Source organism: Leopardus geoffroyi, chromosome B2 (assembly GCF_018350155.1).
Source record: "Leopardus geoffroyi isolate Oge1 chromosome B2, O.geoffroyi_Oge1_pat1.0, whole genome shotgun sequence".
In the NCBI taxonomy this organism is placed as follows: Eukaryota; Metazoa; Chordata; class Mammalia; order Carnivora; family Felidae; genus Leopardus; species Leopardus geoffroyi.
The window spans coordinates 51,391,271-51,659,721 of NC_059332.1; the positions used below are offsets into that span (position 1 = coordinate 51,391,271).

At 41.1% G+C, this 268,451-nt stretch overlaps 1 protein-coding gene and 1 long non-coding RNA gene across 2 annotated transcripts; one reads left to right on the top strand and one right to left on the bottom strand.

Annotated features, from left to right (window-relative positions):
* Positions 1-19,468: 19,468 nt before the first annotated feature.
* Positions 19,469-80,289, bottom strand: LOC123608529. The gene is made up of 3 exons (XR_006717287.1): positions 79,765-80,289; positions 76,487-76,609; positions 19,469-20,262 (listed from the first exon to the last, which is right to left on the bottom strand). It is a non-coding gene; the product is annotated as an uncharacterized LOC123608529 (long non-coding RNA).
* Positions 80,290-80,411: 122 nt separating this feature from the next.
* On the top strand, positions 80,412-214,671 carry LRRC1 (leucine rich repeat containing 1). Its single transcript, XM_045498554.1, has 14 exons — positions 80,412-80,855; positions 131,419-131,536; positions 162,205-162,283; positions 166,551-166,640; positions 183,905-183,961; positions 184,248-184,311; positions 184,948-185,022; positions 188,358-188,502; positions 190,893-191,011; positions 192,501-192,584; positions 202,621-202,736; positions 210,278-210,450; positions 211,330-211,466; positions 213,072-214,671. The coding sequence occupies exons 1-14, from the start codon at positions 80,697-80,699 to the stop codon at positions 213,228-213,230; spliced, it is 1,575 nt and encodes a 524-aa protein (XP_045354510.1). The 5' UTR covers positions 80,412-80,696; the 3' UTR covers positions 213,231-214,671.
* Positions 214,672-268,451: the final 53,780 nt, after the last annotated feature.

Below are 268,451 nucleotides of genomic sequence, written 5' to 3' on the forward strand. Positions count from 1 at the left end.
TATGCAGAGTTATTAATTCAAATGATGCTCTTTATTTGCTTTATTTTTAAAAATTCCACATGTCAGTGGAAGCATATGATATTTGTCTTTCTCTAACTGACTTATTTCACTTGGCATAATACCCTCCAGGTCTATTCATGTTGTTACAAATGGCAAGTTCTTGTCCTTTTTTATGGCTGAGTAATATTTCAGTGTGTGTGTGTGTGTGTGTGTGTGTGTGTGTGTGTGTGTGCGCCACACCTTTATCTCTTCATCTAACAATGGACACATGGAGTGCTTCCATATTTTAGCTATTACACATAACGATACAATAAACATAGGGGTGCATAGATCTTTTTGAATGTTTTCATTTCTTTTAAAAAAAATTTTTTTAACGTTTATTTTTGAGACAGAGAGAGACAGAGCATGAACGGGGGAGGGTCAGAAAGAGAGGAAGACACAGAATCTGAAACAGGCTCCAGACTCTGAGCTGTCAGCACAGAGCCTGACACGGGGCTCAAACTCACGGACTGTGAGATCATGACCTGAGCCGAAGTCAGACGCTTAACCAACTGAGCCACCCAGGCGCCTCCTAATGTTTTCATTTTCTTTGGGTAAATATCCAATAGTGGAATTACTGGATCACATGGCATTTCCAATTTTTTGAGGAACCTTCATACTGTTTCTACCATGGCTGTACCAATTCACATTCCCACCAAATGCACAAGTGTTCCTTTTTCTACACGTCTTTGCCAGTACTTGTTGTTTGCTGTCTTTTTGATCCTAACCATCCTGACAGATTCTCACTGTGGTTTTGACTTGCATTTCCCTGATGATTAGTGATGTACAACATGTTTTCATGTGTCTGTTGGTCATCTCTATGTCTTCTTTGGAGAAATGTCTATCCAGGTCCTCTGTCCATTTATTACTTTTTTGGTGCTGAGTTGTATAAGTCCTTTGTATATGTAGAATATTAACCCCTAATTGGATATATCATTTGCAAATATCTTCTCCCATTCAATAGGTTGTCTTTTCATTTTGTTGATGGTTTTCTTTGCTGTGCAGAAGCTTTTTATTTTGGCGTAGCTCCAATAGTTTATTTTTTATTTTGTTTCTCTTGCCTTAGGAAACATATCTAGAAAAATATTGTATGGCCAATGTCAAAGAAATTACTGCCTATGTTTTCTTTTAAGAGTTTTATGTATTAGTTATTTGTTGTTATCTCTCAGAGTGCCTAATTTAAGGTTTGGGATATATGTAGTGACTGAGATGGCCTCTCTCAGAAAAGCAGAGAATTTGACTCACATTTAAGGTGATAATATTTATCTTCCAGAACTTGTTTCTGCAAAGCCCAAATCATTGAGAACATTAAAAAAAATCAGTTAGGTCATAAGAAAACAGAACACAAATAATAAGAAAATCTGCCCATAATTATTTCAACCTTTTATAAATCTAGTCAGATGGAAATATACTCATTTAAGGATTATCAGAATAGGAACTATGTTAAGTCTGCAAATGAAGGTATTAAGAAATCTAATTGTGTATCCCCTAAGTTTTGCTTGGAAGAGAGCAGGCCTGTTCTGCAGCCTAATGCTCATCAGTCTCATGATATGTACCAGACATAAATTCAGAAGTGTTATTAAATTTTATGTCATAATTCTGTTGCTGATAATAAAATAGAACCATAACTAAAGACTAAATTCATTGATTTTTTTTAAAGTTCACTTGTTTATTTTGAGAAAGAAAGCACAAGCAGGGGAGAGGCAGAGAGAGAGAGGGAGAGAGAGAGAGAATCCCAAGCAAGTTTTGCACTGTCAGCATGGAGCCTGACTCAGGACTTGAACTCACTGAACCATGAGATCATGACCTGAGCTGAGATCAAGAGTCAGAGGCTCAACCCACTGAGCCACCCAGGTGGCCCTCATTGATATTTTTATTTGAAAGGCAGTCCTGTACTTTAAGCATGTGTGCATTTATGCTATACCCTAGATAGTTAAAGGACCATCGGTCTTAGACATCACAGAGTTGTGATGTGGTGTTTTTTTTTGTTGTTATTTGTTTTGTTTTGTTTTTGAGGAGGCATAAAAACATGGTTTATTCCAACACTGCAATGTGTAACAGGAGAATGAGAGGGGAGGTTGGTGGTGGGTGTGGATTCCCAGACCTTCTCCTCCATCACCCAGCTCCAGACCAGGCTGGAGCTCTAGGAAAAGGAGGCTTTGGGGGTTGAAGTGGGGGGTAGAGTCTGCTGGGTTATCATTGGGAGGGTCACAAACAAGGGCTAGAGTTGGAGAAGATGTGGTTGGTGGCACGTGGGGTTGGTAGTGAGGTGGGACGGGGTGGGAAGTTTTGGCCTGATGTTGGTTGGGATCAAGGCTAGGGCAGGGGGAGGCGGGGCTTCCATTGGGAGTGTCCGAGGTCAAAATAGGGAAAAGCCACCGAGGGTGGGGAGAAAGAGGAGGGTGTGTCACAATTTGACGTCAAGGGTCACAGTCTGCTCGGGGCACAGTCTGGGATTTGGGTCACGGTTTGGGGTGAGGGGTCACAGTCTGGGGCCGGCTAACCATTTTTAGGGGTCGGAAGTCACAGCCTGGGGTCAGGGGTTTCTGTGTGGCAGGGTCAAGGTCTGGGGTCACAGTTTGGGGAACGCGTCTCACAGTTTTGAGTCCCAATGGGTGAAAGGTTAAAAACGGGCATCCCCAGAGACGTGGCTGGGGCCCGGGAGGTCACAGAGACCAGGAGGCCGCGGCCTGGGCTTGGGGGTGCGGCGCGGGTTCGGCGGGTCCCCCCACGTCTGGAGCCATCTGGTGACGCTAAAAAGTCGTCAGCAGGAAAACTGGCACTTCTCAGGCTAGGGGCTGTTTCCCAGGATTCTCTTCTCTCCACGGATCCAGGCTGGAGTTGCCAGGAGAGGAACTGGAAGCCGATGCGGGCAATAGGCCGTTACCCTCGGAGGCACTGTTCCTGACCCAGGGGCCACCTTGTCCTGGCTGTCCTCTGCTCCTCGTCCAGCTTGTCCTTCCACCTGCAGGTCTGACCAGCCCACAGCAGCCAGCCCTTGGCTGAGGCCCACTGAGGTGGGAGTATCCTCCGTGGAAGAAGCTTCCACAGACCTCTCTGGCAGCTGTCCCTCGCAGGTCCCACCTCGGTGGCCCACACACAGCTTGCCACACACTCCCACAGGCTTAGACTCAGGCAGGACCTGGTGCTGCTGTGTCTTTTAGTGACTGTTTGTCGGCTGTGCCACTTCTCCATGCAGACCTTCCTCAGCTCCCAGCACCTCTGACATTCTGTAAGCTCCACTTTGAATATTAAACTTACATCCCTGTAGGACTTGACATGGCTCTGTTTTCCTGCCTGAACTCTGACTGATATGTTTTAAGTTTGACTTTGGTTAAAAAAACAAAACAAACAAACAAACAAACAAACAAACAAAAACTTGGGTGATTAGTTAGGGGATGATGAGATCAGATAACATTCACTGGATCGTCTCCAAACCTTTAAGACAGAAGTCACAGTGGCTGTGTGGATTGTGAATAAAAGTGTGAACTTGGTCATCAGACAAACTGGCTTCATCAATGAATAACTATGTCACTCTGGGCAGCTTATCTGATCTCTCATATTCCATCTCCATAAAGCGTGGAATTGATCACCCCTTGGTCACAGGATTGTTTTAAGGATTGCATAAAATAATTCATGTAGTGTTTAGCCAGTATCTAGCGCAAAGTTTAAAAATTAGAAAAAGGTACTCTCATACGTCTCTTATTTCAGACTTGAGAGTTTCTGGGAATACTGCCGAAAAAAAAAAATACTCTAAAAACATCTCTGCTTGGGGCGCCTGGGTGGCGCAGTCGGTTAAGCGTCCGACTGCAGCCAGGTCACCATCTCGCGGTCCGTGAGTTCGAGCCCCGCGTCAGGCTCTGGGCTGATGGCTCAGAGCCTGGAGCCTGTTTCCGATTCTGTGTCTCCCTCTCTCTCTGACCCTCCCCCGTTCATGCTCTGTCTCTCTCTGTCCCCCAAAAAATAAAAATAAACGTTGAAAAAAAAATTTTTAAAAACATCTCTGCTTAACCTAACTATTAATGCTAGATAAGGAATTTGTAAAAGACCTTTAAAAATGGACAGTTAAAACTGACAAAGGAATAAAGAAAATCCTCAAAGGTGATGCATGTATAACACACGTACATATATAGCACAAATACAGAAAAGAAATTACGCACCGAAGCCACTGGCTGCTGTACGGACATTTCTCCACCTAGTGGGACCTAGAATTTTTTTAAGTTTTTTAAAAATGTTCATTTATTTTTGAGAGAGTGCAAGCAGGGGGGAGGGGCAGAGAGGGAGACAGGATCCAAAGTGGACTCTGTGCGCTGACAGCAATGAGCCTGATGTGGGGCGCAACCTCATGAACCCGCAAGATAATGATCTGAGTTGAAGTGGGACGCTTAACTGACTGAGCCACCCAGGTGCCCCCGCTCACCCAAAATGTTTTTGTCTGAGAATAATTGACACATAATGTTACATTAATTACAGATGCATGACATAGTGATGCAATTTCTCTATTCATTTTGCTGTGCTCACTGCAAGTGTAGCTACAATCTGGAGACCTAGAAATTTGATTTTAATAGCATCTTGAGATGCAAGCCACGGGGAAGACAGGGGGCCCTGTAAGGTAAATATTTGGATGAGAGAGCCCCATTTAAGTCAGCCAACAGGGACCCCAAAAGGAACTTGGAGGGAGGGAGCACTGCCATTCCCCGAAGCTCCCTGTGCCATCACCTGACACTGGCTGCATCCTAACATCGCTGTTTACAAGGTGGCTCTCTCCATTAGCATCCCCATTACCACTCCCTCCCTTTGCCCTGGATTTGAAGGTAGTAACCTCTCTGCTGCTAATGCTCTGCTTTACTTTTGGCGCTCTCTCTCGTGTGCCCCTGCACCTTTCCCACACATTAGTAAATAAACCCTCCTGGGACTTGGGCATGCTACCTGTTTCCTGCTGGGACCCTGACCGAAACACTTTCCAGCTTCTCCAGGACACGATGTAAAGTCGTTGAGAGTTAGAACTCACTTTTTCTGGCTTTGAATCTCTCTTACAGTGCTCCATGCTTGGGGGGAAAACGTTCAATAAAGGCTGTGAGAAGTACTAGCATTACAAAATATGAACATAAAATCTGTGATCGCTAAAAGTCTTCCTTGGAAGTACTCTGTTTCCATCCGAGATGAAATGATGAGGGTTGAATGTTGCTCTGTCTCTATTGGAGCCACTGTGGTCCATGTGAAGGTGGTTTCTCGGGCTAGTTCTCATGTGACACAAACCTAGGTCTCCACGGTTCCCTTTGAGTTGGCTGCATGAAATCACTGCAAGTGGGGAATTATTGGAAGTGTTTGAATAGACCTAGGAAGGCCAGGGTAGCCCCTGGGCAGCTGGCTTTCTATCCCTGAAGTGGACGTGTGCCATGTTGCTACTGAGGTAAACCACTTTCCAAATAACCTCAAAATTCCCTTCTTTCCTTCTCTCTGAAGGAGCCAGCTGTCACGTTCACTACAAGATAGTGTCATTACTCAGAGGTGTTTGAAGCAAATGCTACCTTTTACCTTTGGTTTCTACTTTTCTCCCGGTACAATTCCAAAGGAACCTTCCTTGCTGGATGCTTTATTCTGTGCTTGTTTTATTAGGAGCTACCTATCAACTGCTGCAGTGGCTGAAATATTGAAATGCTACCAGCGTCTGAGCTGGGGCTGCTGCTCTGCTCTGCCCTCTAGTGGCAGCAGGATGTCAGAGCGGCGGCTCCTCTGCCCTCCTGTGGCTGAGGCTGCCAAAGCTGAACCTTCAGCCCCGGGCAGTTTCTCAGTAATGGAGTTCTTGCTTGATGCAGCTTTCTTTCCAGAAGAGGATCGACTTTAAGGGACAGCAGCTGTCTTGGCCCCTCGTTTGAATCAAGGTGCCCAAGAAATGTAGGCCATCCTGATGCGTACAATATGCTACTTTGGAGTAACTACTACGGGATCCAGGCCCTTTAATGGGAGCCTACAATTCAGCATGCTGGAAAAAGGATGTCAAGATGTCAGGGATGTGGCAGGGCCAGAGTCCCGTCTTCACTATCACCTCTGTCTTTCTCTGTCCTCTTGTACTCCCTCCTGATGGGGAATGTATTAGTCAGTCAGGTTCTCCAGAGAAACAGAAACAATAGTAATCTGTCTATGTGTCTATCTATTTATCTGGAGATTTATTATAAAGAAGCTGGCTTACACAATTACGGAAACTCAGAAGTCCCTACTGTCTGTAACTTAGAACCCCAGGAAAGCTGATAGTTACAATTCCAGTCAGAGCCTGAGAACCAGGAGCTCCAATGGTGTAAATCCCAGGCCAAGGGCAGGAGAAGACCCATGTCTTAGCTCAAACAGTCAGGCAGAGAGAAAGAATTCAACCTCCCTCTGTCTTTTCATTCTATTCATCTTCCCAGTAGGTTGGATGATGTCCACGTTGGGGAGGGCAACCTACTTTACTCCGTTCACCAATCCAAATGCTCCTCTCCTAGAAACACCCTCAACAGATACACAGAAATAATGTTTAATCAGATTATCTGGACCTCCCATGGCCTAGTCAAGTTGACATGTAAATTCACCATCATAGGGAAAAATTATTTGAAAGACAATGCAACATGACAAAATTAAGGAATGTGCTAGCATAATAATGAGAGCAGGCTAATGGTAGCAGTGTCAGCCACATAGATGCTGTCAGATAAAGAGATGAAAATTGCCAACCATCACCACACATACTGTATAAGACAGCACAGAGGGGGCTGCCACCCAAAGTCCAGAGTGAAGCGGAGAAGGAGCTTCAGAGGCTGGGGCATCTCACTCTGCTCTTCAGAGATGAGGCTGGGAGCCCCAGGGAGGGGCAGAGTGGGAGCCAGAGCATCCTGAAAGGATGATGTAAGAAAGACCAGAGGGAGGGGCGCCTGGGTGGCTCAGTCAGTTCAGTGGCTGACTTCGGCTCAGGTCATGATCTCACGGTTCATGAGTTCAAGCCCCGAATTGGGCTGTCTGTTGTCAGTGCAGGGCCTGCTTAGGATCTGCTGTCCCCTACCTCTCTGCCCCTCCCCTGCTCATTCTCTCTCTCTCAAAAAAAAAAAAAAAAAAAAAAAAAAAAAAAAAATTAAAAAAAAAAAAAAAAAGAAAGACCAAAGAGAGGAACTTTCAGATGCCCTTTTGGAGTGGGGGGGGGGGGGGGGGGGGGGGACTCTTTAGAAATTTAAAGTTTAAATTAAAAAAAAGACTTATGAACAGTAAAAATATTTTGCAATGTTTTCTACCCTCTGTGGATTCATTTTAGTTGTAATGTTAATTGCTTTGTGATAACGTATTTTACCTACAAACCATTCCAGGTGCAAAAAGTTTAACACAGGGTTCAGTTCATTCCTGGTGCTCAAGAAAGTGAAGATGCCCATATCCTAATTGGGATTTTGTGTTTTCCCTGTGGAATGTCATCAGTGTATAACTCAATAGGCCTCCACCCTGACTTCACATTAGAATAATCTAGAGATTTTTCTAAAATTAAATCACAACAGGGAGGGGTTGTGGGGCTCGACATTTGCATTTTAGAAGCTCCGCAAGTAATCTTGGTGTTGCCAAGACTGAGAACCACTCTATGAGCACTTCAGGCACGTTTGATGGGTTAGCTAGACATTTTGGAGAAGGGGAGACAGGTTCTAAAATGACTCCTAGACTGGCCTGCAGGGGTCCCAGATGCACCCCTGCGCACACAATGAGAATGATATTCAAATGGCTTCTTTCAGTGCAGTGTGGTCATGTTATTGTTTTCTTCCTAAATTGCTTTTATCCCAAACCTTCTGAAATCTAGAAAAGTGCATAGTTGAAAAAACCATGGTTTTTCTGTACCAGCTATTGACTTTTCTCTCTTATTTTGCATTTGGATATTTTTTTTTCCTGTTACATATTCTGTTGCACTGAAAGCACTTTATCATATTTACCTGCTAACTGGATTTTTCTCACCTCAGCCCCCTTGTGAGAAAATGGAGATTTTTTTTTTCCCCCAACAAATGTGTGCAAGTGAGGTCCTTGGAAATAAGCAAGTAATCACAGATTAAACCTCTTTCTGCCTTGTCTTTCTCCTTCCCTCAGTGACTTCTGATTTGGTCCTTGAGCCTCTGGCACATTCACTTATTAAATCTGTGGGGAAATAAATGCTACCTGCTCACTCACACCCAAATCTGGCTTAGATTCTCCTCTGAGCTGTACTGCATTTAGAAAGCTGTATTCTCTTGATTAATTCACCTGTGTTGGCCTTGCTGCCTAAATTGTAAACCTGTAGAAGGGAATACGCGAGAGCTACTTGGATTATTTTCTCAGTGCCTACCAGTCTCTGGCACATGGAAAGGGCTGAAATATTTTAATACATGAAAGTTATTAAAGGCAAGATTCTCTTCTTCAATGAAATACTACATTTCAATGCAATTGATGCCGTGCGTGCCTGCTCTTCCCTCTGCCCCTAACCTTCAGAGGTGATGCACATGTTGGGTGAAGTTAAAAGGTGGAGAGACTTTTCTGTGCAGAGAGAGGTCTGCCCAGCATTCAGCCCTTCCTTCAGAACTCCTCTTTCAACTTTTCGCTGGGGAAAACGTGTGGAAGTGGTCTGCTCCGCCCTCTAGTGGTGGCCAAGTTGCAGAACACCTTCAAAGACTAGGAATTACTACTCTGTAAAAGCTCTCCAGAATAGTATCGAAACTCCAGTTAGTATAATAATCTGTGTATTATATATACGTTGTTATCTTCCCGCTCTAAATGTTGGGCGTCCCAGCAGCCCCATCAAAGGAGTACATAGGCCCCTTCGAATGTTTTCTCCCTTCCATACCCAGGTGTTTTCCCATATGGCAAAGGGGTACCTGTGCAGATCAGGTTTGGTAAGGCCCCAGGTATTACAGTCCCTTAGGGTAAAAACTCAAACACAATTCTACAATAACAGTCCAATGTGGTCCAGAACAGTTGATCCATTATATACCCTCAGGTGTTTAAACAAGCCTCACTGACTTAAATAAAATTACTTTGTTTCTGAGTTTTGTTGTTGTTGATAGCAGTGGTGGTGTGGTAATTTTTTGTTTGTTGGCTTTTTAATTCAATCATGACAATAGAAACTATTGCTGGTGCTTGGGGGAAGAAATCTAGAATATCACTGAAGCCAGCAGCTTTGTGGAACCTACCACATAAAATATGTTGATAAAGGTAAAGGACATGCTGATTCTAATCTGACCTTTTCCAGATAGGGGCTATGTAGAAGATGAGGGAAAATAGGGGAAAGAACGTAGCATCTGCAAAGAGAACATGCCCACTGCCTGAGAACGGTGCTGTCTTCTGTGGACGGCATTTTGTTGGCAAATTGCAAACACTTTCTCCAAATTGCAGGCACATTTTGAGTCCTGACAATGTGGCTCATGAGGCAATTTGTAGTCAGTTTCTTTCACAAAATGATGATGTTTAAGAACATCTTGTAATTAGGTCAAAGGAAAACAGTGTTTATTCTATGAGCTGAGAATAGGCAGCGTGTCTGAGTTCTAATTAACCCAGTGGTTGATTCACTAATGCCAAGCGTCTGTTGTCAAGGAAGATATTAAAGCAGTTCCACAGGTAACATTTTGCAAGGGGCTTCTTTCTAACAGAAGTTCACATGGGCAAACGATGGTAGCAATGCATACCCTAACCCAGTCTGATGAAATGTTTACCTACTAATTGGATTTTTCTCACCTCAACCCCCTTGTGAGAAAATGGAGATTTTTTCCCCCAACAAATGTGTGTAAGTGAGGTCCTTGGAAATAAGCAAGTAATCACAGATCAAAGTATTAGCCCATGCATTCTGAACAAGCACAAACAGCAAGGCTCAAGAGAGAAAGCTCTGTTTTGTTTTCAATGCTAGATCACAATCGGCTCCTTCAGAGCCCCAGAGAGCCGGAGTCAGAACAGGCTGCCTCGGGAGCTCTTGTTCCACATTATGCTTTCCTTTTGCAGAGTTAAGGCTTTGACTGAAATGCTAATTGTGAAAAAAATCTCCTCGGGAGCTTGTAGGGTTCCACTTCGTCCCACTTGGAGATAGTTATGAAGTCCCTTTCTGATAAAGGTCCACAATCCTACAAAAAGTCAGAGACTAATTAATGAAAAAACAGGACTTCACCTGATACCTCAAAGTTGAAGGATGGAGTAGAAAATTAACCTTAGTCACTTCAGTGTGGCAGAAATGCTAGGTATTCCTGCTGCCCAAATTCTTCTGTCCATTCTCGATAACACATTAAACACACACACACACGCACGCGCACACACACAGACACACACACACCTTTTAGTCTTTTTGGGGAGTGTGTTTCCTTCCTGATGTTTCTTCACGTGGGAGGCAGGTTAAGGAGAGAAGGGATTGTCTAGGTGGAGGGAAGAGGCTGGATTTAAGAACCTTAATCCTTTTCCAGAGGCACGAACCTAGACATAGCAGGACTCCAGTCTCCGCAAATTTAGACAGATACCCAAGCTATGGCTCTCATGCTCAGCGCCTCACTTTCCCTCCTGTGCAGGCTGCCACCCTCAGTCCTGACTTCCCTTTACTGCCTCTGTGACATCCTCCTCTTGAAGGAAAGCTGCCTTTGGAATAGTCTGCCCTTCTTGGCTCTTGACTGATAAGAAAGGGCTGGAGAAAATCCTGCATGGCTATATATGTCTCTCTCTCTCACTCTGTCCATATAAATATGTGTACATAGATATATACATCTTTGGGGTCCTCTCCAATGCAGTTGTCTACTGCCCACCAAAATCTCAAAAGATCTTCCACTTCCTGCCCACCCTTTAATTGTGTTGCAAGACCAGGGAGATCAACTATGAAACCTCCCATTTTAACCTGTGGGTTGCTGAGGCTGAAAATCTGAACAGGGTTGGCCCTGAGCAAAATTGTGAAATAGGTATTAGGTATCGTCCTTCACCTTAGCTTCTCTTCCCTCCCTGTCTGCCTCCCTTTAATGCCTCTTCTTTGTTTATTCTATGCAGAGCCTTCCAAGAGCAAATTCTCAGCTAGCTCCAAATCCTTCCACCTTCCACCTCTTTAACTTATCACCAATAGGGTCTCAAGGCATTTTAATTCCCTGCAGTGACAACCTGGTGGGTAGGGAATCCTTTCTGTCCCCTAGGATCATGCTTCTGGAGAGCCTGCCTTGGGATAGGTACGGTCAAGTTCTACCTGGAAACGTCAGGCTCTCCCAAAACCTGTTCTAGCACTCTGCTCCATCACCAGCATAACCTGCAAAATGTGGATTTTCTTTAAACAGAAGATTGGTAATAGTTACTGAGGTGAATTTTTCTGTTTTCATTTGCTTTTTTGATCTCAGAGGGGTTTCTTATCGCTTTAATCCAAGCAGCTACTGTTTTCATGGGACACAACAATTTTTTCAGATACAATTTTTTTTTCCCAAAAGCAACAAGCCTGGGTGAACAAAGATCTGGGTTCTCATTCTTACCTGCCAGTGAGTAGTTGTGTGACCTTGAGCAAGTTGCATCCATTCATTCTACAAGCATGAGAACCCTGCTCTGTGCCAGGCACTGGGATATAATGGTGAAGGCGGCACAGGAAACTGACTCAAGAAACAGGACATTACAGCTTGCTGTATAGGAGGTTTGCCCAGGGCACCCAAGAAGAGAGAGGAATGCACTTTGAAGTTTCTTTGGAGCGGGGGATCTTTCACAAAGCAGGTAGAATGTCAGCTCTAGTGCTGTGAAAGACTTTGTCAGCTGCACTAGACTGCAGGCTTTTGGACAGCACCTACTGCTTTGAAAGCTGTGTGTTTGAAAAATATATATTTCTACTGGTGGTGATAGTTAACATTTGATCGTGCACATGTGACTTTCGATGTCTAAGGTTGACAAATGTCTCACCTCCCAAGTAATAGACTTTTGAACACTCTAAGCCAAAATCTCTTTCATCTCATTTCAGTTCCATCCTATTTTTGTGACCGCAAATAGATCATTATTATGTTGTTTTATCCAACAAAGCCTATTTAGAATTATCTGAATATTTATTAGTTTCTTTGATTATGCCTTTTTGCATCTCACGCCTTCCTTCTGAGTTCAATTTTGTTCTTCTCGAAGTATTAGGGTTTGTTATAGGTGCACCTCTCAATTATTATTATTATTTAATGGTAGTTTAGTCTGGCATAGGATGTTAGCTGGATGACTATCTTCTCTCAGCACCTGAAGATATTATTGCACGGTCTTCTGACTAGAGCATTGCTGTTGAGAATTCTCCGATCACTCTATTTATTGTTCATTTTGGTACATGTTTCTGACTTTTGCTGCTAAGATCTTTGTCTCTGATATTCTGCTGTTTCACTACAGTGTGTTTCAGAGTGGATTTACTTTTATTTATACTAGTCAGGACTTCCATGAACTTTCTGAATCAGATGACTTATGTGTGTCATAAATTTTGGAAAATTCTTAGTCATTGTAACTTCCAATATTGCCTCTTGCTTATTTCTTCGTATATTCTCCTTCGGGAGCTCCTGTTAGGTAACATTTCATCTCATCCCCAATGTCTCTTCATCTCTGTTCACAGTTTTCATCTCGTAATCTCTCTGTGATTCATGCTCACATATACCTCCAGTTTGACAGTGCTCTCTTAGCCCTTCCTAATCTGCCTATTGAGTTTTTAATTTCATAGAATGCATTTCTGTGTTTCTTTTTTCCCCTCATCTTTGCAGTTTTATTTTTCTCCTGATTCTTATTGTTTTATGCTTCAGATTCTGTGTCTCCCTCTCTCTCTCCCCCTTCCTGCTCACACTCTGTCTCTCTCTCTCTATAAAATAAACATTTAAAAAAATTTTAAAAGAATATTTGGTATAACTCATTAAGCATTTCTAAGTGTTTTATCATTGGGGGTTCTACAATTTTCTATATTGTTAGAAATGAACACCCCTATATACTCTAAGAAGTAGATTACAAAGGAATTTTAACTAGGCAGAATCATTTTGTTTTTTGTTTTTGGGTTGTTGTTGTTGTTTTGCTTTTATTTCATTTCATTTTATTTTTTATAGTCTCAGGAGAATTTAGTGATTCATCACTTACATATAACATCCAGTCTCATCCCAACAAGTGCCCTCCTTAATGCCCATTGCCCATTTAACCCATACCCCCACCCAACACCCCACCAGCAACCCTCAATTTGTCCTCTGTATTTAGGAGTCAGAAATCATTCTGTTATGTGAAAGGGTGGTCATATTTGATAGCTAATGTGCTAATGAGAACTAGCCGTGTTTAACATACTATTACCCAAAAAATTGGGAATAGGGGACTTAAATGAATCAAGAACAAAACTAATGCTTTTTGAGGTAAGAGGTAATCAAGAAGGAAATGATACAGCTGTAGGGGGCCTCAGAGATTAATGCATTCATTCATTCATCAGTATTTTTATTTATGTTTCCTATGACCCAGAAACCGCTGGAGATGTAGTTCTTCCCTTTACAAAGCTCACCTGCTGTTGGGCAGCAACACCGTGAACAGTAAACAAATGATTAAATAACGTAGATGGTGATAAAGGCTACAGAGAAATAGAGGGACTGGGAGGTGTTAGTTTCCATGAAGTAGCGTCAACTGAGTGCTAAACATTTAGAAGGAGCCCATCATGAGAAGAGCTAGGAAAGGACACTCCAGTAGGGAGACAGCTTGCAATCCAGCTGGTGGAGCACATAGGGAATCCAAGGGAGAAACCAGAGGAGACAGAAGGTCCTCAGAACACAGAAACTGACTTTGGCCGCAGTTGGGACTCTGATCATACCTTTTCTCTTCTCCAATCCCCAGCTCTCCACGTGCCACTAATCCTTTTGTCAGCCGTCCTGTTCAGGCTCATCATTAAGCAAGCTGTCATCTACCACGTCAAATATTTCTAAGCGCTCACACGAGCCATAAGAAGAGGTAGAACACCTGCTTCTGTGGTATTTTATAACGCTGGCTGCAAATCCTCGGAGCCTTTGCAATTAACGACAATCTATGAGTTCTTGCACCTGTTGTTTTTATATAATTCTGTCCATGTTCCTGTGAATAACCACTAATTATGTTCTGGTATAACAAATATAAAAATTGCTATCGTGGTTTTTAGAAAACAAAGAAAGTGCTTGATATGTTGATAGAAAAAACCTCTAGCTTTAATTATAAAATTCCCATATACCTTTGTTAGGTGTAGATCTATACAGCTGTGCTTCAGGTTAACCAGAACAAGAATAAATATATACCCATATATGCACGCATACATGTATTTATGTGATAGTATGAAAAGACTGGAATCTATTGTGTTTCTTTCCTCATAATATTACTAATTAAGAGTTCTATACTGTTAATAGTTTTTTAAAACTATTGTTTACTTGATTTTGCTTTATTTTCATAATAATGATGTGAGGTCAGTAGTATTATCCCCCTTCTTTTACAATGATTTGAATACTGAGTCCTCAAAAACTGGACTGACCTGTCATGATGGCTCCACAGAAAATATTACTAAGACCAGAGTAAGGGTAAAGTGTGCAGTCCATCTCTGTGAACATCATCAACATTTACACCTTAATTTGTAATAGTTCAATATTTAAATAGCTATGTAATTTCCTACCATTAGTAGGAAGGTGGCTGTGCATGCCTTTTCTTTTGAAATAAACATTCATTGACCAAGATTTGTTATTGAATACAATATCAAAATCAAAATTTTGTCTGTTATACTTAGACATCTATGATTTTATTTTCTTTACCTTGTTTTTCGAAGGCCTTTCTATAGGAATTCAGGGTCTTCTATGAATTCTACGACGGGATATATTTCTGAAACATTAATCACATGAGAAGGAATTATTTTCACTAATCCTTTGTATAGCAACTGAAAACAGATCTCGAGCTGAGTGTTGAGAACATTAAGCTTCAATGTGGAAAACACTCCGTGGGAGGAGTATCCTGGCATAGTTATGCTTTCCTGGGGCACAGACTTAATTTAATCTTAGCATCAGAGCCACTAATGGTGCGGCTGTTGGCAGGATTAGGATTTGTCAAGTGACTTTTCCCAGTGACAGTGTTGTCTCAGTGCTGGCACTGTCTGCCCATCCCATCAAGTTCTTTCAGTACACACTTCAGGACAAGTTAGAACGGCAAACCAGGGATGGGAAAGCTTTTCTGTTGCATCTATGTTGCATTTCGGGTTTTGTTTTACTTGCTCTAGGTAATTCTCTTTACTTCTTGTCCTTGATGGCAAGTACTCTGTTCTGTGCTAATCACCTGTAAAACACATCGGTCAGGAAAATCAACTGCTGTGGAATCACACACAGCTGATTTATTTTTTCTTTCTTTTTTTATATTTTTCAGAGAGAGAGAGAAGAGAGAGAGAGAACACACATGTGTGAGCAGGGAAGGGCAGAGAGAGAGGGGGACAGAGGATCCAAAGCAGGCTTGGTGCTGACAGCAGAGAGTCCAATGCATGGCTCGAACCCATGAACCATGAGATCACAACCTGAGCCAAAGTTGGACGCTTAACCAACTGAGCCACCCAGGTGCTCCCCCCCCCCCCAGCTGATTTGTAACCATCACTTGAATAGCTAAGCTTTTGCGGGGGCACTTACATGGAGTAACAGCTCTTGGAAGCAAAGTAATGATCAGAATATAAGGCCTCCTTATCATCCTTTCCTTATTTATTAAATTTTAGGTGTCATGGAAACAGATAAAAATCCCAGCAGTCACTGCCATGTTGTCACTTGATTGAACAAGAGTTTGGAAACTGAGATGGTACTTGTCACAAAGAAATTAGAAAAATGCTGTGGGGTCAGGCTATAGTTACTAGGTTGGGTGATATAAGTTCTCCTTCCTCCACCTCTACTTACAAATTTCTCCCTTAAGGCAGAAGTTTGAATCTTGAATGTAAGGAGACTATTATAGAAATTAGGAATTTTTGGAGCACCTGGGTGGCTCAGTAGTTTAAGTGACTCTGGATTTTGGCTTAGGTCATGACTTCACAGTTCGTGGGATCGACCCCCACGTTGGACTCTGTGCTTGGGATTCTTCTTCTCCCTCTCTCTCTGTCCCTCCCCGCTTGTGTGCATACACACACTCTCTCTCTCAAAATAAATAAACTTAAAAAAAATTAAAGAAAAGAAATTAGGAATTTTCCAAGTTAATAACAGCTAATGGTTATGTGATAAACGTATACCAAGTGCTTTATATATAACAGCTAATCCTCACCTACCCAGTGAGCCTGGTACGTCAGCCCCTTTTTACAGATCAGGAAAAGAAGGGGTAGAGCATTTAGGCACCTACAGTAAAGAAGGAATGGGGCAAGATCTGAACCCAGACAACCTCACCCCAGGGCCTGCATGCTTAATCACCAGTATGTAGAACACGGCTTGCTTGTTATGTGCAGAGCATCTTTCTAGGTATGTCCTCAGGAATCTTATATTCTAATAAGGAAACAAGTTAAGAGTCTGGGAGGAGGACGGATAATGCAGAGTCCAAAATCCTTTGCCTTATCTTCACGGCCCTTTATTTTGTGATTCAACTTATTTTCCAAGTCTTTCACCTATCACCTACCATTTTCCTACCTGAGCCCTGGACTCACTGCGATGTTTCAAGAGAAGCTCTCATGTTCACAGCTCCATGCCTTGGTTTACTTGACTACAATATGTTGTTCTCTGTCCCCATTCAAAATCGGTTTTTCTCTGGGTGAATCTTAATGACTCTCCATGATGCCCTCCTTACACTTGAACTCATAGTATTCCTTCCCTCTTATAATAGCTCCTGTGATCCAGGTATAATTCTGTGTGCTTCGTATCTCTCACTGACACAAGCCTTGAGGACACCTAGAAGAGTGTTCTAGGGACAGGGAATGGAAAATTCAAAGGCTCCAAGCAGGAGTGTGTTAAGCATGTACCAAACCACAAGGAGCCCACTAACATCTAAGAGTAACAGAGCAAAAATGAGCTATATGAATGATCCAGGCCAGCCAGAGGTCTTTTCAGGTCTCCTGGATAACCCAGCACTCAGGGTTGCCCAGTGGAGTGGTTCTTTGGAAGATTATCACTATTGATTTTTGTGTAGCCTCAAAATATGTGAAACAACATTCTCAGAACTAAAGGGGAGAAGTAGATCAATCCATGATCATAATGGGAGATTTTAACACAACTCTTTTGCTAAAAGTTATAAAAAGAATGAGCAAACAAAAAAAAAAGGAAAAATGTGAGGATTTGAGCAACATGATTAACAAATTTGATGAAATTAATATATAGAGAAGAGTGAACCAACTGAATTCTAGAAAGGAAGTCTTAACAAACATAAAAAACTGAAATAATAGAACACTTGCCTAGTTCAGTCAGTAGAGTGTGTGACTCTTGATCTTGGAGTCAAAACTTTAAGCCCCTGTTGGATGTAGAGATCAATTAAGTTAAATAAATAAATAAATAAATAAATAAATAAATAAATAACTGAAATAAAGCAGAGTATGTTCTCTGACCACAATGTAATTAAGCTACTAATAACTAACAAAAATACCTATACAAACTCCCACAATTTTAGAAATTAGTAATATATTACTAAACAATCTGATAGGTCAACCCAAAAATCACAATAGGAATTCAAATATATTTTTAATTGAACGTGTTAAAAATGCAATGTATCAAAACTTGTAGGGCTGCATCTGAAGCTGTGTTCCCAGAGAAATTTATACACTTAAATGTAGCTTTTAGAGAAGTAGAAAAACTGAAAATGAAAAATCTCAGTATTTCAACAACGTAGAAAAAGAACAGCAAATTCAGATTAAGTAGAGAAGGTAAATAATAAAGAACAAAATAGAAAATAATAAAACAGAAAACAAATAATGAGGTTTATCTGATCCTTAAAAACAAAACAAAACAAAACAAAACAAAACAAAACAAAACCTATGAAATTGACAAACACCTGGCCAGTCTGACCAGGAAAAGCAGGGGAGGGAGGGTAGTGGAGGGGGGAGAGAGGAAGAGAGAGGGAAAAAGGAATTGGCAGGGTAGGGAGTGCAACTAAACAAGTTTAGAAATGAAAAAACAATCATTGAAAAGATCATTAAGGTGACCATGCAAATAATTTTATACTGATAATTTTGCAAATCTGGGTAAAGTTGACAAATTGAAAATCTCAATGTATCAAAATGAACACAGTAAGAATAGGAGGATTTGAATAATGTCACATCTATCAAAGGAAGGGAGCCTATAATTAAAATCTTCCCCACCTGAGATGTTTCACTAGTGCATTCCACTAAACATTGAAAAAAGTTATAACATCAATTTTATCCAAACTTTTCCAGAGAATAGGAAAGAAATAGGAAAGAAATTTATGGGATTTACATAGCCTTTATACCCAAGCCTGACAATGACACACAAAGAAAGAAATTATAATCCATTCTCTCTCATGAACATGCATGCAAAATTTTTTTTAAAATAACAAGGAATCAAGCTTTGTAATAGGTAAAAAGAATAATACCTCATGAACAAATTGGATTTATTTGATATGTAAGATTGGTTTTAAAGTTAAAAATCAATGTAATTCATCACAGTAATGGATATAAAAAATCATATTATCATCTCAATAGATGCAGAAAAAGTTTTTTATAAAATTCAATACCCATTTATAATAAAAATTCTTGCCTTCCCAAACGTATCTGGAAAACCCACACTTAAGAGTTAAATATTGAGGGGTGTTTGGGTGGCTCATTTGGTTAAGCATCTGACTATTGATCTCAGCTCAGGTCTTGATCTCAGGGTCATGAGCTCAAGCCCTGTATTGGGCTCCATGCCCAGTGTGGAGCCAACTTAAAAAAAAAAAAAAAGAAAGAGTTTGGGGCACCTAGGTGGTTCAGTCCGTTAAGCCTCCGACTTCAGCTCAGGTCATGATCTCACAGTTCGTGGATTTAAGCCACATGTTGGGCTTTGTGCCAACAGCTCAGAGCCTGGAGCCTGCTTCAGATTCTGTCTGTCTGTCTGTCTCTCTCCCTCGGCCCCTCCCCCGCTCATGCTCTCTCAAAAATAAATAAACATTAAAAAAAAAAACAGTTAAATATTGAAAATTTTTTTAAAAATCAAGAATGAGACAAGAATGGCTAGTTCATTATGCTGGAGGTCCTAGCCAGTGCAATTAGGTAGGGAAAAAGGAAATAAACCCTATTAGAATTGGAAAGGGAGACATAAATCTGTCATTATTTATACATAATTTCATATGCAGAAGAATCTAAAGTATCTACAGATAAACTGTTGAATTAAGAGGAGAATTAAAGAAAGTCACTGGGTACACAGTCAATAAAACAAAATCATGTATTTAGTTTCTATACACAGTTAAATTTCTATAAGCTAGCAATAAACAATTAGAAAATCGAGTGTTAAACATAGTGCCATTTACCAATAGTATACACAAGCCATGTGTCTAAGAACCAATCTAAAAACATGTGCAAGATCTCTACACAGAAAACTATAAAACATTGTTGGGGGAAATTGAAGATCTAACTAAAGGAGAGATATAGCAGGTTCACAAAGTAGAGTAATAGTATAGAAATGTTGTTTTCTTACCACTCCAAAACGTAGTGGCTTAAACCAGCCACAATTCTGTCATTGCTCATAATTCTACGGATTGACTGGGACTCAGTGGGCGGTTGTGGTGGTGTCACTTGGGGTGTCTCATGGAGCTACGATTAAACAGCAGCTGGAATTACAACAGCCAGGATGGCTTCACTCACTGACACCTTGTGGGGGGAAGGCTGGGAGGTTGGGCTCAGCTGAGACAACTGGGCTCCTCTCTTTGTTTCCATGGATCTAGGCCTCTTCCCTGTCCACATGACCTTTCCATATGATTCCTCCATCAGGGTATCTGAATGTCTTCTATGACAACTCAGAGATCCCCAAAATGCAAAAGTGAAAGCTGCCTGGCCTTGTTGAGTCTTATGCCCAGAACCGGCATGATGTTGTTTCTGCCATATTCTAATAGTTAAAGCAAGTCACAAAGTTATCCCAGATGTCATGTGGGACGGGACTAATTACATAAGAACAAGAATACTGGGTGTCATGTGTAAGACTAGATATTACAGTGTACTTTCTGGTCTTTAAGGATTCACATCCCACACAGATAAAATATACTTACATTCACCCCTCTCTGGACTCCCAAAGCTCATCCCATATGGCATCTTGTAATCTAAGTCACATCCAAATTCAGATGGGGCTCATGAGATGTTTTCCTGCAGATACACTGAGGTAGTGCAGACTGTGAATTAAAAAGACAAGTTATCTCTATCCCCCTTCCCCTGAATACACACAGACACATACACTCAATATACCTTCATAAACTAGGGATACGATGACCAAAATAAATGCTTGCATTCAAAACAGGGGAGTGAAAAGGAGGTGCAGAGCGGTCATTGATCTGTAGCAATTCCCAAATCCACTGGGCATATGTTGCTAGTCCTGCTTCTTGGAATAGATCTCTGTCGCTCTTCACCCTAGCCTCTGGAGAGCCTCTATCCTGCTTTTTCCACTGGATGTTTGTAGCTGAGAAGCCTTAACCTACTTCCTCCCCATAGAAGTTTGAGGACTTAGAGGCCTCTTTTCATTTGGAAATGTCTCTGCCCAGGTCAACACAGTTCTTTAAGAACTTTTCTGGGCTTCTGATGAATCAAGTGATAAATTGACTCCAAGTGATAAGATGACTCCCATAGATAAAAGACTCTCTTACTCTTCTGCTTCACTTATCCATTGCTCTTGAACACACTCCTCAAACAAAGTGGCTTAAAATAACAGTAATGTGTTATTTCTTATGATTTGGTGGATTGCCTGGAAAATGCTGATAAACTGGACTCTATTAAAGTTATAAAGAACCTCTAAAAACAATAACAGAACAGACAACCTTGGGGGGAAAAGTACATGTGTAAGGGGTGATGTAAACAGGCACTTCAGAAAATAGGATATCTAAATGGCCAATAAATATATGAATGCTCAACTTCATTAGTCATTAGAGAAATTAAAATTAAAACCACAGCAATACTCAAAATGATAGCTAAAATAAAAGAGCTGATTACAAGCAAAATTGTTGGGGGAGTATAAATACACACAACTACTTTGAAAAACTGTCATTAGCTGTTAAAGTTAAACATATCACATACCTTATGACCCAGCAATTCCATTTTTAGGTATATGTCCACCAGAAACATATACACACATGTGCACCAAAAGACATGTGCATGCATGTTCATAGAAACATTTTTTTTTAAAGTAGACTCCATGCCTAATGTGGGGCTTGAACTCACAACCCTGAGATCATGAGTCAGATGCTCTACTGACTGAGCCACCCAGGTGCCCCAGAAGCATTATTTTTAATGTCTCAAAATAGGAACAACTCTAATATCCACCAACAATTTGAAAAACAAATCAATACATACAATGTTGACATAAATTAAATACTATAAAGCAAGGAAAACAAATGAGCTGCTCTATACAACATGGGATAAATCTCACAAATACAATGAACGGTAAACTAAAGAAACCAGACAGAGAAAGTACATGTTATGTGCTTTCATTTGTATAAAGTACTAGTTAGTGGAGAGAGGGACTCATAACTTTCCATTTGTTGGCCAGGTGATGGTTACACCAGTTGTTCTTTTTGTAATAATTCATTGAGCTATGCACCTTGGGAAAAGTTTATTGTAAAAAGGAGGGAATGTGTGAACACTTTAATTTAATAGAGCATACAAATGAAAATAATCCATTCTCCCTGGGAGAGGCTTCATAGTTGAGTTATGAATGAGGAGGAAGTGTGCACCAGGCCAACTGGGGGAAGAAAGTATTCTGGGAATAGGCATTCTTTAAGCCAAGTGACTAAAGTGTGAAACAATTGGCCATAAACTGGGGCTCTGCAAGAAATGTCATCTTACAGGCTAGGAGGAAGGGAAGGTGAGAGGGATGGAAGAGACAGGAAAGATCCAGACCAAGTAATTCAGATTTTATAATGCTGTAGGAAGGTATCGAGAGGTTTTAAGTATGGAAGCATAGGTTCTGGTTTGCATTAAAAAAAAAAAAAAATCAGGCTGAGTACAGGGTGATTGGAAGGGAATGCCTGATAAAGTGTGCCCACCTCCATACCTTCTCCCCAATTATTTCGCCCGTACCAAAGGTAGAGTGAGTGAGAGGTCAGATCACAGCTCCAGAAAATAACAAAGCTCACAGGTGAATTCAGTCTCGCTCTGTGTCTTCAGCCTCATTAGGACCAGAAAGTCACTGGCTATCAGAACTGGATGACAGGTACAGAATTCTCAGTGATAATTAGTCCACTGAAATGTCTTAGTGCTGATGACTGAATCATTGTCCAAAGTCTAAAATACCAGGAAAGACACTGAAGTACCTGTGTATGCGTTCATTTGCTACAACTAGCTTTTCCCGTCCTTCATCAAGCCAAAACTAGCTATTCTTGGCTTTTCTTAGTCAAAACCAGTTATACCTGTTATAATACTTTACCTCCCACAGCTAGCTTGTTACAGACATATTTTCACAAATGCAAACTGAGAAAATCTACCTTGTCAGAGTCACACAAACGGGAACCTAACAAACATATAGATGTCCAACCTAACTATTAATCAGATAAGTGCTATAATTAAGATGAAATATCATTTCACAGGTACCGTGTTGGCAAAGATTTTGAAGTCTGACAACGCAACTGGGAAAAAAGAGAACCTTCATATACTGCAGAAGAGAATGGAAATTGGTTTGACTGTTCCGGAGTGCAATTTGTTAACACCTTATAGAGCTAAAAATGCACCAGTTCATCAAACCAGACATGCCACTTCTAGGTAGAAACTGTCTCGAGATCCTCAAATCCTCTGAATAAAAAACCAAGTGTTAACATTCCAACCTGTTGAGGATCAATATTTTTGTAAAATACAGTAAAAACATAAAACAAATAAAACATAAACATAGACAAAATAGGAGCACCTGGGTGGCTCAGTTTGTTAAGCGACCGACTTTGGCTCAGGTCATGATCTCGCAGTTTGTGAGTTCAAGCCCCGCATCGGGCTCTATGCTGACAGCTCAGAGCCTGCAGCCTGCTTCAGATTCTGTGTCTCCCTCTCTCTCCGCCCCTCCCCTGCTCACACTTTGTCTCTATTTCTCCCCCCTCTCAAAAAATGAATAAACATTAAAGAAAATTTTAAAAAATACAAAATACAAGCCTGGATATGATACTTTTTTTTTTCTTGTCAGTTCAGCAGACATCAAAGTGCCCAGGTAATTTGCTTTTCAAGTTTCTGAAAGCTTATTCTCAATTTCTGTACTTTGTAGTCATTATCTGGTGATAGTCTTCAGTCCACACTTTGAGGAGCCCAGACAATGCTAACGCTAGCCCGTAGGAACAAGGACATGCATCGAGAGGAGGATGTTCATTGCAGTACTGTTTTAAATACAAAAAAGTTTAAGTTCACTACCATAGTGGAAAATAAACATTATAGTCAAACAGTGAAACACAATACAGCAATTAAAATGAATAGATCTAGGGGCACCTGGGTGGCTCAGCTGGTTAAGCGTCCAACTTTGGCTCAGGTCATGATCTCACAGTTTGTGAGTTCCAGCCCTGCGTCAGGCTCTGTGCTGACAGCTCAGAGCCTGGAGCCTGCTTTGGATTCTGTGTCTCCCTCTCTCTCTCTGCCCCTCCCCCATTCATGCTCTGTCTCTTTCTGTCTCAGAAATAAATAAACATTAACAAAAAATTTATGAAATGGTTCTCTGCTTACTATTCTGCTGATTCAAAAGTGAGCGCAGAAAAAAATGAAAGTGCTGGTATGTCATTGAGCATAATGCCAATGCATTGTTTGTCACCCCACTCCCTGACACAAGTGGGAGGCAGAATAATGGCCTTTCAAACATGTCCACATGCCTAGGTTGCATGGCAAGGAGGGATTAAGGTTGTAGGTGGGATTAAGTTTGCTAACTAGCTACTCCTAAAATAAGGAAATCATCCTGGATTAACAGGGTGGGCCCAGTATAATCACAAGGTCTTTTAAAGGTGGAAGAGGGATGCAGAAGCTCAGAGGTAGTTTTGAAGATGCTCCACTGCTGGCTTTGAAGATGGAGGAAGGAAATACAGAGCAAAGGAATGCTGTTGGCCTCTGGCAGCTGGCAAAGGCAAAGAAACAGATTCTCTCCCAGAGTTTCCAGGAGGAATGGAGCCATGCCAACAGCCCGACTTTAGCCCACAAGACCCATTTCAGAACTGTGAAATAATAAATTTCTGCTGTTTTTAGGCCATTACATTTGTGATAATTTGTTTACAGCAGCAGTAGGAAACCAGCACAAACCACAAACTCAATACTCGGAAGACAACAGCATAAAGAATGGGTTGGTGCAAAAGGCAGCACAGACTGTGAGTCCTGGTTTCCTTCTTTTAGATTTCAAGGTCATCAAACCGGAGACACTGGGTTAAAAACCAGAGACACTGCCCTTTCACGGTCAATCTGGACCTAGAATCAGCAGGATGGGATCTTTCATTGAATATCCTCTAGATCTACTTAGCTCTGACAGGCATAGGCTGGGCTCCTCTCTACTCACTACTGGCCCCAGTATATTCCATGACCGACATCGAACATGGATCCCCCAGAAAAGCCCCAACTCCTACGTCTCAGAATATTTCTCTCGGGCCAAATACTGCACGCGAATGTTCCTTTATTTCTCCTGATTCTTATTCCAGATATTTAGGTCCACCTGATAAAACTTGTAATCCTCTCTCAGAGTGTAGATCAAAGGTCTCTCTCCTACAGTAAGTTCGCTTTTTGGTCCCAGCTCTTCACTTCCCTGTAGCAGTATCCATATCCACGTAATGGAACGGTTGAGTATACTTCCCTACTCCTTGACTTTGGGCTTGGCCAGATTACTTGCTTTCACCAATGGAATTTTGGTGACTGCGGCAAGAGCAGAGAATGAAATGATTTCTGCACAGTCAGGCTCTCTTGCTTTTTAGTGACTCACTATGAGACCATCTGGTCTGAGGAGGAGGATGAGAACCATGGAGAGCAGATCTGAACCCAACCTGCAGCTTAGAGAGTGCAGCCCAAAGCCTGGAGTCAAGCACAGCCCAGGGAATTGGCTCTCATCTTGCAGACCATAAGCCTCAGAAGCATTCAGTCATCACGTCTTTGAGCAGTTTGTTGCAAAGCATTATTGCGGCAATTGCTGATGGATAATACCTCCTACATGAAAGCTTTTATAGTAACTCTTCCTCAGTAGAAGTGACCAACAGTATCCTCTTTTGTGCCCATTGTACTGTTACAGATATATATACCTGCCTCCCCAAATGAACTGAAGTTTCTCAAGGGCAGGTACAGAATATCATTTGACTTTGTATCTATGATCCCTAGCATGATGGCCAAAATATAATGGGCCCCTATGCTTTTTTTTTAATGAAAAGCTACAATTAAACCAATAAACAAATGAATGAATATAAGGAAGACACTATTCCAAGTCTGAGACCTTGAAGTAGGGGCAGTGCAGGAGAGGAGGAAATCATGGGTTTCTGGGCTGCTGGAAGTGTCTTCAAATACATAAGGAGCCAAGCTTGGTGAGTAGATGGAATAAATCATATTTTTAAAACACAGATGTTCTGTTTTTCAGGTATCTATGCATGCTATTGTGATGAATGAAACACATTTATCTCTAAGTAATAAGAAGTGTGTAGTTACTTGTATTATGTATTTTCGCACATAATGTATAAAAAAACCTCTCATTTCGTATGAGGAATGAAAAGTTTTGACATTACTACAAAATGGGGCAACAACTGCTCTAGACTATTCCCTCTAAAGAAGGGAACTCAGCATCGTGCTGGGTCTCCCTTGCTTGTTGACTGGTAGACCATGTAGCAGGGACTTGGCATGTCTGTCTGGCTTAGTCTTTCCTGAGTGTCTGGGTCACTGCACATTTACATCACAAGGGCAAGGCTACTGTCAGACTTCAAGATACCTCAAAGAAAATTATAAGCTTTCATTCTTTCTCTACCCTTCCTATCACAAAAGCTGTCACATCACTGCATTTTCCAGCTTAGTCTTTGGGTGTAATTATAGTCATTGCCATGAGCATTCTTCCAAAAGAGAGGCTTATTTAATAGGGGGGAGCTCACATGCACAAAAGGAAAGACTGCCAGAACAGGAGTAATGATTGAACACTGAGAGTTTCAAACATAAAAACTATACACTGAAGGTGGCAGGGAACTGACTTAACCGTGTGCCTTCCTGTCCTGAATATTTATAGCAGCAAAGAGGTTTCTGTGCAGAAGCCCTTTCTCCTTAAGTGGGTTTATTTCCTTTATTCTAATTCATTTAAAGGATGCCATCTCTAATCTGTGGATGGAATAGTAGATAGAAATATTTAAGGGTTTGAAGGCATACTATGACGACTGAGAATGGAGGTTAGGGAGAGGGAAGCAAATAGATCAATGGTGATTTCACTTAGAATTTTTTTATCTATTCACGGGTGACTCTTCTTTATTTTTTCAAAAAATTTTTTTAACATTTATTTATTTTTGAGAAAGAGAGAGAGAGAGTGCAAGCAGGGGAAGGGAAGAGAGACGGAGACACAGAATCCAAAGCAAGCTCCAGGCTCCAAGCTGTCAGCACAGAACCTGACGCGGAGCTCGAACCCACGGACCCTGAGATCATGACCTGAGCCAAAGTCGGACGCCCAACCAACTGAGCCATCCAGGCACCCCTCAAGTTCTTGACTTAAGCCAGGACACAGGCATAGTTCTCTGGGGCTGACAGAGCTAATAGAAAACTCTTGGGAGGATGTTAGGTAAAAAAACCATTTATTGATGAACACATGAATGAGTGAGTGAATAAACGAACAAATGCTTCAGACTAACCGTTTGCTCTCCTGCCCCCTCAATCACCCTTCCCTGAGCACCCTACCCTCCTGTGGCAATAAAGTACTTTCTACTTCCCAAACATCATGCTTCCTCGTGCTGTAAACTCTGGCTCCCTTATCTCCCCATGCAGACCACCATAGCCTGGTAGCTTCCTCCTCAACCTTCAAGTCACAACTCAAGCTCCGTGCTCTGATAGTACTTTATACAAATATAATGGTACAAAACATATTATAGTACAATTCTCCCAGCTTCAGTGCAGGAACCATGCATTTTAATCACCACAGCTAGTCATCTGCCTTAACGCCTGGCTCATTGCAGGTATTCAGTTAAGTGATCACCGAATGACCTATCTGACTCTTCCAGTGCCTTCCAAATCAGACTATAAATTACTTCAGTGCAGGATGATCTCTTCTACAATTCTTTCCTTATACATCTTCCTTCCCCAGCACATACCAGTCCCTCACCCTGTCCCAGAATTGATCAAACAGCAAAAGGAATAAGACATAGTTGTGGGTTTTGGGAAGGAGGAGAGAGGAAAAAAATCACTGGATGAATTTTAGCTGGAGGTGACGTCACCAGATTTACCTGTGGGCAAGAAACGTTATAGTTTATAGACAGTAGCATTTTGAAGTAGACAAGAAGGTCATAGTGATAGTACAGAAGAAAGATGATTACAGGTTAATGCAGATTTTAACTAGGATCAGGGCAGTGGGAATACAGAGCCGGGGATATAGATCATGTGTCTCAGAGACAGCATTTACAGGATTTGGTGGCTGACTAAAAATGATGCAAAAGATGGAAAGAGTCTAGGATGACTGGAAGGTAGTTACCTTGGGTGAACCGTGTGTCCTTCAGTAGGTGGGGGTACAGGGGGGATAGGTCCACCAGAAGAAGGGAGAAGGGCCCTGAGTTAAGTGTCTCTTGTAGTGCAAATGAAAACCCCACGGATCCTCCAGAAGATAAATACCCACCAGCCGTCAGTTGTTCCGGAGGAGAGCAGTCTGGGCTAAAGATACAGATTTCAGAGTCATTAGTGAACAAGTGGAAGTTGAAGGTTAGGTAATGACTTATTTTGCCCAAGGATATTGTATACAGAAGAGGTTTTAGGGATCTGGGGTGGGAAATTATATGGTTATATAGAAAATGTTGGGGAGTTGACTTAAACTACCTGCCTTCCATTGCTAAATATGTGCAGAAGCAGTTTTAAAGAAGTGAGTATTGATAGTGTAACACCTTTCCTTCGGGGCTGGCTGTGTGTAATTCGAAAAGCTCCCTACGTGTGTCTGATATAATCTCCCATCTCGTGAGCCACTGTGGAACATACTTCCACAACACTCGATATGCCTATCTACGTGTCTGACTTTCCTACTAGATTCTGCGCTGAGAGCAGGAATTTTATCTTGCTCAAATCTATATCCCCAGCACTTAGCACAGTATCTGGCACACGGGTATCCAAATGCTGTAGGAGTCAGATGATCTTGTTGATTATTATTGATTTCATGGGTATGGCTTGTCACCGACATCTTAAATGTGAGAAAAGGAGGCCCCACAAGATTGAATAACTTCGTCATGTCATGCCGCTAAGAGGTGGTTCAGCAAATATCTTGCCCTAGTGGCAATCCAGTGCTCTCTCACCATGGCCCATTGCCTCTGCTCACTTAGATCCACTGCCATCAGCAGGCAGGGTGGGAAGATAACTTAGCAACTGGCTGTAGCGTTTCTGAACACCTTGCTAAATTAAATTCAAAGTACCCTCTAAAGTTTGCTCAGCTTGCCTTCCCACTCTCGGCTAGCAGACGTCTTGAAATATCAGGTGAGAAGAATAAATATTAAGATAGGAGCCATATCAGAGTGGACTCACTGTACAGAAATACTCAGGCTGGCTGGAGAAATAGAAGGAATGACTAAGTGAAGGAGAAGTGTGTGTCATAATTCTAGATAAGCCTCACCCCTTTTATCTGATCAAATAAGGAGTTTGTTTTCACATGTTTCTTATGTGAATAATCCAATTTTTCAAGCAGGAAATTAAAAGCTTTGCTGCTCTTTAGATCTGCCTTTAACCCAAAAAACTGACATGTGGTTTCTGTATTTAATATATGGAATATATGGTAAAGAAAAAAAAAGAAAAATTCTAGAGGGGATTTTTATGAGAGGAAATTTTATGATGGAAAAATGTAGAGGAGCAGTACGGAAACCCAGCTCATCCATGGTTTGGGAACAAACAGCCCTAGACTTGTAAACACCTACTACCGATGAGGTAACATTGACTCTCAGCTGGCCAGAACTCCTCCGGGAAAGCTGTCATGGAGAATGTGGCAGCTTTCCGAGAGCCTAGGCATCCAAGGGCGGTAAAAGGAAGACCCTGAAAAATCAACAAAGCTTGGAGGAGCTGTCTCAATGGGTATACTCTCATGGGGCAGGGATGCTGCTTAGATTTCTCTTTGTGAAATGAGCCTCAATGAGGAAGAACTACGAATGTTAGGAGGGTAGAGGCCACAACCAGTCATGGAACTGGATGGGGGTTAGTATAATCTGTTTGCTTTGGAACAAATAGCAGTAGCTCCAGAAGCGAGGGGAGCTGGGTTGGGGGAGCTGGCCAACACTGCCCACTCCTCTGAGTCAGGCAATGTGGATGGGCTTCACTCCACCTAAGGATCCAAAGGGCAGAGGAAATAAGAGGCAGGAGACAGGTACAAGAAGAAAGTAGAGTGCCAAAGACCAGATTTGCCCAAGTAGAAACTTGGCCATGGGATGACCACGTACTAGGAAAGGGGAAGGGATTCTCTTTCTCTTTTACTACAGACCTGGAAGCCTTCCCGGAGCTTTCTTGGCTTAAAGTCTCCTTTCCTTTCTCTGTGATTCAAGGTCCTTTGTTCATCCTTTGCTTATAATGGATGTTTTTGTAGTTATCTGAATTGTGACCCCTTGAGTTAAGCTCATGAGAGGGAAATAACACTTAACAGTAATCAAATGTACTGGCTACTTTAAAATTGTTATTTCATTTCAGTCTTATGCCAATCCTGTAAAGAGAGAACTATTATTATCCTCAGGAAACCAAGCCTCAGAAAGTTAAATATTTTATTCATATTCACCAAGAAGTAAGGGGCAGGGCAGAAATTCAAATCTGAACCTGAAATCTTCCTTCCAGAGATTTGCTTGTCTCCCATGAGGCCCCAAATCAGTTCTTGCATGCCATTTTCCTCTCAGAGTACCTAGCATGGCAACTTGCACATGCTAAGTACTCAATACAAGTTTATTGAATTGATTTTAAGTTTGTCAGGTTTTTTTTGGGGGGGTCCATTTTTATTGAATTGACTTCAGGGTATTATTATTACATGAGAATGTATGTTAGTAGAGACGTCCCAGACATAAATCTTGTCTACCTTCTTGGAGTCTCCCAAGTGCCTCACCCACCTACAGTCCACTCTACTCTAGATTTGGACAGGAGGCCACATTTCAGGACATTGGTCTGGCTTCCTGGGAGCTTCTGAAAGGCCAGATGACAACACTGAAATATGGGGGGATCAGGTCCCAGTGGGATAAAGTTCAATGAAAGGTAAGTGGGAGAGAAGGGAGCCAGATGGATAAACCGTGTCCTTTCATTTCTCATAACCTTTGTGGAGAAAGTCCTACTGAATGGTGAAAGTGTTATGCTTTCTGAGCTATCTGGCAAGTACTGGTCGGCAGGGTAACTCATTGCCTCATAAGGCCTTGCATTTTTTCTTATGGCACTTTCGTTCTTCTTCACCTGCACTGCCCTGGGCTGGCACTTCCCAAGTAAAACGTCACTGCTGAGGCTAAGAAATAGACATGTGCTAGGTCATGATATAAATAATCCAATAGGGGGCACCTGGCTGGCTCAGTCCAAAGATCATGCTACTCTTGATCTCAGGGTCAAGAGTTCCTGCTCCCCATTGCACATAGAACTTATTTAAACAAAGAAAAGAAAAGAGAAGAGAAGAGAAGAGAAGAGAAGAGAAGAGAAGAGAAGGAAAGGAAAGGAAAGGAAAGGAAAGGAAAGGAAAGGAAAGGAAAGGAAAGGAAAGGAAAGGAAAAGAAAGGATCCAGGGAAACCGTAACAAACATATATGCACCTAGCAACAGAGACATAAAATAGATTTATAAAGAAAAACTGATGAGATTGGCAAACTCTTAAGTCATACTGGGAGATTTTACTATACTCCCCTCAGAAGCTGATAGATTTCAATACTTCTCACTTTGAAGTTGAGACAAAGAGAAAAGAAATTAAGTGTACCAGATCCAAATGAGAAAAATGATGCAAAATATCTTTGAAAACCCAACTGGAACGTGGAATCCTATTGAATAATCATAACATAGCTTCTATGGAAATATAGGTTTGGGGTTTCAGAAAAATGTCATAGTTTAGGATATAACAAATTTCTAAGTCAAGAAGAACCCAGTTCTCAAAGTCAGGGTGCAGTGCTATGGCACCTAGATTCCCACGTGCAGATACTACTGGCCCCAGGCTCCTGGGTCACTGTACATGGAAGATCACCCTTCCATCTGGTCAGAGCCCATGCTGAGCTGTTAGAAGGTGGGCTTTTGAGGATTTTTTTTGGTCTCTGCCCCCAGCCTCCCAATCTTTTAACTCTTTCCATGTGATGAAAAACTGCAATACCAAGCAAAGTTAGCCCAGAAACTGGAGAACTGTGAGAAAGTTGTTTTGATGCTAATGCTTCTTTTTTTTTTTTTTTTATAATATATGAAATTTATTGTCCAAATCGGTTTCCATAAAACACCCAGTGCTCATCCCAAAAGGTGCCATCCTCAATACCCATCACCCACCCTCTCCTCCCTCCCACCCCCCATCAACCCTCAGTTTGTTCTCAGTTTTTAAGAGTCTCTTATGCTTTGGCTCTCTCCCACTCTAACCTCTTTTTTTTTTCTTTTATCCTCCCCCTCCCCCATGGGTTCCTGTTACGTTTCTCAGGATCCACATAAGAGTGAAACCATATGGTATCTGTCTTTCCCTGTATGGCTTATTTCACTTAGCATCACACTCTCCAGTTCCATCCACGTTGCTACAAAAGGCCATATTTCATTTTTTCTCATTGCCACGTAGTATTCCATTGTGTATATAAACCACAATTTCTTTATCCATTCATCAGTTGATGGACATTTAGGCTCTTTCCATAATTTGGCTATTGTTGAGAGTGCTGCTATGAACATTGGGGTACAAGTGCCCCTATGCATCAGTGCTCCTGTATCCCTTCGATAAATTCCTAGCAGTGCTATTGCTGGGTCATAGGGTAGGTCTATTTTTAATTTTCTGAGGAACCTCCACACTGCTTTCCAGAGCGGCTGCACCAATTTGCATTCCCACCAACAGTGCAAGAGGGTTCCCGTTTCTCCACATCCTCGCCAGCATCTATAGTCTCCTGATTGGTTCATTTTGGCCACTCTGACTGGCGTGAGGTGATACCTGAGTGTGGTTTTGATTTGTATTTCCCTGATAAGGAGCGACGCTGAACATCTTTTCATGTGCCTGTTGGCCATCCGGATGTCTTCTTTAGAGAAGTGTCTATTCATGTTTTCTGCCCATTTCTTCACTGGGTTATTTGTTTTTCGGGTGTGGAGGTTGGTGAGCTCTTTATAGATTCTGGATACTAGCCCTTTGTCCGCTATGTCATTTGCAAATATCTTTTCCCATTCCGTTGGTTGCCTTTTAGTTTTGTTGGTTGTTTCCTTTGCTGTGCAGAAGCTTTTTATCTTCATAAGGTCCCAGTAATTCACTTTTGCTTTTAATTCCCTTGCCTTTGGGGATGTGTGGAGTAAGAGATTGCTACGGCTGAGGTCAGAGAGGTCTTTTCCTGCTTTCTCCTCTAAGGTTTTGATGGTTTCCTGTCTCACATTCAGGTCCTTTATCCATTTTGAGTTTATTTTTGTGAATGGTGTGAGAAAGTGGTCTAGTTTCAACCTTCTGCATGTTGCTGTCCAGTTCTCCCAGCACCATTTGTTAAAGAGGCTGTCTTTTTTCCATTGGATGTTCTTTCCTGCTTTGTCAAAGATGAGCTGACCATACGTTTGTGGGTCTAGTTCTGGGGTTTCTATTCTATTCCATTGGTCTATGTGTCTGTTTTTGTGCCAATACCATGCTGTCTTGATGATGACAGCTTTGTAGTAGAGGCTAAAGTCTGGGATTGTGATGCCTCCTGCTTTGGTCTTCTTCTTCAAAATTCCTTTGGCTATTCGGGGCCTTTTGTGGTTCCATATGAATTTTAGGATTGCTTGTTCTAGTTTCGAGAAGAATGCTGGTGCAATTTTGATTGGGATTGCATTGAATGTGTAGATAGCTTTGGGTAGTATTGACATTTTGACAATATTTATTTTTCCAATCCATGAGCAGGGAATGTCTTTCCATTTCTTTAAATCTTCTTCAATTTCCTTCGTAAGCTTTCTATAGTTTTCAGCATACAGATCCTTTACATCTTTGGTTAGATTTATTCCTAGGTATTTTATGCTTCTTGGTGCAATTGTGAATGGGATCAGTTTCTTTATTTGTCTTTCTGTTGCTTCATTGTTAGTGTATAAGAATGCAACTGATTTCTGTACATTGATTTTGTATCCTGCAACTTTGCTGAATTCATGTATCAATTCTAGCAGACTTTTGGTGGAGTCTATCGGATTTTCCATGTATAATATCATGTCATCTGCAAAAAGCGAAAGCTTGACTTCATCTTTGCCAATTTTGATGCCTTTGATTTCCTTTTGTTGTCTGATTGCTGATGCTAGAACTTCCAGTACTATGTTAAACAACAGCGGTGACAGTGGGCATCCCTGTCGTGTTCCTGATCTCAGGGAAAAAGCTCTCAGTTTTTCCCCGTTGAGGATGATGTTAGCTGTGGGCTTTTCATCAATGGCTTTTATGATCTTTAAGTATGTTCCTTCTATCCCGACTTTCTCAAGGGTTTTTATTAAGAAAGGGTGCTGGATTTTGTCAAAGGCCTTTTCTGCATCGATTGACAGGATCATATGGTTCTTCTCTCTTTTTTTGTTAATGTGATGTATCACGTTGATTGATTTGCGAATGTTGAACCAGCCCTGCATCCCAGGAATGAATCCCACTTGATCATGGTGAATAATTCTTTTTATATGCCGTTGAATTCGATTTGCTAGTATCTTATTGAGAATTTTTGCATCCATATTCATTAGGGATATTGGCCGGTAGTTCTCTTTTTTTACTGGGTCTCTGTCTGGTTTAGGAATCAAAGTAATACTGGCTTCATAGAATGAGTCTGGAAGTTTTCCTTCCCTTTCTATTTCTTGGAATAGCTTGAGAAGGATAGGTATTATCTCTGCTTTAAACGTCTGGTAGAACTCCCCTGGGAAGCCATCTGGTCCTGGACTCTTATTTGTTGGGAGATTTTTGATAACTGATTCAATTTCTTCGCTGGTTATGGGTCTGTTCAAGCTTTCTATTTCCTCCTGATTGAGTTTTGGAAGAGTGTGGGTGTTCAGGAATTTGTCCATTTCTTCCAGGTTGTCCAATTTGTTGGCATATAATTTTTCATAGTATTCCCTGATAATTGTTTGTATCTCTGAGGGATTGGTTGTAATAATTCCATTTTCATTCATGATTTTATCTATTTGGGTCATCTCCCTTTTCTTTTGGAGAAGCCTGGCTAGAGGTTTGTCAATTTTGTTTATTTTTTCAAAAAACCAACTCTTGGTTTCGTTGATCTGCTCTACAGTTTTTTTAGACTCTATATTGTTTATTTCTGCTCTGATCTTTATTATTTCTCTTCTTCTGCTGGGTTTGGGGTGTCTTTGCTGTTCTGCTTCTATTTCCTTTAGGTGTGCTGTTAGATTTTGTATTTGGGATTTTTCTTGTTTCTTGAGATAGGCCTGGATTGCAATGTATTTTCCTCTCAGGACTGCCTTCGCTGCGTCCCAAAGCGTTTGGATTGTTGTATTTTCATTTTCGTTTGTTTCCATATATTTTTTAATTTCTTCTCTAATTGCCTGGTTGACCCACTCATTCGTTAGTAGGGTGTTCTTTAACCTCCATGCTTTTGGAGGTTTTCCAGACTTTTTTCTGTGGTTGATTTCAAGTTTCATAGCATTGTGGTCTGAAAGTATGCATGGTATAATTTCAATTCTGGTAAACTTATGGAGGGCTGTTTTGTGACCCAGTATATGATCTATCTTGGAGAATGTTCCATGTGCACTCGAGAAGAAAGTATATTCTGTTGCTTTGGGATGCAGAGTTCTAAATATATCTGTCAAGTCCATCTGATACAATGTCTCATTCAGGGCCCTTGTTTCTTTATTGATCGTGTGTCTAGATGATCTATCCATTTCTGTAAGTGGGGTGTTAAAGTCCCCTGCAATTACCACATTCTTATCAATAAAGTTGCTTATGTTTATGAGTAGTTGTTTTATATATTTGGGGGCTCCGGTATTCGGCGCATAGACATTTATAATTGTTAGCTCTTCCTGATGGATAGACCCTGTAACTATTATATAATGTCCTTCTTCATCTCTTGTTACAGCCTTTAATTTAAAGTCTAGTTTGTCTGATATAAGTATGGCTACTCCAGCTTTCTTTTGGCTTCCAGTAGCATGATAAATAGTTCTCCATCCCCTCACTCTCAATCTAAAGGTGTCCTCAGGTCTAAAATGAGTCTCTTGTAGACAGCAAATAGATGGGTCTTGTTTTTTTATCCATTCTGATACCCTATGTCTTTTGGTTGGCGCATTTTTTTTTAAATTTTTTTTTCAATGTGTATTTATTTTTGGGACAGAGAGAGACAGAGCATGAACGGGGGAGGGGCAGAGAGAGAGGAAGACACAGAAGCGGAAACAGGCTCCAGGCTCTGAGCCATCAGCCCAGAGCCCGATGCGGGGCTCGAACTCACGGACCGCGAGATCGTGACCTGGCTGAAGTCGGACGCCCAACCGACTGCGCCACCCAGGCGCCCCATGGTTGGCGCATTTAATCCATTTACATTCAGTGTGATTATAGAAAGATACGGGTTTAGAGTCATTGTGATGTCTGTATGTTTTATGCTTGTAGTGATGTCTCTGGTATTTTGTCTCACAGGGTCCCCCTTAGGATGTCTTGTAGGGCTGGTTTAGTGGTGACAAATTCCTTCAGTTTTTGTTTGTTTGGGAAGACCTTTATCTCTCCTTCTATTCTAAATGACAGACTTGCTGGATAAAGGATTCTCGGCTGCATATTTTTTCTGTCCAGCACACTGAAAATCTCGTGCCAATTCTTTCTGGCCTGCCAAGTTTCAAAAGAGAGATCAGTCACGAGTCTTATAGGTCTCCCTTTATATGTGAGGGCACGTTTACCCCTTGCTGCTTTCAGAATTTTCTCTTTATCCTTGTATTTTGCCAGTTTCACTATGATATGTCGTGCAGAAGATCGATTCAAGTTCCGTCTGAAGGGAGTTCTCTGTGCCTCTTGGATTTCAATGCCTTTTTCCTTCCCCAGCTCAGGGAAGTTCTCAGCTATTATTTCTTCAAGTACCCCTTCAGCACCTTTCCCTCTCTCTTCCTCCTCTGGGATACCAATTATGCGTATATTATTTCTTTTTAGTGTATCACTTAGTTCTCTAATTTTCCCCTCATACTCCTGGATTTTTTTATCTCTCTTTCTCTCAGCTTCCTCTTTTTCCATAACTTTATCTTCTAGTTCACCTATTCTCTCCTCTGCCTCTTCAATCTGAGCTGTGGTGGTTTCCATTTTGTTTTGCATTTCATTTAAAGCGTTTTTCAGCTCCTCATGACTGTTCCTTAGTCCCTTGATCTCTGTAGCAAGGGATTCTCTGCTGTCCTGTATACTGTTTTCAAGCCCGGCGATTAATTTTATGACTATTATTCTAAATTCACTTTCTGTTATATTATTTAAGTCCTTTTTGATCAGCGATGCTAATGCTTCTACTGAGTTTTGCTTTTGAAATTCTTGGTGGTCTTTTACAGTAAATACACATAAAATTTTACCCTCTCATAGTTTCTCATGTACCATATATTCAGGTTACTATTAATTTGAATTCCTGCCTCCCTGAACAATCTGCAGTTTTCTAATGACACATTGGATTAATTTAAAAAACACTTGCCATTTTTTTCTTCTTTATAAAAGCAACACTTATTCGTTGTAGAAGACTTGGTAAATACAGAAAACCAGAAAGAAGAAAATAAAATTCACTCATTATCCTACCACTCAGTGGTGGCCACTTTCGCATTTTATCTTAACCCCATCACAACTTTTTGAAACTGACTGACTAGATTTTCCTGAAGTTCTCAGGCTGGCTTTTCCTTCCCACCTCTGTCCTTTCTTTCTGTTCTCCTTCTGGCCTCTCTCCCGCCCCATTTCCTTTACACCTGCCGTTCATCACTAAATAACAATCACCTTCCCAAATTACTATTTCAAATTTCGTTATATTTTATTAACTCAGAAAATTTAGGTGTAAGAGATCCATAGGTGAAGACATGAATTTGTCCATCAGATTTGATGTAAAAGGTAACTACTAGCACAAGTCACGGGAGGGATGGATTGGGCGAGACAAGAGGAAGAATCAGTACCTGGAGCTACCCCAAAAGCTCACTTTCTCCCAGTTCTACCGAGTCACCAGTCTGGATGAGCAAAAGCTATTTACTGTGCTCTAATAATAATGATACATAGGCACATAGCACTCACTATGTGCCAAGCCCTTTTAGAAGCACTTTGTATATGCTAACTTATTTAGTTTTTATACTAGTTTTGTGTCAGAAGTACTAGTGATATCATCCCATTTTGCGGACAAGGACACTGAGACATGAAAAAATTAAGTCACTTGCTCAATGTTCCAAAGCTACTAAGAAACAGAGATTGGATTTGAACCCTGCCCATCTGTTTCCAGACTCGGTCTTTCAAACCACTGTGCTACCCTGCATCCAAAGTCCCTTCATATTCTGTAAGTGGTGATTTCCACAGCATGGGATGTGAGAGACAACTTTAGGCAGTTCATGGAGAAATTTCTAAAATACTTTGTATTTACTTAAATGTGTGTTAGAAAAAAATATCCTTCACAAGAGTGATATCGCAAATATTTTTGCTCAGGATGAATAAAGCTTAAAGTCAATTTCAAGAACCATATTAATAACAGTACAGATGGTATATAAAGGTTGCAAAAATAAAAGTGACACGCTAATGAAATCTAGGAAACACTGTTCATTTAAAACCAACATCTCACCTCCAACTCAACGCATCTTGGGGAGATTCCCCACCAGCAGAATGGATCAAAGATGGCTGACTCTAATCCTTGTCCATGTTGAATTCTGCTAGCACACTAAGCGAGGGTCTTTGGTGGAACTGCTTTTTAAAAAAGTCATACCCCTTCCCCTCCTATAAATTAAAATTCTACTAGTTTATTAGACATTTTCTGTGTTGAAAAACTGCCAGTCTGGGTTTCTTAGTCTAAGGTTCTAACCAAGGAGTGGTCAGGAAACTGATAGGTATTCTGTTGCTAATCTTTTCTACATTTTTATTGACTTTCAGAGGGTTTTGTTAGAAGTAACACAGGTTGTGTGTAGTGCTTACACCCAATGCCTTGGCCATGGGCTGGCTGGATGAGAGGCAAATAGACCTCCCCTCACTGACATGCACCAAATTCTGCCCCAAAGGAGTCAGGGTCAGGAGGGACAGTGTTCTGGCAGCTCAGATAGCCATTTGCAGTGGATAAATAAACATGTATTCTGTATACAGTTCTTTTAAATTTATGTTTCAAAGACTTGAAATCCTACAAATCCATAATCCTACAAACTTCTTGGCTATATAGAAATTGAGGATGTTTTTTCAGTTTTGTAGAAGGTCCTTTTTATGTCAATGCAAGAGGCATTTTTTTTCTCTAGTTTCAGTTATAGAAATAATAGACCTTTATTTTAGGAAATTGTGAACTGTTTTGATACAATAAATCTCAGAGTCCAATTAGTAGCCCTCTCTTTTAGTAAGTAGTGGCTTTCATACCTCAGATACACAGAACCCAGTGCATACAATTTTTTTTAGTTTTTAAAATTTATTTATTTATTTAGAGAGAACAAGTGAGGGAGGGGCAGAGAGAGAGAGGGAGAGAGAGAATCCCAAGCAGGCTCTGTGCTATCAGTACAGAGCTACACATCAGGCTCGCTCTCACATACTGTGAGATCATGACCTGAGCTGAAATTGGGCTTAACCAACTGAGCCACCCAGGTGCCCCTCTTCATTCTTTCACTCAAAATTATTTTCTTCTATGGCATAGTATCTGTATAATCCACTTTATAGGTTGTATGGAATAAAACAGAAGCAAATCAATAAAACTATTATTCCCCAAATACTAAGTGTTCAGTAGAATGTGACTCAAATAAGTAAAAGCAGGGAAACTGTAGACATTTTTTTTTTTTTTTTTTTTTTACTGCCAGTCACAATTAATTTGGCTTGGTGGGGCAAACCTAATTCAGGGGTCTTTTCCAATCCCACTCCGAGACATATATATTCACCGTACATTTGACAGCATATTTTTTCCTCTTCCTGCCTTATGTCTGAATAGGAGAACTAATTGCCTGAGTGTGGAGCTCAAGCAAGTGGACATATCCTTTTTTTTTTTTTTTTTCTGGACAGACTACCCAATCTTATTTTATTTTATTTTATTATTTTTTTTTTTTAATGTGTATTTATTTTTGAGAGAGAGGGAGACAGAGCATGAGCAGGGGAGGGGCAGAGAGAGAGGGAGACACAGAACCTGAAGCAGGCTCCAGGCTCCGAGCTGTCAGCACAGAGCCTGACGCGGGGCTCGAACTCATGAACTGTGAGATCATGACCTGACCCAAAGCCGGATGCTTAACCAACTGAGCCACCCAGGCACCCCAATTTTAGACTGGGTCTGGGTATTTGTGATTATATGCATGATTCTTTTGCTTTATGACAGTTCATGGTCATTCTAGATCATAGATCTATTTAAAAGAAAAAGAAAAAAGCCTCTAAAGAAATTCACAGCACAAAGAAAGAAGTTGGAAAACCTAAGTCTTGGTCAAAACACTTCCCTGAGACTGGTCAGGGTGCACCCTGCCTCTATAAGGCTCATTGCAAAATAAATGCTGAATACGATTTTTGCTTTTTTTTTGTTTTTTGTTTTTTGTTTTGTCAAAGTGAAAGTTTCCTTCAGATTTCTTTTGGTTAGCAAAGAGAGGTATTAATATAGGCATTAATCAATACAGGTATTAAAAAGTAGGCAATACCCGTGTCCAGAAATGTACCATGTAGTACATTGGTTTCCAAACTTTGCTGCACATTGGAATCCCCTAGGAATCTTTAAAATATACAGATGTCCCCTTCCTATCAGACATACTGATTTTATTGGTAAGGGTGCAGCACAGGGATTTTGATAAGCTCTCTAGGTAATTCTAATGTGCAACAAATCATAAGAACCATCTTAAGCTAGTAGATGCCATCTGATCTTTGGGCACATAATATCCAAAAGTGCTTAGCAAAATTATAATAGAAAACTTGATCTGCCTAAGCCTTCTACTGGAAAGGATCTTCTGAGCTTTCAACTCAGACACTTTAGATCCATTTTCTGGTAGTTTTTATGAAAGTTCTTCTAGGTCTTAACTGTTAACTGTTAAAAGGCCAACCTTGATAGTCAAGCAAAACTAGAAAAAAATTAGTTATTTAGGGTAACATAAAATTAGTTATTAACGTATTAGTTACTAACATAAAATTAGTTATTTAGGGTAACATAAAATCGATATTGTAAGTAGAATCTTAAATGATGCAAAGAAAAATAGTTCAAAGTAGCATGAACAACTGCTTTGTAAACAAATTGATAATGGAAATTTCCTATTAAAATATGTAGGATCCTAATGGGGCACCTGGGTGGCTCAGTCAGCTGGGCACCCGTCTTTAATTCAGGTCAGTATCTCATGTTTCCTGAGTTCGAGCTCCACATCAGGCTCTGTGCTGACAGCTCAGAGCCTAGAGCCTGTTTCAGATCTGTGTCTCCCTTTCTCTTTGCTCCTCCTCCACTCAAACTCTGTCTCTCTCTCAAAAATAAATATTAAAATTAAATAAATAAATAAATAAATAAATAAATAAATAAATAAATAAAATACATAGGATCCTAAAAATGGGTTCTGGATCCAACTTCCAAGTTATGGCAGGGATTCCCCCCTCCTTAAATGAAAAGCAATTCTCCGGACACCAGCTGGGTGTACTACAACTCAACTCAATTCTGACACTGTCTACCTGGAGGTAGTGTCAGATCTCACAGATTTAGGGCTCAATCCCACAAAACTGTCCCCACAACTTCAGATACCAACTGAAAGCCCAGGCTTCTGACCCACTGGCCATAGATTGAAGGTTCCAACAACCCCAACCTTGGATTCAATTAATTTGCTAGAGCTGCTCACAGAACTCGGAAAAAACATTTTACTTACTAGATTACTGGTTTTTTATAAAAGGGTATATAATTCAGGAACAGCCATATGGAAGAGATGCCCAGGGCAAAGTATGAGGAAAGACAGCAAAGCTTCCATCCCCTTTCTAAACACACCACTCTCCCAGGACCTCCAAGCTCCAATCTGGAGTTCTCTGAACCCTGTCCTTTTGGGGTTTTATAGAGGTTTCATTACAGAGGCATGGTTGAAAAAAGGAAGCATTTGAAACTGGATATTATTCAACATCTAGTCCCCTCTACCCTCCTGGAGGTCAGCAGGAAATGGGACTGCAAGTTCCACCCCTACAATCACAAGATTGGTTCTCCTGGCAACCAGCCCTCAACCTCAGGTGCATTCAAAAAGCTACCTTATTAACCTAACATAAGACAGGTTTAGCACTCTCATCACTAAGGAAATTCCAAGGGTTTTAGGAGCTCTGTGCCAGGAATAGTGAACCAAGATCAAATATATCCTATTATAAATCACAATATCACAGATCCGTATGAAAAAAGTAATAAAACTTTATTGAGCTCTAATAGAAGATTTAAATGAATGGGAAAATATAGTGTGTTTCTGGGCAAAAGGACTAGAAATACAATATTATATTTACCCAGATGGATCAAAGAGTCAGACCTCTGTTTGAATCCCAGCTCTTCTATTTATTAACTTCTTGAACTTGGACCAGGATTCATGGGAATATGGGAAGATGCATACTATCAGGCCTCATGAGGTCAGGAGGACCAAGGCTTTTTGGGATCCAACACAGCTGCAGGGTCCAGGTCGTCCAGAGCAGTGCTTCCCAAATGTCAGTAGGCAAATCAGCTGGGAACCTGGTCAGGTTGCAGATTCTGATTTAAGTCTGGGATTTGGCCTGAGTTTCTGCATTTCCAACAAGTTTGTGGTGATGCTGAGGCTGCTGGTCTGCAGACCACACTTTGAGGAGAGGAGATATCTATTTCCTCAGCTGTGAGAGTTACTAGAGTCCCTGTTCTTTTCTCCGTCCTGTGTCTCTCCAGGAATCTGTAGCTTCTGTTCCATGTCCAGTTGCTAATATCTTAATTACAATTTCCACAACAGAAAAGTCTGGATGGATTGATTAATATCAGTGTGATGAAAATATAGGCACCTTTTGAAATACTCTTTTGTACCCTCTAAAGATACCTTCTATATAGTATCACTTACATAATCAGAAATTTAAAAAAAACATATTTTATGCTATTTGTAACTAACATTATCACTTTGGCTGTCTTAGTCGTGATGCTGGATACCTACAGAGCTGTAGAGAAAAACAGAGATTTGAGAAGCAGAGAATAGAAGCCAGAGCACTAAAGAGCACATCCTAAGGACACAGCCAGCAGGTTTGGAAGGGACTGCAGGATTCCAAAGGGGCCAGTAAATTGCATCCAAACACCAAGATGTAGAAGCCAATTGTAGGCAACAGGCTTGAGCCATGGAAACTTGAGCAAGGCAAAGGGGCCCACAGCGACCCCCCCAGCTGACTGACACAAACAGGCTCATTATGCCTTAGGCCTTAGCCAACCAATGGGATCCTTACAACTGGGCACATTTCCTAAGATGACCAAAACAAGTAAAATTCCATATGTCTCTATACTCTTTTACTCTGCCCTGTAACTATAGCCCCTCACCATTGCTTCGTGGCAGACAGTCTCTCCTTTGCTGTCCTGCCTGCTGTTCCCTTGTAGTGTATTCAATAAACTTCTATCTCCTTTGGTCGGACTTGGGTGAATTCTTTCACCGCCCTCCCGCAGGCCCCTATCCAATCAGGACAACCCACATGAGAGCCTTCCTCTCCTGAACCGAGGAGATTCCTCATGTTCTTATTGGTCAGTGAGTCTTAACCTGCGCTGCAGCTTTTGAAGATTAATAAAGGGAAATCTTGTTTAGAATGGAGTCAGGGGGCCAGAAGGAGGAGCTCTTCTGCCCTATGGCTCACCATCAATTGCAAATCCAACAGGAAGAGTGGGACTTTGGGCGTGTTTACTAACTACCCTAGCCGGCAAAGAAAGGTTTTCCTCCTACCCCAGTGGCAATAGCCCAGCCAATGAGAGACTGTCACAGCTCAGTCAATAAAAAGCCACTATACAGCAAACTCTCAGTTTATCTGATGGACTTCTTGCTTCTAACAGCCTTCCCAATACCCCACAATACTCCACTTTGCTCTATGAAAGAGCCGCCCTCTCCTTTGTTCTGTGGATTTGCCTATGGTTTTGCTATAGCTTCCTAGTTCTGGATTGCAATTCTCTGCCATGCCCAAATAAACCCATCTTTTGCCAGTAAAATAACTGGCAGTTTTAGTTTTTAAGGTTAACAATCTGTATGGGCTCACTTTGTAAGGGAGTAGGAGAGCTCTGTCATTCTATCACTGCTTCCTTCTTTTTTTATTAAATTTTTTTAATATTTATTTTTGAGAGAGAGAGAGATAGAGAGAGAGAGAGTGCACAAGCAGGGTAAGGGCAGAAAGACAGAAAGACACAGAATCCAAAGCAGGCTCTAGTTGGTCAGCACAGAGCCCAACGCTGGGCTCAAACTCACAAACCACGAAATCACGACCTGAGCCAAAGGTGGACGCTTAACCGACTGAACAACCCAAGCACCCCTATCTCTACTTCCTTCTCTAGACAGGCTTGCAAGGACTCTGCTGCCTGCCACGCAAGGGGACACAGATAAAAGGAGCAAGAGAAGATCATCAGAGAGTATACATAGGAGCTAGAGTTGGCCTCTCGGTAACTAAAAGTTCTAATAAAATATTTCTCCAGATCTGTACTAATGACTAGCTTAGGGCTTAACCAGACCAAGATAGTATGTTTTAGCAGCCTCTTTTATTTTCAACTAAGTAACTTCATCAGAGAAACAAATGTTGAGCATATGTAGTTAGGTGTAAATCAACCCTCCCCTTCTTTTAAAAGCTCTAGGGTTCAACTAAAAATTCCTTCAAAAAATGGCCCAAAGACCCCAGCCTCTCAGTAGGCCAGAGCTAAAGGGTGGCTCCACTGTGCTGGGCTTCAGATACTGTTTCAGTAAAAGAAAAGGGCTCTCTTTAGCCTGGGTCCTTGCCCCCACCAGCAGCGCCCCCCCCCCCCCCCCCCCCACCACGCTGGTCATTAGCCTTTTGTTTGTATCAGTTACAAGAAGCCAGAGGTAGGAGAGGACTGCTTTCTGGACTCAACGGGCTGGGATGTCAGCTGATCCTGCCTCATGCAGACCCCACCTCCCATTCCCTAGTTGACCTTAACTACAAATGACACCTGCCCCGAGACCGAAACTGAAGGACAACCTTCGAGGCTGCCATTTACAGGGTTCTGCCCCCACAACCTGAGTTCTTCGCTGGGGGTGCTCAGGGCACACATAAGCTACTAGTAGCATCTTATGAGCTGCTGAAGGTAGGGCAGGGCTAAGGACCTGACAGTATTTACCAGTTCAGCACAGATACCATCTAGATCATATGGTACAGACCTTATCCCATTGTGATGAGCCAACTGATATGTGTAGATATTTATAATTGAGTCATTAAATAGTTATTCACTTTGGTTTGTTTTGCTGACATTCTCAATTGATCCCTGAAGACCCTCAAACACCAGTGGTTTTATGATGTAATAAAGACTTTCTGTGGTGGCTTGAGGCTATTTACTTTCTTCTTCTATGCATTGTTATGGCAGTTGAGAGAAATCAAAATTAAATGAGGAGGAAAATCAGTGTGCCTCTAGGGGTAAGGACAAAGGGGGAAAATGTCCATAGGCGAGGCAAAGCTAAATAGCATCTTTGGAAAATTAGAAATGTCTACTGGGTGATTTTTAAAATGTTTACTGCAGGTGTGGTGCAAACTCCCTCTGCTATCTCTCCCATAAAATATTCAGTAAAATATATGGTATTAACTATAGTTAGTGTGAATGTGTGAATGGAATATTTCAGAGTACGCCAAGATCTGCTACGCTCCATGTTGCGGTGGATGTGAAGAAAACATGCCAGGACTCTTGGGCACAGGGGCTGGAAGACAGGCGTCCACCAGTGGGGCGCTGTTTGGGGAACTGTTACTCACATTGCAATGTAGGCAAATGTTGTCCCCTAAAGTTGTGATGTTCTCAATCTGCACAACCATCCATGGTGGTCTTAAATTCAGGGTCAGCTGACAGATAGGTAGACTATGCTGTTTTTTATATCAGCACATTTATAGAGCATTTCCTGAGTATATGAGTAGGATTTTATTCTTGCCCTTGAGTTACCTTTCTGCTTTAGGGAAGGCAAAATTAAATGTAAAGATAAAAATGTAAAGTGGCACATGCTGAATGTCACATGAATGACGCTGAAAACTCTTCTCAGATATACTAGTGCTATGGGATGCTCTGTGAAAAGCATCCTGAGGCCAATTAAGTTGAGGAAACATATTATGTCCTTTCCTTGGAGACTCACCATGCATATGAGCATATTAAAGGAGTCTAGACAATAAAATCTGCCTATCTTTTGTTAGCCCAGAGTTTCCTATCTATTTCAACATGAAACATCTTTTTGTGTAACATCTATGGACATTCCAAGAAAATGGGGGAGATTTTGTTGTAGAAGGTGCATGCGGAGGATTTAAGGAGGGAAGGAATCGCTCTGGGCTGGAATTACTGTTCTATGGAAGCATTTCAGGGATGCGAAGGAAAAGCAGTACAGCCTTATGAGATAGGCAACGTGTAGGTGAACAGAGCTGGGGTGGGAAAAGAATACCCAGGAATCATGACAGCAAGGCAGGAAGGTAGGAACACACAGCGGGGTTTGGAGACCTTTGAGCCTTGACTTTTGGGAAGAAGCAGGGTAAAAAACATTTTGAGAGCCTTTAAAAAAATTTAGAGTTTATTTATCTATTTGGAGAGAGACAGGGAGAGTGCAAGTGAGGGAGGGACAGAAAGAGAGAGAATCCCAAGCAGGCTCCACACTGTCAGTGCAGAGCCCCACATGGGTCTCTGGCTCATGAAACTGTGAGAGAATGACCTGAGCTGAAATCAAGAGTCAGATGCTTACTGATGAGCCACCGAGGCACTCCAAGATTTTTAGAGTCTTAAATGTCAGGCTACAGCTTTAACTTCATTCTGTGCATCACAGTAAATAAAGGTTCTTTTATATATATTTAAAAAAAGGTTATTTTTTATAAAGGTTCTTGCATGGAAAATTGCCATGTACCAAGCAATGTACAAGGATGTTAGAGGTGTTAAAATAATTAAACAAGGAGACTGTCAGACTGAGGTGGGTTTTAACGTAACACTTTGGTGGTTGGTCTGCACAAGCAAACCAAGATCTAAGCCTGTAAATGCCTCAAGGTCATGAAATCAAAATGCTAAGGACAACCACTCACAAATAGCCAAACAGGTTTTAAATTATAGCTGATCATAATTTCCTTCTTCTGCCTTTTCTCTATAAAATTCTCCTTTGGCTCCTGTGGGGGAACACTTCTAACCACTTCCGGTGTGCAATGCCTGATTCAAATTGATCTGTGTTCAGATCAACTCCCAGAAATTTTAATATGCCACAGTCTATCTCTTGACAGAGGAGAAAGACTGTTCGTAGAAAGGAGAGTGGTTAGGAGACCAAGATGAGGAGACCCGAGCCAGGGCAGTGGCTGCAGTGAACGGACAGTAAGGGAGATATGAAGAATCTAACAGAGAGAATCAACTGGTGGCAGTGGTAGCGGGGGTGGGTGGAGGGAATGAGGGGGTTCCCACGAATGACTCCAGGGGTGGTCCCAGTAGCAAAAACAGGGAAACAGGAGGTCAGGCGGTTCTGAGAGGGGCAGGGCAAGTTTCACCCTGGCCTGTGTTTCAAGGTCAGTGGGTTAATATGCGTCTGGCACAGCCGCAGTCTCCTGTTCCTTCCTGAGCCACATGAACATGAGATTTGGCCACAACTATACTTGCCTTTGAAGTGCAGAGAACTGTTCAGATTGAAGTTATACATGATCAAGTCCAAGTGGACTTTAACTAAGATTGAAGACATTCAGAATCCCCTCCTCTAATCAAACTCTTTTATCTTTCCCTAGCAGTAATTACATCCTCCAATTTTTGAGCACCCACTGTGTACCTGGCATAAACTGGATGTTTTACATACACTCTCTTGTCATTTTCATAACAACCATATAAGGCAGACTTTATTAATTTCATTGTTTTTCAAAAAAGGAAACTTAATAAGCTTTGGTTAACTCAGAGCCCCCAAATTTATTTGTACTGGAAAACCGAGGCTCAGAGAGGTAAAGTATGTTATCCATGATCACACAGCTAGGATTTGAGCCCATGTTTGACAGACTCCAAGTTCTGTGCTATTTCCAGCACATTTCCTGACTCTTTCTGAAAATACTCATCTCATCCTGATGTTCCTTCTCCTTTTAGACTATAATCTGCATTCTGGCTTCACATATTTCAATTATTTACTGTTCTAAGCAGCAGCTCAAAATCAACATTTTTCGCAGCTCACACACATTTTTCGGTTCTCACTTTCCCCATCCTCAATCCTGCTTAACTCTTACGTGATTTTGTATTTCTGGTCCAATAATGTCAGGTACTGCTAAATATCATCTTATTACAATGGAGAGTAAAACCTTCTGAAGCTGGAGGATTTATTCAGCCCCTAAAACATTAACTTGGGAGCCCAGGTAGGTAAAGCAGCTAGAGATGCTCAAAGAAGAACCCAGTCCTATGAAGATGCAGCCAGACCTCCCGGGATCAGGCCAGGGCCTGGGCACCAGTTTTAGCTGTGGACCAAGAATGATGCTAAATGAGTCCACAGGGCACATTCCAGGGGTCACATGAATACTTGAGACTTTGTGCAAGGGGATGAGCAGGGCTCAGGTCTAGAAGAGCCAGAGGTCATGCCATCAACATCTGAATGGACAGAGTGTAGGCTGCCAGATGTAATGGAAATCCAGCATTCTGCGTGTTTTCTGAAGAGCAGCCTGTGATCTCTCCCATGGAGAAACTCACTGGTGCAGCCTGAAGCAGAGTATCTACGATGGCCTGGGCTGAGGTCTCTCTGAAGTCAGCCATCTTTGAATCAGCCCTTCTCCACTCCCTGTTACATTGCCTACAGCAGTACCCTACCTGCTTCAGGCCCCAGAGGCTCACCCTGTCCACACAACTGCATCAGGCCTTTACTATAAATTTGGAGACGGTTCCTTGTAAGCATCAACTTCCTTCCTCTCCACGTTGGCAAATCCCTCAGTATTTTTATTTATCTCCTTCCAACCTCTTCCTTCTGGAAACTAATACAATTCTGCTCCCACTTCCTTCAGTGGTTCTTCTATCACCTGCCTGTTCACTGCCCTGCTCCCTCCACTCTTATTACCCAGATCTCCTGTTTCTTAAAGGACCTGCTTTTGATGGCCTTCCCTATTTAAGCTGTCACTCGTTTTCTTCCTTCCTTCTCGGGTTTCTACCCCCTCAACTCCACTTATCATTAAAATTTTTGCAGAAATACCTTGACTTCTGCAGAAATACCTCTTTCCCAGAGAATCAGGGACCTCCCATGGACCCCTTCACCACTGCTTCCATGACTCTCTCCTCTATGATGCTCAGTCCCCTAGTGCCACTCCTGCACCTTCTTTGTGTTTTTATTGGGTCTTTTCCCCACAGTCTGTATGTAGACCAGTCCCGAGATTTTGGCCTGTCCTTCTTTCCTCCTTACTCTTATTATCTCCCTAAGAGAAGATAAAACTTCCATGACTTAAGCTGCATACTCTGCACAGCACAGGTCGGTCTACTTTGTCTCCAGCACAAACCTGCTGAATTCTAGCTCTGCTCTTTCAATTGGGGAAATTAAAAAAAAAATTTTTTTTAATTTAAATCCAAGCTAGTTAACAGATAGTGTAGTAATGGTTTCAGGAGAATTGAGTGATTCATCACTTACATATAACATCCAGTGCTCATCACAACAAGTGCCCTCCTTAATGTCCTTCATCCATTTTGCCCATCCCCCTACCCAATGCCCCTCCAGCAACTCTGTTTGTTCTTTGTATATAAGAGTCTCTATGGTTTGCCTCACTCTCTGTTTTTATCTTATTTTCAATTGGGGAAAATATCTTAACCTGCCTGTCCTGATTGGGCCTCAGGGTGCCCATCATTCTCTATCTGCCCTTCCTCCCCAACCTCAGGTAAAAATAGTTATCCTAATTATAGCTACTTTTAATGAGCACTTACTATGCACTGCAGGTCATTTTCTTCACTGCAGAGCTGGGATTCAAAGCCAGGTGTAATTGAATCCCCAGTTAACTTTTATACTTTGAGAAGAGCTTAGGATAGTGGTTAAATTCATGGCAGCTGATGCTAGATTACCTGGATTCCTACCCTGGTTCTGCCACTTCCGAGCTGGTGATTTTTAGCCTGATTCTTAATCGCATCTGTGCCTCAATTTCACAATTTATGAAATGGAGACAGTGGTGTCCACTTCTTGGGCTGTTCTAAGGTCCAAGAACTTAGAACAGTGTCTGGCACAGAGTGAGGGCTATGTAAATGTTAGCCATTATGCAGCATTATCACTTCTTGTCACCCCTGTTTCTTATTAATCAAGTAACCATTCTTACGTTGATCTTTGAGTTTACAACACCCTTTTGACAAATACTGTCATTATTTTGGTGAAAATCAGTATTTGTTTTTCAAATACATCTTTCCCTCACTATGGCTTATTTTTTCACTCCTTGATTACAAGAAGTAGAATAGATAACTGGTCTGCCCTCCTATAATTCAGTGTTTCTCAAACCGTGTGCAAAGGTCAACAGCATCAGCATTGAAGGGAGTACTTGTTAAAAGTGCAAATACTGGGCCCATACTTAGACATATTGATTCAGTGAGTCTGGAGTGAGGCCCAGTAATGCAAATTTTAACAAATTCCTCAAACGGCTCTGATGTCGACAATTTTGAGAACTCTTCGTCCCTCCTGCTCCTTCCACTACCTTGTAGCTCATCTCAGTGGTGGATCAATCTGGTTGGGTGTCAGAATCATCTGAGCTTCTTCTAATTTAATTTTAACCTTCATCAAAGTAAAATATGCTTGTGAGTTCGAAAGTCAAATACGATTACATGGCATATAATTAAAATCCACAACGCCTTGCCCCATCCCGACTCTCTGGATTCCTGCTTCCCATAAGCAACCAACCATTTTCATCTCTTTCTAGGTTTCTTAATAATGTGCATATATTGCTATTTTAATTTTCCAATTTCAGACATTATCTGTATCCATTCTGTTATGGCAGGAGAGGAGAGGATATAACTCTCCCGCCTCCACCTCACGCCCCCACCCCCAGTATCCACACGCCCGCTTAGCCCTCCCCACCCTACATACTAACACTGCCAACTCTACATCATGGGGCTATATCATGATTTTTGGTTAAAGCTTTATTTGAACCATCACAGCCAGTATGACTATTTTTGTCTTCTCATGAGCTTTGGTGCCAGATACTTGATTTGGGCTCCTGGCTGCATTACCTCTAAACTTGCAGGGGTGAAACCCTTCTATGCCTCACAAACCTCATCTTTAAAATGGGGATGATAATAGTAATACTCATTACATAAGACTATAGTAAGGAATCAGTGATTTAATACATGGAAAACACTTAGAACAATAACTGGTGCATAGTAAGTGATTAATAAATTTTAGGTATTCTTATCATGTTTATTACCTGTAAATACCTGAGGTCTAAATTGTCCATTGGAGTTTAAGCCTTTGTAATTTAGTCAGTCACATCGGGAAAAATATTGTTTTTATTTATATATCAGAGACCTCCCTCTTGGAGCCTCTGTCTCGTGTCCCAATCTGGGTTATGCTCCTAAGGACAGCCACACATGTGCTTATCCTGGGACTTCCCTTTGTTATCATCTTGAGAATCTCTTGATCTCTCCACCAATCACATGCCAGGGACAGGGTATGGATTAGTTCTGTGAATTTAGTAGAATATCAGAAAGGAATGAAGATAAATGAAGGTGTTCAATCTGCCATGTTTAAATAAATCTGGCAAGCTCTTAAAAAATGAGATTTCTGATGCCCCAGCAAACACATTCTGGATATATAAATTCACACATGGGGCTCATGAACTTGTGTTTAAAAATTTTCCCCTAAGTAATTTTGATAGAAAACAGAGAAGACCAGATTCCTAAGAATATAGTTCCTATCAGAGGCTCATAGAGACTAAAATCACTTTTATTACCTTAGTTATTTGTAAGACTTAGAAAAAAACAAAGAGAAGCAACAGATGAGTAAATCATTAGAAAAAGCTTAGAGTCCCAACCCAGTAACGAAGGGGAGAGGCATAATTACTCTAAAAATTCCAAGGTAAGGAAAGCTATTGAACTTAACCATGATACTCATCTGTGAGCTTCCTTGCAACCAAAGGGTAAAAAGGACTACATGAATGGATTAACTGGCCAGGAATTAAAAGAAGCATGCCAAGTTCATTTGCAGAGAGGTCACTTTAGCTATGAGTCTGCTCACAAATTTTCGTTTGTCTTATTTCTACCAAGACATTTGAATTTCAGGGTTCCTCAAGCTCTGACTGCAGGCTCTTGGCTTACAAACTTCTCTTCCACTTACCCGCTGCCAAGTTAAATTCTCTGAACACATGCAGATCTTCACTGCCTTTGTCTATGCTTCTTCTCACCCTGCATTCATTCTTGCTAAGTAGTATCCATTTTTTTCCTGACGCATTTCAAATGGGCCCCTCCCAAACTAGCCACGATATGCGTAATCACAGTATTAGATAATATTTACAAAGCTCTTATGTGCCAGGCTTTGTGAGAGTCAGGTGTTAACTCATTTAACATTTACCCTCCAAGGCAGGTACTGTTATCCCCCCATGGCACAGATGAAAACCCTGAGTCTTGGATGGTCATGTAACCAGTCTGAGATCCCACTGCTAGATCACACTGATCCCAAACCTGTGTTTCCTAGCCTCCCGTATTTGGATCCTCTTAGAATTCTGTTTGTAATTCTGTTTTGCCACTTATCCTCTGTATTATACTCATGCTATTTATGTATTTATTCTATCTCCATTAATTTGAAAGCACCTTGAGTACAGGGCTAGTTTCTGATTTATTTTTATATGTTTCCCAGATTATAGCATACTTTATATATATATGTGTGTGTGTGTGTGTGTGTATACATATATAACATATATATACATATATGTGTAATTTTTTATTGTAAAAATAAAGGAATCTTAAAAAACAAAACAAAACAAAACAAAACTCCTAGCCCTGCTCATGAAGGAATGAAGAAGAGAAATGAGTAGGCAGCTATTTGCTTTATTGATTTGTATGATAAGTGTGAGCCAGGTTTGGTTCTTAAATGATTCAGCATCCTACCCCTTGGACCATCAGCATCGGAGTATCTGGGCGCTTATCAGCAATGCAGAGTCTCAGGCCCTACTCCAGACTGACTGAATCAGCATCTGGATTTTAACAAGATCCCCAGGTGGTTCCTATGCACGTTCAAATTTGAGAAGCCCTTCTACAGCCCCTTAGTTTCCACTGGGGTCTTAGATGAATTCTGGATCATCATGAAAATGATAAAATGAAGGAATAGTTCCAGAATCCCCAAGGGTTCTGGGTTAAAAATCTGCCTGGACCTATGTAGAGCTTTTCAACTGCTTTTCATCAGGGGAGACCCTTGGAAGTTTCCTTTGAATCTTTAAAGTCCTTGACCAAACAAGAGAAGCTTCTGACATCTGAAACTGTATTGATTGTAACAGTGACAGACAATCAGAATGACCCTCTGTGGACTCTCCATTGACATTTTGGGAGATCCTTCTCCTGCTCCATCAATTGACCATCGGCGCTAATACCCATTAGCACGTTATCAAATGACTCCTGAATGCTGCCAGTGCCCCAGTCACTGTAGTAGACACACAGTGATCCCGGTAGTGAACTCTCAGATATAAATAAAACTGCTTTATGAGGATAGGATATACTGAGCCTGAGTGAAAGTGCAAAATCATGAGATAGGCTCCATGGAATTTCCTTCTCCTTCCATCATCCCTTTTGGCATGAACCCCACCTATCCTCAAAAAGCTTAGTTCTTTCGGGGACCCTGGGTGGCTAAGTTGGTTGAGCATCTGACTCTTGATTTCAGCTCAGGTCATGATCCCAGTGACAAGGGGTAGAGTCCCACACTGGGTTCCGTGCTGAGTGTGGAGCCTGCTTAGGATTTTCTCTCTCTCTCTCTCTCTCTCCCCCTCTTCCTTGCTTGTGTGCACTCTCTCTCCCCAAAATATAAATAAATAAGTAAATAAATAAATAAACAAACAGATAAATCTTACTTAAAAAAAAAAAAGATCTTAGTTCAGTGCTGCTGTACTTTAGATTCCTGAAGTGGCTACACGTTAAGCAAAGTCACTTTAACAAGGTTCTGAAGACTTTTCTTGATCCTGCCACTGTATGTCCTCAGTCATATTGCTTCGCCATAAGGGGCTTCCGAGTCCCCAGGTGTAAATGAGGAGTTGTGTTGCAGAAGATACCATCAACCTTTATCAATTGCATAAGTGTCTTAGGCTCTGGAGTAATTATCTTAGAAGGGACCTTTGAAACAAAGTAGTCTTAATGACAGTAGAATTGCTATTAAGCTTATGTTTCCAAAATGTCTTACTCTTATAAGCAAATCAACAGATGAATAATGTGGCATAATGGTACGAGTCCTCATTTTGTCTATCCATTTGTTCCTAGTATTTTTTAAATTACCCACTGTGAATACACTGGCATCCCTTAGCCGAGTATACAGAATAAAAGCTTTCCCCTCATCATTCCCCTTTAATTGGTTAAACTCATTGGGAATCACTTTGGATAACTCTTTAGAAGAATAAATGAAATTAAAAATGTTATTTCTATTATACGCTTAGGCAAAGCGGAGATGTTATGAGGCTTTTAAAGTATAAAAGAGGGGCGCCTGGGTGGCTCAGTCGGTTGAGCGGCTGACTTCGGTCAGGTCATGATTTCGCAGTCCGCGAGTTCGAGCCCTGCGTCAGGCTCTGTGGTGACAGCTCAGAGCCTGGAGCCTGTTTCAGATTCTGTGTCTCCCTCTCTCTGACCCTCCCCCGTTCATGCTCTGTCTCTCTCTGTCTCAAAAATAAATAAACGTTAAAAAAAATTTTTTTTTAAGTATAAAAGAGTGAAATGTATGCTACCGAACTGAACACAATCTGTATCAATACTTCGTTAGTTAGAGCAGTGATTCTCAACTAGAGGCGATTTTGCTGCTCCCCACCCCCACCCAGCCCAAGAACATTTGTTAATGTCTGAAGACATTTTTGGTTATCACAGCTTGGAAGAGGGTGTTACTGGCATCCCGGGGGTAGAGGCAGGGGTGCTGGTACATATCCTATAACTCACAGGACACTCCCTCTCCAACAAAGAGTTATCTAATCCAAATTGTTAATAGTGCCAAGGTGGAAAAACCCTGATTTCAAGATACAGACAGGATGGTTCGAACTTGTCTTCCAGTTTTTAGACATAGTTATTGTTAAACGTAAACAAAAATAAAAGTCACCACATGAAGTTTCTCTACATTTCATAGGGATAGAGTTAGAGGCATTCAGCTGAGGGTAATGCAATCACCACTTCTAACTTTATTTTGGAGCACAGAGTTTAATTGCATACGACAGCACCCACGGTGAGATAAGAAAATTGTCACGATGGTACAAGAAGAAATAACTACCCTCAAAAGTCCTGGGAAAGTTTTAACAACAAAAGTGGTAGCCAGCAGAAATCGAAGCAGATAACTGTCACCCTGTTTCTAAAACAGCTGAACCCTCCTGGAGGCAACTGCCATTAGCACGCTGTGTCAAAAGGACCTTGTCAAGTAAAGGCTGTAATTGCCAACAGGTTCCCTGGGCAAGAGAGGGAGAGAAAAAACTGGAAGATTTCCATCACTCTGTGAATTGCTTTAACACAGAACACAAAGGGGAGGTGGATGTGACAGCTTTTAAGCAAATGCTCTAGGTGAGCCAGGAACAGAGTGACCCTGCAGATGTTTAATGAGCCCACTTCACTTCACTCTGCTCCACTAGATGTAGACTGTCTTTCCAAAAAAAAAAAAAAAAAAAAAAAGTCATTGACTTGATATGTCAATGTTTTTGCATTAAGATGTCTTACAACCTCTTGGTCGCCTATGAATTGCAAAACGTATAACCTTATAGAATTATAGTCTCTTAGAAATATAAGGAGATAAAGAAATTAATAGTGGATACTGTTTACTCCTGCATAGCACAGAAGACAGAAAACCCTGAAATATGGCAAGCATATGAAACATCAGAAACTTTTGTGTCAGTGAAGGATAGGTACCTTCCCTTTCTTCCTCCTCACTAGAAAACACCCCAAAATCATATAGTATTGCCTCAATGCTATCAATCAGTAGATAATAAAGGATGGTAGGTAAGAAGCTAAGAATGGAGGAACTGTGTCTGGCAGGACAGAGTTTTCTGGAGAGGTGCACATGTGGAGAACAGACCAGACGCTGGCATGGTTTCCAGATGCTGATTTCCAAGGTTCCAAGGTGAGTGGCGAGGGATGGGGTGCATATGTCCCAGTCACTAGCCCAAATGCAACCCCGTCTAAATTAGAAAAGAGGCCCTTTCCTCGACACTTTTCTGTTATCTTCCAGAAAATTGTCATAATAATTATACAAGTCTGCAATGACTACTATGTCAACATCTCCTCCCCATCCTGAGTTGTGCAAAACACAATCTGCAAAATTATAAAGAAGGAGTTCTGGTGAAGAGATCAGTGGTCATCAAAGCCTGAAATTTTAAAATTCAATGGTTGGTCCCAGCTTTTTCCAAGTTAACAAAAGGAAGCTCTTTCTTCATAGCACAAAATTAGCCAACAAATTTAGGGAGAAGGAGACCTAGAAAAAGCATTATTTTTGCAGTTCCCATCGAAATAATTGATGCAGGCAAAAATCACCAACGAATGCTAAAACTACTTAGTAGATGAAAGATGGTTGGAGAACAATATTTATGTGGTGCTTAAGCAGCACCCTACAAATTACTTGTGTGTGTTTTTAAACAAACACGTCCTTTTCTTTTCCCCCAATGGACTCTCCCAATATACATTTTATTTATACACTGTAATCCTATACTACTGTATTGATGTATTTCTACAACATACACACAAAAATCCATCCAAAAGAGTGAGATAAAAACAACTGGAATAAGCTGTTACAGGTTTTTTTCCTGACATCCCAAATCATGGTCTTTCCTGCACACTTTGGAAAGCATCAATTTAGTCTATCCAATATTTTGTGCCTGGAGATTTCTCTGATGATTGAAATCATTGGCCAAAGCAGAACAAATAAAAGACATGGTAGAACAACTTGACAAGGGTTCCAGACCTCGAAAAGACTCTCCTTCTCCATCCCTGAATGGTGAAGATGAATCTTTCTGACCCGAAGAGAGCCAAATGTGTTATCTGTTGTGTCTCTCCGTTTCTGGAGACATCAGATGTGATTATGATTTTTGTGCTTTTCTCTCCATCCCACATTCTCCATGTGTTGCTCATTTTTACCATTTGCTTTGGGTTTCATGCCATTCTGTAGCATTTCCCTTGCATTCCCTGTCCTGGGCTTTTCCTCCCACTTCAAGCTGCCGGTTCATTTCAGAACAACTTGTTGCATTCCTAAAACAGACAAAAGTGGGCCACTCTTCAAAGAACAGGATGGAGACAGGGACCAGGGGAGGCATCTACAAGCTGTGATGTACTTAAGGAGTGAGAGAGGACTGTATTTGGTTTGTTTTTGTTTCAAATATGTCTTTATAATGGAGGAATCTGGTGGTCCCCACCTTAACCAAGTAACCACACTTAGCATCGCTAATCTGATGAGTTGTGAAATGAAACACACAGCATCAACTATGAAGTACACTTACCAAAAAAGGTTTAACATGCATTTAATCAAGCTTTTACACCTAATTTCCTTTTCATAGGAAATACAAGTGATAAAGAAACAAAATAACGCCGCAATGAGTCAGATCCAGAATGTAGGTCTGGTCTTGGGCAAAGCTGTTATCATATTAAACAACAAGTTAACCACTTTGTTGCCCCAAATTAGAGAACTTATTATTAACTATTAACATTACTATAGTTGTGAAGGGTGAATAGCAACACTTGTACTGAAAAGCCTCCTGGCCAAAATACCATACATCTTTATTTATTTATTTAATTTATTTTTTAAATGTTTATTTACTTTTGAGAGAGAGAGACAGAGAGTAAGTGGGGGAAGTGCAGAGAAAGAAGGAGACACAGAATCCGAAGCAGGCTCCAGGCTCTGAGCTGCCAGCACAGAGCCTGACACGGGGCTCAAACTCACGAACCATGAGATCATGACCTGAGCCGAAGTCGGACGCTTAACTAACTGAGTCACCCAGGTGCCCCAGAAATAGTCAACGTTAAGTCTTTTGGCTATTTTTTCAAATCGGTATTATCATGTCTTTAAATAATGTGCTCTTATTGGAGTTTTTTAGTTTATCAGTGTGAGACCTGCTATGACAAATGAAGATTTAGCTCTCTTATCTCATTCCTCTGTCCTCCAATATAGTTGTACCATCACTTTTAGTGAAATTAATGAAAAATAATTGCATGTAAGTATCATTGCAGAACCAGGTAGTATCCTATGAGCATACTTCTCTCTTGTATGCCTTTGTCCTTGTCCTAAGCAGTTTTCCTTTCCTTTTGTAATGTTTTCCTAATGTAATAATCCTTTTTTGTTGGTGTTTTTTGTTTGTTTCTTCTTGTTCTTTAAAAGCACCACAGTATGTATCTGGTGCCATTATTATTATTATTATTATTATTATTATTATTATTATTATTATTTTCCAGAAGAGCTTTCTGTGATGCTCCAACCTCTACTGGTACATCTCTAGATCTCCTTTGTAGTATATCCTTTGAGGATCTCTTCTCTTTTGTGGTATACTATCTTGTTTGCTACAGCATATTTTCTGGAAAATTCCTAAGATGGGAAAGAAATTATTTCTGAGTCTTTGCATGTCAGAGAATGTCTTTATATTACATTTGAATCATAATCTCGCTGAATGCACAGTAGGAGATTGGAAAGCATATCCTTTGATGTTTGGAAGGCACTGCTCTATTGTTAGGCATTGTTTAATTTTCAGATTGTTTGTTGCAAGAGTTTAGAAATATAGTTGACTTTTATATATTGGTTTTGTATTCTGCAGCCTTGCTGAACTTGTTAGTTCTAACAGTTTTTTAATGGATTCTTCATGATTATCTGTATGTAAGGTTGTATCATCTTCAAATAGAGATAGCTTTATGTCTTTTTTTTTTTCCTATCTGGATGCTTTGTATTTCTTTTTCCTGTCTAATTGTCCTGGCTAGAACCTCTAGTACACTGGTGAATAGAAGTGACAAGGATGGATGTATGTCCTTATCTTGTTCCTGATCTTAGAGGGTAAGCATCCAGTGTTTACTAACATTTAATCATGAAAGGGTATTGCATTTTGCAAATGTTTTTTTTCTGTCTGTTGAGATGATTGTGTGATTTTTATTTTGTATTGATAGAGTGTATTATATTAGTTGATTTTGGGGTATTAATTCCTGGGATAAATCCCATTTGGGTACGGTATGTAATTCTTTTTATTTATATGTAGAATTCATTGTATATATAAAATCCTTATGTTTCTTTTTTATATGCCTTTTATAGGCTTGCTAGTATTTTATTGAGGATTTTCATATCTGTATTTACAAGAGATATTTGCTTGTAATTTTCCTCTATTGTTTTTGTCTGGTTTTAGTATCAGAGCAGTTCTGGCCTCAGAGATGAGCTGGCACGTGATGTCCTGCCCCTTCTGGGAATATGGCCTTTGGACTGAGAACTGGGGGGCAGGGAGCCTTTGTTATTGGTAGCATATGTCTGAAATGGAGTTGCTGTCTCTCTGAGCTGGGAAGTAGGGGAAGGAGTAGGTCTTCTTTCAAATGCCACACACTCTTGTTTTTATAAAGTTTTAGCAGGTATTCTTGACTAAGTGTGTCTTCATTTGCTCTTTGCCCTTAGGATAATCTCCAGGGATTCTTTTTTTTTTTTTTTTAAACGTTTATTTCTGAGACAGAGAGAGACAGAGCATGAACAGGGGAGGGTCAGAGAGAGGGAGACACAGAGTCCGAAACAGGCTCCAGGCTCTGAGCTGTCAGCACAGAGCCTGATGCGGGGCTTGAACTCACGGACCGCGAGATCATGACCTGAGCCGAAGTCAGCCGCCCAACCGACTGAGCCACCCAGGCACCCCATCCAGGGATTTTCAATTGTTGTTTTTTAAACATAATTTTGTTTTTGCTCTTGAACACAAGTTTTGCTAGGCAGTAGGTCTGTGAAGTCTTTTACACTGTCATGTCAGAAAACAGAAGTAGAACTCTATCTTTTTGTACCTCCGCTAAGGGTCTTTTTGCTTTTCAAAGTTATCTTGGTGTCTCTATTTAATACACGGCAAATCCCCAAAATGTCCTATGACTTTTGATTGGCCATTCATGTTTACAAGTCAGGTATTGAAGAGCTGATTACTCTGCAGAGGGACAAGGGCAGACACATGGAAACTAATGTGAGTCAATTACAGAATTTATCTCGAGATTATTGGGCAAATTATGGTTTCAGAAAAGAATATAAAAGAAAACAAAAAAAAAATCAGAAGTCTGGAGGAAAAGTGAGCGTGCTAATCAGCTCATCTTTCCGAGTTGGAGCAAATCATCACTGTCTAGAGTAGAAAAATCTAGCTATTCTCCCCTGGCCTCGGCATTCTTGCAAACACTCTCCACACTTGAATCATTTCAGTAACTATTTTTCTTTAATTTTAGAAGGATCTTTTAGAAAAAAATGTCTTTTGAGTAAAGGAACATATACCTAAGTTTCAGTCATGCCTGTAATTTAAGTGTAATTAAGACAAAATCAGATTTTTCTCTTAAAAATATCATGTGTAGTATTATCCTATCTTTATAAAATAATTTCTACATATATGTTTACCTCTTTGACTAACTACATTGCTTATATATCTACCAACCTTCTGTCCCTATATATGCATAGAGTGTATAACAATGTATAGCAATTCCTAATGCTAGTTATTTCTGGGTTGTAGGACCTGGAGTGCTTTATTACTTTCTCCCTTTAATTTTTTGTATTGATTGACATTTTAAACTTTTTAAATTTATTTTTTATTTTTTCATGTTTATTTTTGAGAGAGAGAGAGAGAGAGAGAGAGAGAGAGAGAGAGAGACAGAACACGAGTTGGGGAGGGGCAGAGAGAGGGAGACACAGAATCCAAAGCAGGCTCCAGACTCTGAGCTGTGAGCACAGAGCCTGATACGAGCCTGAACCCATGAACTATGAGATCATAACCTGAGCTGAAGTTGGACACTTAACTGACTGAGCCACCCAGGTGCCCCTAAACTTTTTTTTAAAGTTTGTTTATTTTGAGAGACAGAGAGAGAGAGAGCATGAGCAGGGGAGGAGCAGAGAGGGAGGGAGAGAGAAGATCCCAAGCAGGCTCCCCTCTGTCAGCACAGAGCCCGATGCGGGGCTTTAACCCACAAAACTGAGAGAGCATGACCTGAGCCAAAACCAAGAGTCAGACACTTAACCTACTGAGCCACCCAGGCGCCCCATGTATTGATTGACATTTTAAATAAGAATTACGTGCCAATTAAAGAAAAATGTCAATATGAGGCAAAAGCAAAACTCAACCCACTAACAGAGAAACCAGTCAACCAAACAGTCAGGGCTGGGACTTTGGTGAAGCCAATGAGGAACCCGGGATACAAAGTCTGGGCAGGCACTCCCTTGCAGAATCACACGAATGCACCCTCAGCTCCTCTCTGACACCACTGTAGCCCTGGACAGCCTTGCAAACAACACGGGGAGGGCTGGCAGGTCAATGCAGGTGACGAACAGCATGTCTGGAATTCTGGGTAGATGAGTAAAGCATACTTTTCCTGAAAAAAACTACTTGCAAAAGAATCAAGCCTTTACGCTTTAAATGTTAATTATCCGACACTTGGGAACTAGCCAACTTCTAGTCTTCCCATTCCTCCCTGTCCCTTGATTAGGTACTTGAGTGAGTTGCCTGCACGGCTGCAGACTGGAGGGGGGGTGTTGCTGTGAGCTGCCCGTTCTCTGGCTTCATCTAGGACTTTCCTGATCACCCTAGCTAAAATGACACAATACCCTCCTTTGTCTTTCCACCTGTTTCCTGCTTTAATGTCTCCCTAGTAGTACTCATATTCCAAACGTATTCATCCTTTCTGCATACAGTTTTATTTTGTATATTATGTGTTGATTTCCTGTCTTGCCTTGTTAGTATATAAGCTCTGGGATGCCACCCTCATGGAAGCCTGATGGTGCACAATAGGTTTCCACAGTATTTGCTGAATGGAAGAATGAATGAGTTCATTGTACACTCACTGAATGACTGTGGACCTGATGCTGTTATCACAATATGAAAAATGCACGGTCTTTATGTCCCACAGAGTGAGTCCACATGCCGGTCTCCCTCCCTGCCTCTGTTCCCGGAAACAGTCACTGGCCTCACACAATCATTATCTTACAGTCACATACATTTTGTTTTTTACCCACCTTTCCGTTTTCTCATATTCTCTCTCTTTGTTTTTCTTCCTTCAACTCTTGCCCAACTAGCATAGGGAAATTTTTCTTCTTCCCTTAAAAGAAGTCACTCCGACTGATAAGCATGAAAGGCAATACTAGTCATAACACACTCATGAAAATAAAGTCAGTCGTGAAGAGAAAACAAGAGTATTATTAATTGTGAACATCTATTAAGTGCTTGCTATATACCTGGTTCTCTGCCAAGCAATTTATATGCCTTGCCTCATTTAATCAGTACAGATAAAGAAACTAAGGCAACAAGAAGTAACTTGTCCAGGTCACAGAGCCAATAACTGGTCTGAACCCATGTCAGTCTGGTTCCAGAGCCCAGGTCCTTCCAGGAGTAAGAGAGAGGCTGTGCTGTTCATTTCTAACATAATCCCCTCTGTGGGTTTTCCCTGCCACCCTCTTCCCACACTACATCCTCATCTGCACTACAAGCAGCTGCTCTCTCCATGTTCCCACGGCCCTCTACGTATGCTACCTCAGCTGTGATCACATAAAGTGCTAGGTTTGTGTCTGCAAGGTTCAGCTGGATGGATGCATTTTCACTCATGATCAGTGTTATGAGGTATTTGGTGACCTTTTTCATTGCAATGAATAAGTTGTAACAGAAGCAGGCTTTGGAGCTACTACGTATACATATGTATATGTGGAGGATAGGGGAGAGGAAGTTCAAAACCTAGCACCTGCTGCTTACTAGCAGTGTTAAGTTGGGCAAAGTATTTAACCCCTCTGAACGTTATTACTCATGTGTGATGTGGGGATAATGATGCTATTGTTACAGTGTAATGAAAATAATCTAAGATGTGTCTATAAGGTGCCTGGCATGGTGCCTAGCACAACACAGGTGCTTAGTGAGGCTTCTTCTCTTCATCTCTTTCCTGTACAACCCTCTGCCTACCCTGACTCTGACTCTTCAGTTGTACCTCATACATTTCAGCTATGTTATGTGTTACCTCTGGTTTGTATTAGGTATCTATTACTGTGCAACAAATTACCCCAAACTTAGCAGCTTAAAACAATAAATAAATATTTTTTTAAGTTTCTTTATTTATTTTGAGAGAGAGCAAGAGAGAGTGAGGGAGGGGCCAAGAGACAGAGGGAGAGAGAGAGAACACCAAGCAGGCTCCAAACTGTCAGGACAGAGCCGGATGCAAGGCTTGATCTCATGACTGTGAGATCACGACCTAAGCCAAAACCAAGAGTCAGATGTTTAACTGACCGAGCCACCTGGTGCCCCAACAATAAATATTATCTCAAAGTTCTATGCATCAGTTATGCTGGGAACATCCCAGTGAAGCTGGGAACAGCTTAGCTAGTGGTTCTGATTCAGTCTCTCATGAGGTTGTAGTCAAGATGTCACCTGCACCTGCAGTCATCTCAAGGCTCAACTGGGGGAGAATTTGCTTCCAAGCTCCCTCATGTGGCTATTTACACGCTTCAGAAGGTTTGCTTTCAAGTTTACTCGTGTGGACCTCTCCACAGGACTGTCTCAGGCTATGGTAGCTGACTTCCCCCAGAGGAAGCAATCCAAAAGAATGAGAGAGAACACTCAAGAAGGAAGCCATAGTCTTTTTATAATCAAATCTCAGTAGTGATATCCTATGACTTTTGCTGTATTTTGTATTCATTATAAGTAAGTTAAAAGTCTAGGCAATACTCAAGAGGAGGGAATAATTCAGAGAACGAATATCAAGATGTGGAGATAATTAGTTCCATATGAGATTTTGTCCACTGCGTGGTTTAAATAGTCACAAAGAGCTAGCCTAGGGAATGTGATGTGCCCAATTGTTTCACTGATTTCATAGAAAAGTTTTTATATAAGGGAGAGTCCTACATTTATATAAGGACTTACACAGTTTGGAAACATACAAATTGTTAAGAAGGATAACTGGCTATACCAGTAATAAAGCTTTAACATACTCCACAATATAAAAATAATAAGATAATACTTCTTTTCATAGTCTTACAAGTTTTTACACCATCTTTACTTTTCAATTTCCACTCTATGCATAATTATTCTTTTCCTCTGAGTTGGTTTGTTTCTTAAAAACCATTTCCCCTTTGACTGTCTCCTTGGTACATTTTCCACTTCCCCCTCTTTAGTCTACACACACACACACACACACACACACACACACACACACTTCCTTCCTTAGAGAGCACCAAAGATCAGGTAGGTAGTCATGGTGACTTATAAATATTAGTCCTAGCCCCATATTTGGAGGGAAACTTATGTTTTTATTCCCAATTAAGTCACAGTATGCTCCAGCCACCTCCCTAGAGTGAAGTGTCCTGCCTCAGGATGATCTTGGCCCCATTTCCCCCTTTGTCTTAGTCATAGCATTACCTAATTGCATTAGCCTCCCAAGAGGGAATGACATGGGTCATATTTGATATTTGTGTCTTCTCAGGTTTAAAAGAAAGATTATACAAATACAAAAATATACATAAGCAACTAGTAAACATATAAATATTAAGTATTATAAATACTAAAATTTTATTGGATAAATATTAAAACACATACTTTATATAAATATTATCTGCTTTGATATTAAAAAGGTAGATTCAACAATAGCAGGTTGACATTTTGCCTTCTTCCATTTCTATACTGAGAGTCTATTTTGTTAGAGACAGTATTTAATTATTGGGTTGTCTATGACTGCCAATAAGTCTATTAAACTTAACAACTTTTGCTTTTGAAATATTCTTTCTCAGGAAAGTAGACAGAAATGAGCCAGATGAACAGTTAAAGAAAGAAATATAAAGGGTCATAGGCAGGTAAAGAGTCTGAGGAAAAAGGATTTGATGTTGGGAAAGGGGGAGAGAAAAATTGAGCAGCTGGCTGTGAATCATGAAAGCAAACTGTTTATAAAAATGAAAACCTGATAGGATCGTTTACTTAGGAGGGGCTTTGTGCCATCTACATTTACTAAGAGGCATACTAGGAGAACACTTTGAGGAAGAAGTATAATCATGGGCCTTTTAGAGTTGCCACAGATTTTATATACTTTTTTTTTTATCCCATCTGCTTTGGTTAGGATGAGAAACAGCAATGAAAGACATGAATCTTTTGATATCCAATGTTATTTTGTTGAAGAGCCAGGACTGAGATTAACTGAATTCCTAATCCAGTAAAGTTTATTAATAATTGCACTTTATGATCTGGAAGAGAATTGGTTTAAGTTTTTACTTATAAATGTGAAATGTATTATTTTCTACATCACTTAAGAGATTTAAAAATCTGAAATAAGTCTGTCAAATGAACTATACTTATATTCTCACGTGTATGTGAACTCAGTAGAGGGGTTCCATAACAGGTGAGATGAAGCAGAAAAAATGATCAGAGCACTTGAAGCCAGGGCAGTGGAATTCATCCAATCAGAAGAGCAAAAAGAAAAAAAAGAATGAAGGTAGCTTAAGGGACTTATGGGCAAACTTCAAGTGGTCCAGCTTTCATATATAAGGGCCCCAGAAAAAGAAGAGTGAGAGTAAGGGGCAGGCAGAAAACTTATTTGAAAAAATAATGGCTGAAAACTTCCTTAATCTGGAAAAGGAAACAGACATTCAATCCAGGAAACTCAGAGCATTTCAAATAAGATGAGTCCAAAAAGACCCAAATCAAGACACATTATAATTCAATTGTCAAAAGTTAAAGACAAGAAAAGATTCTTAAAAGCAGCAAGGGAAAAACAACTTGTTCTGTACAAGGGAATCCTCATAAGACTATCATTAGAATTTTCAGTGGAAACTTTAAAGATCAGAAGGAAGTTTTTAAAAAAAACTGAAAGAAATGGAAGGGAAAAAAAAAACTGTCAATCAAGAATACTCTACCTAACAAAGTTGTCTTTCAAAAATGAAGGAGAAATAAAGAGTATTCCAGACAAGGAAAAGCAGAGGAAGCACATCATCATTAGACCAGTCTTACAAGAAATGTAAAAGGACCTACTTTAAGCTGAAACAGAAGAGAACTAATAAGTAAGAGGAAAACATATGAAAGTATAAATATCACTGGTAATTATAAATATATTGTTATAGTTAAAATACTCTAGGGGTGCCTGGGTGGCTCAGTCGGTTAAGCGTCCGACTTTGGCTTAGGTCACAATCTCACGGTTTGTGGGTTCAAGACCTGCATCAAGTTCTCTGCTGACAGCTCAGAACCTGGAGCCTGCTTCAGATTCTGTGTCTCCCTCTCTCTCTGCCCCTCCCCCGCTGGCACTCTGTCTCTTCCTCTCTCTCAAAAATAAATAAACATAAAAAAATAAAAAATAAAATGCTCTAATATTGTAATGATAGTAGTCAATCACTTACAAATCAAGTATGAAGGTTAAAAGACAAAAGCCATTAAAAATAACTATAACTACAATAATTTCTTAAAGGATACACAAGATTAAAAGACTTTTATTTTGACAACAAAATAAAAAGAAATGTGGGGGGTGGAGAAAAAATATGAAGCTTTAATAGAAGTTAAGTTGTTTTCAGCTAAAAATAGACTGTTATGAATATAAGATGTTTTATGTAAGCCTTATGATAACCACAAAGCAAAAACCTATAGTAGTTACACAAAAGAAAATGAAAGGAATCTAAGCACATCACTGCAGAAAATAATTAAATCACAAAGAAAGGGACCAAGAGGAAAGGAACAAAGGAATTACTAAACAGCTAGAAAATTAACACGGCATTAATAAGGCCGTATCTATCAACAATTACTTTAAATGTAAATGGACTAAATTCTCTAGTCAAAAGATGCAGAGTAGCTGTATGCATAAAAGAACAAGATCCAACAATATGCTGCCTACAAGAGACTTACTTCAACTTTAAAGACACACACAAATTGAAAACAAAAGTATGGAAAAAAGACATTTCATGCAAATGGAAACCAAAAAAAAAAAAAAAAAAAAAAAAAAGGCAGAGATGGCTATACTTATATAAGATGAACGGCTTTAGTCCAAAGACTACTAAGAGACAAAGAAGGTCATTATATAATAGTAAAGGGATCAATCCAACAAGATGATATAACATTTATAAATATTTATGAACCCAACGTAAGAGCACCTAAATATATAAAGCAAATATGAAGGGAGATCTAGATAAAGATCTGAAGGGAGAAATAGACAGTAATATAATACTAGTAAGGGGTGCCTATGTGGTTCAGTCAGTTAAGTGTCTGACTTTGGCTCAGGTCATAATCTCGTGGTTCAGGAGTTTGAGCTCCACATCAGGCTCTCTGCTGTTAGCACGGAGCCCACTTGGGATTCTCTGTCTGCTCCCCTCCTGCCCCTCCCCTGCTTGCATGCACTCTCTCTCTTTCAAAAATAAATAAACGTTTAAAAAAATAGTAGAGGACTTCAATACATGTAACAATGGATAGACCATCCAGACAATAAGAAAACACTTAAACTACATGTTAGATCAGATGGACTTAACAGACATTTACAGAACATTCCATCAAACAGCAAAATATACATTCTTCTCAAGTGAATAAGGAATATTCTCCAGTTTTGGTCGTATGTTGAACCATAAAACAAATATTAATACACTTAAGAATATTGAAATCAGAGCAGCACCCTTTCCAAACACAATGGTATGAAACTAGCAATCAATTACAAAAAGAAAAATGAAAAATTCACAAATATATGGAGATGAAACAACACGCTACTGAACATATAATGAATCAAAAAAGGGATAAAAATAATAATTACTTGAGAGAAATGAAAACAGAAATACAACATACCAAAACATAGGATACGGCAAAAGCAGTTCTATGAAGGAAGTTCATAGTAATAAATTTCTAAATTACGAAAAATAAAAGATCTCAAATAACCTAATTTCATACCTCAAGGCACTAGAAAAAGAAGAACAAAGCCCCCAAATTAGTAGATGGAAGGAGATAACAAAGATCAGAGTAGAAGTAAAAGAAATAAAGACTAAAACACATTAGAAAAGATGAATGAAATGAATGAAACTATGAGATAGCTTTTTGAAAAGATAAACAAAATAGGCAAATCTTTAGCTAGACCTACCAGAAAATAGAGAGGAATCAAATAAAATTATTAATGAAGGACAAGACATTACAACTAACATCATAAAAATTAAAAGGATCATAAGATGCTATTATGAGCAATTACATGTTGACAGATTGGACAACTTAGAAGAAATGGATAAATTCCTAGAAACAAACAACCTGAATCATGAAGAAATAGAAAATCTGGACATACTGAACACCTGTAAGGAGATCATATCAGTAATCAAAAACCTTCCAACAACAACAAAAAGTCTAGAACTAGATGGCTTCACTGGTGAATTCTATCAAATAATTCAAGAAGAACTAATAACAGTCCTTCTCAATCTCTTCCAAAAAGTAGAAGAGGGAACACTTACAAATTCACATTATGTTGGGGCACCTGGGTAGCTCAGTTGTTTAAGCGTCTGACTCTTGATTTTGGCTCATGTCATGATCTCACAGTGCTGAGATTGAGACCTGTGTTAAACCTGCTTGGGATTCTCTCTCTCCCTCTATCTCTCCCCACCTCCTTCTGCCTCTCTCCCCACTGTGTTCTCTCTCTCTCTTTCTAAAATTAAAAAAAAATCACTTTATGAGGCCAACATTACCCCGATACCAAAATCAGAAAAGGAAAGGAAATTACAGGTCAATATCCCTTAGGAACATAGAGGTAAAAATCCTCAACAAAATATCAGCAAACCAAATTCAACAATATACCATACACCATGATCAGGAGGGATTTGCTCTAGGGATACAAGTTTTGTTCAATATTCACAAATCAATGTGATATACCACACTAACAAAATGAAGGATAAAAAGTCATATAATCATCTCAACAGATACAGAAAAAGCATTTGACAAAATTCAGTATTGACTGTCATGATAAAAGTGCTCAACAAATTGGGTATAGGAGGCACAAATCTCAAAATAATAAAGTCCATATATGACAAGCCCACAGCTACTCAATGGTGAAAAAATGAGAGTTTCCTCTAAGATCAGGAACAAGAGCAGAAGGGCCATGCTTTCCACTTTTATTCAATACAGTACTAAAAGATCTAGCCAGAGCTACTAGGCAAATAATAATAATAATAGGCATCCCAATCAGAAAAGAAGATACAAAACTGCCTCTATTTTCAGATAACATAATATTATATATAGAAAATCCCAATGACTCCATCAAAAAACTTTTAGAATTAATAACAAATTCACTAAAGATTCAGGATATAATATGAATAGACTAAAATTAGTTGTGTTTCTGGACATTAACAATGAACTATCAGAAAGAGAAATTAAGAAAGCAACCCCATTTACACCTGCATCAAAAATAATAAAATAAATTTTATGGGAATAAATTTAACCAAGGTTGTGAAAGATCTGTACACTGAAAACTATAAGATGTAGATGAAAGAAATTTATGAAAACACAAGTAAATTCTGTTTATGGATTAAAAGAATTAATATTGTTGAAATGACTAACCAAAGCAATCTATAGATTCAATGCAATTCTTACCAAAATTCCAATGATATGTTTCACAGAAATAGAACAAACAATCCTAAAATATGTATGGAACTACAAAAGATCCCAAATAGCCAAAGCAATCTTGAGAAAGAACAAGGCTAGAGACAACAAGCTTCCTATTTCAAACTATATCACACAGCTAAAGTAATCAAAGTAGTACAGTGCTGGCATTAAGAGCAGGCACGTAGATTAATGGACCACAACAGAGGGCCCAGAAATAAACCCATGCATATATGCTCAATTAATTTACAACAAAGGAGCCTAGAATATGCAATGGGGAAAGGACATCTGTGTATATTTAAATGACTAAAAGATACATTCTGGACAATTGAGATTATGTGTGTTAATAGCTCTTTTGATCTATAAAGCATTATATGAATGTAAAGCATTGCCGGAACCTGAGGAAAGATTGCTACAATTATAAGCCTCCTCTAGGCTTCATCTCACAAGTTTTCTGTTTTATTGGAGAAAGAGGCTGTGAAGCAGTGGCCTGGAAAAAGATGAATTCAGTTGCAGGTGCTTGTTTTGATTGGTTTGTCTGGTGCACTCTCTTTCATGTTGAAATACTTTTACAGTCTCATTTCTACCAATCCACTATATTGTTTTCCCAAACAGAGTACCCACATGGTAGGCTTTCTTTTAAGCTGGTAACTGAGAAAAAGTACTGACAATGACTAATGCCGAATGGGTAGTTTTCTGCAGTACAGAAAGCTGTTTCCACTACATTAACCCAAAATCTTCTCATCAGCTTTTTGAGGGTGGCAGTTTTCATCTCTTTTGTAGAAATAGAGAAATGAATATTGGAGTTAATATGATTCACCTATGATCTAATCCCTAATAGTGGCAGATGCAAAAATTCAATGCAAAATCATGAGTTCTTTATACCACAGCACATGACAGATTAGTGTTTGGCCCATTTCCACCAAGGCAAAATGTTGCTCAATATTTGATTCATCATTAGCACATTTATTAGGAGACTGAGAAAAAGTGAAAAGCAAATGAAACTCAAGCTGCTCACTTGTAACTTCTCTGAATGGAGGAGTAGATTAAAATCTATGTAATACGAAATTTTGGATTTTCCACATACTACTACAGTTTGTGAAACTGAATAAAGAAATAATGATTATAATTAATAAAAAGCAAGGAATCGTGTTTTTCTCTGAGTAAGGACTAAGTGGTTACTATAAGACTAACCTTTCTGCAGATAACAATTATAATCCTAGACCAAAAAAACCCAAACAAACAAAAAAAACTATCTGAAGGTGCTAGAGGGTGACCAAAAGCAAGCAGGAACTGAAGGGGACTGTACACTTGGAAGGAGGGAATAACATGGTGTGAGTTTTCTGTTATTATGTCTTTGACAAGCATAGACACTCTACTACATAGAACCACTAAAATTTAAAGTATAAATTAAAACAGCCAATTTTTATAGCAATCTAACTGGCCTGAGTTGGAGTGGATCAGAGTTGGAGTGACCATTTCAGTTGGGAAGTGAGAGAGGGAAACCTAAGAAGGGATTGATTAAGAGTATTAACTCCAAATTCTGCATATAAACTCCACCCATATCTCTGGCTTACCCCTTAATTATGCATGTGCAGCTCTGTTTGAAGTAGCACAGTTAAGAATAAAATAACAGAACACAAAATTTCAGTTGCCATCCACCACAGAGAAAATAAGATACCATAGGCCAAATATTTGTGCCCCCCCGCCTCAAATTTATATTGTTGAAGTGTAATCCCCAGAGTGGAAGTAGGGCCTTTGGAAGGTGAGTAGGTCATAGGAGTGGAACCCTCATGAAAGGGATTAGTGTTCTTATAAAGGGAGCTCCAGAGAGCTCCTGTGTCCCTTTGTAATATATGGAGACACAGTGCTAACAAAAACATCTATAAACCAGGAAGCAGGTCCTCACCTCACACTGAATCTAGTGGTGCATTGATTGTGGACTTCCGGTCTCCAGAGGTATAAGAAATAAATTTCTGTTGCTTGCAAGTTATCCAGTATATGGTATTTTTGGAATATCAGCCTGAAGAGGCTAGGACATCAGAGTTTGATGTTTGATTTCATCCAAGCTAACTGTGTGCTAAAAGAAAATAAAAAAATAATACCCTTTGAAGTAATATCACATAATCCAGAGATTTTATCATTTATAATGTCCAGGATACATTTGAAAATTACCAGGCATATTAAGAGACAAGAAAATGTGACCTACACTTAAAAGAAAAGGCATTCAATGGAAATCAACACTGAGATAACTCAGATGTTGGAATTAGTATACAAGGAGTTTAAAGCAGGGGTTATAGCTATATTTGGTTTATAAAGGAACATACACTCTTTTTAAAAATATTTTTAACATTTTATTTATTTTTGAGACAGAACATGACCAGGGGAGGGGCAGAGAGAGGGAGACACAGATTTCAAAGCAGGCTTCAGGCTCTGAGCTCAAAGGAACATATACTCTTAATGCATGCGCAAATAGGAAATCTCAGCAAAGAAATAGAAACTGTATATATAAAAAACAATGAAAGAATTTCTAGAACTACAAAAATATACTATCTAAAGTTGTATTTCATATGGGCTTAATAGTAGCTTCAGATGATAAAAGAAAGAACCAGTAAATGTGAAGCTGTATAAATATATATTATTCAGTTTGAAAAACAGAGAGAAAAAAAACAATGGGGACAAAGCAGAACCTCAAGTACATGTGGGTGACCACCAAAAAGTCTGACATTTGTAATATTGGAATATCAAAAGGAAAAAAGAAGAAATTGGGCAAAAAAATTTTAGGGACTCAGTGACTGAAAATATCCTAAATTTGGTGAGAGATAAGTTTAGGGAGTCAATAAGTTTAGTAAACTCACATCAGGATAAATACAGTCATGTAATAGTCAAATTAAAAAAAAAAGTAAAGAGAAAATCTTGAAAGCAAACAGAAAAATGATACATTATATACAGCTTAGCATCAATTTGAAATATTGCTGACTTCTTATAAGAAACAATAAAAATTGGAAGAAAGTTGTTCATTTTTAGAATGCTGAAAGGAAAAAAATTATCAATAAAAATTTGATACACACTGAACATGTGCTTAAAAAATTAGGATGAAATAAAGACACTTTATAACAAAGAAAACCAAGAATCTTCTGTCAACAGACCTTTACCAAAAGGTAAGAGGAATGAGGTGAGGTAGGAATAAAGAACACTGGAAAGAGTAAACATATGAGTAAATATAAGAGACTATTTTTCCTCTCATTTCTTTAAAATACACAGGACTGTTAAAAAATTATAAAATTTCGTTGTGGAGCTTGTAACATAGGTAAATGTAATACATATAAAAATTGTAACATACGGGCGCCTGGGTGGCTCAGTCGGTTAAGCGGCCGACTTTGACTCAGGTCACCATCTCGCGGTCCGTGAGTTTGAGCCCCACGTGGGGCTCTGGGCTGATGGCTCGGAGCCTGGAGCCTGCTTCTGATTCTGTGTCTCCCTCTCTCTCTGCCCCTCCCGCGTTCATGCTCTTTCTCTGTCTCAAAAATAAATAAAAAAAAATTAAAACAAAAACAAAAAAAAACTAACATAAAGGACCAGAGAGGTGGCAAATGGACCCGGATAATTACAAGAGTCTTACATTTAACATGAATTGGTATATACTTTCATGGTAAACTGTGAAAATTTAAGGATGCATATTGTAATCCATAGAGTAGCCACTAGAGCCTAGAAGGCCTATAGATGAAATGTGGTTATTTATTTGCACAAAACATGGTGGAAAAGAAAGAACAGAGAATGAAAACTCAGATGGTACAAACAGAAAGAAAATAATACATAGCGGACTTAAATTCAACCATAGCAATACAATTGACCCTTGAACATGGGTTTGACAGGCATGGATTCACTTATATGCAGATTTTTTACCATACAGTACTATAAATGTATTTCCTATACTTTATGATTTCCTTAATAACGTGTTCTTTTCTCCAGCTTACTTTATACATATATGTATATATGTATTATATATAAAATGTATTACATATGTATTAAAACAAAATATGTGTTAATTTACTGTTACCAGTAAAGCTTCTGGTCAACAGTAAGTTATTAGTAAAGTTTTTGGGGAGTCAAGAGTTATGCATGAATTTTCGACTGTGCAGGGGTCAGTGCTTCTAACCACCATATTATTCAAGTGTTAACTGGTAATTATATTAAATGTAAATGAGCTAAACATTCCACAGAAAGAGCCAGGGATGGAAGGGGATGGAATTTTAATTTACTAGCAAGAAGAAATCACAGAAGTCTTAGAGTGGCAACTTTGCTTCTGATTAAATAGATTGTTGAATTATAAACCGATTTACCCATGAGATCGTGTAGGCTCTTGTGTTTCTTGAATCGTTTTGGTGTCCTTCACTTAAGCATGATCTCTAGAAAATCTCTTAAATTCAAATTTGAAGAAGCAGAGGTTGGGGTCTGAGTGCTTCCTCTCCCTGAGGGCTTTGAGATTCTATTGCAAATTTCTTCCTAGTATCCAGCATTGCATACAGTAAGATTTAACTTGCCCATTTGGCTGACATGTAAATAATTCAGAGGGCACTCAAGTAATTTTTTATAAGACAAAGATTAGATTCCATAGGTTAAGAAAAAAATATTACTATGATTGTTATAATTTTCTTGATAACTGCCATTCTTTCAGTAAGACTGAAAGCTATGCCTTATTTCTTTTTGTCTCCCCAGAAAATTAATCCAGTGTCTGGCACGATAGCGGACATTAAATAAATAACACAACATGATTCCTAGTCCTAGAAGTAATTTACAATTGCCTGTTAAATACATTTACCTGTATATTTATTTGTCAACTTTTAAAACTACTTTTATTAATGAATTATTTTATTTAATTTTAGTTATTTACTTTTTAAAAGTTTAAATAAAATTTCAGTTATACCATTTATTACAGCATAAAAAATTAAGTGAATCTAGGAAGAGGTCGTACAAAAGATATATAAAACTTCTTAAGGAAAGTAATAAAATTTTATGAGTTACATTAAAAGATTCCTAAATAGGGGTGCCTGGGTGGCTCAGTCGGTTAAGCTCTGACTTCGGCTCAGGTCATGATCTCACCGTCCGTGAGTTTGAGCCCTGCGTTGGGCTCTGTGCTAACAGCTCAGAGCCTGGAGCCTGCTTCGGATTCTGTGTCTCCCTCTCTCTCTGACCCTCCCCCGTTCATGCTCTGTCTCTCTCTGTCTCAAAAAAAAAAAAAAAAAAAAAAAACATTAAGAAAAAATAAAAAAAAAAAGATTCCTAAATAAATAAAAAACAGATCTTGAGCATGGATTAAAAGACTCAATAATATAAAGGGGACAATTCTCCCAAACAAATTTATAGATTTTCACATGTTAATTAAAATCCGTACACATTTTTTTATTATTTAAAACTTTAGAAGCTTATTTCTAGAATTTAACAAAAGTATCAGGAGGAAAGATTAGCTAAATTACTCTTGAAAGAGCATGGTGAAAAAATTTGCTCCACTAATTAGAAAAAGCTAATACATAGCTTCTGTATTATATGTAATTATTAGCAGAGACATAGAAAAACAGAGGCATAATATATCTCAAAATAAGCTCCATATATATATATTTACACTAAATTTGTGACTCAGGTGGCACTGGAGATTAATGAGGAAACAATGTTTTTGTTAATAACAGGTGTGTCCATGGGTGAGGGTGGGAGGAAGTTAGATATAGTCCTTACATCATGTTTAAACTGAACCTAGACGAATTAAAGAGCTGAGTCTGAAATGCAATATTACAAACGCATTGGAAGGAAAAATTAGAGAACACAGAAAGAACAATTTTATATAATAAAAACTTTCCCATTTTAAGTGTACAGTTTGATAGCCTTAATAAATGTATACATCCATGCAGCCATCACCACAATCAAGACACAGAATATTCCATTACCCACAAAGTTCCCTCCTGCCTTTTGCCATCAATCTTTTCCCCCACACTTTCTTCCCAACCCCTAGGTGCAGGTGTCTATGGATCTAGGTTGTGTCACTTTATCTTAGTTTGTATATGGAATCACACAGTAGGGATTCTTTTGTGTCTGGCTCCTTTTACTCAGCATAATGTTTTTGAGATTCATCCACAACGTCACATGTATTAGTAGTTTGTTCCTTTTTATTGTTGTTATTCCATTGTTTTGATACAGTACACTTTGTTTATTCATTCATCTGTTGATGAATATTTGGGTTGTTTCCAGTTTATGGCCATAATTAACACAACTGTTATCACTGTTGGTAAACAAGCCTCTGAATGGACATGTGTTTTCATTTTCTCGTGTGTGAGTGTGAATACCAAGGGGGTAGAATAGCTGCGTCATTAGGGTGGGTATATACTTATAAAAAAATTCTAAATTGTTTCCCCAAAGTAGTTTTATCATTTTACACTCCCACCAGCAATGCAGGAGTTCCAGTTGCCCATATCTTTAGTAACACTTGAGACTGTCAATCTTTTTATTTTTAGTCATCCTAATGGATAGGTGGTAGTGCCTTACTTTAAAATTCACATGATCAAACCTCTGAATCCACATTCTGTCCCATCTTACCAGGTATCACTTTGGACTTCCATTTTTAAAAAAGTTAATGACAACAACAGGCTCAAAAAATTAGTGATAGAACAACCACAACCACCACCACAAGAACATTAATTGAACATTTATGATTCTCCTACCTTTAGAGTATAAGCTTGATGAGGGTACTACCTATCTGGTTCTTTGTATCTAGCACAGTGCCTGGTGCATAGTATACACACGTTTAATGGCTATCTGTTGTGTTGTCATGAGTTACTCCAAATTTTAGCAGCTTAAAATAACAAATATTTATTGTTCCACACAGTTTCCTGGGTTAGAAATCCAGGAGCAGCTTAATCGAGTGGTCCTAGGTCAGGGTGTATTATGATGTAGTAATTAAGCTATTGGCTGGGGCTGCATCATTTAAAGGCTTGACTGGGGCTATAGGATTGGCTTCCAATATTATTCACTCACATGGCTTTTGGCAAGAAGTCTCAGTTCCTTGCTGGCTGGTGTCAGCAGTCCTCAATTCCTTGCCATGTGGACCTCTCCACTGGGCTGTTCAATATGGCAGCTGGCTTCCCCAAAGTGAGTGATCTAAGAGAAGCAAGGATAGAAGCTGGTTGTACAGACCAATGAGGAGATGGGAATGACTGAAGTCAACCTGAAAGCTGCCTCAGACCGTGCATTAGTGAATATTTGATGCAACTGATGTGTGCCTGAGAGTCTGCTAAGAACTGCATTTACATCACCTCATTTCATCCTGATAACAACACCTGGAGCATTGTCCCCATTTGAAATGATAAAACAGGCTTATGAAAGTTAAGCAAACTGTCCAATTCTACAAAGCTATTAGGTGGCAGAGCCAGAGTTCAAAATCAGACCTCTTTAGCCCCAGAGTCTGTGAAAAATGGTTCACACTGAAAAGGAGTGAAACGCACCATTCCAAAAGAAATTAATTCAGGCGACCTTTTAAATTTACTTTACATTGACTCAAATTCATATTTGTATATGGGGGAATAGTGCTAGAAATTATATCAACAAGGAAAGCTTACAACTCTTCAGGATAAAGAATTGGTCCCCTATTCTCCAATTCACAGGTTTTTTTCATTTTTTTCTCTCTTACCAGACTAATGTTTCACATGTTAGGCAGTACTGTATATAGAAAACCCTAAAGACTCCACTAAAAAAACTACTAGAACTGATCAGTCAATTCAGTAAAGTCACAGGATATAAAAATGTATAGAAATCTGTTGCATTCCTATACACTAATAATGAAGCAGTAGGAAGTGAAATTAAGAAAATCCTGGGACGCGTGGGTGGCTCTGTTGGTTCAGTGTCTGACTTCAGCTCAGGTCATGATCTCAAGGTTCGTGGGTTCACACCCCATGTTATGCTCTATGCTGACAGCTCAGAGCCTGAAGCCTGCTTTGGATTCTGTCTCTCCCTCTCACTGCTCCTCCCTTACTCATGCTCTGTCTCTGTCTCTCAAAAAATAAATAAACTTAAAAAAAATAAAAAGATAATAATCCCATTTACAGTCACACCAAAAATAATAAGATACCTAGAAATAAATTTAACCAAAGAGGTGAAAGACCTGTACTCTGAAAACTATAAAACACTAATGACAATGCAAAGAATGGAAAGTCATTCCATGCTCATGGGTTGGAAGAACAAATATTGTTAAGATATCTATACTACCCAAAGCAAGCTATGTATTTAATGAAATCCCTATCAAAATAACAACTGCATTTTTTACAGAACTAGAACAAACAATCCTAAAATTTGTGTGGAACCACAAAGAACCTTAAATCGCCAAAGCAATCTTGAGAAAGCAGAACAAGGCTGAAAGCATCATAATTCCAGATTTCAAGTTATATTACACAGTGGTGGTAATTAAAACAGTATGGTAATGGCACAAAAGTAGACACAAAGATCAGTGGAACAGAATAGAAAACCCAGAAATAAATCCACACTTCGACAAAGGAGGAAAGAATATGTAACGTGAAAAAGTCTCTTCAACCAATGGTATTGGAAAAACTGGTCAGCCACATGCAAAAGGATGAAACTGGACTTCTTTTCACCGTACACAAAAAGAGCCTCAAAATGGATTAGAGACCTAAAAGTGAGACCTGAAACCATAAAAATCCTTGAAGAGAACACAAATAGTAATCTCTCCGACATCAGCTGTATAACATTTTTCTAGATATGTCTCCTGAGACAAGGGAAGTAAAAGTAAAAATAAGCTAGTGGGACTTCATCAAAATAAAAAGCTTCTACATAGTGAAGGAAACAATCAACAAAACTAAAAGGCAACCAATGGAATGGGAGAAGATATTTGCAAATGACATATCCAATAAAGGGTTAGTATCCAAAATATATAAAGAACTGATACAACTCAACACCCCAAAACAAATAATCCCATTAACAATGGGCAGAAGACATGAACAGACATTTCTCCAAAGAAGACATACAAATGGCCAACAGACACATGAAAAGATGTTCATCATCACTTGCCACCAGAGAAATGCAAATCATAATGCAAGTCTAAGTGTCATGGAGAGGCACACAGGGAATACGAGTTGAGGTCTGAATTTTTTAAAACATCAGCCATATCTCTAAAACATACTTGGTGTTTATTAAAATAATGGAGCGTGGTAATCTCTGAAGTCAACAGAAGATTAAGATGAAGGAACCGAGCCTTCTTTATTTTTGTTGCTTTTGTAAGCAGTTAGAAAACTTGCAAAGACAGTGACTTGCTTACCAATCCAGACTTAGTCTCTCAGGCAGTAACCAGTTTTCTACTAAAGGTGGCACAAAGTGGGTTTCTGGAACACGAAAAGGAAGGAAGAGTGGCTAAGGTTCAAAGCCCAGGTGGCCTTCCTTACCTGCTGGGAATGTATAAATAACACCAGGACAAACAAAAGAGAGGGTGGAGTGGGTAGGGCAATGCAGTTTAGGGACTGACAGGATTCAGACAGTTAAGGTGGTGATAATGTTAGGATAGAAACCAAAGTGGTACTCAGATCCATCCTCACTGATTGGGAAGAAAGAAGCCCTCGGCCAGGAGTAGAAATGATGAAGTATTCTTCTCCCTGCTAACCCCGTGGGAAACTGTCCTGTGCACAGTTGAAACTGGGAGTCTGTGTAGTATGCACTAGTTTCAAACCAAAATTTTCCTTCGCCACTGAGCATGCTCAGCTTTCAGTTTCTGCAGAAAAGTGGATTTCATGACTCCTGATTTTAGCTTTGGCAATTTGGAGCCAGAGAGCATGGTGGTGTCTGGTAGAGACCACAGGTGGAATCTTGAAAGGGAAGGTGTGAGGACAAGGGGGCAGCTGGGGGGGGGGGGAGGGGTAGGAGAATCAGAGTAGGACCCAAAAGACAATCCATCAATGTGATTGGCTTTGATCTGGTCGGCAAGCCTTTGTAAAGGAGCCAGTGCGTTATCTGGAGATAGGGAGAAGTTCAGGGTTCTGGTCCTAGTCCGTGGGAATGAATCAGGGGCGAGCAAATGGTCATTATCATCCAGTAGTGAGCCTCTTGAGTCCTCCCCTGCTATCCCTTCTTGGGCTGCAACCTCCCCTTGCAAGATACTGGGTGTTGGTGCAGAAACATAGGAGCCGGATGGAGGATGTTCACCTAACAGCCCCGTCAATTTGCCCCACCTCCCCCGTTCGTCCTTCCTCACTAGCCCAAAATAGTCGCCAGGGGCCATCATCTGCCTGGCTAGAACAGGCACAGAAACTCACCTTAGCTACTTCGTTTTTGAGTTTGGACTCCTGATGGGGTGCATCCATATCTATGAGAATCTTACAAACTCTCTGACCCATATGTTTTTGGTGGTAAGGGGAGAGGGACTTCCTATTACTCGGTATAAAAACAATGCTGAAGATGTGAGCCCAGGCTACAACAGCCTGCAGGCGGTGCCCGCGGACCAGAGGGCACGGCCAGGCCCGGTGCAGGGCGGAGGGCGGTCCGCTCACTCCTGCTGGCAACCAGGGCACCTCAAAATCACACCGAATCTCGTAGCTCGAGGCGCCCAAGGCGCGCAAGGTACGCTTCGGGGGGCGGTCCTGCCTGACCCCGGAAGAGAAAGTTGTTTTGGGGAAGGGGAGCGAGGAGACGAGAGCGAGTTAAGTAACTAAAAATCAAAGTTGTTCTGCTCCCCTCAGGCCACCTCTCCTCTGCTTCATCTTTACCCCAAGCTCCATTGGAGTCAGGCTTCCTCAGAGAGACGAACGCTCCCGGAACCCCAGCCAGAGTTGGGGGACCGAGAGCGCCCGGCCCGCAGGTTTCGACCCTCTCCGACTCCAGGTCTCCGGGAAAACCCGGAGCGGAGCATCCCCCGGGTCGGGATACGCCCTCGCGCGCGCCCACTGGCGCGCATGCTCAGTCGCGCGGTGGCCGCGAGTAGGAAGCTCCGCGCGGCAGAAGCGGCCGCGGCGGCGCGACTGGAAGGTGGGAGGGGACGCACCGGCTGGCGGGCGGGGGCGCTGGGACTCGGCTGGGGCTCCCGCCCGAGGTTCCTGGAAGCGTTTGGGACCGCGAACCCCGGCGCGAGGAGCAAGCGAGCACGGGAGCCAACGAGTGCGGACTGGGCAGCGGGCGGAGCGGAGCCGCCGGGCGGAGCGGGCTCAGAGCCCGGGTCTCCGCGGCTCGGGACCCGGCGGCGGGGGCGGCGATGTTCCACTGCATCCCCCTGTGGCGGTGCAACCGTCATGTGGAGACGATCGACAAGCGCCACTGCTCGCTGGTCTATGTCCCCGAGGAGATCTACCGCTACGCCCGCAGCCTGGAGGAGCTGCTGCTGGACGCCAACCAGCTCCGCGAGCTGCCCGAGGTGAGTGTCCGGCCTCACCTGCGCGCCGCCTTTGGGGGAACTCGGCCGAGCCTGGCCAGCCCTCTCCCTCCTCTCTCCCGTGGTCACCTCCCTTCCACACTCTATCCCTCTTCCACCTCCAGATCCCGTCGCCACGTCCCGCAGAGCCACCACTACCTGCATTCACCTGCCTCTTCCTCCCTTACCCTCCTCCCCTCGCATTAAAAGTTCCTTGTCATTTTATACAAAGCGAGCGACTTGTTATTTTCCAAGTAGTCACTAGAGCTTGTGCGACTAAGGAAACATTCTGGGCTGGTAAGGAGTTTAGATACACGTCTAAGTACTAACAACTGGCATTTGTACCCGGGCAGGTGAGGAGCCAGGTGGCTGGGGCTGTTCCCAGGTGGAAGGACAGAGCGTGGCATCTGCTCTCAGGGCAGTTTTCCTTGCACTGCATTCCCCGACCACTAGCCAGGGCGCGCTTCTCGGGTGGGCAGCGCGCAAGTGAGCCGCACTAACTAGGCGTGTTCGGAGGAATGTGCCCCCGGGGCCTTATCGCTGGTGGGCAGTGCTTGAAAGTACTGTAGTTTGGCGAGCTGGCCGGCCTTGAGCTGGCCGGCCTTGGCTCCGGGGCCGGTTGGGAATTGGAGGTGAGGGGAGGTGAGCTGGAGGATATCGGGCAGGAGGAGAGGTATGCTTTGGGACCTGTGGGCAGGTGCCCAGGTGCCCGCCGCTGGGGCCCTGCTTGCGTGGACCTGTTGCGTGGAAGGAGCCGCTGTGAACGTCAGTAGAGGCTGCGCCCGGCGGGCCAGCATTGCCAGCCGCCTCTCCCGGAGCGCGTACCTTCAGCCTGCTGACTTCTATCCTTGCAGTGATGCGTTACCTCTTCAGAGTTGTTTACATACATTAATCAGTCTGGTGCGGCTAAGACACATGCTGATTGAGCTTTAACGGAGGGTCTGGGACTGCGAACTTTTAACCTTTGAGCTTGCTGCCGAGGAAATTAGCTTGAGTAACCCTTAAGGAAGAAGGTATCACAAATCCCGGGGTGTGCAGGAAGTCGGTGTGCAGTAATTCAAAGGTGTGCAGGAAGTAGGGAGACTAGACTGCTGGGAATTGGGAGGAGGACGTGAGGCCTGAGCGTTGGGACTCAAATATCTTTCTTGTCCTTTAGTTAACACAGGACTGTCACAGAGACGCTCGCTAGTCAAATGTTCTGGCTTGTTAAAATGACCTGATGGCGTTCCTCAGCGCTGACCAAGTGTTTTAAAAAGCAGAACGGTGTGTTTTTCTTAATATTTAAAGTGTTCTTTCTCTTTGATTAACTTTCCTTGGTTCACGTGGAATCGGATGGTTTGCTCTGTGTAATCATGTGGATTATCCTCACTAGGATCTTTGCAAAGCCCCCCAGGCTTTATTTAGCTTAGAAGCAAAAAAGCGGTACAGTTCCCTCAGGCATTTATTATTTTGCAGGCATTTTCAGACGCATGGCTTTGTCTGGCCTTGAGCTTGCTCAAATTTGACTTGAAAGGCATAAGCTTACTTACTGCCTTAAGTTGTAAGTAAGTTTTAGGCATTGCTATTGCCAGAAATACAGAATATGTTATTTAATACTTTTCAAGTGTGTCAGCATGAAGTTATTAAAGATTGAGTGAAAAGCTATTTAACTAGAAATGTTTCAGTGTTCTTTGTGGTATTTTGTTTGTTTGTTTGTTTTTACAGAACTGGAAGGTTTCCTTTGACTGGATTGGCTTTTTACTCCCTTCTGCAAAGTTTGTGGGTTTTCCTGTAATGTTGGGGAATTCAGCTTTGTAAGGGGGAAATTATGGGTTTTGGAAGTGTTAGGTATTCATACTAATCCTAACTGGAAACTTCTCAGAGGCTCAAGCTAGTCTGATAGCCCTCTGTAGATACAGTATAAATAAACAAGCTTTTCAGAGGCTAAAGGTGGTCTTGCTTATGGGTAATTATTGCTCTTACAGCTCCGAAATTAGTTTTAGAGTTTCTAGGTTGTTTAAAAATTATTTCTTCATGACTTACCGTGTCTGGGTGCCTGGATGGGTATAAGCCAGACGTGCACAACCACCTTGAAAGCACAGATATTTCATTCAAAGTAGAAGTCTTTTCCTTGGGCTGTTGTTTCCCCTCTGAGATCTGCATAACTCATTAGCACTGCTCCCTGCTGTCCCTACCCCCACCCCTCCTCTAACCTCTGTCTCCTTACCTGCCCCATCACCAGGGGCCCTCTTTTGCTGACAGACCTCCTGGGTCCTTGTGGTGGTGGTCTTGCTGGCTGGCTGTTCTCTTCTCTGTAATTTGTTTGGAAGCACAGACAAGGGGGAAGTCCGCACCCCATACCCCAAAAGCAAAGATACAGACATTGTTCATGGTTCAGGATGATGAAAAGCTGTCTCCTTTCTACTGAAAGGTTTGTAACCTCAGATTTGCTTCAGCTCCCTTATTTTGCGAATTGAAACTCAGAATTGAAGTGACTCCATCAAGGCTGTTCAGCTGGTTAGATGCAGAGTCACTGGTCGCCCCCCGCCCCGCCCCTGTTCAGCAGCTTTGGACACCTAGCAGGAATCTGGCTTATTCAGCTTTTCACACCCATTAAAATCTCAGTTATTTAGCCCCTCCTGTTTTACTCCTGTCATTAAGCCTGGTCTCTGTCAAACATTTACTGACCCTTCATCATTTGCAGTTGCTAGGAATATAGAGATTAGAGAAGGCATGATTCCTATGAGCTATTCACAACTTTATGGGGAGGTAGATGACTTGAATACAGATGTGGTGAGTATGGGGTAGAGGGGGCATGACAGCTAGCTTGGTGGTTACTTACCTAATCTAAACTTTTGCTGAGCCTGCATCCCCATCCTCGGCAGTGGGTCCACCTTGTAGTAGCCTCTCAGTGCTGCTGTTCTGCAGGGAAGGCTTGGAACGTTCATCTGTAGCCTGACCCCAGTTGGATGATAGGCTCACCATCCCATTCCCATCCACCTTCTCCTTCTCACTTCCTCCCGGCTCCATCCCTTTGGGATGCCTAGTAAGGGAGACAGTCTGACTCTAACTTCCTGAGATGCTGGCATGCTTTTGCTCATCCTTGTGAGCATAGAGCCTGGCACCCATTAGGTCCTGCTCAGTAAACAGCTTTTGTCTGTTGAAGGAATTTAGCCTCGCCTGATACAGATCTTTCTCCTCTGCCTCTTTCTCTTAAGCATATCATGGCTCTGGCATCTATCCACCTCTAATATAGTCAGAGAATATTCAAGTTGGGAGTGACCTTTTTCAAGACTCTAGCTGGTTAGATGCACAGTCTCTGGTTGCTTTAAGTTGGAAGCCACTTGAGAAGTTAAAGGTCACTGATATGGTGAAGCTGTTTTGTCTTCCCCAAGAGCCTATGCTCCCCTCTGTGCTTCCTTAGTGTTTCTGACACTGTCAATTTCCCCCTCAAGGTGCATGGATTCTTGGATGCCTTCATGCCATCTCTCTGGCTTCAGTACAGAGCCTAGTCTAATAGGCAGCACATATTTTGAGTAAAGGCTGTTGAACCCATATAGCTTATAAAACCAAGTTTCATTTTGTCACCTACTCTTATTTAGGGTTTAGTTGATCTTTTAATGATTGCCAGATGACATTATCTCAAATATCTCCCCTTTCCCATCATTCTTTCTCATATCCTGCTTTATTTTTTCCCAGCCCTTAGAGCCCTATTACTACCAAACTCTAGACTTGCTTACTTGCATCTACGTGCTTATTTAGCCCCTCCTATTTTACTCATGTTCTTTGTCTCCCCAACTAGTACATCACCTCCACGAGGGCAGGGATGCTTTTGTTCATGGCTGAACCTGGGGCAGTGGCTGGCACATAGTAGGCACTCACATGTTTGTTGCGTGAATGAGTCTTCACATGTGCTGTCATGGGTAAGCTGCCCCCGTTTCTCAGCCATCGTGATTCCCCTTCCTGCAGTCTCACGTCTACTATATACCAATCTGTTGAAACTCGTCATGGGATAAAGTCATTCTGAATTCAGTGGTTTTTTCTTACCAGTTTTTGTTCTCTGTCTCTTCTGTGCTGGGAATCTTTGACAGTCATATCTTTTTGAAATAATTTTTAGGCATTGTCAACATAATTTCTGACTGTGACTTCAAATCTCCAACTGTGATCTGTTAAGAGGATATCCATTCCCACTTGGAATAAGTCCCTTTTGTCTTAAACTTGCCATGTCCCACTTCAGTGGGACAGCCGTTCTTCACAAGTTCATGGACCAAGGCTCTTTGGGCTTGTCTTCAAGGAGCAGAGACCATGGATGCTGAAGTCAGATAGCTCACATGCTGCTCCATCGCTTGGATACTTTCTTCAAGCCTTGGTTTCCTCACTTGTCTTAGTACCTGGTTTGTATGGTTACTCTGTAAGTGCACGCAAAGCACTTAACAGTCAGATATATGAGGTCTAAGAGTTTTGCAGTTACTGTGGTGAGATGCCCCCCCTTTTTTTTTTCCCTCCAAATAAAACAATGTTTCTTAACCCAGAGTTGGGACACATTTTCCTGGGAGTTTGTAAGTCATTTTTTAAAACCAGAATTAAAATTTTAATGCTCTTTTCAATAATAATTAAAAACTCATAGGTTCCATACATCTAGGTGAACTTACAGATGAGTAGTGCCATAAGGTTTTAGTAGTGCCATAATCTGTGTTTGATTGAGCACTCCCTTAATTGTCTCTAGCTGAGGGGGAAAGAACAGATGTGGGCTTATTGCAGAAATCACGTGTTTGGGTCAGATGCTAGCTGGAAGTTACGTGAGCAAAGGTTTCATAGCCGTTTGTTAGAGAAGAGTGGTGGGTAGCCGAAGGGGTCACAGAGCTCACGGTGGTGCAGGCAGGCAGAGTTGCCAGGAGCCTGCTCCGAGGTAGTGTTGTACCAGTATGTGCAGCCATGCGATGACTGTCCAATTGTGTCATTGTCATTTGTCACGTCAGATTAGCGTTGAGTTCTCTTTTATTGGTTTTTGTCAGATTTTTTAATTGGTTCACCTTATAGTTTTGTAAGAGCTAAGGCGCAGGGAGGGCATACCTAGTTTTATGTTTAGACATACTTAAGTAACATTGGAATAAAAATAATTTAAGTGAAAGCTTAGGAAGAAGGGAACCCAAGAGAGGACTTTCCCTTTAAAATGATGACCCACGCATTTGTCAGGGTAAGGAAACCGTTCTCATTTCTCAGGTATCCTGTTGCACAGTTTAGCACTTAATTGTGAGTCTCTTATGTGTTCATCCAACCCCCCTTCTCCTACTTCTCTCTGCCCCCAATTCCCCCACCCCCTTATAGGTGAGGAAACTGAGACCTGGAGAAGTTGTAATTTGCCTTGGGTTAGTGGAGGGCCAAATCTCTCTGATTAAGAAATACTGAGTGAGTATTTAGTACCTATTAATAAGTATAATAGTCACCACCTATTGAGATTTTACTAAGCTCCAAACATCGAATTAGGTACTCTACATAAATTATTTCTCTCAAACTGAATAACACGCTTTAGCTGTTAGAATTTCAGTTTTGCAAATGCAGACATTGAGACTTATTTAAGAAACTTACTTAAGAATCTTGTTTAGGAAACATGGTCAAGGTCAGTTCTGGAGTAGGCATTTGGCTCCAGCTCCACGTGTGCATTTACCACCTGTGGGCCTGCCTGGGCCAGAGGAGGCCCGGCAGTATGTGCATGCTTTGGAGGGAGCCTCTGCAGAAAGCTCATGGCAGCTCTGAGGAGTCTTACATTCCCTGAGGAGCTGAGGGAAGACTTTGGAGGTGGTGACATTCACACTTGACTGGAAGGAAGGGCAAAGTATGTCAGCTGTTGCCAAAACCAGTCCTTTCCAGGTGGCTAGAATGAGGGGCACCTGAGCAGTAGAGCGTGCCTGGAGAGGGTTCTGGGGCCAGATCGTGAAAGGCTCTTGACAATGTTGCTGAGGAGGTACGTTCTGACCTGGAGGCAGAGGAGGCCCATGGATGGTGTGTAAGCAGAGGTGCAGTACAGTTAGATCTTTGCTTTAGAAAGGTAATTCCAGAGCACAGGGTTTAGAGTCAGGGAGACAAGCCAGGAACCCACTATGGTGGTCTAGGCCAGAGGAAATGATAGAGCGTCTTGGGGATGAACAGGGGAGATGGCCTTGTCAAAGATGTTCACCCTGGGCATTCCTGCCCTTGGGTCCAGTGCTCTTTCTGCTGTGCTACCTTTTCTGCTGTGCTGATCTTCTGAGGCACTTCAGTAATACTTGTGTAACACCAAGTAAAAAGCATTTACCTCCTTTTGGGGGGACATCTTTTCCTTGACTGTGGCATGTGCCTGCATTCAGCTTGTGAATTGCTCACTAAGACATGGCAAGCATTATATGTAGGTATTGACTCGGGGGAAGGAGGAATAGCCAGATGTGCTATGGGTGGCAAGAGTTTGTTCGTTTTGCGTTTCAGATGAATATGGGCATCAAGTTTATAAACATGAACCTGCAGGAACACTGGTAGCCCTGGCGTTCTGTGTTTCTGAGTAATATGAACGCGTACTATTTGTGTACCGTACCATGGACTTTAGTTTTATCATCTTCTGCTCGTGCTTTGAAAGGCTAACACTTGCAGAATTTTTATTTTTCTAGAGGAACTTGGAAGTTATGTGTCTTTAAAAAAATAGCTCATGTCTTTGAGGGAAAGTAAAATTATTCATTTAATAAAACTTTTCTGGGATGGACAAAGATGAGTGATGCTGGTAAAATAGCAAAATAAGCTTGTTTTCACAGTTCCTCCTGCCTCTTCCAAGGGGCTTCCAGTGAAAAGGGGCGCATCGAACCTTCCTTCCAGCTTTCCAGTGCATTATCCTCTCTGCCAGAATTTGCAGCTTCTGTACTATAGTAAGTAGGGACTTGGGATTTCCTTAAAAAGGAATACCTTTTTAGTCTATACCACAGACTTGACATTCTGGGGATAAGTGTAGTTGATATTTACACAAGGGGGTCAGGAATAGCAAGGTAAACATTTCTTAGCAATGATGACAGAAATCTCAGCCATGACCTTGCTGTGCCATGGAACAACCAGAAGCAGTGGGTTCTTTTAGGTAAGGATTGAGTGAGTGCTGAAGGCTTTTCTCTTTGTTCACGGAAGTCTAGGGGGATTTAGCCTATTTTGGAACCCTACCCAGAACATAGGGCTACAAATGTTTGTCCTCTCCTTCATGTGATAGTTATGAGGGATGATGAGATCATGGGCCAGAGCTTAGTAAATGCATAGAAGAAACTCCTGAATGTCCATTTACTTTCTCTTGGGTATTATTTAGTGGACAGGAATGGTAATTTACTATTGCATGTGGTATTTTAGAAGATCTAATGGTATGTATGTGTGTCTACTGTAAAAATACTTTGAACTCCTAGAAGTAAGATGAAATATTTTTAAAAATGAAAAAACATTTTTTTTGGCTTGTCATTATTTTGAAGAGTTTCCTTATCTAGGCTGTAATTCTAGAGTCCAGAGAATTTGACTCAGTTGGAAGAAATTTGGTATTTCAGTTTCCAAGAACCGCAAGGAATGGATTTGTCATGTGGTGGGTGGAAGGAGGTGTTACACCTAATTACAGCGTGTTCCAGACTGATTCCTGGGTAGTGTGGCCAGATGGAGAGGTCTGTGTCTACTCTGGCCACTCTCATCACCTTTCTGTCCACAGTCCACACCTACTTCTTGGGAAAAGATCATCAGGAGGGCCTGTCAGCTGACTTGTGGTGGAAACTAGGAGCTCAAGTCAGATGAGCTCATGCAAAGGCCAGAAAGTGGCTTCTGAACCTCTGAGGATGTGACGTGGGCTCCTGCTGCTTAACTTGGTTCGGAAGATGCTGAGACCTCTGAGCTCAGGCTAGGAGTGCAACTGGCTTGACTTTGGACCATGACGTGACCTTGTTTTTATCTCATTAAAGGAGTGATATGGATTGGATACTTAAAAGAACTCAAAGAATGAAGATGACATTTTCCTTGCATCCTTTGAAGTGATACCAGCCATTAACAATTTTAGAATGTATTCTTATGGATTTTTTTTCTCTTCATACATCACCATGTATTTATTATTATTAAAACAAAGCAAGAACTCTCACTATATAAATTGCTTTGCTATTTGCTTTTTTTACATAACACTGCCTTGGACATCTTCCATATCAGTGCGTATAGATGTCTTCTAGCATTGCTTCTGTGGCTGTAGTATTCCACTGTACTGGATGTTTCACGATTGATTGATTGAACCTTTCTCCTATTGCTGACATTTAAATGGTTTCTGATTTTGCAGTGATGAACCATGCTGGATTAAATGTTCTTGTACATATTACTTTGTACTCCTGTGCAAATGTTTAAGATAAATTTTAAGAAGCATAATTGTTGGATGAAAGGGTATACATTACAAATTTTATAGATCTTGCTAGATTGTCAAAGATTTTTTTTAATAATAGTGAGATGGGAAGGCCTTGTTAGAAATTATAGAAATCTACCCACTTTATGTAGCTAAGGAAATGAAAATCTAGAGAGGTAAAGTGTTATGTCAAAGCAAAATGAAAATGTGGACTGTACATCTCCAACTCTAGATTCTAAGTCCTGTGGATTTTCTAGGGACCTAGAGACTGGTTCTATCATCTCTGCTTTTTTTTTTTTTTTTTTTTTTTTTTTTAGTTTATTTATTTTGAGAGAGAGTGCAAATGAAGGAGGGGCATGGAGGGAGATGGAGAGAGAGTCCTGAGCAGGCTTTGGTTGCAGAGCCCAACTCAGGGCTTGGTCTCATGAACTGTGAGATGGTGACCTGAGCCTACATCAAGGTCCGACACTCAAACAACTGAGCCACCCAGGCACCCCATCTCTGCTCCTTTTATTTTCCACTGTGACTCCTTCCTATAGGCCTGGAAAAGCCCTCAGATGGGCTTCCGTCAGTTAATCACATATTTGTTCCAGGTCTTTGGAAAGCTGACATCTAAGTCTTGGCTTCAGGTAGTTTACACTCTTGAGTTCGGGAGAGAAGTTTGAGTCATGGAATTCCTAATGTGGCTCAGTGTCACACGGGTCAGTAAACCAGGACTTGCTGTAGACCCTTGCAGGAGGCTCACTGGGGCATCAGGAAAGCAGGACTCTGGTTTTCACTGAAGGTAGGTTCAGAGAGGCTGGGAAGGGTGGGCGGGCATTGTAGACAGGGAGCTTTTGTGAGGCGACACAATCTTGTGCCATGGAGCTCACTCTGGGTTGACTTGGTTCTGTTTCTGGAACAGGGGCCAAGGTGATATGAAGCATGGTAGGGGACAGGAAGCTTGGGCATTAACTTGGTGTGCTGACTTGTGTGGATCAGCCTCTCCCAAAGGCTCAAACTCTTTTATCCTTTACTCCTTCAGTCCTTTCTCACTACTTGGCAGTGATCTTTCTAAAACACAAATGTGAGACACCTGGGTAGCTTAGTTGGTTGCGTGTCCAACTCTTTATTTCAGCTCAGGTCATGATCCCAGAGTCGTGGAATCAAGCCCCGCATTGGGTTCCATGATGAGTGTGGGGCCTGCTTAAGAGTGTCTCTCTCTCTCTCTCTCTCTCTCTCTCTCTCTCTCTCCATCCCTCTCTCTCTCTCTCTCTCTCTCTCCCTCCCCCTCCCTCCCTCTCCCTCTCCCCCTCTCTCCCTCCCCCTCCCTCCCTCTCCCCCTCTCCCTCTCCTCCTCTCCCTCTCCCCCTCCCCCTCTCCCCCTCCCCCTCTCCCCCTCCCCCTCTCTCTGTCTCTCTGTCTCTGTCTCTCTCTCTCTCTCTCTCCCCCCTCTCTCCCTCCCTCCCTCCCTCTCTCTCCCCCTCCCTCTCTCTCTCTCTCTCCCCCTCCCTCTCTCCCCCCTCTCCCCTCCACCTCCTGCTCTCCACCCCTTTCTCCTTCCCTCTGCCCCTTTCCCCTGCTTGTACATGCTCTCTCTCTCTAAAATAACACACAAATGTGATGAGTGGCTTCCTGCTGCAGTGGCTTCTCACACCTGCAGGACACAACCTGGCAGTGTTTTTGTTCTCTGCCTACCCCTTCCACCTTATCTCCCATCTTTTTCCAACCTGAACTTTCCAGCTTGTGTTTCAGCAAGAGTTAGCCACCCTTGGTTGCCAACATATTATTTCATACTTATGAGTCTTCATTTTTTTTTTTATTTAACTCTGTCTACCATGAGTTACTCTTTCTCAATTTCTTTGCCTGGCTCATTGCTCTTCATCCCAGGGGATACAGCTCAGGAGATAACATTCCTCCAGGAAGCCTTCCCTTACTGCCTCTCTGGTCTCTGGGGACACCTGTGTCATTACTTGTACCTCTTTGTAATTATCTCTTTCTCCCATCAAAGTGAGTTTCTTAAAGCTACACACTTTTTTTTTCTTTGCATTCCTGCTGCCTAACAGGGTGGTTGGCACAGATCAAACATTTAATACATATTTGAGCAGCATTCTTGGGGAAGTTTTCAGCCCTGCTGGGAAGTGGATTTAGAAGTGGGTTTGGACTTGGGGCACCTGGGTGGCTCAGTCAGTTAAGCGTCCGACTTCGGCTCAGGTCATGATCTCACGGTCCGTGAGTTTGAGCCCCGTGTCGGACTCTGTGCTGACAGCTCAGAGCCTGGAGCCTGCTTCGGATTCTGTGTCTCCCCCTCTCTCTGCCCGTCCCCCACTCTTGCTCTACCTCTCTTTCTCTTTCTCAAAAATAAATAAACATTAAAAAAATTTTAAATGAAAGAAAAAAAGAAGTGGGTTTGGACTACACCTGTAAGCAAGAGCCTGATGATTATTCCAAGAGGAGCAGAGCTTTCTGGTCTTTGTATGGATGAGTGGTGTCATGATGGAGGGAGATGAGCGCTGGCCTGGTAGTCCAGATTTTTGTCCTTGATCTGAATGACACTAGCATTGTAACCTTGGGCAAATCACATAATCCTTTGAGCCTCAGTTTCCTTATCTGAATGATGAAGGGATGGTGTCATTGGTGTTCAGGGCACCTTTGAGTTCTGATCTCCTTGAGTGCCAATTTTCTGAATTGTTACAACATGATGCCACCTTGCTAACCTTAGGAGAGTGGTCCCACAGTTGTGCACATACCCCATGAGGTTGCTTAGTGAGGTTTAGCAGAACCACAAGTGTGGGCTTAATAATTATAATCAAGGATTGGATGATAAGGTGACGCTGTTCCAAATACCCTCTTGTGGTCAGTTGTTGATTCTTAGAACCAGTTAAGGGAAAAAGATCAGCAGATTTTTTCTGGTTTAAACAGCACTCCCCCTCCCCCCAAACTCACTCCCACTCCACATACTTACATCCTCCCCCTGACACTCCCTCACCCCCCCATACCCACACATACCCCCACACCTCCCTACACATACCCACACCCTCCCCCCACATCCCCACCCCCACATAGGCACAGACAACCTATGAACACTGAGATTTTCCCCCATGTCAGTTGCATTTTCCCAGCTTTTAGAAGTGAAGTAAAATGGGCAACATAGCTGGGACTTTTTTGTCTTTTTATTAAATGAACTGAAGCAGTCCATAGGTGGTTGTTTGAAACTTTACTTTGGGTTGATTTGAGTGCCCGAGAAACTGTATTTAGGCAAACTTAGTTTGGGGACTGATGATTGAGGATATGGGTTCTCTGGATGGGTTAATATCAGACTGAGGTGGCTTTCAAGGAGTGTACTGGGATCAGAGGTGACAGCTTTCCACCATCCTGCAAAGCGGGCTTCTGACCAGGTATTGGTATCTGGCTTCCCAGGCAGCTACATTCAGGAATGGGCACTGGGTATAGATCTCTGCTGGATCTCAACCCACTCTCCCTCCTTCCCCTGTTCACTGCACAGAGTTAATTGAGTGTTAACTCTGCTTCAGGCATTGTTCTATCTAGCAAGATAACTATCTTGCCTTATTCTTACAAGTTTTCATTCCAGGTAAGGGAGACAGCCAGTAAATGGAAAAGCACATAAGAATTTCAGATAGTGATAAAAACTGTAATGAAAACAAAACAGGGAGAAGTCCTAGCCTCAACATTCAGACAACAAAGTGAAATAAAAGGCATCCAAATTGGCAAAGAAGAAGTCAGACTTTCACTTTTTGCAGATAACATACTCTACATGGAAAAGCCGGACTCCACCAAAACACTGCTAGAAGTGATACATGAATTCAGCAAAGTTGGAGGATAGAGAATCAATGTACAGAAACCGGTTGCATTTCTATACATCAATAATGAAGCAACAGAAAGAGAAATCAAGAAATCGGTCCCATTTACAATTGCACCAAGAACCATAAAATACCTAGGAATAAACCTAACTGAAGAGGTGAAAGATCTGAATGCTGAAAACTATAGAAAGCTTATGAGAGAAATTGAAGAAGACACAAAGAAATGGAAAAACATTCCATGCTCGTGGATTGGAAGAACAAATTGTTAAAATGTCGATACTACCCAAAGCAATCTACACATTCAATGCAATCCCAATCAAAATGGCACCAGCATTCTTCACAGAGCTAGAACAAACAATTCTAAAATTTGTATGGAACCCTGAATAGCCCAAGTAATGCTGAAAAAGAAAACTAAAGCTGGAGGCATCACAGTCCCGGACTTTAGCCTGTATTACAAAGCTGTAATCATCCAGTCAGTATGGTATTGGCGCAAAACCAAACATATAGAACAATGGAATAGGATAGAGAACCCAGAAATGGACCCACAAATGTATGACCAACTTACCTTTGACAAAGCAGGAAAGAGTATCCAGTGGAAAAAAGACAGTCACTTTAGCAAATGGTGCTGGGTGAACTGGACAGCAACATGCAGAAGAATGAAACTGGACCACTTTCTTACACCATACACAAAGATAAACTCAAAATGGATGAAAGACCTAATGTGAGACAGGAAACCATCAAAACCCTAGAGGAGAAAACAGACAGCAACTTCTTTGACCTCAGCCGCAGCAACTTCTTACTTGATATGCCTCTGAAGGCAAGGGAAATAAAAGCAAAAATGAACTATCGGGACCTCATCAAGATAAAAAGCTTCTGCACAGCTAAGGAAACAATCAGCAAAACTAAAAGGCAACCAACAGAATGGGAGAAGATGTTTGCAAATGACATATCAGATAAAGGGTTAGTGTCAAAAAGATAATAAAGAATTTACCAAACTCAGCCCCTGAAAACCATATAATCCAGTGAAGAAATGAATAGACACTTTTCCAAAGAAGACATCCAGATGGTCAACAGACACATGAAAAGATTCTCGATGTCACTCATCACCAGGGAAATATAAATCAAAACCACACTGAGACACCGCCTCACACTGCTCAGAGTGGCTAAAATGAACAAATCAGGAAACTACAGATGCTGGCGAGGATGTGGAAAAAGGGGCATCCTCTTGCACTGCTGGTGGGAATGCAAACTGGTGCAGCTACTCTGGAAAACAGTGTGGAGTTTCCTCAAAAATTTAAAAATAGAACTACCCTGTGATCCATCAATAGCACTGCTAGGAATTTATCCAAAGGATATAGTAGTACTGATTAGAAGGGGCACATGCACCCCAATGTTTACAGCAGTGCTAATGAACAATAGCCAAATTGTGGAAAGAGCCCAAATGCCCATGAACTGATGAATGGATTAAGATGATGTGTGACACACACACACACTGGAATTCTACTTGGTGATGAAAAATAATGCAATTTTGCCATTTGCAGCAATGTGGATGGAACTGGAGGGTATTATGCTAAGTGAAATAAGTCAGAGAAAGATATCATATGTTTTCACTCATGTGGAATTTGAGCAACTTAACAGAAGACCATAGGGAAAGGGAAGGGCAAATAAGTTACAAAGAGAGAGGGAGGCAAAGCACAAGAGATTGTTAAATACAGATCACAAACTGAGGGTTGCTGGCAGAGTGTTGGGTGGGGGGATGGGGGTGGAGGGAAAATGGGTGATGAGCATTGAGGAGGTCACTTGTTGGGATGAGCACTGTGTGTTGTATGTAAGTGATGAATAGGAATACTCCTGAGGCCAAGACTACACTGTATGTTAGCTAACTTGACAGTAAATCGTATAAAAAATAATGAAAAAACAAAAGAAAATAAAACAGGGAAATGCAGTAGGGAGTGATAGGAGGGAGAATGCCTCTCCATGGAGGCAGCATTTGTATTGATTGATGCAGGAAGGTAGCTGTGTGAATATGCCAGAAGTCCTTGCAAAGACTTGGCGATGAGTTTGGCAATTTTGTAGGCAGAAAGAAGGCCAGTGAGGCTGGAACACAGTATGACAGGGAAGAGAAGTGAAGATGTTGGTGGGGTTCATGTATGTAAGGGTATGGAGACCCTGGTGGGGAGGTTGGATTGTTGTTTTGTTTTTGTTTTTGTTTTTATTTATTTGTTTGGTCACTTGAAGTATGGCAGATCATAAACCCGCAGGATAGCTGACTTAGGGTTTAGAAAGTTCCCTCTGCCAGCTGGTGAGAGACAGGGAGGAAGAGTTCAGAGAAGCAGGGAGACCTGGAGAGGAAGCCTTTTATTGAAAAGTTCTGTAGAAGAGCTGTTGGTGATTTGGGCTAGGGTGGTAGCAGTGAGTAATGAGCTATATCTTGGGGGTAAAGTCAGGAAGACCTGCTGATGTATTGGATGCAGGGTTTTGGTTTTGTCAACTAGGGAATGACAGAGCTGTTTACGGTGGACTGGGAAAAGGAATATAGCAGCATAGGAAGTACTTGACTTGGGACATGTCAGAAGTTTTTATGAGACCTAGAACTTAGGAGAGGAAGTCTGGGTAATGATAATTATAAGAAAGACAGCACACTGTTTTTGAGCAGCATGCTTTGAATTGTTCTAAATACTTCCTGTGAGTAACTCATTTAATCCTTTCTACAACCATGACTTCATTTTACATAAATAGCTTTATTTTGCTGTTGATGACACTGGGACACGGATGAATTAGCTTGCTAAGGTCACACAGCTAGGAAGCAGAAGAGCTAGGGGTCCAGCCGATGCAGTCTGGTTCGAGAGCCCTTATTCCTAACCACTGTGTCTTCCTTCCTTCAGGCTAAATATGGGGCGACCATGTTGTCTACACCAAAGCCACCTGATGGGTCAGGAATTGTGTCTGTTCTGTGAAAGGGAACAGAGACAGATACCCATGTCTCCTCGGTTATTTTTGCCTTGTTAAGAAAAAGAGCACCAATGGGGTACCTGGGTGGCTCAGTCTGTTAAGCGTCCGACTTCGGCTCAGGTCATGATCTCACAGTCTGTGAGTTCAAGCCCCATGTCGGGCTCTGTGCTGGCAGCTCAGAGCCTGGAGCCTGCTTCAGATTCTGTGTCTCCCTCTCTCTTTGCCCCTCCCCCACTCACACTCTGTCTCTCTCTCTCTCAAAAATAAAATAAAAACATAAAAAAATTGAAAAGAAAAAGAGCACTGAGCTGAAATATCACTTCAAGAATTAGGTCACCAAATAGTAATGTGCCCATTCAAGCATGATCTTTAAAAGAAGATTAGAGGCACCCATTCTTTGGTGCTGGGTTTCTTCCCTTAGGAAGTAACTTGTAGTTGTATCCTTACAAACTCTTGAAGTAAAAGCACATCTGTTTGGAAAAACAATAGGTCTCACTGAACATAATGAGCACTGGTTTTATCACAGCAGTGCCCTCATTATAATTCTGCTCATAATTATTCACCTGTTACGCCATTTGTCTCTGTTTTGAAAGAATGATATCAAGTGATTAGGTTATAAGGCAGTTATTGGTCTTGACTGTAAAGATTAGTATTATCAAGAGGCTCTTGGGGCACCTGGGTGGCTCAGTTGGTTAAGCATCCAACTCTTGACTGTGGCTCAGCTCATGAGCTCACGGTTCAGGGGTTCAAGCTCTGAGTCATACTCTGTGCTGACAACATGGAGCCTGCTTGGCATTCTCTCTCTCCCTCCCTCTCTCTGATCTTCCCCTGCTTACATTCTCCCTCTCTCTCTCTCTCTCTCTCTCTCTGTAAATAAACATTAAAAAGAGGTTCCAATGTACTTATTGGAGCTATACATATTCCAGTACTGCAACAAATGGATGCCAATAAGATTGAGTTAATAGAAAACATGCACTTTACAATAGACTCACCTTAGCTCATAGTATGCCACGGCTAATTACCCACCTTGGTTCTTATAACCTCATAACCTGATTCTCAATGGCAAGAAGAGTGGCGGGGGGGTGGGTGGGTTATGCCCTGCATCTCTGATAACTAGCGATTTGCTGAGTTCTGTAGAGGCCACGAGAAGAAAGAAGCTAATCCAACCTCTACTCTTCCACCTTCCCCATCCCCACCTCTCCGTAGTAACTTACTGTTTAAAAAGGAAACCGGAGTAAAGATATTTTTTTGTCAGGTAAATATACTAGATGGTTATTGCTGATGAGGTGTAGTTTATATAGTTTTAAACATTTATATATTCTAAATGTTTTATTTCATTTTTCAGGTTTAGGCCCAAAGTAAACCTGGCTCGAGAGCAGTGTCAGGGAACTTGTGGTTTCAGATCCCTGGCGGTTTCTCCTTACAGAGGGTTCAGCCCTGGAGAAACAGAGGGGTGTATTTGGAATACTCTGCCTGCATGTCACAAGCTTTGCAACCGAAAATGCCTTGAATGGGCATCTAGCCATCTCACGTAGGAGGAAGCCTGAAGGACGGTGGTTCGGGGGTGGGCTTGGCAGGTTGGTGGCGCTGGGCACTGGTGTGGCTTCTGGGTGGTGTGCTGGGCTCCGTCTCCCGCTGCAGCCCCTCATGGGGGTGGTGTCTCAAGGAGAGGCGGACACGGAGCCATGGGCCCAACCCTAGTTTTCTAAGTGGGAAGCAGGTAGGCGAGGGATAGGAATAAGGGGCTTGGGACTGGCTGTGGGGTTCAAGTGCCTGCTGCAAGAGGAGGGCAGGGAGGACAGACAGTGTGAATCTGGCTGACTGTGGCAGACGCCCTTGTTTCCCATCAGTGGGTAGTTGTTACGTCTCTCTCTGGTTTAACTCCGTGTCCTCTGCCAAAAACATAGGGACCATCTGCTCAGGAAGAGTCTAGAAGGAGTGACTTCTGTTGCAAAGTATTCTTAAAAACAAAAAGCTTGTACATGCAGACATTGTCCCTAGATTTCATTCTATGTGTGAAATTTTGTGAGAGGAAAACATAAATATTATACAGATGAAATTGCCAAATCTGCTTGTTTTCTAAATTGTTGAATTCTAATTTATGTTCTAAGTACTTCCTAGTAATTTTTTTTAAGTTTATTTATTTATTTTGAGAGAGAGAGAGAGATAGCAGGGGAGGGGCAGAGAGAGAAGGAGAGAGAGAATCCTAAGCAGGCTCTGTGCTGTCAGCGCAGAGCCCAACGCGGGGCTCGGTCCCGTGAACTGTGAGATCGTGACCTGAGCCGAGATCAAGAGTCGGACGCTCAACTGACTGAGCCACCCAGCTCCCCTCTTGTACTTTCTAATGTGGTTTTTAAGTGTTAGATTTCTGTGACAGAGTCCCAGATCCCCATGTCTTTGTTGGTGTTCCACTTGAAATGCTCTTCTTCAGTGCAGATGCTGCCACTTCCGTGAAGTGCTCCCAGTTCTGCAGTCACGTCCGTGTCTGTGCTCCCCTGACCCATTCACAGCTCACTTCTCTCATGCCATCTGTCAAGATCAGGCTTAGTTGTGCGTTTGTTTGTTTCCCTCAGTTTGTCGTCAGCAACTTATTTTATGCATCTCTGTCTCAGACATTTGAGAATGCAGCACCTTCGTTAAAAGAAATGCTCAAAAAAAGTCTGTTGCATCGAAAAAGAAACTTTTTTCAGGTGTAGTTTAGGTATGTAGCTCCTTAGACATTTCTCATGTGTCCAGCCACTCCTTTGTAGCGCCTTAGTGTCGGGAGTTATTCTGAGGGGCTCATGATTCCAGCGGCACAGCCTCACCTCGTTCCATCTGAGCCTGGCGTGCCACGAGGCTCCTGCAGCGCTGGCCCAGTGAGGTGTGTCAAACGTCTGTGTGCCGTCCACCTGCGAGGAGGGTGGTGGTGTGGGCTGAGTCAGCACGTCCCTTTGGCAGAGGGTCAACAGTAGCACAGAAAGATAACACATCATTAGTCGTGTTGACAGAAGGACCATCCTCTCTCCCTGGCCTCTGAGCAGAGGCGTTAATGAGGAGCAAAATGGCCAAAAGGCAGGAAGTGTTTCTGAGGCTGTGGGCCGGGGCTGCCCACACACTGCACACGCTGGAGAGTGGAATGAAACCTCAGTTACAGTTTTGAAAGTGCAAATAGCAGCTCCTGACTGACTGCCCACAGTATTTCCAGATGCACAACTAGGCACTTTGGGTTGGCGTTGTCAGGGAGGGTTTTCAAAAGTCCTATTTTACAGGTGTAAAAACTGAGGCCAGGCCCGTGCCTCAGGTCACTCACATGGAAAACAACCTGGCTGGTGTTAAGCCCAGGTCTGCTAGACTCCAAAGGCTGATTTTTTTGTGCGACATGCTACTTTGGCAGATCCAGTCAGGTAGCAGCAGCCTTGAGATCTTCATGCAGCCAACACGCGTAGAAGGCCCACTGCCTTGTTAGGCGCCCGAGATGCAGAAGGGAATGCCAGTCTCTACCTTTACGTGTCAGAGTTTAGTGATGGCGTCAGCCACCCAGGCCGATTGTGATGAAGCCTGGGTTGTGGAGCTGGTGGCAGAGGTTTTCTGGTGGTGGAGGGCAGGGGGCACGATGCAGTCAGGTGTTGTTGGAGGTATGGGGGTACGGGGGTCAAGGGACAGGCAGAAGGCCCATCCCAGGTGGTTGCGAATGCCAGGTTCGGGAGCTTGGCCTTTGATTTGTCATCACAGAGTTTAAACCCAGGAGTGTCTGGTCAGACACGGGTTCAGAATGCTCAGCCTGGTAGCAGCTTGTGGATGGATTTGAGGGGGAGCAAGACCGGAGACAGGGAGAATATTTCTGAGGCAAACAGGGCCAGGACTTGGTGACTGACTGAACTGGAAAAGGAGAGTGGTGGTTGCAGGGGTCAAGGGTAACAGTTTCATTTTCAGCGTGCATGACTGGGTTTTTTCCCTACAGAATTTGAGGAATGAGGGAAAGGATGCATGTGGGCAAATGGAAGATGAAGCCTGGTGGCTTTAGTTTCTTCAGGGAAGGACAAGATAGGGCAGTTGCTGGGGGAGAGAAGTGGGGGGTTGAACAGGGGGTGTCTCTGGGTGGTGAATCTTGAGAAGGGGCTAGCAGGCGTTCCTGGGGTTGTTGTGAATTTCTAGGGGTGCCAGCAGCCTTCATGGTGTGTGTTCTTTTGTCCTCCAGAGTGCTCAACTATACCAGCCCAGGATAGGGAAAGGTAGATTGTAGGTGTCTGTTGTACCTACGGAAGAGGGATTGAGGCCGCTGAGGTGTCTGACGGAAAAGGTATTTGGGATGCTGTGTAGGCAGAGAAAGAAGAGAATTTTTTAGCAAGGGCTGGATAGTCAGAGAGAAAATCGTAGGAATGAAGCCATGGGAGAGGTCGTGGCCATTGGAGTTGAAGACAGGTGAAAGGAAGCAGGTCTGGGGAAAGGAAGCAGCTCTGGGTGAGGTCAGTCTTCCAGGGTGGGACCTGGGAGAGGACGGTGATGTGCAGTGGGTGTGGAGGTCAGTAGGAGCTGCTAGGCTTGTTGTTGGAAGTGTCCCCTCCATTGGGAACCACTAGTCCGGACACCTGTGACAGGGGCATGTGGGCACTGCAGGCTGAGGACAGACCTGTGGCAGAAGAGAACATGTGCCCCATCTGAGGAGGACAGCCCTCACCATTGCATCCCAGCCCTGTCACATTAGGATGTGGGCCTGCTGTTAACTGCTTCCCTCAATGCTTACTTGCTTGCATTTTTTTTCCCCAGGAAATCAGAATTTTTATGTGAAGTCTCCCTGTTTTTGAGCATTGACATCTTGTTCAACAGTTTCAAAAATGCACTGTTGATCAGGTATAGACTGGACTTATCTGTATGGGCTGCCTGTTTGTGTCCTCCACTCTATGAACCCCTGGACATTCCTAGGACTGTGACAGGAAGGAGGTGGGTGGGAGGTGTGTGTGAATTGGATCCCAGAGTCTTGGTAACGCCTTACCTTCCTGGTCATTTTGTTCGGTTTGTAGGATGGAGGTTTTAAAGATAAAGAGCTAACTAGCTAATTAGTTTTTCAGTAGGAGCTAATAGGAGGTTGATAGTAATCTGAAGCCTGTGGCTCAAGTGAACTGCAGATTGTGTTAAAAATGTGCTAGCTTCTTCTGAAACTCGTGCATACCTCCTCCTTTTCACTATTCTAGAGAGTCCATCTTTGACTTATTTTCCCTTAGTTTCTTTCTTGATTCATACTTCGTCTTTTGCTTGTTCATGGCATTTTCTTTCCTTGCCCCCCACCTTTTTTTCTCATCTTTCTGTATTCTCTGCCTCCAATTCATTTTCTTACAGGGTTCAGCTTGAGTTAGCTGGTTAAAGTAATGGGTAGTTTTTTGTTTTTTTGTGTGTATGTGTTGATTCAGTAAAATTTTGTATTTATTTTCTTAGATTTTAAAACCTGTGAATAAACTGTGTGAGTTGTGATTATGGGTAATGAGATTTAGGCATTTCACATCCAAATGCATGTTTTGCCCTTCAGATTAATCACTTTGTGGGTTTTCCTCAAATTTCAAAACACTGTCCTCAGGCCACCTACACATAGCTTGGATCATCAAGCTGCATTTGCAAATCTTTTAAAGGCACATGTGAAGTTTGGGACAGGCTAAGAACTAGATTCTTACGTATTTTTCTTTTTTTAACAGAGAGCTGGTGAGTGGAGGAGAGGGGCAGAGGGAGAGGGAGGGAAAGAATCCCAAGCCGGCTCCATGCTCAACGTGGAGCCCAATGCAGGGCTCGATCTCACGAACCATGAGATCGTGACCTGAGCCAAAATCAAGAGTCAGGCGCTCAACTGACTGGGCCACCCGGGTGTCCTAAGAACTAGGTTCTTAAATAAGAATAAGGTCATGGGCTGGTCTGGAAAGTATCAGAGCTCTGTGTGAACAGGAGGGGTGATGGTGAAGCACTGCCAGTGTCTGTTGGACTGCTCAGCTGTGAGTCCCTGGGGTAGCTCCGAGCAGGCAAGTGCGCAGATGCTTGAACAGTGCTGCCTGCTTGCAGTGTGTGCCATTTATCCCCTACATTTTTAGCATGGCTTTAAAGATTTTGCTTCCAGATACACTGTGTTTGTTAAGTGGGTTGACAGTTAAATTTTCCTATTTCTAAAGACATGCTAACTAGGCCTTAGTTAGTCTTTTGGAGATGAATGTACAATTTCTGTTGGCCTTTGAAATACCGAAATTGCCTTTGAGATCCACATTATTGTCATTGTGGGCCTCTGAGCTCTGGAAACTCTAGGAACCACTGGAAGATGGGTTCCCTAAGTGATGTTTTTTTTTGTTTTTTTTGTTTTTTTGTTTTTGTTATTTTAAAGATTTTATTTTTAAGTAATCTTGACATTCAGCATGAGGCTTGAATGTTCAACTCCCAAGATTAAGAGTTGCATGCCTTATTGACTGAGCCAGGCTAAGTGATGATTTTAAAGAATGATTTGCGTGTGGCTGAATATCAGCATGATTGCCAGACAGCACGCTTGCACATACGTACTCGTGCACGCACACACACACACACACACACACACACACACACACACATACACACATACACACACACACACACACACACACACACACACACAGTTGAGGGAGTGTCTTCAGGAGCTGTATCTGAGGCCAGCTCAGGCCTCATTCTTTCCCCTCGGGTCACTGAAATGTAGTGACAGTTGTCTATGGAGCTGGCCTGCTAGGGCCCAGGGACTCTCCAGAATATAAAGTTGGCCTCTGCTTGTAGCACCTCTAGGGAAATTAGGGCATCAGTTTTCAGTGGACAAACCTAGGTTGAGTTCTCTTTCCCCTGTGTCCACAGGCACATGAAGACGGGTTCACTGTGCACAGTGGTCCCCATGGAAGGTTTCATCTTGGCCAATAAGATCTTGATCTTCCTGGAAGACAGGCAGGCCAGTTTTCACAAAATGTTTTATTTTTATTTGTTTTTAATGCTAGCACTGAACAATAATGCCTTGGTTTTGGCCCATGGTGCTATCAAAACAAAACGCTTCCTGTATCCAGGATATAAGCAGGTTTAACGAGTACCCAAGCATGTTGCTGCTTTTCGTTTTCATCTCCCCTTTGTAACTTTTGAAGTGGAACAACTCTGCATTCTTCTCTTGCTAATCATTTAAAATTTTAATTGAAAGTTCTGCTTTTATAACGTGAGCTCTTTTGGCAAACGCAGGAAGGTGTGTCTGATGTAATTCTAGTTTCGAAGCAGTTTTAAAGTAAAAGAGGCTTTAATCTTCAATGCCTTTGACGCTGGGCTATTAGATATTTTTAGCATACAAATTATGGTGAGCATGGTTCCAAAGGGCACACATTTTTTCTTGTTTGGTGTGTTTCCTCATTCTTGGCTTGGTAATTATATTCGGCATAATTTAGCTTTGGACTATAAAGTAGATGTTAAGTCTATGTTCTTATTATACGGTAATACTTGTGTGTTTGTTACCTCACAAAATATATAGATGTATTTTAGGAATTGATCCCCATGATAATCTCTCCCTACAGGCCCTTGAATCTTATACAAAGAAACACATGGGGAAAGAGAAATCACTGAGATGGAAATTTTAAGTGCCTCGTGACAATAGAAATCTGTGAAAAGCCTTTTTGTGTTCATTTTGAGTTACTAGAATCAAGATAATGCTAAACTTGTAGTTATTGCTTTTGAATATAGCTTCATTACAGCAGAATTTATAAATAGCATATTAAAGTTCCTCATTCCCAAGGGTAAGATTTTTAAATATTTTCAAGATTTTAAATATTTTCTGGGATACTTTGTAAACTAAATATTTCTTTGCAGGTAACCTCATGAGCACTAGAGGGAAGGGTAAGGGACATAATGGAACCCCTTCTTTCTGGTTCCTCCACTACTTCTTGTGAATGCTTTTTTACATGCCAATCTGGAGTAGTCTGAACACCCTCCAAATATCCAGCTGTATTCCCCTTTAAAAACATTATAGCACATTAGTTTCATATTAATAGAGTTAGGACAAAAAAAGATAGCCAGGATTTTAATTATTGCTTCAACTCTTAAGCTAAAAAAATTCATTTGGGTTGATATTTTTGATACTGGCAATTGATGTTTTGGGGGAGTCCTTTTTTTTTTTTTTTGACCCTGACTGCGAAAGTGATATTGATGCCCCTTTGAAAACCTCAACAAATACAGAAATGTTCAAAGAGGCAGAAAAAAAAAGTCACCTGTATACCAGAGGCTGTGATTGTCTAACGGTCACCTGCGTGCCAGTTCCTGGCTCCAGAGAGGCACCTTTGACCCTGACATCTTGGCTGCTGTTTGGCCTTGTGGATGTCTGGCACACAGATCTTTCTCTTTACTGGACTTTGGGCTCCTCGGCAGAAGGGGCTGCCTTGATTTTTGTGTTCTTAAAATCTAGAGTAATGTAGGTATTCAAAAACAATCGTTTAAACCAAATTCTATGCATTTTAATTTCACAACATTTAGTTGCATATATGGCCAATACTTTAAGGTCAGTACTTACTTTGAAATGTCCACTACTATTTTAAAGAGCATTTTACATTTTGAATCTGTAATATATGGACATGGTAAAACATAAAGACAGCACAAAAAGTGTGTGTACTGAAAAGTGGGTGTCCCTTGCCTGTTTCTCAGGCCTGTACTTCTCTCTTGGGACCAGAAAGCTGCTTTTCTGTTACTTTGTATCTTTCCAGAGATAGTGTGTGGATGTACAAGCATTAATACAAACTCTCTTTTACAAACCTGCCTCTGGGATGTAGGGCAGTGGTGGATAGGGGAGTGAAATGGCCCTTTTGGAGGCCGTGTCAACAATGTCTCTTAAAATCGAGAATCTAGCCCGGCAATAGAAGTTCTGGCATTCTGTTTTAAAAATAGAAATACCAGTGTTTCAAGTTATATACGGAAGGATTTTTATTAATGCATTCTTGTGGTGGTGAAAGAAAACAAATAAAAAAAAAAAAAAGAAAATGAACAGGGGGAGTAAAAAAGCAATGCCTGTCAGGGAAAATGGTTGAATAAATTATGATGCATACATGCCATGACTGTGGTACAGTGCTTACAAGATGAGGTGGAGATTTATTAATTAGTTGTCATGGAGGGGCTTTCCTGGTACGTTGTCTTGTGAGAAAAGAAAGATGCAGATTAGATGGTACATGTACCTCCTTTGTACAGAATAACAGTAAACTGTGTGACCGTGTGTGTGTGTGTGTGTGTGTGTGTGTGTATGTTTATGAGTGATGTGATGAGCATGGAGAAAGGTAGGGAAGGCATGAAGTAAGTCAAAAACACGTTCTAAATTGTTGTTTCTTCTTTTTTTTTTTTTTTTTTTTTTTAATATACTCTCGAATCTTTCCTGGTAGGATAGGCATCACGGTTGGAGAAGTGTTTTGCCAAATCTACTTCCTTTCACTTCTAGGAAATGGCAGTGGGTACTTAAATCCTCACTTAATCTCCTTGTCATTTCATAAATGTTTTTATCTCTCAAGGTCTGAGTCATCCAGGACAGAGCCCGGGAACTCACGTAGGGCAGCAAAATGCTGTGGTGCAGCACATAGGTCTGGGGTTTGACGCCGTGTGTGTGTGTGTGTGTGTGTGGTGTGTGTGTGTGTGTGTGTGTGTGTGTGTTGGGGGTGAGGTGGATACTGACCCAGCAGCAGCAGCAGCAGCACCGTGGGGGACACTGCCTGCGGAGAGGCTGGAGAAGTGGCTGCAGGGACCCACGTGAGGAAGAGTTAGAGGCGGGGTGAAAGCCCTGCAAGATCAGAAAAAAGAATTGCCGAGAAGCTGTGGAAGAGAGAGACCGTTAAGAGTCATAAGGTAACCGGGCTGTCTGGCCAGAAACGGGAGTTAAGTGGGAGAATGCTGAGGATTCCTAAGGGAAAGGCAGTTTGGAGAAATGATGTTCAGGTCTCTTTTCCGGGTTTACGTCTCAACACATCCCTTTGTTGCCAGTCACGTTTATCTTCTTACCCTTCCTGGGGTTGGGGTTTAGCCTCTGGCAGGAAGGGGTGGGAGGTAGATGTCATTCAGCAGGGCCTTGAAAAGTACTTGAGGAAACTCCGTCCCTGTGCCCTGTTTACAGACATGCCTAACTGTTCACTTGAGTGGATATATAGTAAGCTCCAGGGGAAAAGTCTAAATGGATATTGGCAGAATCCTAAGGTTTTTATTCTTGGATTGAGCAGGTACCTTATCTGCTCCTGTATCTGTAAAGGAGTCCAAAATCTCCACTGTGGGAACCAAAGAAATACAAAGTCCAATGGAGGGGTGAAGGCAGTGGGAGCTCTGTCTGCTTGAAGGAATGTATGCCACCGTCTTCTCTGTCTTTGAATCCACTCTAACCACCCCCTTCTGTATAGTCTCGTATTCAATTAAAAATTTCCAGTTCATTTATTTTGCCTGGTTATGTTTTTTGTGGAGATGTTATTTTTCACCAAAACTTTTTGAAATGTGGTATCCCAAATAAAATATACCAGCCAGGGCAAAAAACTGTTACTTCCCTCATTCTGGGCATAATACTTTTTTTTTTTTTAATTTTCATTTTTGAGAGAGAGAGAGTAGGGGAGGGGCAGAGAGAAAGGGAGACAGAGAATCCCAAGCAGGCTCTGTGCTGACAGCTTTGATGTGGGGCTCGAACTCACAAACTGTGAGATCATGACCTGAGCCAAAATCAAGAGTTGGACGTTCAACCGACTGAGCCACCCAGGTGCCCCTGGGCATAATACTTTTTATGAACGCAGTCCTAAAGCGTATGGATGCATATGTAACTGTTGGATTGTAACAGTGAGCTTATAGTTTGGTTTAGTTAGTTTGTATACCTTTGGGCATATAACTCTTAGGCTTACACTGAGGCCACCCCCAAGTTTCGTTCATGCATTCTGCTTTTGGGTCAAGTCCCCATTATTTATTGTGTGTAGAATTTTCGTTTTCTTGGACCCAATTGTGACATTTCTCAGGGCTAAATGTAATGTCATTAGATTAGCACCTTAGGTCTTTGATAACTGCCTTTAAAGAGATCCTTTTCCTTCTGAAACTCGTACTCTGTAGTTTCAGGAACCTGAAAATGGAATAAAAGTGTCATCATTTGGAAAGAAGGAAAGAAGGTAGGAGCTGGAGATGGACTTGAGACTTCTGCTGTAAGCTAGTTTTGACCTTGAGCAAATCACTCAGCCTCTTTGAACTTCCATCACCATCCTGTCTCCTTGGTATAAAATGGGAAAATCTTGGTCTCACAAACTTATTATGAGGGTAAGGAGAGTCCATGTGTGTAAAGCATGTAGTGTGGGGTTTTGCACATAGTAGGCACACTAAATTCATTAGGGAAACACTGACAGTGTGAAGCCCTGGATCATACCCCCATAGTTATTCCAACAGGTAGGTAATGAGCCCACTGGCCAGTTGACTTTGTTCAACCAGTTGTGAATCTTCCCATTTTATCCTTCTGCCCACGACTCTCTATTTTGTTTAGGACAGCGTAAGAGGTGTTATTGCATACCTTGGTGAATTCCAGATGCTCCATTTAAGGACAAAGGAAATTATTCATGATGTAATATACAAAAAAAGGGGGGTGAGAGGAAGACACTGAAGTGTACACATAGTAAAATCACACTTTGGCAAAAAAACACTATTTTACAATGAAGTAGATATGACCAGGGGAGAAAAGAACAAGGCAACACACTAGAAAGTCAGCACTATCATTATGTAGAAGGATCTCCTTAAGGATCTCTTGACTTACTTGTTGTTTCTCCTGGTGTCAGAGCTTATTTTCTGTCATCCGTAGACCACTGAAGAACCTGTCACTCGCATCAAGCTTTCTTTGAACAGTTGAAAGCAAAATTATTTTTTTTCCTTAACTTTGTACATATTGTAATATTCAGAGTCCACTATCTAGCTTTCACTATGGAAAATCATTTTGTTAATGTCATTAGATTTAAACATCCTGCAGATTCTTATGTATCTGCCTTAGGCCCTGAGAAACTTGCTGGCATCTGCTTTCTTCTCTATAGACAGGACTGAATTCAACTCTCTTGGGCCCTAGCATAGGCACTTTGCCTTCATGGGGCCTCTTCCTCCATAAAATTGTGACTGTGCTAGACAAAATTCAAGCTGCATTTACTGTTATTCATTTTTTTCTTTTGACCTTAAAAGAAATTAAGACATTTTGGGGGCCCCCTCAAAGTATCCTGGGCCTTCGGCACTGTGCTTCTTATGCCTTAAGGCTGAGTCACCCAGCTCGGAGACTTCGTTGTCGCCCGTCATGGAAAGCTCCCACTGCATTTTGAGGTGCACGTGATTTATGATGGTGGTGCATTTCCATTTTGTATCCTCATTTTCTCTGAGAATATTGGACCATCTTGTTGACTATCTGAGAAGTCATCCCTTGCTTTTTCCTTCTCAATACATTGTCTCTACTCTTTAGGTTATTTTGCCTTTGGTAGCCTTTCTCTGATTCTGTGCAGATTGCTTCACTATTAAAAGACGGCTGGAAAGGAGGATTTTTTTTTCAGTTAACTACTCTGGCCCTTGTTATCAATGCTGCATTGCAAGATTGACTTTGGATAGATGTCAAGGTTAATGCTTTGCTTTCTAATGGTAGGCTTTTTTGAAAATTAAAAAAAATACATGGTATGAGATCGTTCCTTTTTTTTTCCTTTTTGAATGGAGCCAGTCAGAAGTGTTTAGGCTTTTGTCAATGATTATTTTGAAGTAAACTTGTAAAAGAAATATAATTACTGCACTTGTCATGAATTGAAATACCATTTTCTCTTTGTTCTTACCCTGACTGAATATTTCTAGGTCCTGTAAGAACAGCTCATCCACTGTTAAAGTGTCAGGTGGCCAGTAAGGAGTACAGGTCCTTGACAAGAAGAACATAGCAATCGAGGGAGGAAAATTGCAGAGGAGTTGGGGAGGATACAGCAATAGTGAAGGCTCAGATGCCAGAGAGAGACCAAAGAATGTGGTTAAAACTTGCCTGTTGAGTGTTCAAACAGATGAGGAACACTAAAATAAAGGCCCGCAAAAAACCAGAGAAAGCTCACGAATTCAAGTGTACCCTTGGAAAAGAAGAAGTCAGGGCAAAATAAGATGAGGTTTATTCCATCAGTCTTGCTGTAGTCTGGAATGTAGTTGGCATTTCCATTATCCTCGTAAGTGACTTTGAGCGGTGCAAGCATGTCTTGCTAGAGGTTTCCAGGGAGGACAGGTTTCCAGTGCTTGTATGGTTGCTGGGCAGTAGCCAAGTCCTGCTAGACGCATGGACAGCAGAACAGTTCCTTCACATTCTGACTGTGGTTCACTTCGAATTAATCAGACAAATGGCCTCCTCCCTGTTGCTGGCAAAGTGTTGAAATCTCATTGACTGTAACCAAATTCTCTCGCAGTCCATTTTTTTCCATTCTGGGTTCTGATAGTGTGTGCTTCTTCATCATGCAAGGGAAGAATGGCTTCATGGAGAATCCATTCTCTGTGACATATTGTTCTTGCAGACATTTAACCCCATGTGTATTCCAGGGAGATGTGAACTCATTCCCATCAGTAAGGAAGGCTGAGCCCAGTTAGGGTGTGAGTCTTTTCATGTGCTAGAAGGAGTGTTTGAGCAAACCCTGTTCTGTGATGCATCCTCTGGCTTTTCCAGCTCAGCTGTCACAAATATGAGGAAATAGATTGGATGCTAGGATGCATCTCCCAAGTTCAGACTTTTTAATTTAAAAATAGAATAAGAAGATTCTATTAGCATGTAAAATACTGACAAGAATCAATTAGAATTCCATTTTTAAAAGTTCTTTATAACTCCCAAGGAAGGATGTGAGCCCTTTCATATAGAACTTAGTATACCGCCGTGTGTTTCCTCATGAAAAAGCCAAGTCGATGATGCTGTCTTGCCACCCCCATTTCTTCCTCCTTCCAGTAGGCAAGAAAAGTAGTTATGTTTTTTTGCTACCTGACTTGGTCATTGCTTCCTAATTTTTTTTCTAATTGTCAAGAGCATGTGACATCATGTTCCAACTTGAATTTGGGTTGTTGTCTTCTGACCCCAGATAACCTGTAGATTGCTTTGCTGCTCCTTGTAAATACTGTACTTGGTGCAAGTTAATTATAGGCCAAAGTGCATATCACAGGCTGTTACCTAAGAACCTTGGTACATTTTGAATGGGAGGAGGAGCATGTGTAGGAAGATTGTGCTTGTAGAATCTTAGGGTCAAGAAGGCACTTTCTAGATCAACCACCCACTGATTCATCTGTTCCCTTCATAAAACCACACAAAGCAGTTTTCTGGCCTGTGCTTGAACAGAGGAGTCACTGTGCTCCCAGAGGACCCTGTCACATTTTGGCTCAATATATAGAGGAACATTTTACTTCCTTTAGTTTCCTGCTCCTGGACCATACCAAGCAAGTGTAATCGTTTGACCGTGTGACAAGCCTGCAGATATTCATAGGCCATTTGACATTCTCTGCAAATCTTCTCTCCTGACCCACTTTCTGCTCTTCACGGGTTGGGACCAAATCTTATCACTAGGCCTTGCTGTTCTGGTGACTCTGTACTGAGCATGTTCTAGTATCCTGGGAAGTACTCACTTTTGCCTGGCAACCATACGTGGAGAAGGTACGTGAAATTTTCCTTAGACATTTGGTCTGTGTGGTTTGTAGGGAGACTTCCTAATGGCAATAGGTTCCAAATCTTGAATACGTGGTGGGGGAGGAATGCACTTGGGATGTGGAGTGTTACGGGTCTGCACGGAGGAAGAAATCTTTGAAGAGTGAGCAGGTTCTAAAATTTGGCTGCCTTGCCTTAAAAATGTACTTCTATAGGAGCCTGCTAATTTGTTTTTGTTTTTTTTTTGTTTTTTTTAATTTTTTTTTTCAACGTTTATTTATTTTTGGGACAGAGAGAGACAGAGCATGAACGGGGGAGGGGCAGAGAGAGAGGGAGACACAGAATCAGAAACAGGCTCCAGGCTCTGAGCCATCAGCCCAGAGCCTGACGCGGGGCTCGAACTCACGGACCGCGAGATCGTGACCTGGCTGAAGTCGGACGCTTAACCGACTGCGCCACCCAGGCGCCCCAGGAGCCTGCTAATTTGGGCAGACAGCCAGTCCTGCCAGGCTCAGGAGCCTGGATGCCATGTTTGTCTCAGCCTCTGCTGTTCAGTGAGCTCTTTCTACCGCCACTGTTTTGAAAAGTAATGCTGGGAAATGACAGACAAGTCATCGGAGTGGAAAATGGGGAGTCTTACAAACATTATAGGTGTGCTTTCTGTCCCTGGAGGTATGGAAACAGGGTAAGGGGCATTCTCCAAAGTTGATGGTGGCTTCAGAAAAAAATAATTTTTTTTTTAGCCAGTAGCATTGTACTGAGTCAGCATTCAGAAATAGAGTAGCAGTCAGTGAGGCGATGGGAAGACCTTTAGGAAGAGGAAGGGAACTGGGTTCTTTGTCTACAAAATCAGGTCTGGAACCATGCTTCCAGGATTTGGCTGCTCATCAGAATCACCTGGGGGAACTTTCTAAAACAGTGTGCATCAGCCCCACTGCAGGCTCAGAGTCTCTGAGGATGGAGTTCAGGAATCTGATGCTTTTGTGGTAGACTCAGAACTGGTTTGCTGAATTAAGTGGGGCACAGTAGATGGGCCAGCTTTGGGGACCATAGACTAGATTGTCTTTACTATTCTGAAATTATGATTTTTATAATCTGTTGTTGATCTGCTTTCGGTATTTTTATGGTGTGTTTTATTGCCTGTGTTCTTTCACTTTCCTTCTCTCGTTATTGCTGGCTTCTGCCCATTTGAGTAACTTACAGGCTAAGTGTCCTGAAGGATTTTTCAGGCAGAGGACGGGCTTACTCACAGTTCCCTTCCTTCTCCTTGCTCCCTTGTGACGACTGTTCTGTCCATCTGGGGCTGCCCACCCCCACCGACAGGCTGCCCACATTCGTACGTGTGTGCTTGCTCAGGCGTGATCTTCGTATCTCATCCCGGTTACACTATCCATCTCTCTTTTGGACTCCTGATCACCACAGCTGGCCAGTCCGTGTGCCTTGGGAGAGGCCCACTTGTGAAATGCATCTGGATTTAAAGATTTTAAACCTGAAGGGGCCACACCATCTTCCAGCCTAGAGTCTCATTTTGATTTAGGTTTAGGGTGTGGGAGCACGGGTCCTTCGAAGGCAGCCTGAAATGAGAAGGGATGTCCCACTACACCCTGGCTCAAGATTGCAAAAGGAGAGTAAAGAACCGTCAACAATTGCCATGGGTAACATATTAAAAGTTTGTATTTGATAAGGTGCACTGTTCTGAAGGTGCCCATATATACTCATGTTCCCACATTCAAGCCCGTGTCATGTTTGACTTGCCTCTGTCAGCAGATTTTTAATTCAGAGCAACTATAGGGCAAATATGTGGGGCAAAGGGGAAATCTTGCTTTATGCACATTTCAAGAGCTGTTCACATTTTTCATCACTTTAATCCAAGGTTTCTCAACTTTAGTTTCTTTATCACCCTCTTGCCCTTCCCTTACCCGGAGCCTCTTTACACTTACTTCTTCTTTTTTCTTTTTTAGTTTTTTAATGTTTATTTTTATTTTTGAGAGAGAGAGCGTGAGTGAGTGAGCATGGGGGAGGGGTGGAGAGAGAGGGAGACACAGAATCTGAAGGAGGCTCCAGGCTCTGAGCTGTCAGCACAGAGCCTGCTGCAGGGCTTGAACCCACAAAGTGTGAGATCATGACCTGAGTTGGAGTTAGATGCTTAACTGACTGAGCCACCAGGCGTCCCTAGACCTACTTAAAAATTTTTTTTTAAATGTTGATTTTTGAGAGAGAGAGAGAGAGAGAGAGAACAAGTGGGGGAGGGGCAGAGAGAGAGAGGGAGACACAGAATCTGAAGCAGGCTCCAGGCACTGAGCTGTTGGCACTGAGCTGTCAGCACAGAGCCCGATGTGGGGCTCAAACCCATGAACTGCAGGATCATGACCTGCGCCAAAGTTAGACACTTAACTGACTGAGCCACCCAGGTGCTCCTAGACATACTTTTTCTTATTGCATCTTCCATCATGAAATTTTAATGCCACAGATGTATTAGGGACCACAAACCATTGTGGTAGCTAAGACTTTGAAAATACCCGGCCATTAATTTTTATCCTTTTGGGGGCCATATCGCCCTTGTAATGAATGCATGGTCTAACCCTGGCCCTATCTTAGGTAAGGTGTACTTTGGTGGTTCTAATATGCATCCAGGATCAAGACCCAGTGGTCAAAGCCAGTGTTACCAAAACTTGCTTGATCAATCAGATCCTTAAGCCCTTCTACATGAATATGATGCATTAACAGGTCTGAGGTGGGACCTAGGAATCCATATGCTTAACAGTTGCCCTAGTAATTGTTAAAATTTGGAGGGTTTGGTTCTCTCCATTTTGACACAAAAGTTGTTTCCTCCCCCCATTTCTTATCTAGAGCTTGTGGGTGTGGGGCTGGTGTTGCTTACAGAGCATAGGTATGCTCCAAATATCCTGAATTAGAACTTAGAATTCATTTTCATTAAAAAAAAAAAAAAAAAAAAAAAAAAAAAAAAACAGCCCAAAATGTGAGGTCACTTCACTAGACAACTGCACATTGAATATTTACCATGTAGCAGAACCATGATAAGTGTTCCGAGGGACACAGTGGTGTGTATAATACGGTTTATTAAAACAGAGGCTTATTCATCCAGTGAAGGATGTCTGTACAGAATGCTTTGGAGAGGCAGTTTGAATTTTGCCAAGGTGATTGGGCAAAAGGCTTCCGAGTGGAGCATTTAAGGGTGAGTAAGATGTTGATGGCCGGGAAAGGGTGTTGGAAACAGTAAATGCAGGATGCATAGCAAATGATTCACTGGGGATAGAACATGGGGTGTATGGATGGGTCTGTGGGTGTGGGAACTAAACTTGGAACGACCACTGGGGCAATTGTGGGGCAGAAAGTAGACAAGACAGGACACTGGCCTTGCAGCAAGAGAGGCTGGGTGTGAGGCGTGGCTTCATGTGCCATGTTGCTTTCCAAAGTTCAGTTGGTAATGACTTATTGCTTACTGGGTGGTTCTCTTGGTGGCATGAGATATAAGAAGGGACTTTACAAGCTATCAGGACCTACAAAAATGTTGATGATGGCGTAGACTATGCTCAGGTTAAGGCATCCCTGAATATGAAATGAAGGAGTTTGTCCTTTGTTCTGGAACTAGTGGATAGCTCTTGGAAAGCTTTGAGAAGACATGTTTATACTGGTTAGGGGTTGAGTAGACTTAAAGGCTTACCTGAAGGCTTAATCATGGCCTTTGGAACATGGTGTTTGGAGCATAACCCATTTGAGAGTTGGAGGCTCTCAGTTTAAAGACCAAGGAAAAGACACATGAGTAATTTGTGTCACCTGCTTTCCTTCCTTCCTTTTTCATAATTAGAATCAGAGACTGTTGGTCCTGGAAGGAAGCCAGAGATCTGGCTGAGTCTCTTTGCCATCTTGCACAGGGCCAGGACTAGAGAAGGCCAGCCACAGGGCAGCACCCTGAGGTTCTGAGCCAGGCAGGTTATCACCCGAGCTGCCGGCTCCCGAGCCATCTCTGATGTGCACAGCCCCTCTCTTGTTTAGGCCTCCAGGCCATCCACTCCCACCCTGTGTCCATTTTGTGTGCAGGTCAGGCCCACCCTTAAGTCTTGACTTGCTTTGCACTAAGTTACTGAGCTTCCCCCAAATCCATACAGCCCTTCCCTGTAAGTTTTCGTTCACTTTTTTTGTTTTATTTTGTTTTTCATGATTTGATTATGATTAATGATTTGATTTGATGAAACACTTGTTTTGAATTTACTTGTTGTGTTTGGATAGTAGCTTGAGTACTTGGTGGAATGTGGGTTACCGGACTTGCGAGCTAGTTGTGAAGGTCCCTTCTTGAGGCTCTTTAAACTTTTGGTCCCAGCCATGTTGATGAGTGTGTATAATGTCTTTTTGTTTGTGGTCCTTCTCTGCTTTCGAAAACGATATAAGTCTTAAAACGTGTCAGCGTGATCCTTGTTCAGCACTGAGCTCCATCCTAACACTATACTCCATAGATCGCAAGATTTGTAATCGGATCTAAATGTCTTACATTTGAAGTCTTAGTAACTTGGGTATCTACGAGGGTGTGCTATGTGGTGGCGAAATAGCAGTTGTAGCTGACATTTATTAAGCTTTTCTCGCATGCCAGGCACTGTTGTAAACACTTCACCTATGTTCATTCATATAATTATCACTATAGTTCTATGCGAGATGGATACTGTTATTACCCCCTTTTACAGATGAGGAAACTGAGGCATGGAGAGGTTAAACAGCTCGTTTGAGGTCACACAAACAAACAGTAAATTAGGGAATTGGAATTACACACCTTGGATTCCATGGTGCTTCTTTGCCCTACTGTTTACAATAGACAGGTGGACACACCTGTGTAAACTGAGTTCAGGTATGTGAACTCTCTGTGCTCCAGTTTCATTATTTGTGAAATTAAAGTGGTTGCCTGGCTCAGGGTTACAGGATTAAGTAAGATTATGTATGTGAAGTCCCTAGACTAGTACCTGGCACATTAGAGGTATTTCTCATTATTTTAGAGCTGCTTTTGTAAAAAGTGAAGTGTTAGAAAGTTTTTGAAATTAGATTTTTCAAATTCTGCTCTTATAATGTAGTGTTTTAATTATAAATTGCTTTACCCCATGTGTAGGAGATAACCTTTCTTAAAAGAAGTCTTTGATGAGTAGTCCGTCCGGATTGCCAAGCTGTGGAAGGTGCTTTCCAAGGGGAAAAGGACGCAGTGGTACCAGGTCAGGGTCAGCCCCCATGGGTGCTGATGACATGGTATAATGAGCCACAACATGAATAAATGAATTCTACATACCTGGGTAAAAAACTAGACTCAGCTGGGAATAGGAGGCTGGGGCAGTGGTAGCCTAGAAGTCCGGGACCACAGAAGTACCTGAGAACATTGCCCTGGCAGGATACGGAACATGGTTCATGCCATCTTGTCTGGACACTGGGATCTGTTGCTTATTTCCTGGAAGTCCCAGAACTGGAGCATGCTGTTGTCTCACATACTTTATTTTGGGATTCATGTTGGGGAGTATCCTTTATGATTCCTACATTTCCTTTTTCTTGAATGTTCCTCAGATGTTCTTTTTGATTTCATGTCACTGAGATTTCCGACTGTGAGAATCACTCTTGCAGTGATGTCCTGAATAAGTACTTAGTATGTAGTCTTTATTCTGAGGAACCAACTGGTCAGCAATACAAGCACACTGCCAGAACTTCTTTGAAGAGCTTTGTCATAGTGAAAGAACCATGTCCTTAGACAGATGCTGTGGTTAGCGAGTGAAGTGGCTCCTTGTGTGGTCCACAGGCTATCATCTAGCATTGCTGTACATTCTTTTTTTTTTTTTCAATTTTTTTTTTAATGTTTATTTATTTATTTTGCGAGAGAGCGAGCGAGCAGGGGTAGGGACAGAGAGGGAGGGAGGGAGGGAGAGAGAGAATCCCTAGCAGGCTGCCAGTGCAGAGTGCGATGCGGGACAAACTCATGAACTGTGAGATCATCACCTGATCTGAAACCAAGAGTCAGACGCTTAACCGACTGAGCCACCCAGGTACCCCTCTTTTTTTTTTTTTTTAAATTGAGATGTATATTCTTATATTAAATGAGTGCTAAGAATGTCAGTTTAGCCGCTTACCTAATAAGTTGCTGGTAAATAGTAAAAGTAAAATTTAAGGAATGTCAGAAAGAGCGGCTCAAAGATGTAGCCCTGAGAGCTGTGCCTTTCCCTCATCACAAAGAAAGCAGACTTGTTAGACTTCCACATTTAATCAGATGTAACTGCAGACTATGGGAGTTGAACAGACTCTTTTGGACACTAATGGTTTCTCTTGTTCCTTAAACAGTGGGGCAATTCAGAAAGTTTTCAAAATTAGGCCTTGTGTTTGTGGTTCTTCATCTGGATTAATATTAGAATTTAATATTTAGTTCAGTTTGTGGGGCTAAAATATGGCGATCAGCATGAGCTCTGTTTTGTTTTTGCTTGACTGTTTGCGAGTTGCTAGGGAATCTACTCTCAGTTTTTTCCATCTTGATTCTCACCACTGTTTTGGTCAGCCAGTAGGAAATAGTGTGAATTTAGTATGTGTGAGAAATTTAAATCAGAGAGAGGACTTATCTTGAAGATGGAAAGCTGCTCTTACAGGAGCTATAAATACTTAGTAATGTAAGCGTATCAGGGGGAGAGACACTTTTATACTAAAATTACTTAATTTTAATCTTAAAATGTGATTTTAGAAAAGTCAAAATGTATGTCGTAGCTCATGTGTATTCAGAATATGTAGAAAATGCTTTGGGGCAAATCAAGCGCTTCCCCACTGCTAAATTCTGCAGTGATCCTTCTATTTCTAAATGCCGAATATCTGGTTAGGGCCAGCAGTGACTTTTTAGCCTATGCAAAGATCAGGTTGCACATTTAAATTGTTTGGAGTCATGTGACACTTCAGTAAGTATGCATCTGATGCTTGGATTATTTGTTCTTTCAGTGTTTGCTAGAGTCTACTGCTTGATGATGCACTCCCGCCTCTTTTGGAAAAGTACCTTGGCAGTTCCTTGAAATCAGCTCTCCAAAATAAATATAGTAACATCATGACTGCCACTGCAGTGCTACCACTTAAGCCATGCAGCAGTTTGTTAGAGACGGGTTCGCGGCTGCAATACCCCAAAATGCCGTACGTACTAAGTGGTTAGTGAGGTCCTTCCTCCAACCCTTCAAGGTCTCCTGATAATGGTTTAAAACAGTTTGGTCATCTTCAGCATTACTGAGAATAAGAGACACAGTTCTTCTCTTTCCCCTTGACTTACAATTAGTACACACTAAAAGTGCCGTTAAATGTTGCCCTAGAAGTTTATGGGCCATTCTTGAATGATCGGACTCTGATAACTCAGATTAATTTTTTTAAATGCTGTGGCAGTAACTGAATTCCCCCATTTGTTGCTTGCTATCCAAAAAGGTCAAACCTTGGCTAGGGAGGTATCCATTTATTGCTTCAGGAGACGAAAAACATTAACTAATAGGCAGTCCAAGGTATCCTATTCTTCCAAAGACAGGGACGCATCAGTGTTGCCCATCTTTGTTCTTAGTTGAGCCTGTTAGTTCAGAAGAACTGATTGTTGATCCACATGCTGGTGTATTTCCTGAGAAAATTCAGTAACAGTATTCCTAACATAATTTCTCTGAATAATCCATTCTTATGAATGGTGTTGTGTGCCTGATCATGAAACAGCTTAATTGACTTTAAAAAAATTTAACCTGTAGGGGCATAACATGACAGGAGGCATTTATTTTCTTTTCATAGCATTTTGTTCCTCATTTATTATGATTTTCACTTGCTCCCTTGTAGTCCATATATTTTGTGTCAGCTCCTGGATGTTCCTTGAGAGTAAGAGCTACATCTTGTTTGAACATCTTTTTCTCCACTTCAAAACTCTGCATAAAATAGGCACATTGTGTGTGTATATGTATACATATATTATGCACATATATACATATATGTGTTAAGTACCATGTGTATGTACATATACATATACACATTATACACATATATACATATATGTGTTAAGTACCATGTGTGTGTACATATATGCGCGTATATATGTGTATGCACATATGCACATATATGTACACACGGCACTTAACACATATATGTATATATGTGTAATATACATATATGTATATGTATACATACATGTATATATGTATGTATACACACATATACATATGTGTATATATATACACACACAGTGGCTGTATATATGTATATATACACGGTACTTATTAATGCTGTTAGCTTGGATAATTGTGTTGAATCCAAGAGACACTTTCCACTAAACGAAGTTTTATTCCATTTGAGCCATGTAATGTTTTCCTGAGTACAATATGTGAAAAATTTCACCTTGTTGAACATCCTGTGCCAAAATATAAGACCACTTTTAATAAACTTAAGTGAACATCTGTTTGACTTCTTTTGGAAGAATTTTTTTGATATGTAAACTGGTTGCAAGTTTTGCTTGAAGATACAGTTGAAGGAAAAACAACTCTTCCTTTAGATAAGTAGAATTTTTGGCTTTCTGTGGTGTAAAACATCAGCACCCAAAGGTTGAATGATCCTAAATCATTTAAATTAAATTCTTTTTTTTCCCCATAAGATTTACCTTTTTAAAGTAGTTTTTTCCCTAAAATTCCTATTACATACAAGCAAAATAGAGATTATACTGTTTATACAATTTTGATTCTTTTTTGATAACCCTAGAACATGTGTGTTTATATTTTTAGATATTCCTCAGAAACATGACTTTTACATTTTTTTATTGAAGTATAATTAACATACAATATTATATTAGTTTCAGGTGTACAACATACTGATTTGACAATTCTGTGCATTACTCGGTGCTCACCATAGTAAGTGTGGTCACCAACTGTCACCATACGTTATTACAGTATTATTGACTATATTCCCTATATGCTGTACTTTTCATCCCTGTGACTTATTTATTTTATACCTGGAAGTTTGTACCTCTTAATCCCCTTTATCTCTTTCACCCTGCCCCTTCCTGCCTCCCTTCTTCTGACAACTACCAGTTTCTTTTCTGAATTTAAGAGTCTGGTTTTTTGTTTGTTTTGTCTTCTAGATTCTACATATAAGTGAAGTCATCTGGTATTTGTCTTTGTTGACTTATTTCACTTAGCATAATACCCTCCAGGTATTGCACCTGACAATGTTGCATGTGCTTCTTGCACATGACAAGATCTCATTCTTTTTTTTGTGGCTGAGTAATATTCCTGTGTGTGTGTGTGTGTGTGTGTGTGTGTGTGTGTATGGGTGTATGTACAACATCTTATTTATCTGTTCATCTACCGATAGACGCTTAGGTTGGTTCCATGTCTTGGCTATTGTAAATGATGCTGCAGTAAACATAGGGGTGCAGATTTTTTTTCATATTAGTGTTTTTATTTGCTTTGGGTAAATACCCAGTAGTAAAATTACTGCATTATATGGTATTTATATTTTTAATCTTTTGAGGAACCTCCACACTGGTTTCCACAGTGGCTGCAAAAACACTGCACAAAGGTTCCTTTTTTTTTTCCATATCTTCACCAACTTGTTGTTTCATGTCTTTTTGATACTAGCCATTCTTACTGGTGTGGGATGATATCTCATTGTGGTTTTGATTTGCATTTCCCTGATGATTAGTGATGTTGAGCATCTTTTCATGTGACTGTTGGCCATATTGATATCTTCTTTGGAAAAATGTCCACTCAGGTCATCTGCCCGTTTTTCAATCAGATTGTGTGTGTGTGTGTGTGTGTGTGTGTGTGTGTGTGTGTGTGTGTTTGTTTGTGTGTGTGTGTTGAATTGTATAAGTTCTTTCTGTATTTGGGATATCACCTCTTTATTGGATACATCTTTGTAAATATTTTCGCCCATTCAGTTGGTTGCCTTTTTGTTTTGTTGATGATTTCCTTTGCTGTGCAAAAGCTTTTGATTTTAGTGTAGTTCCAAAAGAGAAGCAAGATTTTAATGGCCATATAATTATTCATTGCTTCAATTTACCATCCCATGTTTCATCCTTCCCCTGTGGTGTTTCAGGTTGATTTTTTTTTTTTTTCACTTTGTCATATTTGACCCTTCTCTGTGCTGAGCCAGTCCTGCTCAATCCAAGTCTTGTCAGTTCTCCATCTGTGCCATCAGCTCATGTCCTTGGCTTGTCCCCTCACTAAGGTTCTCAGTAAAGTAATGAATGCTGTCCTAATTTATGTTACTTTTAGTATATGTGCTGCTGCAGCAAGCACCGAATACATTTTAATTTTAATAAAAGTTTTTCTTCTCCTAATCATTGTAAATACCACTGCAGGCCTTATCTACTAATCATAGCACAGTAAATAAAATTTTGATTTTCAAAGTGATTCACATCTGTTGTTGAAGGTGTAGGGTATACCCTTAGGGCATCAATATCTTTGTCAGGGTTCATTATTGGTTGTAGCTTGATAATGTATAAAAGCACCTCGAAAATGTGCAAATATATTAACAAATGATAGAGGATGAAATTATTAGCAGAGCCCAGAAGACAGAAAAATTGGAAAGAGAAATATTTTAAGCAAAGTAAATGTAAACATCTTTGTTATAAATGCTCAAGTATACATGCTAACACTCAATGGGAAACTAATTTGCTTCTGTGAAATTTGTTTTACTCATGACCTTTTAGGGCCCTGTAATGGCAAGAGCCCACACCCTTTCCTTTGTTGCATAAAGAAAGGGTACCTGTGCTGCTGAATCACGAACCAATTAAAAAATTATATTTTAGAACAGGAGACTTTTTTCCTGTGATTTGTTTCATTTATTTGGACAAGAAATATGTTTCTTCCTGCTTCAGATTATAGAGGAAGTGGTTAGTTTTATTGAGGAGTTGAACCTTTATCTCCTTTCGTATTTCTTTTTTTTTCTTTTTGGATTTTCAGGTGTTTATTTTATTATTTTGCTTTACAATTTAAATACATGTTACATAATTTATTTTGTACATGTAAAATATTATATAAAATATTATATGATGTTTTTGGTTTTTAAAAATTTTTTTAACATTTATTTATTTTTGAGAGACAGAGAGAGACAAAGAGAGACAGAGTGTGAACAGGGGAGGGCAGAGAGAGAGGGAGACACAGCATCTAAAACAGGCTCCAGGCTCTGAGCTGTCAGCACAGAACCCAATGCCGGTCTCAGTCCTTTCATATTTCTTATCTCTTACCTGGCTCATGCAGCAGTGCATGGGTAGCAGCTTTAAATTTTGTGAATCGGTGTTTCAAATTCTTATGTATTTGTGAATCTCTTTTTTTTTTTTTTTAATTTTTTTTTTTTCAACGTTTATTTATTTTTGGGACAGAGAGAGACAGAGCATGAACGGGGGAGGGGCAGAGAGAGAGGGAGACACAGAATCGGAAACAGGCTCCAGGCTCTGAGCCATCAGCCCAGAGCCCGACACGGGGCTCGAACTCACGGACCGCGAGATCGTGACCTGGCTGAAGTCGGACGCTTAACTGACTGCGCCACCCAGGCGCCCCTGTGAGTCTCTTTTGAATTCCATTCTTTTTATCTGAAAATGGTTTTAAAAAATTGAATTGCCAGTTGAATAGACAGTCTTGTTAGCCTGTTTTGAAATTTACCAGGACTGTCCTGGTGTTTGGTGAAACCTTCCCCTGTGCCCCCAAACTAGACTGAGCCTTTTTTCTTTATATGCCCTTTTGCTATATCATATTATATACTTGTTTCAGATTTCTGTCTACTGCTTTCCCTGTCTTTGTCAGCCTTCCCCTTGCTGAAGGCTTTATCTGGAGTTACCTCTCTCTGCCCATGATCCTCTAAAAGTTGACTCATTTTCTTATCTGTCTAGATTACTTTCCTTTTATGTCTACTCTTTTGGCCTGGATCTAAGGGGCAGCGACACCATTTATGTGCTCTTACTTGCTGGTTTCATTAGCGTGCTCTTCCATTTCCCTTTCAACTCATTAATCAAGATGAAACGCAGCATTGGCACAGTTTTATTCTGTTATCCCTTTTGTAGCCTAAACTCCCCCTTTCCCTGTTTTACGTAGCTAATTAGAATATAGTTTCACAGATGTTTTCCGTTTGCCAGTTAACCTGAGCATTTTATTACTCTGTGAGCCTCCAACACGATCGTGCTTCAGAATTTTCCTTAAAGAATGTTATTAACTGGCAGCAGCATTAGTGAAGCAACAAAATGTGACTGAAACCTCAGTTTCCTCATCGGTTAACTGGAGATCAAAAGCTTTACCTTACTGGTACCCATAAGGATTCAAGTAAATAAAGGTGTCTGGGTGTCCCTCACTTAGTCTGTTATCACCAAAAGGGATTCCTTCCTTATTGGTATCTGCCAGCCTCAGGAATGGTTTGATGTCTTGACTGAGGTATAACTCATATGCCATATAATTTACCCATTGAAAGTACACGATCCGATGGTTTTTAGTATATTCAGAGTTGTGCAGCCGTTACCACAATTAGTTTTAGAATGTTCTTCTCACCCCAAGGGAAACCCCAAGGGAGTAGCAGTCACTCACCATTTCCTTGGCAACCACTAATCTACTTTTTGTAAGTTTATGCATTTTTAACCTCATGCTTATTGTATTGTGTACTAATAGGATTTTCATTTTTCTTAAGGTACACTGAAAGTATTTTGAAGTGCAATCCTATAACTTTTAGAACTAGAAAGAGCCCTTTAATCATTTGATACTTTTTTTTTTTTCCACAAGGGAGCACAGTGATTCACCTAGGGACCTTCCTGTTCTATACCTGTTTACCAAAAAAAAAAAAAAAAAATCTTATTAATACTTATCAGAAGTTCTTATTTTTGAATATTTGCTAAAACTCTTTCAAATTCAAATTCTAGATGTGACGTATGATTATTTGAATTCTCTGCTTTAGACAACTTATTCTATGAATACTTCTTGGACTTTTTCCTTTATCTGTAACTTTCTCATGTACAAAAATCCTATCTTAGCCAAAGTTGGTGCACTATATTGTTATATTTTCTGTTTAAATTTTCTTTAGGAACATCATTACTCTGTGATCAAGCATAGAATTTTCTAGGATAATCTATTCAGTTTTATATGTTTTTCTGTGGCATACCTGAGCGTTCTACATATTTTGTGGTAGACCACTTAGTCTACCAGATTTCGCCCATCCCATGCCTCTTTTCAAGGTTTTTGCTGCTCCTTCCATCTACAGGTACAGATTAATTCTCCAACCCCCTGTCAAAAACAACAGCATGCAGATTTTAAGGTCTAGGTCCCAAGAGTCCTTGCAGCATCTTTCTTTGCCCCTTTTGAATTCGACTTGGAGAGCTTTATGTAGGAAGCCACTTTGTCATCAGGGAGAGGACAAAGGCTGTGTGCAGAACAGTGGGGCTCTAGCTGACAGAGTAATTGCCAGACCATCAGAGTCAGGCCACGGTGGATCCTGCAGCCTTTCTGACCCTCCGGCCGACTGTAGTTGCATGAGTGAGCTCAGATGACAGCAGCAGAGGAACTGCCCAGCCACCCCACAAAATGTGAGAAATTGAAAAAAAAAAAATGTTTTGGGATTTGCAGTGGTTTGTTAGACAGCAAAAGTTAACTGGTACCTATAGGTATCAGCATTGTGGCAACGTTGAGATGATTAAAGAATGTAACCCATGTAAAGTCCTTAACTTACTGCCAAGCACAGAGAATCCCTTAAGAGAGGTTGATTGCTCTATCATATTGGCTATAGCATTATCGTTTCTAATGTCATTTTGATCACTATCATTTTATTTCTCCTCTCCTCTGGATATAATGTCATTGCTTTTAATGAACATTAACTATGAGGAGTTAAAAGAATTTGATGCCCTTGGTGCTAGTTGTCTAGTATCTTCCTTCCTGATTAATAAGTAGTTTACAACTTTAAAAACTATTCTTATTGTAGGGGTGTCTGGGTGGCGTAGTTGGTTAAGCATTCAACACTTGATTTCAGCTCAGGTCATGATCTCACGATTTGTGAAGTTGACCCTGTGTGGGGCTCCGTGCTGCCAGTATGGAGCCTGCTTGAGATTCTCTCTTCCCCTCTGTCTCTCTGCCCCTCTCTTTGTGTGCTCATGCACGTGCCCTCTCTTTCCTCTTAAATAAGTAAAACTATTCTTTTTGTAAAATAAAAAAGATATATAGCCAAGTGCATAAGGTGTAAATAAATGTACAGCTTATAACAAATTATAGAATGAACATTTGTATCTGCCACTCAGGTTGAGACATTTAGCATTGCTTGGACTCCAGAAGCCTGTTGGATGCCCTTTCTGATCAGTCTTCTCCCTTACACCTATAGGTAGCCACTAGCCTGATTTCATAAGAATCTCTTCTTAGCTTTTCTTTATAGATGTTACCACCTCTGTGTGCATCTCTAAACAAAATAGTGTAATTTTTTTGATTTTTCATCTTTATATAAGTGGAATAATATAGTATGCATTCTTTTGTGTCTAACTTCATTTGCTGAATATTATTTCTAAGATTCTTTCCTGTAATGACTTAACAGTTAGCTTTCACTTTCATTGCTACGTAGAATTTCATTATAAGAATATACTTCTGTTAGATCTACTGTTGATGGGTATTTGAGTTATTTATAGTTTTGGGCAATTGCAAATAATTCTGTCAAACACATTCTTTTATGTATTCTGGAATAATATGAGAATTTTTTGAAAATAGTTATAGGAATAGAATTTCTGAGTAATAAAATTAGTCACTTTTTATAAATCTCATAGAAAAGAACATTGCCAGATGATGCCAGATAGACAGTTGACCCTTGAACAACGTGGGGGTTGTGGGTGCTACCTCTTACCCTCATCGACAGTCAGAAATCTGCATATAACTTTGACTCTCCCAAAACTCGACTACTAATAGCCTCCTGTTGGCCGGGGGACTTACTGATAACATAAACAGCTGGTTAACATGTATCTGGTATGTTGTATGTATTATATACTATATTCTTAGAATAAAGTAAACTAGAGAAAATTGTTATTAAGAAAATCATAAGGAAGAGAAAGTACATTTATAATGCTGTACTGTGTTTATTGGGAAAAAATGCAGTTCAAACCTTGTGTTGTTGTTCAAGGGTCAACTATGTCCTGTATCATAACCTTTACCATATCTTCACCATATCTTTATCAAGAGGGTTGGCCAAAAAGACAGTTCAGATCAAAGGGGACAGGAGTAGGGATGTGATGAGAGTTACGTGGGCATGAAAAGGGGCCACCGTTTAGTTGAAGGGTTAGAGTGAACCTGGGAGGGAAATCTTTGAATCAATTTGGGGTCATTATAGCTGGAGTCAAACAGTTTTTTGGGAGTTTAATGACTTTTTTTTAAGTTTCTGTATTTATTTTGAGAGAGACAGAGATAGCACCAGTGGGGAAGGGGCAGAGAGAGAGCGAGAGAGAGAATTCCAAGCAGGCTCAGCACTGTCAGCTCAGAGCCTGACGTGGGGCTTGAACTCACGAACCATGAGATCATGACCTGAGCTGAAACCAAAAGTCAGGACGCTTAACCCACTGAGCCACCCAGGTAACCCCCTGGAGTTTAATAACATTCTTTATGTTGTCCTCCAGGTGATTCTGTAACAATGTTTTATGTTTACCCTGGGGAGGAGAAGTTTGGGCAGTGGGGGAACAATTGACTGATCCTTGGCCATATACTAATTAAAAAGGACATAGCTGTTTTAGGACTAAGATTTCCCATGTCCCTTTCTAAGAGGAAGGGAGGTACCAACACTCTGCCAAAAGAGAAGGAAAAAGAATCTTGTCAAAATGGGGAATGGGAAAAGGAAACATGCTGTTCAGCCAAATTAGAGACTCTGCATCTACTGAAAACAAGGGTGGCTATAAGAAGGCTGTGGTGTGGCATAACAAGCCAAGGCAGTTTGGGTTCCTTTGCGTGTAATTGTACACAGTGTCCTCCAAAGTGGGCCAGTGTGCTGTAATCAGACATGGTATATAGTTGAAGAATGGTGTCTGTGTGTTGTGTCACATGATTGCTCTGTGCTGCAGCACCCTGCCAAGACAGCGACATGAATTGTTCTGCATGTGCCCTGGCTAATGTCAAGAGAAGGCAGAAGGGCTTATAGCTTGGTGGGTTTTTTCCCCAGACTATCTGAGGAAGTAGAAAACTTGAGGATTTAATAAAGTCTTAGTGGCGTGGTGTTGGTCTTAGAAGAAAATAGTTAATTTAAAGCATTTGGATGCCAAATTAAGATCCCATCTGGGTAATGAGGGGAGGATTTAGGAAATACTGTTTTCATTTTGGGATCCTGTCAGATGGGGTTGTTTTTACGTCTGGTTTGTACATCCCAAGTTGAATAAAGTGGTGTTTGTGACAGGCTCTCTTTGAGGATGCTTTTAATATGCAGAACAAAACTTAAATTTGTCTGCTGTTATGATTTACACTAGATGTGGGGACTTGTAGGCTGTTGTTTCCACAGATGTAAAATGAACTTATTATTCACTTGCAGATCTGAGTACCTTAGTGACTTGATTTCTTGTATTATTTCAGAATGGTTCCTGAATGTATGGAATTGGTGATGGTTTTGTGCTCTCGCGGTTCTATCTTTCCTGGAGAATAAAGTGAGCTTTTCATGCTTGAGTAAACACATTGATGCATTATGAAACTGTCAGACTCTTTGAACAATTGGCATAAGCTCAATTATTCAAATATGTGACTCTTTTGAATGGCTTTTGTGTCAGCTAATGCTTTCGTACAACCAGTATAAAGAAATTTCAATACCTTTCCTTTAAGAAATTAAATCTCAACTGTATGATTAAAGAAGTCCACAGGATTAGTTCTTTCATTGAGCACTTTCATTATCAGGTACAGCTAATTGGTAGTAGTGTCCATTTGCTGAGATTCATAGTTTATTTTATTTAAAAATATCTTGCATTTTTTGTTAAATAATTTGAAGTTGTGCATTTTCCTTATCACCTAAAATAACTTTTTTTCTTGTGTTCCCTTCCTGTCAGCATGCACACATGCTTTTTTACAGTGTACCTGCAATTTTTTCTTTTAAAATTATATCTGCATTGTAAATCTTTTTCAAGTTATATGGTCTTTTTAGTAATTATTTAGGTCTCTTACTCAGTATTGAGTTATTTAATAACATGCTGATCATTTCCCTTATTTTACATATATGTTTTCCAGTTTTTCCTTTTCACTGATAATAATGCAAAGACATACTGTGCCTTGTAGCTCGTTTTTCTTATTTTCAGTTACTGTGTGTTACAAGGACAGATGCTCAAAAGTATTGTTATTATGTCAGTGGACTTGAAAACTTATGTTCTATGTATTGCCCAATTGCTTTCCAAATGACAGTGCCTTCTTTTTGATTATAGAAGTATATAGTCCCTGAAGCTTATTAAATAGTAGCATTCTTCAAAATTATCACTTGGAGAAGCCTGTAATCTTAATAGAGACTTTTTCCTTTGTAAATGTAATTTATATTTTTAGCAAAGCACTATATGCAAATAGTTTTTTTTAAAAATCCAGTGAGCTTCATTCATAATGTGACAGTGAAGTACAGTAGCCCCTTGCACCTCCTGTCCCCACCCCAGTTTCTGACTCTTGAGAAACCCCAGCTCCTGGCTTTTCCACTGATGTATGCCCCAACACTGCTAAGCTTGCTTTTAATTTGATTTTTTTTTTTCACTTTGTAGTTATCTTTTGATTTCTTTCTACGGAAGATGTGGCTTTAGTACTTACTGTTTCTTCTCTATCCTCTCAAAATTGACATAACGTAAATTTTGCTTTTATCAATATGTGGATATTAAAACATTACGACCAATTATTGTTCATAAATGAGTGTTAAATTTATATTATGAATATATAAGAATACTTTATATTTTTTGTTTTTCGCTTACTTTGTTTTCTATGTTTCTAACTTATCGACAAACAAATCTTTTTGATCTTTTCAAACACATCAGATAATCCCACAGATGTGCATTTCCCTCCCCCCCCCCAAAAAATCTTTCTTCTGTGAACCTCCCTGTTGTCTGCAGTGTGGACCAGTCGCTCTCAGGGCCAGCTGCTCAGCTGACATCTTAGAAGTCTCTTCACTCTTCATTTCTGGGAATTTCTTTTGTTTCTCTCTGTTTTGTTGATTCTCTGATTTCTGGATCTTCGATCCTCCTCCTTTGAGATTTATGCTCACATTTAATGGGTTCCTGAGGTGCAAGGAAGAGGCATTTTTTTTGAGACCATGCATGTATAAAAATGTCTTTATTTTGTCATCATACTTGATGTAATTTTAGGCTGGGAATAATGTTTTCTTGGAATTTTGAAGGCATTGCTCCATGACCTTCTTACTTTCAAGGCTGCTGTGGAGTCCATCCCCTTTCTGATTCCCAATTCTTTGTTAGACCCCCAACCCCCACCTCCTGGTCTCTGGAAGCTTTTGGAATCTTCTTGTTTCTGGCATTCTGAAGTTTTATATTTCCTGGTATTCTTCCATGTTTCTGGCATTCATTTTATTGGCCATATGGTGGACATATCCTAACCGGAAGATGCAGTCCCCTGTATTTTCTTTTGGAATACCTGTTAGTTGGATATCATACCTTGTAGACCAGTCCTTGAATTTTCCTGTCTCATTTCTCTGTCTCGTAGTCTTTTTATTCTACTTTCTGAGGGATCTTGTTAACTTTATTTTTCATTTCTTTTATTAATGCTACATATTTTTTAATTTCTAAAAACATATCTTCTTCGAAGCTTGCTTTTTATGGTATCATGTTGCTTCATTTTCTCTTATTTCTCTGAGGGTATTAATTGTATTTTTTGGTTGACATGGGTACTCTCTTGCATTAGGGGCTTTCCTCAAGTGTCCAGAAAACCTTGGTTTTGTTGAAATGACAGATCTGGGGTTGCATGACAGATCTGGGGTTGCTTGTGTGGCTCATTTGGTTGAGTGTCAGACTTTTTTTTAATATTTATTTATTATTTGAGAGAGAGAGAGAGAGCGCGCGAGAGCGCGCGCATGAGCAGGGTAGGGGCAGAGAGAGAGGGAGACAAAGAATCCGAAGCACTATCCAGGTTCTGGGCTGTCAGTCAACACAGAGCCTGATGCAGGGCTCGAACTCACGTACCATGAGATCATGACTTGATCTGAAGTCAGATGCTCAACCACTGAGCCACCCAGGCGCCCCAAGCGTCAGACTCTTGATTTCGGCTCAGGTCATGAGCCCAGGGTCATGGGATAGAGCCCTGCATCAGGCTCCACACTAAATATGGAGCCTACTTAAGATTATCTCTCTTTTTCTCTGCCCACTCCCCTGCTTGTGCTCTCTATGTCTCAAAACAAACAAACCAAAAAACAACAACAAAAAACTAAAACAAACACCCCCCCCACACACACACACACACAGACATGAAAGAAAGGAAGAAAGGAATAAAAGAATAAAGAAAGAAAAGCAAGAAAGAAGGAAAGAGAGAAAGAAAGGTTGATTGATTCAGACACTTGCGGGGTGGGGGGGAGGGAAGGTAGTTGGAAGCTCTTTGTGCATGGGTGGGCTTGTAACCTGGGGATTCTCTGTACTGTACTGTAATTCGTGTCTGTAGGGTCTGTTCTCCTGCCTGGGAACCTGACTTCGGGAAGGGGGTGGAATCTCACAGGGCTTTGACTCAGTCCTTCTGTTTTTAGTAGGGTGCCTCACCCTGCCCTCAGCTGTGCTTAGAGTCAACTCTTTTAGAGGGAAATTTCTGGTCTCCTGCCTGGCTATGCAGGGTAGAGAAGAGGATATGGGGACCTAACTGTTCTTTTTTTTTTTTTTTTTTTTTTCAACGTTTTATTTTATTTTTGGGACAGAGAGAGACAGAGCATGAACGGGGGAGGGGCAGAGAGAGAGAGGGAGACACAGAATCGGAAACAGGCTCCAGGCTCTGAGCCATCAGCCCAGAGCCCAACGTGGGGCTCGAACTCACGGACCACGAGATCGTGACCTGGCTGAAGTCGGACGCTTAACCGACTGCGCCACCCAGGCGCCCCCCTAACTGTTCTTTATATAAATTTTCAACCAGTTCTCCTTCCTTCAGAGGTCACCTGGACCTAATTTCCTATTGACTCCTTACTCCACAGGGTTGGATTTCAGCGTTGTTTGGATTCTTTTGTTAGTTCCCATTGGTTCATCTGTTTTCTGACTTTAAGGATTTTGTGGCATGTCTAGTTTGCTTCTTGTCCTTTCTCATTTTTAATTGTCTTCATGCATTTATTTCATATTTTTATATTTATATCCATTTTGTATAAATTGTTTTAGTGTCATTTTAGTACAGTTTTAAAGGGTGCGGGGCGGGGGGCGGGGGGAGGCATGTCCTCAGTATGCCCTGGTTAATGGAAGTATGCATACTTTGCTTTCGATTGGTCAAGAACAATTTGTTCCCTTTGCACATTTGTGGGATATTTATATACTTTCTGATGCACAGTCATTTCTATTAAAAATGTCTTTTAAAATATTTTATTCTAATTTTTACATAATTTACTTAACACAGATTGAATATCATTTTCTGTAAGTAGAAAGTGTGACCACCCACTGGATAGTTTAAAGGAGTAATTACCATTCTCAGTGAGCTACTTACTCATTTTTAAAAACTTTTCAGATAATTGTAGATTGATAGGAAGTTGTGAAAAGAGTACAGAGATGTCTTTGTACCCAGTTTATCCCAGTGGTGGACTACATGACTATTATATGACTATTACTTAAATATCAAAGTCAAGAAGTTGACGTTGGTACAATGCTCATTAATTTTTAAAAGACATAGTGTTTTAAATTTCATATGGGGCAGAAAGTGTACATTGCAAATATATGTGAGACCCATGCAAAACTATTTTGTCTTTCAGCAATTTTTCCAGCTAGTCAAATTACGAAAGCTTGGACTTAGTGATAATGAAATTCAGCGGCTCCCTCCAGAAATAGCAAACTTCATGCAGCTGGTGGAACTTGATGTGTCTCGGAATGGTAAGAAAAAGATTCCACTTGAATTGTCCATTTGTCTCTTCTGGTGCTGAGGGCAATTTTTAGTAAATGTAGCTGGATAAATGCTGTTGGAGTTGCTTTTTCCGGTGGTTATGGAAAAGCTCTGTGTAAATTTGGGGATGAAATTAATGCCATTACTGAATAGTTTAGTCAGCTTACGGGTATTTACCAAAAATGTTTAATAGCACAATTTTTAGATGATGATTTTCTCAAAGTAGGTTCAGTCTGATTCAGAGAGCCGGAGAGTGGACTGGGCAGTCATAATACCCAGCCCCCTCATTTTACTGAGTGTGACACTGAGAGCTGTTGGTGCGGTCATTCACCCAGTGCTCAGAGGCTGCTGAGGCGAGGGGGAAGGGCGGGGCGGGGGGAAGGTTGGATTGTCCGGCTGTGCTCCTGTGAGAATCTGTCTCCCTGCAGTGAACAGAACAGCTTGCTGTGCAGGCATCGTCGTGAGATTGATTATTCCTAATTAGGCCACTGATGATTCTGCACACTGGGGTTTGTGTGGTATATTTTGTGAGTTTATTTTGATTACCAGGTTTCACTGGAATGATGAAGTGCTTCCTTTTTCTTGAACATTCCAGTAGGATATCTCTATCCCATTTAACCTTTCACTTTTAAGTGGATACCCTGGTTTAACCTTGTGGATTATAGCCCCGACAGCACTCGTGGAGTGGGCCGGAGCCCCTGCCAGTGACAGCAGACATGATTAATTACTTTGAGTTCAAGTGGCAGCTCCCAGTGGTCCTGTCTTTAGTGATGGAATTCAGTTCTTGCAAAGACTCTGGTGTAACTTCCTCAGGATAGGCCCCGGCGTGCTCTGAATTATTTATACAAATGATGATCCTTTCCCTTCAAGTTTCTGCTCAGTGAGCCTCAGATCTGGATCTTTCATTCTCGTGTCTTCCACAGAAACCACAAGGCTCAGGTACAGAATATTTTGGTGGGTCATTGTCATAAGACAGCATTGTAATCAATGCTTAATTGAAAATGTGAAGAAAAAACGGTTTTACCCCCTACTTTTAACAGCTGTTAAATTTTTGTCATCTATCAGATCCCACGAATTGGAAACTGTCTTTAGGCCAGGCCATATGTTCTTGACATAGACTCTACTTTTATTTTTCTTGAGAATTATTTCTTATCTTGAAGGTAATGGAAAAAGTGAAAAAATCTTATTTTTTGGACTGGCTGATTGGGTTGCAGAGGACCCAAATCTGCTTAGGTAAAGGGTATTGGATTTTAAGGATGGGGGTGGAGCTAACATTCCAAAAGCATTGGCACGGAGCTGGCATCGGACACTATGTTTGGAGTTTCATGGCCTCTGTCTTATGGTGTGTCTGCTTCTGTTGGTAGCTGCTCTGTTCTTCCCTCCCTGCTGACCTGCTCTCTTGGAACTGGCCCCTCCAGGCCCAAGTTGTTGTGGTGCCTTGCCTTGCACTTTTTGGCTTCTGACCCTGCTGGGGCATCTGTTTGCCAATGACACATTTCTAAGTGAGAAATGGTTGCTCCAGCTCATCTTTTTAGGCCAAGTATAAACTACAAGCTGTAGGTCACAGGACACCCTGATGTTTGGCTCCCCGGAGACAGGGGTGGCAAGTAGTGCAAAGCTTGACCCCACCCCTCAGCACAGATACAGCTCCCCTTACACCTGAGTGTGGCATGGGGCAGGCATCTGAGGCCAGAACTGCTGCTAAGCTATCCTATATCACATTGATCTAAAGTATATATAATTGAGGGGCGCCTGGGTAGCTCAGTCCGTTGAGTGTCCGACATGGACTCAGGTCAAGATCCCACGGTTTGTGGGTTTGAGCCCCGTGTGGGGCTCTGAGCTGTCAGCACAGAGCCTGCAGCCAGCTTCAGATTCTGGGTCTCCCTCTTCTGCTTCGCTCCCGCTCACTCTCTCTCTCTCAAAAGTGAATAAACATTAAAAAAAAAAATTAGGGGCACCTGGGTGGCTCAGTTGGTTGAGCATCTGATTTCGGCTCAGGTCATGATCTCAGAGCTCGTGAATTCAAGCCCCGTGTCGGGCTCTGTGCTGACAGCTTGGAGCCTGGAGCCTGCCTCAGATTCTGGGTCTCCCTCTCTCTCTGCCCCTGACCCACTCGCATTCTGTCTCTGTCTCTCTCAAAAGTAAATAAACATTAAAAAATTTTTAAAAATTCAATAAAGTATATACAATTGAAACTGCTATCCCTTGTCTCAGAAATTATATGTTATGAAGAATCGCTGGCAATTAATTCTATAAGGAAGCAGTGACTTAGGAAAGTGGCCACTGAAATCACACAATCTGAAGAAATAAAAGAGCAGTTTTGAAATTGGCGTTAGAAAAGTTCTACCACTTTCACATCTGCAGTTTCTTTCCATTCTTAGCTAGAAAGAAGGGCCACATGCTTCCTCCCATGTGTCCCTTTATACCTTCCAGCATACTGATGAAAGAAACTAGACTTTTATGGAAGTCAGTGTCAGGACGCAGAATGAAGTTTCCTTTCCTTCTGCAGGTATTGGGAGTTTTGTGAAGGATCCTGCAGATGCTGTCACCTTATCAGGCTTATTTGGAAATGCTGAGGGGAGGGGCGCCTGGGTAGCTCAGTCAGTTAAGCATCTGACTCTTGGTTTTGGCTCAGGCCCTGATCTCATGGTTTGTAGGTTTAAGCCCCGTGTTGGACTCTGCGCTGATAGCGTGGAGCCTATTTGGGATTCTTTCTCCCTCTCTCTGTGCCCCTTTCCCACAGCTAATGTGCACACACACAGTCTCCCTCAAAATAAATAAATAGACATTAAAAAAGTGCTGAGGGGAGTTAACCTCCCCCTTCCCCTATGGGCAGAGCCTTGCTCTGGCTCAGTAGCATGAGTGTGTGTGTGTGTGTGTGTGTGTGTGTGTGTGCGCGCGCGCGCACGTGTGGGCGTGATGGACAGTGTGGAGGAGGATGGCAGGCAGGGTTCCAGGCTTTCTTTGAGGTTGTGAGAAAAACAGAGATGACAGAACAGAACAAGGTCATATTTAGTTTAACCAACAGGAACATGGGTCTTAAGCTATTTCCAGGTCAGGCAAATCTCACCGTTCCCTCTCTCTTTTTTTTTTTTTTTTTGCAGATTAAATCACAATGAATTTCCTAGGCAACTGAGTAGGTAAATAAAGGTTGTGAAGTCTCTAGCCTGAGAGGCCGTGTGAATACCCCTACTCTGTATGGATACAGGCATTTGTAAGGGTTTGCTTACATCTGGAGGCCTGGTGGAGCCTCTAGTATTCTGTGGCTCCGGCTGAGACTGCCCTCCATGATCAGAGAGACTGTTCCTTTTAGTCCTTCCCTAGTCCCTGAATTGTAGCAGGTCCACAGCCAGAGCTCTCTGTGTCATGGTAGGACCTTTACTGGCTTCCTCAGTTCCTGATTTTCCAGAGAGCATTGCCGGACCATGGAGGAAGGCAGGGTGTTGGTATCAGACCCCACAAGTCTTTGGTTCAGTGCTTGTCAAACTTCAGCATGCAGTGGGTTTTGTTAACCTGCAGATTCTGATGCAGTAGGGCTGGACCGGGGCTTGAGATGCTGCATTGCTGGAAGTCCCCAGGGGCTGAGTAGCAGTATCCACAAGCTCACTACTAACGTTCCTTCAGCAGCTTCCTGTGGTTATGAGCGTCACTTTGCTCAGGTCCCATGGGCCCTACACCTTCTCGCATGGAAGGTGGGAAACCTTCAAGATACTACTGGTGAAAAGCTAAGATGCTGTTGACCTAAGCTCGAGTTGGCCTTTCAGTCCAGGAGCAAAATTAGACGTGTTCTGGTGTTCCTTAGCTCAAGTGAGGAAGAGAAGACAAGTTTTGTATTTGTCTCCAGAAAAATCTACAAATGAGGAGGAGATAAGTTTTTATAGGCTTGTGTCCTATGCCAAGTACTGCCAAGACCTCTAAACCCTGATTTTGTGGCTTTGTTCTCTGGCATTTCAGGCACAAAGTCCAGGGGATTGTGTATTGTGTTAGAAATGAGAAGAGTGAGCTTAGGAAGGAAGAGTGGTGCTTGTAGGTTATATATAGGCTGTGGAGACCTGTTCTGGAGTAAAAGGAGAGAGAGGCTTGGGATGAGCACAGTTTTGCCCCCGAAATGGCTGGATGTGGTTGGCAGGCAGGACTCTGGGTGGGAGCCCTGGCCGTGTTGCTCAACACCTGGCTATGGACAGTGTTTGGCTGTGTCCTGTGAAGGAGTAGGGACGAAGCACTGCTTCCATACAAACCCGGTGAGAGGCGAGGAAAGTGACACATTTCTCATGTCCTAACAGTGGATTATTTTTTTAGTCAGGCAATAACTAAAATAAACTGGGGGTAAAAGAAACTAGGTGTTTCCCCTGACTGTAGATTAAAGGATGATTGGAGTGTATAAAATTGGTATCCGAATATGGTGTTACGATGCCTAAAGAAAGCATACGGCCCTGATTTAAGGTCTGAAGCAGTTTTCTGTGGTAAAATGCTTCATGTCTGTTTCCTGTGCTCACTGATCCTTAGTTGTTGGAGGGACACGACCTCTGGATACGTAAGAAAAGGTATTACTCCATGGTACTATCTTGCTATCCAGGAATCTCAGGCCGACTTTGTTAATGCATCATGAATCCTGCCTGAAGGGTTAGTCACTTGAATTTTATAGCCTGTGCTGTTATTTGACTTACATCACAGTACTGTATCATTATCCATTTAGTTCATTTTTTTCCCCAAGTGTAAGGCATATACCACTGGTACTGCTGGGGATGATTTTAAGTGGTGCCACATAACAGCAGTTTCTAATATTGAGTCATGGTGAGAAAGTTAGCATTTTTGTAAAAAAACAATATTCCTTTTGGATTGCCTTCTGTAGAACTTAGTAACACTATGTTATATGTATCATCACACTTATCTGCTATATGCGGGGTTATTAGTTTCTATCCGTGATAGTGACTTAAAGAAGTTGGCTTCCTTTAGAAATAAATCTCACTCAGATTTGAAGAGGTGATTTAACAGAATGAGGTAAATTCCAAAGAACACAGGTACTCTACTAGTGTGGCCATCATTGTGAAGGTGGACAGGGATGGCTGGCATTGAGGGGTCCCACTGATTAGTATGAGCATTTCAGACCAAAGAACCCATGGGTTTATTTCACTCTGGGGCACACAGAAAAACACGGCCAGCGTCCGCACACCCTGCCTAAGTACTTCGCAGACTTAACAAAAACCTCAAGGATAGTTTTAGTACAAATCGTCACAATCACCAGGACAAGACTTCAGAGTGAGCAGATAGACAACCTGTCTACAGTACGGGCCTTCGTCCCACAGAGTCCAGAAGCCAGACTTTGCTGAAATGCATGGTTCAGTTGTCCTGTGTCCAGCCACAAGAAGCCGATCAGTGTCTGTGGTCTGTGGCTGTGGGTTTGTGTAATGAAATCCAAAGCCCGTTTTGAAGCCTCCTGAAATGACCTTGTATAACACCAAGCCTTGGTGCTTCTGAGTATGCCCTGAAAAAAGCTCTTTCTGGCAAGCAATACATCCAGTGTGCCTCAAAGTCTTGCTACTTAATTGTGAACAGTTAGCCTTTTTTTTGGTAATAACTACATACACCCACACCCCAAGTGTGGCAGAGGCCAGTTTCTACCCATGCAGACTTCAGACTAGCCACAGTCAAGCCATTGTTCTCTCTTTTCTCATTGCCTAATTCGTGCCTAAGTTTAGTGCTCTCTCTTTAGCTCTGTTACCTGCTCCAGTGGCTGGACTTCATCCCGGCCCCAGTGACATCCCACGAAGAGAGGCCCCATGGGCCACTCTACCTTGTGTCTGGAGAGCTGGTCACTTTCCAAACCAGAGCTTGCTGTTTTACCTTTGTAAGAACTGTGACTTTCCTATCTTGAGCCCTTTCTCTGTCTTAGCTTGTACCTGTGCTTTTGTTAGGAAGAAGGGTTAATACAGAAAAAAATAGAATTTGCCTTTTTCTCATGTTTTAATTCCAGATAATAACAATTATTTTTAAAGCAGAGGTGGAAAGAAATTAGGCTTATGTGATATTTCTAGTCACCTCAGCGTGCTACAAATAGTTTTTCTCCCCCCACCCAGGGAGCGTTGTTGAAATGTGAAGATATATAGAAACCATTTAAAACACAGAAAAAGGTGAAATCAACTTTTCAAATAGCCCCCCCCCCTTTTGGATGATATAGAAACATCAGTGATATTTTAGCAAATAAAACTGAAAACCCATCACAGTTTAATGTTACACATTGTTAAATCAGAAGGGAAATTCTTAGAACATTGCCTTTGCTCCAAGTGTTTTTGGCACTCTTTCAGAATTTGTAGTGCATAATTTTGCATATCCTCAGACCAGTAGTTTCACTTTGTAGTGTGGATTGGTTTTTAAAACCAGCCAGACATTTTTAAATGCCAATTTAGGTAAATAAACCAGGACACTGACAGTCTTACGTTAGTTACTCCTTATCTGCTTCAGATAGAGCAATTTCAAAAGGGTTGTATAATAATTCTGATCAATAGGAACAGCTCTGAAAACCATATATTAACTACCAAAGGGCAGGCACATCTTTAAATGTATTTTCAGCATATATGTTTTTAGAGTACAAAGACAAGCTTAGAACTTCATGACCATGTATCTTCGAAGTATTCCAGTATTGCTGCAGACAAATTTTTAGCATTTCTCCTTCAGTATTAGCTGCCTTAAAATGAAATCTGAGCTTGCTTTTTACGTTACGTATGAACCATTACAGAGATCTGCTGTACAGTGATTTCATTAGTGAAATAAAATCTAAATATTGTGTATTTTCTTATTCAGATAATCTACAGAAACTAAACTTTGTTACTATAGATCCCTTTTGATGGCCGTATTGACACTTTTTGCATTTTTTTCCCTTAACTTTTCTCCAGAATATCTGAATCCTTTTTGCTCTCATCACGAAGGGTTTCCTTAGGTTGCCTGCCTTGTACTTCCTTTTCCAGAATGTATAGAAGAGTAAACTATTGCTATTTATTATGGTAATATAGCTTAATTTTTGGTTACCAGAAAAGTTGTGATTCTCCTGAATAAGTTGTAGGTTTATGTAACTTTGTCTCTTGACTTTTTTTTTTTTTAATTAGCAGGTTTATAATAGAGATGATAACTTTTGCATTTGAGAACGACACCTCTGAATATATTTTTTAGGTCAGCAAGCTCTTTGGTTAGTTCCAGGTTCTTTGAATTCTTTGTCTACCTTCCTCCCTCGTCCCCTGCCCACTTCATTTCATTCACTCGGTCTTCAAATGCTATGCTCTGTGTTAGATACCGCATTTTCCAAAAACAATGGTAGATTTACATAGAGCTAAGGCAGAGTTAGAGAAGCAAAAATAATTGTTTAAAAAAAATGGTTTCTCCTGAAATAAAACAAAACTCCAACATGTGGGATGACAGTTTCTGTTCACTTTTTAATTAAGCAATATATGTAGGCATGGCTTTGACAGTTTCCAGCTCTGAAAGTGATTGCAAGTAAGCGGCCATATTACTTCATTTTGATCTTGCTTTTGAGGCCACCTACTTTGTCATGTGAATGTGCCTTGAGCCAAGTGACGCTGAGCCTCTGGGCAGCTAAAGGCTGGGTGGCATCTCTGTGTCAGGATGGTGACAGCTACACTCTGCTCTGAATGCAAACGGTGCTCTGAGCTTATTAAGCTGGAAGAGACACAACTTAGGAAGGGGTGGAGGATCCAAGAAGGAGAAAGTGAATGAGGAGCTGCAGCTTGAGGATTATATATAGAAATCATTTGGTTTTTAAATTAGCTTTATAAGTGTTGAATAAGTCTCCAACCTGAGGTATCTGCGCAAAGCTAATAATGAATTATGACTCTGAATTATTTTGCAGTTTGAAAAAAGGCTTGGACCCTGGCCTCTTTTTTTTTTTTTTTAATGTTTACAGTTATTAACTATAGCCCGTAATTACTTCAAGTAAAATTTATTGAGCACCTACTGTATTTATCTAAGGCTCTTTGCCTTATTCTTCCATCCCTTAAGGAAGTAAATGTACAGGCACAACAAACATATGTGAAGAACTGCACATAACATCTGTTACGCTGTTATATAAATAAAGTGATGGGGCCAGCAGAGGAGTGTCAGTAACTGTAACTGATTGAAAGAAGCTTGAAGGAAGAATGTGTTCTTTTGGTTTGAAATTGAAATCAGGCAGGCTTTAGAAATTCTCATATTTTAGTTGTAAATTTGGAGGGAGTTAGTAAGTAGATTCCTCAGCTGAGTGTTTATTGTTACTTGTTGGAGATTTTTTTCAAATGTTTGTTATGGATTTACAGAGTCAGAAATATCCTTAAAATGCAAATATCTCAGCACTTGTCTTTTAGGTATTCACTGAAAATTTTTAGATTTATCAAAAATCAAAGAAGCACCCAGTACATAAGAATAACAACTGAAACTATATGAGTTGTCATCAGATTCTTTCTCATTATTGTACAGCTGATTACTGCTGTGTTGTAAAGGATTTGTTCTGCCAGGTGAAATGCTAAGCTCCGTGTAGTAGTCAAGATAGACTGACTATTGATTAAAAAAAAAAAAAAAAAAAAAGCCAAAATCTCAAGTCCTCAACACATTGAAGAATTTTATTAGTGCTTGACTTACAGTCCAGTTCGGGGGGAGGGATGTGGGAGTCAGGGGAGACAGAGAATAGGGAAACGGGTGGTGAGAGGCTCTATACAGTCAAGGATCCAGGCTTCTTCTTAAGATGTTACATCTTCACTCAACTAATAGCTTCCGAGGTCCTCGTGGGAGGGGGAGACATTGGGGGATTGTATGTGGGCAGTTTGTGTGGATCATGTCAAGAAATGCTGTACATCATTTCCATCCATGTTCTACTGGCTAATTTTATGCCCCCAACTTAACTGAAAGGAGCTTGGAAATGCTGTTAGATATTTGTACAGGAAGAGAAACCTGGCTGTTGGTAAACACTAGCATCATCTACCACAAATGGCAAATAATTGAATGCTGCCATTGTATGGTTTTATGTCACTGGTCACATGCAGGCCTCGTAAACACACACACACACACACACACACACACACGATTATGTTGCACTGTCACAACCTTCCAGTGAGTGACACATTTATGGGAAATTTAGATACGTGTCAGTAGAGGACAAGGTAGCTTTCCTTCCCATTTCTGCACAAAAAATTTTAAACCCAGGAATAGATGAACAGGATTGATAGCCATGGTTGCTAATCATTGGCATAAAATCTGTGCAAGCATGCGTAATGTTTTCTAATTTGAATTTTTAGAAACTAAAATATATTTTGAAAATTAGAATTTTATATTTGAGGAATGTTTGAAGCTCTTGCTCTAGGCAGTATGGGATCATTAACAGTTTTCAAGCTAGGGATCACCATCTTGGACAAGCTACTTAACCTCCCTGTGCCTCAGTTTCTTCATCTGTAAAATGGAGATATAATAGCCCTGACTTCATAGAGATGTGACCCTCAAAAGAGGCTGTGTATGAAAAGTGCTTAGAACAGTGCCTTGTGCATAATGAACACTCAGCATTAGCTGCCATAACTAATCCTGTCATCATCCTCATATTGGGTCATGGAGATCTGAGCTAGCACTGTGAGATTAAGAATGAAGGGCAGGGGGGCGCCTGGGTGGCTCAGTCGGTTGGGCGTCCGACTTCGGCTCAGGTCATGATCTCGCGGTCCATGAGTTCAAGCCCCGTGTCGGGCTCTGTGCTGACAGCTCAGAGCCTGGAGCCTGTTTCAGATTCTGTGTCTCCCTCTCTCTCTCTCTGACCTTCCCCCATTCATGGTCTGTCTCTCTCTGTCTCAAAAATGAATAAAAATTTAAAAAAAAATAAAAAAAAAAAGAATGAAGGGCAGGGGCGAGGACACCACGGGTTTGGAGGCTGGAGTGATGTGGGTGAGGGGGGTTCCTGCCTGAGGCGCCATCTACACACCAGGTGCCACGTCCAGCCATTGTGCCACCTTGTCACCCCTGTGTTTTGTCTAATTCACACGCTACTCCTGGGAGGTGGGCAGAAGCATCACAGAATGAATGATGAGGAAACGGAGCCTTGAAGAAGTGCTATGTCCCAAACTGTACTTGTACTTAGTTGTGGGGCTGAAATAAGAAACTCAGCAGAGTGGCACTTCTAACTATTTTTGGAGCATCTAGAAAATGATAAAGGTAGGCCTATTACTTTCTGTCTGGGTTAGAGAAAGGATATAGACAATACTGGGACTAAGTTCTTCCTGGATTCAGAGATAAAAACAGGGAAAAATCATTAAGACATTTAAACTCCTAAAAATCTACATAGTGAATGAATCCAATCACTTCTAAAATTGGCCCACCCAGAGAGGAGGTGCTTTGTAAATCTTCTAAGGCTGGAAATGGAACATCATCTAATGAAAGATGTGTGGCTTTCGCAATAAGCTACTATGTCACACTTCTAAGGTAATTGTGCTGTTTTGACAAAAGATCACAATCTCATAAGATTGGTGCCTTGCTAGAAGTGTAGAACAAGGAAAGCCAAAAACTAAGACTGCATAGGATTTTACCTTAGAAAGAAAAGAGATTAGACAACACGAACGTCCCTTGGAAGCAAGTGTAGCCTTCTTTTTTATCCATGGGATGGTTAAGATCATCCCATTCTTTTCTCAGGATATGAATATTCACCAAACACTGTCATGGGCATTTAATTCTCTGATATGAACATTGAAGAGAGGTGACGGATAGGCTGACCAGTTGCCTTTAGTACCTAGTTCCTTTAGCATGGCTGATCACTTGGTCCCATGTGAATTTTCTTAGCATGGCACATGCTTTCACAGCCTGATCTTCTCCAAACACATTGTCACTGAGCTGGCAACTAGAAGACTTACCTGATTAACCCACAGAGGATCATCTCTTTGGTGTTACGCTATATGAAGCTATGCCTCCAGCAGCCAGCAAATTTGCCCTCTTTGAAATTCTTTGGAACACCGAGTGGCACTAATTTCAGTGGGTCTTCAATTTCTCTTTCTTTCTTTCTTTCTGTCTTTCTGTCTTTCTGTCTTTGTCTTTCTGTCTTTGTCTTTCTGTCTTTGTCTGTCTTTCTTTTCCTTCCTTCCTTCCTTCCTTCCTTCCTTCCTTCCTTCCTTCCTTCCTTCCTTCCTTCCTTCCTCTCTTGGTAAAATGAATTACGTTTGCCCTAAGAAGATAAAGAAAAGCACCTTGAAAAGGGTAGAGAAATGAATCACTAGGATCATTTCTTTTGTAGCTTATGTTGTTTAAAGCACATGTTCATTGTTGAGAATTAAATAATAGTCAAACACAAAGACACATTATTGGAAAACCAAGAGAACTGTGTGAATCTTTAGAGTATTTATTGGGTGCCTGTTCTGGACTACCAGTAGGCTACGCACTTCATGTGTATATTCTCATATAATATCTCATTGAATCATCAAATCTTCTCCAAGCAGTACCCTGGTATCCTCTTTTTACAGATGAGACAACTGAGTCTCATAAATAAACCACGGGAATGTAATATATAGCACATTTACTACAGGTAGTAATCCTGTACTGCATATTTTAAAGTTGCTAAGAGAGTATATCTTTATTTTTAATTTTTAAGTGTTTATTTATTAATTTTTGAGAGAGAGGCAGAGAGAGAGGGAGACAGAATCCCAAGGAGGCTCCGCACCATCAGCGCAGAGCCCAACACGGGGCTTGCACCCACGAACCACGAGATCATGGCCTGAGCCAAAATCAAGAGTCAGACGCTTAGCCAACTGAGCCACCCAGATGCCCTGTTAAGAGAGTAGATCTTAAAACTTCTCATAACAAGAAAAAATTTTGTAAGTATATCTGGTGACGGATGTTAAATAGACTTACCATGGTAATCATTTCACAATATATATAAATACTGAATCATTATGCTCTACACCTGAAACTTGAATATGGTTATACACTAGTTATACCTCAATCAAAAAAAAAGTGAGTCTCATATTAAAAACTTTTTCTTGGGCACATGGCTAGTGAGTAGCAGAACTGGTATTTGATCCCAGGTTGGTGAGACTCTAAAATCACGGTTCTTTCTCCCCAGTATAAAAGTGTTTTATCTTACTACTGAGGAATGAGCATCAATAATGTTTTTAGTGTATTTTATTTATCTTTTTCCCCCTTTTATTACCAGTTTCACAAAACTGGGATTATGCAGCACATGTCTCTTGCTTTTATTCACTTATTATGGGTTGTGAGTGTTTCCCAAAGCATTATTATTAAATACGTAAATGTTTTAAAAGGCAGATTAATTTATAGCTCCCACCTTTTTATCTTTCTGGAGAAAATACGAACAGATCTGTAACACCTAACAGGAAGCTGTAGATTTCAAAGGATGGTCCGTGTTGAATAACTGACAAGACAGGGGAGTTTCCAGACAGATGTGATAAGTTAAGAGTCAACCAGACAGTGAAGAAAGAGATGAATAAGCAGTTTAAAGTTTCTACCTGATTTAGGATTTTTGTGTTTAGGGGGCACAGTTACCCCCTAATGTAGTTGCGGAGGTAGCCACAGAAAGAAGGTGGACAGCAGCAGACCAAGCGTAAGTGCTCAACTACTTTTAAGGTGCCGTGATGCAGTCAGTTCTGTATTTACCTAACATGTATTTTGTTTGTGAAGGTGCTTGATCAAAGTATCATTACACACAAATAGTTGATGTCCTGAAGTATTTAACCTTGTTGTTGTACTTTTGTTTGATGGTGCTGCAAAGTGTTTGAGAATAGCCCTTCTTCCATTCAGCTGGGCTGATGAGGGATGGGTCAGGATGAACTAGGGGATCTGAGCAAATTAGACAAAAGTGACAGAACCAAGTGCCAGTAACTTAGTACACGTGCAAAATAAAAGCAGCCTAGAGCTGGGAGAGATTCCTGAGTGACACCAGAGGAGCTGAGGAGACAGATCTCTCAGGGGAGGGCTGTGGTAAGTGGGGAGGCAGCAAACCACTGGAGGGACTTGCATGGGTCCCTGGCAACCCTCCTTCCCTCAGCTAACTGCCGTTTGAGTCGTGGTCTGTTTAGCTGGCTAAGACCCAAGGGGCCAAGCATGGCAAGGGCCTGGGCCAGTCTGAAGTTAGCCATAAGTTGAGTCAAATGCCATGGGCATGTGCCTTATCATAATTGCAAATTATCATAATTTGCTTCAAGAAGTCCCTACTTGCCCTGTGCCTCCCCACACACCTTTGAAATCATCACTCCTTTCAGGGGCTTTGCACATTGGCAACTAGAGAGAAACGCTAACTGTTGTGCTTCCTTTACACCAAAGTCCCTGCCTTTGGATTTTGTCGTGGACTGGTCAGCCTTTGGGTTTGACTAATTGGAGCATGGCAAAGAGATGTCCTCCCTGTAGATCTTTGGCATTTTCTGAGCAGATGCTTTGGTCTTCTGGAGCCCTTCCCTGCTGCCAATTGAATTTCATCTTATCTCTAAAATTCTTCTTTTCTGTGTTACCAGCTGTTCTGACCTTCGTTAGGGATCTATATGGGAAGAGATAAATTCAAAGAAATGTTCTAAATAAAGGCATCGTATTTCATATTGAAAAGCACAACAAAATGAATTCCTGGCTAGAATGTATGTTTCACCAAGATAAGGTACATTGGAGCAAGAACAGTTTTAAAATAAGTTTTATTCATTTCTTAACTATTTAACAATCACCAGGTATGTAAGTTACATGTGGGGAGCTAGAGATGGCAAGTCGGTTTAGTGATGGCCCTCGAGGGATTTAGGGCACAACGGTGAAGGGACCAAGTCCATCTGTGATACCAGGACAGTGTGGAAAATCCTGTCTCAGAGATATGCCTGAAGGAGCCTGGAGAGGGAGGATCTCAGTCATTCCTGGGAGGGATGACACTCAAGCTCTGAGGTACAAGTAGCAGGTAGAGATGAAGTTCGGGAAGGGTATTTCTGGGCAGATGAAATTGCACGAGTGTGTGTCTGAAATAGCGTGATGAATTTGGGAAATGCAAAATATTACTGGAGTACATGGCAATGAGATCATGAAGGTTCTCTATACATGGCTGAGGAATGTTTTCTCGAAAGCTATGTGGGACCTCTGAAAGGATTTCCAGGAGGGGAATGGCTTACATGTCACCCTGGCACTAGCAGGAACGTGTAGTTGATTGAGGGCAGCCTGAATGCAGGAGGTCATGTTGAGGGTAGAAAGAGCAGAGAAGGGTGCAAGAGAAAAGGAGATGCCAGAACAGGTGTGTGGGTGACAAGTGGGAGGCTTGCTGGATGTGGAGGGGTAGGGTGAGTGGGAGGATAAACTCCCACTCACCACTGCAGAAGAGATGGGAGACATTAAAGAAAGATCAGGAGGAAAGCTGAGTTTATTTGTGGGCATGTGGAAGGTGAAATGCCTTTGGGATATCTAAATAGAGATGTTCAGTAGGCAGCTGAATATAAGGATCTGAGGCTCAGGGGAGAAATTTTAGCAGGAGATGAAGGTTTGGGAGTCATCCAGGTGTAGGTGATGGTTGAAGCCATGGGCATGAATGACGTCACTCAAGGAGTGGGAGCAGATATGGTGTTGGAAGGGGGAGATGAGCACGCATAATATTACTGTTTAAAAGAAAGCAGAGCAACAGGGCCCCTTGTAAGATTCTGAGAAGTAACAGCAGGATGCTTTGTCAGTATTGTTGACTGGGGTTGTAGAAAAGGCCCAGCAAGAGAATGGCAATCATTGGATTGAATTATGGGATGGAGAGGAAGCCTCCAGATTAATGGGTGAAGTTGTCCTGGATGAAGGCATAGACACTGGCTGTAGAAAGGCAGCACCTTTGGAAGCACCACGATTGGAGGACTGATGAGAAACAGGAGAGTCACAGGAGCTTAACCAAGGGTGGAACCAACGGCAGGGAGCACATCCAGAAAGGCTGCAGTGTAAAAGGGAATGGAATGGTCAATAAATGTGGACTGAAAAGTTTCCATTGGTTTGACATCTGCGAGGTCATCTGTGACAACAAAAGCAATGTCAAAAGTGGTTTATAGCACACATTGTTTGTTTTTTTACACTTTTCCCTTGACTCTGAGAGATCAGAGGAAGGCTTGAAAAACACCAACAATCACCATTTCCAGGAGGAAACAGCAGCAGTCACTGTTTCCTGCTGGATCTGCCAGTTGTGAGGGATGTGAGTGATCCTGATGGTGGTGTATGTCTTGGACAGCTGACTCTATGACATAATTAATGGAGAGATTTCATAACTCTTTGGGTGTAATGTGTACATGTTTGATCGGTGTCTGGCATTGGAATGAGCCATGCAGGCTTTGCTGCTGCCACCGAGAGGCAGACCCAGAAGGCAAAAGGTGGGGGTAACCAGCCACCAATATTCTCTGTCTGGAGTCTGGTCATTAGCTATGGCTAGGACCAGAGTAGACTCAGGACATTTTAAGCCTGCTTATTCCATATTAAGTGTTGAAGACAACAGACAAAGTTTCCTACTTCCAAGACCCTTTTGTGATTGCATTTACCCATGGTGTTTCCAAGTTTACTTTACACCTTGCGATTACAAAACAAAACAAATACACACACACACACACACACACACACACACACACACACACACACACGCAGTATACAGTCATTATAAAAACTCAATGGTGGCAAGTAAAGGAAAAGTCAACAACCTGCCCTTTCTACTTCCAGACTCTCCTGGCCCTGGCTGAGGTTGCCAGTGTTGGGTATCACACTGTAGTGGGCTTATTTAAAAAAAAAAATTTTTTTAGGGGTGCCTGGGTGGCTCAGTTGGTTAAGTGTCTGACTTCAGCTCAGGTCATGATCTCATGGTTTGTGAGTTCCAGCCCCGTGTCAGGCTCTGTGCTGACAGCTTGGAGCCTGAAGCTTGCTTGCTTCAGATTCTGTGTCTCCCTCTCTCGCTGCCCCTCCCCAGCTTGTCCTCTCTCTCTCTCTCTCTCTCTCTCTGTCAAAAATAAACATTAAAAAAATTTTTTTTACGTTTACTTATTTATTTTGAGAGAGAGAGGCAGGGAGGAGCAGCGAGAGAGGGAGAGAGAGAATACCAAGCAGGCTCTACCCTCTCAGCGTGGAGCCCAATGTAGGACTTCGAACCCACGAACCACAAGACCATGACCTGAGCCGTGATCAAGAGTTGGGTGCCTAACCGACTGGGTGCAGATTTCTTGAATTATGTGAATAAAATTAATCTATTCAGAAGCTGGTAGATGACTGGCAGAGGTGACAAGCTTAGCACTTCAATGGAATTAGAAGGTGAGATATTTATAACACATTTTAGATTCTTAAAAAAGGATTAAATCTGAACTTTTACATTGAGTTCAGTCTAGAAACTTTAACTGTGCATTCTGTCTGTGTCAGGCAGTGGGGTACTATCACATGTATTGCAGAAGGAGGAATGACAAGCCACAGTCTACCCCCAGGAATGTTCAGACCCTGTGGGCAAAACCATATTTATAGGTTTAAAATGGAAGACCAGAATGCCCTGCTGATCATCAGACCACAGAGAAAGGGGCTTTCAGGAATGGTGAGAGCAAGTATTCTTTCTGCCTAGAAACTTAGACTTCGAATTATGGCCTTCATTCACTTGGAGCAGCGTTTCTCCAGATGGACTTGAGACCGCCTGTGTTAGAATCCTTGTTAAGACTGCATATTTCCGCCTTAGATAAGGACTATGCAGTCAAACTTCCAGGGCATGATTCCTGGAGTCTGCATTTTAATCTCCAGAAGAACTTGTCTGAATTTAAATTGGAGCTAGGAGCCTAACAGAACCTTAATAGTTCCTGGTGGGGTCACGATCCTGAACAGCATTAGGCTAAAAGGATGTCTTTACAACCTGACCTTTCTTGCCTTCAGTCAAGTCCATAGAATAATGGCTTAAGTACAGGAAATGATTTTTTACTAGTCCAAAAAGCAAGTGTCTATTGTAAGAACCTGAATTACCCTTTAAAAAAGCAAACATTGGGGCACCTGGGTGGCTCAGTCACTTAAGTGTCAGACTCTTGATTTTGGCTCAGGACATGATCTCCTGTTTAGTGAGTTTGAGCCCCGTGTCAGGCTCTGCGCTGACAGCACGGAGTCTGCTTGGGATTCTCTCTCCCTCTCTCTCTGCCCCTTTCCTGCTCATGCTCTGTCTCTCAAAAATAAATAAACAGTAAAAAACAAAACAAAACAAAACATTGAGTTATGAGAAACACTCATTGTAATTCTAAGAACTCCAAAACATTTAGCCAGTGGCAATGCCAGAAGAATATATTTGCATGCCTTGTATGATGAATACTTTAAGGGGATAACACCAATTTTAATGTATAAGTTCTGTTCCTTTTTAAGAAGTTAAATGAATTATAAATAGCATACCCTTTCATCTGTTGACAGCTTACAAAATTTAAGCCTTTAAGGTCTTTTTCTACAGTATTTCTTTGAATCACTTAAACATGTTTTGAGTCCTTTTTAGAATACCTTTTGCATGCTGTTTTCTAATTTAGCCTCTTTTTTAAAAGGGTTACTTTTGGAAAGGTGTACTTGTATTACACGTAAAGGGATTTCTTAAAAATGTATCTTACCTAAAAATGAGGAGGAGGCAGCTAAATTAGATTCAAACACGCCCCCTCCGTCCTTTCCCCATCTTCAACCGAACAAAATAGCTTTCCCTTGATACTTTGCTGTTTTCCGTCCTGAGGCAACTTGACAAAGCCTTCCGTGCACACAGTCTTTACATGTTGGCTCTCTTCAATCTGAGAGCAGAAATAGCTTTCTGATGGAGGTAAATTATGGATGGGAGCCATGAATAATTGTCAGATATGCAGTAAAATGGCCAGGGCCTCATCATTAGTGGTTCCTAACATGGCTGCACATTGGACTCAGTACTTTTTAAAGTACTGCCCTAATCCCACCCTAGGTTGATTTATTGGAATCTCAGGTGGTGATTGGCCCCAGGTGGTTCTAACATACAGTCAGGACTGAGAACCAATTAAGTTAATTAAATGCCTCAGCATTTCTCAGAGGCAGCTATAAGACCCTCTGTATCTGAATCGCCAAGAGTGTTGGGTTAAAAATGCAGACTCCTACGGTGGACCGTAGACCTGGTGAGACAGTTGCTAGGAGTGGGTCCGGCCCCATCATCAAATAAGTGCTCCCATTGATTCCTCTGTACTCTGACCTTGAGAACCCCCAGCGCCTGGGGACACTCAGTGGTTTCCTTAGACCTGGGGTAGGGATGTGCATTGGGAAAAGCTGGTGAGAATAATTGAGAAGCCATGTTTTGGCTAGTTTATCTGGGCCAAAGAGCTGCTCCCTGCGCTTCTGGAGAACTACATTGTTCACTCCTTGCCTTGCACCCTCTCTTCTATTCTGTGTGCTACCCAGAGTGATTTGAGGAGTCTGAATGACTCATTCTAGCCTGTGGTCAAGGCTGTCAATTGACAAACACTGTGCATGGTGTGGGGGTGTGAGAGGAGAACACTGAGTTTATTAGGATGGTTATTTCAGCTGACAGGAGTCACATTCTCATGTGCAAAGATTAAGTATACTTAAAAAGGTTAACAGGAGACAGCAGGGAATCAAACCCATAGAATTCATGCAAAGGAGTGGGTCTGACCACAGGCCCTGATTGGCACTTCAGGGGAGGGAGTCTTGTGGTCTAGAAAGGATGGAGGAAACTTGGGGCAGAGTTGAAGACTTAATTTTTGGATCAGAGCATTCCTCCATTCGAAGACTTAGATTTCCCAAGAGAATTTTGATGCATAAATATCAGTAGTTGTAATTTTGCCCATATTAAATGGGAATAATTAAAATGAGCTGCAATTTTGAGTGAATTTTGAAGTAGGAGATGAATACAAATACCGTTTTTGTTTTTGTTTTTTTTTAGTTTTTGGTATTTAGTTGCTGTTACTGTGAGGTTTAAGTAGACATTATTCAGAATTTTGTTCTAGGAGGAGGGTAAGTAAAAAGAATGCCAGTCGCTCCACATAATTTTTCCTCTTCCCATTATTCTTTGTGAAACCTAATACGTACTATTCTGTATTTTTTTTTTACTTTTTGGTTAATTTATTTGTTTATTCTTTGCAAATCAGGATCTTGTATCTCAAGACATATTTGTGTTCACTTAGCCAAAACTCTGCTGGGGAGGAAAAGCTGAGGTGTAAAGGTTATTTTGGTAATTGTGGCTGGAATTAGGTGAAAACCTCCTGGGCTGGGAAAGTTTTTTGGCAGCACAGGTTACCAAGACCCTAAAATAACACTTTGACAAAGGCCCCTCTGTGGCGCCTTCTGCCCTGCACTGTGCAGAGAGACCCATGTCCACCTTTCTGCCCCATGTTGTGCCTGTGTCCATCTTCCTTTCACAAACACGGGGAAGGCTGCTGCTCAGGCAGGATTTGTGCCTTTGTCTACAAGGCTGGCTGCCTCCTGGGCGAGGCTGGGGTGGTTGGAATAATATGATAAATGGGATGATGCCTTTGAAAAAAATTTCCATTTAGCATTTTTCCCCCCCGCTGCACACCCAGGGGAACAGCTGTGGCAGCAAATGCAGACTTGAATCATGCATTCATATTTAGTCTTGTTTGACAATCCTAGATATTTTTAAGCAGGATCAAGTCAGGCAACCAGCGTTACAGCAGTCAGACTGTCTTAATCAGCCAGCCTGTTTGGCACACAAGGACCTTGTTTTACCCAAGTAGTAAATAATTCTCAATGAAGCAATATGATGCACCGAGTGTGCCCAAAGTCACAACATTCAGTATTTTACTACAGCCTGTCAGCATCTCTTTTTACATGTTTGTTCTGTTCACCACTAGTGGTTTATTCCTTGTAATGTTTGAATTCTGTGTTTGGCCAGGTCTTGACTGGTGGTTTTTTATCCATAATAGGGTCCTACATTCCATGCCAATAGGACCCTCCCATCTTCCTTCTCGCCCTTAATGCAGCATTGCCTGCTGTGTGCATGATTCTTTTTTCATTATTTTTTTTCTGAGAACGTTTCATATTGTGACAACTTGTTTCCTTCTTAAGACGATGGGGTTTTGTCATTTGTCTCTGCTCCGGATAAATGGCTCTCATCCTGTGACTCTGCTCTCAACTAATGGGCCTTTTTTCTCCCAAGACCCTCTTGTGCCCCCTTCCTCATAGCCAGGGTTCCAAAGTCCACATTCTGCAGGCCTCCCTCACTCCCTGCGCTGCCCCCTTGTTGCCTTCTGTGCAAAGATGGGATTGAATGCGCTTCCACAGCTTTCTCCCATTTCACTTTTGTCTGCCCCTCTGCTCATTCTACAGGTCCCCCCGACTCCAAAAAAAAAAAAAAAAAAAAAAAAAAACAAAAACCCCCAAACGCATTAAAATATACCAAAGTCAAGGGAAAAGTTTTTCACTCAAGCTGCAAACTCCTTTTCTCACGCCCAGGCTTTTTGAAGGCATACAGCCCCAGGTTCTCAGGCTTATAGATTTAATGGGGCCTTACAATTTTTTAGAAATGGGACTGTGAAAGAGGATTGCTAACTCTATATTGGTAAGAAAAACTGTCAATGTCATTTAGTCAAAGGCAAAGAGGTTTCAAACTTCCAGTCAGGATATAATCTCTGATTGGACAGAGGACAACAGTCCTTTTATTTTATTATTTTTTATTTTTATTTAAAAAAAATTTTTTTTAACGTTTATTTATTTTTGAGACAGAGAGAGACAGAGCATGAGCAGGGGAGGGGCAGAGAGAGAGGGAGACATAGAATCTGAAACAGGCTCCAGGCTCTGAGCTGTCAGCACAGAGCCTGATGTGGGGCTCGAACCCACAGACCGCAGGATCATGACCTGGGCCGAAGTCGGACACTCAACCGACCAAGCCACCCAGGCGCCCCACAACAGTCCTTTTAAAGAAATAAATTTGGCTGGGGTGCCTGGGTGCAGTTATGCATCTGACTCTGGGTTTCAGCTCAGGTCGTGATCTCACAGTTTGTGAGTTCGAGCCCCACATCGGCTCCAAGCTGACAGTGCAGAGCCTGCTTGGGATTCTCTGTCTCCCTTTCTCTCTATCCCCCCCCTCTCTCTCAAAAATAAATAAACATTAAAAAAATCATGTTTAAATAAATAAATTTGGCTTCATGGTCAGGAAACCTTGTCACCTTCTCTCCAACTTCCTTATCTGCCCATTATGAATATGTGTCTCCAACTAGAATATGGCCCCCGCTGCTTTACTTTCGCCTCCTCCTTGTCTGGCTTCTCAACCTTTGTGCTTTGACTTCCCCTCAAACCATTATATATGGTCTCGCAAAGGTGACAGCATAATCCTGGTAGCCAAGTCAACCTTTTCCTTACCTGATCCTTATCACTCTTGGTGACACTCTTTGCTCCCTGACTTCTCAGCTCTTCCCTCTGCCTGTTGGGTGTCCCCTGCCCCCAAACAGGAGGTTCGCTCTTCCTTTCTCCTCAGACTGTGCGTCCACCCCCACCTCTGTGTGGTACCTCAGAACTGCAGACTTGGGTTTCTATCTCCTCTTTCTCTCCATATTCATTTCCTCGGGAATCTCTTATTCCAGCGTGTTTGGAACTCATGGAATCTGACTGTCCAGATCCTTAGCAGTTACTTCACAGTCTTCCTCAGCCCTGAGGCAGATGGACTAGAATTTCAAAGCTCTGCTCTTCTATATGTCAGCAGAGGGATCATGGACAATTTAGTTAATGTTTTCAATCCTGCTTCTTCATCTGCTAATGGGACCACTATCTCAGTATTTGTTGTAAGGATTAGAGATGATGCACACAAAATGCCATTTGCCGCACCTGGTACATAATGGGCCCTAACAGTGGCAGCTCTTCTTATTTGGAGACACACAATCAGGTGATATAGCAGGGATCGGAGGGGAATAGTTCCTCTTTTTCAGAGCAATAACTATCACTTTTCCTGATCTTGATCCTGTCCTCAGCTTTTCTCCCAGTGCCTGACTTGCCACTTGTGGCTAAGGTAGCAATGACAACAACTGGAGGGTGACTGATTTCAAAAGAGGCTTATCTGAGTACCAGGCCATCGGGTAGCAATTTCAAATCTTCGTCTAAAGTAGAAATATTGTGCCAAAAGGCATAAGGTGTCGATATGGTTGAAAAGAAGGCATTGTGTATGTGCGTTTATGTGCACACATGTGCATGCACTGTTGATGCCATGGTGGCCAGCTTGAGCGGAAGTGTCAGCTCAGCACTGGCCAGGGCCAGCCATGGTGCTCATTTTCTCACCAGGTGTTCAGGGAATTCAGTATGTGAGCAAGACGATTAATCTGCTAAGTTAATTCCTCTCTCACAGGAGGAGACAGTGTTGCATAGGAAGAAGATCAAGTTCTTTATGGGTGGGTGGCTCAGTGGGTTAAGTGCCCAACTTCAGCTTAGGTCATGATCTCACAGTTCATAAGTGTGAGCCCTGCATCAGGCTCTTTGCTGTCAGTGCAGAGCCTGCTTCAGATCCTCTGTCCCCCTCTCTTTCTGCCCCTCCCCTGCTTGTGCTCTCTCTCTCTCTCTCTCTCTCTCAAAAATAAATAAACATTTAAAAAACATAAATACTTCAAGTTTTTTGTAATCTTGTATTTTGCTGTTTTGTCATCCTCGTTATTTAACATTGTTAAATATTGCAAGTGCTCATTGTAAAGGTTGATAGTTTCCATGAGAAGCAAAACCCAAGTGGGCTTGCATCACATCTTCTACATTTTCCCTTCGTAGACTAGAGATACAGATGGAACTAAAGTCTAATGGGAAATTGTTCATCTGGAACAAGTTTGAGCAAGTCTTGAATGTCGGTGCAGAGTTTAGGGAAGGTGAACAGTCTCTGATATCCACGTGCATGCTTGTGAATTGTTGGATTCCTGTTAGGTTCGCCTCTGCCCCAATGTCTTTGCACAGCAGTTCATGGGGTGGCTTTCTTTGTGATGGTTCCGTTTGTTTATGCTGCATTAATTTTCGTTTGTTTCTGTCATAGTTTAACATGAGTGATGTGGAATTGAGGTACTGTCCTAAATTCTTAACAGTTCATAAATTACACAATTCTTTGCCTAAGATTGGACACTAATACCCAAGACTTATTTAAAGACTCCGTTCTCTCTCTTTTGACAGAAGTTGTTGATGACATTTTCCCCCTGGTTTCAGTGTTATGTCTGGGGTGAGGGAAGGGCAAGGAAACATGCCCCAGACTCCACAAGTTAATATACAAAGGGACCCACGCTCAAAACCAGTCAGTGCTACTTAAGGAGAGTTGCCTTTTTCTCACCTCTTTTAGTCCTTTCCGTTTGTGTACTTTACCGGGTTATCCTGTATGTTATCTTATTTTACCTCTCAATAGCCCTGGTTGGCAGATGAAGCAGATAAATCCAACAACCCCTTTATGAGGGACTGGAGTCTCAGGGCAGTGGACATTTTTCTATGTGAGGTGAGGATGCTGGCCCTGGGTTCTCTCTTCTGATCCAGCCCCAGTGAGGTGAGTAAGGATGTTTTGTTGAATGCCCACCTATTAAAGACCTACACAATGGTATATTCTAGGGAGGTACTGGAGATCATTGTAGATCTGATCCCTGAACTAGTTACTGGAGGACACATCTAGTGGGAAAACAAGGTTTTGAGTAAATGTTTATAGGTAATTACCTTTGAGCAAAGTGCTTACTCAAAGTACTGGGTACTTGGGAGGCCCAGTCTTTTGGAGGGGATTCAGGGAAGGTTTAATTGAAATTCTGTGACACTGTATTGCCTTTTTGTCAGGAGTGTTGATTAAATTCTTTCTCTGGTAGGAGCTACATTAAGCAAGAAATAATGATGAAACATTTTAATATTATTTACTTAAATGCTACACTTAATTTCAGTACTGTATCATAACCAAAAGTTGCTAAAGATTAACCATATAGCAGAATTCAATTTAAACCTTCTTTATTACTTTGGTATTTTTTGTTGTGTTTTCTTAGAAGTGGTTTATTTGGTTTTGTTTAATCAGAAGAATGAGGTAAGCAAATGTTTAAATCTGTTGTAAGCTATCAGATGGGGTGGTGCCCCTTTCCTCTGGCTCCCGTCTGTTGAGCTTCTGAAGATTCAGAGGCAGCATCACCCTTGGCTTTGTACAAGTAGCACATGGCGGCGGCTGTTGGCGGTAAGGCAGTTGGGTTGTGTTTTGCGGTTTCTCTTGACCTCACACGTTCTTTTTCGAGACAAGGCAAGTGTATGGTGAGCACAGGCTCTGAGGGGTGGAAGGCCTAGGTTCAAAGCCTGATCCTCCTGCTTGCTGGCCCTCACCCCGTTCCTCATTATGAGAATGGAAGTGATAATAGTAACGTTCTGAGTTACCGTGAAGACTTAGAGGAGTTAATTTGTGCAAAGTGCTTAGAATTGGAGCTTAGGATGCTTTTAAGTGGTCGATAAGGCCCAGCCGTGGCTGGTTTTCAATCACACATTTCATAAAGGGTCTTCAGAGTGCAGCCGACCTGGAACCGGGGAGAAGAAACTGCTCTACGCTTGGACTGAATCCAAGCCCCTGACCTTGCTGGCACCTTGTACTAATTAAGCTAACACAGCCACCTTGCTGCGGGGCTAGTAGTGCTGATGCAATAAGTGTAGATGATTGCTTACATAGCTCTTGCCTCATTTTCAAAAGTAAAATTTCAACTTTCCATTTATATCACCGGAAGCTTAAAATGTCATTCTTCGCAATTTTACAGAAAGATTGATAGAATGGGGGTAATAATTGGCTTTCTTTAAACATTCCTAGTCTTCTTCGACTTCCTATGTCCAAATGCTGTCAACATGAATTAGATGATCCTAGAGAACAGCCACGACAATATCTAAGACTTCTGTTTAGCTTAGCATTTCATGGTACTCTCAGTGGAGAGAACCTAGTATTCTAACTTACTAACATCAGATAGGTCTCCAACCCAGGAGGAAAAGAGATGCTATTTATATAGAACAAGAAATGCCAGTGAGTAATTGGTTTATCCAGAAAGAACTTGTGTATGTATGGGGGCTATGGTCAAAACAGGCTGTCTATGCGCAATCCTCCATGAAAAGAAATGCCTTGGAAGTTTGTAAACTCACATATACATAGAAGGAAACCGAGTCGTCCCTCAGGCTAATCTATCTCCATCACAAGAGGATGGTGTTAGCTTTTCTGGAAAGGGTGTGACCCACCACGAGGGTTCTGGGCATGTGGGAAGAGAGCCCTGATTCCTCAAGGAAGAAGGTGGACTAGGTCTCTGTATTTGCAGGGGTGAGGGAAGTGGGGGAAGTAGACTCTCAGCTTGATGCATTAAAAATGGATGTCCAGAAATGAACACGAGTATCAGGGAGGGCAGGGGGTGTCTTTTTACAATCAGTTTCAATAATCTCTGTAGGGAAAGCTGTATTCTGTCCCAGAAGCCCTGGGGCTAATGGTGCCAGGATTGTTGTCTCCCTGGAGGTGTTGAAAGTATTTTGTACTGACAGAGTTTAAGGTTAATTATCCATTTCCTGTATACAGGCGGTAGTAATGGTCACATTGGTAAACTACTGTTTAGATATTTTTGTTTTTTAAGTACACTTACATCTCACTAATTTGAAGCAATTCTGATTCAGAAATAATGATGGCTTAGAGTGGTTCCAAATTAAAGGTTATCTTAAGAAAGTAGTAGGGAAAAGATTACTTAATTTTAAAATTATTCTCATTTTTTAAATACCAAATTTTATGCTTTTATTCTGAGACATGTATGAGACAAAAACCAGTTTGAATTAATGAAAAATATGATTATTATTTTTTTTTTGTTTCACTCTATATTGAAACAAAACTAAGCTGAAGATTGGCAAGTAGAAGTTTTGAGGTACATTCCTTAATGAGTAGATGAAAATCTCATTAATTATTTCTAATATTTTTATGTAAATAGATATTTCTTTAGGGGTTAATCGTTACTGCTTCTCAGATAGTTAAAACAACCACAAAAGCCCTCTAAATCCTCTCATCTTTACTAATAATGCTACCCTTCTTCAGAATTTTTGGCCTTGAATGGAAACCAGTGGTCCTCTCTCCTGATCTGTTAAATATTAATGAAAGAGGTCAGAGTGCCATGTGCTTTTATTCATGCTACTCTGCTTTATCCTTAGATAGCCCTAAGCTGGAGGTGATTATCCCCTTTTTATAGAAGAGGGAACCCCTTGTCTACCAAAGTAATTGTAAATAGCTCAACCTAGCATTTGGTAATCTGCTATCAAAAGATAGCAGTCTTCTCTCCAGATACTCCCATATTGATATCCTGAAGTTCAGGCATATCTGTCTTTTCCCAGGGCTTACCCTGTCCTCACTGCATTCAGTGTCCCATTTGTACTTGGTTTCTCCTCTGCTCTTATGTATTTTGTTCAAAGCGTGAGTGTCCTTTGTCTAATTTTCTCTTTTCTTTATTAAACTTAATGAGGCACTGAAGGTATGATGTGCTAGCATTAATTAAAAAAGATGTCTGTTGGTGATCCATTTTACAGATAAGGAAATTAAGGCACAGGTAAGTTAAGTAGTTTGTCTGAGGGCACAAGCCTAGTAAATGTGGAAAACTGGTGCAGATTGTTCTTATGTCTCTTTAGATTTGATGGAGGACAAAGTGGATACAGGGAGAGACCATTTAAGAGGATATTATAGTCATCTAGATGATTTGGGCCTGATCTAAGTTGATAATAATAGGAGTGGGAAGAAAAAGATGGCTAAGGAAAATAATTAGAGAATATGAGAAAGATTTGGAAATTGAATGTAGGAATTGGTATGGGGGAAAAAATTCAAATTAGTTTTTTAATGAGGTTGGTGGTCAGCCTGGGTTTCATTGAAAAGGTGCTATTTATATACTTTTTTCCTATGTTTTTTCTCACACCTCATATTTGTCCTGAGTAAGACATTTAAGAATCAGTTAAAGGGGATTTCAGCTGGGAATAACCCGTAAGCTTTATACTCCCTCTTGTCAGAGATCTGGGACTAAGCAATTTTCTTAGTGGTAAAATGAAGGTAATCCTGACCTTATGGGGATATTTCATGACTCAAGTGAGAGTGCAGAGACTTATTCATTAGCTTCTCATTCACTCATTTGGCACCTGTGTCAAAGCTTAAGCTCATTTCTGTGTCAGCTTTAGGGGAACAGCGACAGACGAGACCAACAATATCTTTGTTTCCAGTGAACTTAGAGTTTAATAAGGGAGATTGACTGTCACCAGTTAGTTAAAACTGTAACAGATCTCACAAAGGTGAAGCCTGAGGAAACTGAGAGTGGGGGAATCCTCATCTTGGGACTCATGGAACATGGCCCTGAGGATATGACATTTTAGCTGGGTATGTAAGGATAAGTAGATGTTTTCTTTAGTTTTCTAAACTTTAGTTTTCTTTAGTTTTCTTTAGTTTTTTATTCTTATATTTTTAGTAACCTGTAGCAAACTGGTACTCAGGACTCTTCACACCACACCATTGCCTTCCTTGCCTATACCTCCTTCCTTCCTTCCTTCCTTCCTTCCTTCCTTCCTTCCTTCCTTTCTTTCTTTCTTTCTTTTTCTTTTTTTTTTTCCAAGCAAATACATTTCTTTTTCTTCCAAGTTCAGAATGTGCACATGATGGAAAGAAATGGTCTTGGGAGTCAGGAGACCTGTGTTCTGTTTGCCGATTTGCTACTTCTCCTGTGTATGCAAGCAGGTTATCCTAAGGAGCGAATGCCTTCCTATGAGCCAGACCTCTCTCTGTCAGCTTTGTGTGGACTGAGTCCAGCTGTATTCTCTGGCAATTGTTTTTGTTACTCTCAGATCTCCAGATTCTAGCTCAGTCCTGATCAGAGTTTCTCTCAGCCGCTTTTCATGTGTTTCCTTGATAGGCCATCTTCCCAAGCTTCAGGTCTGAAGAGTGTTAAAAACTTGTATCTAATGGACATACATTTTTCTCTTGCTCTGTTTCTATGCTTTTTTTTTTTTTTTTTTTTTTTGTCTTGGATAGAGCAGCAAGCTGCTGTAAAGTTTGTATTCATGTGTCTGGCTTGATCTTCTTCGGCACTTGTGAGGTAACTAGTATGGCATGTGCACCTCTTTCCTCAGTCTTATAAAAACTGGTCACCAAGACCTGAAGTAGTGGCATAAAAGGGACTGTCATGGACTGCACAGGACAACCGGCATCTTTCAGACCAAGGAAAGCCATGGTGTGTCATTTCCTCGCTTGCCTGGAAAGCAGTGCTTACTTTGTAATGGATGTTCATTCATTCTTAAGCACAACAGTTCTGTGATCCCAGCATGGGAGGGTCAAACAGTGAGGTAGTCCTGTATGATGAGGAAGTCATTTCATCTCTCTGAGCCTTAGTGTCCATTTTGTACAATGGAAATGAAAATAATTTATTTTGAGATGAAATAATGTATGTAGAAGGGCCTTCCAATGTATTTGTACCTTAGGGCCCACAAATATTTGTGTATTTTAAAAATCCGTTCCAGGGGCATCTGGGTGGCTTAGTCAGTTAAGCATCAGACTCTTGATCTCAGCGCCAGTCTTGATCTCCCAGTGTAAATTCAAGCCTCACATTGGGTTCCACACTGGGTGTGAAGCCTACTTTAAAAAAAAAATTCTAAAAATCCATTCCAGACTCAACTGTGTGTGTATGTGTATATGTATGTATAGCTATTATATTTATGAAACTGGGATCAGAGTGTTTGCTCTTTACTACCTCATATGACCGTACAAGGCAGAGAATAGTGTGACGAGAATGTTACCACAAACTTAAATGATTTTGGCTTTTAAATTTGAACGAAAAGCTTTTATGGAGCTTCTGATTACTTTGTGGTTGCTGGAGCAGGGCATCCTTTTTTCCCCCCTGATTTCTCCCTTCCCTCTGCCACCCCTAGTTTAGAAACAGTAGGTATGTTTTGGCTCAGCTTGCATTTGTAGAACTAGTAGAAGAAACCTCATGGGACCAGGAGAACATTTTCTGTTTAGTCCTTCTTCATATTAGTATGTCCAAAATAAATGTATTCTTGAAATCAAATGCTATGAAATAAACCTTTAAAGCCCTAAAAGCTATAACCCCACATTTCATGCCAAGAGAAAGAGGAATTTTAACAATTTTTGGTCATTTTAAATTCATAATATTTAGTAGCCAGTAAACATAGGGAAAAATATTCAGCCTCATTAGTAATAAAAGCAATATAAAACAAAATGTTGCCAGACTATTTTTACTAATAATACTGGCAGTTTTGAAAGTGTAAGAGAAAGAAAGGAGGAGGAGAGATGTTGAATGGGACACCTTGTGCAGGGTGATGGAAGTATAAATAGATATAACTTGGCCTCCTCTGAGGCAATTTAATAGTACTTATCAAGGACTGTACGGTTGTTAATGCCTTCCATGCAGTAATCACAATTCTGGGAGCTTAGCCTAAGGAAATAATCAGAAATGGATATAAATATAAATATAACATCAGGAACTTGGAAACAACCTAAATGTCCAACAATAAGAGATTGATTAAATGAAGTCTGAAAATGTATGCAGTGGGTTTTCTGCCATGAAAAATGCAAACTGTTTGGACAAATAAAGACAGGAAAGATTTTGTAAAATGTTCAGTGGAAAAAACCAAATCAGCATGAACTTATAGTTTTTTGAAATATAACATGTTTATACACACGGCGTGTTTGCATGTATATGAGGACAATGGAAAAAAAGACATCAGAGTAAAACATTATCTCTGGGTGATGGAAATGGTGGTGGTTTTTGTTTTCTTTGGACTTTTTTGAATTTTCCAGATGGTTACACTTATAATCAGAAGGAGAAAGTCCATAATTTAAAAATGCATACTCTAGAATGCAGTGTACTGATACAACTATGTGAACATGTAAGAAAAAAAAGCTGAATGGGAATTATGACAGAATGCCATCAATGACTTTTGATAGGGTGATGGGACTTGGTGGTGGTGGTGTTTGTTTTTTTCCAGTTTCATTGAGAAATAATTGACAATCATCACTGTATAAGTTGAAGGTGTGCAGCATGATGGTTTGATTTACCTATATCGTGAAATAATTACCACATTAGATTCAGCTAACATCCATCATCTCATATAGTTACAGTAAAAAGAAAAAAAAGAAAGGAAAAAAAATCTTCTACTTGTGATGAAAACTCATAGGATTTACTCCTTTACCAATTTTTAAATACATTATAGAGTAGTGTTAGCTGTAGTCACCATCTTGTACTTACATCCCTACTACTTATCTTTCTTATAAGTGGAAGTCTGTACCTTTGACCACCTTCATCCAATTTTTCTCCTTCCCTCACCCATTCCCTCTTGTAACCACAAGCCTGACCTCTTTTTTTGTGTGGTGTTTTTAGTTTCGTTTTTAAGATTCCACATATAAGTGAGTTCATACATTGTTTTGTTTTGTTTTTTTCCTGACATATTTAACTTAGCATAATGCCTTCAAGGTCCATCCATGTATGTTATTTGTTTTTAATATTTTTTTCTTTAATGTGCTTCTACTCAGAGTATGTATCTTCCATTAGGAAAGCAAGTTTTTTTTCTTTTCTTTTTTTTTTTTAAGGAAAGCAAGTTTAAATAATTGTAGAAAAATACTTTAGAAATCCATGCCACATTTGAATAGAGATAGTACTTACTAGATATTCTTTTGTCACTGGGGTCCGTCTTGAGGATGGTGAAAACTATTAACAACGGTGGTAAATGACAGATGTTTTCTTTGCTCCTACAGATATTCCTGAAATTCCAGAAAGCATCGCATTCTGTAAAGCACTACAGATAGCTGACTTCAGCGGAAATCCACTGACGAGGTAACCTTTCTGCTTGCTTTTCTGTATGTAGTACTAAGGATATCCTTTTTGGGAACCAAGCCATGAATACAACCTGGTTACCCATTGTGTAGGTACCTAGATGGATGGCTGTCTTTATCAAGGATGATTGACCTTCGTAGAGATTTATTTATAAATAGCACTGTGCAATGAAGGGCACACTGTGCTATTGATGGAACATTGAAAGGATATTGGTAGGGGGTCAGGGGAGGCATAGTGGGTGGACAAAAGAGGAGTGAGAAGTGCATTTCTCAAGCAGTATGAAGCATTGGAGTAGTTCATAAATCCTCTATTGCTTATGTTGTCTTGTAGGATGAGACTGAGTTCTGAATTCCCAGAGAGCTTCCCCTATAGTTATCCAAGGAGAAGTCCTAATAAGGGATATTTTTTCCACCCCAGTAATGAAACATATTACTATCTTAGCTTTCCTCTAATTCTCCCTTTAAAACAAACAAACAACTCTGCCAACACCATTATTTCCTTACTTTAGCGATAGCTGTGAGGATTTCTTTGGGTTTATTCCTCTAAGTAAAGCCACCTTATCACTGTTTTACTACCGATTCCAGCCTTGTCCGTTCTGGTATGATGCAGCACATTGCCTGGGCACAGCTGAGCCACCCTCCTTGTGGCTCCTAGCTCAGTCATGAGGCCACTGATAACTGGCTTCCAGGTTCCTGTGTTGCCAGGTTAGCTGAATTGTTGCCTACCTGGCAATTCAGAGATGGTCCTTAGGAAAAGTTCCAGATGTGTCTCTAGGCCAGGTAGGTTCATATCTAAGATTTCTAAACTCTGTTAGCAACCTCAAGAGAGAGGTACTTTTCCCTCTTCCCTTCTGTTTGTTCTTTTTTTTTTAAGCATATAGGAAAATTGAGATGAGATTAAAATTTGGGATACATATTGCCCATATGAAAATTACTTGGGTCTTCTTGGGTATGGAGTGCTGGAGAATGCCCATTTAGTGTTGCTTTTGCCATTTCTGCTATTTTTAAGAAGTAAATGTTTTATTTTTAAAAATTTTTAATGTTTATTTTTGAGAGAGCGCACGCGTGCGAGCGCTTCAAGCCAGCAAGTGGGGAAGGGGCAGAGAGAGAGGGAGGCACAGAATCCGAAGCAGGCTCCAGGCTCTGAGCTGTCAGCACAGAGCCGGACATGGGTCTCGAACCCACAAACCATGAGATCATGATCTGAGCCAAAATTGGATGCTTAACCAACTCTAGGCACCCTGAAGTCAATGTGTTTTACAAAATACTTTTGGGACGCCTGGGTGGCTCAGTCGGTTAAGCGTCCGACTTTAGCACAGGTCATGATCTCATGGTTTGTGAGTTTGAGCCCCGCATCGGGCTCTGTGTGACAGCCTATAGCCTGGAGCCTGCTTCGGATTCTGTGTCTACCCCTCTCTCTGCTCCTCCCCTGTTTATGCTCTGTTGCTCTCTCAAAAATAAATAAACATTAAAAAAAATTCTTTTTTATTTTTGTCTTTTGAATTTCAGTGACTATATTACTAATAACATCTATTTTTATGAAAAATAGTAAACGTAGTAAGCTCTAACTCATCTCTGTCCTCAAGTCTTGTCTTCTTTCTTAACCATGGTCCACACAATTGTCCCTCTTCTTCAAACCTTTCTGGAGCTCCCTGTTTCTATATGATAAAGTGGCGTCTCCTCCAGGTGCTATGCAGTCTTCCCTGCCCTGTATCTGACCTTGGCCTATCTTTCCATGTTCATTGCTTTCGGTTGCCCGTGTCAGACGTCATGCTCTGCTGTTACAGAGTGCTCATAGGTTATTTATTTCACTCTCCTCTTTTTGCACTCCTGTAAGGTGTACACGGTGGGGGCGTGGGCATTACACTTCTTTGGGAAGTCTTTTCTTACTCTGCACAGTCCCCTCCTCTGGCCTTCCGTTATGCTCTGAGCATACCCTTTTCCTAACACTTTAAATTTATATATTTTATTTTATTAAAAAAATTTTTTTAACGTTTATTTATTTTTGAGAGACAGAGGGAGACAGAGCACGAGTAGGGGAGGGGCAGAGAGAGAGGGAGACACAGAATCTGAAGCAGGCTCCAGGCTCTGAGCTGTCAGCACAGAGCCCGGTGTAGGGCTCTAACCCACGAACCGTGAGATCATGACCTGGGCTGAAACCAAGAGTCATTCTCTTAACTGACTGAGCCACCCAGGCACCCCCTTGAAATTTACATTTGAGTTATCACCTTGACCAAGACTCCCCAATTAGACTGAGAAAGTTTACTTGTATTCTTCTATTATTGTTTTATCTCCAGCCCTACCTTAGTTTCTGGAATGGAATAAGCAGTTTCTAAATGGCTGTTGAACTGAACTAAGCTGTTTATCCGTAAGGCAGCTTGTAGGGTTAGGCAGCTGGGAAATACTATTATGCTGCCTTGGAGGACTTTTTTTTTTTTTTTTTTTTTTTTGCCATTCAATTGCTTAATCCCCTTTTCTACCTCTTTAGTTTTCCTTTTCTAATGTCTGCTGACACACGGCTTTACCATTCTCTCAAAACTCTCCGACCAGAACACACCCACCCTGTAGGAGGCTTTACTCCGTTTTTCTCCTGGCCTCATATTTGGGAGGTTTCTTAAAGTAAAGTCTTTTTGATTTGGCAGGTGTACTCCTTTAAGAATTAAGACAACTTATCTGTGAGTTGAAAGGACCTTAAAAATGATTTGGGTTGACCCGCTTATGCTATGGCTGAAGAAACTGAGGCTGAAAGAGACTGAATGACCTTTTGAGATGACGCAGCCTCTGAGTGGCAGCTCCAGCTAGACTTCCTTTCTCCTAGCCTGCCGTCCACGCTTCCTCCCCACACAGTGGCTTGGCTCTTAACGTGAACAGCTCATAAAAAAGGAAATCAGCTATTTCAAAATACCTTTTCCTTATATTTAAGAGCATTTTAGCTACTTTTAAAATTGTAAAATGATACGTACTTTACGGTAGAAACTCAGGCAGCAGGTAAGTTGCATCTTTTTAAATATGAATAAAAAATCTTACCTCTCTTACACTGTGAAAGAGGTTTCAACTTTGTAGAAAGTGTTTCAGTGATAATGGACTATAACTCTCATCTTGCAGGGCCTGGATTTGTTTTTGAAGTTTGGAATTACCTATATTATATGTGAAATAGTACCATAGAATTTGCTTATTATTTTTTAAATTTTACTAATTTTTATTTACTTATTTTTTAAAATTTATTTAGAGAAAGAGAGAGAGCAAGGGTGGGGGATAGGGCCAGAAGGGGGTGGGGGGAGAGGGGGAGAGAGAGAGAGAGAGAGAGAGAGAGAGAGAGAGAGAGAGAGAATCTTAAATAGGTTCCATGCTCAGCTTGGGGCTCAGTCCTACCACCATTGCTTGGATCATGACCTGAGCCAAAATCAAGGGTTGGACACTCAACCGACTGAGCCACCCAGCCACCCAGGTGCCCCTAGAGTTTTCTTTTTAAAAAAGGAACCTAGAAAGAGGAATGAAATGAAAGATTCTAATGTAGAGACTATCACTAAAGCAAGAAGCCCCCCTCCTCGTTCCTACCTGAAACAATGAATTCTATGTTCTATTGTCTGTATTAGCAGATTTATGTATAAGGACCTTTGGCATTTTAGAAGCAATGAGATCTTTTTAACCCTATTTTTTTTTTCCTCCCTAACTGGAGGTAACCATAGAAATACTGAAAGTAAACTTTCTTTGCAAGTTTTTAAATACTTTTATTTTGAAAACCTCACTCTTCAGTAGCATTTAAGGGAAGTATAAAGAATGTCCTTTTGTGTAGAACATAGTGAAGCATAATAATTATCTCAAGTGATTGGCATCTTAAATCAAGTTAAAAGAAAATTATTAAGAAAGTAGCAATTGCTGTCAATTGATCAGTTCTAAGTAATCCATAGCTTTGCTCTGGCTATTATAATCTACAGAAAAAAAGCCATTATTAAGCTGCTGTCCTGTGTTTTATTATAATCTTCTGGGCTAAATTAGTGTTAGAGCTTGCGTATCTTTCCTGGGTTAATTATTCCTGGATCACCCCATGAAGTATTTTTCATGCCTCTGTACTTCTCGGTAAACTGAGTCTTGGCTTCTTTCCTTATCGATGTCTTCTATATAGGAAGACCAGGCAAATATGCCACTTAAAATGTAATTTTAAGTTATTTCAATGAGAATATGGGAGAAATCATTATATTTGTGTCTGGCGTACACTCTATATGCACTTTTCTTTTTCAATTAACATTTTGTTGTTGCTGTTTCAGATTGCCAGAAAGCTTTCCTGAATTACAGAATTTGACATGTCTCTCTGTAAATGACATCTCCCTGCAGTCCCTGCCTGAAAATATCGGCAAGTAAGTGTTTATGTGAGGACAGGAGAGTGTTTTCATCATCCACCCCAGTCTCTTTCTCTTTTACGGCTCTTATCTTTCTATTCCGAAAGCCTTTTACCCAATCTTTAATCTCATCCTCAAGAAAGATCATAGCGAGATTCCGGTGTTTTTGCTTTCAGTTGACCCTAAATCCCAGTGGTCAAAAGGGGTAATACTACTGTGAAAAACCTAAATTTATTTGGACATGTCCTTCAAACTGATGGATTCCAGAGTAGTTAACTTAAGCGAACAAAGTAGCACTGGTCATGTAGGTAGTTAATAAATCCTGTTGGCAGCTACGACTCTCAGTACTTTGATCAAACATTTACGGAGTAGGTACCCTGAACAACGGCTGCGTCTGCCAGTGTCTGTGCACCTCAGATCTGAGAATAGCGAGTAGGAGTGGTGTCTTTGGAGAGCAGGCGTGGAATGGGGAGAGGGACATGGGATGGGATGGGCACACTTCCATGGTGCCAGCTTAGAGGCTGGGGAGGACAGCCATGGCCAGAAATAAAATCCTTTGAAGAAAATGTGTGCGGGCAATTAAATGTTCTCTTACACATTCTCACAGATGAATTAATTGAATTAGCAGATCTTTTCCATACCTCCAGGACATACAGTGGGTTAAATCAGGCTGACAGCTCATGCTTTACCACTTAAAACAAAAGTGCAACGTGGCCGGCCGAAGCTAGTGGACCAGTTTTCCCTAGTGTCATAAAAGGTTTTCCTTGTGTTCACATGTCCTACCTGAGTTCTAAGACAAAACAGAAAGTTTGGTTTTGAGAACTGCAGTGTATCTGACAGATGTCTGTTCTGCAAAGGGTCTCTTTCCAGAAATCTGTGGGAGTGGACTGCTTTTCATAGACAACTTTGCCCCCTCCTCTCCCTCCTATACAGGCGGAAGACAGCAGGCTGACCCCGGTTTGAGCCGGCAAGATCATGTTTTCTGAGATGCAAGCTGTTTAAACATGTTGCCAGACTTGCTGATACAGATTTGTGTCCTTAATGTCCCAGGAGGGGAAGGGGACAGGAAGCCCCAGTATACTCTGAGTTGATGGTATCTGTTGCAGAGGAAACAATCATGTTTTACTGTGGGTTTCTTGACTTAGTACTTTTGCTGTATCAAGATTCATATATTTCTAATTAATATAATAGCCATTTATTTTTATTTTTGTTTTTATATAATTTATTGTCAAATTGGTTTCCGTGCAACACCCAGTGCTCATCCCAACAGGTGCCCTCCTCAATGCCCATCATGCACTTTCCCCTCTTTCCCAACAACCCTCAGTTTATTCTCAGTTTTTGATAGTCTCTTATGGTTTGCCTCCCTCCCTCTCTGTAACTTTTTCCCCCCCTTCCCCTCCCCCATGGTCTTCTGTTAAGTTTCTCAGGATCCATATATGAGTGAAAACATATGGTATCTGTCTTTGTCTGTATGACTTATTTCACTTAGCATAACACTCTCCATTTCCATCCACGTTGCTACAAAAGGCCAGATTTCATTCTTTCTCATTGCCAAGTAGTATTCCATTGTGTATATAAACCACATCTTCTTCGTCCATTCGTCAGCTGATGGACATTTAGGCTCTTTCCATAGTTTGGCTATTGATGCATAGGGGCACTTGTACACCAATGTTTATAGCAGCACTTCCAACAATAGCCAAATTATAATAGCCATTTAAATGCCTAAACTGACTCCTCCTCCTCCTCCCCTTCCTCCTCGGAAGTCTCTGGAATCTAATTCCCTTGATACTCACCTTCCCATTCTTTCTTAGCCTACCACTGCCCACATGTTCATCCCTTCTATCCCCCCATTTATGTCTTTTCTAAAAAGGTTGAATGCTTTGAGAGAAAATACATTCTTTTTTTTTGAATAAGAGGGCCTTTCTCACTCCCCGCTACATTGTATTAATAGAGAATGCTAGTTAATAGTCATTTTAGAATAAATTACATATCCTTTATTCCATCTTTTCTGTTAGTACGTGTACCTGTTTTTGTCAGTGTTCAGGATTTCTTGTGTACCTGCGTATCCTGTCAGTAATAAGGGTAGTGTTCTGTTTTGTTTTGATTGTAGTCTTAATCATCTTGTGTAACTGTTACAGCCTTATGTATACTGATTGCTTCCAAAACAAACTGTCACTCTGAACTTGAAGCCTGTGGTGAATCATCACCCAGGAAGTAAGAATATGGGGCAGATGAATGAATCAACTGATTCTTACTAGGTCAGTTTGTGAAAATAAATGGGAGATAGCGAGTTTCCTGTTCCTGGTTGTTAAAAAAAAAAAAAAAAAAAAAATATATATATATATATATATATTATATATATATATATACATATGTATATATTATATATTAATTAATATATATATATTTTATGAATACATTTTAACCAAAGCAAGAGATTCCATGATTTCTACCTGTTGGATGTAAGATTTTGCATACTAAAGTAACAGTGAGTTTTCACTTGGTAGAAAGAAGCAAAGAACAGACTCCTTGGAGAAACTTGGGCACTCCTGGTGTCCTAGACCATGCCAGAAAGGCCCTTTAAGCAGTTGAGATGGCGAAATGTTGAGGAAATTGCATATATGCATAAGTATACTACGTTTTAAGCAAATCCTTACTTGAAACTTACAAACTTTCCTCATGAAAACAATTCTTCAGTTTCCCAGAGGATTCCCAAACGGTTTCTGTAGGGCACTGAATCAAATATTTAGTAACCAAACAACTATTCAGAGGTAGTATGGTTTTATAAATAAGGCACACATATTTATTAAAAAAAAATTTTTTTTTAATGTTTATTGATTTTTGAGAGAGTCAGAGACAAAATGCGAGTGAGGGAGGGGCAGAGAGAGGGGGAGATGCAGAATCCGAAGCAGGCTTCAGGCTCTGAGCTGTCAGCACAGAGCCCAAAGCGGGGCTTGAACTCAGGAGCTGTGAGATCATGACCTGAGCTGAAGTCGGACGCTCAACCAATTGAGCCACCCAGGCACCCCTGTAAGACATACATATTTCATATTAAAAAAAAAAAAATTTGAACACGAAATGGCTGCCATCTGAATGATCATACTTGCTGTTATCTTTGTAGATTCTGAAGTGGGAATTGTTGCATAGATTAACTCTGCTTATTTCTCATTGGTCACATGAGTCAGCCACCTCAGTATATGCCTTTTGAGCAACAGTGAGAATGGGACCTCGGTTTCTCTTTTTGGCGCCTAGCTCAGTACTTGGCATGAGCTGGGAAAGCTGTGGATTTGTCCAGGTTGTGGGCCCCTCAGGGAGGGCAGGAGCGTCCCGCCTGGAGGAGACAGCCAAGCCTTTATCTAGGGCAAGCTGACTGCAGTCGCCTTGAAGCTGGGGCCACCTGTGAGCATCTGTCCACTAGTGCATTTGGTTTGCCAGTGGTTGGTTAATGTGAAGAGCATTTGGGGGTTGATGGCAGAGTTGGAACTGGAGCACGGCCCCCCTGGTCCTGGACCTGTGCTTTCCGCTACTTCATGCACCGCCACTGTAGCTCAGGTGGCTCTCATGGCCCTTTGGGAAACAGACACATTTTCTTAGTGCTCCTGGCCATATCTGATGGTGCCATTTATTAAGTAGGTAAGTCCAGCCAACATAATAAGTATTTTTATTCTAACAACCTAGTAGCTGTTTCAAAAAATAATATACGTAAATGGAAAGAATAAATATTTTTATTTCATTTTAGTTTTTTTATTAAAAAATATTTTTTTAATGTTTATTTATTTTTGAGAGAGAGTGAGACAGAGCACAAGCCGGGGAGGGGCATAGAGAGAGGGAGACACAGAATGTGAAGCAGGCTCCAGGCTCTGAGCTGTCAGCACAGAGCCCACTGCGGGGCTCGAACCCACGGACTGTCAGATCATGACCTGAGCCAAAGTTGGACGTTTAATTGGCTGAGCCACACAAGCACCCATTTATTTCATTTTTAAACGTTGCCAAATATTTGCTGTAGGATGTGGGTACCTGCTGGACACCGCTCAGCCTCTCAAAATGCCACCCCTTTTCCCTTTCCACATTGATTTTTCACCTGGTACTTACCCTTTGTCCCTGGCAACCCAGCTTTGCAAAGACATGGTGTCCTTGAAAGGGATGTCGTGCTGTCCAGTGTGGAAATGGAACGACATGAGCTCGTGGTTCACGTGGTGTCTAACGACTGTTGAGTGCTGCTATGTCTGTCTCAAGTGTAAAGTATTCTGCGGTGTTCCTGTGAGTCGGCTGCTGCTTCCCTGGGTACCTCAGTACACGATGGCCATAAATTGTCGCTTCCTGAAATCCCCGAGCAGTGCGCACTGTTAGGAATCCTGCGGGGTGCAGATCATTCGCCATTGACATGTGGGAAGAAGCCAGCGTCACACAGGTCGCAGGTCATTGCACTTTCAGGGAACTGCAGGGCACTACAGTCCGTGTCCTACCCTCACCACGTGGCTGCACGGCAGCCACCCTCAGTGTGGCTACTTGGATGAAGCAAGTCTCTCACATAGTAGAATCCCTATAATACTTTTTGGTGGCATGAAGAATGATCATGAAGATCTTTTGAACCATAAAGAAGTGTACTGGTTACCTCATGCGGAATCACACATCTTTCTTTTACTAAAGAGTAAGAATGTCCCAGATTTGGCCCTTTTCTGTGATGGCACTTTAGCATAGTACCTTGTCCTTTAAAGTAAAGTTGATGACAATAGCCAAAGTATGTAAAGAGCCCAAATGTCCATCGATGGATGAATGGATAAAGAAGATGTGGTGTATATACATGTATATACATGATGGAATATTACTCAGCTATCAAAAAGAATGAAATCTTGCCACTTGCAACTACATGGATGGAACTAGAGGGTATTATGCTAAACGAAATTAGAGAAAGACAAATATCATAAGACTTCACTCATATGAGGACTTTAAGATACAAAACAGATGAACATAAGGGAAGGGAAGCAAAAATAATATAAAAACAGGGAGAAGGGCAAAACATAAGAGACTCTAAAACATGGAGAACAGAGGGTTACTGGAGGGGTTGTGGGAGGGGTGATGGGCTAAATGGGCAAGGGGCATTAAGGAATCTACTCCTGAAATCATTGGTGCACTATATTGCTAACTAACTTAGATTTAAATTTAAAAAATTTTAAAAAATAAATAAAAATAATAAATAAATAAAGGTGATTAACAATGAGTGAGAAATTAATTCCCCTAATACAGTTTCTTTAAACTCTTTTGTTAAAAATACAAAAACACAGCACTTTTTAAAAAAATTGTTTTTAATGTTTATTTTTGAGAGATAGAGCATGAGCAGGGGAGGGGCAGAGAGAGAGAGAGGGAGACACAGAATCTGAAGCAGGCTCCAGGTTCTGAGCTGTCAGCATAGAACCGAGTATGGGGGTGGAACTCATGAAACATGAGATCATGACCTGAGCCAACGTCAGAAACTTAACTGACTGAGTCACCCAGGTGCCCCAAAACACACCACTTTCTGATTAGTCTTCATATACAAATGATTGGTGTCACGGAAGATGATGGTGAGCAGAATTTCAACAGAGACCTTACTGCAAGCAGAAGTCATTTTTAAAAATTAGTGATGATTTAATAAATGCAGCTGAGAATATAGTTCCTCTTGAATCAGTGTAACTTTGTGAAGAATTTCACCTATTATAGTGATTAAACAAAGGATTAAAACAATTTAGAATCAATTGTTTTGTACCCAGCTATAAAACAAAAGATTTAATACATAATACAGTATTTTCAGTCCCATTGCTAATTATTGAGAGCCCAAAAGATTTTTGTATTTTTAAATAAAATATTTTAAAATGCTTTATTTTTTTTACTTAAAAATTACATTAAATTTAAAAGTACATCTATATATTTTAAAAATAAATGCGAAGAGGATTATAAAAGTATACTCTTATAAATGTGTGAGGACCACCAGTCTAGAAGAGAATGTTTGGGAGTCTGTGAAGCTCAAGACTAGTGGTTCTTAACCTCTCCTTTTTCAGGTCCCTAGGGGTTCCAGTGAAATCTCTGTTGGACACAGAGGAGAGTGAGAAACAGCACTCTGGTGGGTGGTCTTTGCTGATCCCTGTTTGTGCCTGCACAGCTCTGTTACTAGCTTTTTTATTTTTTGTATTGATGTTGCATATAATATTTACTTAAAAGTCTGCTGTGGGGCGCCTGGGTGGCGCAGTCGGTTAAGCGTCCGACTTGAGCCAGGTCACGATCTCGCGGTCCGTGAGTTCGAGCCCCGCGTCGGGCTCTGGGCTGATGGCTCAGAGCCTGGAGCCTGTTTCCGATTCTGTGTCTCCCTCTCTCTCTGCCCCTCCCCCGTTCATGCTCTGTCTCTCTCTGTCCCAAAAATAAATAAACGTTGAAAAAAAAAAAAAAAAAGTCTGCTGCAAATATTTTTCAAGTTAAGTTTGGAGACCACTGTTTCAGAAGCTTGGTAGTGTTTGTTTGTTGTAGCAGCATGCACTATAGAGTTTTTACTGTGGTGTAGACCCACCAAGCTCTGGTCAAACCAAGCAGAAAGCTTCAAAGCCTTTCATGAAAGTGAACTTTAGCAGCACCTGGGTGGCTCAGTTGGTTTAAGCGTCCAGCTCTTGATTTTGGCTCAGGTCATGATCTCATGGTTTGTGAGATCAAGCCCCACGTTGGATTCTGTTCTGAGAGCGAGGAGTTGGGATTCTCTCTTTGCCTCTCTCTCTGCTCCTCCCCTGTTCACATGCTATCTTGCTCTCTCATTCACTTTAAAATAAATTTTTAAAAAAGGATAGCTTAAAAAAAAAAGTGAACTTTAAAATGTGTTCCCTCTTTCCTCTCTTTGCCGACTGGCTGAGGTTTGTCCTCACTTAATGATTGAAATTCTATCTCTTTTGTCAAGCCTCCTCCAATGATGAGAAGAGTGAGATAGATCCTAAGTGCACAGCTTCCTTGACCCACTCTTTACTGGCTACACAATAAGCATGTTAGTCCTTTATCTGTACACGGCAGTCTAGTTGGTCAGTATTCAAGTGTTTGCATCTCGATCACTTTGTACCCTGAAAGTGGGGGGAGTCTCTGGTCGTTAAACTCTTTGTGTCTGTAGCAACCCTAGTGTTGCTCTGACATGAAGAATGAGTACATGTGACCAGGCGCACAGTGTTACCTCCTTCACTCTGCCAGCTTCCCTCTTGACATTGTGGGCAAGCCAGTTAGGTTCTTGAAGCTTTGTGCTGGGACCACATTGGCCTGTTCCTACACAATCACTTCTCTGGCTTAATGATATACAGTTGATTAAAAAACAAAACAAAACAAAACACCTGTTTCCATTGCTCTGAAACCTTCGAATGAAGAATAATTATTATTCATTTATATTGTTAATTTCCCTGATAAAAGGAGCCATTAGGGAGAGATTTAAATATGTATTTTTTTGTGGGGGAAAAAATCTCATCAGAAGAACTGGTAAGCTTCTTCCTTTTAATATTAGTTCTGACATTTATCACGTTTCCTTTTCTGCTTTTGTTGCCAAAAAAGGTCAGAGCTAATATTGATGATCAGTGAGAGCAGCTGTATTAATTTCCATGTGATGAAGGAAACTAAGGAATGGGGGGGGTGGTGTCATGTTAGGCACATATATGGTCTAAGTACAGCATGTGTAGTCATGGTTACCGTTAGCCATCCTGAGTCCTGTTGGTTTTGTCTGTGAAGTGGGGATAAGGAATCCGCTCAGGGTTGTGTTGCTGGTGGGTGGAACAGCTAGGATTCACACTTAGTTTCTTCCATGAAGAAGCTGCATTTTCTGTTTCATGAAATTATTTATGTGTTTGCACTTTATAAAGATTTATATCCCTTTTAGAAAATGTTGGGGTAATATTAAGTAAATGACTTTACATATCACTGAGATTGCCAGTTCGCATGGAAGGGCAGCAGTCAAGGAGGGAAGCATTCAGTAGGCTCCTCATAGAGTTCCCAGTCTAGGGTAGACTTTAACAATACTGTCTGGGAGCGCCAGGGTGGCTCAGTCGGTTAAGCGTCTGACTTTGGCTCAGGTCATGATCTTGCGGTTCGTAGGTTCAAGCCTGCATCCAGCTTTGTGCTGACAGCTCCCTGCCTGGAGCCTGCTTTGGATTCTGTGTCTCCCCCTCTCTCTGCCCCTCCCCCTTCTCATGCTCTGTCTCTCTGTCTCAAAATTAAACATTAAAAAAAAAAAAAAGAATACTGTCTGAATAAGGTTGACTTTCCAGATATGCCCTTGAAAACAGTTTTTAGTGAACAGTGGCTTTTTGCTTTACTCTAACTAAAAACACTTTGAGGATTCTACTGGTAAAGCCAGGAAGGATACTTTTGCTCTAAGTTTTCACATATTGGTACGAAGTGTGAATGAATTTGTCTTTCAAAAAGCATATAGTGAAATATTTAAAAAAATTTTTTAGTGTTTATTTTTGAGAGAGAGACAGAGAGTGAGCAGGGGAGGGGCAGAGAGAGAGGGAGACACAGAATCTGAAGCAGGCTCCAGGCTCTGAGCTGTCAGCACAGAGCCCGACGTGGGGCTAGAACTCACAAACCATGAGATCATGACCTGAGCCAAAGTCAGATGCCTAACCAGCTGAGCCACCCAGGCACCCCTAGTGAAATATTTTTCTTGAGATCAGTTGTATCAATTTCTACTCAAGAAAATCCCACACTGTATTTTTTACTTTTCAAAAATGGGTTAGTTTACAGATGAATGTGATCTTGTATATAAAGAATCCTAAGAAATCCACAAAAAGCTATTAGAGCTAATAAATGAATTCAACAAGATTACAAGATAGAAGATTAATATGTAAAAATCAGTTTTATTTCCATATAGTAGCATTGAACAAACCAGAAAAGAAATGAAGAAAATAATTTCCTTTATAAAGCACCAAAAATAATGAAATACTTAGGAATAAATTTAACAGAAGAAATGTTAAGACCCATATACTGCAAACTACAAAACATTGTTAAAAGAAGTTAAAAATGACCTAAATAAATGGAAAGACATCCTGTGTTTATGGATTAGAAAACTTAATATAACTATGATAGCAGTACTCCCCAGATTAATCTGTTGATTCAACTCAGTCTCCATCAAAATTCTAGCTGTTTTTTTTTTCTGCAGGAATTGACAAATTGATCCTAAAATTTGAATGGAGATATAAGAAACCCAGAATAGCCAAAACAGTCTTAAGGAAGACATGCAAAGTTGGAGAATCCACACTGCCACATTTCAAAACTTAATCACACAGCTTCAGTAATCAAGACGTGTGGCACTGGCATAAAGATAGACATACAGTTTACTGGAACAGAATTGGGAATTCAGGATAGACCCTTGCATTGATGGTTAATTGATTTTGATAGGAGAGTCAAAACAGTTCAGTGAGGAAGAATAATCTTTTCAATAGATGCTGTTGGGACAACTGAATATCCATCCATATGTGAAAGAATGAAGTCACACCCCTACCTCACACCACATACAAAAACTAACTATAAATGCACCAGGTACCTAAATCTAAGAACTAAAACTTTCGTAAGAAAGCCTAGAGATAAATCTTTGTGACATTGGATTCGGCAGTTGTTTATTAGCCCACACAACAAAAGAAAAAATGGATAAATTTGGACTTCATCAAAATTAAATACTTATGTGCATCAAAGTACACACTATCAAAAAAGTAAAGAGACAATGTACAGGGGAGAGAATATATTTGTAAATCATATATCTGATAAGAGTCTCGTATCCAGAATAAAGAACTCTTACAACTCAACAGTAGAAGACAACCCAATAAGAAATAAAAATGGGCAAAGGATTTGAATAGATTTATCCACAGAAGATATACAAATGGCCAATAAGCACATGAAAAGATGCTCAACATCATTAGTCATCAAATAAATACAAATCAAAACCACAGTGAGATATCACTTCAGACCCACTAACTCTAATTAAAAAAAAAAAAAAACAACAGATGAACATAAGGGAAGGGAAACAAAAATAATATAAAAACAGAGAGAGAGAGAGAGACAAAACATAAGTGACTCTTAAATACAGAGAACAAACTGACGGTTGCTGGAGTGGTTTTGGGTGGGGGGTGAGGTAAAAGGGCAAGGGGCATTAAGGAGCCCCTTATTGGGATGAGCACTCGGTGTTATTTGTAAGGGATGAATCACCAGATTCTACTCCTGAAATCATTATTGTACTATATGCTAACTCACTTGGATATAAATTTTTTAAAAAGCAAAAACAATAACAAATGTTGGTGAAGATGTGTAGACACTGAAAACCATCATACACTGTTGTGGGAATGTAAAATGAAGAAGCCCCTCTTTTGAGGGAGCAGGTCCTTCCTCAAAACGTTGAACATAGTTGCCATATGACCCAGGAGTTCCAGTCCTAGTTATATGTATGGAAGAGAATTTAGAACCTGCCTACACAAAAACCTGTGCATGAATTTTTGTAGCTGCATTATTCATAATAGCTAAGAGGTGGAAACAACTGAAATTTCCATCAGTGATGAACTGATAAACAAAATATGGTATATTCATATAATGAAATACTTAGCCAAAAAAGTAATGGGGATACTGATACATGCTACAACGGGATGAATCTTAAAAACATGTTAAGTAAAAGAAACCAGAGAGGAAAGGCCACATATTGTATGATTCCTTTCATATGAAATGCCCAGTATGGGCAAATGCCTAGAGACAGAAATTGGATTAGTGGTTGCCAGTACCTGCCGGGGGCTGGGGGGAGTGTCAGGGGTGAGGGTCAGGATAAGGAATAACTTCTGATGGGCATGGAATTTCCTTCTGGGGGATGATGGTTTTCTAGAATTAGGTAGTGATGATGGATCTTAGGCCAACTTGAAGCCTGGTCTTGCTGAAGGATGAGACTGTACCTGGGAGCCTGACGTAGTTTGTTCTGGCAGAAAGTAACTCTGTAGTGTAGCCTGTGAGTAACATGCTGAGGTCATTTTGCCTCCATTACTCATACCTGGTGACCAGGTGGGTACACACAGCCACAGCCTCTAAGACCTGCAGGTAACAAGGAGTGGGGGGGCAAGGCTGAGATGATACAAAACCCCAATGCGAATCATGGAGAATTTTGGGAGTCTGGGAAGCCTCTGGCGGCCTTTGTCTTTACTTTGTGTATCTGTCTCCATGAGATTCCTTATCCTGGGCCATTAAAGAAACATACTGTCAAAAAACAAGAAAAGAAGTTTAAATGAATCCAAACATCTCTGTTTAAATTTCCTCCTCAAAAAAATAGCATTCTTAAAGGGGAAGGACTATATATATATAATCCACTGGCACAGTGCCTGAAACACAGCTGCCAGTCCCCAAATGGTCATCAGTAAACATTTAATTATGACAGTTTGTTAGCAGAAGTAGAGCAAGTAGATGGGCCCTGGTAGATTGAAGTAGAGCGTGTGGGTCTGAGTTTGTCTGCTACCCTTGGGAGTGGTGACCTTAATTTGAGTGGGCTTGAACTAAGTGGACCACGTGGCCCCTTGCTAATCGGGCCTAGTGCCAGGCTGCTTCTCCATATTGTGTTAGTGCGTGCTGCCTGTAAGGAACACATCTTCATTATGAAAACTATTACCATATTCACTGCTCTCTTTTGAGGCCTAGGAATTCCTATAAAATGTTTATTTCAAAAACAAAAAGGTTTTTAGAAAAGTTTCTAGAGCAAAGCCACCATAAGGAAATTTGTTACCAGAGACTTCTTAAGTCCTAATTTGGTACTAAGAAAGCAGAAATTTTACAAATGTGTAAGCAACTTTCCCTGTCCTGAATAATGTTGATTTTTCTCCAGTCAAATGTTATTGCCATCAATGTTGGTAGATTTTGTATTTCAATGGTTTCATAGCGTACTGCCATTTGTTTGGGCTACTTGAATTTATTTTATTCTTTACTTTCTAAATGATTGTGACCACCAAAAATGAAAAAAAAAAAAAAAAAGTCTTAGTGGATTAAAAGGGGATTTTTAAAGTATAGTGGAGAACAGATGTAAATTCTTTAACCACTCATCCAGTCCCTGAAATAGAATCCTAAAAATACAGTTGGCCTACATTCTGACTTATAAAAGAGTGTAACTTTTGTGCCTGTTATCATGAACTTTGTAAAACATTAAGCACTAGTGTGTTGAGAAGAAATGCTTTAAGCATACTCTTTTTCTGTAAGAGCTTGTTAAGTTGGTTTTTGTTATTTTGTTTTACCCCATTTGGGGATAGAAATGGTGGGAGTTATAGGGAGAATAGAACTCATATTTTTGTAGAAGGAGGATGAGGTCATTCTAACAGTATTACACAAAAATTTAATTTGCCAGATACTAAAATTGAAGGGTGAAGTATCTGTGAATGAGGGAATGGTTTAAAAAGTTAAGGTGTATATAGAAGTGAGATACCATGCAATTATTTAAAAGAAAAAAAGTACTGATGTGTACAAATAATAAGTGAGACAAAAATCTGTATGAGGAAAGCACAGTGCTAGACGTGTGTGGGATAACTTGTATGTGCAAAGGGGGAGGGTATTTCCTTGTCTTGGCATGAAAAGAAAACTCTGGATGAATACATAGGTAACTAACAAAAAGGGGTGATTCCAGCGAGAAGGGTCTCAGTGGTGGGAAACTAGATAGATGAGGGAGGAATATGGGAGGAAAACTTACTGTTGAATACTTTGGTTTACGTTATGTATTTCATCGTATTAGCTGTTCACAAAGCCGCCTCAACAGTGAAGGACTGCAGGAGATAGCGAAAAAAATTCAGATTCCCTGGTAAACCCTGGCTTTGCCCCTTCTCATTTGTGTGAGACCGTGTTCAGGTTCCCTCTCCATGCCTTAGTTTTCTCATCCACAAAGCTGAATCTTGTAAAGCACTTACAACAGTATCTGTCCTACAGTAAGCTGCAGATGCCATTATTAGTAGTCGAAGTGTTAAAGACCAGTAATTCTCATATTGCCTCTCAAGTGTCTTATTTTCTCACATTTGTAAATGTATCAGAAACACCCGATGCTTTCTTTTTCCTCTGTGATAATCATGTTTTAACTGAAATGGCTGATAAATGCACATGGAGTTTGAGCCTCCTTATTTCTCTTGGCCTGGTGATTAAGAGCCTGGTCTCAGAAATGGACAGAACTGAGTTCGAATCCCCTAGCCCAGCTCTTGGCAAAGCATGTTGGGTTGTTTTTTGTTTGGTTTGGTTTTGGTTTTTTTAGGTGCTGTAAGAGATGTAGAGATGTTTGTGCTGCATTGAATAGGTTTCCTTGATGGAAGAGGCAGTATCCTGAAGTCTGGATGGAAGATCCTGTATTCTGAAAGGACTAAGAAGGGAGATCATTCATTCATTCACTCAGTTTTGTATTAATTTCTCTGGTCTAAATCTGCGTTCAGTCAGGTCTCGTTTTATGTCAGCTCTTCCTAGAAGAGTTTGGAGAACTGCCTTTTGGAGCGGGCTGGTAGGATTCTGCACTTGCTCCGGGACTAGCCAACTTTGATCTTTGTAAGAGTTGGCTGATGCCAGCAGCTCACCATCCGTGGGACCTGCCCTCAAGGAGTCCTCTGCAATGGGGATGATTAATAGCACCCTGTGCACAGGCACCTGGGTGGCTCAGTCAGTTAAGTGTCTGACTTGGGCTCAGGTCATGATCTTACGGTTCGTGGGTTTGAGCCCCACGTTGGGCTCTGTGCTGACAGCTCAGAGCCTGGAGCCTGCTTCGGAATCTGTCTCTGTCTCTCCCTGCCTCTACCCACCCCCCCAAATATAAATAAACATTAGAAAATGTTTTTTAAATTAAAAAAAAAATAGCATTCTGGAGCAGTCTCTCAGAAGAACCTGACTCAGGGCATGCCCACTCGTAAGGTACCTAACTGCGCATAGGGATAGGGGCTATCTCAGGGAAATGAGGGACAAAAGTGGCTCACTGGACTTGAAGGGAAAATACATTATGCCCTAATTGCCATAGTAGATGTGACTATGTTTATTTTAAGGGAACTTGGGATAGAGTGGTAAAGCACTTGAGTCGAGCAATCCAGCTACTACTTAGGGAGGGAACAGGCCAGGACTGGAGCCTGGGCCTCACACTTTTACCTCCCCGACTCTGTGTGCTCTTTCCAGACTCGCCCTTTCATTGCTGGGTCCCTAGAGCTTGATTGTAATGTCCGAGTTCCTTCGTTTTAAATAGTTTAAAGTTATGGGGAAGTATTCCCTCAGAAAGGCTCTTGCTTTATTTACTGCATTTTAAATGAATTTTTGAATTTTGAAAGGTTACAGAAATATGGTGTTTTTTGCTGCTGTTAAGACCCATGCGTTCCCATTTTCCCTACTATCCAAAAACGGTGGAAACTGAGAAGTTCTGGAGTTAGAACCTTTTCAGTTAACAGGATGTTTTACTTGGGTGCTAGCATGGTAGCAGTGGGAACATTAACGTGACATTATCAAGAATTGTATGTCCAAAAGTCTGCTGGCATTTTCGCGGTGTTTTTGTTCAAGCATTATGTGCTCTTAGTGACTGTGGCCTATGCCTTTGACCCTCAAGACAAAATATAAAGATAACTTAAAAATGTGTGTCTTATTTTTAAAATGACATAAACCAACAAAAGTCCTTGTGTCCTTGGTATGGCTAAGAAGGTAAGACTTGTCTCTTTGCCCCATATTGATAGGTGCTTTTAAAACTTAAATTATAAAGAAGGGAATGGAGGTTCCCCGAGTTGCCTCAAGGCAGTGGAGGGTGAGGGTGGGAGTTTTGGCTTTCCACCACACTTGAATTATGCCTTTGCCACTTTCTAATGGAACTCATACAAAGCGTCACTTTCCTGATTGTTGTCATGGATGTGTCCTCACCAAGCTGGGTTGTTTCTAATGAAGAGGTGGTGTGTGTGAGGAGCCCAGGAGCCCCTGTGGGTGCGTGCCTCCTGCCAGAGGAGCAGGAGGGGTGGTCGGGGTCAGGCAGGAGGCCTCAGGCCCAAGCTACAGACCTTGGAACAACACTTCAAGGCCTGCATAAAACTGCCTTTAGGGGTGCCTGGGTGGCTCAGTTAGTTAAGCATCCAACATTGGCTTAGGTCATGATCTCACAGTTAGTGAGTTTGAGCCACATGTCTGGCTCTGTGCTGACAGCTCAGACCCTGAAGCCTGCTTTGGATTCTGTGTCTCCTTCTCTCTCTGCCCCTCCCCTGCTCATTCTCTCTCTCTCTCTCTCTCTCAAAACTAAATTTAAAAAAATGGTACATTAAAAAAAAAAAAACCTGCTTTTAAATTTTTTTTTTTTTCAACGTTTATTTATTTTTGGGACAGAGAGAGAGACAGAGCATGAACGGGGGAGGGGCAGAGAGAGAGGGAGACACAGAATCGGAAACAGGCTCCAGGCTCTGAGCCATCAGCCCAGAGCCCGACGCGGGGCTCGAACTCACGGACCGCGAGATCGTGACCTGGCTGAAGTCGGACGCTTAACCGACTGCGCCACCCAGGCGCCCCAAAACCCTGCTTTTAAAGATGCGTTCGAAGATGCCTGCTGGTAACGTTCGTAAAGCAAAGGACTTTTTCCTCCTTTGTTAGTGTATGTCTTTAGTGCATCGAAATTGGCATGAAAGTAATGAATGTGGAGTAGATAAAATGTCAATTCATCAGTGATTGTTAAAATATAAATGTGAAAATAGCCAAATGACTCCCACCTCCCTGATAAAACTGGCCACGAATTACATGGAAACTAAAACCAAAGCCCTGTTTTTTTGTTTTTTTTTTTTGCTTTTGCTTTTACTGAGACTTTAAAAATGTACTTATCCTCATCCACAGGTTGCTTTTGGAAATGGATCCTGGCTGGTTCCTTCTCCCCCCCCCCCCACCCCCACCCTTCCCGTTCTCGTTCCTTCTGTGTGAACACTTGGCCCATGGAAAGTAAAACTACATTGCTTAATCTTCCCATCAGCCTACATTTCTTTTAACCATGTTGGTATTAAATTATAATTATTAGTAGGGATTTTGATTAAAAAATATATTGTGAAGAGTTTTGTTTGCTTCCACTCTGTGAAAAATATTCCATTTTCTAAAATTGAAGGAGATACAGAATGTGTGCATTTCATCACGGAGTTAAGATACATTTTCAGGCAAACAGTATTTAAATATGGACATACACTCTGCCAATCAAATTTACATTTTCTGATGTTATGAAACCAGCTTTGTTAGTACCCGTGACTCTGGCTTTAAACGTTGGAAGGAGAGTGGGGGATTAAGGCAGATTAGAGTGTCGGCATAACGTTTGACTCCTTGTGTTCTGTGCACTCACGCATAAAAGTCCTCCAAATCTGGACAGTGACTCTGGTGATGTGAGCAACAGCTTGAATTTTTGCTTGGTGTGGTGCCTGGTGGGGTAATAGACGAATCGTCCACCTTCTGAATCACTGAATCGGTAACGTGTGCCAGCGCTGATGTCCCCTGGGTGTGTGAGGTTTCTGGTGCTGCGGAATTGCCACTGCCTGGGAAGGTTCGACCCAGATAATCAGTGTTAGAGGAAAACATCTGTCTCCTTTCACCATGTTCCTAATAGGCGTGGATTACACCCGAGAGGCTGGAGAGTCTGCAGAAGAGAGCGCCACTTTCTGGGGTTTAGTAAGAATAAAAGCAGCACTATGACAGCTCCCATTTACTGAATCAGCCTTGTGTTCCAGGCACCATGTGAGGTGCGCTATTACCCTGTCCCTGATGCATTTAAATGGCTGTCATTTCCATAGTGTTGCTTCCTGGTGCTCTGTGAACTTGTGATCTTAAGTAGAGCACGTGGGCCCCCTGGACCTAGAGGCCCACTGCTTTCAAACAGGGATGGTCTTTTACTAATGTTTGGAGGAAGAGCACTGACCTTTGTGAGATTAAAGGCACTACTGTTTTTATGGTAACGGCACATTTTTGACATTCTGGAGTCTGGAAGCACATATTCGACTTCTATCTTGGTCCTGGGTGTGACTGTCTTTAATGACTAGTGAGTTTTTTTTTTCACATATCAAATGTACAAGTATTTAAACGAGGGTGCCTTACATTGATGATGCTACTCTTTTTATTTTAATATTAAAATCTGGGAGTAGAGAATATGCTTTTTAATGGGATTTACAGGTACTGGTTATAGATATTTTTCCTCCTGGGAAGACGTGACATAGAAGGTTTTATTAAGCATTGCTACTTGTGGAGTGTATGTATGGGGAAGGAGAATGGGAAGAAGAATCTTAGGAATTTTCCTTATATGTTTTTCTTCTCTTCATTTCTAGTCTTTATAACCTGGCTTCCCTGGAACTGAGAGAGAATCTTCTCACATATCTTCCTGAGTGAGTCTTATGGGGAAGATAAGAGGGGATTTTGTACTAAATGAATTTCTTCATGTATCAAAAAAAAAAAAAAAAGTATTACAATACTTTGTCACAAGGAGATTCTGTGTCTTTTGGAAAGTTTGGGAGATGCCTGCCTTCCCTTACTAGTTTTTCCTTGGTAATATTTACTGCCATGCAATCCAAATGAGTCTTATTTTTGGAAACTAGTCCAAGTGAGGGATACTGTATTGCTCAGCATTTCTAAATACTCTCTAAGAGTTCCTTTATTTCTTTTTTTAAATAGCTCTCTTACCCAGCTGCGGAGACTAGAAGAACTTGATTTAGGAAACAATGAAATATATAATTTGGTAAGTCTGTATTAATGAGAGATTTAGATTTAATTTTGTCCTCAGATATGATCAAAATATACTTCAGGGGAGATCTGTAGGGATATATTTCCACAGACACAGCTTGGCAATACTAGAGAATGTGTTCCAGTTCACACACAGGTTGAGAATTATGTGAGGGTGGAGAGGGTCAGTATTAGATGTGATGCGTGTCAGTGGAAACTACCGGCATTCTTTTTTTTTTTTTTTAAGTTTATTTATTTATTTTGAGAGAGAGAGAGAGAGAGAGAGAGAGAGCATGCGAGCAAGCACAAGTGGGGGAGGGGCAGAGAGAGAGGGAGTAAGAGAGAATCCCAAGCAAGCCCTGTGCTGTCAGAACAGAGCCCGACACGGGGCTCCATCCCATGTACCATAAGATCATGACCTGAGCTGAAATCAGGAGTTGGACACTTAACCCACTGAGCCACCCAGGTGCCTCCCACCAGCATTCTTGGAGAGTTTTGGGAGTGTTTGAAGGATGGGGGACTTGTATTGGAGAAGTACCAACTAACCTCCTCTATGGTACCCATTTATTGACTGTTGAAGTAGGATTCTTTCTGAGTGGAAGAGTAATAAACATTGGATCTTTGTTACCATAACATTATTTTTTTGTTTCAGCCAGAATCAATTGGAGCTCTCTTACATCTAAAGGATCTCTGGTTGGATGGAAATCAACTGTCAGAATTACCTCAGGTAAGTGGTGGTTTTACATTGTATCCTCCAAATAATAAACAACCACAACCACCACTCATGCATTCCCTGCTTCTGCATGTGATTTTCTAGAAGAGGGATCTTGAAAACCAGAAACAATGGTTGAAAAAGCACATTTGGAAAAGTATATTGAGCACTCACGCTACACTGCCATTGAAAAATCAAAAGCCTCAACCCATGATTTCTAAAGATAGCAAATGTATCCTTTAGTTTGTGAAGTCTGTATTTTATTTCATCCTTGCTCCCCATGTGGCCTACCTCAAGCCCAGTAAATTTGTAAATTATCAGGACCCCTGATTCTTTTTTTAAAAAAATTTTTTTTTTTTCAACGTTTATTTATTTTTGGGACAGAGAGAGACAGAGCATGAACGGGGGAGGGGCAGAGAGAGAGGGAGACACAGAATCGGAAACAGGCTCCAGGCTCTGAGCCATCAGCCCAGAGCCTGACGCGGGGCTCGAACTCACGGACCGCGAGATCGTGACCTGGCTGAAGTCGGACGCTTAACCGACTGCGCCACCCAGGCGCCCCAGGACCCCTGATTCTTGATGGTATCCATTTCTGCCACTCATTGTGATGTGCCAAATGCTTTGGGATGATTGTGACCACATTCTGTACTGTAATAGTTGATGTTAAAGAAATGTTAAAAGCTTTTATTTAAATTTTTTGCAAATAATGCTTATGGTTTAGCTGGTATATCAGGGTGTTCAAATTCCTACTATTACCAAATGTAAGAACCATGTTCCAAATGAAATGGAGTCTTACATGGATTTCTAAATACATAGTCCCCTTGTGGAGCCCTAATAAGCAGTCTTGCCTTCTGGTTACATGAGAAAGAAATGTAAACCAACAAGTGCAACAATAAAAAACAAGCATTTTCCCCTTATTTAATTTAATAATTTAATTGTATTACTGAAATTTGTTCTTGGATATATCTTATAGCCAGTCTTTTTTTTTTTTTTTTTTTTTTTTTTTAGATAGACAGAGTGTGAGCAGGGGAGGGGCAGAGAGAGAGGGAGACACAGAATCTGAAGCAGGCTTCAGGCTCTAAGCTGTTAGCACAGAACCTGATGCCGGGCTTGAACTCCCAGACAGCAAGATCATGACCTGAGCCAAAGTCAGATCCCAACTGACTAAGCCACCCAGGCACCCCTCTTACAGCCAGTCTTTAAAGTCCGGGTATATTTCATGATGGTTTAGGTGCTGATATTTTGTGTGTTTGGTGTGTTTGAGAGAGAGAGAGAGCGCGCGCGCATACACAAGCAGGGGAGGGGCAGAGAGAGAGAGAGAGAGAGAGAATCTTAAGCAGCTTTCACGCCCAGCACAGAGCCCACTGTAGGGCTTGATATCACGACTGAGATAATGACCTGAGCCAAAATCAAGAGTCGGACGCTTAAACTACTGAGCCACCCAGGCACCCCAAGGTGCCGATAGTTTAAAGCCAATCAGATGCTTAGGTGTCTGCTCAGTCATGTGAAGCAGGTGTGATGGGGCTGTGCACTTCATGAGGAATGCTATATTAACGCATGGAGTCTGACACTAGGAGAAAGTACTCAGTTCTGTGGTATGGTTGTAGTTTTATAGCACTGGACTTACTATGACCGCACAACTAAGGGAAGTAAGGAACTAATTGGAGTCTGTTTCTGAGGTTTTGCTGCGTTTGAGGAAAGGAGACCAGTTAGCAACTGAAGGTGATTAATACGGAGATTTCTCTAGGAAATCATGCAAAATCCTGGTTGAGAGAATTCCAGTTACTTTGGGAGTCAGAGGATGGGGAATAAAAATACCATGAGGTTATCAGGAAAGTAACACACCAGCTCTGGGACATGATGGGGAAAGAATGTATGTGTGTACAGATGTGTGTAAATGATTGTGTACAAAATGCCACATCTCGAACACAAATTAGAACTCCAATGATCTTGTTGTAAATGGTTATTTAAACATCTCATTCATCCCTCTTTAGAAACTTCTGTTGGGACACCTGGGTGGCTCAGTCAGTTAAACATTCAACTTTGGCTCAGGTCATGAGCTTGTGATTCGTGGGTTTGAGCCCTGCATCAGGCTTTGTGCTGACAGCTTGGAGCCTGTCGCTTGCTTCAGATTCTGTGTCTCCCTCTCTCTCTGTCTCTCCCCTGCTCATGCTCTGTCTCTCCTTTTCTCTCAAAAGTAAATAAACATTAAAAAAATGTTTTAAAAAGAAACTTCTATTAAACCAGGACTCAATGCATCAGATAGTCTAAATAATCGGAATTATTTTCCTATTGTCATTTCCTATTGTCAATGCAAAACATTGTTAAGAGGAATTAATGAAAAGGTAGAACAATGTCAAGGGTCAGTCCTGAAATCAGTAGAAATGCAGTGTGGTTTCCTCCAGACAGGAATTACAGGGGCGGGTTCAGAGGATGTGTATTAGGTAGGAGAGGAACTGGAAAAAGTAGATCAGACCAAATTAAGTATAGATTGAAGGATTTGTACTTATGTAGGCATCAAGGAGCCACTAGAGCTAGCTGCGTTTCCAGGAGGGAAATATGGAAACAACAGTCTATAGCCCAGACGTGGACAGGGAGTGTCTCACGGTTGGAGCTAACTGTCTAGGTGAGAGGGGGAATTTAATGTAGTGGCAATGGGACCGGAAAAGTGGAGGCCGTTATAAAAGAGAAAATATGTATTTTGTGAATGGAAGGTAAGATACCTCTTGAACAGAACGCTGGACTGCTTGAGGTTCTTTCTCCACTCCTTGGATGGCCTGTTGTCTCTGAAAGCAGTATGCTTGCTTCTCTCTTCTGTCGATGGTGAAGGTGTCCGTGGGTCTGGAGGCCCCAGTATTGCTGGGGTGCAGTCACATTGATGTCTGTTGTAACAGGTACTACTGGTCATGGGAGATAAAAAGGAGATGGTCTCTTAACAGAGAAAATCTCAGGGTCACCCCGAATTCTAAGCTGCTTACCCAAGGGATTGATTCTAAACCTGAAGAACTGGATTCCAGACTTCTTTTGTTTTTTTTTTTATTATGTTACCCTACAGTCATTTGTCCTCTCATGGTGCCAGTCTCTTCATCTGTTAAGTGAGAATGATTCCTTGCCTGCCTGAAGTTGGGGAGCTTGGCATCCCTCCCAGCTCCGTGTCTGTGATTGATACAGCTTCCCGTTTTCATTGGAAGGGGGTCTGGAAATTCACTCCAGCCTCCTCCTATAGATAAACACTAAGGAAACATCCTCAGCACTGCTTTGGGAATTGACTGTGAAAAATCCCTGTAAGAAATTCCTCTGTACTGTAGCAGGGTGAAGCATGAGTCTCTTTTTCTGTGTCACTGGTGTAGGAAATAGGAAATCTGAAGAATCTGCTGTGCTTAGATGTCTCTGAAAACAGGTTGGAGAGACTTCCTGAAGAAATCAGTGGCCTGACTTCGTTAACAGATTTAGTCATTTCCCAGAACTTACTAGAAATGATTCCGGATGGCATCGGTAAGTATCAAAAGGAATTGCCTTCTAAAGATGTTGGCTGTTGTCTTGAGCCTGTGGGACTCACTCCTTTGATCCTTTGGTCACCACTCTCAGATGCTGGGGATGGGAGTCCTTTAGTCTCCTTGTTTATTTGTTCTTAAAGAAGGAATGCAAGGAATGTTCAATACAATTGAAGTTTCTCAGTATGCAGGTATTTCTGTCCTCCTGGTTTGGTAACAGTTGTACCTGTTGTTACTTCTAAGTGTCAACTCATCTATTTCACCCACATCTCCTTTCAGTGATTTCCGTGGAGATTATTAGTCTGAATAATAGAATATATTTCAGGCATGTGAGCAGTCACTGAGAGATTTCTCCGTGAGCACCCTAACAGTTTATGAGAAAGTAACCCTGACTTTATGCACGACCTAGGGAAGAATGGTGTGCTTGGGTTGAGCCTTTTATAGTTCTTTGAGAATAATCTTTTCCTTTAACTGTCCTATGCTATTTCCTTTAAAAAGAAATTAGTCCAGACGTTTCCTTTACCATAAAGGCATGCAGTTCAGCTTGAGAAAATAAACGCAGAGAGGGTATAAACAGACACGGACCAGGAGCTCCACCATAGCAAAGCCACTTAGAACTTGTAAGAAACTACCTTTAACCAAATAGTTAACATAGGCTTGCTGTCTTTGACTTTTTTTTTTTTTGACTTTTATTCAAAATATCAAGGGAAGTTTCTGAAAGTTTTTCAGTAATTGGAGAAGCTATATGACAGAGGACCACTTCCTTTCTGCTATTTGGTCAAGATGAAAGCAGTAAGTGATAATAGCATCTTGGCAGGAACACAGACATTGCCTTTTGCTTCAGACTGGTTGGAAAATTGATGGGGACTTTGACTCTAGGTAGAGATGTTGGGTGAGAGTGATACATGGCACCCGAAAACAGTTTGTAGGCACTGGGGACGTTTAGTTGCTTGGCATAGGAAGTAGGAGGTGTCAGATGGCTGACTTCAAGCACTTGAAAGGCTGCTGTGGAGAAGAGAGGTCAATGTGTTACATCTTCTAGTTCAGGTGAGCGCAAGGAAAAGATCTGAGAGAAATACTGGCTACAAATTAGTTCGGGCTGCTTAGTGAAGGGATGGGAACCCTGTCAACTGAAGTGTTCAAAGAGAGGCTGCAAGACCACTTGCCAGAAAACTGTTAGGGGGACCCCGTTGGGGGGAGATCGATCGATTCAATTCAGTGTGCCTCTCCTGCCAGTGAAGACAGTTGCAAAGCCTCTGGGGACAGTGTTAGTAGGTTATTGATGATGCTAAATAAAGAGCTCAAGAATCCATTAGTTCTCCTGCCTTGCTCTGTGACCACACACAAGGCAGGTTAATTTTTTCAACATGTCCCTTTTTCCGGCTTGACGTCTCTTTTTTTTTTTTTTTTAATTTTTTTTTTTCAACGTTTATTTATTTTTGGGACAGAGAGAGACAGAGCATGAACGGGGGAGGGGCAGAGAGAGAGGGAGACACAGAATCGGAAACCGGCTCCAGGCTCTGAGCCATCAGCCCAGAGCCTGACGCGGGGCTTGAACTCACGGACCACGAGATTGTGACCTGGCTGAAGTCGGACGCTTAACCGACTGCGCCACCCAGGCGCCCCTTGACGTCTCTTTTAAGATACAGGCTGTTTTCTGATTTTACTGGGGACTGTAGCATCATGCCAGCCTCTCTCAGTAGATAGTGAGGATGTCTGTTTTGTAGCTTCATTCCCTTGAGTTATAGTTGAACATGAGAATCCAAAAGCTTTAGGCTTTCCTTCACTTAGTGGGGATTTTGAGGATGCTGTGGTCACTCCATTCTTCTTTTCCATGGCCTGCGAGCATTGCCAGAAAGTCTAGTCTTTATGCTCTGAGTGAAATACATTCAGTTCTTCATGTGGCTTTTCAAAGATTGCCATTTTCTTTTGCATACCTAGAAACACTTCATTGTAGGAATCTTCACTGAGGCATTTTCATTCATAGGTGATAGAATAAACTGTATTGTTTTTTGTTTTTGGTGAGGACGATTCTTGGAGTACAATGAAAGCCTCTCTCCTTTGTACATGATACATTTCATGTTCTTAAAGATGCATCAAGAGCTAGCTGGTTGTTTTTCTGTAAATTTTCCAGCTTTGATACAGTATTTTTATGTAATGACTTTTAAAATGATTTGTTTCTAATTGCTGACTGTTTCTGATGTTCTGATAACATTTAACTCTCAACCTTTAGTGATCTAAATGCGAATGATGTGGTTTCATAATGTGAAAAGTTGGGTAAGGAAAAAAAATGAATAAGTGTTTAAAACAAAAAAGAACAGCAGATAAGAGATACCAAGTGATGGTTAGGAAGACAGTTGTAACTAATGAGTTGAAATAATGCTTTTCCAGGAAAACTAAAGAAACTGTCTATCTTGAAAGTGGATCAGAACAGACTCACACAGTTGCCTGAAGCAGTTGGAGACTGTGAAAGCCTCACTGAATTAGTTCTTACAGAAAACCGGCTCCTGGTGAGTGTGGCTTGCACGTTCAAATGGATGCATAGAGTGTGCTTTCTATATGTCAAGACTTATAAGGGTAGATTCTACTTACAATTTGGGTGGGCTACATGGAACTTTTCTCATGTTACATCTAAAAAAGGGACTTGTAAAGCAAATGCATGACATAAAGATGATTGGCTTTTAACCTGCTTCAGTGAAGAGAATGGTATTTAAGCTCCCCTTACAGAGGTTTCCAGGGAGGTGCAGGAATGAGCCACTGATGCCTCTGCCATGGTGTCCGAGGACCGCCAGAGCAAACGTTCTCTCAGGGCTCTTCGAGTAAATGTAAAGAGAGAGAGAGAAGGGGAGAAAACGGTGGTTGACCAGGGGGTGGGGGGTGGTTAGTGTGAGTGCTCTCTGGAGGACTGGGTGTGGGTCTGTGATCCTACCCTGCCCTAGAAATTGGGGATGGAGGTGGCTGCAAGTGCCCCTGCCTTGGGCCGGGCTTCCCTTCCTACCAAGGGCAGAGCTTTGGCCTACACCACCTACCAGGGGCAGTCTCACTTGCTCTCACTTCCTGCCGCTTCCTCTGCTTTCCATCAGGCCCTCATTTATTACTTCATCTTCTCCTTTTCCTCTTCTTTTCATCGTCTTGTAGCAGCTTTTGCTTCAGTTTACTTGCCTACCTTTCTCCCTGTATTTTGTCCCTGTATTTCCTACCCTACTTTCCCTTCTTCTTTTTCCTCTTCTCTTCTCCTTTTTTATAAAAAGTATAAGTAATGTTCTTGAGGTGGAAAGAGCAGAAAAAGCATGAGTGGGTAGGACACAGAGCTGGTGGGGGAGCCTGGCCACATCTCTCCTCAGGCAGCCTCCTCTGGCGGCTGTAGTGGAAGTGACCTAACCTTCCCATCCTAGTTTGTGGTTTCAGGCTTACAGATAGTAATCACAACACTTATAAAAATGGTATTCATTCACCCCTGGCTTGCATCAGAGTATTGAAGCTCCCCCCTTCATCAGGGTACTGCCTGGCTCCTATAGTTCTCTGTGCACCCCACTCCTCCCACCCTGCTCACCTTGTTCCTGTTCCCATGCTGCTGTCCCCGTGCCACTCACAGCACCCGTGCTCAGGGTTCTTCTGATTTCCCCTAGCCATCTGGCTTCCAGTCATCCAAGCCATTCTCCCACTGTGGTTCTCCAAGGTGCAGATAGTTAAGGGATGAATCTTGAGGTGCAAATTCTTCAACACTGAGGAACATTCATTACCTCTTTACTAGGTATTTCTCTGTTCCCGGGTCTGTGCCTTTGACTTCATTTTATTGAAACATATTCCTGTTCTAACAAAAATGCAGAATATTTCATTGTACATCTTCCAAATGAGCTTTAATGTGTCTGATATTGAGGAAGAACTGCTATGTCTCTTGCTGGATGAAATTATATTCTTTAAGTCCTTGAGAAGATCTGTTTTACTGTGAGTCACGTCTCTGAAAATAAATTAATAATTAAAATGTTATTTTAACAGACCTTACCTAAGAGCATTGGAAAACTTAAGAAGTTGAGCAACTTGAATGCAGACAGAAATAAATTAGTGTCTTTACCAAAAGAGGTATGTGCTTTAAAAAAACAATAATAATTACAAAGAAATAACAGCATATATGGATCAGAAATATCAGATGTTTTAAAAGACTTAATGTGGTGCTTTTTAAATGTTACGTACTCTCATTTGTGGGCACAGAGGTGGTCGGAGGAGTTGTATCAAAGAACAATCATCAGTAACATTAAAGAGAGTAGGTGGGTCCAGATGACTCTGAGCATTGTTGAGAAAGGTGAATTGATAGGATTTTAAGTGCCAGAAAGGGAGATTTGACGTTTCTGACTCGACATATAGAGAATGGTGACACCATTTGGGAGTTTAGCAGAGGAGGAAGTAGATGACGTTGGGTCTGAGTTTAAAGTGAAATTAAACCACTTCCTAAGACATTGGAATTATAAAGATGGACCTTGATGCAACCTTTTTACTGGGCAGAGACTGATATTGGGCAGTGTTCATGTCCAGGTGAGAGTGAATGAACTCTTCACAAAGGCATTCACATAGAGGAATGTGAATGGGAAGCTATAGCCAGACTCTTAGGTGTTTTTGTTTGTTTGTTTGTTTTTGTTTTTGCCAATGGTCCAACCAGGAGAAGAGACCATCACCATTCACTGTGGGGAGTAGTTGTGCAGACTTAGAGGCATGTAAATTCTGGAAAGGGAGGTGGAAATGCTGAGAATGAGAAGGAAATTCAGAGCAGATGCAACAGAGAAGTATTTAGTGTGATGTTTAACAAGAAGGCTTACCTTCTATTTGGAACTAGGAGAATTTGGAGATGGGGAGTACCGAGGTTGATTTTTTTGTTAGCCGTTAGCCTGAAACCCCGTTTCAGCCACCCTTCTGTCCCCTGTCAAATGTTGGTGGGCCCCCCCCCTTTTGCTAGGGCTCACATGAAAAAGTGTGGTATCGTGTTATATGATCCCTGCCTAGGCAGAGTGTTCTTCCTATTCCTGTCTTGACCCTTTCCTACATCTCCCTTGGGATGATTTTAAACCTGCCATCCCACCAGCCAGAACCTGTAGGGTTCTTATTTCCCTAGGGCCCTTCTGAACTTGGTCTGGTTTCTCTTTCCTCATCTTCACACTGTATCCTCACTGTCCCAGTCATCTGTCTGGGCAAGACGGCCAACATTCCTGAGGGGAAGCATGGCAAGTATTTGTTATAAATGCGGCCATATTCTGACCCACCCTTACTGTGAGCACCAGCACTTGAATGAAACTGTTCCCCGCAGAAAGATTTAAGTACATCTCTGCTAAGCTGGACCACAAATAAGAGATTTTGCTCATCAGACATTTTGGTTTCCACCTCACAGTGATAAACCACAACACAGAGCTGATGTTCTGAATGTTGATTTTACTCTTGTTGAATGGGTAATAGACCAGACCCGTAGTCACGTGGCCAGAGAAGTAGGAAAGATTTAATTCTTGCTTTCTCAATGCCACATATTGTAGCCAGAGTTCTCATGTTTGTTAACTCACTGAATCTTCATAACAGGTGGGATCATGAGGGAAATTTTCTCATTTTAGAGATAAAGAAACTGAGGCCAGTGAAAACTTTTCCTTAGCAAGCCTCACATAGCTAGGAGTTGGTAGAATGGACACTAGAGATGTGTCCTGACAGTGAGCCCACTGCTTTTGCACAGGCCAAGAAAGCATGACCACTCAGGTGATACAGATTCGGTCTAGCCTGTTCATTGGTGTGCCCTTGAGTTGGTAAAGAAAGGTGAAACTATCTGTAGTGTGGACATGTTAGAAAATTAATACATTTTAGGAACACGTTCAAAGTCAGTGCCAAAGGGAGCGGTTGGAAGTTGAATGGCCATCCCCAGTAAGCTTCCCCACCCAGCCTGTCTTTCCTGTCCCTCTCTTCTGGTTCTCTTTTGAAGGAACATTCTTTACAAAACTTTAACATTTTATTTGTAAAATTATTGCTATCATTTCGGCATCCATCCTCTTTACATTCTGAGAATGAAACTTGCACTCAGGGTTCAGAGATTATGCCTACCACATGCCATGTTGTGTGTCTGTGTAAGTCTCTTAGAACAGCTTTTCACAATGTGGAAAGTGAACATGGTGTGAAAATAGTCCTGGCTTCAAAGCATTTTAGTTAGCTGTCACGTGGTATCTGTTCTCTGTGAAATTGTGGTTGGTTTTCTGGCATGTAGAGTTTATAAAGGAGTAAAGTCTGTGCCCCTTCCTTCAGGTTTGAGGTAAAGCAGAGAATGTTTAAAGCAGAATCAGCTCTTTTCTGGCACACCTTCACTAGTGACTACTCATGCAAACTCACCTCCCAGAGTAGGAAAATGCCCTGAGCCCATGTGCCTAATTCTGCTGCGGGTTACAGTTTGGTGACCCAGGAGAAATGGCTGAGTGCTTGTTGTTGACCACTGGGGCTGAGCAGCCAGACCACTCAAGTCCTTCTTACATCGAAATATGTCATGTTGGTCTGGGCAGCACCACTGCACCATGAGTCTCTGTGCAGTGAGTGTGGTAGGCCCTGTGACCGTGTGTGTGTGTGTGTGTGTGTGTGTGTGTGTGTGTGTGTGTGACCGGGTGGGTGACAGAGGGGATGGGCCTTGTGCACTTGCTCTGCCTCCAAGCTTGATACCATTTGATCATATCCTATACTTCCCTGATTGGAGTCTTCCCTTTCAAAACTTGACTGCTTTCTCTTGAACAATGAAGTTGCATGCATGACTTATCTAAACTGCAATGCTGACCGATTCAATGTATATGCCAAAAATCCATAATTGTTTTAATTGCTATTGGTCTGGTGTGCTGTGTGGTTCTTCCTATTTTTTGCCTTTCTTTAATTTGATATTATTGTATATCGTCAGTTTTGTATAGCACAGCTCCTTAGTCTTTTGCAGCATTTATTTGTATTTTGTTTTTTTCCCAAATGAGGGGAAAATGTTTGTACTGTGGGTCACAATAATAGATTCTGTTTGTGTTTTGTGGTGTTATTTGTAGTAAACATTTGCAAATCAATGAATGTCTCTTATTTTCTTAATTGTTAGCTGCTTGGAAATTTAGAAAAGTCGGGTAAACTTGTTATCTTGTAAGTATTGTTCAGACCACAGTTGCATCTCTAACTCCCATTTTGCTTTTTAAATGCATGAAGATTCAAATCGACTGACTGCTTTGTGTGTTCCTCATTGTAAAATATTGTACATTTTCCTCTAAACTCAGGTTGTTTTTTTTTCAAAATGACTGCATGGCCTGGAACCTTATTTTGTTATGTGTTTGTCAGATTTGTTCAAACTATTCTCTCTCAAAAGAATGCTTATCTGTGAGTTACGTTTTAAGTTATTGAGAAATTCTGAAAGGCGTAACGTGGCAGCTCATGTGTCTTCACTAAATTCCGGTTTGTTGCCACAATTCTCTCTCTAGTGGAAAGGCTAGATGTGCTTTATTTGCTACATGTAGCATGCTTCCGATTTTTTCAGCAACTTATTTGTGTCTTTCATTTCTCATCCTGTTGTAGAAGTATGAACGCTTCTGGGAAAAGAAGTCTCCCTAAAAGGCTCATGTTTTTGAAGAAGAGACTGTGTTACATGATCATGGGCAGACAGGGAGTTGGTTTATGTGCGATCGTGGGTATGATGAAAGAGAGCCAGCAACTTTATAACATTCCCCAGCCAAATCGTACCTTTAAACAACCTGCCCCAGCTAAAGAGATCCTGGCCAGAAGAAATTGAACATGTGTCCAAGTTTAGAATCCAGTCTTTGGTCTCCATCAGGAAAAAATGAAAGTGATCTTGACTCCATCATATGTCTACAGTCACATGAGACAAGATAGGATTGGCAGATCATTCATCAGAGCTTTTTTTCCCCCTTTTTTTAAATGAGGCAATCTCTCAACATTAATTACCCATACATATTGTTGTGATTTTCATAAGTATCTGTGCTGACAGTTCATTTTTGTGGATAGTTTTCTGTCTTTTTACTACCATTTAATTTTTTTTTTTTTTAATTTTTTTTTCAACGTTTATTTATTTATTTTTTTTTTTTGGGACAGAGAGAGACAGAGCATGAACGGGGGAGGGGCAGAGAGAGAGGGAGACACAGAATCGGAAACAGGCTCCAGGCTCTGAGCCATCAGCCCAGAGCCCGACGCGGGGCTCGAACTCACGGACCGCGAGATCGTGACCTGGCTGAAGTCGGACGCTTAACCGACTGCGCCACCCAGGCGCCCCTTACTACCATTTAATTTAATGTAAGCTTCCATCATATTCTGAAATTGATTATTCATAAATAAAAGAGATGAGATAAAACCTAAAAATACTAGAATAAAGTATAGTTGGCTATTGGATATCAAAATGGAGAAGGCATTCCTAAACTTGAAAGAGGAAGTAGGTTGTAAAAGAGACAACTGATTGATGTGTCTATGTGAAAATTAGATTTCTGATGGTCAAGAAGGTAAAGTCAGCCTGGGGGCAAGGGGACATTTATAACATCACAACTGAGGGAGGTCTCTCCTTACTTTGCTTGAAATCCTTCCAGATCACTGAGAAAAAAGATAGTCACGCTAGGAAAAAAGCAGACAAAAATAAAAGCAAAGAACCCATCATAAGAAACAATAAGTGATTCAGAGAATTAAAAATACAAATGGCTATGCATGTGAAAAAATTTTTAGCCTCATCAGTATTCACAGAAATGTTAGTGGGAGCTTTTTGACCTATCTTATTTCAAGATTAAAAAAGATAATAAGGATACCAAATGTTGGTGAGGGCATGGGAAAATGTATATTGTCCTAGAAGAATAACTTATTACAGATTCTCTGGAAGAGAGTAAAGTAATAGGAAAACCTTTAAGAGTATTCATACCCATTGATTCTGGAATGCTACTTCTAAGGCTTTGCCCTAAGAAAACAATTATGGACACACATTAAAATCATGCCCAAGAAGATTTCTCACATACGTAGAGGCTCACAGGTGACATGTGCCACGTCAAGCATGTACAGGGGCAGCTAACCTGTGCCAGGCGCCGTGTTGAGGGATTTCCTGCATATTTTTGTCTGATTTTCACAGCAGTTCTATGAAGTGTGGGTGAATCGTGATCCATATCCAAGAGACTGTGAAAGTGAGACTCAGTGTAAGGAACTCACCCAAGGTTACACGGGGAAGAAATGGCAGAACCAACTAGCCATGTCTAATGTGGGAGCTTTGCGCAGTGATCTGTGAGACTGCTGGAGAATGAAATACTTACGTAATCAGTAAAAATCCTTTTAGAAGCATAATGACGTGGGAAGACATTCTTGGTGTCATATGTAAACTGAAGTGCTGAAGATCGAGCGTTGGCCCTAATTTTGTTGAAGTGTATATACATAATCAAGTATATGGCAATACTACTAAAAGATTGTACTTCAAAATGTTCATACTGATTGTCCCTTTGTGATAGAATTTGATCTGAGTTATTTTTTTTTCATTGTGCTTTTGTGTGTGTGTGTGTGTGTGGTTTTTATTTTCCAGTCAACATAACTGTTTTATAATTAGAAAATAAGAATGCCATAGCTATTAGTGGATATTTTGATGTCAGTGGCCCAATAATTCAGGAAGTCCCAAAGCTACATGATTTCCAAAATATTTATGAAATAGGAACATTCAAATAATATGCCACAGATGATGATGGGAAAGATAAAAACAGTCTTTGGTTTCTAAATTACGCATATTATTACAGCTCAAATTATATTTTGACCAGATTTTGCTTATTGTACATTTTCCTTTTTGCCAGTGAAATGTGGGTTCCATTCTGTTACATAGAATGTTAACAGGCGGATACTGAAGGAAAATGAAAGTTTCTACACACTTAGGGCAGGCATTCAGAAAGTGGAATATAGGTAGACCAAGGGTGACTAATAGAGGCTTTCACTTTGAATCTCTGAATGTGATTATCTCCTCTAGAGTAATGTCACCTGTAGGTAGTAGTTAATACGTAGTGAAGGCTGACCTGGCTAAAGGTTTGCTTGGTGAAGTGCAGGTCCCATCTCCTTCAGATGGATTATATCGGATCCAAACAGGGAAGGAAAATATCTGCAGTTAAGAGACACGAAACAGCGAAACAGAGGTTCTCAGCTACATTCTGTAGTTCTCCAAGTCCAACCCCTTGTATTCTGGGAAGGTACTATTATGTGGTTTGAGGAAGTTTAAAAATACCAGCTTCCTACGTAACTGGTAATAAGTTATTTAAACAGTGACTCTGCTTCCCAGAATTCCTCAGTGACACAGGCATTTCATCCCAGTGACCACTAAGGACCCTGTAAACTCTGCCTCCTGAGCCCAAGAGAGAAAGCAGAAATACATATGAACAATATGTATAACGCAATACTGAGCTCATGTTAGTGCTTCACTGGCATTACAGTCATGGTGTATTTATCACAGTGACATTTTGTCGCTGTGGTGCGTGGTTGGGGGAGAGAGTTTGAAGCTCAAGTGTGTTCTGGGGAGAGCTCACCAGCATCGGTACACTTCCAGCAACTTAGTACGTCGGTGTTGTCTGCACTCGCTATTTGGATCTGGGGCTTTCGCTTCTTGAAAAGACCGTAACACTCATGTTTATTTGCCAGCCACATTTACTAGTCCAGGTTCTATGATAGGTGCTAAATTTTATTTGTGGTTTCATTCAGTTTAGCCCTGATTGTTACTTTTGGTTAAAGACCACAGAACACATGACGGAAGCTAGATTCCAGCCCAGGTCTGTGTGATCTCAAAGCATCCACTCCATGGCACCACTTCCCTCCCTAAGGTATATAAAGAACTGTGCCTTTTGAGTTATGGTTTTTACTGCTTAACAATTTTTTCTAAAAGCCAAAGGTTCGTGGCATGCCTTCCTGGCTGATTTGGAAAGAGGTCTCTGTGTGACTGCCTGGGACAGCATGTGCCTCTGAGGGTGATGAAGGCATCCCCAGCACGCTCTGCAATAACACTTGCTCTTTGTTGGCATTGTTTTCTGAAAACCTTAGACAATAGAGATTAGGAGGTCACTCTGCCCGCAGTGACAACCCAGAGTGCCTAGAAGGCTCTTGAATACAATTGCTTTCCACCCCTTGAGGTCTCAAATGGGTATAAGATTAGAATGGGACAGGAAAAAGAAAAAATAAATAAATGAGACTATAAGCACAGGAGACAGCTCCCACACACCAGTGGAAGTTGACACTATTTCCCCCCAAATACTTGAGTGTTTACTTGTCCAAAACTTTTATTGCTCTAACAACGATCAGAGCCCTCTCTGACCCATTGCAATTAGTTAATTAATTTTTGTAACAGACAATATATGTCCATGGTACAGATTGAAAACGTTCACATGGTGTAGTATTAGGGCCCCCAAACAGATATCCTACAGGTGGCTGGAGCAGTGGACAGCTTCATGACAAAGCGTCCCAAATTATGATGCAGTTTCAGCTCTGTACACTGCTCCAGGAGTTTTATTTTGCCACTGTGAGGGTTGTGTATGTGAATAACTGATATCATCTGCTTTGGCTCCCTGCAGTACGGACAAATCTTATGTCTTCAAAGCCACGCCAGGATCGTAAGGTTGAGGGGTGTCCAGCCTCAGCCTCGGGCTGATCTGGAAGACCTTCCACATGGCATACAGGCCCACCGCTGACCCCAGTGCAGATACCCCTCCACATGGAGCAGGGCCACGGGGGGTTCCCTTCCATGAGGGGCTTGGGTATTCCTGCCCATGAGTAGATCTCTTTTGGGCTCATCTCAGTTTATCAGAGAGAATCTAATCATGTCAATCCTCAGAAGATTCACAGTTTTGAATCCTTGCATGGTATTCCTGGGCATCTGAGTAAAACTGATGATTGATTCCCTTCCTCAAGGGAGGGAAGAATGCCAAGCCCCTCAAAGATCCTGTTGCACCCCTCTTTTAGGACATGATATGGGGGCCCTATATTTATAGAAGCTAAGAGAGGACACTCTAGTGTTTTCTAGAGAAAACAAGAGTTGTTTGGCTTTCATTGCTACACATAGAAGCAGGGACTAACTTTAAGCAGCAGCCTTTCACTAGTTAGTAAACAAATAAACATTAACTGTATAAACATGTCTAAATAAGAAAAGTTGGTAGGTAAATGGGATGGGTACGGTACTAGCCAAGCACTCTGGTTATATGTACATGCACAAATTAAACAGCTTGGTGAAACAATCTGTCAGAGGGCCTGTATAGACCATAATTACGAAAGAAACGCAGAGAGTGCTGTATTGGTGTGGACCGGTGGGTTTTGGGAAGACATGATGATGTAGAGGATGTTTAGCTAATATTGGATGATTGATAAGATTTAGAAGGACAGAAAAAATAAGAACATTTCTATAGGAAACAGTGGGACCCAAATGATGGATTTTATTTTTATTTTGTTATTTTTAAAAATTATTTATTTTGAGAGAGAGAGAAAGTGTGAGAGAGTGCAATCAGGGGAGGGACAGAGGGACACAGAGAGCAAGTAGGGGAGGGGCTGAGAGAGAGGGAGAGAGAGAATTCCAAGCAGAACCCACACTTGTCAGCACAGAGCCCTACACAGGGCTCAATCCCATGAACCGTGAGATTATGACTTGAGCCAAAATCAAGAGTCAGACGCTTAACTGACTGAGCCCTCCAGGTACCCCTAAAATGATGTATTTTAGAGGACAGTCAAAGCACCAGTTTTGCTGGGATGGGAAATGTGAACACTGAGAAAGAATGGGGACAAACTAAAAGTCTTTCCACATATCTGGGTGTTTTCCATTTTAGACGGATTTTCATGTTTCTTTATGTTTATTTTTCTTTTACATCCACTATGGTTAAATACTGTGGTTAAATGTATTATCTCAAAATCTTTATATGAACTCCTAAGGGAAGCCATGATAAGATTGTTCATGAAGATAATTATGTAGCAATTTCATAAATATGCCTTCTTCTCTTTAAGATACATACATACACACAACACGTGTCGTAGGAAAGGGCATAAGATGTGTTCAGATATGGCCGAAGATGCAAGTCTCTTGCCCCTCCTCAAGTGGGAGGCTGTGGAGTATTTTTCCATGTGTTTGAGAGACATCAATAGGTTCCTTCATGAGCCTTTTCTTGCAGCCGCCCTGGGTGAGGATAGCGAGTACAGGGAGAATGTAGTTCTGTATGGAGTCCTGAATGTTGTTGTGTCTGAGATCAAGTTGTGTTTCCACCCTCTTGGTCCAGCTTTCCTGACCATAGGAACCAGAGCTAATTTGTTCAAGAGGATGATTGAATTCTTTTGTGCTTCTGTTCTTTTTTGAAGACTAGATCCAAGCAAAGCTCAATTACCTTTGAATCGCTTACTTTAAAAATAAATGGTAATCAAATTTGGTGTGGATACAGATAGTGATACACTTCTACCCACATTAGTTTTACCAGATTAATGTGTGTATTTACCAAATTCAATTTTTGCTAAAATAGTGTTAATTTTGCAGTTGTCAAAGGAAAACGAATAATGAATTTACCAAATTAAGTTGTGAATAACCGAAAGCTATTAAAAGATGTATGATGCAATTAGTGTACTGTGTCATCTATCAGATGTCTTTTTTCCCCCTCCCTCCCTTCCTCTCTTTCTTTCTCTCTCTCTGTCTGTTTCTTAAATGAACTGGAACACTGGGAATACTAAATTTAATATAATGGGCAGGTCTTCAGAGGGGTGTATATGGATCATCCTTGGCCTTATTTTTGAAACTTAGAATTTTCAGTCTTCCATATTACCGAACAATAATTGTCTGGACCTGTGTGGCTTAGTTAACATATTTAAAAGACGCGGTTGCATTAGATAGCAGTGGAAAATGACTTGCATTTCAGAGTGTAAGTTTTGAACCGTCCTGTTTCTTTTTGTGATTTAATTTAGACTCTCTGAGTTTCATGTATTGCAGAGATTTTTAGGACCTTATTGGACTACTTAGTACTTTGTATGATTTAAATTAATCATAGTTGGTCATCAGTGTCATTTTATGCATCCTTCTCATGCCATTTGATAAACAAGATACTCCACTCACACCACCATCTTCCAAAAAAACCTGGAAAAAAAGCCTGTATTTTCTTTCTCATTGTAGATTGGCGGGTGCTGCAGCCTCACCGTGTTCTGTGTGCGTGACAATAGACTGACTCGGATACCTGCAGAGGTGTCCCAGGCAACAGAGCTTCATGTCCTAGATGTGGCAGGGAACAGGTAAGCATGTCCTGGTTTGCTTTATTTGAGAAAAAGAACCAAATGTTCATGCACCCCCACCTTTGCCATCTTGCCTTTGCACCGTCTTCTAGAATATATGCCGATGAGTCGAATGACCCAGGGCCCAGGGAGTTGTTAGTCTGAGAGCAGGGACAGTGGATCATTGGACAGATGAGGGACAGCCTAAGTGTGGGGCACTTTGAAGTTGAAGTGGACACTTTTGTGGAAATGCTTCTCAGAACAGCAGTATGGTGATGTAAGGGAAACAGCACTGTCTCAGACCTGGGATACTTGGGTTTTACTTCAGCTTTTATAGCTAGCTTTTGTATGTCATCGTGAGCCTCTGAGTTTCCTCATCTGAAGAATGAGCTTGAATGAGTTTGAACGAGATTTGAACCAGGGATCTTGATGTGCTCTGCTGGTGATTCTGAACCCCCTGAAATTGTAAATAAAATTGTATCCAGGGATGCTTTTCCGGCCAAAGGATAACACAGCTAATGTCAGGATCACCAAGTGATCCATCATCTGTGATAAAGTGAAGAGCCACCTGACGAGTGTCCCCAAGGTCACAGCAGTGCATTTCTCAAGTTCTGGGGTCAGAGGTCATGGTGGACTGCTCACTGGTTTCTGGAATATGCCGTCTCTTCACCTTTGTAAAATACAGGTTTGTTTCAGTCATTCTGTACTAGTTTCATCACCTCGGATGGTACACGTGCTTTCTTTCCCCCGAGCCTAGACCAGCTGCTCTTTCTAGCTGGGACCCCCTTCTCTGGCTCCCACTTGTATCCCTCATCGCTCATGCTTTCATTTTCACCAGGGAGCCTTCTTCTCTTGGAGCCTGCTTTTTTTTTTTTTTTTTTTTCAATTCTCCCTAACATAGCACTCAGCACCGTATGATAAATGTGTGTGTAACCATCTAAACCTAACAGTGCCTGAAGTTAAATGTGGCACCTGTGTCACTGTGCCATTTATCCCTGCACAGTGCCTGGTACTTACAATAAAAGCCTGGTAAATTCTTGTCGCCCAAATGAAAATGTTAAAAATGTTAGTTTTGTAGAGTGAATAGTAGGCCACTGCGAAATGCCTTGTGTCACAGGCTTCATCACCAAAGGAATTTAAAAAATGCTTTTGAGTATTACATAGTTAGATGGGAGAAAAAGTGCTCAGCCAGGGGAAAATGATCACTGATTCTGAATGGTAGATAGCAGCAGTCTGAAGAGTGTTTGGAGGATGGTGTGCTAAGTGCTGATTAGCTAGTCACTGAGGTCAGGCACAAGCCACTATTTTTCATTTTGGCTAATCCATTGTAGATAATGGTGCTAATAAATTACAGGACACAGTAGGCCTCAGGGAATGCTCACCGTTTTCAAGTTAAGGCTTTCAGGACATCTTGATAGATTCTTAAGACCACTGACCGGTTACTGGAGACTCGGGATTAATTTGAGTTGAATGTTGACTTTCTGCTGGACTGAGTCCCACGCACAGTGTAGAGCTTGGGAAGGGTGGTTCTTCCCCCACCTCCAGCAGCAGGAACTCGGTGACTCCAAACCTTCCCGGATTCTTGTCACGCTGGCAAGCATGAATTTACATCGCTAATTCTTGAGCAGAATGATGGCTCTGATGTCTAAAAATTGCTCTTCACAGGAGTGAAGGCTCTATTCTCTAGTTCTCAGGAGGGAAAGTTAAATTTTTATTATGTTTGGGCTGGGGTGGAGAAAACCTCATTAAAAAGTGCACTTACATAGCTGTCGGCTGAGTCAGTGAAGTGTGTCTTTTAGCCCATGTATATATGGATTCATAACCAAATTTTAAACCTATTAAAATATTTAATTACTACTTATTTTAAGTATTAGTATAGAAACTAATAAAAAAAAGGCTACAATGTCAGCTTTTTAGCTTGCAGAAACGTTACACCTTGGGAAATCCTGCCACATAGGACAGAAGTTTTTGCCTCTTCTCTCAAGCACATAAAAAAGCAAATGGCACAGAGACTGCATGTTAGTCTCCACAAACTTTCTTTGACAAGTTTGATGGAATAACTATAAAATGCCACTGAGAAACTAAGTATCCAATCTTGTACAGTAACAGAGAAGATGTCTTTTATCTTCAGCTACCCATGGACACAGAATACACATTTCCTTAATTCTTACTCTTTCCCACAGGACTGTCCACCAACTACACAATATCTCTGGTATTTTGAGGATCTCTGAGGAAGAATAGTAAAATACTAGAAACAGTGGAGGTCAATGGGGGAATAGTTTGTACCTTTGAATTTTATAATCCAAAAAATTAAATTTAAAAATACTAAAACAGGGGTACCTGGGGTACCTTTGGCTCAAGTCGTAATCTCACGGTTTGTGGGTTCAAGCCCCATGTTGGGCTCTGTGCTGACAGCTCAGAGCCTGGAACCTGCTTTGGGTTCTGTCTCCCAATATCTTTCTCTCTCTGCCCCTGCCCTGCTCATGTTCTGTCTCTCTCTCTCTCAAAATAAATAAACATTAAAAAATTCAAAAATACTAAAACATTACCTCACAGTTGTTAGAATGGCTGTTATCAATAAGACAAGAGGTAACAAGTGTTGGTAAGGACTTGGAGACAGGGGAACCCTCTTGCTCCATTGATGGGAATGCACATTGGTGCAGCCACTAGGGAAGGTGGTGTGGAGGTTCCTCAAAACATAGAGGAACTACCCTATGATCTGGCCATCCCATTCTGATGTATGTCCAAGGGAAATGAAAACAGGATATTGAAGACATATCTGCACCCCCATGTTCATTGCAGCATGAGTCACAGTAGCCAAGATATGGAACCAACCTAAACACTGTCAGCAGATGAATGGATAAAGAAGTGAGAAGGAAGGAAATCATGCTATTTATGACATGGATGGACCTTGAGGGCGTTATGCTAAGTGAAATAAGTCAGACAGAAAAAGACGAATACTATATGGTCTCACATGTGAAATCTAAAAACAGCTGAACTCATAGAAATAGAGAGTAGCATGGAGGTCACCAGAGGCTAGGGGTAGGGGAGGAAGGGAGGTGTTGATAAGTGGGTACAAATTCCCAGTTATAAGAGGAATAATTTCTGGGGACCTAATGTCTATCATCGGGACTGCATTTAATAATACTGTATTATATCCTTGAAAGTTGCTAAGAGAGCAGATCTTAATGTTCTCGCCACACGCACACACACACACGCACGCACACGCACACAAGGTGGTAGTTATGCGACTGGATGGAGGTGTTAATTAACCCTACTGTGGTAAGTCCCTGGGGAATATATGAGTGTATCAAATCATCCCAGGTACACCTTAAAGTTGCACAGTGTTCATGGCAATTATAGCTCAGTAAAGCTGGGAAGAAATATTAAAAGACAAAACACAACACGGCAGTGTGGTTATACCACACGGCAGTGTGGAGTACTAAGCACTGAAAAGGATGAGATGATCTCTCTGTGTAGTGACACAGGAGGCCCATGGTACTGAGTAAAAAGAGCAACTGTTGGGCATACGTAGTACTCTCATTTTTGTTTTTAAAACAACATATCTGTGCAGTACACCCAAACATCAATACCAGTTCCCCTAGAGGAGGGGTGGAGGCCTGAGGTCACAGGGGGCTTTCCCTTTAGATATTTCAGTTACATTTTCCTACCGATTATGTTCTATGTATCTTTAAACATTTTTGGAAACTCTGCTTAAAACTAAAAATTCCAGCAGGAGGTAAAAGATGAAGCATTCCATTGTAAGACGTATGCAACGATAGGTTAAGTCATTATTAAATTAACCAGTCTAGCCATGTTTAGTTGTCAAATAAACTTGACAGTGCAGTCGCTACAGTAGTGCAGAGATAGGGAAGGTCACTTCAGGTTGATTGGTCGTGGATTTAACTGGAAATGAGAGGCTTGGCTCATGGTGTGGTTACTCGTTTGCTGTAGTCCTTGTACCATTGATGTAAATAGTAACCACAGGCTTTTTATTTTGGGGGGATGGGGTCCTAAATAAAACACAGAGATGTGGACAAATAGGACAGTGGTTTCTTGTGTTGATTCTGCAGAGTACAGAAGGTACCAGAATAAACCAAAAATATATTATTAACTCCTCTGGAAAGCAAGAATACACACACACACACACACACACACACACACACACACATGCACACACACACACAGATGGGGCAGGGTGTGAGGATCTCTGAAAAAGAGCTTTTCTCTTTTTCTTTTTAAAAAAGTTTTTTTTTAACGTTTATTTATTTTTGAGAAACAGAGACAGAGCACAAGCAGGGGAGGGGCAGAGAGAGAGGGAGACAACAGAATCCAAAGCAGGCTCCTGGCTCTGCGCTGCCAGCACAGACCCTGACATGGGGCTCGAACTCATGAGCTGTCAACTTATGACCTGAGCCGAAGTTGCTGCTTAATGGACTGAGCCACCCAGGTGCCCCCTTTTTTTCCTTTTTTGTCTTTGACACTCTGAAACACCCTCCCTGGGACGCTTGCCAATGAGCTCATGTGTGGTGTGTGCTCGGCTGGCAACAGCCATGTTCAGGCTGGCACTCTGATATTTCACAGGGAAACTGGTGTTCTAGACAAGTCACTAATCTTACATGGCTTGGTTGAATGTCATTATAAGATCTGTTATTGTAGAGTCTAGTCATTTATTTCAGCTTTTACCATGATTTGTCATCCTTACAAGCTGTTATTTATTATTGATGCTCTGTTTAGCCTTTTATTTATACCTTTGGTTTAGTACTTAGCTGCCAAGCCAGTTATTCTTCTAAGAAGGTACAATGACCAGGGGCTCCAGGGGCTCCAGGATCCAGCTTCGGCTCAGGTCATGATCTCACAGTTTGTAAGTTCAAGCCCTGCATTGGGCTCGCTGCTGTCAGCACAGAGCCTGCTTCAGATCCTCTGTCCCCACCTCTGTCTGCCCCTCCCCCACTTATACTCTATTTCTCAAAACAAACAAACAAACAAAACAAACATTAATAAAAAGGTATGATGACCATGTTTGAGTATCTGTGTTTTGTGCCAGTTTTGAAATCTTAATTTTTTTTTCCTTTATGCCCTCATGATTAATAAATTTAGAGGCACCAACTGTAGATATCGTGCCTAGACTCTAAAACTTGAAACATTTCTAAAGAAGTAGGAACAGACATTCAAAAGAATTATCCTTTTGTTAGTAGTAAAATGAAAGACTTTGAGGTACTTGAAGCTTTCACAGTATGTTAGGGTAGTCTTAAAATCCCTGTCACCAGGCCAGGCAAATACATGTCTCCTGTCTTTAACTTCCTTGCATTTGAGTGTATGTGTGACAGCCTTTGGGCAGAGGCAAGAATAATTTGTTGTATAAGCAGAAGAGATTTCACTTTCTATCTCCTTCATAGACCCAGCACCTCAAGACAGTAAGTAGAGCTGTAAAGCCTCTGCTTCCTTGGATCCCCTTGGGTGTCCTTCATGGTAAAAGCCCATCACTGCCCTTGGTGGATTCTGGGATTTAAAAGTACGTATTTCTTTCTCAGTCAGTTTGGCCCTTATTAGTGAAATTTTGTAGTGTACAATACATAGAGACTTTTTTTTAATGTCTGTTTTTGAGAGGGGGAGAGAGCGAGTGAGCAAGGGAGGGGCAGAGAGAGAGGGAGACAGAGAATCTGAAGCAGGCTGCATGCTGTCAGAGCACAGCCTGGTGCGGGGCTCAAACCCACAAGCTGTGAGACCATGACCTGAGCCGAAGATGGACACTCAACCATCTGAGCCCCCCAGGCACCCCATTCATGGGTACTTTAACGTAAGCAGATCTCATGGATGCATTGACGCTGAGGTACAATTCCACTGACTCAGTATACGTGTGGGATGGACCAGCCTTTGCTGGACTAATTGTTAGGAAAAGAAACTATATTGTTGCCTGCATGACTAGTATATTGTAAATATCATGTGAAATGCATTTTTCTTGTAAAAAGTTTGTCAATAATACATTCGTTGTTAACACTCTCGATGCACTCTTTGATCATTTTCACTTCATTTGTTAAAATAACTTAACCAGTCTGTGCTTACATTTTATTTAGATAGTTTTATAATATTGGAGTGCCACTTGTCTTCATATCTCTACATAGAGTTCACATTAATTTTCCATAAGCCTGTCAATTCAGAATGGCATCTATGTCTGAAAATGCAGCATTAATCTGTTGGAAAGATGTGTAGGTAGATCCCCCACATGTGTTAACTGGAGATAGGTGTGCAATATCATAAAAGAAAGAACCCCAGCAATATATGCTGTCATAGAATTTCTGATGGTATTAATGAGCCAGGGATTTCTTTTAAGAAAATGTTCCTCATCTTGGAGTTCTCAGAATGCAGTCACCTCATTATTGTCCAGCTTATGAAGACCCTGCCAAGATTGTAATTTAATACATAGAGACATCCTCAGAGTAAAAATACCTTATCAAATACAACCTGAGCTTCTTTGCACCTGAAGTTTCTGGTACCTAACAGAGGTTTGGTTATTTTCATCATGCACCAGTAGGCGTGTGTAAAGCATTGGTTTTCACTAAAGCCGCTTTTTCACCCCTCGCACTGTTAGCATCTTGGGCCTGATAATTCTCTGTTGTCAGGGCTGTCCTGTGCATTATGAGATGTATAGCAATATCCTCGGCCTCTACCCTCTAGATGCCAGCAGCACCTCCCAAAAATGTCTGCAGACACTGCTAGCTATCCCTAGGGGCAGAAGCGCCCCTGGTTAAGAACCACTGCACTAAAGTAATCTTTGGCAAGTACCAAGTACGTATGATTCCTGGTGCGAATCTTTGCTAAATAGGGTTAATTGAGTGGAGACACTGTGTCAGACATTTGTGTGAACATAAATATAAAATTAATCTTCAGGTGTCACATTACAATTTTTAAAGTGCTTTAATATATACGATCTCATTTGAAACTGAAACAATGTGAAGTGGACATTAATTATCACATAGGAGTCTGGGAAGTGGGAGCTTCTAGAAACTGGAAGATATATGTTTGAAATGGATACCTAAAAATAAGCTCCCTAGAGGAATGCAATCCAAGAGAAAAACTTTTTAATCTTTATTTGAATTGCCATTTAAACTCTTCAACATCCCAGGCATCTCCTTCCTGTCGTCTTGATTTGCCAGGTGCTACTGGAAACAGGTAATCGTCGGTGAGGCTGTTGCCATTGACCTCAGTAAAAACTGCTGCTTCTGGGTTCTTCCACAATTACTCTGGCTTTTTTTCTCTTTAAATCGAAACCTCCTAGTGCAAGACTTGACTCATGTGTTCTGTAATTTCCTCATGTTTTGCCCCATGGCCAGAGGTGCTAATAAGAGAGATGACGGCAGAAGAGGGAAGCCCAGTGACTGAACTGAGGAGTCTGCTCACAAAGAATACGTCAAGGATCTTATTATAAACATTAACATCTTGTTCCATGTTGAACCCGATCCCAGGAGGTTCTTTGTAATGTTTTTATTCAGTCTGTATTGACAGGAATTGTTGTCATTATAAAATCTGAGACCCTGATGTCTCCTTTTGTTTTAAATTAGGCTATTACATCTGCCTTTATCCCTGACCGCCTTGAAGCTGAAGGCTCTGTGGTTGTCGGACAACCAGTCCCAGCCTCTGCTCACGTTCCAGACGGACACAGATCACGCCACAGGAGAGAAGATTTTGACCTGTGTCTTGCTTCCTCAGCTGCCTTCTGAACCTGCTTGCCAAGGTGAATTTAAGGACAATACTCACATGGCCACATGCTCCTACTAACAGGAACAGGAGCTAATATCTATCCATACGACCTCTTACTCCCACATGCATCTGTAACTTGTCTAATATACTCCTCGGACCAGCCTGGGTGAGGTCACTGGGGGTCTCCTCTGGGAAGGCTCCTCTGCACCTTTGCAGAAAACGTACCCCTCACACCTGCTTATCATATCTGAAATTCTTTAAACAGCCTTTTGGGTTTGAACTGTGGCTAAAGCTGAAAATACAGATAATTTTTAAAAAGTTAACAGAGTCCCTTAAAATCCAAACTGATGGTTTAGAGGATTAGTACTGAACACCACTGTGGAACAGCATTGCAGCCATTCTGTTGTTTTGAGTCATTGTTCCTTTGTTTTGTAAATTATGTGTGGTTTTAAAAAAATATTCATAGTAACATCAAATTGCTATAAAAATCCTTTTCTGAGAGCTGGTTTTTATAAAAGAGACCTAGAGTGCTCTGGGAGAACAGGAGTCCCCTAAGTGGACAGGCCCCAAAGCATCTTGCCAATCCCAGCCTTGTTAGAAGAGCTTTTAAGACCCCAGGGGAAAAACAAGGCAGAAAGTGTTACTGAGGGAAGTACTGGTGTCCCAAAGTCAGTGTATAGAAAAGAATTGTGAGAAAGGATTCTACAAATTATGATGACATTCTCTAATGAAATATTAAGCCTTAATTTAACAGATCTTTTATATGATCTCAGATTGAATCATGCATCATTGAAAAGAAAGGGCAACCCTGTCCCAGACTTTTTTCTTTTCATTTAAAAATTTTTTAAATACTGCATAGTAGTTACAGTCACATGAACCGACTTCCCAGCTAATGTCGTCTTTGTCGTGACAGAGAACCTGCCTCGCTGTGGGGCTCTGGAAAGCTTGGTGAATGATGTCTCCGATGAGGCCTGGAATGAGCGTGCCGTGAACAGAGTCAGTGCAATCCGATTTTTGGAAGACGAGAAAGACGAAGAAGACAATGAAACGGTATGGAGGTGGAAATTGATGGCCTACCTGGAAAATAAGGATTTCTTTTAATTTCCAATTGACTGTTCTCTGCTTTGCCTTCAGCATGTAAAAAAAAAAAAAAAAAAAAAAAATTTAGGAGGCAAAACTAGATACTTCTAGGTACTGATTCACCAAATGTATATAAAGCAAATGGAACTCTGTTTTTTGTTTGTTTGTTTGTTTAAATAGTGTATACTCTTTTTCTTTATTTGTGATAGCTTCCCTGCAGTAAATTGATGGGGAATTTTTTCTGTGTCTGTTGTTCTCGGTGAAGGAAGTCTCCTCCCCACGCCCGTTTATAGGTGTACCACATTGACTCCCTTCACATCTCGCAGTGTGACTTAGCTTGCCTTCTGTGGAGCCATGCTTCTGTGTCTTCTTCACGTAACCATTCTTCTCTTCACCTTTAGGCAGAGTGCTTGTGATATTAGTTGGGTTAATTTACTAGTATTCATCCAAAAATCAAGAAGAGATCTGAAAGTACTACTTAGCCTTACTCCATTCACACTTGAAAATGTCAGCTGCCTAGCTGACATCTCCAGGAGTCAGTGACAACTCTCGAAATCTTACTACAAGTTGACTTTGGCTTAAACTCCTTGCACTAATTGAGATTTTCATAAGCAGAGCTGAGAGGGAGTACCTGCAGCCCCCAAAGCAATGTGTGGTTTTTAAATTACTGTCTGTAGTCTTTGTTATTCCAGCTGTCACCGAATGGGACTTCATCCATTTACAGTAGTGGATTGCAAAGTAGGAATTAGTCATGAAAAAATAACTTGAGCAGAAATGAGTCCTCATAGCTGATTCCTCCTGCCTTGTTGGAGGGGGATGATTTCACCCGCTCCTTCATGGCCGCAACAGTGCCCTGGCAGTTTTGTGTTAACGTACTTTAGGCTCCTCCTGAAACTCCTTGGACAGTCCATTTAAAAGATACAGATACTGTTTTATGAGCCAGAGGGCATGTAACATGTCAAATAATACATTTTTTTAAAGATTGCCCCTGCCATATCACTTCACTTCCAGCACCGTGGCCTTTATTAGAAGATTGTGAACTTCAGTAGGTGACGTAAATAACACACACAGCAGCAGAATAAGAAAAGAAGCCCTTCTGTCTGTCTGTCTCTCTCTCTCTCTCTCTCTCTCTTTCTTTCCTTTTCTTTCCACTTCTATGCCTCCAGGGTTGAAGGAAGTCAGAACCACTTGGGGTAATAGGACATTTCAGGGATTTTAAGTTTTTGACCCCTTTATCTTCTTCTTTCTCCGCACCCCACACTAACATCTTAATCTTTTTTTTCTTGCTGTTCATCGAACTTTATTTTCATATTACACTAATTTCACATTTTACAAAGTACCCTTTTATTGTGAAAGTAATCCTTCAGTCTTGACTAGACCAGTCCCGTGCCACGTTCATGTTCCCTTAAGTGCTTACTGGTAAGCAGCCCATAAACACTCATGGGGCAGGAGGAGGTGCTCCCGCCCACTCTAACTCATAGCTCCTCAGAGGTAAGGAGGCCACTGCCTCCCAGCCGCCTGCTGGAAAGAGTAAAGGCATAAAAGCAAAACATTCACTCCCCTGTTTGTTTGCAGAGAACACTTCTGAGGCGAGCCACTCCACACCCTGGGGAGCTAAAGAATATGAAAAAGACAGTGGAGAATTTACGGAACGACCGGAATGCTGCTAAAGGACTGGATTCAAACAAGAACGAGGTCAATCACACCATTGACCGAGTGACCACTTCTGTATAGAACTTCACCTGCAGGTTTTACCTCCCGTGTCTCCCCCTGCTGTTGAGATGTTCCCGTGCCCTCCGGAGGAGCCTCACGCAGTCCTTGGTCTTCCCTGGAAGGCGGGGAGGCACGCGCCACCCCCAGGCCGCCTGCCGGGGTTGCTGCTCTGTCCACGGATGTGCCTTACTGCGGTCCAGGCGCGCTTCCTTTCCTCCAGCTTCCAGTCGTTTGTCATGATAAGTAGAATACACTACTGTAAACATCTGACCTTTGGTGTTGTCTTATGTTGGGGTCAGGGAGCACAGGAAGGGGAATTGTTTTTGTCCTCCTCCCTCCTGTGAAGCGCCCGGGACATTTTTCTCTTGGACCTACTGATGAGAGAGAGTTTTATGTACGGGGAATAATTGATACTTTTTTAAAACCTTTTTTGGCAGCTCAGATGGTGTAAATTTTAAAAAATTTTGTATAGGTATTTCATAACAAAAAAAAATGTGTATTTCTTTTTCGTTATTTTATCATGGAAACGGTACATATTTTAGTATTTGTGCAGGAAGAAAAGCGCAAGAGTCCTAAAGTGTTTTCTCTTTTACCATCCACTTGTGCCTTACTGTATCCTGTGTCATGTCAAACGAGTTGCACACAGCGACGTCCTCAAGCAGTCAGATGAGACTAAGAATGTGGTACTTTTAAAGCAGTGTTGGATTTTAATCAGTAATCTACCTGGTGGATTTGTTTTTAGCCAAAAAGAAGAGTTACCACCAATTTGTAAATTTTATCAGTTGAATTTTTTTTTTTTTTTTAGAAAGATGAACCAAAGGATTAGACTGCTAATATTTCGTTTCTTAACACTTTTTATGAATGAGTCTCTTAGAATGAGTACAGTGTCTGATTGTACCTACTTGGAAGGTATATGCCATTTGTAAAATAAAATGAGAAAAGCACAAAAGGAGAAAACTGGTTCAGGAATCCAGTGAGTAAATGAATTATGTACTGCAAAAGAAAGTATGATTTTTATTGAAGAAAGCTTTAAAAGTTTTATATTGAGATATAAAACCACAATAAAGTGAAATAACCTACAACCATGTTAGAAATATTGCTATCTTTGTAAGTGCAATTTAATTTGTAAATAGAGTTTGAGTCAAAATATAACAAAATATTGCTTCAAGTTTTAATTTTAAGTCTGCTAATTTAAGAGGTATGGGGGTATGTTTTGGTGCATTTCTGTTGATTTTTTTTTTTTTTTTTGTATAATGTGATAAAAGAGAAATGAAAATGCCAGTTACTATGAGGAAAATCACGATATTGTTGGGTTTTTTGTTTTCTCTCCATGAAATAAAATCACCCTGGAATTAACCATACAACTTTTTAAACTTATCACCTTGTAATGTTCAGATGATGTCAAGTAGCTGCATTCTTTGACAGTGTGCTCCCATCCATTAAATATCCAAACTACTGGTCAGTTTTGAGTTAATTTCTTGCCCTTTTGCCACACAGGACAGACCCCAGAAGTGCCCTTCACTCTGGGAAATAACTTCGGGTTATGGCTGGCCAATTGGACTCGTTAGCAATCTGCTTTCAACCAACCAAATACAATATCTTCTATTACTGCTGCGCATTTACTTACTGGGTTCATTTTCTTTTTCTCTTTTTTTTTTTTTTTTTTTGAATATTTATTCTTGAGAGAGAGAGAGAGAGGATGTAAGTGGGGGAAGAGCAGAGAGAAAGGGAGCCAGAGAAGCCCAAGCAAGATCCACGGTATCAGTGCAGAGCCTGATGCCAGGCTCCAACTCACAAACCATGAGATCATGACTTGAGCCAAAATCCAGAGTGAGACACTCAACAGACTGAGCCACCCAGGTGCCCCTCATTTTGCTTTTTAAGTTGTTTGTACATACACACACATATACATATATAAAATATATGTATATACACATATACATATATATATTAAAAAAAAAATATATATATATATATATATATATATATATATATATTTTTTTTTTTTTTTAAACTATTGAGTTGGAAGTACCATGGTGCATAAGTGGTTTTTGGGCTACTCAGTTTTTTACCTTGCTTCCCAATCTCTGGAACACCGTTCTGTCTTCTCCATTTTAAGATTTTGGCATACTCTGTTTTAGGCCTGTGAAAATGATGCCACTAACTCATGGGCTGATAGGTAAGCAAATTGGTTTTATTCAGGGAAGAGTTATCTCAATGCTAAAGAACAAATAAAATTGGATGTTGTTTTTTGTTTTCACATTAAGCCTACCCTTTGCTACTCAGTTTATCATAGCTTTGGTGGAATGTGGTGGGCACAATAGACAGTGTGCTTAAATTTTTCTAGGAAATTTTATGTACGTAATTATGTTTCCTTTGGCCTACCTTCTCTACTACATTTTCACCTGTTTGTTTGCTTGTTTGCTTGTTTTGTTTTTAGTTTTTGGCATTTTGTTCCCCCTTCCTGGAGAAGGGAAAAGTTACTTTCATTTCACTTGTTTGTGCCCGGGGGACACCGCTGTGCTCCTTACGCCAGGGTGCTGGAACCAGACTTAGACCTCACCATAGGAACATCGACCAAAGAGACCCAACTCAAGAACATGCCCACCTTTTCCAGTGAGGCCTTCTTGTCATTAGAAGGAAAACGTGATTATGCGATAGGAGACCTTTCCCTTCTGAGGCTGGTGCCCAAATTTCCTGACCTCTTCCTAGAGGAACACTGTCTATCCCCACCCTGCAGTCTGGCCCTTCCTTCCTTCAGGAAAGGGAGGCGTTTGCTGTACAGCCTGCCTGTTTGTCTTGTGGGAGTGACAGGTAAAAGCAGGAAAGATTATTGTGACCTGTTCACCTGCTCTTTTTGTAGCCCCGTTTTTCCTGTTTTTATCAAGGAAATTGTGCCTAAGTGGATAAAACAGAAAAAAAAAAAAGTCATTGATTGGAAAAAAAGGTACAGGTAAGAAAAACTAGAACTATTTGCCTCGATGTGTGTGTGTTTTAACTTTTTTAATGCTTATTTTTGATACAGAGAGACAGAGCATGAGCGGGGATGAACAGAGAGAGAGGGGGAGACAGAATCCAAAGCAGGCTCTAGGCCCTGAGCTGTCAGCACAGAGCCCGACGCGGGGCTCGAACCCACAAATCATGAGATCATGACCTGAGCCGCAGTCAGACACTTAACCGACTGAGCCACTCAGGCGCCCCTGGATGTTGTGTTTTTTGTTTTGTGTTGTTTTTTTCTGGAAAACACCTTGGAGGTGTAGTCCTGACCAGCCCAGGCTTTCTATGTAAAATCGTCTTCGCTGCCGCAGGTAAGGAAGCACAGGTGGAGGACAGGGCCGTCTCAGGGCAGCAGCCCTCCCACCTCTTGTGAAATCCAGCACACCTGAGAAGACGTGCTGACTGGGTGGGGCGGAGGCCAGGAAACACTCTTCCCTTGTCAGAAAGTTGCTGTCAGCAGCCAGCTCTGACCTCGTGAAAGTGACTGACACTGGTGGCGGCTGTGTGACAGGGCTGCACAAACACTGACGGGGACAGCCCCGGAGCTGCTCGTTCATAGAAGGCAAGTCAGGGTTATCCTAGCGTCGTGACACCATGGAGAGTTGAAATCTCGCTTCAGCGATTAGTGTCACCTCATCCAAATTTCCAAAAAGCCCATTTAAAAACTAAAAAAAGAAACCCAAAAAACGAAACCCAAACTTCTTACTACAAATAGTCAAAAACATACAAAAATAGAATCATATAGTGAACCCCCATCTACCTTCACTCAGCTTCAAACAGCTATCAACCCAAGACTAATACTAAGCTGTTTTAAAGCAACCAAATCAGGGGCACCTGGGTGGCTCGTGCAGTTAGGCGTCCACCTTCCACTCAGGTCATGATCTCATGGTTTGTGAATTTGAGCCCTGCATTAGGCTCTGTGCTGTCGGCATGGAGCCCACTTCGGATCCTCTGTCTCCCTCTCTTAGCCCCTCTCCTGCTCTCTCTCTCTCTCTCTCTCTCTCTCTCTCTCTCTCTCTCTCAAAAATAAACATTAAAAAAAATCTAAAGGAACCAAATTATGTTTTAAAATACATCCATAAGAAGAAGACTGCACAGTGAAATAATTTAAAAACTCAGGAAGAGCAGAACACAGATAGGCCCTTGAACATAGCGCCCTGGAGTTATAGGTTTTGGGAGTCAGCATGGCCCAGCACTGGAATCATATAGACATGGGTTTGAATCCCAGCCTGGCCATGTGGTTTTGGGTAAGCTACTTGACATCACCAGGCCTTAGGTCCTTCGTCTCTAAAACGGGGCAGTAATACCCCTCACAGACGTAGAGTAGGATTAAATGGGATACATAAAACGTCAGCTCTGAGAAAGTGGGTGACTGCTGTTATTACAGGTGTCCCTGTTATAGGAGGGCTTTTAGCAGCTCTGCAGCCTCTACCACGGAGCCAGCAGTATGTAATCACAAGAGTAGTGTTCTTCAGAAATGAGGACGCATGCTCGTTCTCTGGCAGAGAAAACTTTCTCACTTGCGGTGTTACATAGAGGCCCTTGAGTTACACCATTGGGGAAGGATTTTAATCCGTCATGTCGGCTCACTTAAAGGTAAGGTTAGCAATTGTCTCACGGCAGCAGCCCCCTCACCGTAACTGGACTTACCAGCTTGCTATATCCAAGTTAAAGCCAGTTTCTGCCAAGAAAGCGTGAAACAACTAATTGAGAAAAGGGTCTCTCTGGATTTCCATGCAACATCCTTGGGTTTCTAGGTTTGGGTCCACTGTGCTCATTGACTGCCTTGCGTCTACTTTATTTCACTTTGATTTATATCCTTTTCTGAGTCCTTTCTCTCAAAGGGAGACCTCTGAGGCTTTTATGTATCAGGAGGGGCCAGGTGGGTTTAAGAAATAGGTCATCCACAGAGAAAAACCTGGATGAAATAAACGCAGCGTGATTTGGGCAATGTGAAGGACACTCCCACCTTGCGGGAGGGAGCGTTTTTTTTAAAAGCAGACAGCTGGCGGGAAAGGGAAACCAACCAGAAGAACCTGATCCGGTTACTTTTGTTCAGCAGGTTGTGTGGAAGGTTGGAGAATTTTTGTGCTTCACTGCTGGCCAGAAGGACAGTGTAATTTTCAGCTGTGAGAGTGGGCAGTCCCTGTGACAAGCCAAGGCTCTTGAATTCGGACTGGGTAAGAATCTGACTGGGTTGATCCTCCAAGGACCTTTTGAGGCATCAGTGTTTAACTTCTACAACACACAGTGAGCTGCCCCTTGGTGTAGCAAAATAGTAGTGACCATGGCCCTGCTTCCTGAACACTTACTATGTGCCACACACCAAGCTAACTGAACACAATCTCAAATTTCCAGAACAACTCCCTGAGGTTAGTGGTGCCATTCCCACTTCACAAAGGAGAGAATTAAGATTCAGATCGTTTTAAGAACTTTTGCACTGTCAACCAGCACATGACAAAATTGGAATCCGAATTCATCTCTCTGTTGACTAGAGTCTGTGGTCTCGATTATTGTTTTATTTTGCTTTGTCCCCCTCAGTCAAAACACAGTGAACCTGTAACTATATATTTAGAGTTGTATTTATCATAGTGGTGACGGTTCTGTTTTAACTTGAGATTATTTAAACCTCGGCTATGAAGGAAGATGGGCACAGAGCCGAGTGAACCTGAGCCACCATTTTGGTAGACTTGGCCTTCGTTTGTGTCTAGTTACGGTATCCAGTGCTGTGACTTTATACCCTCAACCCTCCCACTGCCCTCGTGCCCCCTGCCCACCCCACATTCTGTGTCTCTTGGTAAGTGCCATGAAAACGTTCATTGGACCTTTGCTCTACCATTTCAAGTTGTATGCAAATCTCAAGAAACGGGAGAGAAATTATTTGGTCAGTGGGTGGCCAGAAAAAAAATCGCTATGCTTTTTAACATTGACTGAAGTGACAGTCTGGTAACCAGCTCTCTGAGAGAGCTTTAACGTGTGCCAAAAATTGGCAGTTAGCTCAAGAGTGAGCTAGTTAGTTAGGAATGATTTTTACCCTCACTACCTTTAACAGCCTACCCTTGGAGAAAAGGCAGATAATGAACACTTGGAAATCAATAGTGCTGCAACTTGACCTTAATGCAGTTTGGGGGAAAGAAAGAGGTGACTCATGATTTATTATTTAAGATCCTCCTTCTAAAAAGGATTGTTGTGAAAGATTTGACAAATAATGGTTGCTCCCATTTAGGATCTATCATTTAATCAAAGAAGCAGAAAACAGGAAGAATGGAAAACTGTGTGACTAAGCAGTGCTTAATTTTATTTGAAACTGCCTCTACCGCCCCGGTTGTAGAAAGAGAAGGCCTCATGCAGCCTTTACATGGCAAGAAACCCTGCTTGCACCAGGGCAAAATGGAGTGACATCCCATACCTGATACCACATAAATACAATCCACGAATGCTTCTAAGTCCTTTTTCAAAGGAAGTCATAAATGAGGGCTTCCTGCTTGCACAGAATGGCCCAAGAATCCTGTGGGAAAGCACTGACTGGGCATGTAAATAAAGTGGGCTCTTCTGGGGGGTGGGCTGTTCCTGCCTGGACCCCAAGTGTCCTGTGTTCCTCCTGCTCACGCACCTGACTGCTCCTTCACTCCCTTCCCTGGCTGGAGGTGTGAGCGCTTGTTTGTTTAAGCCATCAGTACTGCTTGGAAAAACAAAACAACACACTTACTTGTCTGGGCATTGAACGTTCTTCCTGAATTTTTGTCCTGCCTGTTGGCCCAGAGGCATAATGGGTGGGGCGAGTTTCGGCTTCTGCGTCGGTTTGGGAAGTTTCGAGAACAAGTTATGGGTTGGGTCTGTTAGGTCTGGGCTGCCCTTGCTTTTAATCATTTTGAAACCTCTGAGGTTCAGGGAGCATTGCCATAGATGGCTCTGGGAGTTGTCGTGTTCTGGCGATGCCTTTCTCACAGGAGGGCAGATGCACAGGGGGCAGGGGTGGGAGGCACCTCACCCAGCCCTGATGGGTGCTGTGTCCTCCCTCTTCTTTGCCATCTCACCTGGACAACCGGAAGGTGTGCAGTGTGAAAACAGCACCAGTTAGATGAGAGCTGCTTGATGTCGACTCCCTCCACATTGGGGACTGCTGGTCTTCATTCCCCCACACCCAACCCCATGCTGATGTCCGCCAGCAGGTAGAGGAGGTGTGCCCACAGGGCTGGGTGGAAGCAGTCCTCTGGAAGCCCAAAGTTTGTCCCCCATGGTAATTTGGCCCTGGGCCCCTTACTTAACTTGTTCCCCATCTCCAGCAGAGCAATACCAGGCAGCACATAGGTTGTTAGAAGAATCGATATCAACAAAATAGCTCTCGTGTAGTTCTTTCCTTTTATCCACAGCAATTTGTGATAGGAGTGCATTGCTCTTGGAAGGGCTGGACATCGAGTGGCCAGAAAAATCAACGCCCCTGCTGCCCTGCTTCCTCCCTTAGTGCCTTAGTTTTTTGTTCAGGGCTGCTCAGTGTGGCCAAGCCTATTCTTGCTTGCTGTCCTATAACCTGGTACTTACCGCAGTATCCCTATTTCCCTGGAGGCAGTAGGTGCAGTGGTTTCAAACCTCAGCATGCATCACAGCTCCTTGGTGGCCGTGTGAAAGCAGATTGCTGGGTCCCATCTCCCCAGTGTCTCTGATTCAGTAGATCTGGGTTGGGATGAGACCATTTCTATTTCTTCTTTTTAATACTTACCTTATTTTTGAGAGAGACAGACAGGGTATGAGCAGGGGAGGGGCAAACAGAGAGGGAGACACAGAATCCAAAGCAGGCTCCAGACTCCGAGCTATCAGCACAGAACCCAGCACGGGGCTCAGACTCAGGAACTGTGAGATCGTGACCTGAGCCAAAGTCAGACATTAAACTGATTGAGTCACCCAGGTGCCCCAGTATTTGCATTTCTAACAAGCTCTCAGGTGCCGCGGTTGCTGGTCCAGGGACTATACACAGTGGCCTCTACACAGAGAACTGTGGTTCTGGTGTTTGGGAAGGAGCAGAGCCGAATTTAAATCTAACTATGCCACTTAATTTTGTGATATTGAAAGGGTCTTCTTAATTTCCCCAAATCTCAGTTAACTTATCTCTAGCATGGGAGTAGTTATCTACTTCAAGACGTTGATGAGCATTCGATGACAAAAACAACACATAGTAGGCCTTCAGTAATTACCAGCTCTTTTTGCTGTCCTGAAGTGTGCACCCATTTGTTCCCTGTGAAGGCAGAAGAGCATTTTGGTCTCTTTAGTCAAGTTCTGAAAGTTAAGGGTGGTCTCATTATACATACAAGCTAATGGGAGCGGAAGAAATGTTAACAGAAGTAGAAACTATGCTCACCTGTGGGTGAGTGCCCCAGGGGAAGCCTGGAAACGCGGATGACCAGACGTGGTTAGAAGTTACTAACACTTCCTGACTTGCCCAATGGTGGGCACCATGCCTTACTCCTGTGTGTCTGTGCCTGACCCTCCAGCCAATAATCCTCACCCCACAATCTGCTGTTACACGTGTGAAGTCAGGAAAAAATCTCCCCATCATGCCATCTCTGAAAATGTCAGGATCCCAAGCCTCACATGGGTTCTTCGTGTAGCCCTATAATCACTGTAGTGTCCTTAGGAAATGGAAATCAAATTGCTTAATTCCAACTGTTCCAGGCTTTCATTACTCTCCCCAGATCAATTATCCCCCTCCTTGTCATTTCAAGGATGATCCTCAAAATGGGTAACTGATAGGGAAAAATATACAGTACTATACAAATCAATACATAAAGTTTAAGTGACATCCATTTTCATAGACTAAAGCACAGTTATCTGTACCATAAAACTACTTTCCTAAAGATCTCAATGGTAATGCCAACCATTTATCACATAATTTCCAAATAAGTTGTGTATTTTTAAAAGTTCTTTATTCTGAGAGAGAGAGGCAGAGAGAGAGAGAGAGAGAGAGAGAGAGAGAGAGAGAATCCCAAGCAAGCTCTGCACTGGTAGTGCAGAGCCCAACACAGGGCTCGAACCCATGAACAGTGAGATCATGACCTGAGCTGAAATCAAGAGGCAGATGCTTAACCAAATGAACCACCCAGGTGCCCCTAAATTATGTGTTTTTAAGATTTGTTTAATGTATGATCACTGTCTAAATGACAGCCTTCTCTAAGCCATGATTTTGTTTGGGAACAATATCAAACTGTTTTAATAATATTCCTACTAAAATATTCAAGTGCGGGAGTCCTTAAACCATGACTCACTGCCTGTTTTTGTAAATAAAATTTTGTTGGCACACGACCATGCTCATTTCTTTATGTGCAAAGACTGAATGGCCCTCGAAGCCTAAAATACTTAGTGTTTGGCCCTTTACAGAAAAGATTTACAGAGGTTTCTGCAGAGGTTAATGGGTCCCGTCTGGTACCTCTTGCCACCAGGGGGTACAAAATGTACCACCAGCTTGTCACAACCAAACTCCCGCCTGCCTGAACATCCTGGCTTCCCATGCAATCTGAACTCAGAGAACTCACACATTGGTCCCTGCTGCCAACAGCAGGACCTGTCCCACCTCTTGCTCTGCCATCATTGAGATGCTCTGTAACACATACCTGGGCCCACCTCTTCTTGACTGCCCCGAGGGCTGGAGTGCACCCTCAGCACCCATCCTGGGCCCCATTACAGTCCTACGCCTGGCTGAGCAACAGCTTTACGTGACTTGCAGTGTCCATAATTGAGATTATTTAACATCTTGTAGGAAGAGCAACAATATTATAAAAATTGTTAAGAGCTCACAATTTGTCTGAATGTCAGCCTTATTTTATGGAGGAAATTCAGGCTTTCACATGTGAACTTGCCACATTTTCCATCTCTCACTAATGTGCACCCACATGTCACCTACGCTAGACTGGGAGCTTCCCCCAGACCTCACTCCCTGGCCGCAGTCAGCTCTTGCAGCCATTCTCCTGACCCTTTCTCTCTCAGAGCTTGCTCCACAAACGATCCACTTTGGCCTGTATCTTCAGCTGCTTCTATAGATTTTTTGAAATCCTATGCTTAGTAAGCAATACACCTGATCTTAAGTCCCCTCCATAGCTACCTGGTTCCTCCTCTCTCTGCCAAGGTTCTTGAAAAGGAGATCTATTCTTGTTCTCTCCCTTCTAAACTCCCACACACCTCTCCACCCAGTGCTGCGGGTGCTCCTCCAATACACCGTGGCAACTACTCTGACCAGGTCGCCACACCTCCTTGTTGTCATATCTGATGTACATTATCCCCGCAGCTTTATTGAGATACAATTGACATATAACATCATGTAAGTTCAAGGCATACAAAGCGTTGATTTGACACATTGATGTATTGCAAAATCATTACCACTCCACTGTATCATGAGCTCACACCTCGTGGACATTTTGATTCAGCTCTTGCCTTTCTAGACCTGTCTACTGCATTTGGGTCTGTGGACAGTTCCTCCCCCTGGAACTCCTCCCTTAGTGCTTTTCCAGTGTCTTTGACTACAACTCAAGAAGGAAATTTTTACGTAGTAACCCAGTAAACACGTACATAGACACAGCTGAAACTGAAGTTTCCCAACATAGTAATCATCCTTAACTGTACACAAGAAACTCTGATATTTTCAGTTGCTTTCTTTTTCAGTGCCAATCAGTTACAACCAAGTAAGTTGATTTCATGGCTCACTGATGGCTTGCATCCTTAAACTTTTGGTTTCCCTGACACTCCTCTGCTTCTCCTCATACATGTCTTACCAGTCTCTTTGGTCCCCAGAATTTTTGATATTCCCTAATGTATGTTCTGCCTTGATCTTTCTGTTCCTAATGTATGTGCTTTCTCCAGGTGATCCCATCCTTCCTCTCCGTGCTGCACACTCCAAAATCTCTCTCTATTCTGGAATCTCAGTACTGTACTCCTACAGAAAAATGATGTTGGCCCCAGGTTCAATTCCTAGGGATCTGTACTGGGTCAAAGTCAGGGGAGACTGGTCACCCGGTTGAAACTCATGTACCTGCAGTTGATTCAGGACAAAGCTAATAGCTAAAGTCAAGTAGAAAGCCAGTTGTCTTGTGCAAAGACCTAACACAGAACCAGTCTTCTGCACTGTGAAGTTGCAATGTACTCTTTCCAGTGTTCTCTTTCTGTAGTCTATTGTTAGAAGTGAGTCACTAGACTCAGCCCACACTCAAGGGGAGTCATCCGGCTTTATCATCAATATTAGAGGAAGAGATACCAGCCCTCCTTTGCCAAGTGACTGCTGTTATGTGTCAGGCACTGTCCAGGCTCCATTCAGTTTTAATTCTCAGAACACTAGGAGCTTGGTGGTATCATCCATATTTGAACCATTAGGAAATTGAGGCATAAATGAGATCATTGACTTGCTCACAGTGACAGCTCTTGTGCTCGAACCAGGCTGGCTTAAATCTTTCAGTGGTCACTTCCAAAGGTGATCTCAGCCCCGAGGTTTGCAAAACTCTTTAGGTTGAATGCCAAATGGGGTGGTGATGTACAGAGAAGTACGAGCTCCTCTAGTCCAGTCCAGCCTCCTGACTGGTTCCCCCAAGTTAGGGTCCCCTGACCCAATTAACTGTGGCAGGGGCTACAGAGGGAGAAGTCAATTTGAAGAAAAATGGCAGAGGAGAAATGAAGCCCCTGGGAAGCTTCTTACATGTTGATTACACCTATGGTATATAGTTCAACTGGCACGAAGTTGTGTTGGGGAGGGTGGGCGGAAAGGAGGGCAAATCGAGAGGTAGTGTTTGTGAGCGCTGAGTGGGTGAGGAAGGCGTGGGGACAAGAGGAGACTGGGTTTGGAAGTAGGGCATGTAGGGAGGGAAAGAGGGTGATTACAAAAGAAGAGGAAAGAAATCTGATTAACTGACAGGCCTTTTATGAAAATTAACTTTTGAAGTCAATGTAGCGTTTCAGAGTACTTATTGTACTTTTGGAAGAAGATAATATATCATCAAGGAATGAGAATCACATGTGGGTTCTCTCTCTTCCCTATTAAAGATTCAGGGAAAAAGCCTCACCCAAATGGGGCATTTTCAGTGCAGAGCTCTGTTTTCCCTGCCACTTGACAACCCGTTGGACTAGATTTCTCTATTACATTTATGCATCATATCCAGTTCATCACTGGTGACCTCTGCCTGCTTCTCCGGTTGAGAGCATGTCAGGGAGAACAGAGTCTGCTTAAGAAACTGAGGATTTTCCAGAACCGTGGCTGAGAAAAACTCACCTGTTAACTTTCTAGACTCAGCACAGCCCCTCTTCTGAAAATTGGATGTTACAGGCATTGTTTCTGTTCTTGCGGCTGCTTGTTACTCTGCCTTCTACTATCTGAAATCTTTTCTCTGCAATCTTTGAATGGGAAATAGGAAAATTATAGTTTCCTGATTTCTACATGAAGACATGCTAAAAATCACTTTACTTCTCATGTTTGTTTTACTGTGGTGAGTCCCCTGGAAATCGACTCTGAGACGGAGATGAGCTTGCAGGAGGTTTACTGGGGAATGTTCTCAGTAGCAACACTGCTAACAGTGTGAGGAAAGCAGAACATCCCTTGAGAGAAGCTGAGCTTCAATGAAATCGCAACAGAGGCCTCAGCCCATCCAACTGGATATTTGTTAGCCCAAATGAAGCAAGAGGTGGGACTCTGTACCCCCGAAACCAGTAACGAGGTAGGTGCCTCTGGAAAGGAGGCATGGCTTGAGCAAGGCAGCTCCCTTCAGTGGAAATCAGCTCCTGGGAATGGGAGGGAGGGGGGACAGACTCAGGGTTGAGCCATCAGCAGACACTCACTCAACAGCTGGGTAATCTGTACTGCACCCTACAGCATCCACTACAGATGTGTGTCTGCTCCAATGGTCTGGTCATTTTTCTGAGTATTTGTACAACTTTAAATACTTTATCTTCTGGAACTCATTTTTTTAAGTTTATGTGTTTTGAGAGAGAGCATGAGAGAGTGAGCACGTGTGCATGCACAAGTGGGAGAGGGGCAGAGGGAGAGGGAGCAAAAAAGAATACCAAGCAGATCCACACTGTCAGTGCAGAGCCTGACATGGGGCTTGAACTCACAAACAGCAAGATTGTGACCTGAGCCGAAGTTAAGAGTCAGATGCCCAACCAACTGAGTCACCCAGGTGCCCCATAGGACTCTTTTTTTTTTTTAAACTCACTTTTTATTTTACTAGGAATCATTGACTTATTTAGTACTAGCCTGGCTCCAAATGCCCTAAATTTTTTTCTGAACCTGAAGTACAAAGCATATATATATATACACACACACATATACATGTATGTGTGTATATATATATATATATATATATATATATATATATACACATATACACATTGCATATATATGTGTGTATATATATATATGCAAATTCTCTCTTTCTGGTTGTTATATAGCCTAATTTCTAATGCAGTGAAAACGTTCCCTATCTTTCACCTCTTCCATTAGGACTAAACCATTGGTGATATATTTTGTTATTAATGATTTAGTTAATCACAGGGCTGGAAAGGTTGGGTTATTTGATTTTTTCTTAGAGTATATTTAAAAAGTAATTTTTCAAAAAAAAAGGAATTTTTCAAAATGGCAAATTATTGCACAATCTCATATTTCCTTGATTTCCTGCTGTCTCTGTTTCTCTATCATTGACTTAAAAAATACAGAGTCTGTGTATACATTCAGCATTCAGTTAGAGATACACTAGGAGAAATAAAGCAGTGATTGTTTTTTACTCTACTGAAAAGTTTTAAAAGACACAGCCCCGTTGATTTTTATCAAACGTACAGTTACATTTTGTGTGCATTTCAAACAATGCCATACCAAATTAAGTCTCATTTTCTGCACACACAAAAAAGTGAACAATTTTAATCACCCCCTAGCCCCATCCAAAAAAGCTTGCTAGCAGAGTAAATTGTAGGCTAAATTTGTGCTATTTTCATGGTCAGAATGATCTTGTAAACAGAAATAGCGGCTCTCCTCATCACAATTATGTGAACCACACTGTTTATGAGAATCCGTACTTCTTTGTTTTTATTTTTTAATGTTTATTTTTAAGAGAGAGAGAGAGAGAGAGAGAGAGAGAGAGAGCGAGCATGAGCGGGGGAGGGGCAGAGAGAGAGGGAGGCACAGAACCCAAAGCAGGCTCCAGGCTCTGAGCTGTCAGCACAGAGCCCGATGTAGGGCTCAAACTCACAAACCGAGAGATCATGACCTGAGCTGAAGTCAGATGCTTAACCGACTGAGCCACTCAGGCACCCCTGAGCATCAGTACTTCTACAAGGACTTTCCTTGTAAGAAAAGTTTAGCGTATTTTCTAAACATCTTATGACAATGTTATGCAAGCATTTATTACATGCTGGTGATGGTGCTAGAAAGTATGGCTCCAAATCAAAACTCAGAACAGAAGATATAATAAGAAGTTGTGAAGAAGGCCAGCACCTGCCATTGTAATTAGGAGAAAATTCTCTGCAAAATATTAGGGCTGATGCTTTGAAAATATAATGCAGCAGTAAAACAGGTCCACTTTCAAATTAGCAAAACATTGTGTATAACCAGAAAGGATAATGGAAAAATGTTGGAGACCTGGCTGTAATATTAATCCTATCCTAACGAGGCCCTGAGTTTACAACGCTTGTATATGTATACTCTCTGCGAGTGTCTCCCCAATTTAAACTTATTTCTATGGAAAAACTAAGCTGGGATTCTGTGATTTTGAAGTACATGAATCCTTGAGAATACATCTCTCAAAATAAAGCAACAGCCTATTTGAAAGGGTTTTGGTTTTATTTTGATTATCGAGCTAATCCCATGACCTATAATTAATTTAGGCTATTAGTAAGGGGAGAAGATGCAGTCTATCAAGAAGAGGCTGCAGAAGCAAGGAAGAAGGGTGGGGAAAAAAGGGAGAGATGTGAAGGAAGGGACAGAGGAACCTAAGATGGTCTAAGTGGTGAGGAGCTGTACTGGATACAAGAGGAGGAGAAACAGTGCTAGTGATGCAGCAGCCATCTGCCAGGTAAGGTGATATGGCCGGCAGACAGAAGTCCGTCCTGGGTTCAAATCGCTGCACTACACTGCCAATCAGTCAGTTGATGTTTAGTGAGTTCCTGTTATGTGCTGGGCACTGTTGCACACTACAGATGATGGTGAACACACAGGACTCCTGCCCTCATGAAGCCCTTGCATCACGTTGCCAGAATTGAATGTTCAGAATTACAGAAAGGCTGCAAGGGAGAACTACAGGGTGTTCTGGGAGGGTCAGAGAAGGTTTGATTGACTAGGTGACAATTAACGTGAGAGCTGAAGAATTTCCTTGACTACCTCAGGACTGGGAGTCTCAATTCTGCATCTGCATCGTGAACATGACGGTGCTTATTACACAGGGTTCTTGTAAGGATTAGGAATGAGAAATGTGTGAGTTGGTAAAATTTTACTTGAGCCCCCAGCCTGTCGTCTGCTGACCTCTGCCCTGGACCATCCTTACATGTTTATTGTACTATGGGATAGACAGGAATATGTGTGTGATTTAAGCCGCCATATTGGATGCTGATGCAGCTGTGCCCTGCCCACCTCTTTAGCTTCTGCTGCAGGCACTGTTGACCTTCTGAGACTTTTTTGTTGGTGCAGCGCCCTCTGCCTGGAGTGACCTTTCTGTCACAGTCCTCCTGGTGCACTGCAATCACCTATCACAGCTCAGGCCCAGGGGCTCCTTTTCTGGCCAGCCCTGCTGGGCTCCCCCAACTCAGAAATAAATTGCCTGTGAGCAGGGCCCATATGTTGTTGTTTCCATTCCTCAGGATCTAGCACAGCAGAGCACAGAGTGCGTGCGTGACTGACTAACTCTCCTCTTTGGTCATTACTAGTAACTAAATTGATCACTTTACCTATGAGATATATAACATTTATAGAACCAGAGAGAGAATAGACCACTTTATTTGGAAATGACCAAGGGAGGAGTGCCTAGATAGCTCAGTTGGTTAAGCGTCCAACTCTTGATTTTGACTCAGGTGGGTTCAAGCCCCGTGTTGAGCTCTGGGCTGACAGTGTGGACTCTGCTTGGGATCCTCTCTCTCTCTCTTCCTCTCCCCCTCCCCAACTCACACTGTCTCTCCCTCTCTCTCAAAATAAATAAATAAACTTCAAGAAAATGATCAAAGGAAGGCCACAAAGTAAGTATATTGCTTAAAGTTTACTTTTTGTTTTACTTGTTCATTTTCATATTCCACCTGTTGTGAAATCCTAGCCCTTTGAATCAACCTACTCCTTCCACCTGTGTCTACAGCTAAACTCCTTTCCTAAGTACTGACTCAGTTTCACACTGACACCTGCAATGCTCTTCCTTGAAACACCACTTGACCACATCCTGCTTGGATCCTCTTACTGGGTCATTTCTTGTCCTGTATTTGCCCAGTCACCCCACACACATGTCTAGTTTCCTAGTGACACGGGATGGTAAGTGAAACTTCTGCCTGAGAGCCTAAGACAATTAACATGTTAGCGAGCTGAGAAAGAGAGCAGCCTCCTCTGGAGGACCCGTGAAGAGGGAGTGCTCGGGGCTGGATGATGAATTCCAAACCTTGGTCCCACACCAAGGGCTGGAAGTGCTGGGAGAGCAGAGAATGGGGACTTGCACACACAAAGAGTTGCAAGTGCACTGTGAATGCCCACCTTCTCCCACCAGCCCCCCCTCCCTCCGCCCTGGAGAGATGAGGGTGCTTGCTTGCTCTTCAAGGCCTGCAAGTGGGGCTTTAGGGGTACCACCCCAGAGAGCCAGATACGTGCCTCTTAGAGTCACACGGTCAGAGCCGGCTGAACAGGGACACTGCTGAGAAAGGCAACGGCCCAGAGACCAGCTGGACGGCTGATGAAGGACACACTCTGGGCTCTGGATGGACCCGACCTTCTAGAGTTTTCATGACTTCTCCTGGATGAGATCCAGGAGCAAGCAAGAGACGGATGCAGCATGGGCTCACGTCAGGTCTTGTCTCAGACCACCTGGCCAGGCTAATTCAGCCCAGCAGAGAGAAGCTGAAGATGGTACCAGAGTCCCAGGAGCCTCAAGCAGCCAGCCAGTTAGAGACGCATATGCCGGGGCCAAGAGAACGCAGGGACGGTCCACGCTGAGGGGGCAGGTTGCCAAAACACCCACAAAAGCGCCAGCGACAAAAACAGTGTTATTCAATAACCAGCCCAAAGTGCATGAAGCCAGCTTACAGTAGTGCCAGTGGGGGTAGAGCTTTCCTTCCCTCTCGTGGGCCCCACTTCCTGTGACAGGTGTGGCTCCAGCACCGCGGGGCGGGAGGGTCTCCAGCACAGGTGAGCAAACTTGCAGAAGAGGGGGGGATAGGTTAGGGCAGCAGGAGGAAGGCCCCTGACCTGCCCTTTCATCTGCAAGCTGGCGTCCTGCCCAGGGCCAGGCCTCACTGGAGAAAGGTGGGAAGGCACAAGCTCATGTCTCGTGCCCATTTGGACTCTGACAGGGGCCTGGAGTTTCCAATGTCTGGGTTCCAATGTCTGCCCTAGCTATGAGTGACCAGAAACATCACAGGGAGAAATGGGGGAAAACTGTTTCGTGCTTCTGTTTCCCCCACATCAGGCTTGATTAATAAATCAATTAAAAATTTGCCACCTATATTTTTAATTTATAAAGACTGTGCAATAGTGATCATTTCTAGTGATTTTTGCCAACATTAAAGGAAAGAAAATTGAGTGGCGAAATGACATGCTTTTGAAATTGGGGAATGAGGGTGCCTTTGCTAAAAATGAAGAAATATCACACAAGGACATTAAGGACTGAGCTCATTCCGTCTTTAACTACATTGCCACGCACTGAAATAACATTTCATAAAAGTATCTTTCACAGGTCAGCCGTCTCTGGGGTTAGGAATCTGTGTTATTTTCCACTTCTGCTCTGCAGCCCTTTGGAGAGGAAAGCTTGCAGCATCCCTGGAATCTATTTGGTTGTGGGAATCCCGTGGAAATACAGGAGACGTTCTCCTAAAGATTGAAACCTCCCGAAAAGGTTGGCTTTAAATTTCATGTTCTCCTTAGGGAAGTGTCTTAATTTGAAGTTCTTTTTAGCCCAAATTCCACGGAAGATAAACTGTCTTCAGAATTTGCTTCAGCTGGGCTGCTGAAAGGAGCCATGTGAAAGAAAGCTGGCATCTGGAATGGTACAGCTGAGGTCTGCAGACTCCATAGGTGTAGGAGCGACAGAGGTGGCTGTGGCTGAGGCATCCTCCTCATGCTGCCACAAATGATTTGCAGAATGGCTTTCTTTCACAACCAGGTATGTGTGGAATAAATAATCCTGTGGCTATGAATCCTGTTGGTTTCAGTGACTGAGGTCTTGATTTTAGAAGGGAGGATCCATTGCAAAGAGCTCCTCATTTGTATCATGAGTGTGGCCTCTGAGTGTGCAGTGAGAAGACTCCCCTCTCTCCAGGATGTTGCTGCTGGGACTGGCCAACATCCATCCTTTAGAAGGCAAACTGTTTACAACGAATATTATTTTTATGTTAAAAGATATATAATACATAAAAAGAGTTTTTATGTGTGTGTATTCAAAAGAATAATAATAGAAATTAAACAAGAACCACCCCCTACACACACACACACACACACACACACACACACACACACACACACACGAGGAACATCATTCAACCATGAAAAAGATGCGCTCTTGCCTTTACAAAAACATGGATGGATTTAGAGGATATTATGCTAAATGAAATAAGTCAGATTAAGAAAGACAAATACCTGATTTCATTCATATGCAGAAACTAAAAAACAACAAATGAATAAATGAAAAGCAGAATCAGACCTATAAATGTAAAGAACAAACTGATGGTTGCCAGAGGGCAAGGGAGAAAGGGGATGGGCAGAATGGATGAAGGAGAGTGGGAGATATCCGGCTTTCAGTCATGGAATGAATAAATCGTGGGATTAAGAGGCACAGAATGGGGAATATAGTGAACGGTACTGTAATAGTGTTGTAAAGGTACAACACTTGTGATGAACATCACATCGGTAAAACACGAGCTTGTGCAATTTTACTAGGTGACACCAAGATATTTTCCAAAGTAGTTGTTCCAATTTATAATCACACCAGCAGCATATAAGAGTTCCCACTGTTGGGGCGCCTGGGTGGCTCAGTCGGTTAAGTGTCCAACTTCAGCTCAGGTCATGATCTCACAGTCTGTGAATACAAGCCCCTCGACGGGCTCTGGGCTGATGGCTCAGAGCCTGGATCCTGCTTCAGATTTTGTGTCTCCCTCTCTCTCTGCCCCTCCCCTGCTCATGCTCTGTCTCTCTTTGTCTCAAAAATAAATGAAAACATTAAAAAAAAAAACTTAAAAAGAAAAGAGTTCCCACTGTTGCACATCCTTGATTATCATTGGTACTGCCAGACTTAACATCTTTTTTAGTCTGGTGGGTGTGAAATGATATCTGATATTTAATTTGCATTTCCCTGGCTAATGCAATTTCTAACTAAATAACATTAGTCATCTTTTCAGGAATTATAGGTGTTCTTTTTTTCCTCTTCTGTGAAATTCCTGTTCCTGTCTTTGTTCTGCTTTATAGGATTATTTATTTATTTTTATTGTGTCATATGTGTTCTTCATTTGCAATCTTTTAAGGGTATTGCAAATACTGCTTCCCAGCTTGTGCCTCATCTCTTCACTCGCTTTATGATGGGTTTGATGAAAAGCATGAACAGAAGTTTTAAAAATTTGATGGAGTCAAGTATATCAACGTTTTCTTCATGGTTTGTATGAAGAACTCCTTCCTCTGAGGTCATAAATACAGTCTCTTCCAAATGTTCAAAAATTTGCCTTTAACGTTTCAATTTCTTAATCTACGCGGGATGTGTGTGTGTGTGTGTGTGTGTGTGTGTATGTGTGTGTGTGTGTGTGTGCGTATACATTATTCTCGATCAGTTAGATATTCCATACCTGCATAGGTATGCTGGTACCAGGATATAGGACAGGAAGCATAATACAGACATGCATGCCTTCAGTGAGAATCCACCCAGCACTCCAGTGGCCCTTCTTTAGCCCCACAGCAACAGTACAGAAACGGGGAAGGACATCACACTGCCTTAGAATCCCCACGCTCCATAGGAACCAAATAACTCTTCTAACTAGGACATAGCTTTCAGGTGCTGGCAAGGAAAATGCCTAGTTAGAACTTATGTGGCGTCAGGGAAGCTTCCCACAGATATTTATGGTTCATTCACAGTCTTCCAGAACAAATATATTCAATCGTGGGTTTTTTTTTTTTTTTTTATCATAAGAGTTGTTGCTTCACAGCACAGCTGAAATTCTACCTCTATCAGGTTTCAAGGGAGATAGAAACCTAAGGTCAATTTCCCATACATTGTGTACGTGTGCGTGCAGGCGTGTTTGTGTGCATGCATATATGTGTGTGTAGAGTATGAATAGGGATCATTTTTATCATTTTTTGGGTGGATAATGTGTTCTCCCAGCAGTTTGTTGAATAGCCCATCTTTTCCTCTCCGATCTGCAATGCCAGCTAGACCATTTTCCAGCTTTCACTATGCATGTGAGTCTGTTAATTAGCTCTCTATTTGTCCTAGTACCACCCTGTGCTACCTATTACCATAGTCCTAAATAATGCAATGCTAGCATAAGCCTCGATATCCTGTAGGTCAAGTCTGCCTGTTTTGCAGACAAGTCTTGTCAATTTGTAATGGGTTTTTTGATCTGTCAATTTAGCTAGGCGATAGTCCCAGTTAAGCAGTCTAGTTGTTGCTGTGAAATAATGTTGCAGATGTAATTAAAGCCCTTAATCAGTTGACTTTAAGAAGATTATTCTGGATTATCCAGGTGTGCCTGACTGAATCTGTTGGAAGGCAGGACTAAGGTTTCCCCAGGAGAGAGAAGAAATTCCACCTGTGGATGATGGCTTTGGCCAATTCCTGTTGAGTTCCATCATGCTTATGACTCCTCCTCTATGGATTTGGAACTTGCTTAGCCAGCCCCAAAAATCACATAAGCCAATTCCTTATAATAGGTCTGTCTCATGCTATCTCTCTGTCTCTGTATAAAATATATATACTATTCGTTTATTCTGGTTGTATGTATGTATGTATATATGTATTCTGGTTCTGCTTCTCTAAACCTTGACTTGTGTACTATTCTTCTCTTCTTTATTTCATACGAATTACAAAATTGGCTTGTCAAGTTGCACAAAGATATATGCTTGGGTTTTGACTTACATTACAGTGAATCTGCATGCTAATTTAGGTGGAACTGATACCTTCATAAAATTGAGTTTTCCTATCCATATTTTCCCACTTATTTATGTTTCGTGTATCTTTCTATAAAGATTTATAATTCCCTTTAAGAATCTTATTTTAGCAGTTATTGTAAGTGCTATCTTTTAAACTTCTTTTTTATTAGATAAAATATGTATGACAATTACTCAGTTTAATGAATTATTATAAACATCCATATACTATTACTTAGGTAATAAAAAATAGAACATTACCTGAAGCTTGCTGAGTGTCTCTCCAAGTTCACATTCCCCATTCCTTACCTAATACACAAGCATCATTCTGGTCTTTGTAAATAATCTTCCTCCCTCCCTCCTGTCCTTCCTTCCTTCCTTAGTAGTTTTGCTACTTCTGTGAGAATTTGTAAATAATCTGGTTCAGAGCCTTATCTAGATGGAGTCATGCATCGGGTATATTTTTGTGGATACTTGGATTATAACCAGTGTGAGACCATATTATTATTGAACATTCACTCTTCCTGGTGAAACAAACATTTTATAAATCATACTGAAGTGTCCCTTTTATCTCTTAAAGTTGTTTTTTTTTTTTTTTTGCATTAAAGTCTACTTTGCCTGATCTTAGTTTACCACACCAGCTTTCTCCCATCCTTTTATTTAAAATTTTTCTGAATTCCTATGCCTGACCTCTTTGGTTTGCCATCTCCTTACATCTTTGCCTAGAATCCTTTACTATTTATTGTGTTGTCCTCCAAGTTACATCACATAGAATTTATGTAGATTTTCAGTTATCCTAAGTAGGACGGTTGGTGCAATGAAGCTCGTCTACCATTATCAGAAGCAATGTCATTTCTTCATGGCTGGCTTGCAAAATTAAATGGTTTTTATGTATTGATCTTACATTCTGCAGACTTGCTGAACTCTCTTACTAATTCGAACATTTTACGTATACATTCTTTTAGATTTCTACATAGGTAATCATGTTACCTGCAAAACATTTTCAGTCTTTACAACGTGAATTTCTTTTTCTTCTCTTACACTGGCAGGTACCTCCAATATAATGAATAGAAAATAGTAAGAGTGGAAATCTTTGCTACTTCCTGATTTTAGGGATTCACTTAATATTTTATTCTTAAGCAAGACATTTGCCACAAGTTTTTTATAGATATACTTTATCAGATGAAGTAGGTTCCCTTTTATTTCTAGTTTTGCTACAAATTTTTAAAATTTTTTTCAAATCATAAGTGGTTTTTGAAACTTATTGGAGGTGATTCTGAATCTAGTAAGATAATCATATGGCTTCTGTCTTTGAATCTGTTATCATAGTGAATTAAATTACAGATTTTTGTAACATTGAACCAATTTTTTACCCTGGAATAAATCTAACTTGATCATGATGCATTATTTTTATACATTACTTGATTTGGTTTGCTAATGTTTTATTTAGGATCTTTGCATCTATGCTCCTAAGAAAACTGGCATTTAACTTTCTTATAATGTTCAGGTCTGGTTTTGGTATCAAGTTTATATAAGCCTCATAAAATGAGTTGGGAGTGTTGTCTGTTGACCTTTCTTTGAAGAAACGAGGATAAGCTTAGAATTATCCGTTCCTTGAACACTCAGGAGAGCTTACTTCTCAGCCATCTGGGTTTTGTGTGTTCCTGGTGGGAAGGCTGTAACTATTGATTTAATTTATAGGCTGGATCTACAACTATTGAAGACTCCTGCCAGGGGAGCACTGGCTGTGCCAGCAGAGCCTCAGCTGTCTGACCCCTGGCAGGACCCCATTACCTGGCTGTCCTCAGTATCCCTCTTCAGCTTTCTCAGAGGTAAAATTCACATAGGCTGCATCTCCCCCCAGTGGCCACCGATGTGTGACTCTGAAGGAGAGCTTGTTAGTGGTGGGCAGTCATAGCTGGGAGGAACCAGCTAGGGGAACTATTGCAGGGGAGTGCTGTTCCACAAAGGGGTACAGGCTTGGTCTGGTCAAGGGGTAAGAAAAGGACAGGGAGTGACAAGAGGGAGTCACGAAGGGCTGGCTGGTGGGTGAGAGGGCTGATGGTCTTCCTCGGGAGGGGTGTAAGTACAGGGAGAGCCAGTGGTGGTGTATTGGTCGTAGAGGCTCACTGTATGCCACACATTCACATTTCATTGCTTGGTCAGGGGGTGTCCCCGGGTCATTGGTGGCAAGGTCAGGGGAGGTGTGCCTGGGAAGGGGGTGGCGTTCAGTGCAGCAGCTCTTTACCAATAAGTGAGGAAGTTTACCAGAATTTTAATGTCTCTTACATACATAATGTTCTATTAAGCATGAGCTCTGATCACTGGTTATGTGTTTTTGGATTTTTTCCCCCAGCTCTTTGAAGATAATATATCACAGGCTTCTGGTTTCATTATTCTGTGAGAAAGCAACTAATAGTCAAACTGTCAATTTTGTGTCAATAATTTGTTTTCTCAGACAACGTTCAAGATCTTTTTTTCCTCTTCTTTTGTTTTGCAGTTTCATGATGATGGATCTAAGTGTTATTTCTTTTTCCTAAAGTTTATTTATTAATTTTGAGAGAGACAGAGAGAGCATGAATGTGGGAGGGGCAGAGAGAGGGAGAGAGAGAGAGAATCCCAAGCATGCTCTGTGCTTCCAGAACCCACCCAGAACCCCATATGGGGTTCAAACCCATGAAACCACAAGATCATGATCTGAGCTGAAGTCAAGAGTTGGACCTTCAACCAACTGAGCCACCCAGGTGCCCCCTAAGTGTTATTTCTTTTTATTTATTCTGCTTGGCTTTCCTGATTTGAGGATTAGAATCTTTCATCAGTATGAGAAAGTTGTCAGCCAGTATCTCTTGAATATTGCCCCACCCCATTCTCTCAATTACCTCCTTCTGGATTGTATATTGTTTCTTCCCACTTTTTCCCCATGTTTTTTTTTTTTTTTTTTAATCACTTAATTTCGCTATGATGTCTTCTGGGTAATTTCTTCAGGTCTAAATTCCACCTTATCAATTCTTTTTTTATTTTTTTTTTTTTATTTTTTTTTTTTCAACGTTTATTTATTTTTGGGACAGAGAGAGACAGAGCATGAACGGGGGAGGGTCAGAGAGAGAGAGAGGGAGTCACAGAATCGGAAACAGGTTCCAGGCTCTGAGCCATCATGAGCCATCAGCCCAGAGCCTGACGCGGGGCTCGAACTCACAGACCGTGAGATCGTGACCTGGCTGAAGTCGGACGCTTAACCGACTGCGCCACTCAGGCGCCCCCCACCTTATCAATTCTTTCATCAACCATATCTAATGTGATATTTAAACTACATATTAAGTTTCTATTTGGTCTTTTTCCAGAATTGTCTGGTCAACTTTGAAGCCTCTTATTTCTTCATCACATATCAATAGTCTTTTATTTCTTTGAAATCTTAAACATGCTAATTTTAAAAATCATATGTTAATTTCAGTGTTTGAAGTGTTTGTGGGTCTGCTTCTGTGATTTATCACCTTGTTTCTCACTCAAGGTGGCTAATTGCCTCTTATTTGCTGATTTTTGACTGTAAGGTCTGATTCTTTACAACTTTATCTGTGGGAAATCTTTGAGATTCTGAGTTTGAAGTGATCGGGGTAAAAACTTGACCCCCTTAAGCAAAAATTTCATATTGGGGGTTTGGAGGTATCACACAAGTACAGTTGACTTTTGAACAACATGAGTTTGAACTATTTAGGTTCACAGATATGTGGATTTTTTTTCCAATAAATACAGAACAGTACTATAATTGTATTTTCTCTTCCTTAAGAATTTCTTAATATTTTCTTTTCTCTAGCTTTATTGCAAGATTATTGTATATAATACATATAGCATACAAAACTATATGCTAAGTGACTATGTTATCTTTAAGGCTTCTGGTTATCAGTAGGCTATTAGTAGTTAAGTTTTTGGGGAGTCAAAGGTCATATACAAGTTTTCAGTTGGACAGAGGTCAGCACCATTAACCCCCATGCTGTTCAAGGGCCAAATGTGTGAATTCCAGATCCAAATCCACTTGATTGTGAGCTGTAGTGAACAACTTTCATAAAAAGATTGCAGGGGCTCCTACCAGTCTACCCAGGCACAAAATAGCCAAGTAGAATATTACTACCTGATTTCTCTATGTAATAGGGTGCCTGGAGAGGCTCTATTTTACTCACTATGGATGCCACCCTTTGAAAATCAGCATTGAGAGTCATAGTTCTATCAAGTCTTCCAGACCTCCCATCTAACTTGGTCTTGACATTCTCTAGCCAGTGGTTTTTGGGCAGATTAACCAGATTTTTCTATGTGCTGTCTCAGGTAAGGTTTCACCTCAAATATGGCCATCATATTGCTGGGGATGGGTGAATACTTTACTTTAACAAAGAACTTTTGTTTATTCTCTCCTCTCGTCACCCTCCGTTTCCCCCATATCTTCTTTATCTGGCAGGTTCTATAGCTTTCACCTGGAGGGATGACTTTTATTCTATACTACCAACCCTTACGTCAAGAAGCGTTCAAGTAGCTAAAAATGAAAGGTCAACTAATCACTTATATAATTATTTAAATTTCTAACAGACTCCAGAGATCCTGTTCAGTGAAATTTATAATAATACACACACACATACACACACACACAGCATATACTATAGAGTAGACATTGTTCTAAGTAATTTATAAATATTAACTCCTTCAATGCTTGTTAAAACCATATGAGTTAGGTACAATTACCTTTCCCATTTTACAATAAGGAAACTTAGGCCTGAAGAGATTAAGTAGCTTGACCAGAATCATAGAAATCAGTGAGTGGGGAAGCTAGGATTGAAATCTAGACAGTTTGACGCTAGTGGCCAGTGGCTGGAAGAGATCATTGGGAGGACATGACTGCCTGTTGATCCTTGAGGCAGATGTTGGCAATCAGAAGCTCCCCAACCCCTGCCCTGTCCTTGGAACATATGTTCTACCTTCCATTCCCACAGTGGGAACTGCTTTCAAAGATGCAGACTTGAGAGCACAATTTGTTGAGACTGTCTGGAATGAGTACATAACTGAACCCAGTGAAAGCTTCTATATAATCTTTTGAGATTTGGGTAGATGTGGAGATCTCATCTTATGATCTCCTTAGCAAGCCTCATATGTAAGTTCCCTTGCTTATTAAACCTTCTACCTACCAACCTGGAGGGCTCCATCCCTTTCTTTGGTTTCTCCTTGTCTGCTGAGTATAAGGACCAGTTTACAAACCAACACCAATGGCTTAAGCCACATACAATGAAGCCCCGTGATAATTCTTCATTTGTTCTTCTTGATCCGCCCCTAGCATTGTTCTGTTGGGTTTCCTAAACATTCTTCCTAGGTATTACACATTTTTGGAGATAATCCCAGAAAACTCATTATTCTGAAAATACTGATGTATTAGCCTGGTTTAAGTTACCTCATAAAAAAATGGGAAAGGAATGAAACTGGGGAGAAGGGAAATCGAGTTCTGGTACTGTTAAGTTGAAAAGGACAATACTGAGAAGGTGACCAGGATGGCTCGTTGCCAAATATCTTGCGTTTTCTGAATGGATGCTAGTTAATGGTGAATCTCAACAGAAGCAGAGGCATAGAGGTTCCAGATCAACTCTCAAGAGTCTACTCCCACCCATGTTCCTTGATTTTGTGTTTTTAGTTTTTACAGTTGCCTGAGTGTAATGCTGTGATGGTATGGAGAAATTTTTGAATGTGCATTTAGAACACCAGCAATCTAATTTCTAGTTTCACTGGCTATGTAGGTTGGTAACTTAATTCCTTTGAACCTCAGTATCTTCATCTATAAAAAGGAAATGATAATAGCTGTCCTGCTTGTCTGCAAAATCTGTGCTTATGCTATATAATTATTGTTGACAATAGTAATGATAACTTTATGGTAACATACCTATAACCAATCATAAATGGAGTAAAGGAAAGAAGTAGAATACAAGTCAGTGTCTTTTACTGTTTATCAGAAGGTTTAGTGAATCTTTTGGATTCAGTGGTTTTCTTTTCTTTTTTTTTTATGTTTCCTGCTATTGAGCCCACTTCAGCAAAGTAAGTGAATTTGCTTTCAGGGTGTAGTTTTCTGACTTTTATAATAATTTACTCATTTAGAACTTCCCCAAATGTGTATTTGGTCCTTTAGAGATTCTGCATGTAGTTTTAGGATTACAGACCTCTTTTGGATTACAGACCTCTTTTGCATCAGCCATCTCCTGAGGGACATGGACCTTTGGTTATAACCCATTTTTAAAGTTTCCATAGTGGCACCTATAATAGACCCCTGGGAAAAGGAGTCTTCACTGGATTTGTCAGTGAATGAATTAGAGAAAGCTGGGTAGGGGTTGGGCATCCAGCAGCCTGGAGCTGCACAAATTTTAGAGGAATGTTTTTTGATCCTTTAGATAAAAATATCTTGAAATAAGGGCACCTGGGTGGCTCAGTCAGTTGAGCATCTGACTCTTGGTTTCTGCTCAAGTCATGATCTCATGGTTTATGTGTTCAAGCCCTGCATCAGGCTCTGTGCTGACAGTGTGGAGCCTGCTTGGACTTCTCTGTCTCTCTCTCTGCCCCTCCCCAACTTGTACTCTCTCTCTCCCTCTCTCTTTCTCTCAAAAATTAAATAAATAAATAAATAAACAAATATTAAAACCATATCTTGAACTCTATGATCTTTTCTTTATTCACTATGAATACTATGAATGTTTTCATTAGCTTTATAATACTCTCCAAAGTTTTTTTTCCTCTGGACTGAAGAAGCATGTTTGTGAGTTGATTATGGCTAAGAGTTTATACAGTTTCGGGATTTTACACAGACTTCTAAGTATTCCATTCTTTGAAACTGCATATAATCACAATGGCCAACAACAGAGCAACCTAATTCCATTGTTTTTAAGAATTCTTGTCCTCCAAGGAATCTGAGATGCAAGCTATCTGAATAATAACTTGTTCATTTATTGCACAATGTAAGTGTGAAAACAGATTTTTTTTGGTCAGATTGCCAACTTTTTTAAAGCTTTTATTTTAATTCCAGTTAGTTAACATACAGTCTTATATTAGTTTCACGTGTACAGTATAGTGATTCAGCACTTCCACACATCATCTGAAGCTCGTCACGGTGCACTCCTTATAATCTGCATCACTTATTTCACCAATCCCACCCCCTTCATCTCCCCTCTGGTAACTATCAGTTTGTTCTCTGTAGTTAAAAGTCTGTTTCTTGGTTTGCCCCCACTATTCTTTCGCTTTGCTCATTTGTTTCTTAAAAACAATTTTTAAATGTTTATTTATTTTTGAGAGAGTCTGAGCATGAGCAGGAGAGGGGCAGAGAGAGAGGGAGACATAGTATCGGAAGCAGACTCCAGGCTCTGAGCTGTTAGCACAGAGCCTGACGTGGGGCTTGAACTCACAAACTGTGACATAGTGACCTGAGCTGAAGTCAGACACTTAACCGACTGAGCCACCCAGGTGCCCCTCATTTGTTTTATTTCTTAAATTCCATACCTGAGGGAAATCATATGGTATTTTTCTTTTTTTCACTGACTTATTTCACTTAGCATTATATTCCCTAGCTCCATCTATGTTGTTGCAAATGGCAAGATTTAATTCTTTTTCATGGCTGAATAATACACACACACACACACACACACCACATCTTCTTTATCCATTCATCAGTTGATGGACACTTGGGTTCTTTCCATAATTTGTCTATTGTTGATAGTGCTGTTACAAACATTGGGATGCATGTGCCCCTTTGAATTAATGTTTTTGTATTCTTTGGGAAAATATCCAGTAGTGCAATTGCTGGATCATAGGGTAGTTCTACTTTTAACTTTTTGAGGAAACTTCATACTTTTTTCCACAGTGGCAGAACCATTTTGCATTCCCACTAACAGTGCATGAGTGTTTCTTTTCTTCACATGCTCGCCTATATCTGTTGTTTCTTGTGCCGTAGATTTTAGCCATTCTGACAGGTGTGGGGTGATATTTCATTGTAGTTTTCTTTTTTCTTTTTTTTTTTTTTTGAGTAGGCTCCATGCCTAATGTGGGGCTTGAACTCATGACCCTGAGATCAAGAGTCACATACTCTACTGACTGAGCCAGCCAGGGACCCCTCTTATTATAGTTTTGATTTTCATTTTCCTGATGATAAGTGATGATGAACATCTTTTCATGTGTTTGTTGGCCATCTGGATGTCTTCTTTGGAAAAAAATGTCTGTTCATGTCTTTTGCCCATTTTTAATTAGATTATTTGTTTTGTTTTTTGGTTTTGAGTTATATAGGTCCTTCATATATTTTGTTTACTAACCTTTTATCATATGTGTCATTTGCAAAAATCTTCTCCCATTCTGTAGGTTGCCTCTTAGTTTTGTTGATTGTTTCCTTTCCTGTGCAGCTTTTATTTTGATGTAGTCCCAATAGTTTATTTTTGCTTTTGTTTCCCTTGCCTCAGGAGACATATCTAGAAAAACATTGCTACCACTGATGTGAAAGAGGTTACTGCCTGTGTTCTCTTCTAGGATTTTTATGGTTTCGAGTCTTGCATTTAGGTGAATTTAGTTTTGTGTATGGTGTTAGAGTGGTTTTAAAAAGTTAGCATGTTGCTGTCCAATTTTCCCAAAACCATTTGTTAAAGAGACTATCCTTTTCCCATTGGATATTATTTCCTGCTTTGTCAAAGATTAATTGACCATGTAGTTCAGTGGTTTATTTCTGGGTTTTCTGTTCTGTCCTATTGATCTATGTGTCTATTTTTGTGCCAGTACCATACTGTTTTGAGTACTAGAGCTTTGTAATATAATTTGAAATCTGAAATTGTGATGCCTACAGCTTTGCTTTTTCTTTTTCAAGATTGCTTTGGCTACTTGGGGTCTTTTGTGGTTCCACACAAATTTTAGAATTGTTTGTTCTAGCTCTGTAAAAACACTGTTGGTATTTTTATAGGGATTGCATTAAATGTGTAGATCTCCGGGATAGAAGGAACATACTTAAAGATCATAAAAGCCATTTATGAAAAGCCCACAGCTAACATCATCCTCAACGGGGAAAAACTGAGAGCTTTTTCCCTGAGATCAGGAACACGACAGGGATGCCCACTCTCACCGCTGTTGTTTAACATAGTGCTGGAAGTTCTAGCATCAACAATCAGACAACAAAAGGAAATCAAAGGCATCAAAATTGGCAAAGATGAAGTCAAGCTTTCGCTTTTTGCAGATGACATGATATTATACATGGAAAATCCGATAGACTCCACCAAAAGTCTGCTAGAACTAATACATGAATTCAGCAAAGTTGCAGGATACAAAATCAATGTACAGAAATCAGTTGCATTCTTATACACTAACAATGAAGCAACAGAAAGACAAATAAAGAAACAGATCCCATTCACAATTGCACCAAGAAGCATAAAATACCTAGGAATAAATCTAACCAAAGATGTAAAAGATCTGTATGCTGAAAACTATAGAAAGCTTATGAAGGAAATTGAAGAAGATTTAAAGAAATGGAAAGACATTCCCTGCTCATGGATTGCAAGAATAAATATTGTCAAAATGTCAATACTACCCAAAGCTATCTACACATTCAATGCAATCCCAATCAAAATTGCACCAGCATTCTTCTCGAAACTAGAACAAGCAATCCTAAAATTCATATGGAACCACAAAAGGCCCCGAATAGCCAAAGGAATTTTGAAGAAGAAGACCAAAGCAGGAGGCATCACAATCCCAGACTTTAGCCTCTACTACAAAGCTGTCATCATCAAGACAGCATGGTATTGGCACAAAAACAGACACATAGACCAATGGAATAGAATAGAAACCCCAGAACTAGACCCACAAACATATGGGCAACTCATCTTTGACAAAGCAGGAAAGAACATCCAATGGAAAAAAGACAGTCTCTTTAACAAATGGTGCTGGGAGAACTGGACAGCAACATGCAGAAGGTTGAAACTAGACCACTTTCTCACACCATTCACAAAAATAAACTCAAAATGGATAAAGGACCTGAATGAGAGACAGGAAACCATCAAAACCTTAGAGGAGAAAGCAGGAAAAGACCTCTCTGACCTCAGCCGTAGCAATCTCTTACTCGACACATCCCCAAAGGCAAGGGAATTAAAAGCAAAAGTGAATTACTGGGACCTTATGAAGATAAAAAGCTTCTGCACAGCAAAGGAAACAACCAACAAAACTAAAAGGCAACCAACGGAATGGGTAAAGATATTTGCAAATGACATATCGGACAAAGGGCTAGTATCCAAAATCTATAAAGAGCTCACCAAACTCCACACCCGAAAAACAAATAACCCAGTGAAGAAATGGGCAGAAAACATGAATAGACACTTCTCTAAAGAAGACATCCGGATGGCCAACAGGCACATGAAAAGATGTTCAGCGTCGCTCCTTATCAGGGAAATACAAATCAGAACCACACTCAGGTATCACCTCACGCCAGTCAGAGTGGCCAAAATGAACAAATCAGGAGACTATAGATGCTGGAGAGGATGTGGAGAAACGGGAACCCTCTTGCACTGTTGGTGGGAATGCAAATTGGTGCAGCCGCTCTGGAAAGCAGTGTGGAGGTTCCTCAGAAAATTAAAAATAGACCTACCCTATGACCCAGCAATAGCACTGCTAGGAATTTATCCAAGGGATACAGGAGTACTGATGCATAGGGGCACTTGTACCCCAATGTTTATAGCAGCACTCTCAACAATAGCCAAATTATGGAAAGAGCCTAAATGTCCATCAACTGATGAATGGATAAAGAAATTGTGGTTTATATACACAATGGAATACTACGTGGCAATGAGAAAAAATGAAATATGGCCTTTTGTAGCAACGTGGATGGAACTGGAGAGTGTGATGCTAAGTGAAATAAGCCATACAGAGAAAGACAGATACCATATGGTTTCACTCTTATGTGGATCCTGAGAAACCTAACAGAAACCCATGGGGGAGAGGAAGGAAAAAAAAAAAAAAAAAAGAGGTTAGAGTGGGAGAGAGCCAAAGCATAAGAGACTGTTAAAAACTGAGAACAAACTGAGGGTTGATGGGGGGTGGGAGGGAGGAGAGGGTGGGTGATGGGTATTGAGGAGGGCACCTTTTGGGATGAGCACTGGGTGTTGTATGGAAACCAATTTGACAATAAATATCATATATTTAAAAAAAAATAAATAATAAAAAAAATAAAGAGAGGCGATGAGCAAAAAAAAAAAAAAAAAAAAATGTGTAGATCTCTTTGGATAGTATGAACACTTTAACAATATGCATTCTTCCAGTCCATGAGCATGGAATCTTTCCATTTCTCTGTGTTATGTTCAATTTCTTTCACCAGTGTTTTATAGTTTTCAGAGTACATGTTTTTATTCTCTTTGGTTAGGTTTATTTCTAGATATCTTATTATTTTTGGCACAATTTTAAATGAGTTTATTTTCTTAATTTATCTTTATGCTTCATTATTGGTGTATAGATATACAACAGATTTATTATGTACATTGATATTGTATACTGTGACTTTACTGAATTCATTTATCAGTTCTAGCAGTTTGGGGGGGGGCGTCTTTCAGGTTTTCTATATAGAGTATCATGTCATCTATAGAAGCAAGTTTTACTTCTTCTTTACCAACTTGGATCCCTTTTCTTTCTTTGTGTTGTCTGATTGCTGTGGCTAGGACTTCCAGTACTATGTTGAATAAAAGTGGTGAGAGTGGACATCCTTGTCTTGTTTCTAACCTTAGGGAAAAAACTCTCAATTTTTCCCCATTGAGGACGATGTTATCTATTGGTTTTTCATTTGTGGCCTTTGTTATGTTGAGGTATGTTCCCTCGAAACCTACTTTGTTGAGGGTTTTTACCGTAAATGGATGTCGTGCTTTGTCAAATACTTTTTCTGAGTCTATGGAAATGATCACATGATTCTTTTTCTTTCTCTTATTGATGTGATATATTATATTGATTGATTTGTGAATCCTGAGCCACCTTTGCCACCCAGGAAGAAATCACATTTGATCGGGGTGAATAATTTTTTTAATGTATTTTTGAATTTAGTTTGCTAGTATTTTATTGAGGAGTTTTGCATCTATGTTCATCAGGGATATTGGCCTGTAGTTCTCTTGTTTAGTGTCCTTATGTAGTTTTGGTATCAAGATAATTCTGGCCTCATAGAATGAATTTGGAAGTTTTCCTTCCTTTTTTATTTTTTTGTAATAGTTTGAGAAGAATAGGTATTAACTCTTCTTTAAACATTTGGTAGAATTTGCCTGTGAAGCCATCTAGTCCTGGACTTTTGGTTGTGGGAAGTTTTTTGATTATTGATTCAATTTCTTTGCTGGTTATCAGTCTGTTCAAATTTTCTTTTTCTTCCAGTTTCAGTTTTTATAGTTTATCTTTTCTGGGAATTTATCCAGATCTTCTATGTTGTCCAATTTATTGGCATATAGTTTGTTTACAATATACTCTTATAATTTTTTGTATTTCTGTGGTATTGGTTGTTATTTTTCTTTCTTATTTGTGATTTTACTTATTTGAGTCCTTTCTCTTGTATGTGAATTACACAAAAATACTATAATGAAATATTAAATTCTAGTTAATGGTATATATAACCAAATATTAAATTCTAGTTAATGGTATGTATGTGGAAATATTCAAGGTGAGGTATACTGATGTTTATAATCTACTTTGCAATATATCAAAAAATTATATGGATTGACAAAAAGATAGATGGCTAGATCCATGAGAAAGCAAACAAAGAAAAATGTTAATAATTAGAGAATCTAGGTGGTTGGTATTTGATAACTATTTTATAGTTCTTTAGCTTTTTATTATGTTTCAATATTTTCATAATTACACGTAGCCAGGATAGGGAGGAAAGTAGCCAAGGGCAGATCCCTACATCACTATAAATTCTTTTTGTGTGCTTTACTTCTCCTTTGTCAGCAAATATACTGATACAGTATTCTGTACACACAGCTAGCCCTTGAAAGAGAGAAAACTAACATACAGGCAGGAAACAGGAGCCCCCTGAGTCACCAGAAATGGGATTTGGGGTTGTGGGCCTGGAATGCCCTAATAAAAGGGATAGTGATTCCTTTGGTGCTTGCATGCATCAAGCTTTGCCTTAAACACTTGAATGTCACTCATTTGAATGCTCACAGCAATGCTCAAAGTGGGGGAATGCAGAAGGCATTATTTTCTCATTACAGATGAAGAAACTGAAGCTGGGGGGAGGTTATTCTTCTCTGGATTTTAGGAGGCCGGAATGATGAGAGAAACCTTAATGAGAAATTAGGGAACAGCAATAGCCCAAGTTTCATTAACATTTAGATGTGCTTTAACATATAGCTTGTGATTATCTTTCATGGAAACCAAAAGGACAGACAGAAGGGTCACAACTTTTTATAAAATTTATTTTTAGTTTTAAATTTACATCCAAATTAGCCTATAATGCAATGATGATTTCAGGAGTAGATTCCTTACTACCCCTTACCCATTTAGCCCATCCCCCCTCCCATAATCCCTCCAGCAACCCTCTGTTTGTTCTCCATATTTATGAGTCTGTTATGTATTGTCCCCCTCCCTGTTTTTATATTATTTTTGCTTCCCTTCCCCTATGTTCATCTGTGTTGTATCTTAAAAGTCCTCATATGAGTGAAGTCATATGATATTTGTCTTTCTCTGACTAATTTCGCTTAGCATAATACCCTCTAGTTCCATCCATGTAGTTGCAAATGGCAAGATTTCATTCTTTTTGACTGCTGAGTATACTCCATTGTATGTGGTGTGTGTGTGTGTGTGTGTGTGTGTGTGTGTGTGTATATATATATATATACCACATCTTCTTTATCCATTCATCCATCGATGGACTTTGGGTTCTTTCCATACTTGGCTATTGTTGATAGTGCTGCTATAAACATGGGGGTGAATGTGCCCTTTCAAAACAGCATACCTGTATCCCTTGGAAAAATACCTAGTAGTGAAATTGCTGGGTCATAGGGTAGTTCTATTTTTAGTTTTTTGAGGAGCCTCCATACTGTTTTCCAGAGAGACTGCACCAGTTTGCATTCCCACCAACAATGCATTCCCACCAACAATGTCCTCATCCTCGCCAACATCTGTTGTTGCCTGAGTTGTTAATGTTAGCCATTCTGACAGGTGTGAGGTGGTATCTCACTGTGGTTTTGATTTGTGTTTCCCAGATGATGAATGATGTTGAGCATTTTTTCATGTGTTGGTTGGCCATCTGGATGTTGAGAAGGGTCACAACTTTTAGGAACCTGGATCTTGGAGTTTTCCAGGATGGTCAAAGGAAGCGGGCATTGATTCGTTAACTCAGTAAATATTTACTGAGCATCTATTATGTTTCAAGTACGATTCTAGTTGTGGGGGATATGACAGAAAACAAAACAGATAATGTCCACTACCTTGTGGACTTACATTGTAGTGGGCATCTGAAAAGTTAGAGATGGACAGCTTCAACCCCAGGAGAGATCTTTTGGTGAGGTCGTGTAGGAAAGAACTCTCTTGTCCAGCAGGATATCTTTGACCCCTAGGACCTAGCACTGAGCCTACCTACAGTAGTGTAAAGAATGGGACAGAGTCCTTTAAAGTCTCTAAACATCTGAAGGTTTGTAGTGCTGTCCAGCCCCATCTGTCATATATAATTCAAAATAAAACAATACAAAACTGAAAAATATGGATAGTTCATTCCAGAAACATGCTATAATCCAAAGCATTTGTATATCAAAGTGAATTTCCCCGTAAGAAATAATGGAAACTCAGATGATTTGTTCCACAACCCAAAAATATTCATCTAAAAATTCTTACAAAACTGTAATATAATACAAAGTAATAAAGAAAATACAACATATAAAGAAAAATAAAAAAAGATGACCTGCATTTACCTTTGAAAACCTTCGTGGCTGGTGTGAGGGAGACAAGAGAGAGGAGGGTTATTGTGTAGGATGACTTTCACTAATGGAGTCACTGCTATCTATTGGCTCAGTGGAATCTTCTTCTGCATGGGGGCCATTGTATACGCTTGCATGGATGTTGACTACAGTACAGTATTAATAAACTCTAGTCATACACTGGATTTAAAATAACTGGCAATGAGGCAGCAGAGGAGAGCATCTATATCTGCAGGCAGCCTGACCTAGAATGAAGGAAAGCATTCCTAAGCTTACTCTTGTATGGAAAAGCAAAGGACTGTCCATAGGTGCTTTGAAGTGACAAAAAATACACTAGTGCCAGTTGTGTGCACCTTCCAATGTTTTGAAAAATCACTGATTTCTGCCAAACACTGTGGCCTGAGACTGAGCATCTGAACATTGGAGACGATTACCCACAATCTCACAGAGAGAGAGAGAGAGACAGAGAGAACAGAGAGAGAAGAACCACTGGGTCATTTGTGATCATGTGACATTTGGCATCATGTACTACTCGTATTGTAAGACATAGCTTGTTTATGAAGCTAAAATTTATTTGAAATGTTTGCTCATCCTGCGGAACACTCACAGAATAAGCTACTCAGCCCAAGGTTTTTACTCTACATTCCTATGAAATATTAAATCCTTCCCTACCACAGCCTGACAATATATTTTCTGTATGTGTCCTTGCTTTGCTCTAAGCATGGGCTTCCTTTGCCAGCTGGGGAATCCAGCACTCGTAGGCACTCATACACATTTCTGAATCACAGGAAAAAAAAATTAGTTTTAGAAGGGACTGAACTTTCCCCAGGCCTGGAAGTGATATTTACCTCATTTCATCTCAAGCTAAAACACCTTTTATCATTATCCAGACAAATTCAGCATCACATCTCATGAAAGTCCATCTTTGTTCGAAATACTGGCTACCTTCTGTATATTCAATCATTTTACCATTTTGTATTTTTATTGCTTTGCTCTTTACTTTAATCACCTACTAAATTTACTCTTGCAAAACCTCAAGTGGCTCTTTGGTTTCCCAAGGGAAGAAGCAAGTCTTTCTATAACAAAGAAAGAGGGAAGCATCCCTCTTACTTCTTCCTTTACCTTGTGTCTAGTTTTACTATCACTTCAAGCTGTCAGCCATGTTCTAAATAGCTGTATTTTTAGTTTAGGTGTTTTACTTTTCTTATCAGTTTTTGGTATTCTTATTTTATCAGAGTGTTGCCTCAGTACATGATTAGTGTTGCTTCAGTGTGGTTTTGATAAGGATGAGGTCCAATATCATGGGTGAACCCTCTCCTCCCCACCCCTCTCCTTTCCTTTCCATCCTCTCAGTCAAGAGACTGTATAATACAAGGACCCACATTTTTTCCCCAGGGTTCTAGTCTTCTGGTTGGAACTAAGCTAGGCCAATCAGAAAAGGAACCAAAAGGGGCACCTGGGTGGCTCAGTCGGTTAAGCGTCCAACTTTGGCTCAGGTCATGATCTAATGGTTCATGGGTTTGAGCCCTCTGTTGGGCTCTGTGCTGACAGGTCGGAGCCTGCAGCCTGTTCAGATGCTGTGTCTCCCTCTCTCTCTGCCCCTCCCCTGCTCATGCTTTGCCTGCCTCTCTCTCTCTCTCTCTCTCAAAAAAAAAAAAAAAAAAAAAAAAAAGCAAAGAAACTAAAAGACACAGGGATCAGCAAGCAGATCTGTTGTGTTTTGTTTTGTTTTGAATGACCAAGATGCAAACTTAAGGTATTGGCCATGGCTTTTTTTCATCCCAGAGAGTTGGGAAGCAGAAGTCTGATTTCTCATTTCCATCAGAAAGTTTCCTGTTGGAAGCTTATGTGGATCCTTTCAGTGAATCTATTTCAAAATCGCAGCGGGATTATAGGTTGTCCACATTTGCTTAATTCGGGAAGTGTCCAGGGTTGACACTGGCTGAGGAATTCCCAGTTATCAACTTCATCCCCAGCTATCTCCCATTGTTGTTGTCTTTGATAGGGAAATCATATAATTTTTCCGGAAACTGGAATATGCTGTCCTCATGACGTGACGTGTGGGGTGGGTAGCGTGAACTATAGCTAGGAAAACATTTGTAAACTTGACTAGTGCATGCAACTTGTTTAAAAAAAATTCTTATTCACCTGTGTTGTCTAAACAGTATTTTGATTTTAATTTAATCCATATGTAAAAATAAGACTTGCCATATACTTCTTATGTTTATAAATGTTAGATGACTATAAAACCAAGTCAAGTTTATAAATTAAATAAATAACGCTATATGAAATGGATAATAATCATACTGTTAAAGCTTTCCCTGTGTGCCAGGTGCAGTCTAAGTGCTTTATATCTGCTTAGCTCATTAATTATTACAGAAGCAGGGATAGTTATGATCTCATCTTATGTACAGATGGGAAACTGGGGCACACAGGCCACTCAGCTATGAAGTGTTGGAGCTTTACTCTGAACCCAGGAAGTTTGGCTTCGGAGAATGCTCACTTCACAATTATGCTAAGTTGCCTCTCTAGAAACTAGAGCCAAATGAAAGTGACCGATGGCATTGATCAGTTAACATTAATTTGCAGATAGCTGGTTTAACGTGGGAGAGATACATGCACGTGTTAACTTGATTCTTTTGATGTAGAGCATGATGGATCATCACCTGAGCATCGTCATGACTCCTGCCTTATTTTCTTTCTTTAAGAATGAATCTTTTAATCTTACATCTGCTATTTAGATGAGTCTATGTAATAATGCATTACAAAACACAATTCTGTAAAACTAAAAAAAGAAAAGAAGAAAAGAAAAAAGAAAAAAAAGGACTCATTGCATATTTATTTATTAAACTGTTAATGAACTTTTGCAAAAGTGGCATGAAAAATATATGATCTGAGGAACATATTCTAGACACATGTTGTGGGTACTTTTGACTTTAGAAGCTTAGAATAACCTGTCATGTGACACCTCAATTCTCCTACCATTTATTCCCTCATTGAACTGCACGGGAAACCTTCATTTGTGTTGTTGTTTGGACTTGTCTGGGCATCAACATGATCGTAAACAATTGCAAGGCTAGGACAGCCTGGGGTATACTGGGTTATTAGGCTGCTATCCAGGTTCTCCAGAATTTACTCATGTTGAAACATTTTAATTACCTTTGAGATAAAAACGCAACTTTTTGAGAGGTTCCTGGGTGGCTCAGTCAGTTAAGTGTTCCACTCGGCTTAGGTCACGATCTCCAAGTTCTTGAGTTCGAGCCCTTGTTGGGCTCTGTGCTAACAGCTCAGAGCCTAGAGCCTGCTTCGGATTCTGTCTCCCTCTCTCTCTGTCCCTTCCCCACTCCCACTCTGTGTCTCTATCTCTCTCAAAAACAAACATCAAGAAATAAATGAATGAATAAATAAATAAATAGCCCCGCAACTTTAAATTTCTTAAAAAGTCGCGATCTCTCAAAAACATGTTCCATTGGGGTCTATGAAAATCATTGGGTTTAAAACCCACCGTGCTCTGGGGATGTCTCACAGAGCCGGCTTCCAGCAGAGGCTCTGCTGGAAAGGAATGTGGGCAAGTAGAGCAGGTGGCCCCCTAGAGATGAGAAGCTCTGCACGCTGGTGGTGGTGGCCACCCCAGGACTGTCTCTGGGATGTGAGTCACAAGAGTGTGAGCTTTGAGGTTCCATCACAGTCCCTTACAGCAATGATGCCTTGGGGCCTGTTGTTTGGGCTCCTCTTGTTTTGCTAATTGACAGAGTATTGCTGCTGAAGGTCAGGCTGCATCTGTTTTAGGCTAATTTAATGAATCTGTGGGCAGGATTCTGCCCCAGCTTCCATGTGTCACATAAAAAGAGGGATGTCAGGGCGTCTGGGCAGTCAGTGATGCTTCCGCCTTTGGCTCAAGTCATGATCTCAGGGTTTGTGAGTTCGAGCCTCATGTTGGGCATTGAGCTGACAGCTCAGAGCCTGGAGCCTGCCTCAGATTCTGTCTCCCTCCCTCTCTGCCCCTCCCTCACTCATGCTCTGTCTCTCTCTCAAAAATAAATAAATGTTAAAAAATGTTTGAAAAAAAAAAAAGAGGGATGTCTCCTGAAAGCAGTGCCCTGATATGGGTTATTTGAAGACACCAGCCAGCACAATTTTCCTGATTTGTTGTACCACTGGTTCTTGGCAGGATTTTGTGCATGATTAGTCCTCAATAACTCCCAGGTTGAGAGAAGAAATGCCATTACCCCTTCTAAGGTCTCAGGAGACATTTTTAGTTCCTCTGTGGCACAATATAGTTTCTGGATTTTATAAATTTGATCAAGTGACTTAATGTCCTTGAAGGAAATTTTCTAAAAGATGGCTTAGGAGAAAATGGAAGGATCCATTGTTTTCCTTTTTTCCCCTTTCAGAGTAAAGGACACTGGACATCTGTACTTCTGTTTTTTTTTTTTTTTTTCGACGTTTATTTATTTTTGGGACAGAGAGAGACAGAGCATGAACGGGGGAGGGGCAGAGAGAGAGGGAGACACAGATTCCGAAACAGGCTCCAGGCTCTGAGCCATCAGCCCAGAGCCCGACGCGGGGCTCGAACTCCCGGACCGCGAGATCGTGACCTGGCTGAAGTCGGACGCTTAACCGACTGCGCCACCCAGGCGCCCCTGTTTTTGTTTTTGTTTTAAGTTTATTTATTTATTTTGAGAGAGCAAAAGAGTGCCAGCAGGGACAGGGCAGAGAAAGAGGGTTAGAGAGAATCCCAAGCAGACTCTACCATGTCAGTACAGAGCCCTACACGGGGGTAGATCTCATGAACCATGAGATCATGACCTGAGCTGCAATCAAGAGTCAGATGCTTAACTGACTGAGCCCCCCAGACACTCCTGTACTTCTGTTTTAATAGGCACTTCCTTGTGAACCTTCTAAACTCTTCCCTGCACCAGACTCAGCTGGGGCTGGTGCCCGCATACCTCATGTAGAACAAGATTAGGGATGAAGTCTATCACAGAGTCCCGTCTTTCCTCCTGGATGTGGGTAAGAGGCTTTTGAAATCTCCTAAGAGCTAACTTTCCACATTCCCACTGGGACTCATTACAGGGAAAGGAAAATTTTCATGGTCATTTTTTGAATAAGCTCACTTCAGCTAATGAAAAACGGAAGGAAGAGTCAGTCCAGAGCAAGAAGCGGAGGAGGTAGAGCTCCCACATGAGAATGTCAGAGAACATTATCTTTAAAACAGAATATACTAGGTTTAAAAAAAAATAGTTTTAGACCTTTCTCTTTGAAGCTATACAATTAAATATTAACAAAGCAATGTATTTCTAGTTCTGGTCCAAAAAAGTGTGCCATGAAGATGATAATATTGCCTAACTGTCACTCAGATATTTTTCCCCGGGCTAGTCGGGGGGGTTGCACTGATTCTCCATTTTCTCAGGACTGGTTCCCTTTGTGTTTGATAGCATGTTGCCATGGTATCACCATTCTCTGCCAATGGGGCTGTTAATGGACTTTTCTATTCTCAGTGTCAGGGAAGGGGTGGGGAGGAGATATGTCATTTAACTACTCAAATTAGTTGAATAAGTGCCACAAACGTCAGTGAAATAATGGCGAAAATATTTGTGTGTGGAGGAGTTAAAAATAATCCCTTGATAGAAGACTATTTCCGGCACAGTGAGCACTTAGAATTTATTTATTTATTTATTTATTTATTTATTTATTTATTTATTTATTTATTTATTTATTTCAGTTTGGTTTGAACTTGCCAATCCTTGATCTAATACTGGAATTTACCTTGCAGGACTTAGGTGGAAGATTATCTTCTTATTAGATCTTAGAGAGTCAGGTGACATAATACTGTTTCTGATAGGACATCAATTTGCAAATAAAAGTACTTTCTTTGTAGTAAATTTAAAAATGTTTCCATTAATTCTAAGGAAGTTTTTTTTTCTTTCTTTTTTTTTTTTTTTTTTTTTTTTTTTGCAGTTTTTGGTTATTGTCAACATTGCCTAGCTTTTAAAACTGTTGACTGTTTTAGTAGAGTGCCTTCCATTTTGGTAACTTTACCCTTATAACTTTTACAAGAGTGAGCAAAATCCCTCCAAATTACTGTAACTTTGAATGGGTTAATGAAACCCATTAACCCATTAACTGTTTCTAAGCAGTTTATTTATTTACATCTGTATTCTACTTTTTTTTTTCTTTTTAGTGTTGATTTTTGAGACAGAGAGAGACAGCCTGTGAGCAGGGGAGGGGCAGGGAGAGAGGAAGACACAGAATTTGAAGGAGGCTCCAGCCTCTGAGCTGTCAGCACAGATCCTGATGTGGGGCTTGAACTCACAAACCATGAGATCATGACCTGAGCTGAAGTCAGAGGCTTAATCCACTGACCCACCCAGGCATCCCTGTATTCTACATTTTTAAAGTGACCCAGTGAAACCTGGGTTTAAGTTTGAATGCACTAAACAAATAGCTTCGCCCTCGCATCTCTCTTTAAGAACTGGGTGAAGTTACAGAAAAGAGGACCATTTGTGAGGGTTATGGTGCTGGCAACTTTAGAATATCTGAAGAAAGGGAAAGAATACAATATGGCAAGGAGTAAAAGTAATCTACTAAAGATGTTCCCTATGCCTTAGAATATTGTTCACCAGCCAAGTGAACGATATTTTTAGATCAATAGTATCACTGTGCTTTATCATTGTTTTGGAGGTTACATACCACTCATTTATTTTCCTACTTAAGATCAAAGCAGGATCCAGTACCTTGGCGATCTCTTGGCCATTGGAGTCAACAGCAGTGATCAAAGAAATCTTGAAAGTTTTTCAGGAGGAATTGAAGAACCTACACGCAAAAGAAGGATTTGGGTTGTGCCCAGCAGGAAGAAGACAGCTCTCTGACTTGTACTTTTAGTAGCTCTGCGTTAAGTTCTAGTCAAATTTCTGGAGACACTCAAGGTCGCTCACATGCCATAAGGGACAAGCAAATATAGCAATCTTTAAAGGCAAAGCAATCCATTCAGAAGTATGCTTCCATCTTGCCACATAGAAGCAGGCTTGCAGATATAGAAATGTCTTCATTGGGTACTGATGTACGTGCACGTACATGTGCAAGCACACACATGCATGTGCGGTGGTGTGTGACTTTAAATACACACTGTCTGGACCCACATATTTAGAAACTACTAGTTATTTTCAGTCTTCAAAAGTGAAATTTTCTTAGTCTAATGGTATAACATAGGGGTTTATCTTGTACTCTGACAACTGAAGTGAGGTTATTGGAGTTTTGGGTCTGCTTCTACACAGAAGCATATTTATTTGTCTACCGCTTTGTATGCATCTGTCTAATATAAAGATGGCAAGGGCAGAACTGGCTCTTGAGATGGTGGCTATCCTTACTGGCTCTGTGTTCTGGGGTAGGTGGCTTAACTGCTCTGGACTTCAGTCTCTAAGCTTTTAAGACATTTAGATCTGTATGGTGTCTAAGTCCTCTTGTCATCCCAAATTTCATAGATCATTACAGAATCTGCAGGAAGCAAGGATCTTTCAACTTCCTCAAACTCTAGAACTGCCAATCATTTAGAGGAACAACATATAAACAGAGAAATCACGATATTAATGAGCTTTATAAAAAACTTTTCAGAAATCCGTGCCTGGGCTGACTTACACATTTGCTTCATGGTTGTGGTTCTTTTCATTCTTAGGAATAAACTCTGGACATAAGGACTTTGCAAAAGTTTTTAGGTCTTTTAGGAAAATGATGACTTAAGTTAACTACAAAGGAGAGGAGAAAAGAGAGACTACCTTTTGTTACTTCTTTATTAAATTCTTAGTGACCAGAGATGGGAGAGGGAACAGGAGAAGGAGGAGGAGAAGAAGGCGGGGGGAGGGGAAGAAGGATCACTTTTGCTGCTAGAATGAAACTAATTTATTTTTTGCTGATTACAACTTTTAAAAAAAAAGTTCAAATTTTCTTTTAAATGAATTATTTACAGTTACTTAAAGGATTTTGCATTGAAACATAATTACTCATTATGAAAAAGGTTAATATATACTGAATGAAAACCAAAGAAATCACGAAAGAAAGGAATGCGTGGGTAGAAGATTAAAGGAAGGGTGGGAATTATCTGCTGGGTTTTGGAGATGACAATAGTTTTAATATCAATCAATGCTTCTTGTGTATTATTCTGAAAGCGTCTGGAGTTTCTTGAGACACACACAGTGTTAGATTTCACTGATCAATTTAAGATGGCATAAGCTTTTTGGAAAGCAGTTTGGCAACATGCACAAATAACTTTAAAAATTCGTACAATGTGACCTAACAATTCTAGTTTTTGAAATTTATTCTAAGTAAAAACTATTAAAAATAGGGAAAGATTAATGTCAAGAGATTTTTATCCTTAGGTTATACTGAATATCAGTCAGTCCCCACCCCCACCATATTTTGACTTTGTTCCTTTCCATCATCTCCCCTTAAAATCATTCTCTTGCAAATACCTTCATTCCTTTTTTCTGCCCCTTCTTCTATCTCATTCATCTGGCCAACACTGACACTGAATAACCGAAGGATCTCAACTCTATCTGCACCTAACTAACCTTGTTGGAGAGAATCAGTCAGGCAAAACAGTAGCACTATAAATTGATGATTACCAACACCTGATAGCATTTATTAATGAACTTGATACACATACCAAACACAGTGACAGTTTCTACTCTTTCTCTTGGTGAATCTAAGGGCCAACATTCCTTTCTTCATAAAGCACCTTGAACCTTCCTTTGCTTTCTGGGCATCATGGTTTCTTTCTTTCCTCCTGCCTCTCTGGTGTTGGCATCTTCTCTTTACAAGACATCAAAATTTTTCATTTTTTTAGACCTCAGTCTTTGGGCTTTTCTTCCCTCACTGTGTTCTCTCACTCTCGATGACTGTATATATTCCCTCGGCTTTAAATGCATCCTCTACATTGCTGACATCCAAATGGCCCAATTTGTCCCTACTCTCTCCCCAGACCTTCAGATCCCAATATCCAAATATGCACTTGACAGAGACACTTGGCCATTCAGTAGCTTTGCAGCCTCTTGACATCCCCTTCCCATCTGCTCTATATTTAAAAAAAATGTCATTCTGCACAAACAAAACAACTTCCTTGATATTTTGGTGAATGTCCTTCCAGGTTAGTTACAGGTATTTGTGAAGAACAGAAGAGTTAGAAAATAAAATAATTTAGAACCAAAAGAATGTGAGAACTTTCTCACCCAAATTCATGACTTGTTTCGTTTGCAGTTTATTAAGCTTCTAGTTTAATAAATGTGAGTGTTAGAAATTACAAAACATGGAACTCTATTTTTAATAGCTAATAGTGTACCCAATGATACTTTGAATATTATTAAAAAAATAAAAATAAACCCTTTCCAGTTGCCTAGGTTTTTACATCTGTAATTGAGACAAACAGAAAACACATAAGATGTGAAAATTGTTATTTCTCAGGGGAATAGATTCATAGGTATCAGTAGAAATTCACCGGGATCAGTAGCATTAGCACAGACATTCCACTTATGTACATATATTTTAAAAACGCCCTAAAGCTTACAGGAAAAGTAACAGCCTCTATTTTGTGTGGTTGTCCTCAGGGAGAAGCAGAGCTGATACATGAACAGTAACGACACAGATTCAATTTTGAAAAGTAGATCAGCTCAAAATTTTGAGTCAGAAACAATTTTCTAGCTCAGTGGTTCTCAGCTTTTCCAAGTATGGGAACACCTTTTTAACATCTAAAAAGAGTTACAGACATCTCCTTCTTGCAAAACAAAGCAAAATTAAACAAAAACCGCATACAAAATCCTGATAGCTGTTAGGTTTTTCTTTCTTTCAGTTGAGTAAGTAAAGTCACAAAAAGTTACCACGAGTTTGGTAATTCTTTAGGAAATTTGTATTCCTTTTTCTCCTTTCCCTTGATTTTCTTCTATATTCATACTTGCTTTTTAGCTATATATATATTTTTTGATATGTTATCTTAAATTCTTTATAAGAACAGTGGAGGTATTAAAAAAGAAAATTTAGGGGGTGCCTGGGTGGCTCAGTCAGTTAAGCGTCTGACTTCAACTCAGGTCACGATCTCATAGTTTGTAAGTTTAAGCCCCACGTTGGGCTCTGTGCTGACAGCTCAGAGCCTGGAGCCTGCTTCACATTCTGTGTCTCCCTCTCTCTCTGCCCCTCCACTACTTGTGCTCTGTCTCTTTAAAAAGAAAAAAAAAAAAAAAAGAAAATTCAGTCATTTAAAACAATTATGAATAGCTTATATTTAAACTATTTAAGGCTATAAATGCATGTAGCTTAAGAAGTCAGACAATTCTACACGGCTTGCAATAAACACCAGAAGTCCCTCGACACCTCTGTCCACCCTCCCCCATTTCCAACTCCTTAGAAGCAATCGCTTTCAACCAATCGAACTGTTTCTTTTGATATTTATTTCCTTATCTTTATATAGTAGATTTATGTTGTACGTTTTTTGCTACAACTTTATTATTACTAAACTTTTGCAGTTTTAGCCGTAATGTAGTAATGTATTGACCGATACCACTGCTTGATACTTTCGCTTTTGACCTATCATGCACGTTCACTTTCTGTCTCCTCCTAATACAGTTACAGCATTATTTTGGCTAGATCAATATTCAACATTAGCATTTTGACGATAAAAATGCTATTTTACAGAGAAGGCAAGTGTGATACTATGGTTACTTTTCCTCTCTTTATTTATAAGATATAATGCTTTATATTTTACTTGGAGTTAATAATTGCTTGCTTTGTTATTTTATATGCTTGTCACCAGTTGGGTCCCAAACTCTTGTCAGTTGTCCAAATTTAATCAGCCACGTTAAGTTCTCTCTAGTCATCTTCTTGATGATAACCCTCTTTGTGCCTTCCAGCTTGCTCTAAACTCTAGTAGTTGCCCTCACGACCTGTTTCAGGGCAACCTGTACCGTCTTCCTAGTGATTTTGTTCACTCTTATTTTGGATTACCTGTCCATACCTTTAGAACTTTTCTCTGTTATGCTTCCTTTGTCTTCTTGTTTGAGGCTTTACTTCTTTGATTCAGTGGAACATGTCCTTTGGTAGTTTTCTTCTTTTTTTAATATTTGTTTATTTTTGGGACAGTGCAAGCAGGAGAGGGGCATAGAGAGGGAGCCAGAAGATCCAAAGCAGGCTCTGTGCTGAAGGGCTGACAGCAGAGAGCCCAATGTGGAGCTCGAACATGAACCACGAGAGCATGACCTGAGCCGGAGTAGGACTCTCAACCGACTGAGGCACCCAGGCGCCCTACGCCTTGGTTTTCCTATTAGCTTGCTCAAATGCTGGCACAAGGGGAAGAGGGAGAGGTGAGTTTGGAAGCTGTCAGCAGTGAAACATCAAAAGCCAGAGTCAGAGACCTCATTACAGGAATGCTCTGAGCAGAGGGCAGAACAAATGTCTTAAGGATGCCTTTCCATTTACAGAAAGTGTTACTAAGGGAGATTGCCTTACCCACATCCAAGAGAGAGAAACTTTAATTTACAAGTTCATTTCTCTCTTTGTGTGACTAATGATGAAGCCATGAGTTTGTAGGTGATTCTGTTGTTAGGAAAACTTGTTTAAAAGCCTTTAAAGCAGCGGTTTTCATACTGTGGCAGATCACCAGCAACCTCAGCATCTACTGGGAATTAGGTACAAATGCAAATTCTCAGGCTCCACCTCAGACCTACTGAATCCGAAACTGGGGGTGGGGCCCTGAAGCCTCTGTTTTAACAAGCCTGGCAGGTGAAGCTAACACACGCGTAAATTGGAGAACCACAGATGGAGAGCATACAAGTTAAGACACGTCTGGGTAGGATCTGGAGAACTAAATGGAGCAGCATAGGGAAGAAATAGGACTTTTAAATTTTGCACTGGCAGGTGGAAAAAACAGGTCGCTGTCCCCGAGAAGGGCAGACAGAGGGGACATTTTGCAGAGAGAAGAGAAGCCCAGATGCATGGCCTAGAGCCCGAGCGGGGACAGAGTTGGTGAAAATTTTGAAGAGGTGGGGACAACCACAGAACTCTTAAGAATGATGATTCGTGATTTTCTGTTGAAAGTTTTCTGTGTTGTAACATCCCTCCCTCAGTCACAAGTCATCAACAGAAATCGGTTATACACAGCCAACTCGTGTGGTGCAGCAGGGAATGGAGAAGATGCCAAAGGAAAAAAAAGAGTCCACCATTAATCTGTGTAGAGAGGGTACATATTTTTAAATTTTTTAAAATGTTTATTTATTATTGAAAGACAGAGTCAGAGCATGAGCAGCGGAGGGGCAGAGGGAGAGGGAGACATCGAATCTGAAGCAGGCTCCAGGCTCTGAGCTGTCAGCACAGAGCCCAGCGCAGGGCTTGAACTCACAAACTGCGAGGTCATGACCTGAGCCGAAGTCAGATGCTTAACCGACTGAGACACCCAGGTGCTCTGGGTATATATTTTTTATTGTTCCTTACCAGTGCATCGCATCAAGTATTTGCTGGCTGACTGACTAAATACATGCAGTATCTGAGTAGTTTTAGAATTTATGGAAAGGATCTAGTCTTTTTTTTTTAAAGAAATTATTTGTTGCCTTAGGCATTTTAGGTATTAAAAATAGAAAAATAATTGGCATGCTTTTGATTTTTGTCCTTAAAAATGGTATACAAGGGTGCCTGGGTGGCTAACTTGGTTGAGTGTCCAACTCTTGATTTCTGCTCAGGTCATGATCTTATGCTCAGTGGGGAACCTGCTTAAGATTCTCTCTCTCTCTCCCCGCCTCCCACCTGCTCGTGTGTGTGTGTGTGTGTGTGTGCACTCTCTATCTCTAAAAAAAATGGTATGTAAATTCCTCATAAATAGAATACACCTACATCTATAAATATCTGTATACATTATCTATAGTATTTACATTTTCCTTGAAAATTGTTAAAATGAAGCCTTATCCCCAGAGACAGATACCTTATAAACTTCTAGAATACTTTTTCACACACACTTACAAAGTTCAGCATTCATACGAGGGAAAATAAAAATAATGCACAAAGAGTGACTACAGTTCCTCACAGTAACACACCTGGAGATGTGCAGAATCTTGTGGAATTTTCAAGCTGGAAGAGACACTCTCTTGTTAGTCACATTCCCTACTTCACAGAACTCCCTGCTTTCCTGACTTTCAGCTCAGGGTTTTCCCAGAACACAATTCTTCACTGATGGAGACCAAAACTTTGGCTTCAATTTGTCACTTTGAGTCCTTCTCCACTGTGGCCCCTGTGGTAAGGAAATAAAGTCAAAACTCTTTCCTTAAAGAAGCTGTCCTGTTTCTTCCAAGTGTATCTTTTTTCTTAGTATCCATTAATCCTGTTCCACGATTCCATTATTCTTCTGGCTTCCATGATCTGAGCATCCACAACCTATATTTTGAGCTCAGATCTCTTCTCTGTAACCATTCTATATCTCTGTCTGTTCTTATTAGATTTATTTTTGGGTGTTGTTCTGTTATTTCAAAGTCTTTATGCCCAGAGCAGAATTTTGGTTTCCTCCTTCCTGCTCCCAAAAATGTGAGCTCCCCTGATTTACCTATTTGTGTCACTAACACTTCATTCTTGGTGTCACTCATGCTGTCACCCAATTCCTTCCCTCAACTCTAATCTGTAATTGAGGACGGGTGATAGTTCTTTCATGAAAGCATCTGTGCTTTTAACCTTTTTTATTTCTCATCCTCTTGCACCTACATTATCTCACCAATCATTCTCCTGCCTTAAGCCTCTCTTCCCCTCTACACCTCACGTTCAAGCGCTACAGAATGAACCTTGGTAAAGACACTACTCTTATGCTGTCAGTCTCTTCAGGGGCTTACTATTGTCCAAAGGGCAAAATCCACGATCCTTGACCTGGTGCCTACGGCCACAATGGGCCATCCATCCTTAAACCTCATTTCTCCCCATTTTCCAATGACAAAATAAATCTCTCTAGGTTGTCCTGTGTCTAATCCTCTGGACTGTCTCACTCTGGTCTTCATCTCCCTCTTCAAGTCTTACTTCAGATGTTAATATTTCCTCTATATAACTTTTTCTGATCAACTAACCCACAGTGACTTTTCCCTTGTGTTTAACTTTGAAAACACTTTCTGTCCCTTGTATTTGGCTCCTGATCACATAATAAAGGTTACTCTCTATTGAGGTAAGCCCCTACTATGTACCCAGTACTCCTCTAAGCTATTCTTTTTTTAAACATTTTTTTTAACATTTATTTATTTTTGAGACAGAGAGAGATCATGAATGGGGGAGGGTCAGAGCAAGAGGGAGACACAGAATCTGAAACAGGCTCCAGGCTCTGAGCTGTCAGCACAGAGCCCGACGTGGGGCTCGAACTCAAGGACCGCGAGATCATGACCTGAGCCGAAGTCAGATGCTTAACCGACTGAGCCACCCAGGTGCCTCTCTAAGCTATTCTTAATTCATTTATTCATCACACAATCAGATGAAGTAAGTATAGTTATCACCTTTATGTTACAGGCGAGAAAATAGGCATAAACAGGATGGGTAACTTACCCAAGGTCACAGCATTATGGAACTAGAATCTGAATCTAAACTGTCTGGCTCAGAATCTACCCTCTTATCCACTCATTACTGCCTCTCGGTGTATACTGTCTTAGATTGCTGGTTCATTCTCTGTGTTTTTGTGGGTGCCTTTTTATGTGTGTTGCCTTCCCAATTAAGTTGTATGCCCCTTGAAGGCAGGGGCATATACCTTGAAGGCATATAACTTATAAGCATACTCCAGAAAACCTAGCAGACAGCTTAATGAATATTGTGCCTAAGTAAATATTGAATGTTTGCGTTGAATGGCCTTTTTTTCCCTTTCTGAGATGATCTGGCCAAATTTCATTAATTGAAAAGACAGTCTCAAAATCAGATTTGACTAAGTCATGACCAAATGAAAGATAAAAATCAAGGGGTAGACCAGCGTCCTGGCCTCACTGCTTGGGTTCGCTGGAGTCTGATCATTTCACAAATTGCGCCATGTGAAAGTCTGAAAAGTAATGAGGGCTTAATGAGCTTGCACGCCTCTCCCTGTTCTTTGTAGTGGGTGGAAAGTGAACTTGGGTAAGGCCTGCATGTCAGCAAATGAGAATTAACCAGCCTTGACTCCAGAAGTTGCAGCTGAGTGACCGTCATTGAAAATGCAATTACTCTTTTCCACTGTTTTTTTTTTTTTTAAGAGCCAAGTGTGAGTTGTGAGAGGAAAGGTTTGATAAAATTTCCCTGTGTTCTCAGGGGGCCCTCATGGACAAGCTGCTCAAGGAAAATTCCACAAAAATGCCTGGCGTATCAGGAAGAGGCAAACAGCCAGACGTATGACAGAGAAGATATGCCTTTTAACACACTGAATTTACTGCATGCTTAAAGCTGTGTCCCAGGTTGTGGTTTTTGATTTTTTTTTTCTTCCTAGAACAGAATGTCTTCAGAAGTTTTTCCAGATTACTTTAAATCATTTATAAGGCTATGTAAAATGAGTAATGCTTGCCTTTTTAAAAGCCATTCACTTTTAGAAAGTGGATATGGGTCCTAAATTATATGCCAACGGAATGTTTAATAGCATTTGGCGGTATTTTTCAAGTAGTTAATAAGTGAAAAAAATGACCTGTACTTATTTTGTGATTAGTATTAACCCATATAAAATTTGCTTTTTACACACCCTTTTAAAGAAATAAGTGATCATTTATTTTGGGTCGTGAACTAGACCTATTGGGCAGGCAGTGTTGGGTATACAAAGAACATGGCCTGTTCTTGCTCTGGTGGTGAGGGCCATTTGGGGCTGAGACCCACCTCCTGCAGCCATACATTCAGACATTTCAGCACAATTATTATCAATGTCTATAGCCTATGTCTAAACTCCGTCAGACCTACATTTGATTTCCAAGATTGTTTTCCCTGTCTTGACCTGGGAAGTAATCACCCCTAAGGTTTCTAGTTGTGGTTTGCAAGTTGTGCACTTTGTAAGGTTGCACAGTGCCCAACTTGCACATTAGCACGTGACAACCCTGATCACTGTGTTTGCAGATCTCCAATAGTACTTATTTTGTGTTGTGTCACTGACTTACTCCAGTTCTGGAGGAGATTGTCTTACTTTTATCCCTGTGTACTAACCATATAAGGTAGAAGTTAAAGAAAAACAAAAAGTCGGTGTTAATTTTAAATACAACACAATAATAAAGATTAGATGACTTGGAAAATGCATTGTCAAACTTCAGAGGTAAAGCCATAATAATGGAAACATGTTCTAGGAGTCAGAACATTTTGCTTCTACTGCTAACTGGTTCAGTTACTTATTAATATTTTGACCCTGGGTGGATTAACTTGTTGAAGTCTATGGGAAGGGAAAACAACACCTGGCTTGCCTGCCTTCCCTGGGTTGTTACAAAGCTCACGAGAGTGAGAGTACGCAAGAGAGTGTGATAGAGAGAAATGCCATATGCATCTCTAAGGCCCAGTCTTCATGATGAACACAGGGTGTTGGAGTGATCTAGAGAGGAGAACTGGGATTAATTTTGAATTTTGTTGTGCATTAGGCTGAAGGGAGGAGCCACATTTTGTAATCCTCTCTTGTCTCAAACACTTATCACATTGGTCTGAACTCCATGTTTTTGAAATGAATGAAAAAAAAATAGGTGAAATTCACAAATCCAGAGAAAAACACTGATACAAGTTCTCAAACTGATCCAAGCGCTCAAATTTTGCAAACCAACAAATATATTTTTAGGATGCTTACTCTGTGACATAAAGATACGCGCTAGGTATACAGCAGTGAACGAGGCAGAATGGTCTTTGCCCTTAAAGGGTGTCCTGTGCTGGCAGGGTGGGGAGGCATTTAAAAAGCTATTAATAATGTATTGAGTATTACAAAGAGATATCTAGGTGCATAACTAGGAGTCTGGCAATTGCTAGTTTTAAGACTATTTAAACACGTTGAAATATATCTGCATAAAACTTACCTCAAAAAGGAGTTTTTAGAACAAGAACTAGCAATGGAAATGATTTGCCGGACTCCTGTTTTCTTTTATAGGAGAGACTTGTTTGTAGATTGTCTGTGGTATCTACAGAGGCCTAATGCATGATATACAAAGGACGGATTTTTCCCAGGCAACATCTAGTGGCATTATCAGCTTAAAGTTATTTTTGGAGCTTTTACTGAACATATACTAAGTGCAAGGAGATACCAAGACCCTGCCTTTAGAAATGCACCATTCAATATGGTCCCCTAGGCACATGTAACTATCATGTATTTAAAAAGTGGCTAGTTTGAATTGAGATGTGCTAATGTAAAACATACACCATATTTTGAAGACTTAATATTTTAAAAAATGGAAAATATTAGTAATTTTTTATATTGATTTTACATGTTGAAGTGATAATATTTTGGATACACTGGATTAAATATAATGTATTGAGATAAATTTTACCTGTTTCTTTTTATTTTGTAAAATATGGTTACTAGAAAATTTAAAACTACATGTGTTTCATTTGTGGCTCTATTCATTTTTTTTTAATGTTTATTTACTTTTGAGAGAGAGAGAGAGGAAGAGAGCAGGGGAGGGGCAGAGAGGGAGGGAGACAGAATCTGAAGCAGGCTCCAGGTTCCCAGCAGTCAGCACAGAGCTGGACGCAGGGCTTGAACTCACAAACTGAACCAGGAGATCATGACCTGAGCTGAAGTCGGGCGCTTAATGGACTGAGTCACCCAGGCGCCCCGTTCATATTCTCTTTCTACCAGGCCAGTGCTTCTTTAGAAGTTAATAAACTCTATCTTAGACATGGAAGCAAATCATTAGAAGTCAACGGGACAAGTACATTAAGGGAGGCAGGTACAAAGTGTAGAGGAGGGTGTGTGCTCAGGAAAAGATTCCAAGGGGAAGGCAAGGCAAGCCAGGAAGAGAGTGAAGGATGCATAATGCAGAGAAGAAAGACTGGTAGCTTTATGAAAGCATCTAGTTTGGTTTTTTTTTTAAATTTTTTTTTTAACCTTTATTGATTTTTGAGACAGAGAGAGAGAGAACATGAATGGGGGAGGTTCAGAGAGAGATGGAGACACAGAATCTGAAACAGGCTCCAGGCTCTGAGCTGTCAGCACATATCCCGACGTGGGGCTCGAACTCACGGACTGTGAGATCATGACCTGAGCCGAAGTCGGACGCTCAACCGACTGAGCCACCCAGGCGCCCCGAAAGCATCTAGTTTTAAGAGTGACAGACAAGAGTCTAGAAGAAGCAGCAGGAAACTATAGAAATACTATTTTCATAGTTTACCATGATATAGTTAAAACTGTGTGTAACTTATTTAGGACATTATTGTTTCTTTGTCTTGCTATCTGAATGACAAGAATATTTTTCTTAGAAAAATTACTGGAATATCATAAGTGTATAATTTCAGACACCACTAGATGGCACTGTGCTATAGGATTGAAAAGCCAGCAGGCAAGGAAAAGTGGCAATTTCTTGGCTTTCAGTGGCCTGCATTTTCAAGGGAGTACTCCTATCATTTTTGAATATGCAAACTCAATATATGTATGTTTATTTATTTATAAGCTATATGCCTAATACTTCACTGATATATTATGTCAGTTATAAGACATACGCATAGAAAAATTGAAATAGAAAAGGCCAGGATGAAAATGATACTAAAGTTCTGATGTCTTTCCCGCATGCTGATGGATTTTTTGTACGTGTGTGAATATCGTTGGGGTGGGTGCACCCTGTTTTAAAGAACACTGGTCTGTTTCATGATTTGTATCTTTATAAAGATGGAGTTAACACCAAAAATCTGACACAAAACATTTTACTACACATAGGTATTGAAATATACATTGCAGTTACATGTCAGTCTATTTAAAGTACTGAAATTAAAGAGTAACATGAAAAAAGGTCAAGACTCATTTGCTTGGAGATCTTTATATTTTTCCATTTTAAACCAGATTGGGTCGAATAAATCAGAATCATAACTGAGTTAGAATAACACACTGAATACTACGGAACTTTTTCTCTGGTATACGTTTTGTTT

Excerpts from the sequence above, each read along its gene's own strand:
- LRRC1 (XM_045498554.1), top strand. The coding sequence starts at position 80,697 with ATGTTCCACTGCATCCCCCTGTGGCGGTGCAACCGTCATGTGGAGACG. Across the intron at positions 131,537-162,204 it reads ACTTGATGTGTCTCGGAATG|ATATTCCTGAAATTCCAGAA; the intron begins GTAAGAAAAAGA and ends TTGCTCCTACAG. Across the intron at positions 211,467-213,071 it reads ACGAAGAAGACAATGAAACG|AGAACACTTCTGAGGCGAGC; the intron begins GTATGGAGGTGG and ends GTTTGTTTGCAG.